General features: G+C 35.7%; 2 protein-coding genes and 1 pseudogene across 5 annotated transcripts; 2 read left to right on the top strand and 1 right to left on the bottom strand.

The window, feature by feature from the left end:
• The first annotated feature begins 34,097 nt into the window (after window positions 1-34,097).
• LOC109445256 (tubulin alpha-1B chain) lies at window positions 34,098-35,643 on the top strand (annotated as a pseudogene).
• Window positions 35,644-87,015: 51,372 nt separating this feature from the next.
• PURG (purine rich element binding protein G) lies at window positions 87,016-119,597 on the bottom strand. Its single transcript, XM_019750506.2, is given in 4 exon segments — window positions 87,016-87,869; window positions 87,872-87,905; window positions 118,281-119,153; window positions 119,465-119,597. Coding segments are annotated over 3 exon segments (969 nt in total). The 5' UTR covers window positions 119,148-119,153; window positions 119,465-119,597; the 3' UTR covers window positions 87,016-87,801.
• A 490-nt stretch (window positions 119,598-120,087) lies between these two features.
• WRN (WRN RecQ like helicase) lies at window positions 120,088-238,192 on the top strand. 4 transcript variants are annotated; one of them, XM_074329691.1, is made up of 36 exons: window positions 120,088-120,288; window positions 143,691-143,795; window positions 144,440-144,552; window positions 148,156-148,301; window positions 148,771-148,919; window positions 149,671-149,820; window positions 150,949-151,018; window positions 156,852-156,966; window positions 161,409-161,569; window positions 161,747-161,829; window positions 163,876-163,956; window positions 166,413-166,551; window positions 167,832-167,907; window positions 169,425-169,492; window positions 170,450-170,558; window positions 171,140-171,208; window positions 178,675-178,757; window positions 182,539-182,645; window positions 187,024-187,211; window positions 188,787-188,961; window positions 192,431-192,612; window positions 194,876-194,977; window positions 195,266-195,358; window positions 199,403-199,544; window positions 205,355-205,525; window positions 205,603-205,700; window positions 206,508-206,580; window positions 207,402-207,481; window positions 210,982-211,057; window positions 211,289-211,401; window positions 213,617-213,731; window positions 220,655-220,786; window positions 223,461-223,623; window positions 230,398-230,615; window positions 233,667-233,792; window positions 236,251-238,192. In XM_074329691.1, the coding sequence occupies exons 2-36, from the start codon at window positions 143,703-143,705 to the stop codon at window positions 236,368-236,370; spliced, it is 4,179 nt and encodes a 1,392-aa protein (XP_074185792.1). In that variant the 5' UTR covers window positions 120,088-120,288; window positions 143,691-143,702; the 3' UTR covers window positions 236,371-238,192. The 4 variants fall into 4 exon arrangements, with proteins under 4 accessions (XP_074185792.1, XP_074185791.1, XP_074185790.1 ...); XM_074329690.1 differs by having other exon boundaries at window positions 161,409-161,829; window positions 207,408-207,481; XM_074329689.1 differs by having other exon boundaries at window positions 161,409-161,829; window positions 207,405-207,481.
• Window positions 238,193-273,807: the final 35,615 nt, after the last annotated feature.

Raw genomic sequence — 273,807 nt, 5'->3', positions numbered from 1 at the left:
CTGGATTATTCTAGGTGAACAGTGGCGAGCAGAGAGAAAAAAATCAATTCTAAAAATTTTAAGAATAGTTAATGCACTGCACATAGCAGGTCCTTAACAGATATTCAAATAAATCTATATGAACTAAAGATCAAATATAGAAACCAAAAACAGAAGCATTCTCCAACAACTAAAATATCTATTCATATGTCTTAAGTGTATGCATATTATGAACAACTTTAAGCAAATACATTGAAAGATTATACAAAATAAATTGTAAGAAGACTATCACTACCCTATTACTATTATGAATAAATTAAATCAGTAGTTACAAACTGATTCTAAAAATGATATTAATATAACATAAACAAGCTGAGTTCATCCTAGAAATGCAAGGCATATTTAGCGTTAGAAAATAATGTACATTTCACTTACTACATACACTTATTAAAGGAGAAAAATCAAGTAAGTATATCAAAAGATACAGAAAAAGCATCTAATCAAATTCAAAACTCATTTATGATTTTTTTAAATAAAAGCCATAGTAAAGAGGAATAGACAGAAACATTCAGAACGTGATGATGGGTATCTACCGAAAACGTATAACAAATTGATAAATGTCAGAAACACCACCTCTTAAATTAAGAATAAAACAAAAATACCCACTATCACTGTGCTTCCTTTAACAGTGTGCTGGAGGTGCTCACAAGAGCAGATGAGAAATAAAAATTATAAAGGAACTAAAAAGCTAAAGGGGAAAGGAAAAGAGCTTGGGAATTTCTGGGGGTAAAAGAGAGTAAGTCTCAGATGTTAAGAAAAAGCTTAGACCAAAATACTAGACAGATTAAAAATTAATGTCACTTAGAAAGGCAAAAAACCATAATGGTTCAAATTTTAGTTCTACCATTAGTTATCAATGTTACATATCAGGCAAAATGCCTAACTCTCTGAGGCTAATAGTATCAAATACCTCACATGTTTGCAATACCTGGTACACAATAACTGCACACAATCACTAGTGTAATCCTGAGGCCTATACTATGGCACCAAGTTATAGAGTTTGTAAAGCTAACTAGGTTAGAAATCAAGTGATGTTGGTTCTAATCCTAGCTTTGGAATTAACCAATTAACCTTGGATAAGTCACTAACTTCCTCTGTAGTGCATTACTCTGTCTGCAGTTATGCATGGTAATACATCTTTCAGATACAAGTTAGTTGCAAAGGAATTAATCCCTTTTATGTCAAATAGCCAGGGCTAAGAACTTAATCCCCTCAAAGTATATGAATACTTTAAAAGAATATTTGTATTGAGTTTTCTAAGACTTATCATTAAAATCTAAAGAATGCTTAGGACAGCTGGTTATAGATTAGAAATTACTAAATAAGCCTGCAAAATTTTTACCTAATTACTATCAAAGAGTCTTTAATTAATAAACAGTACTTGGTGTTTTAATTGAGCAACTCAGAGAGTTCTAGAGTTCCTTTAATTAAGACTCAACTGCTATCAGTTATGAAAAGGTTTCCCAACATAAAGCAACTCAGGCTGACTGTAGCTACATGAAGCATTATTGAGAAAGTTTTTTTCACTTCTCTTTCAATTAATCAGCTTGTTGTTAACTTATCTTTAACAGCTCTAAAAATTTGCTGATCTCTCTTTTTAACAAAAAGAAACAATGCCTCAGTTTTAGGATTTTCTGGCAAATAATACTACTATTCTGTTTTAACTTACTTTTACTATTACCTTTTACTTCTGCCAAGTAATACTGATTTTCCATCTCCAAATATATGTAAATAAAAACAAGTGTATTTTAAAATATTAAATAAATTATTGTAATGATGGTATGCAGGTATGATAGAAATTATCCCACTTCTAGTAATCTCAGGAAAGAGTTCCTAAAGAATAAATGATGAATAAATAATGTTCTTGGAACTTTAGTCACAAACATAATAAATTCTGAGTTCTGCAGGGTTCCAAATAGTTGAGACTAAGAATTACTGCTGATAAACAAAAGGTTAAATCAGATCATACAAATGATAAACTAAATATACAGTTAGTGAGATTAAGAATCCACCAGTCAAGACTATCTTTTGTAGAAATGAAATATATTTTAGTCCAAATTTGCATTAGATAGATCAGGGGTTGGCAAAATATGGCCTTTGGGGAGAAATCCAGCCCACTACTAGTTTTTGAAGGGCCCACAAGATAAATGATTGAAAAAAATAATAATTTTATATCACTTACAAAATCATATGAAATTCAAGGTTTCATAGCTTAATGGAACACAGCCACCCCCATTCATTTATCTACTATCTATGGCTGCTTTCCTATTAGAAGAGTATAGTTGAATAAATGTGACAGACACACTATGGCCAACAAAGACTAAAATATTTACTATTTAGCCTGTTACAGAAAAAGTTTTTCAGCTCCTGTTACAGATGCAGCAACTAAGTATCAAAAAATTAAAACGATAACACCTAGGTCTCATGATTTCCATTTTAGAGCTCTTTCCTATGCTCCCATTGTCTCAATTATCTCTCCACTATATTCTTCATTTCCTCCTATTTTACTTTTCTATCCTGTCCAATAGCATTTAAATAGGCTCAAATCTGATTCAGAAAACAAAATAAACAAAACTTGCCAGGGTCGTATTTGCCTTTATGGAGAGCACTTCCTACTTCCTCCTCAGTCTTTTCTCCCTCCATTAACTCTCCCTAAACAGCACTTTTCAGTCACCAATGTCCTTATCAGTCTTTCACTTACATTTGTACATTTCTGGTTTATAACTTAGTTGGCTTCTCTACATTTGATACTCTTGACTAATCAACTCTTGAAATACACTCTTCCCCTGACTTGTGACTTCATAATCCTGATTTTATAGCTACTTCTCAGGCTGTGCTTTCTTATTCTCCTAATAACTCAACTTTCTTTATCTGCCCTTTATTATTGTTTTAATTAATTTTTACTTGCACAGGAAAATATTCTCGAAAAACAAAAAAGAGTATTTTATTAAACTAATCTCCACAAACAAAAATAGAACCTAGTGGTTTTAGTTTGCATTTCTCTCATTATGAGTGAGGTTGAGTAGTCTTGTTTTTTCCTGTGAAATCACTTGTTCTTATCTTTTTCTCCGCTTTTTTTTTTTTTTTAAACAGGAAAGATGGTCTTTTAGTTAATGATTTCCAAGGACACCATATATGGAGAGAAATTAGTTTTTATCTGTCATAAATGTTGCAATATTTTTGTCTCTTAATTTTGTTTACGGCATTTTCCTCCCATAGCAGAACTTTAATTTTTATGTAGTCTAAAACTTCTCAATCTTTTATTATACTGAATTTTTATACTATCACCAACAGTGTATGAGCATTCCAATTGCTCTGTATCTGACACTTGATATTGGCACTTGAATTTTGCCAATCTGATAGATGCAAATGATATCTCATTGTGGTTAGTTTGCATTTCTCTGATTTTTGATGTGACTGATCATCTACTGAGTATATTTATTGGCCATCTGTGTTTATACATCTGTGAAATACCTGTTCAAGTGTTTTACCCACTTTTCTATGTGGCTGTTTATTCTATGTATTTACAAGAAATCCTTTTTTTAAAAATTAGTTTCAGGTGGACTGCAAGAAATCTTTTTGAGATACTAACTCTTCATCAATTTACATGTTGCAAATAATTCCTGCAACTTTTAGAACATGTCTTTTCAATTTTTTGAACAGAAATATTTAATTTTAATGTAGTCAAAATCATGACTTTTTCCTTTATATTTGGTGCTTTCTTTTTTGCTTTTGATCAACTTTAAGAAACAATTCTCCCAAAGGTCATAAAGATAATCCCCTATATTCTCTTCTCAAAATTTTATAGTTTTACCTTTCATCTTTAAGTTTTTAGTCTGCCTGAAATTGATTTTTGTCTGAGGTCAAGAAGAGTGGCTCAGTTTTTCCATGTGAATATCAAACTTTGCTAGCATTTATTTGAATCATCTTTCCTTTCCCTATTTATCTATAATACTATCTCTGACATAAATGAAGTTTCTATATATGCATAATTTTAGGCTCTCTGCTCTGTTTTACTGGTTGGTGTTTTTCTGCATCCCTGAACCAAGACCATACCATAGTAAATCTGGATATATGTTTGTGCATAACCAAAAGAAAAAAACAAATTTTGTTCTTCTGAAGCATCTTTGCTCTTACATACACATTTTAAAATAAGCTTATCTAAAAAAAAAATCTTGTTTAGGTTTTAACTGTAATTTCATTGCCTCTATTGGTCAATTTTGGGAGAAATGACATTGTTATATCAGTCTTCCTATCTGTGAACATGGTGTATCTCTCCACTTATTCTTATCATTCATGTCATTAATATCTTTCAGTAAAGTTTCATAATTTTCCATGAGGGTTTTACACGTTTTAAAGAATTTATTCTAAGGTATTTTATAATTTTTAAATTACTATGCATGATATCTTTAAAAGTTACATTTTATTCACTGCCATTAAATTTAAGATGGCACTGGTGATAATAATAATAATGGCTAACATTTATCTACAAGACTTACTAGGTACCAGATACTTATCTAAGTGTGCTAGATATATATCAATCCACTAATCCTCATAATATCCCTATAAAATACTTTTATTTAAATTAGAAAAAGAAGTGCAGGGAAGTTAAGTAATGTGCCCAAAGGCACGAAGCGCTGAATCTGGAATTCAAAGCCAGATAATCGTGACTTATAGTTTTGTTTCTTCTTTTCCATTTCTTGTATTTCTTGGGCTTTCCTTGCTGTACTGAATAGGAATTTTAATACATGTTGAATCTGTCAAATACAGTTGTCCTCTGCTATACACATGGTCCCAGGACCTCCACGTATACCAAAATCTGTAGATGCTCAAGTCCCTTACATAAATAGCATAGTATTTGCATATAACCTACACACATCCTTCCATATATCTTAAATCATCTTTAGATTACTTATAATGCCTAATTCAATGTAAATGCTATGCAAATAGTTGCTATACTGTATTATTTAGGAAATAAGGACAAGAAAAAAGTCTGCACATGGTCAGTACAGATACAATCATCCTAGGCCTAACTATGGAGTACACGTCGCAACAACATAACATTTTTTTCCCGAATATTTTTTATCCATGGCTGGTTGAATCTGTGGATATGGAACCCGCAGATATGGAGAGCTGACTGTGTAAGTGATACTGGCAGGCTTCTTGGTCCTTTCCCTGATTTTAAGGAGAATGTTTTAATTCTTTATTTGAATGATAAATTCTATTTTTAGGGAGACATGCCATATCAGGTTAAATTTTCCTGACTGCTATCTTCTTTCAGCATTCTGAAGATATTATCCCAATACTTACTGCCATCCTCTGCTCCTGTTAAGAAACTGCCTCCAATTTAATTTTCATTCATTTATAGGCTATCTCTTTTTCTGGCACCTTTTAAAAATCTCTTTGTCTCTGGTGTTCTGCATTTTTATCATGATGTTCTAGTCTAAGTATTTGATAGATTTCTTATATCTAAGGTTCAATGTCTTAGACAGTTATGTTTATCTTTATCTTTGAATATTGCTCTATTTTCTTAGAATGAAACTTCTAGTTATGTGTGTTAAAACTTCTACCTTTACTCTTCATGTTTCTTAACCCCTAATTCATATCTTTCATCTCTTTTCCATCGGCTGCATTCTCAATAAGTTGATTTAAAATCAATAAAGTAGGGGGTGGCCTGTTAGCTCAGTTGGTTACAGCGTGGTGCTAATAACAGCAAGGTTGCCGATTCGATCCCCGCATGGGCCACTGTGAGCTGCGCCCTCCTTATTAAAAAAAAAAGAAAAAGAAAACGAAAAATCAATCAAGTTGATTTTTCTCTCTTTCTCTCAACAAGAGGGGGGAGACAATGAGGTATCTGGGTTTAATTAAAAATTATCCAGTTTATAACTGCTGAAGTTTGACAGGAGTTCATTATAGCATTTGATTTTCGTATGTACTTTAATTTTTTTATGTTTGAATAATAAAAATATAAGAGTATTTGATTAAATGTGTATAAACTATTTCTAAAGGAAATCAATAACATTAGTTGTCTATGAGAAATGAAAATTAGGTAATTTAACAATGAGGAAGAGAGCAATTTATCAGTTTATATCTTTATTACCTTTGTAATTTTTGTCTTTGTAAATGTATAACCTCTTAAAAAATGAAAAGATTCCATAAATTATAGCAACAAAAAATATAAAATACTTAAGAATAAACTTAGGAAACAGCCTTGGCTGGTATGAAGATGTCTAAAAACTCTGAGGGTCATAGAAGATTTGCTTAAAAGGAGAATATGCGTACTATATTTTTGAGGAATAATTATTATTGTGAGTATGCAAAATTTTCCAACATTTAAGTCTTTAAAGTTCATTCAATCTCCAAGTTGACAAAAATAATACTAAAGGTCACATGGAAGAAGAAACAGATCAAGGAAATGATCAAGGAAATTCTGAGAGTAATTGGAGAAAAATTTGCTTAATAGTCACACCATTTGTAATTATTAACAGTTGGGTACACTATCACTACATTAAATTCAGGTTCTATTAATAAAAAAGGGATAATGAATAATTGACAATTTAAAACTGTGATATGACACAAAAGTATACAATGAAACACCATAGTCAGGAAAAAGAGGAAAAAAAACAAACCCACAGTATTTTGAAGATGCTAATATTGGTATTTCACATCAGTGGGGAATCTATGGTATTGAAGCAAGTGCCTAGCCAATTAGAAAACACAGCTGTAGCTCTATTTTACTCCTTACACCAAAATTAATTCCAAATGGATCAATCATTTAAATGTTGAAAAATGAAACTATGGACCAATCATCCATATCTCAGTAAGAAAAATGGACAGAAGACCTGAAAAGATCCTGAACAGAAGAAAAGGCACATACAGAAAAAAAAAAAGTATGAAAAAATGCTCAATTAGAGAACAAAAATTAAAACCACAATGAGGTATTTTTTCCATACCTCTCAGATCAGCATTAAAGTCTATGTTGTGCGGGGCGGCCTGCGGGGTCTCTGCTCCCGCTCCCCACACAAGAACGCAGGATATGGTGAGGCCAAAAAGGAACACCCACGGAGCCATAGGTAGGGGAGTCATACCACTACGGTCTCACTGGAGGCTGGGTTCACCAGACGTGCGACCTGCTGTCCGTTTTTCTGCCCTCCGACCGACAACTCTCCACTCTCCTCGACTCTGCGACTCTGCGACTCTGCTCTCCTCGGCTCTCCTCCATAGCTGCAGCAGTTATATTAGCGGCTAATTGTCTAACCAGCTACAGCTGATGGCCAATCAGCCACAGCTGACGGCCATCTACTACCTGAGCCAGCACCTTTCCACATGAGGCTGAGAGCCTGTAAACTACTTTCTGGGGCTCTGTCCCCACAGTCTGACAATATCAAATGTTGTAAAAGGGGCAGAGCAATGAGAACTCTTACATGCTTCTGGTGATCATATGAATTGGTACAGTTACTTTAGGACTTTAGGAATAGACTGAAGAAATAAAATGGAGTCACTGTAATCGAGGTGCTAAATTACTAAAATCAAGTAGGTTGAGGCATGAAGAGATGATTCTATTCTTGTTTTAACTAAGCTGGAAACTTAAACTTTCCAGTCCTGTTCACATATCCAGACTGCCTGAATCTATTATCCAGACCACCAGTCATCCAGAGAGGATTATCATCTCAGACCAATCCAGAGGCTAAGATGAGAATGCAGGACTGATTCTTCTCAAAAATATGCTTTTGACTGTAAGAACTCTTAGCTCTTCTTCCTTCTTTGGAGAACTCTGGGTATTGCCTAGTTGTGTTTCTGGTTTGCAAATCCTAAAACTCTTAAAAAAAACACACTTTATCATTTATCTCTTGCCAAAGCCTCCAGATTCTTTTTGAGTTTGTTGGATATGGTAGAAAAAAATCTAAATTCTCTGGCCTGATTACATACTGCTGAGGATAATCTGGCAAGAGAGCTCATACTCTGGTCACTTAACAATTCAACTTCTCACTTTCCTTCCAAGTTGTATTTATGGAATTGGTTCAAAAAAGAATTTATTAAAAGTACTTACGACATAGTAGAGAAAGGACTCCATACAATAAATCAGCAGACATGGGTTTCTTGTCCTGATTCTGTCACTCACTAAATGTCTGCTCCTTAGCTCTACTCTTTTCATCAGTGTTTCAGTAAGGCTGAAAGCTGTATTGTAAACTATAAAATGCTTTGCCTTCTTCTATACTTCATCCTCTCTCTACCACTTTCAGGCTTGTTTGTTTGTTTTTTACATTTTCTCTGTGGTTCCACATACAGGCATATGTAAGAAATTGTACACTGCATGCAACTTGATGCCATCAGTTTGATAGAAAAAAAAAGTTAAACAGCACAGAACCCTCCCCTAACTTTCAAACTATGAATACTTAGAAAACTTACTTGTGTAGACAGAGTACTTCTGTTTATGACAATGGCACTTTTATTTTTTTAAATGTCAACAATTGGTCCTATTTCCATTCTCTGAGACGTTTTGTTTTTAGAATCAACCAAGTATAATTTAAAAACCATCTGATTAATACATGGGTGACCAAATGTGGCAATACTACCTTTGATTCAACATCAAAAAATCTGCTACAAAATAACTAAGTTTCTTATCCTGCTTATGTATTGGCTGAAAGGGCAGCTCTAAATCTTAAATACTACCAATGTTCTAAGCAACATTTGCATATTACCCTGATTTTCCAAATTAGGTATTCAAAGATTCAATACTTATGCTAAATTAAGGTCAATTTCATACGGGACAATCTTCTCCACTGGACTATGATTTACTCATTTATATTGTAATCATAACTCCATATAAAATAAATACCCAATAAATATTTACTGCAAAGGATAAATATATATGTCATGCAGGGTCTCTGGTCCCACTCCTGCTCTTGGCGGGTGGACACAGAGTATGGTGAGGCCAAAAAGGAACACCAACGGAGCCATGGATAGGGAGTTCATACCACTATATTCTAGCTGGCAGCTGAGTTGGTGACACAGGAATCAGGATCCACACGATCCGGATTCTGCCGTCCGCTTCTGTGCCAACCAACAACCCCCTTGCTAGCGGCGCCACGGCAGTTATACTAGTGGCTAATGGCTAACTGGTTACAGCTGATGGCCATCTAATAACTGAGCCAGCACCTTTCCACGTGAGGCTGACAGCCTGGAAACTGCTCTCTGGGACTCTGTCCCTACAATATACATACTTTAAAAGTATTCCAATGTGTGACAAAATATACACATTCTTCATATACGTTTTTTAATTCCAAATTATTTATAAATCAATTGCAGAGTAAAAGCATTTACTGAAAGTGGGTTGAAAACAAAATCAATACAGTAAAATAAGTAATAGCAGTAGCAAAGCTGTTATTTGAAATACTTACCACTCTTCAATGAACTCTACCATCATACGATTATGATCAGAACTCAGTCCATACATGAAAAATGACAAAGGAACATCTACAAAAAAAAAGGCAGGAATATGTAGAGAATTACGGTCATAAAAATCTCTTATTGTCCTCTCTGTTCATTTATTTCTCCTGATTTCTGTTTCCCTTTTGCTTCTGTTTCATTTTAGGGGCAGAAGGAGTCTGTTTTCTGCATGTCTCAGTGCCTTCTCTCTCATACCCTAGCTTTCTTTTCTCTTTTCTCATTGCTCTTTTCTCCATAAGTCCTTCTCTTTCTCTTCCCTTCAGTACATTCTCATTTGCTATTCAGAATCAGCTCATTACTTTTATGCAGCCATCTAGTAGAGAAAATGACATTGTGACAAAGCAGATGAACTTGCTCTTGGATTTTTATATATTGCAAAAAAACACTAAACACTAAGTAACTATGTTAGTTTTCTATCAAAAATTTAAATAACAGTCATTGTAAACAGTTACGATACAAACTATGCACTGTTTAGGCACTTTACATACAGCATCTCATTTTATCTTCACTGACTGGTCGTATTATTCCCATTTTTCAGATGAGAGAACATCGAGGCGCAGAAAGTTTAAGAAACTTCCCTAAGATTTCCCAGGTGCTAAACTGTTTTTCAAGTCCAGGCTTGATATCTGGATTATAAACCACTACACTATCTCAACCAGCTCTTAAGTTTCTTTTTACAGTCATTTAAATTTTAACTCTGATTGTACACACCATGGAAACAATAACAAACTATAACTGTCCAAATTTTAATGAACTCTTATAACTAGCTTCATGTTTAAGTCTTGATTTCAGGATAATACTAAAATACCACTTAGGCCTTGAATTCTGGATAATACTACTGATTACATGGTAATATCTATATGGTACTAATCCATACATTAAAATGCTACACATTCTTTAAGAAAAGGTATTTTTTATTAGTGAAACATCCAGCAAAATTTGGGACTGCCTCCAAATTCTAGATTTTTTTCCCTCCAAGTTAAGCATGCAAGAAAATTAAAAAGGTTTTTAAAATAGGCATTATAGATCCATTTTTGAAAATAAAGTATTACTATACACTGTAAAACTCAGTATATAAACAAAAGAACATCTTATCCTTTATTGATTTAATATCTGCTGATGTATTACTGAAGTGGTTTAATGAAATGTAATTGCCCAAGAGACCTAAAGAAATAAAAGTAGAGAATATAAAGAAACAATTAGGGTACTTATATTCACTAAATCTCAGGGTGATAAAGATGAGAGAGTGACATATAAAAACAAAATGCCGGGGCCGGCCCGGTGGCTCAGGCGGTTAGAGCTCCATCCTCCTAACTCCGAAGGCTGCCGGTTCGATTCCCACATGGGCCAGTGGGCTCTCAACCACAAGGTTGCCAGTTCAACTCCTCGAGTCCCACAAGGGATGGTGGGCTCTGCCAGCTGCAACTAAGGTTGAACACGGCACCTTGAGCTGAGCTGCCGCTGAGCTCCCAGATGGCTCAGTTGGTTGGAGCATATCCTCTCAACCACAAGGTTGCTGGTTCGACTCCCGCAAGGGATGGTGGGCTGTGCCCCCTGCAACTAGCAACAGCAATGGCAACTGGACCTGGGGATGGTGGGCTGTGTCCCCTGCAACTAGCAACAGCAATGGCAACTGGACCTGGACCTGAGCTGTGCCGTCCACAACTAAGACTGAAAGAACAACAACTTGAAGCTGAACAGCACCCTCCACAACTGAGATTGAAAGGACAACAATTTGACTTGAAAAAAGGCCTGGAAGTACGCACTGTTCCCCAATAAAGTCCTGTTCCCTTTCCCCAATAAAAAAAGAAAATCTTAAAAAAATAAATAAATAAAATGCCAAATTAATTTTGGAACTAGAAATTCTGAGCAATTTGATAGTGATGGTTTATATCCCTCACAAATTCCCATGTGAGCTGGCATTCACATAAAAACATCAATAATGGTATGAAATATTTAGTAATAATTATATGGGCAACATGTACATTTGGAAATTGACAATTAGTGGCATTGCATGTCTATTATCATTATAGTAAGTTAAAGGATAACTTTTAAGTCAGTACATTAATAAAATTCTGAAACAAATTTGTAAGTTAACACAACTGGCATGTATAATAAGAAACGCATATGTATAAGGACATAAAAGTGACCAATTATCTTTTAATTTGATCATGAAAATTACTCAAGGAAGGATGTTAAACACAAAGACACTTCCACAGGCTGTTCCCGACTTTCTGGAATGGGCAAACAGTGGCAAACAAAACCCGTGGAATAGGAAACAAACAAATAAATGTGGCTATGGGGACACTGAAATTACAGAGCAACACCAACCATAGGTTTTAACAAATAAGGTACTGATCTGGTAAGCCTTTCCACAAATTTGTGGGAGATACTCCATGAAAAAAAGAAACCAAAACTGTCTTCAAGACGTTTTCTTGACTAGAACCTGTCTAGTACAGTAACTCTGAATTTAATGTGCAGAGGGATGTATGTAGTTGTATGGGTGTGGTTGAAAATACTCAACTAACATTACATTTAAATATAAGAATTTTTGTCCATTGACATTTTTCAGATTTTCTTCTTTAAACCATCCATTTAGCCAGAAAAAAAAGGCTTATAGAAGAGTTGAGGGGAAAAGCCTCGGTTTCATCTCATTGTAACCTGTTACAAGAGATGCTAAGAATGTGTTATGTAAGAATTCAAGTGATGAGGAGTCAAGTCTACCAAATTGTGTTTAGTTGTGAGAAAAAAAAATTCAAAATAAATCTCAACTTTCCCATTCTTTAGGAACCTGTTGTATTTGAAGACAGAAAATAGAGACTAAGCAAATTATCAACTTAGAAGATACACAAGCAACATATGTTTGAGTATAAAATTATATTGGAAAATTCAGTAAGCTTGTAATGAATTTGTCAAATTAACTCTTATCAAGTGGAGCACAGGGTACCAGATGGTGAGTCGAGGTTCAATAACAGACCACAAGAGGAATTGAAATAGAGAACTTTATTACTCATGGGTCCTTAACATGCCTCAAGGGACCACACATGGAAGTCAAGGCCCTTTTCAGGGTCTCTGGGTGGAATGCTTTGGGTTTCGTGGGCTAAGGCTGGACTGGTCAACTCAAACCAAAAGAGCAGGGTTTTGGTAAGCCACATGGGGGCCTTTTCTAAGGGGAGAACAAGGGGAAGGCAACGGGAGGCAGAGGAAGGCTGTGGATCACAAAGGCTGTTGGGGAAGTCATACCAGAAACTTCCATTTGCTTGTGACTCTGAGGGCTACTACCTAGGGCATGCACTTCCATGAGAGGACTGGTGTCAGTTTAAGCTCACTGCAGGCTGCTTGGTCAAACAAAATGAATGCTGAGGTAGCAATATATTGGAGTTACTTAGCTAAACTCTGGAAAAAACCTGAGGGGAAAAGAAGCAGCGAAGCAGAGAAATGAGGTGATCAGTGTGGCAAGATCTGGGTAAATAATCTATTCCACATTAAATTCAGTTATTTAGGAGGTGAGTTTTGAGTCAGTTTTTGAAGAAGCCAAAAAAAGTCTTGTATTGAAAAAGATTTTAACAAACACCTCTGGAAAAAAATATTATTCAGTAAGTTTGTTATCCAGGTATATACTTTCCAATTATAGCGCCAGGAACTAATGTTCATTCATGAAATTACCTTCTGGTTTTGGTGAGTGAACTAAGGGCAGTGGTTTTCCAACTGTGGTCCTTAGACCAGCAACATCACTATACCTGAAAACCTGTCAGCAATGCAAATCTTCTGGTCCATCCTACTGACTGACTCAGAAACTCTAGGAGTTGGGCCCAGCAATCTGTGACCTAAAACGTTCTTCTGGTGATTCTGATGTAAGCTAAGTTTGAGATCTTAGATACTTCTGAGGAAAGCATAAGCACCATTTCTTTTTTCCCTTTCTTCTTTTTTATTTTTAGTATCAGCAATCTTTCAACCAGTGTCACTATTAGGAGAAAGAAATATTCTTAACAGGGAACATCATTTTCAGGCTTAACATTACTGCAGAGAAAAAAATCCAAAAGAAATAAGAAAAGAAACTGGTTTTGCTTCATGGGGAGGGAACGGAGGCAGGCACTGAACTCACTTAACAAATGTTTACCAAGCAGCTACCTTGTTCCAGGCACTCAGGAAGAAGGAATGACAAGAAAGTAGAAAAGTAAGGTGAAGTCCACCAACAATTTTATCTTAGGTACCATTTAATGTAATACCAATAACACAGTTTGCCAATTCCTGGTGTTTACAGAGGCAGTAACACGCACAGGAATAAGGTATTTATAAGGCAATGGACTAGCAAAGCAAAAAAATCACGGTTCATTCCTGATGATCTAGGGTTAGTATTTCTCAAACTATAACATATATTAGAATCACCTAGAGGGCTTATTAAAACACAGATTATGGTCCTACCTCCAGAGTTTCCAATTCTGTATGTCAGAGCTGAGGCCAAAGAATTTTTATTTCTAATAAATTCTCAGGTGATGCTGATGGTCCAGGAACCACATTTTGAGAACCACCAATCTAGATAATCGTGACCAATAAAATTTGGGCACCCCAGAAAGGAAAGGTCTAAGGATTACCAGTGTATTTCTTAAGGCAAATTCATTTATATTTATTGCTGAGATTTAGTCCGTTGCCCTCAGGGCAAAGAAAATTGGCAAAAGGGATTCTCTTTTAAACTATGTGGTTTAATTATTTCATCACAATAATCCATGTCAGTTGTCTATGTAGGATCAACTAACCTTCAATATGAGAGGTCTCCTAAACCTGAAGCAAAAACTAGTACTCAAAGATTTCTGTATTTTGTGGTGACTCAGAACTCCTAATTCTGTTTTGATGTCCTGTACTGTTTGGATGGATTTCCCTAAAAATTTGGGGCAGGCTCTCCCTCCAGGCCCAAGGAGGATCCTGTATCTATCTAATTATACACAGTCATATGAGAATAAAGTTAAAAGTAATTTACATGCTTTAATGACTATCCCAAGAGTCTAAACTATGGGAAAGAGTACTTCCAGTCCAGCTGCTTTTCATCAGGGGAATAATTAAAGTTAAGGGGCCCCCAAAGGTAAGGACTCCCCTTGTTTCTTTCCCTTTGGAGCGAGGAGCTTTGGTAAAAATAGATTAGGTTCCACAAAGAGGACAAGGTCATCCTGGTTACAGAGAAAGGTGAGAAAACAGCTCGACTCTTCACTAACTCAATCCTCTAGTCCAGGGGGTGTCCAAACTGCGGCCCGCGGGCCAACTGCAGCCCATGATCCACTGTTAATTGGCTCACAGCAAATTCCAAAAATATATTTAGTTTACTTAAATAAACCAGGTGAGGCAATACGTACTTCACCTCGAGTGAGTAGCCCGGCTGTTTGTGTATTTTACCACATATGGCCCTTGGTAAAAAACGTTGAAAAAAGTTTGGACACCCCTGCTCTAGTCCTAGTCCTTTCTTCAGCCTTAAAAGCCCAAGTTCTGACTGGCTTGACCAAAACAGAACCACTCTCTCATGGAGTAAACTAGCAAAGCATAACTTGCAACCTATTTTATAACAAGGAAAATAAACTTGGATTACCTACACTTCTCTACATATAACTCTTAATTTATAATATTTACAGATGAACACAATAAGAGAGTAATTGTTGCTACTAGTGAACCCAAGTATTAAATATAAAGAATGCCTTCCTCTAAATTACTATATTGCAAACACAGTGAAAAGCAAATAAAAATAGCAAGAAAGTCACCACTTTGCCAGCTTAAAGCCACTTCGTGTCCTCCCTACGCAGATATAAACAGTTTATTGCCTAGCAAAAGTCTTGGAAATTAGATGTGTTGCTAGAAATGTGTAAAGTACGGAAGTTAATTGAGCTACAGGGCTTTTAAAGACGAGGAATAGGTCAATCAATCGATATAATCCCAAACTGAGTCCATTCTCTGCTCAGCAGATGGAAATTACACACAAAAAGGAGTTAGGGAATTGCAAAGGTACAAGGATAAGATTAGTAGGTAATCTATTATGGCTATGAGACTTTTTAAAAGGCATTAGGGAAATATAAAGGAATAATCAGATGATTAAAGATAATAACACAAAATTTTCAAGGGAATCAAAAACATAAAACTCTTGGAAGAGAAACAATAAGAGCACCTTATTTAATCCTTGTAGAAAATCTACCAGTTACTTTTCCCAACAACAAAATAATCTCTAAAATATATCATATCTAAAAAGCGACACAATTCATTTTTTATTAATGTAGAAAAAATATATATACAGGTAATACATGAGGCATTGCTTCTTAAGTTTCTAACTAGGACTGAACCAACTCCGAATCAACTTTTCCTCCTGCGCTGGACTGTTTTCTTGTTAAAAATCAACAGTATTCCTCAAATTGCCCTCTAATCTCAATAAACTGTGTATTGAGTTATTCTTGCTATTCAAGATGGTCTTCTCATTTAAAAATATTAAGCTATTTTTTTGTGTGCTAGTTCAAGATTCAATAGTAGTTTCATTTTGTACACATCTTGGTATAGAAAACATAGCCACCAAAATAATTCTTCACCTATTGTGATCTGCTGAGTCTTTTTAAAAGTAAGAACTGGATGGCTAACGGCAGAAAAATAAGGTAAAAAATAATTTTTTAAAAAGATAACTAATATTAGCTCATGTGTATTTGTAATGGAGTCATGCCCAGGAGACACTAACATACAATTATAATTCCTAAATAAATTTATCTAATTATACATACTTTTCATGAAAAAGGCAGAATGTTCATTTAAAAACTGAAAGTTTTTTTCCGTAAACTTAAATTTAAGAAGGTAACAACTGGCAATTATCCAACTTTCATATTGGCAACTAGTAAATAATGTGCATCCTTACTAATGTTCCTATCAAGGATGGATTTCAATATAATTTGTGTATTTCTAACATCACATTCATTTTAAAATTCTACCTGACTTTAATAACAAGCAGGTGTCTCAAAAATTCGGCAGAAGCAGTTTAATCATGCAATGATTAAAATACTGAAATTAACCTGGTAGGGATTACATCAAGTAGATGGACTGGAGAGCTAAAGGGCTTAAAAGAACCTGTAGGCAAAACTTGAATATTAGTGAGTCTCAAGGAGAAAAGTACCTAGAATACTGGTCATATCACCCTAGGTGGAGAAATAAACTTGAATCATTTTCCTTGATTTTTGTGATACTATTCTTCTGTCAAGACTAAAAATTTTAGTCCTACTTTCGGATAGTCACTTTAAATATACGGTGACCAAAACAGAATAATTTGCTATCAGATTTTTCCAGACAACAAATCTGTAGCAAATAATTTTCCTTAAAATTTTTTTTAGCATACATAGTTCAGATAGATTGTTTTTAGAAAGAAAATTATTCAACTTACTCATCAGAGATAAAAATTTTTAGTGCCAGTTTGGTAAAGCCAGATCACCTGGTTCCAAATCCTGTTCTGCCTCTTATTAACTGTGCAACTTTAGACCAGTTACCTTATCTCTCTGTGCCTCACTTTCATCATATGTGAAAGTGAAAATGAGCAAATATCTACTTAGTAAGTTAATTCAGTTAACTGACACTCTCCTGCTGTATTGATTAACTGAATTAATATATGCAACACATAGAACAATGATTATTTATACAGTGCTATACAAGTGTTGGCTATTATTAGTGCATGTTTAATCACACAAGGAGGTGTAATCTTTCAAACCTTACAGATTAATGTTAATTATTTAACATTCCTTCATTCTTTTTCAAATAATTATGCTATTTATTGACCTGTGAGGCCCTATTCTCTTTTTAGCCTTTAGAAAGAACAAACTATATATATACTGGGGATGGCAAAAAATGTATACTTTTTAAGAGATGTTATCTACATATTACTTTTCGCAGTTAAATTGAATTACGGTAGCATTGTGTATGTAGCATGACGTTCGCTCAAAAGATGCCATTAATCAAATGAAAACTAGCATCATTCATTGTATTACAATTTTAATACAGTTTTTTCCTTTCTTAAAATGCATATAGATTTTTTTGGCACCCTCTGTATATACGTATTAAAATTACACTGATGGTAAACCACTTTGAGCACCTTTTGTAATTGCTGAAGTCAAATGGGACTTGCATTCGTCTTTTATTATTGGTATGTATTGAGTATTACAATTTTAATACAGTTTTTTCCTTTCTTAAAATGTATATACATTTTTTTGGCACCCTCTGTATATAAAAGTGCTTGTATTTGTATGGACGAAATACCTCAGATGAGCCAGACATATGCAAACACAAAAACCTGGGTTTTCAAGAAAGATGGGTTTGTAGAACTTTTCTTTAAAATTTGCTTTTGCTGTTTGCTGAACTTGCTTCCTGTTCCTTAGCTAATTATGTTTTCATACAAAACACAATACATATAATGTAAAAGATGTATAAACCTTATTAAAGAAATAAGACTATCATTCTAGCTCAAAGGGCTTAAACTACCCTGAGTACCACTACAATATGTAATTCTACTAGCAAAGAATTTGTTGATTTTATAAACGGTTTGTCCTTTTTTGATTCGCTCTATTATATTAATGGCACAAAATTTGTGGCAACATTTTCATCTATTTATATTAAAAATATTTGTTCATATCTCCCTTTACAGATAATTTATGTTTTTGCTTACAGTTTCTGTTAAGATCCGACATTAAAATACTTATGTGAGCTTGAAATGTCTCTCTAAACAAGGCTTTACTTGTAAACCAGAGTAGAGGACCTTGTCCTACCAAAAAAAAGGTCACTGCGAAGTGCAATAAATGTGGACTAAGGGAAGAAGCAAAGGATTGGCAGTCAAAAACCTAGGTTTGAGTCCTAGCTCTGCTACTATCTCACCATTTCAGTTTATAAAACTGAAAATGTGTTCCTCTAAAAACAACCTCTCTCAAGTTTATTACTGCTAAATTTGTTTCTGGGGAAGCAGTATTTCACACCCTTTACAGACGAAGCCATATATCTTTTCTTCAACAAAAATTAACAAACTCCACACTTTTTTGCAAACAATTAGGGGCTTCAAGTAACCACTGAAGTCTATGTATCCCAAGTTAAGAACCTCTAGAGAACAGTATTACAATGGTTCCTGTAGATTTAATATTAAAAATGTTTCTCTCTCTCTCCCCCCCCCCCCACACACACACAGACACACACAGACATACACACACTTACTTTATAGTCTGGCTGTTCAACCTCTAAATATGGCAGTGCTCTCACACTTATAAAAAAGTGTGAAAAAATGTGGTTTTATCTTCATTGGCAAAAGGAAAGTATTTTCTTCCCTTGATGGGTGCACTTGTGCAGGTTTTAGATTTGTATCCTGACTAGTTAGCTACTAAAATCAGTCATTTTTCTCTATTGCATTACTGTCCTCAAAATCTTCAACTTGAGGTACAGTGGGTTAAACCTCTCAGAGAAACCTAAAAATCAAAGTACTTCTTGTATATCTAGGGTCCAGTAAGCACTACCAAAGCTATGCAAAATGAAAATTAGGTTCTGATTAGGATTTAATTGTCCACATATATTCACAACCACACTGGTAAAGGCAGTAGTTGCAGCTTTGCCAAAGTCTCAGCTGTTGTAATTAAAGACAGACCCTCAGGAGCAGCTATCATTAGTTTCAAAGAGCAGTAATTACAAAGGCTTTGCATTATGTGGATTACACATTCCAAGGATATAGAGTTCCTACAAGACTTTAGGGACTATATTAATAGGCAAAGTTGCTCATTAAAGCAGTCATCAAATGTACTCTATATAGAAGTTTAAAATTTTCTGAACTTTGCTCAGCTTATTATGCAACTTTACCTCACCTTGTAAAATAGAGCGTCTCTAAAAAGTTAATTTCTGTTAATGTAATCTTATTACTGGATTAACTTTATAAAACAAATTATTAAAAATTCAAATCAATTCACTCTAGAATATCACTTATAAATATATCTACTAATCAATCAATAAAACACTGGTGTTCTGGAAACATTTGTTGAACGGAAAAAAAGTTTTTAGTAAATAAGGATAAGTAACAAAATACGACTAGAAAAAAGGTAAGACTTAGATGAAAACTAATCCCAACTGTGCAACACATTCAGGGTTGGCAGAGTTAATCAGATTCCACCACATTTAACAGGATAATATGCAGGCACTTCAAATTCTCTAAATCATCCTTCATGAAAGCAAAGATATTTTGAAATAAATGACAGAAGAAATAGGAACACAGAAAACACAGACCAAAATAACACATGTACCAAAAATCATAATTGTCAATTTTCTAAAATTAATCTTTGGATACTGTGAAAATAGTGATTGTTTTCCTTAATTTAAAAATTCTGCAATCCAGGTACAGTATGTCATCCTTCAGTATAGTAAATACAACTTTATAATTTAAAAGTGTCCAAGTACATTAGTTGGTGTACTGAGAGAAAAAGTGATCCTCAGGTCACGTGCAATTGAGTTAAACTACTATAATGATATTTTATTAATAAATGTACTATAATTATATTTTACTGGTTGTATAAAACATTTTTCGTTGAGCTATAATCGACATATAACACTACGTCAGTTTCAGGTGTACAAAATGATTCCATATGTATATATTGTGAAATGATAAAAATTTTAAGGTACTAAACTATTAAAATAAAATATGGCTGAAATACCGTAGATACTAAAATTGAAATTATCACTAGCCACTAGAGTTAAAACTTCAGAAAACGTAAATAAAAGTTATCATGCTATTTTCCCTACTGGTCCACAACTGACTTCTACAGCTAATTCTTTATTTTTCCTCGTCATATGAATTTGTCAATAAATTTTTAAGGAGAAAAATGTGCATGGGTAGTCAGACTAGACTCTTAGGCATTCTCTCAAAAATTTTGACATCTTTTTGATTAGGGAAGGTTCAGAATTTTAAATATCTGAGCAATAAGGTAAAGACTTTTTGCTTTTTAATTAGAAGCTTTGAAGACAGTGAGTAATGACAGAGCATTGAAAATATCCTTAAACACTGATTTTACTCTTCCAGTTTACTCCTGTAAGCCTCAAATGTTCTCCTTTCCAACCAGCAATGATATATTTTGAATGAAGCCTAAAACCTTTTCAGAACATCTAGGAAAAATTTTCTGTATGTGAACTCAATCACTTTTGCTTGCAACACTTCTGTTTCTCTATACATACACACTTCCCATAACTGTCAAAAAGGAAATTCAAAAACTTAAATAAGCAAATTATAATTTTATGTCACTTCGACTTTATACTTTAAAATAGTCCCATATTCATCTGTTATCCCAAAAAGCAAGCAATGCACTTAAACGGTGCTGGGTTGCTTTCACATCGCACTTGGAGCCCACAATTTTTAAAACTTAGGGAAACTGTGGTATCTTTTAGCCTTGGAGTTACCAATAACCTTCAGCTTTTCCAGTTTCTGTAACATCATTACTAAACAGTTTTTTTTAAAACTGTGTACCTCAAACTGAGCATTCCAAATAAATGGAATAAATTCAACCACAAGCATGGCAAGGGTAGAAACTGCCATAAAAGATCTGAGTATTGGATGGGCTTAGGAAGTGCCTTATATTAAATTATCTGATAGGAGGCTTTTTCTGCATCCACACCACTGTGGGACCCGAAAGATTTTAATATATTCAAAAAGTCAAGAACTACCAAGGCGAAGCAGTCCCGCAAAGCCCTTACAACGGCTAAAGCGCCACGGACACGCGGCGGCCGCATCCCCGGGCACTTAAGTCCACCCGCCTGCCCGCCCCGTCAGCCGTCGGGGGATGCTCACCTCCCGCACCCACGTCGAAGTCCGAATGCCTCCACGACCCCTCCCCAGTCGCCCTCACCTACCCGAGCGCCCCCACGTCCACTGGCTCCTGCAGCGAGACAGCGGGCGGCCAGCGCCGGCGGGCATCGTCTGAGCGCGGGGTCTGCTCGGTGAAGACCCGGCGCGCGGACAGCCCGGATGGCCCGGACGGCACAGGCCCCCGAGGGCAGCCGTCACCCCTGCGGCGTTCCTCGCCTTCACACTCCGGAGTCGCAGGTGGAGCGTGGGTCCAGGCGGCGGCCAGGAGTGGGCGGCGCCCCGACGAGGCCACGCCCCGGGTTCGCCCCCAGTGGACGCGGCTCGGCCCCCGTCCTCCGGGAAACCGCACCACGGCGCCCGCGGCCCAGAAAGAATCCGTGTGGAACGCTCCACGCACCCTGCTCCGTGCATAGGGCACGGAGGATTAGGAGCTCTCCTTTCCGGCCGTCCGGCAATTGAGAACCGACGATCGAAGGGACAGCGTCGAGACCATCTCCAACCCGCAGGCTTTACCCTCCCGGTGCCTCAGCTTCCCCAGCTGCGAACGGAGACGTCGGGCAACTTCAGCCGCTCTCACCACGAGGGCAGAGAGGGCGCGGGCATGGGAACTAGCTAATCTGAGAAAAGCTAACATTTCACATTCAGTGTTGAAGGGCCCAGGCCCCTCGGACACCCACCTGTGGGCCAAAGTTAAGAATCCCTGAACTTCCTGATAATAAATATTCTTTCCTTCTTTAATTCACGGAGAACCTTACTAGCTTCTAAACCGTCTCACGTCATCCTCCACATTCCCCACAAACCTTAAGCTGCCTTCTTTGGCCAGTTCCTCAGAATCTAAATCTTCACAGCGAAACAAAACTCCTCCCACTGGCTCCCCTGGAAACTTCTGGAACAAAGCGGAACCACTCAGGCGCGTGTACACTGCGTTCTGTGCCAGGAGTGGGTCGCACCTGCGCCTGCGCAATGGGTAGCGCAAGAGGCCCTGCAGGGGGAGACCGGAAGCTTAGGGGCTGGGTAGGAATGGAGTTCATATCCCGGTTCTATGTGCCAACGTGAAATGTGTGTACAGTGCGTATTCTATTTGTACACAGTAGGTCCTCAACAAACGTCTGCTGAATGACTAAATGAATGAAATACACCTGCTACTGTCATCCTTTCAACTCAGACGGAGGCCTGGGTTCTCTTTCCCAAATGGAAAAGAGTGGGCCTTCTTTAAGTAGGCCTCCAGGCATCCTCAGTGCTTAGGAAGGGGCCATTCTGGTACATTGCAGGCCTGAAGCATCCTTCACTATTTATGCATAAAGAGGTTGGGACAAGAACCTCAAATGATGTCCCATTCCGTTTCCCAATATTCACTTATAAGGCAAGTTGCTTCAGGCCTGCAACTGTGAGGTTAAATCTAAGGGACTGATCGGAGTACCTGGATTCTATGATCTACATGGCCCTTGAATCAGGCTGTAATAGACCATGTTATAAAGAATTAATTTTTCTGAATGCAAAGAGTCTCAAAAATCTTGATTTTCAGATCCCCAAAACTTGTTGTGATGTGTTTGCTACCTCCAAGTTCAAGCCTTAGCAAAGTAAGTTGGCCATTAGCTGTGGAACATATGAAATCCTTCCAAAACTTTTTGAATTATAGTCATCAAAAAATATACTAGAATGGTTTATTCATAAGAACTGGTCCAGAAATGCAAATATTTTTCTTCAATATCACAGATGTAGCTAGGTATTACTTCTTTTAGCCTCCTTTCCTTTCTAAAGTCGTTACCTTCAAATGGAAGAAGAGATTGATCTATTGCGGGTCCTCCCAGATTCCTGCATGTCACACCCAAGATATCCAAGTCATTAGAAATGTATTTTACATTGCTTTTGCTGTTATCTCTACTTTCTAAGAATATTGATAGAGGTGCATAGAATTAATTCGATCTGAATCTTGGCAAGCATACTATAATGTTCTGACTATGCAACTCTAAGACAGACTTGGAATTTCTTAAAGAATTTTCTTAAGAGAATTCCTACATCGAGGTATAGTATTTTGGATGGAATAAAATAACTGAGATATTATTCATAGGTCCTACCTCTTTTCATTCTTCTCTGTTCTATTCTTTTCTTCAAAAGACGTAAATGGTTCCATATTAGTCAAAGTTATCCATATATACACAACTCCATTCCTTGTCAACTTGGAACCCAAATTAAACTATACTTAATTTCCGAATAAAGATAATAACAAGGTCACAATTCCACCTAACATGATAAAATTATCCTGTGTACATCCAAAACCGCACTAATTCCTTCCTCTAAAAAAAGGAGTTAAAGTCCTTGAGTGATGTTTACTCTTCTCCTTGATATCCTATAACTTAAATACTATAATGTAAAATTAACAATACTTTAATACACTGACATAAGTTAATGCATCTTATGTTACAAGTTAGACACCTGTGGAGTCTTAGTTTTCCATTGATATTTGATTGTTTTTTTACTAATTTACATTTTGTGATTTTCCCTTTCTTTTTTCTCATAATTTTAGTTTCAGTTTACATCTCTACCTCTTTCTCAATACTCCTTTCAAAGGCAGCAAACTGTTCCATTGAGCCTTGACATTTTTTTTTAACAAAAAGAATCGAAATGCTGTATGGCAGTCGATAATTATTTGATCTACTTGTTCTGCCATTCAGTTATCTTTCATCTCATGAGATTGTGAGATTGTTCTTTTTGCCCTCTCCATTGGCCGATTATCTTGGCTAATTTCCAAAGCAACAAATATTCTGTTGAATTTTCTTTCTACTTGAATTTCACTGGTTATTGGTGAGAATTTCATGTTTTCTCACAGTCTGCCTTGTTCTCCCTGAAATCTACAGCCTTCTTATTTCCTGAGTTGGTATGCTGATTGACATTTGCTCTGGTTGGGAACTTTTTAAACATTGTCAACTCATTCTTCCTCCCATTTTATTGGAATAGTAATTTTCCTTTATTTAACCTTTAATCTTAAATGAGGAAATCTTGTCTATTTTAAAATTCGATTCCGATTTTAAATATGGCACTTTAAAAAATAATTTCCTAAGTTAACTCTGGTCTCTTTTCCTAGATGTAACTAGCAGCCAGGTGTCACTAGTGTGCACGCTTTTTTTTTTTAATCAAAAGGTTGTAGGGTTAACAACAAGAGCAGGATTTTCTTAAAATAATGGTGAAGTTTAAGTGTAATCTACAACCCAGGCACTCAAAGTCCTATGTTTCAGAGTTGGTAAGAACCTTAGAGTTTCTGGAAACTGAGGTCCACAGATGTTAAATAACTTGCTCAAAGTCCCATACCTTTCTTAAATATGTGTAAGTAAGTCATATTCCTTTCTCACTATTAAGAAATCCATTACTCCCCACATTGTACTACACTTGGAATGAGATTGGTAAGGAATGGGTTATAGAAAGAACCAGCGTCTTTCTATACAGAAAGACAATGTCAGTTTCTGGATATATTTCATGGTTACTTTGTCTAACTGGGTTTTCATGCTAAACATCCTTGCATCATGACATATTGGTTCTCTCTATCTCCCCACCCTGTCTATGTCTGTGTCTATCACTATATCTCTATCTCTATCTACTATAAAGACAAGCTAAAACTAACTTATGGGACTTTGAAAAGGTTGAATCAAGTTAACTTTCTGTTGAATATTTTCTAGCCATTTTAGGGCTTTAGTAATGTTTTTGGAGGGACACTACCATTTTATGTGTTACCAGACCCTGTGCTCTTTACATATATTCTCATTTAATCCTCACAACAATCCTGAAAAGTGGCCTTCATTTCATTTTACAGTTGGAGAATCTGAGGCCCAGATAAAATCATTTCCCAAAGCAAATTCAGGTAATAAGCAGTAGAGTGAGAATTCAACTCTAAGAGCTTTGGCTCTAAAACCCACTTCCTTTCTACTGTATTTCACTAAGTGAAAGTTTGAAAAGAACAAGTAATTTTCTTGTCAAATTCCAAAAGTAGAGGTCGTTTATTTGTCAAAGTTTTAAGCTCTTAACAATGTTATAACTTTCATAAGTTCAGGTCTTTAACATTTTGTGAGCAAATTACTGCAGTTCCAAAGCAATCCTGGGCACATGAAAGGGCTGCTCAACAAATGCTGTTGACATAAATCCAAGTAAATGACGTCTTCTCTTGAATGAGTAGTTAAGTATTAATTTATTGGCAAGAAAGCAACCATTTAAAAGTTTCCAGCATCACCCACGCATATATGGTCAATTAATTTATGACAAAGAAGCCAAGAATATACAATGGGAAAAGAATAGTCTCTTCAATAAGTGGTATTGGGAAAACTGGATAGCCACATGCAAAAGAATGAAACTAGATCACGGTCTTACATCATACACAAAGATTAACCCAAAATGGATTAAAGATTTAAAGTAAGACCTGAAACCATAAAACTTCTATAGGAAAACATAAACATTAAGCTCTTGACATTGGTTTTGGTCTTGAATTTTTGGATCTGACTCCAAAAGCAAAAATAAATAAGTGGGACTACATCAAACTAAAAAGCTCTGCACAGCAAAGGAAACCATCAACAAAATGAAAAGGCAACCTCTGAATGGGAGAAAAATATTTGCAAATCATATATTTGATAACAGATTAGTCTCCAAAATGCAGAAAGAACTCAGATAACTCAGTCACAAACAAAGAAGCAAAACGAACAGTCTGGTTTAAAAATAAGCAGAGGGTTTAAACAGACATTTTTTCAAAGAAGACATACATGTGGCCAACAGGCATATGAAAAGATGCTCAACATCATGAATTATCAGGGAAATGCAAATCAAGACCACAATGAGATATCACCTCACACCTGTTAGAATGGCTATTATCAAAAACTCAAGAAATAACAAGTGTTGGAGAGGATGTGGAGAAAAGGGAACCCTTGCACACTGTCAGTGTGAATGTAAATTGATGCAGCCACTATTGAAAACAGTATGGAGGTTCCTCAAAAAAATAAAAATAGAACTACCATGTTATCCAGCTATTCTACTTCTGGGTATTTATCTGAAGAAAACAGAACACTAATTTGAGAAGGTATATGCGTCCCTATGTTCACTGAAGCATTATTTATAATAGCAAAGATATCGAAACAACCTAAGTTGATGGATGAATGGACAAAGAAGATCACACACGTGCACGTGCGCACACACACACACAAACAGACACACAATGGAATATTACTCAGCCATAAAGAAGAAGAAAATCTTGCCATTTGTGACAACATGCATGGAACTTGACGGTATTATGCTAAGTGAAAGAAGTAAGACAGACAAAGACAAATACTATATGATTTCACTTATATGTGGTATCAAAACAGCAAAACATACAAAAATCATAGATGCAGAGAAGAGATTGATGGTTATCACAGGTGAAGGATGTTGGAGGTGGGCAAAATGGGTGAAGGGAGTCAACTGTATGGTGAAAGATGGTAACTAGACTTATTGTGGTGATCACTTTGTAGTGTATACAAAGATCGAATTACTATGTTGTACACCTGAAACTAATATATTGTTATTTACTAATTTTACATCAATTAAAAAAATAAAAGTTTCCAGCATTTCCTTCATATAGTAAATGATCTGAAAAGAATCACTTGAGTAGTTACATAATTGAAAGGCAAATATGCACCCAATTTCCTAAGGAAAGAATATGCTGGGAACTTTTCCATGACTTAAAAAATGGCAGCATCTTCCAATACCCTCTTGGTGAGAAAATGTTGACATTGGAGAGAAAATGCACAGATTTACTCTAGAACCAATGAGCTTCCTTAGAGCAATGAGAGGGAGGTCTTGACCAACTTTAGGGTCAACACAAAACTTCTCTGATCAACTGCAGTGTCCTCACTAGGATATGATAACAGGATACTCCCCAAAGGATCCCCAACGACAAGCACTTAGGAAGGAAGGTGAAGTGTGATGACAATGGCTAGCATCAGGACTTAGCCTGGGCTGAGTCTGGAAGCTCTTCCTGAACAGCCACTCCAGTAGGAGCACAAGGTTGGAACACAAAACTGGAGAAAAAGACTCTTTTCTCTTGAGGAATCTCTAAGGGTTCTGCAAGAAGCTAGATGATCTGTGGATCCAACACAGACATAAGCAAGGGTGCGGAGGTAATGCAGAAACTGCTGTTTGGATGGTACAATAGAGTGGCAGGAGTAGCATTGGCAGTGACAGATGTATCAGCTGCAGGAAAAAAACAGTCCAGTAATGGACTGCTCACTCAGTTCCTTCATCACAGAGCCTTTCCAAAGCAAAACTTTCCAAAGCCCTTCTGTACCTACTAAGTCCCTGGAATTCTTGGACAAATCAAGTTTGGAGAGACAGAGTTAGCAGCAAATACATGTAAACAAATAAAAATACAGAATGCCCAGTTAAACTTGAATTTCAGATAAACAATAAATTGTTTTTCAGTGTATGTTCTATGTAATATTTATCTGAAATTCAAATTTAACTGAGTGTCTTGTATTTTTATGTCAGCCCCACCTCCAAGATAAAGATGACAGAATTTCTAGATAATTTTGTCAGATGAGGTCTCAAACAGGGGTCATACTTGTTAATAATTCAAGGTAGACTATAAATAGCATTTTCTCTGTAATCTAATAATATCTGTGCCAACCACTATTATAGCACTTAACACTGTATTGCAATCATTGATTTCCTTATGTCTCCCCTAATTTCTATGTGCTATTTAAAGGAAGGCACTGTGTTTTTCCCATGTCTGCATCCCTGAAGTTCAACACAATACTTAAGCAAGTCATATTTGTTAAATGCTAAATGAATACTTGAGTATAATAATTCCAGTTTCAATGAACTTGGGCAAATTGTCATTACATTATCCAGTAGAGGGAAGCTGTGCACAAAGTACTTTACAGAGCAATCCATAAATCAAAGCTGAGCAAACCAGGCTTCTGAACTTGAAAAATTCTATACCTCCAGCTCTCTAATTACAGTAGTGCCAGCTACTCCCACCCCACCCCACGTTTTTGCCATTACGTACAGAATCAAGATCCGTCTGTGGGAAAGGCTCATACATACTGCACAGAGCTTATTGTTCTATTGAAAAGCACAATCAAAATCTCAATCTGTGCTCTCTTCTCCTTAAAAATGCAGAACTCTCTTACCTGAAAACATTTGAAAACAAGTCCATACAGGCGATTTTTTTTTTTAAAGAGTAGTTTGATACATTTATATAGAATTCTAAATATTCTAGGTGATGCCATCACCCTTTAATATACTACATTAATATAATCTTTAAAAAAATTATTTCTATATGACTTTTTGGTTCATATCATATACTAAGCTGCCTATCAGAGAAAAAATAGAAATAACATGTTCATAAATGGTGATAGATTTCCATTATAGTTTTATATAATACTCACTGGGAGAAAGCATGATTACGCTTGCTTTTCCACTAGTAAAGACATACCCACTGAGATGCAATAATTTCCATGACCAAAAAAAGGGAGTATTCTGGTGTGATTGGCACTCTATAACTTAAGTTTCAGGATCCTCACTTGCGTGACCCATCCCAAAATCGTGAAAGGGACTGTAGTATGTTTTTGCATGGCCAATATGTTTTGGTTAAAATTTACCAAAGTAAGATATTTTAATGGCAGTTTGTTAAGACCACCGATTCAACTTCATTTTCCCTTTCACTTGCCTTTACTTTCAGGGTGGCATTAAAAGGGCTGTAGAAAATTTTAGGATGTCACTGTGGAGATCTTGAATTGGGGATACTTCAGTTTGAGTTTATATGACATATTTTGTGTTTCACGGTCATTTCTGTGTATGTGTTAAGAAGTTGTATCATGATTTAAATGTGTTCTATCATGTCCAGCACCAATATTTATCAGAATTCCTGTGTTTGTTAGACACAAACATGTAACAGAGCTTCAAACAGCAAATCTATATCTATATCTATATCTATATCTATATCTATATCTATACGTATGTATAAATTCATACGTATTACTTGATGGGTTTTTAATATCCCATCAAGTAATAAAATAAAAAATCAGCCAACCAAATTGGGAGACAAAATTATTTTCCTATTCTCATTGTAGAAAATGGTAGTACAACATTTACATCACACAAGGAGGCATTCAGAGATAATGAAGCCTAAACATGGAGGGAAAAATATGTTAGAGGTGTGTCAGGAAGTAAATAAAATATTATGTTATTTTCCTGAATTTTGTTATGTCATGATATTTGTTGTTTAAATCTGTACTTTGTTATCATATCATTTCTTATTCACACCTAATTTTGTATTCATAATTTTTATTCTTTTCCTTAAAGATGGGCCCTCAAAACTGTGTAAGATTCAGGACCTCAAATCCTAGCTCTGATTCTAGAAATAGGAATTATTCTTATCATAATAGAAAAGTAAAAGTGAGGTTCAGAGAGTTTAACTTACCTCAAAGTCAACCAAGCAAGACTCAAATTCAGATTTGTGTGTTGAGAAGACGGAGCTGGTGTACTGAATTAAGAACATGCAGATCATTACCTACTTAATGAAGAGCCACAAGCCACCCACATGGGGGCGGTAGTAGCTCCCTCTGCCAGAGATCTCAGTGAAATCCACGGAGTGATTTTGATTGAAGGCGCAGTTTCAGTATATCCACACAACGTAAGTAGAGTCGCAAGACTTATTATTCACAGACCCCAGACAAAAGGGAGGGGGAAGAGGTTGCGCAACGGGGTGGTGGGGAGGGAAGGGCAGGCCTCCGTTTCCGGTCAGAAGCGGAGGGAACTTGAGATACAGCTGATTAGAGAGCTGTTAAGCAACTACTATTTCTTTCAAGGTGCTTGAGCAGGTGGGCTTAACTCGAAGAGGTTATTTTAAAAGGCGCCTCTGGAAAAGCAAATCCGGAACTTATGGAAGGCATCCTAAATTCAAGTCCTTATCAATGTCCAGTCTCTCGGTGTGAGCAGGGTTATCCTACTGTAAAATGCCTCAGAAGCAACTGATAAAAACAAAGCTGCTTTTCTCAAAAGCTGTATTCTCTCAACATAGTTAAAATGGTCATATTACCCAAAGCAATATACAGATTTAATGCAATCCCCATCAAAATCCCAATGACATTTTTTAAAGAAATAGAACAAAAAAATCATCAGATTTGGTTGGAACCACAAAAGACCCCGAATAGCCAAAGCAACCTTAAGAAAAAAGAACAATGCTGAAGGTATCACACTCCCTGACTTTAGCTTGTACTACAGGGCTACAATAATCAAAACAGCATGGTATTGGCAGAAAAAACAGTCACATAGACCAACGGAATAGAATTGAGAACCCAGAAATAAAACCACATAAATATGGACAGATAATTTTTGACAAAGAAGCAAAAAACATATAATGGGGAAAAGACAGCCTCTTCAATAAATAGTGCTGGCAGAATTGGAAAGCTGCCACGTGCAAAAGAATGAAACTGGACTGCTATCTGTCACCATGTACCAAAGTTAACTCAAAATGGATCAAAGACTTAAGCATAAGACCTGACACAATAAACTGCATAGAAGACAACAGAGGTACTAAACTTATGGACCTTGGGTTCAAAAAGCATTTTATGAATTTGACTCCAAAGGCAAGGGAAGTAAAAGCTAAAATAAATGAATGGGACTACGTCAAACTTAAAAGCTTCTGCATAGCAAAAGAAACCATCGACAAAATAAAGAGGCAACCAACTGAATGGGATAAGATTTTTGCAAACAGTGCCTCCGATAAGGGGCTAATATCCAAAATATACAAGGAACTCATGCAACTCAACAAAAAAACAAACAACCCAATTGAAAAATGGGCAGAGGACCTGAAGAGACATTTCTCCAAAGAGGACATACAAATGGCAAATAGACATATGAAAAAATGCTCAACATCACTAATCATCAGAGAAATGCAAATAAAAACCATAATGAGTTATCACCTCACCCCAGTTAGAATGGCTATCATCAACAAGACAAATAGTAACAAGTGTTGGAGAGGCTGTGGAGAAAAAGGAACCCTCATACACTGTTGGTGGGAATGCAGACTGGTGCAGCTGCTATGGAAGGGCAGTGTGGAGGTTCCTCAAAAAATTACAAATAGAATTATCATATGACCCAGCAATCCCTCTCCTGGGTATCTACCCAAAAAATCTGAAAACATTTATCCATAAAGACAAGTGTGCTCCAATGTTCATTGCAGCTTTATTTACAGTGGCCAAGACATGGAAACAACTAAAATGTCCTTCAATAGATGGATAAAGATAGATAAAGAAGTTGTGGTATATATACACAATGGAATACTATTCGGCGGTAAGAAAAGATGAAATAGGACCATTTGTGACAACATGGATGCATCTTGAGATTATTATGCTAAGCGAAATAAGTCAGACAGAAAAAGCAGAGAACCATTTGGTTTCGCTGATATGTGGTATATAAACCCAAAACAACAAAAGAACAAGACAAACAAATGAGAAACAAAAACTGATAGACACAGACAATAGTTTAGTGGTTACCGGAGGGTAAGGGGATTGGGGGGTGGTAGATGAGGGTAAAGGGGATCAAATATATGGTGATGGAAGGAGAACTGACTCTGGATGGTGAACGCACAATGGGATTTATAGATGATGTAATATAGAATTCTACACCTGAAATCTATGTAACTTTAGTAACAATTGTCACCCCAATAAACAAACAAAATAGTAAATAAATAAAAATAAATCAGTAAAAAGAAAAAAATAAAAAAGCTGTATTCTCAAAAGTTTTGTTTTTGTTTTTGTTTTTTTAAAATCACAACCAGGCATTCCGAAGTCATTTTGAAGATCAATTTGATTAGTCTCTTTTAACTAGCGTGGGTTCATTATTTCTAATCCCTGTCTAATGAGCAAAGTGGTTTCTACCTGTAGAACATTTGAATTATCACAGTTTCAGATTTTATCTTAAATTTACATCCAACAGGTATAAAGTTAAATTTCTTTGTAAAACAAAATGGGAATAAGTGTTGTTTGGTGAGGATGTGGAAAAATTAGAGCCCTCATGCATTATTGGTGGGAATGTAAAATGTTACAGGTGCTTTAGAAAATGCTCTGCAGTTCCTCAAAAATTTAAATATAGAGTTACCATCTGATCCAGCAATTCCACTGCTAGGTATATGCTTAAGAGAAGTGAAAACATACGTCTACACAAAAACCTGTACACAAATGTTCATAGCAGCATTATTCATAATAGCCAAAAAGTAGAAACAACTCAAATATCCATCAACTGATAAATGCATAAACAAAATGTAATATATGCATACAATGGAATATTATTCAGGCATAAAAAGAAGTGATATTCTGATTCATGCTACAGCATGGATGAACCTGGAAAACATCATACTAAGTAAAATAAGCCAGACACAAAAAGGTCACATATTGTATGATTCCATTTGTATGAAATGTCCAGAATAGGCAAATCCATAAACATAAAAAGTAGATTTGTGGTTGCCAGGGACTGAGGGGAGATGGGAGATGGAGAGTGACTGCTAATGGGTATGGGTTTCTTTTGGGAGTGTTGAAAATGTTCTAGAATTAAGTATTGGTGCTAGTTGTACAACATACCAAATATACTAAGAGCCACTGATGTGTACAGCTTAAAAGAGTGAATTTTATGGTATGTGAATTGTATCAATTTTTAAAAATTGAATTTCTTATTCTGGAGCATCCTTGTACCTACAAAACCATGATAAAAGTAATACAAAAGATCTGTTAAAGTTTTAACACAAGATTTCTTTTGCCATAGGGCTATTTTTAATGTGTTTTTGGAAAGAGACCTACTTGTATGGATGCTGCTAACTGAATAATTTTTGTTATGCAGAGTTCTGAGCATTTACTTGGCACTCAAAAAATATTTTGTTTTATTGATTGATTCTCTAAGACATAGTCTAACCCATAAATTACTCAAGAAATGTGTCAGACCTTATACTTAAGAGGGAAGAGACTGGAGAAATAAATGTCTAAGGAGAAGGTAACACGTGCACTCAGTGATAGATCCTTCTCCTATTGGCTCCTCAGCAAGCATCATCTAGCTCTGCTGTGGCACAAATGCTTCAAGTTAAAGGTGAAATTTGTAGGTGGATCTCACACTGAAATTCTTGAGAAAACAAGTTGCTCACAAAATGCCACAGACATGTTTACTCAGGAGTTTTTTTTGTTCGTCTCCTGAAATGCAATAAATATACATCAATATATTTTCACAATAACATATTCATATTTTATTTACTCCTAATCCTTATCAAATGGGTACAAATTACTATACCTCATCCTTTTATCACCTCAGAATTTCTTTTGGTGACAGGAATAATAACTGCTATGAAATATGTATGTCTTTGAATATGTATTTTATATATTCAAAACATATATTCAATATTCAATATATATTTATTGAATTTATTTGGATATATATATATATATATATATATATATATATATATATATCCAAATAATATATGGAAGGTCAAACTCTGTAATCCCACACCACAGAGAAGATCATTGTTAAGACTTTGGTTACATAGAGCCATACTAATCCCTATATCTATATTAGTGGTTCTTAATCCAGGGCAGTTTTGCTCTCTAGGAGACATCTGGCAATGTCTGCAGACATTTTTGGTTGTCACAACTGGGCAAAGAGATGCCTGCTATTGGGAATGTTACTGGCATCTAACATGTTGGGGCCAGAGATGGTGCTAAACATCCTACAATGCACAGGACAGTGAGTCCCCTACATCAAAGAATTATCAAGCCCAGAGTGCGTTACTTACCTCGACTCTTAGCTTGTCGGGGACAGTAACCGGTATCCGGTGTCTACTCCTGTTACCTGCTCCTGCTAACCCGTAGACATGCGTGAGTGCATCTCCATCCACGTTGGCCAGGCTGGTGTCCAGATCGGCAATGCCTGCTGGGAGCTCTACTGCCTGGAACATGGCATCCAGCCTGATGGCCAGATGCCAAGTGACAAGACCATTGGAGGAGGAGATGACTCTTTCAACACCTTCTTCAGTGAGACAGGCGCTGGCAAGCATGTGCCCAGGGCAGTGTTTGTAGACCTGGAACCCACGGTCATTGATGAAGTTCGCACTGGCACCTACCGCCAGCTCTTCCACCCCGAGCAGCTCATCACAGGCAAGGAAGATGCTGCCAATAACTATGCCCGGGGGCACTACACCATTGGCAAGGAGATCATTGACCTCGTCTTGGACCGAATTCGGAAGCTGGCTGACCAATGCACAGGTCTTCAGGGCTTCCTGGTTTTCCACAGCTTTGGCGGGGGAACTGGTTCTGGGTTCACCTCCCTGCTGATGGAACGTCTCTCTGTCGATTATGGCAAGAAATCCAAACTGGAGTTCTCCATTTACCCAGCCCCCCAGGTTTCCACAGCTGTAGTTGAGCCCTACAACTCCATCCTCACCACCCACACCACCCTGGAGCACTCTAATTGTGCCTTCATGGTTGACAATGAGGCCATCTATGACATCTGTCGTAGAAACCTCGATATTGAGCGCCCAACCTACACTAACCTTAACCGCCTTATTAGCCAGATTGTGTCCTCCATCACTGCTTCCCTCAGATTTGATGGAGCCCTGAATGTTGACCTGACTGAATTCCAGACCAACCTGGTGCCCTATCCCCACATCCACTTCCCTCTGGCCACATATGCCCCTGTCATCTCTGCTGAGAAAGCCTACCACGAGCAGCTTTCTGTAGCAGAGATCACCAATGCGTGCTTTGAGCCAGCCAACCAGATGGTGAAATGTGACCCTCGCCACGGTAAATACATGGCTTGCTGCCTGTTGTACCGTGGTGACGTGGTTCCCAAAGATGTCAATGCCACCATTGCCACCATCAAGACCAAACGCAGCATCCAGTTTGTGGACTGGTGTCCCACTGGCTTCAAAGTTGGCATTAATTACCAGCCTCCCACTGTGGTGCCTGGTGGAGACCTGGCCAAAGTACAGCGAGCTGTGTGCATGCTGAGCAACACCACAGCTATTGCTGAGGCCTGGGCCCGCCTGGACCACAAGTTTGACCTGATGTATGCCAAGCGTGCCTTTGTTCACTGGTATGTGGGTGAGGGTATGGAGGAAGGAGAGTTTTCTGAGGCCCGTGAGGACATGGCTGCCCTTGAGAAGGATTATGAGGAGGTTGGTGTGGATTCTGTTGAAGGAGAGGGTGAGGAAGAAGGAGAGGAATACTAATTACCATTCCTTGCATCCCTGCAACATGTCATACTCGGAACTTTAGCTTCAAACTGACAGGCGTTAAAGCTTTCTCAATAGATTGTCTTTGCTTTTACCTGTGATCATGTGTGTCTTTTTAATGTGTATCTACAAGATTTTTTCCCTCATGTCTCAAAGTAAAGGCATTGAGAAAAAAAAAAAAAAAAAAAAAAAGAATTATCAAGCCCAAAATGTCAACAGAGCTGAGGTGAGAAACCCTAATCTGCATGATTATATTTATATTCAGTTTTGTAACCATACTTAATAATGCCTCATGGACATTTTCTCATATCAAAACTTAGAGTTTTACCTCGTCTTTGTATTCTTAATTCAACAAATTATTTTATGAGAAAATAGTTTTGAATTTTATCTAAATATTTTCCCATCTATTGAGGTAGACATGTTTCTTTTACTATACTCATAGTGTATACTATGAAGACTTTTCCAATGTCAAATCATTCTTGTAATTCTCAAATAAGCCTTGTGTGATAAACATTTTTAATTTCCAAGAACTCTTTCCTTTCTCAACTGCACCCCCCCCCCCCCCCACACACACACACACTTCATGGCAGCTTATACCTTTGCAGGTACTTTGTGTTTCCAGATCTCTCTGAGGACAATAATTAGCAGTGTTTTAAGAAGGTCTCTTCTCTTCCGGAAATATCTGTTTCTTCTATACTAAATTGTTCTGCCTGTTTATCGTAAAGTTTTTCTCCATGCTCTTGTTTTGTTTTGCTTTGACTATCTGGGGATTCTAAGTTGCTCATGCATATTTTTCAATGACAGTCTAGATTGTACAGCATACAAGCTGACTCAGGTAACCCAGGGTACCTCTGCAACTCTAAAAGCCTGTTCTATGATAGTTTTTCCCATGAATAGGGGGAGAGACAGGTCTCTTTGGAAAGACTGGGTAGGCATGTGCTGACAGAGAGCTCTCTGTGGAAGACTGGGTAAGCATGTGCTGACAGACAGGATTCCTTTCAGAGTGAGTGCAGATTATATAGGTGGGAAAAGCCCAGCTAAGCTCAGGCCCCTTATTTGCTGCAATAAGATAGACTTAATGCCAGAGTGCTATAGTGTATTTCAACACTGAGTGTTGCTTCACTTTTTTATCGCTTTGTGTCTGCTGTGGAGTTGCAAAGCTGCATTGGGTTTTACTCTACTTCTCTTTGACTCCAGTGTTCTCCCTCACATTCTTCTCAGTTATTTAGAAATGTGTTCTCATCTTATCTAACTTGGGTGCAAATGCCTCAACTAGGTATTCCGTATACAAACAGTACAATTATCTTATTTTATGACTCACTCCAATTCCAACTCAGTATGAACTTGGAGTTCCTCCTAGAAACCAATAGGAGAGAGGGCTGCACAGCTGTGTATCAGGCCTCTATTTTGGGCGGCAGGTTTCTTATTTATGGTTATTCCATCAGACAAAGAACTTCCTTTTATGTACTTTTTTTTTTTCACTTCAGTGAGATCTTGGCAGGTATGAGAGATAAACATGTTTGTTTAGGCCACTAGCTTGAACAAGTTAATGCGCAAATTTTAAATTGCAAAACATATTGTCAAAATCAACCTTCCAAAATAAAATCTGCACCAGTTTACGCTTCTATCAACAGTAGACAAGAGTGCCAATTTCCCCATTCCCATGCCAGCTCGGGGGAAATCTCTCCTTCAAATTTTTCTTATCTTTATAGATTTAAAATGTTTTTTTATTTTGGTTTACATTTCCTTGTCAGTGTATTAGTACCTTTTCATCTTAATATCTTCTTAGTTTCTGTTTCTGTGAATTTTCTATTAAATCTCCATTTATTGTTCTATTGAAGTATTTTTGTTGCTTTTTATTGATTTAAAATGTATTTGTACATACTAAGTGCATCAGTTATAATTATGCCATATGTTGTATGTATTTTTCCCAATTTGGCATTTGTATTTTATTTTTATTTATGGCACATTTTGCTTTAGAAGTTTAAAAATAAGTTTTGTAATGAAACCTGTCAACATTTTTCATTATGGCTTCTGATTTTAGTGTAATACTTAGGACTTTCCTTTATTTTACTTACTTTTGATTTTTTTGTTTCTTGAGATAAATGCATAATTGATCAATATTTCTTGTTTATTAATATACTTATAACATTTTTCTCTGAATATGGTTTTAGCTGTATTCCAGAAGTCTTGATAAGTAATGTGATATTGTTGCTATATCCCAAATAATCTGTAACTTCAGGTGTGTTGTTTTTTTTTTGGTTTTATTGTGTAATTTCAGTTGTAATTTCTCCTTTACCTAAGAGTTATTTAGAGGTGTCATTTAATATTTCCAGGCAATCACTTTTTTGAAAAGTTATCTTTATATTGGTAGCTTTGTGTGTTTTTCTAAATTTTCATCAGAGATTTCTACTTTGTAGAATTTATTATTTATTGACAATATGATCACTTAATTTGTATACAATTTCATTTATTCCAAAAAACTCACCGTCAGCCATCCATGAAATCACTGATACTAGTCATTATCTCTATTCGTAGATCAGGTCTTTCCCAGTCTCATCTAAATTACTATAATTTGATTCTTACTTACTGGTTTCTCTCTTTTTAGAATGACTCTTCTTTTATACTTTATTTCTATTTCCAGAAATGTGTGAAGTTTTCTGAGGTATGTGGAGAATAGTCTTTTGAGCATTTGAAGAGCTTTATTATGGGTCCAACTACAACTTGATAGCAGGTTATATGGACCTAGAACAAGACCTGCGAGGTAGAATGGGCTGTGCAATAACAGATGCAGCACATCTATTGGGAGGTTGGGAAGAAGTCCAGACCAACAGGCAGAATAAAGATTTTAGAAGATTTGGAAAATCCAACAAGATTGATCTCAAGGTAGTCCAAAAACAGGGTAGCAAGTGTTTTAAGAGGCTTGTGGAATAAATAAAGGTGAATTCTGGAGGTAATGGAAATCAGAAATTCAAACAGGCAGCCAGAGAAATCAACCATTGGAATCAACAATTGAGAAGAATTCAAGTTTCCAATCTTGAAAAGACTGCTGACCTGGAAAGGTGACGAAGATTAGAATTAGAAACATGTAACAAGATCAAAGAATGCTAGTCACTATAACTCAGGTAAAGTATCAGATGTATGAAATAGTAGATGTGATGATATCAAGTTAGAATTCCTTCCATGCCATCTTCCAAAGATTAGAACTGACCCTAATGATGAAGTATCTCCTGGATTAGGGTAGGGAGTTGGTGGCAGGAAGGAGAGCCATTAGGCTTAATTTGACATAACATATGGAAAACTCAATTATCTCATTATAAGTCTCCCTCTATAAATGGTGCTCCTATACAATGGAATATTATTTCTTCCCCCCTCCCAGTTTTATTGAGATATAATTGACATGCAACACTGTGTAAGTTTCAGGTGTACAGAATAATGACTTACAGATATTGTAAAATGATTACCACAGTAAGATCATCCTCATCTCATATATATATACAAAAAAAGGAAAGAAAAAAATGTCCGTTTTCCTTGTGGTGAGAACTCTTAAGATTTACTTTCTTAAATATACTATGCAGAGGTGTTAACTATAGTCATCACATTGTACATTATGTCCCTGGTACTCATTTCTCTTACATCTGGAAATTTGTACCTTTTGACCACCTTCATCCACCTCTTCCACCCCCAACCCCTGCCTCTGGTAACCACAAATTTGATCTCTTTTTCTATGAATTTTTCTTTTAAGGTTCCACATGTAAGTGAGAGCATACAGTATTTGTCTTTCTCTGTCTGACTTAATTCACTTCGCATAATGCCCTCAACTTCCATTCATGTTGACGCAAATGGCAGAATTTCCCTCTTTTCTCTGGCTGAATAGCATTTAGAACATTATTTCTATTAAAATTATTAAGTGTTCACTTCGCACATTGAAATAATTTGATCATAGAACTGATAACTATCTTTTTTCAGCTTTATTGAAGTATTGGTATATTAAAAACTACACATATTTAATATACACAATTTGACGAGTTTGGACATATGCAAGCACCTGTGATAACATCGCCACAATGAAAGTAATAAACATATTCATCACTCCAAAAGTTTCTTTGTGCCCCTTTGTTTGTTTGTTTTGAGGTAAGAACACTTACATGATATCTTATCTTCTTAACAAAATTTTACGTGTGCAATACCACATTGTTAACTATAGACATTATGTTGTTCAGAAGATCTCTAGAGCTTATTTATCTTATGTAACTGTAACTTTATATCTATTGAACAACAATTCCCCATTTCCACTTCCATCCAGCCCCTGGCAACCACCATTCAATTTTCTACTTCTATAAGCTTGGCTATTTTACGTATTTTATGTAAGTGGAATCATGTAAGTATTTATCCTGTGACTGACTTATTTCACTTAGCATAATATCCTCTAGGTCCATCCATGTTGTCACAAATAGTAGGATTTCCCCTTTTTTTTTTATTTAAGACTGAGTACTATTCCATTGTGTGTATTTGCCACATTTTCTTTATCCATTCATCTTTCACTGGACATTTGGGTTATTTCAATATCTTGGCTATTGTGAATAATGCTACTATGAACATGTGTGTGCAGATATCTCTTTGAGATCATGATTTCAATTCTTTTGGATATATACCCAGAAGAGGGATTGCTGGATTATATGGTATTTCTAATGATAACTGGACCTTACTGCTGCACCAAAATATAAACTGAATGTTAGTGCAGTTCCCACTTCATTGAGAAAAGACTAGAATATTCCTATAGACACATAGAAAAATATAAATGAAAACCCCAGAGCCTAACATACTGGAAGCCCTCAATAAATATTTTTGATTTAATGAATGAGTAAATGAATAATCACAGTGTAATTTGTAAGAGGAAAAAAGGGATAAAAACTAAACACCTATTAGTAGGGGTATAGAAAAGTATAATACATTAATTTTTGTAATACTCTTATGATCATGAAAAACAAGTCAGATCTTTTTGTACTCACATTGAAGAATGTTTGTAACCCCAAAATAAAGAGAATAATGAACTTCCATTATCCAGCTTTAACAATTATCAGCATTCTGCAGTTCTCATTTCATCTATCTCTCTCTTTTGTTCATGATATATTTAAGGAGTGAAACCTTGATCTTGGACTTTTGGTCTCCAGAACTGTGAAAAATAAATATCTGTTGTTAAGGTCTGTGGTATTCTGTTATGGCAGCCAGACAGACCGATATAATGCCCTAGAATCTTTCTTTAATACTCTTTTTATTCAATCAAGGTCCCCTGTTGGGAAAGAATTCTATTCAACCTTCCAGTCACATCTCTATCTTTTGTTCTCAATCTTGTACTCTCTCAATCATTTCTTATCATTTTTGTATTACTAAGCTTTTATTAAAATGTAGTCTTCTGCTCTTTAGATAAAAAAACTGAGGAAAATGTAGCACAATGTGATTTTGTTTTTTGAAAAGACTAGTTAAGAAAAATACACTTTGATTTAGAACCAAATTGCCAAACTACCTTAGTTTTCATACGTTCTTCTTTATACTCTTTATATTAACTTTAAAGTTTTCATACATAATTAAAGTTTTCATACATTATCTTCTTTATACTCTCTATATTAACTTTATTCATCTGAATCCATTTGAAAAAACGGTGACCCTTCTTATCAACCTATCAAGGTTACCATTTCTATTCAAGCAGAATTGTTAAACTCATGTTTTGTAAACCTCATAAGAATTCTGTCTTATATCACCATAACAACAACAACAAAATGGTAATTATGGAAGGTAAAAAAAGATGTATTAAACTTATTGTGGTAAACATTTCCCGGTACATACATGTATCAAGTCATCACGGTGTACGCTTTAAGCTTACACAGTGCTATGTCAAATTTATCTCAGCAGAGATGGAACAAATTATTTTTAAAAATTGCCTTAAATATTATTTTTCCATACCTAGCATGATCCCTGATATAGATCAGTAATGTTTTTTATGTTAATTTTAATTGTGCACACGCTAATCTTCACAATTCTTATAGGTTGGCAATAAATCCAAGTTAACAGAAAAAAAAATCCAAATGAATGTGATTCTTAATGATAAATAAAATGCTATACTATATGTTTTACTATGTGATTATATTTCTTAATCATAATTTGTTGTAAGACCTTTAGCAAAGCATGTAGCCTCTACGTTTGTTTTCTTGCCTATAAAGAGAAGGTATCCATTGCTATTTGTGTTTTACCCTCCGAGGTGTGATTCAGAGAAAAGTTAAAGAAGCACTGGACAAGAAGACCTTTAAGATTCCTCCGAGTTCTAACATTCTTTCAGTCATATGTCACAATTCACGCTCCGAGCTGTATAACATGCTGGAACATTCTAACCAGCGGGATCAGGAAGCCAGGGCCAGAAAGTGGCAATGCTGGGGAGAAACCAGCAGGGGCAGTGGCTTCTCCTGGAAAACAAATATGTACATCATATCAACAAGTCCATGGGCATGTGGCAATCTTCAGATGACTCTAGGTCAGCAGGACTCTCCAGGAAGGGAAACTTGATTCTGAGTGCAGTGGGCACAACACTGTGTGCAGGATTTCTGGACGGCAGTAATTCTCAGCATCAGGTGGGTTTCCAGGACCCTAAGTCAGGGAGAACTCATGTGGGGTCATTGCAAGGAATACCAAAAGTCCCGGAGCGATGTGGGTGGAATAAACTTGGTGAAAGGCACCTGGGTTATAGTCTACCAAACTGGGATTCAGGGCCCAGCTCTATATCCAACAGGGACGCTACATGGGGGCAGAGAACCTGAGTAGACATATCAGACAAGCTGGCTATACCTGGAAGTGGTGAGCATGCATGAGCGTATCTGTTTGTTCGTTGGGTGTGAATATTATAGGCAGGTTGCGGCTCGGTGCTCACACAGACATCCAGCAGGGCTCCCTTCACCTTTGGTATATCAATTACAGATGCCACCCAACTTGTGATGAGGTTACGTCCTGATAAACCCATTGTAACTTGAATATGCTGTTAGTCGAAAATGCATTTAATGCTAGACTGTAGAGTATTGGTTGTTTACCCTTGTGACCATGTAACTGACTGGGAGCTGTAGCTCTGCCACTGTCTAGCATCATGAGAGAGTATCATACCCTATATTGCTAGCCTGGGAAAGACGAAAATTCAAAATTCAAAGTATGGTTTCTACTGAATGAATATTGTTTTTGCACCATTGTAAGTCAGGAGCATCTCTATGTCTATACCCCTACTCACTATTGGGGAGAGCTTCTTATTTCTTGCCAAACTAGGTTTTCATGAGATTGAAAAATGGGCAGGGCTGACATTTGGCAAGTCAAGAGAAGGCTGCCTTCCCGGGGGCCATTTTCAGAGACTGGGTATTCTGTGCCGGCCTCACCCGATCAGTTCAAAATACCCTAAGCACTCACCTGGGCCAAGGTGAGCCTCCACAGACATCCTGGCTGGACCAGCCTTTGTGGTTATGATGATTGCAAGATGCACCTCAGCAACAACCATCAGTACTTTGGAAAGTTTATCACTCAGGTACTGGAGGGTATATGGCACTAGCTCGAGGGTAGGTGCCTAGGCTCTCCTGGGTTCACTCTTTATTGGTGTGTTTAAAACATAAGAGTGGGAAGAGGAAAATAAGCAGTCATCTAAGACAACCAGAGATCTCTAAAAAAGAAGAAACTTCTGTGTGGGGTGGCCTGGCTCTTTATCTAGTCACATAGTTGGCAATGTGTTTATTTGAGCTAGCAGTCTTTGACGTGGATGCTTTGAAGTGGTTCCCTCAGCAATCAGAAACTTTTTTTTTTGCTTTTTAAAAGTTTATTGGGGTGACAATTGTCAGTAAAGTTACATAGATTTCAGGTGAACAATTCTGTATTACATCATCGATAAATCCCATTGTGTGTTCACCACCCAGAGTCAGTTCTCCTTCCATCACCATATATTTGATCCCCTTTACCCTCATCTACCACTCTCCTCCTCCCACCCTCTGGTAATCACTAAACTATTGTCTGTGTCTATGAGTTTTTGTTTCTCATTTGTTTGTCTTGTTCTTTTGCTGTTTTTGGTTTATATACCACATATCAGTGAAATCATATGGTTCTCTGCTTTTTCTGTCTGACTTATTTCACTTAGCATAATAATCTCAAGATGCATCCATGTTGTCACAAATGGTCCTATTTCATCTTTTCTTAACGCCGAATAGTATTCCATTGTGTATATATACCACAATTTCTTTATCCATTCATCTATCGAAGGACATTTTGGTTGGTTCCATGTCTTGGCCACCGTAAATAAAGCTGCAATGAACATTGGATCACACTTGTCTTTATGGATAAATGTTTTCAGATTTTTTGGGTAGATGCCCAGGAGAGGGATTGCTGGGTCACATGGTAATTTTATTCGTAATGTTTTGAGGAACCTCCACACTGCCTCCCATAGTGGCTGCATGAGTCTGCGTTCCCACCAACAGTGTATGAGGGTTCCTTTTTCTCCACAGCCTCTCCAACACTTGTTACTATTTGTCTTGTTGATGATAGCCATTCTAACTGGGGTGAGGTGATATCTCATTGTGGTTTTTATTTGCATTTCTCTGATGAGCAATCAGAAACTTAATGTCAAGTACTTTCATTTGCAATAAAAAAGACCAACTGTCAGGTTCTTACACTACATTGGTGCTGGGACCAAATGGCAGAGTCAAATGAGGCTGACTTAGCTCACCACAGAACAGAAGGTTCTGTCAATTCAAGCTGTTCAAAAATGAATTCTCTGTCACTTAAGTATTAGTTGAATTGGAGTTGTCTGAAGATCTATGAGGGATGCTTGAGAGAATTCCTACCTAAGCCATCAGTAAGCTGGTCAGCTCTGACTCCAAAGTCTATCTGCAACCCCTTCTCCAGGGTCCAGCTGCCATCACCTCCCACATGGACCACTACAGTCACTTCCTCACTGGGCTCCCTTTCTCAGGAAAGGCCTAAACTCTCTTTAAAAGGCTTACCTGATTAGGTCAGGCCCGCCTCAGGTAATCTTTTTTATTCATTCAAAGTCAATTGATTATGGATTTTTAAAAATATTTTTTATTGGCTGGCCTGGTGGCTCAGGCGGTTGGAGCTCCATGCTCCTAACCTCGAAGGCAGCCGGTTCGGTTCCCACATGGGCCGGTGGGCTCTCAACCACAGGTTGCCGGTTTGATCCCTCGAGTCCCACAAGGGATGGTGGGCTCTGTCCCCTGCAACTAGAAAACAGCAACTGGACCTGGAGCTGAGCTGCGCCCTCCACAACTAAGACTGAAAGGACAACAACTTGAGGCTGGATGGTGCCCCCCACAGCTAGCATTGAAAGGACAACAACTTGACTTGGGGAAAAAAGGGCCTGGAAGTGCACACTGTTCCCCAATAAAGTTCCATTCTCCTTCCCCAATAAAATCTTAAAAAAAAAAAAAAAGGGTGATAAAATAAAAAACATCACTGTAAATATATAAAAAAATATTTTTTATTGAAATATACTTAATATACAGCATTATATTAGTTTCAGGTGTACACCATAGTTATTCAACATCTATATACCTAAAGAAGTGATCACCATGATAAATCCAGCAAACGTCTGACACCTTACCACGCTATCACAATATTATTGATTATAATTCCCATGCTGTATAATACATCCACATGACTTGCTTGTTTTATATCTGGAGATTTGATCCTCTTATTCCCCTTCACCTTTCCCCTCTTTTTAATTTTCCAATTACAGTTGATATTCAATATTATATTAACTTTAGGTGTATAGCATAATGATTAGACATTTCTATAAGTTAAGAAATGATCCACCTGACTAGTACTCACCTGGCACGATACATAAGAGGTCAGACAATTAAGTTCACAAACTCATCCTAGAAAAAGTAATACATATCTCATTGCTGAATATCACTATAGTCACCTTCGAAGTACTCCCCTTGGGAAGCTATGCACTGATGCCAGTGCCTAGTCCACCCTTCAAAGCAATTTTGAAACTCTTTCTGGAATGGCCATCAAAGCTGTCATCATATTACTCTTGGTGTACTGAATGTCATCAAAATGTCTTCCTTTCAGTATTTCCTTTATCTTTGGGTAAAGAAAGAAGTCATTGGGGAGCAGATCAGGTGAGTAGGGAGGGTGTTGCAATACAGTTATTTGTTTACTGGCTAAAAACTCCCTCACAGATAGTGTCATGTGAGCTGGCACATTGTGATGCAAGAGCCATGAATTGTTGGTGAAAAGTTCAGGTCATCTAACATTTTCATGCAGCCTTTTCAGCACTGCCAAATAGTAAACTTGGTTAACTGTTTCTCCAGTTGGTACAAATTCATAATGAGTAATTCCTCTGATTTTAAAAAAGGTTAGTAACATCATTGCAACATGTTCACAAACTTAATTGACAGCCCTCGTAGTTATTACCATATTACTATGTTCCCTATCCTTTACTTTACATCCCCATGACTATTTTGTAACTAGCAGTTTGTTAGTTTCTTACTCCCTTCACCTTTTACACCCTGCCCCCCAACCTTCTCTTTATCACCCCAACAATTCTGGTATTAATATGACACCATATGTAGTTATTAAAATATTATTGACAATATTCCTTATGCTACACACTACATCACTATCATTACTGTGTTACAACCAATTTGTACTTCTTAATCCGTTTCCCTTTTTCACTTATCTCCAACCCCCCTCCCATCTGGGAACCATCAAAATGTTTTCTGTATCTATTAGGTTAGTACAAAAGTAATTGAGGTTTAAAAGGTTGAAAATAATTGCAAACCGCAATTACTTTTGCACCAACCTAATATGGGTTTGTTTTTGTTTTGTTTATTTTGTTCTGTAGGTTCCACATATAAGCAAAATCTCGTTGCATCTGCCTTTCTCTGTCTGACACTCCACTCGGCACAATTCCCTCCAGGCCCATCCATGCCACTGCAGGTGACAAAAACCCATTCCCTTTCCCGACTAAGCAATATTCCATTGTATATATGTACCACCTACTCTTTACCCGTTCTTCCACTAGTGGACATCCAGGCTGCCTCCACATCTTGGCCATTGTAAACAATGATATAATGAACATATGGATGCACATGTCCCCTCAAAGTAGTGTTTGGGTTTCTTCAGATAAATATCCTGAAGTGGACTTACTGGGTTCTTTGTCTCTTGTTATAGCCTTTGTTTTAATGTCTATTTTGCCTGGTATAAGTATTGCTACCCAAGGTTTTTTTTTAAATTTCCATTTTCATGAAATATCTTTTTCCATTCCTTTACTTCCCATCTGTGTGTGTCTTTCAATCTGAAGTGAATCTCTTGTAGGCAGCATATGCGACTATTTTATTTTCTTATCCATTCAGCCTTCCTATGTCTTTGGATTGGAGCATTTAATCCATTTACATTGAAAGTAATTGTTGAAAGATATGTAGCTATTGCCATTTTATTATTCATAATTTTGATTTTTTTTCATCTTAAAGAAGTCCCTCTAACATTGCTTGTAATACTGATTTGGTGATGATGAACTCCTTTAGCTTTTTCTTGTTTGGGAAGCTCGTTATCTGTCCTTCGATTCTAAATGATGGCTTTGCTGGGTAGAGTAATCTTGGTTGCAAGTCCTTACTTTTCATCACGTTGAGTATTTTATGCCAATCCCTTCTGGCCTGCAAAGTGTCGGTTGAGAAATTAGCTGACAATCTTATGGGAACTCCCTTATAGTTGCCTTTCTCTTGATGCTTTTAAGATTCTCTCTTTGTCATTAACCTTTGCCATTCTAATTATTATTATTATTATTATTATTATTATTATTATTATTATTTTATTGGGGAATATTGGGGAACAGTGTGTTTGTCCAGGAGATGACCCCATCAGCTCCATGTCAAGTTGTTGTTTTCAATCTAGTTGTGGAGAGCACAGCTCACTGGTCCACGTGGGAATCGAACCAGCAACCTTGTTGTTAAGAGCTTGCACTCTAACCAACTGAGCCATCCAGTTGCCCATATTCTAATTATAATTTGTCTTGGTATGGGCCTGTTTGATGTTGTTTGAGACTCTGCACTTCCTGGAGTCATATGTCTATTTTCTTCACCAGGTTAGGAAAGTTTTCAGTTAATATTTCTTCAAATAAGTTCACAATTCCTTGCTTTCTCTCTTCTCCTTCTGATACCCCTATGGTGTGAATGTTGTTATGCTTGATGTTGTCCCAGAGATCTCTTAAACTATCCTCATTTTTTTGGATTCTTTTTTCTTTTTGCTGTTCTGGTTGGGTGTTTTCTGCTACCTTGTCTTGCAAATTGCTGATTCGACCCTCTGCTTCATCTAGTCTGCTGGTGATTTCTTCTAGTACATTCTTCATTTCAGTTGTTGTATTCTTCACTTCTGACTGGTACATTTTTTGTGGTTTCTATGTACTTTTTATGCTTCCTATCTCTTTGTTGAAGTTCTCACTAAGCTCCTCGAGCATTCTTATAAGCATTTTTGGACTCTATCTGGTGGGTTGCTTGCCTCCATTTTGTTTATTTCTTTTTTCTGGAGTTTTCTGCTGGTCTTTTATTTGGGTTGTATTTCTTTATTTCCTCATTTTGGCTGTCTCGCTGTTTGTTTCTATGTATTAGGTAGATCTACTACATCCCCCAGTCTTCATCAGGTGGCCTTGTGTAGTAGGTGCCCTGTGGGGCCCAATCTTTCTGGTCACCTGCATCATGTGCTGCAGGAGTGTCCCTTGTGTGGGTTGTGTGTGCCCTCCTGTTATAGGTGAGCCTTGGTTACTATTGGCACGTCAGTGGGTGGGATTGACTCTAAGTCTAATTGGCTGTGGGTTTTGGCCATGTCCACAGTTTACAGGCTGCTGTGTGGTGGCTTACCCCACTGAGTGGGATGTGCTCCAGTGGGCTCTGGTGCCTGTTGAGATGGCCCTTAGAGTGTGCTGCTTGTGGGGCTAATTGGACAGTGCTCTGCTGTGGTCTGAAGCCAACCTCCAAGTTTGTTGGTTCTGGGGCCTCTTCTGACGCTCTCCAGTGCAGACCCAGGTCACCCACTGCCTGTGACCATCCAGAAATTACCTGGTAAGGGGTACAATGTGATTTACAGGTGTTTGCTGCCTGTACTATCCCTAGAGGCACATGGGAGAGGCCACACTGCAAACCAAGTATGTCTGCCTCAAGTACCACGTCTGGGGTAGCCCTGCTAAAATGCCAGGACACCCCAAAGCCTGCTTCCACCTGCCAGCTTCCTTAAAGTTCAACCACTGATAACACCTTGTGCAGTATGCAAGTTGGGTGACACAAGGTCTCAGGAAGTCACTGGCGTGGGAAGAGTTGTGGTTACCAGGTTAACATAAATTCTGGTTTGGTGCCAATGCTAAGCCTGAAGCTACTCAGCAAAAGTCTCGGAGCACACCGGGCTAGTAACCACCCACCTTGGGTCTGTTGGACTCTGATAGCTTTCTAAGAAAGAGTGTAATGCATGCAGGACTGGCTGCTCTTAGAGAACGTGCCTCCAGCATTGGGGGAGTTGGGTGGGACAGGACCCCAGTGAGTCAGCAGGGCAGATCTGAGGAGCTCACCAGACCAATTAGATTCAGATTTGACTGTAAGCATAGGGGGAATGCCCAACACAGGAAAGATGGCACCAGCCTATTGGCTGCACGAGAGTAGGACCACTCACAGGGAAAATGCTGACTGTCCTTCAGCCCTCGTCTCAAAGCCACACAACTCAGTCTGCCCCCTGTATGTCTCTGACACCCCTCGAGTTACTGTCCCTCCGCTGGAGCTCAAGGTGAGTGCCTGAGAGTGAGAGAGTCTGAATGCAGGCCCTTTAAGAGTACCTCTCAGTTTTCTGCCATGTTCCATCCCACCCGGATGGTCAGTATTCCCACTGTTTTTCACGGCCAGATGTTGTGGGGACTCCTATTCCCGGCACTAGTACACTGGGCTAAGGATGCCAGTGTGGGGCTGGGGTCCCTCACTCCTCTTGGGAGAACCTCCATGGCTAAGAAATCCCTCTCAGTTCTCCACCACCACACAGAGGTTTGGGGTTAGCCAGTTCTGTGTCTCTGGCCCTCCTACCAGTCTCAATACAACTTCTTCTTTATATCTCTAGTTATAAAACTCCTGTTCAGCCAGACTTCAGATAGTTCTCCAGGTTGATTATTCTATAATTCAGTTGTAATTTTAATTTGTTCATGGAAGGAAGCAGGCACAGCATTTATCTACTCCAACATCTTGGATCTCCCTAGGAATCTTAATTACAACTGCAGAATCCTTTCACCTTTGTCATATAATGCAACATAATCACAGGAGGAATATCCATCATATTCACAGGTCCTGTGATACACTCAAAGGGAGGTGATTATACAAGGGTGAGGGTCATTGGCAGCCATCTTAGAATTCTGCCTACCTCAGATATATTACTAGCCTGATCACACGAGGAGCTCTGGAGGGTAAATTTTATCAGAGTCTGTGGAAACTTGACGCAAGGAAGCTTGACTTGCATGTTCTCTCATTAGTTGGTCATTTGTTAAAGGATGTCTCCAGGGGATGTAAACTCCAAGTTATTTTGAGCTCTCAGCAAGTATGGGCAGAGGCCCCAGTAGCTGTCAGGCAGTTGTATGAAGAAAGTTGCATGAACAAGCCATTAAAAACAAAAGAGCATGGAAAATAAGGGAGGGCTCACAGAAAGAATTAAGGAATTGTAAGGGATCCCAGTTTAGTGCCAACAGTGGTCACTTCTGTCCACTCATTCTAACACTGAGATCTACTTGAGTCTCACTTTAAGTTTACTCTGTTCTGTCAGGTTACTTCAAAATGGTGGTTGACCACATTTCTCGGGGGTAAACTTACCAAAGGAGTATTGGTGAGATCGGTTAAAGTCCCCATTACTGCAGTCAGTCTTGAGGTCATAAGTGATATTCATTATTCCCCTTTTCTACCCAATTTAGTTTCTCTCATTAGCAAGAATTTATTCTGGTGTCGATGGACTACCTTATGAGGTGACCTAGACCCTTGTCCTTGAGGAGTCTGAGCTCCTTGAGAAGTCTGAGCCCTTGAGGAGTCTGGTTATCAGACCCTTATTAGGCCATTTTTTTCTGCAATTGCCCATTTAGAGTTAAAACTGGGCATGCAAGCCCAGGACTTGCCCCAGTGGATCCTCTCTGTTCCAGAGAGATTCCTCTTGCCCCATTCTATAGCATCAGCTCTAGCTCCTCGTGATGAACAGGGTCTGTTGCCTCTGTCAATGTGGTACCTTTTCTTTGTTTTTTATTCTACTGTCAAGAAAAACCTTAAATGACCATGTGGCAGCTATAGCTTTAAATTTGTTGGACTTGTAAGACGTTCCATGATGGAAACATTTCCCCTCTGGCAACCAGGGTATATAGACTCACAGAACCGATACTTATGGAGACAAGAAGGATAAATTCTCCAACTGAGTAACTAAGAATGACAGTGAGCAGTGCCACTTCTATTTCCACTCCTTGGTTTCTGGGCCTCTGTGTTCTACTTTTGGAGCGCACAGAAGCCTAGAAAGCCCACTGGTTGAAGGTATAACATCCTGAAAGACAGAGGCCTGAACTCATTGGGAGTCATTCTGAGCTGATGCCATAGCTGCATCTTTAAAATCATTTTTAAGATCACTCCAACTCTCAGTCAGGCAACCTGGGCCTGGGTGATGTACGACCAATTCTCTGTAGGACCAATTCTCGTCCTCTGTAGTATGACCAATTGATCTTGTGGCCGTTGGCCTTTGCTACAATTCCTTTGCTCTTAATAGGCTCCCTTTGTTATGCAAAGTGAGGCTTTGTTATGCAGGACCCCAAGATACTGTGGTCAAGGAAGTCAGACTCAGTAAATGTGTTGATCCCAGTCTGGATCAATCACTGCCCCTTCCAGGGTGGAAGAGATTCAATGTGATCTACTTGCCACTATGGGGTCTTCTTGAGGAAAGGCACTATGGTGAGGGCTCAGTGTCAGTCCTTGCTAGCAATAGAGCAGACATTTAGCTGCAATAATAGCTAAATCAGCTTAGTGAGAGGGAGTCTGCACCATTGGGCCCTACATAACCTCCATCTTGGCCATCTTTGTTCAGGCATGAGGTGGCTGGAGATAGAAGTCTGACATTTTGGGCAAAGCCTTAGCTGTTTAATACCTCTACTGCAGTGGATCCACTCTGGGGGGCGTTCACAGGGGATACAAAGATACTCACACGTAGGTCCACTCTTATATACCCCCAGGGCTGTCATATCCCAGTCTTACTCCTTCCAGACCTCTGACCAAGCAACTGAATTATTCACACAGCCCATAAGCAATGGTGAACTAGGGGGGACAGTGGCAGCCATGGCCCACTCTTGTGCAGGCAAGAGGGTGTGTGTTGTCTGTAGAGAATTTGCAAACAATAATAAAAATCAGTTCATCTTTTATTATCACTGTGCAGTAGCAATTCTAACCAATGTTGGTATTATACTATTCCTCCTTGCTGGGGTGGACTGCTCCCACTGTCTCTCCTCCTAACTTCCTGTCTCCCAACAGTGTCTGCCCGACAGTCCGGGATATCCTTACTCCAGATCATTTCTCTCTTCACACAAATGGATGACCAGGTGTACTGCCTGAAACTCAGTCCACTAGGAGGATTTCCCCTCACCACTGTCTTTCAAGAACACCCCTGCCTGGCTCTGCACTGCAGCCCATTCCATTGGTGGCTTGATCCAAAGAACTGACCAGCCATGAACCATTCCAACCTTGCAAAATACTACAGAAATTAAGTTTACCTTGTCACTGGTGGTTAAGATCTGCCATTGGCCTCTACTATTCCGGAATCCTATCGTCCCCATTGTCATTAAGGAGAACAGTTCCATAACAGCATCTGGAACCAGTGGCCTTGGGCAGTGGAGGACCCCACAACTGAGTGTCTTAGTGCTGTGCCCTCCTCATTAGTACATTCCTTACCCTGTAAGTAAAAGGAGTGTCCTGTGGGCCCTCAAAAGGAACATAGTGGGTCCTTGAGTATTGGATAATTTATTTGTTCTTATCTCTAGCTTTTAAATACCATTCTTAACACTCTGCCAAGGCGCTTCTGGTATCTCTACTTCTTTTAACGTGAGTCATTTCCCTCCGCAAACTTCTAAAAGCCATCTCAGCAACACATTAAGTCTGGTTTCATTAGCAAAACTTTAAATCCTGAGTGGTAGCATAGTGCCCTCAGATTAACAAGCTCTCCCTTATCCAGATTAGATTACTGTCCCCAACTTGGGTCTAGCACCCATAAGATCCACTCCTAGACTTGTTAGCCAAGCCTCGAAGTTACTTCAGTGAATCCTCTCTCTTTCTCTCTCTCTCTCTTCCTCTCTCTCTCTCTCTCCGTGGCAAGGCCAGCACTTCCCTAATCAAGCCACAGTGAGACTTGTCCCTTGTTGTTGGTCCCTCATTGTGTCCAGGAGGGGAGGAGGTTGCTAAACTTGAGGAGGGCAAATATTGTCTCGAGGAGCACAAGGTATTTGCCTCACTTCAGGTCTTATGTGGTCTTCAGGGGACAGGTGGGACACTGTCCTCCAGCCAGGGGCATAGAGGTCATTTCTGCTGACCTAGAGGGTTCAAGGTTCTCAGGTGAGTCTACCCAGATGTAATCATTCCAAGTCTCAGGTTTGTACTCTTTCCCCAACAACCCCGGATTGTGGTCTAGAAGACTGGACAAGGCTGCAAATTCAGCCTTCTCTGAATTATTCTCTGCTACTCACACAGTTAGGTCCTGGCCTGGTCTTTAGTATACTATGTCCTCTGGTTTCTGGAATTCAAAGTGTCTTTCCGTGGTGCTGAGGAGGCCTTCTGACTTTCACGCCTGAGCCTGTCTCTTTCAAAGCATTAGTGATGTGCAGAAACAACCAGTTTCACAGTCCATATAATTACCATTTCCTTCCTACTTCTCAAACAGAGAAATTACACAAGCCACGTCTTTCTTCCCTCTGTGTCCGATCCAGATTCACCACAGGTGAACGTCATTGATTGCAGTTCTACAGCCTGACTTACTCCCACTGAGGAAGTCCTGGTTGCCATCTGGCTGGCAAGTGACCCAACTCTAGAACCTCATGCTTAGAGTCAGCTTCTTGGGACCCCCTTTCAGAACCAACTGCCTTAGGCTGTCCCCCAAAACAGACACTGAGACAAGGATTTGTGAGCAAGTGATTTTATGATGAGGTGCTTCCAGGAGAAACTTATAGAAATGGAGAAGCAGGATGGGAAGCAAGTGTGCAAAACTCAACTTTAACATGTCCCTGTTGGGACCTCTGGAGTAAATTACCCTTGAAGTTAGACCCTCTCGAGATAAGGGAGATGGTCTTTCTTACACTCACATAAGGCAGCCGTTGGCTAAGTTTCCCTCCAGGGAGAGGCAAACTGCCAGACACATCTGCCTCTGGCAAGTGGGGGCAAATTGGCTCTGGTAGCACTTGGGCAGTCTCTGAGGACAGTCACTGGTGTGGGCTGTTAAACAAAAAAAACTGAAGCTGGGGGGAGGACTCTTAGAAGTGGTTAAAAGAATCTGAAGGGATCTGGGTGGAGCCCCCAAAATGTCCATTACGCTGATCAAAGAGGCATAGTGCTATATCTGTCAGCTATTCCAAGAGACTTTCCTGACTACCTGGGTAGCTAGAGCCCTGGGTGAAGGAGGGGAGCAAACCACAGGCATATGCACAAGAGCAGGGCCAAGACAGTAGTTCTGCTGCGGTCTATTGAATTGGGGTGATGAGAATTTTCTCGTGTGTGTGTGTGTGTGTGTGTGTGTGTGTGTATGTGTGTGTGTGTGGTTTGTGACTCCTCAGTGTTGGCAGGCTTCTTCTGGACACATGCTTGTATTCTTCATTATTTAATTGCCATCAGGTTTAATGTGTCCACATTCTAATCTGAGTGGTATAAAGGAAGGGTGTAGCCCTTCCTATCTTTTGCTATACCGTGTATAAATTTCCACACCATATCTATTTATAGAAACACAAGGCAAATAAAACAGTGGATATAGATCTGAGAATCAATGAGCACCATCCAGTTTAAGGCCTGGTTTACAGGGCCCCTAGATGGCTGCACATATAACCGTAGCTTTCCAAAAATGTTCAATCCTTCAAAATTATCCTGAATGAGAGCTTTCAGGAACAGAGCAAAGTTAAGTGGCATTCATTTATTCAGCAAATATATGTTGCACACCTATTATATGCCAAGCATTTTGTTAAGGGAGAGACATTCAGTGATGCATAAGACACAGTCCTCTCTGAGCTTACAAATTAATGGGAAAAGCACACCAGTATATAGTTACATAATATGAACACATACATATACAATATATTCTGGATTCAGAGATAGAGATATATACAGGTTAAAAAGAGGTATAGAATGAAGCTGCTAGAGGATGCCCTGCTTCAGCCTCAGGAATACTGTAATTAAAAATTATAGACACAGAAGCCCACTGATTGTTTTCCCCTACCAGACATGCACTTGGGAGTATTATGTTGCTTCTGCTTCTCACAGCCTCCCAAGGCTTGATTATGACGCAGAGGAGAAGATAAGTTAACCACAGTGCCCGATACATGTTAACTCTTGAAGGAGCTGTTGCCATTACCACCAACAAATGATTATTTGCTCCCACCATGAGAGATGCTGGGGAGTGAGGGGCAGATAGGGAGCTTAAAGGCCACTTCCTTTAAAAGCCTTTTTTGTTTTCTCCAGCTAAATTTTTGGGGAAATAAATTATGGTAACATGCAGAAGTAATTATAATATTACAGGTCTAGGTAATCAGTAATATAGTTGGAATAACAAGAAAATGCTTTGCAGCTGTACCATCAAGGTTGGGTAGAATTGAAAAAAATGAAGACATTCCAGAAGAATGAATGGATGAATGAGTGAATGAATGAAGCATCTACTATATGTTAAGGCACTGTGTCAGGGCTTGAAGACACAAGAGGGGACAACACTGATACAGTCTGCCTCTTAAGAGAGGTAGAGATAAAACAAAGAAGCACACAAATACCTTAGTTATCCAAGGAAAATACTAACAAAGGAGTATGATGAGGTTGTATAATAAGTGGATCTAATTTGGGGGACCTATATTACTGTGATGTTTAGGCAGAGATTTGCAGAGTGAGTTGAAATTATCTAGGTGTATTAGTTTCCTAGAGCTGCCACAACAAATAGCCACAAATTTGGTGGTTTCAAACAACAGAAATTTGTTCTCATACAGTTCTGGAAACCAGAAGTCCAAAATCAAGACGTTGGCAGGGCCATACTCCCTCTGAAACCTCAAAGGGAGAATACTTCATTGCCTCTTCCAGCTGTGGGTGGCTCCTGGAGTCCCTTAGCTTGTTGGCTGCATCGCTCAAATCTCTGCCTCCATCTTCATATGGACTTTTTTCCTCTGAGTCTTCTCCCTGTGTCTGTGTGTCTCAAATCTTCCTCTCCTTTCTCTTACAAGAACATCAGTGATTGGATTTAGGGTAAACAACCAATACTCTACAGTCTAGTATTAGATGCATGTTTGACTAACAACATCTTCAAGTTACAATGGGTTTATCAGGACGTAACCTCATCACAAGTTGGGTGGCATCTGTAATTGATATACCAAAGGTGAAGGGAGCCCTGCTGGATGTCTGTGTGAGCACCGAGCCGCAACCTGCCTATAATATTCACAGCCAACGAACAAACAGATACGCTCATGCATGCTCACCACTTCCAGGTATAGCCAGCCTGTCTGATGTGTCTACTCAGGTTCTCTGTCCCCATGTAGCGTCCCTGTTGGATATAGAGCTGGGCCTGAATCCCAGTTTGGTAGACTATAACCCAGGTGCCCTTCACCAAGTTTATTCCACCCACCTCCTTAACTACATCTGCAAATATCTTATTTCCAAATAAGGTCACATTCACAGGTACTGGCTTGGGCATATCTTTTATGGGACACAGTTGAATCTACTACATTACATGAGTGTGTCTTGGAGGAAAGGAAGGAGGGAGAGCCCTCTGTAGAGAGGACACAGGGTGTCTGAAGACGTTGTTATAGAAAGCAACACAATACTTTTATTCAAGCAGTAGAAAGTACTTCTTTCTAAACTTTCATTGAACTTATTTGTACATAGCTGCTTCCCCCCAAGGCCCCGCTAAAATGACAGAAAATGAATTTGAAATGTATGAATTCACCTGGGTAATGAAAAAGAGACAACAAATGGACTGGTGGTGTCAACAAAGTTTTGGAAGACAGGGAGGAGTGATAACTTTAATAGAACAGACAAAGCAGAAATCTTACGTGCCTGTGTAGGAGGATGACAAAAAAAGAACAAGCCCATTTCCTGTAAAAGGTCAGAAACGGTCAGTTACCGGAGGCACCAGAAGCAGTGGAAGGTAAGAGTAAGTGATCGGGTGGAAACCAAGGGTCAGTTGAAAATCTCTATATAAAACAGATCCCAGTTTCTTTTCCCCGTGTTTCATAGCGAGGCAACAGCTTTTCCTCCATCCTCTGTAGGACACCAGAGGTTTATAACCTGAAGAAATTTTGTGAGAGAAGTTCCACACTTCAAAACAGCAGGCAGAAGGTAGGATGGGAGAAAGGGGCAAGAGGCAAAATAAGTGAGAATCTGTACATTGAAAGGCAGAGCCCACCCCCACCCCCCCACTACACACACTCCCTGGACATGGACTTTCTCATATAGAAGGGCACAGGCAAACTTATTAACACAAAAAAACTCAAAGGTTTTTTGGGGCATTCTTCTCATGGGCCCTTCCTGCAGAATCAACTAAAGAAAAGCGTCACACAACCAATGTGATGAGAGACAGGACAATTGTCTGAGAGCATTCACATATCCCAATGCTGTCTGTACCTCAGTTAGGGGTTCATTCATTCATTATCCTGGGATTTTAAAGGACAGTTTCAATCTTGAAACTTAGTTCAGATATAAACTTAGTTAAACTTGTATTTTTTTCTTTGAAAATCTCCTTACATTTTCTTTGTTTTCTCTTTGTGAAACTCCTGTACATCAGATTTACTCTTCTCTATTCCATTGCTTTGCCTTTCTGTTAGATGTTTTGAGAGTTTCCTAACTTTATTTTCTAGCCTCTCTACTGAAAGTTTTAATATAATCTCTCGTGTTTTTAATTTCCAAATGCTTTTTCTGTTGGAAGAGTATCACGACCGCCAGTTGACCTGCAAGCTGGACCCAGGCGATCAGAGGACCCTCACTTTCTCCTCTGTCTTTGGAGTGTGCATTCTACCCACCATTCCCACAGTGGGAACTGTTCCAAGGATGCAGTCTTGAGAGAGTGAGGTGCTGTTGAGACCATCTGGACACTACAAGTGACTAAACCCAATTAAAGCCTCTGTATAAACTTTAGGATTCTGGAGAGTTGGGGCAGAGATCTATTTATTTGTCTTGCAGTGGCCCAAGACAAGTCTCATACGTTCCCTTGCTTATTAAACCTACCACTCACCAATATGGAGTGGATTGCCTCTTTCTTTGGTCTGTCTTTGGTGCCTTCTGTGTAAGGCGGCCAGTTTGTAAACCAACACTTTTTTTTCTCTGATTTTATTTTTACAGGAATTAGGTATTGTTTCATGGGTGGAGTATCTTCTCTGATTTCTCTGAGGATATTATAAAGTTTTCTTCTGCTCTTTATGTTTCCTCTGAATTGCTTTTCTGGTCTCTGTATTTCATGATACTAGCTTTCTTCCAATGTATGGTGACCCTTGATTGTCCTCTCATATTTAATTGAAATACTAAAAAGCTGACTAAAGCCCTCTGTGCACAGACTGAATTGACCACTGTAGGGCATTTGTGCAAGGTCCCTGGTGATTTTAAGAACCCTAAAAATATCAGTTTGCATACCTTTTGTTGTTGTTCCTCTGGGATCATTCTGTTTTCCTAGAGTAGTATTTTGTGATTTATGCCTGGAAGGTATAACCTTGGTTGCTACCACTTGGAGATAAACAGGGAAAGGTGACTGGCTGGGCAGAGAGGTACCATGTGAAGACACAGGGAGAAAACAGGCGTCTATAAGCCAAAGAGCGAGACTTCAGAAGAAACCAACCCTCTGACACTTTGATCTCAGACTTCTAGCCTCCAGAATTGTGAGATTTCTGTTGTTTGAGCCACCCAGTCTGTGGTACTTTGTTATGGCAGCCCTAGCAAACTCATACAGTGAGAATAGATACTTTCCTAATAAGATCAGAAACGAGGCAATGATGTCCCCTATTACCACTCTTACTCAACATCTCACTGAAACTCCTAGAAATGCAATAATACAAGAAAAGGAGATAAAACATACACAGATTGGGAAGGAAGAAATGAAACTGTCTTTATTTATAAGTGGCATGATTGTCTATGTAGAAAATCCCAAAGAATCATTTAAAAAATACTCTGGGAACTAATAAGCTATTATAATAAGACTGCAAAATACAAGGTTAATATATAAAAGTCAGTTGCGTTCTTTTATATCAGTAATGAACAATTGAAATTTAAAACACAAAACCATTTGTATTAGCACCCCAAAAATAAAACACTCAGGTATAAATGTAACAAATTATATATAAGACCTATACGAGGAAAACTACAAAACTGTGATCAAAGAAATCAAAGAAGATGTAAATAAATGGAGAAATATTCCATGGATAAGAAGATTGTCTCAATATTGTCAAGATATCAGTTCTTCCCAACTTGATCTATGGATTTGATGCCATCCCAATCAAAACCCCAGCGACTTATTTTGTGGCTATACCTATATGCATTTGTATATGCCTAGACTGTATTCAGAAAGATTTATAAGAAACCACTAACAGTGATTGCCTCTTGGGGTGAGGAGTAGGGGGTAATTGGGGGAGACTTGCTTTTGAACTTCTTGTACTATTTGAATTTTGTATCACAGGTGTGGTATGTAGGTGAAAAAATGTAATCTAGAAAAGAATTTATACGAGTTCACACGAGTAGTAGGGACATGAAGGGACTAAATCCAGGTCTTCTGAACTGTAAGGTGGATAAGAGAAGGGGTTTCTCTTTGCGCAGGATGATAGTGACAGAGAGGGATGGGAAGAGTCATGTGGTCAGATGAGGAGTGGGCTAGGCAGAGTGACGAGCTAAGGAATGTGGATGTCGTCCTGCAGATCATGGGCATTTGTCTAAGTAGGGAAAGTCTGATCAAAGGAATGTTAACGACTTGACCTCTCTCCTCTTTGATCAAGGCCCAGAATCCACCTGGTCAGCCTTCAAGGGTGACTTTGAAGAAAGAGAGTTTCTATAAGAATTGAAAACATAAGGTAGAAAATGATTCTCTTTTAATAGAAACAGACAGCTCGTTTAAAGAAGCCTCAAAGGGCTCCAGGAGTGATGGGAACACCTGGTAACATGCGCGGTGAAGGAGGGAGGACTTGAGCAGTAGCTAAGGAGAACGCATACGCATAACCGGTTAGCAGCGATTAGGAGACAGGGAGAAGGTCTGGGGAAAAAGCATCAGGAGCAACTCGAACATTCCTGGTTACCCTTCATGCTGATTGCCTTTTCTCTTGGACAAAAAATTAAGGAAGCTGTGTTCAAATTAGAATTACTTTCAGCGTTATGAAAGAATCTAGGATCTAAAAGTCATTGCATTTGTACATGTAAGCCTGGCTGTAATGCAATAATTTGCATTTATATAGCAACATTCATCTAAGGCAGAACGTGCTTCCCAGCATTAACTCATCAATCCTCACAATGTCCTTGTGAAGGAGCTGGCGAGCGTGGTTTTATCTCCATTTCACAAATAAGAAAAATGGAGCTGCTGCGACGGTAAGTGATATGGGTGAAAATAGACTGGATCTATATCAGATATTAATATGAGTATTACTACAAGTCTTTTGGAAATGAGTTATACTCGTAAGTGATTGGTTCAACCAGCTTGGTGTTCAGATTTCTCAAAAATTTTAAATAGAGGGATGTCTGACTTTAGCTTTATAACCAACAGAATGTGATTATTATTCAGTCTTTATTCACTCTGATGAATAACAAAATGTGTCTCATGGGGTTCAAAGCCATGTTTCTCCCTGACTAATAACTTTACAGCCCAGGGGTCATAGACTCTGTGAAAGGAATTATAAGGTCAGGGAAATAAGAAGAGAAAGTCACTTGACTTAATAGGTTACGTATCAGCAATTTAATTTTTGAACCCTCCCCACCAAAACCAACCCTAAGAGAGGGTTTGGGTGTAAGTAGTTTATTTAGAGGGTATGCCAAGAAGCATGTTGAAGGAGTGAATAAATAAGACAGGGAAGAGAGGGAAGTCAATAAAAGATTCCTTAATGAACAGGTGATGGAGGGATGACTTAATCAGTAGCTAAGGAAACGTGAAAATGGCTCTATGCACTAGGGACCCTCTGTGAGATTGTATAGACTACACCTCAGAACTGTCTCACCTCCTGCCTCTCTTTAGTTGAGGATTGTTTCTGTGGCACTTCCGGTCTGCTGGGCCCGGGCTGAACAGTTCCTGTGGCCAGAGAAAACCCTCAGACTGAGATGTACTAGGAAGCTGTAGCATAAGTGCCTGACATTAAGCTTTTGATTGCTGAGGCACCCGTTTTAAAGCCATCCATTCTGAACGACCATATTGTCAGCTGTATGACACAGCTACTAGAAAACCAACCAGATAAGAAACCAGACCACCCTCATGAAGGTTCCCTTTTAGGAAGCTCTGGACACCAATAAAAAGGAACGCTAGGCACCCCACTCTTGACCTAGGTCACTGGCTCTGGGAAATGTATGTTTGTGGGAGGGGGCGGGGTACCACAAGTACTATGGGCCCAGGTGAGTGCCTCGGGCAATCTTAACCACGTCACTGTCATAGGTCCAGAGATGAAAACAATGGAAACCTTCAGGAAGTAAGGGATATCACACCTAAAACTGCTGGTGACGTCAGGGTTGACCAAACGGGTAAGATCAAGGCTCGGACTGCATCTGTTACAATATTCAACTATTCAGCATTTATTGAGCACCTGCTATGTGCCTGCCATTCCCCTGGGTGTAGGGATACAAGATAACTAAGACATGGTGATTTCTCTGAAACATAAATTCTGTTCATGGCATTTCCTAGAACCAACCTCCAATACTTCAGATTTGCTTCAAATTGCTACAATATTATAAGAGATGCAGAGAAATTTATAAGCCTGAGATGGAAAAACATTGAACAGCCTTAATGTATTCTATTCAATTTGGTTTGACTGAGGGAGCGATTTCCCCCAGTCTGCTTCTCCCATCTCTTCCCAATATTTAAGTGACAGGGCTTTAGTTTCATGCTAGAGCAGGGCAGAATCCTCTTGCTTTATGAAACCCTTTTCACCACATTTCAATTATTTCTTCCCTAATAGGCACAGTATCTATTTAGCTTCAATTTTCTTCATCTCTCCTAGATTGAATCACAAATATACCTGCTTGCCTCCTATTAACTCCTTTGCCTGTCCTTTATTCATTTCAATCTGATTTTCCCTTTTAAAATGGTTTCCAATGACTATGAGTTTATTTGGGACTTTCCTTCCCTATTCCAGTGGCCTCATAAATGACTGTCCCTCCCTAACAATTTCTGGTCTCTATTTATTTCAATGTGATGCTGAAATTCTCTGCTGTTTTTCTGACTTCCAAAGTGAAGCTAGGTGAATTTTTCCTTGGGTTAGTACATTATTAGCGAGAAAAGATAAGCCCTGTGTGCTGTACCTCACGAATGTATCCCCGATAGCATTTATGTATTTTAAACATGGTTCTCAAGACTGAGCCTTTCCCTTCCTGACCATTTTTTTGGCCCAATGGAATACTGAGGGCTAGATCCTCAGTTTAACATAGAGGCAAAAGTGATATGTTATCTGGACATAGGGCTATTTCTTTTCCTCAGTACTTAAATCACATGATTATATTTCGAGAAGGGAAATAGAGTAATTTGGGGTGATAGGGAGGATTCAAGTTATATTTCTGTTAACTACATGGTTAGTGTCTGTGCTTACTGTTGTGCAACTGTCTTCTTGGTCATCTGTACGCTTTCTGATCAGGGTTAGACATTAAGGTGTGTGTGTGTGTGTGTGTGTGTGTGTGTGTGTGTATGTGAGTGTGTGTGTGTGTGTGTGTGTGTGTCTGTGTGTGCAGTGAGAATCAAAGAACAAAGTCAAATGAGCCTGGAACCTGTTAGCCATTATGCATTATCAGTGCCACATTTAGGAACTCCAAAACTGCGAATTAATGCTTACTCTTCTTGGTTTGGTAGCCCTTCTCTAAGATGAACAACTGAACATCAAGAAAAGACACAGATGTTGTGAGAACTGCTTTATTGGATGCTGCTGGAGTGGCCTCTCTGTTAACTACAGCAGAAGTTGTAGTAGTCACAGTTTATTATTTTGTAATTTTGAATAAAAAGACATTTGTATATTCCTGATAACAAGGTACAAGAGCCATGTACCAATGCACTGTATTTAACTCAAACTACTGAGGGAATTTTACCACTAGTCTATTAAAATGAGGATTTTAGTGTTTGCCGTCATCTGATGAGAAGTTGAGAAGCAGCCTTTCTGGGGAGAGTAAGAATAATTATGTACAAAATAGAGGAATATCCAATCATGTGACAACCATTGTATAATAAAAATTTATTTAAAGTTAAAAAGAAGACACAGAAGGTATAATTATTTAATTGTAGACAGTAAAAGTCAACTTCCTCTTTCACCCATAGAAACAATTTGAGGAGGTGATGAAGTACGAGGCCAATGACACAGATTCAATTTATAGCACAAACTAAATGTTCTAATTTTGGTAGCATTTGGCAGCTGGTTATGTTAACTTTTGGGGCAAGAGAAGGGAGTGGAAATGTGTAGTGTTTTCATCATTTCAGAAAACAATTCTAAACTAAAATCTCAAGCCTTTCAAGAATCTTGGCCAAAAAGGAAAGGAAAGGAGAAAGAAAGCAAGGTGGCTATAGAGGAATGAAGGGTTAAAAAAACTAGCAAGTAAGCAAGCAAACAACCCATCCTAATGGAATATTATCAGATAAAGTTAGGGAATTTTGTGTCTGCCTTTAAATCTCTAAATATTTCTATTGGTTTTCATTTTCTTGGCCAACATGTTCGAGTCTGCATTCTGTACCCTTACTGGACATCTATGAAAATCTATGATCCCTTCGTTTGGTAACAGGATTTAATTTCCTCAGGGAGTCACCCTTCTCCCACTCTCAGTTCAGGTGGTTTAGGTGGCGCTGACTCTATCCCTGTGTTCTAAAGGTGTGACTGCATTCCAGGATTGGGTAATTAGAGTATTCCATCTCCCCAGACATGGTAATTGGCTCAGGAATTGGCCTTCATTCAAGCCATGCCATGAAATTAGCTCCAGGATTTTTATTGAAGAGGCATTCTCTTTCTGCTGTGGTTGCTAAGGTGATAGGATATAAGCTTGGAGCTGTGCGTAGCCACATTTACCACCATTTGGGGAGAACCTGCAAGAGAATGAAAATAACATAGAGGAAAGCACGGCCAACACAGAAAGGAGTCATGATGACATTGAATATTTGAATCCAGCCATGCCTGAAATATATATATATATATATGTATGCATATATACATATATATATATATATGATATGTATGTATATATATATAATATATATTTATATATATATTTATATATTCTTTGACTTCTAAAGTTACATGAGCCAATATAGTCTTTTTTTTTTGTATAAAACAAATTTGGGTTTCCTTTCTTGTACTTGAGAACCAAAGTACTCTAATATAACATTTTATTAATCAATGGCCTTTTCTTTCCATTGCTGTATTTGACTTGTCTGTGTATCTTTAATATAAACTTATCCTTTTTTTATTGTGGTAAAATATACATAACATAAAATTTACCATTTTACTATTTTAAAGTGTACAATCCAGGGGCATTAAGTACATCATGATATTGTGTAACCATTACCCTATCCATTTACCTCAGCCTTTTTGAAGAAAACAATATTTCAGCTAAATTTTCCTCTTCATAATCTGTTTCTTGAGAGATCAAGTCAATTACAATAAGGCTGGATTAAAACCAGTATATGAAATTAATTTATTAAAGCAATACTGTTGGGGCAGAGAAATAGGACATCCACAAGTCACAAAGGAGCTATTTCTCCCAGATTCATATTGAGTGGACACAATATTGTTGCACCCTGAATACCTCTTAGTTTAATTGTCTTAGTCCAGGGGTGTCTAAACTGCGGCCTGCGGGCCGGCCCACAATCCATTTTTAATTGGCCCGCAGCAAATTCCAAAAATATATTTAGTTTACTTAAATAAACCAAGTGAGGCAATACATACTTCACCTCGAATGAGTGGCCCGACGGTTTGTGCATTTTACTGCATATGGCCCTTGGTGAAAAACGTTGAAAAAAGTTTGGACACCCCTGTCTTAGTCAGTTTGGGCTGCTATAACAAAATACCATACACTAGGAGGCTGAAACAACACACATTTATGTTTCATAGTTCTGGAGGCTGGGAGGTCCAAGATCGAGGTGCTGGCTAATTCAGTTCCTAGTCCTTTTCCTAGTGTGCAGGCGGCCACCTTCTTGCTGAATCCTCACACGGTGGAGAGAGAGATCATGTCTCTTTCGTCTCTTTTTATAAGGGCATGAAGCTCATTCAGAGGGCTCCACCCTCATGACTTAATTCTCTCCCAAAAGGTTCACTTCCAAATACCATCACATTGGAGATTAGAGCTTCAACATGTGTATTAGGGGAGGACACATTCAGTTTATAACACTAATGTAAGTACTGTGGAAAGGTACTTCTAGTATAAGGAAAGCCTACTTAAGTAGGGAAACTAGACTAAGACTCAAAATCAAAGACACTAATGGATGTATACACACTATTGGCTTCCCACTGGCAAGTCAAACCACTCCAAGTCCTTGATACTATGATTTGCAGTGTTCTCACTCTTCTGAGCCTTTAAATAATAATTTTGAAAACATTTTAAAACTTTGAGAAAAAACACTTGGAGCAAATACAGTAAAAGAAACTGAAGTGAATTGTTAATGGTAAATACATATTAGAACATGGTAAGATGGCCTCTTGGCGTGAGTGTGTGTGTGTGTGGGGTGGGGGTGGTGGTGCAGACAGACTACCAGAGAGCAGTTTCCAGGCTCTGGGCCTCACGTACTGGCTTGGGTAGTAGATGACCGTCAGCTGTGGCTAGTTGGCCGTCAGCTGTAAGCTATTGGCCACCTATATAACTGCCATGGCTACGCTAGCAAAAAATGGGGGCTAGCAAGAGGACAGTGGCTGAGTGAGCAGGAGCAGATTGCAGTTAGCATGGCGGAGTGCAGCGGAGTGTGGATTGCGGATTCTGTGGCTCCTGCCTCCTGTGTCTCCAACCCAGCCACCAGTGAGACTGTAGTGATATGACTCCCCTACTTATGGCTCTGTGGGTATTCCTTTTTGGCCTCACCATACCCTGCGTTCTTATGTGGGGAGTAGGACCAGAGACCCTGCGTGACTCCCTGCATGACAGTGTGTGTGTGTGTGTGTGTGTGTGTGTGTGTGTCTGTCTGTCTGTCTGTCTGCGGTGGGGTGGGGCTCGGGTGAAATTTAGAGAAAGCTAAAGAAAGACACCATCTCAGTTTCATCTGGGTAGACCATTGGTGGCCTTATTTAGAATCCTAAGGGTTTGTTGGAGGCAAGCTTTCTCATCCCATCTTTCCTGTTTTCTCTATTGTCCCTCTCCTCCTCCCTCCTGACCAATTTTCTTTCCCACATGTACCCTTTTTCTTTCTTTCCTTTGCCTCAGTCCTGCGCTCAATACCAGAGGCAGCAGCAGACCACTTAAACATGTCCCCAAAGCCCCTTACAACTCCAAAATAAGTCCATTCAGGTCAAGAACCAACTTGATTTCCCAAAGTAACACAAGATTTACCCTGTTCTCATGGCTAACTGCATGGGAGTTCAGAAGTCATACTCCCTGTTACATGTGCATGAAATTTCCGTGTGGATATTGGATATTGTGATTTCAGGAATTCTGCTATTTCAAGTCCTCTGACTTCCTTCAATGGAAGGTGCAGGAGAAATGATAATGGCCCCAGCCAAGAATTCTTATTAAGGATGAATATAGTCTAAGTACAACTTTTTTTCAAGTCTTAACTAAGGACAATAGAAGAAACTGGTGATCAAAGGCAATTAAGAGTAATTCATAATGGTTAAAACATCTGCCCTGCTTGTCACTCTATGCATAATTCTTTTGTGATGTTGGGGTTACTGATGTTGAATCCTGATTTGGTTAATGTGTTTTAGATGTTGAGGAATGCCATACCCCTGTGAATAGAATGAGGGTTTTCTCTGGAGGAATCAATTTTTCCTGGTGTCATTTATCCAATTGGTCTTAACTCAATAAATCAGAACTTAGATCGCATAATAGGGAACATATATCCCATTTTAGGCCTTGATCTTTTTAGGGATAGATTTTAATGAGGGATTCAGGGAGGAAAGCTCTTAGTTAAGAGATGCAAAGATGGTATCTGTGATAAAGTTGGCAATCATTGCTTTCCTACCCACAGTGCTTTTTTTTTCTTCAAGATAATGTTCTGCCCACAGCCTCTGGAACTCACAATTGTGACACACCTGCCCCCAGCACAGCTTGTAGGACAAGTTGTTGATACCTGATACTAGATGGGGCCAATCAGATTTTTGCTTTTGAAAAGTTAGAATTGTGACCATGAGATTCTGAGTCAGTTACATGATTATGGGCACTTGAACTGAATGGTCATGGACAGTCAGGGCTGGAATTGACTTCAGGGAAGCTCTACATTCCAGCCAAAATTATACGGAGTGGAGAGAGCTGACCTCCAAAGAGAAACAGGAGAATGGTAGAGCCATGCAGCTAAAAAGATACTAGAGATAATACAGTACCTTTGATTACACAGGGGAAGTAATGGCAGCAGCTTTAGAATGCAGTGGTTTAACTGATGCCTTTCAGTGGTTTAACACAATAGAAGTTTATTTCTAGCTACATGAGGCCCAACTGGGTGTTCTGGGTCAGTGGCTTCCCACTTAATTGTTAAGGGACCTATGGTCCTTCCTTCTTGAGGCTCTGGTCTCCGTAATGGCTCATAATTTATATTTTTAGTACCAATTACTATGTTAGTTAGAGGAAATAATGCTCTGTAAGAGCTAAATCTTCAAACCTCTATGGCTTGACTAAATAATAATTTACTTCTTACTCACGGCAAGTCCAATATGGGATTTCTGGTTGGAGAACACTAACATTAATATAAATTATGCTAATATTGACATTGTATTAATATTAGAACTAATATAAGCACTAATATTCATACTAAAAAATAGAGAGGAACCCACCCTTAGAACACTCTGTAACTGAGGTAAGAGAACCATGATTAGATGTCATCACTGCCCATCTTTGTTGCATCTGAAGTTTTTGTTGTTGTTTGTTTTTTCTTATATTGGGGAACAGTGTGTTTCTCTGGGCCCAGGTCGTCGTCCTTCAATCTAGTTGTGGAGGGCGCAGTGCAGCTCCAAGTCCAGTCGCAGTTTGCAATCTTAGTTGCAGGGGGCACAGCCCACCATCCCACGCGGGAATTGAACTGGCAACCTTGTTGAGAGCTCGCGCTCTAACCAACTGAGCCATCTGGCCACCCCGCATCAGAAGTTTTAAAAAGGACCAGAATGCTTTCCCTCTTTGAAGCAGGAGGAAACCACTGCAGGTAAGAACCACTGTGTTCGCCTTTTTGTTAGAATGTGGGGAGGGTTACATCTTGATTAAACATGAAAAAAGGAACTCCTATCAGCAGAAGGCTAAAACTGGTGTGGTTATACCTGAATGTTGTTTAATTTTGTTTTGCTTGGAGAATAAATAGGTATTAAAAAATCTTTTTACTGGTCTTTGAACCTTTTGGCAGTTTTAAACTTTTCCCTATGATTTATTTAAAAGAACCAAAATTAGGCTTAGTAAAAAAAGATGAGTCATCTCTGATTTTAGCAAGTGCTTAGCATAGGTACGAATTGTTCCTCTTACATTTGTCTTTAATAAGTCATCACTTCTGAGCAAGTAGAAGAAGAAGAATTCGCCAGATTGTATTGTCTCTACATACAAGACCTCTAGTGGATTGGTTTTTCTCTCAGAATTCTCTTTGACTAAATGCCTATATTGTACATATCTTTCTTGAAAAATAGTCATTCAGCATTATTATTTTCTTTTTCATGTAGCAAATACTTACGTGCTATGTGTCAGGGATACAGTCGTGAAAAAAAATCAAGTTTATCTTGAAAATACTGTGAGTGAACAGTTTCCAGGTGAGAAATTTGTCAAGCTGAGATTTTGCTTTTGGGCAAAATATGCAGAGATGTGAGGAATAAAGACCTCAGGTGAGACCTCTTAAGAAATGACACTCACCCTTACCCCCACATGCTTGAAGATTTAGGAAGTTTTCTGGTTCAGAAGCTGATGTTTGGGATTAAAGTCATCACCATTCCAAGTGATTCCTATTTCCTCTCCCTAACATCGAATATTGATTTTAAGATACAATGCACAAAGAGTGGCATTCTTTACACTTAAAGGAAAGATGGAAGAGGTAGCTTGGATTTTAATAAGTCCATAGAACACACAAGGAAAAGGACAAATTAAGTTTGCTTTATCCTCATAGAAGAAGTGAATTTTGTTTGAAATCATCCTTTCAAGGTAAAAATAGGCAGAAACGCAGGCTTGAAATATGTTGTGGGTTTGTGTTTTTTTAAATGAATGAATTTGCTTCACTGCAACAATTTTCTACTGTTCAGTGATGAGAGAAAATGCGTCAAATGTAAATGCTAAGCACTACACTCACCTGTTTCCATTGCAGTCTAATCAGTGGGCTGCTAATGGCCAGAATAAGCAGGGCTTGCCCTGAAGATAAGAGCCATCCCTTGCTTTTTAAGTGACTGTTGCTGTTGCTAGCAGTTTTCACCAAGAGTGAAAACACTGGCTGGAAGGAAAACAAACAAACAAACAAACAAACAAACAAACAAATTTCCTTTCCATTGTCTATTCCACTATAATGGCAGAAAGAATCTGCTGAAAGGCAGTAGGGAAAAAAATCTATCAGACAACTGGTGCTTTGTACTGGGTCAAATGATGTTTTCTTTCTTTTCTTTCTTTCTTTCTTTCTTAATTGACTGCAATGAATGGTTGTTTTTGCATTGGGTGGAAACAATTTAAGATTTTAAGATTTATCTACAGACTTTGCTAGCCTGATGTTGTGATGGTGATGGTGATAGAAGGTGCTATTTATTGAGTGTTTATGATGTGCCAGCATTTTTCTGCACGTTGTCTAACCCCCAATAACCTAATGAACTAGGTGCTATTATTATCTTTGTTGTACGATGAGGAAATGACCACCATTACACAGCTAACATGAAGCAGAACTGGAGTATGAACCCAAGTTGGCAAGCTTCAAAGGCATATGTAAAACATACCAGACAAGAGCTTGTGAAAATTTAACTTGTAAATGCTACAAATATATGTGACTTGATATTAAAAACCTAATAATAATAGTCCAAAATGCCTTGGATTTATATAACCTTTTTTCCTTACTAGTCATCTTTAGAAAACACTTTTACCATCACTGTTTCATACTGTTTAATCATTTCATTTTGAAGAGATTGCAAAAAACAATATTTACCTACTATGTGCATATATAACATTTTTTGCATGATAATGTTGATGCGGTTGGGCATGGGGTATGAAAAGAAAACAAATAAGCTTAGAATGAGAATAAGTAATAATGTATCTAAAATAAATTTGGGCAAGTCAACCCATTGATATAGATGTTCTACATATTAATACTTGGAATAATATAGTATTGACATAGATTCTTGGGTTACCTGACAAAGATACATGAAGAAAAATGAGATAATGCACAAGAAGCGTTTAGAGTGCCAAATACAAAGTTACTATGTTGCTATATTTCACATATATAATATATAAAACTGCATTATATTTTTAGATATATAGTTTCTCTTTTTTTGGAAGGGATTCACCTTTAAGACATTTGGGTCCTCTTTTTCGCTTATATCTCATATATTTTCCAAACTCTGTTGGCTCCATTTCCAGGACATATTTATAGTCCTTCCATTTCTCACCATCTCTACCGCTACTGTGGTCCAAGCCACTGTCATCTCTTGCCTGGGTGACTGCAAAAGGCTCCTAACAGTTTTCTTTGCTTCCGTCTTGCCCTCTTGTCGACTAGTTGATCCTATTAACATGTAAGTCAAATCGTGACACAGGCTTAAAATTCTCCGGTAGCTTCTCATCTTACTCAGAGTAACAGTCCTTATGATGGCCCACACACCACTACATGGTTGGTCCCCTGTGCCCCACCAACTCTCTGATCTCATCATTATTTGCTCCCCTTTTAACTCGGTTCCAGCTACACTGGCTTTCCTACTGTACCTTGAACATCGGAGGGACAATACTGCCTCAAGGACTTTGAACTTGCTGTTCCCTCTGCCAGGAATGCTCTTTCCTCTAATACCCATGTGGCTCATTTCCTCACTTCCATCAAGTTTTATGTAAATACAGCATATCAGAGAGAACTTCCATACGGCCTGTGATTAGTCCGACCCCCCTGGACTCCCTATTCTTGACATTCTGCTGTATTTTCCCTCCATTCCTAGTATTTCTTATCACGTGACAAATTCTTGTTTGTTTTTTGTCTGTCTGTCTGCCCTAGAATATACGTTCCTGAGGCAAGAACTGTGCTCAGTTCACCGCTGTATCCCCAGAACATTTAAAAAAAAAAAAAAATGAATGAGTGAGTGAGTGAGTTATCATGGTAGCTCAGGATTGAGAATAGAGAATAGGAAAGGAAAGGATCTACCCCCTAAAAAATTGGTTTGAGAGCCGATCTGCATAGCACAAATTATGTTTACACATCACTTATAAGCTTTAACATGATTTAGGAAAAGTGGTTCTAAGTTTCCAACAGTTTCCATTTTGTGATAATCAAAGAGATAAAAGAACAGAAGAAGTATTGACAGTTTGATGTAAATCTATGTAAGCTCCAGGAAAGCATAGACATTTTCCTGTTTTATTCATCACTGCTTTCCTAGCTCTCTAAACAGTGCCTAACACATAGTAGGCACTCAGTAATTATTTATTGAACAACTGGACACATTTTGTCCATGTCCCCATTAAAAATAGTCTTATGGCAACAAATAGCAACCTAACTTTCTCCTTTTATTAATGTCATTAGACACTTTCTAAACAGTGAACTTTAATAGGTGCACCTACATGTATATTTGGATTATTATGTAAGAAGTTTGATTTCTCCATTGAAATCTGCAGTGCTGTACCTTAAATATATCGAAGGACATAGGGCTGATCAGTTCGTCCAGCTCTGTTACATATTTTCTGATTTTGCTTCTGGTTTATAACTCAGGTGATTTATTTCCTGATGTATTTGTTGAGCACCCACTGTGTGCAAAGCATGGTTAGATGCAGTCCTTGAGCTTTTGCAAAACCCCATGTGAGGCAATGGGCCCAGGTTACTGACCATGAAAGTGCATGGAAGGGACAGATGTGAACTTAATTATGGCAGGAGTATGGCCAGGATTCGACAACTGATTCAATGTGAGGGGCAAGAGGAAGGAGGATTGACTTTCCTTGATCTTGTTGCTGTTCATCCCGCCCTTCATCATAGCCATATGGAAAATGCCCCTGAACACTGCTCAGTCAAAGCGCTATGGAAAAGCCTGCAGGCTGTGCATGGAGTACAGAAGCTCACAAACGAGACTCACATGGGGACCTGAGACTCCAGGGGCGGAAGAGTTTATGGTGTAATTCTCATGTTAGGATGTCTGTAATTTGCTTTAAAATAATTCAGCATAGACTATTATGTGTTTGTTTCTTAGGTTAAGCTGCAACCTAGTGTTCTGATCAGAGATTACCAGAGATGACTATCCTACACATGTGTTTCTATGATAACCTATGGCGTGATCCATAGTTACTTTGCTACTGAGCAGAGTCAATGTCAAAATGATTGTTTTATTGGTGAAATTCGTGACTTGTGAAATAGCATGAAGCAAGTTAGAAGTGGGTAATTTCAAGATACATTGGTGGGTGAAATATTTTAGACACTCTCCACGCTTGCCTATAAGAATCAACAGAATCCTGTAACATCCCAGGACTGCAATCTTAGTCTAAGAGGATTGTTGTTGTCTGTTATTCTGGCATGTCTGTCTAGACTGGCTAGAGAATCTGGAAGAGAGAGAGACAAGGAGACAGGGAGACAGGGAGACAGGGAGACAGGGGGAGAGAGAGAGAGAGAGAGAGAGAGAGAGAGAGACAGAGAAGAAAGAAAGGAAGGGGATGGAGGGAGGGAAAGAGAGAGTAGAGGGATGGTAATATTAAACATATGGCTTGCTTCTCTCTCTCTCTCTCTCTCTGTCTCTCTCTCTCTCTCTCCATTCCTGATTTGCTGAAGCCTTCATCAAGGCTGAGTTGGCCTAGTGTACAGCCCAGCCAAAGCCCACCATGATGCTGCTGTCACTTTAGTCTTCTGGAGAAGAAGTCACTTTGGCATTGGGTGCCTGATTGCTCCTATGATCTTTTCCCCTGAAAGATACACTTGCTGACAGGAGAGCAGCTCAAGGATAGGGAGAGAAGGCAACTGAAAGTCAAAGGAAGGTAAGAGCAAAGAACCATGAAGGGACCTATGAAAAATTAACAAGAGTAAGGGATGAATTGCTGAAAGATATTATCGCTGCCTGGTGCCCTAAGGGCAGCTGACAGTTGGCATGATATTTTTCACATTCCTTTACACAATGGAAAACCCACGACCTTGCTTTGTTTATGAGGCAATTGAATATTCTAACTCTAAAATGAGTTTTCAGACCTCTGTTTGGTATTTGGTTAAAGAAAACCAATCTCTTCATCAGTTTTCAAGTGTCCAATATTTTTAGCCCTTCAGATTTTTTTCTTTGAAAGTTAATATTATGGAAACTATTAACTTTCCATAATATTTCTGAATTGTCAGAAGTGGAGAAACATTACCAAATTTAAGGTATAAAACGTGTCCTACTTGCTTTAGTCTTTCTCTTTAATTATCATTTTCAGGACTTAACGTACACGTAAAAAGTCCGTACCTGACACAGTCAAAATAAGATATACTGGTACATAACTAAATTACATGTTTATCTACAATATGCCTTATTCATTTCCTCACAAAGAATTTATTTGATTTTTGGATATTAAAAAAGCCTTCTTTATAAATGAAGTACTGATTCATGCTACAAGATGGATGAGGCTTGATTCCATTTACATGAAATGTCCAGAATAGGCAACTCTATAAAGATGGAAAGTAGATTAGTGATTACCTAGGGCTGGGAAGTGGGGTGAGGATGGGGGATAGGGATTGACAGCTGATGGGTATGGGGTTTCTTTTATAAGGGATGAAAATATTGTAAAATTAAATTGTAGTGATGTTTGTGAGCCATCCTCTTTTATTTCCCTTTAAACCCCAACAAATTTGCACATAGGATTACATGCTACTTTAAGTATTGACATAGCAAAACCACATAGTTGCATTTAGCGGTATTCAGTTGTGAGACACGCTCCTGTTTATACCTCATCTTTCACAAGGTTGTGATGTGGCCAGTGATTTCAAATCTATACACAGAGTGCAATGTTTTCCGGTATAATTAACAAGTGAGAGTTTAAATGACTGATGCTGCATATCTAGTTTTAGCTCAACCATGAAAGCATCTTTTTAAACCAGCAAGTACAACATAAAGAAAGAAATTATATTTAAATAACAATGCTCCCTCCATCTGTAGAAAATCAAACCGCATTACACTAACCCTTCATTTTCTCTATCCTCATTGTTAAGGACCCAGGCAAGTCAAGAGGGATAAATCCCTGTTAGATTTTTTTTTTCTCCTGTTTCCAGTTGTGCAATGAATGAATAAATACACACACAAGAAGAGATACATTAAAGGAACTCTCTTATGAAAGAAAATGCCATAGTGTCTAGAATATGGTGGGTATGTGATAAATGATATAGTAGTTTCTTAAGTGGTGTGTGTGTGTGTGTGTGTGTGTGTGTGTGTGTATTTTCTGCTAAATAGAAACCAGGTTTACAATGTGAAGCTCTTCACTGATAAATATTTGCTTTTTCACTACCGTGTTTCCCTGAAAATGAGACCTAGCCAGACATTCAGCTCTAATGCGTCTTTTGGAGCAAAAATTAATATAAGACTCGGTATTATATTGTATTATATTATATTATATTATATTTTATATTTTATATTATAAAGACCTGGTCTTAGATTATAATAAAATAAGTCTGGGTTTTATATTAACTTTTGCTCCAAAAGATGCATTAGAGCTGATTGTCCGGATAGGTCTTATTTTCGGGAAAACATGGTATATGGGGGATTCAGAATATAATTAGTGAGTTTTAGTATTGAGACCTTTGTTTATTGGGCAGCAGTGAGAGAACAGAATGTCAAAAGACTATGATTTACCTTTTGTTAGTACCATGTTTCCCCGAAAATAAGACCAAACCGGAAAATAAGCCCTAGCATGATTTTTCAGGATGACATCCCCTGAACATAAGCCCTAATGCATCTTTTAGAGCAAAAATTAACATAAGACCTGGTCTTCTTTTCGGGGAAACCCAGTAGCTACTCTTTGTTAGCATGGAGGAAAGAGCATTCATGAAATCCATTTGGTAGGTGTTGGTGTTTTTAACCTCTCACTCTGGTCTCCTTTGAGAACTGTCAGAAAATTAAAAAATTTTCATTCTTCTGCTTTGAGACGTACAAATCAAGAAGTTACAGAAGTAGTGTCCTGAGAGACAAGGACGTTTTCCAATTTAGCAGCCCTAGCCTTCCAGCTGGTTTGAGAGAGGTGTTGAGTACATAGACACCATGCCAAATTGCTTTGACCTGCAATGGTAATGGGAGATAGGAAGATTAGAGAATTCAGAGAAAACATGAAGCACAGCAAGCCATCTCTGCAATTTCATTAAATATCCCCAGTAGTGTTGGTCTTCGTCCTGTTCCTGGCACAGAGCTACTAAAACCCAATGAATTTCCTAAGTGATGAGAGCATAATAGGAGCTCAATAGGAGCTCACAACAAGTCCCTTTTAACCACACCAGAGTTTATGTTAATACCCTGACTTAAAAAGCCTTGTGGATGGAAGCTGGTTGCCAGGGGAACCAACCACAAGTTTTCTGATTTGGAACTTTCAGCTCCTCCCCTAGGGAGGGGACAGGGCTAAGGATTGAATTCAATCACCAGTGATTTAATCGATCATGCCTATGTAATGAAATTTCCATAAAACCACAAAAGGATGAGGTTTGGGTTGCTGGACACATGGAAATACAGGAAGAACAATGTACCCAGACAGCATGGAACTCTGCCCCCATTTCCCCCATACCTTGCCCTATATATATATGCATCTCTTCCATCTGACTGTTCTTGAGTTATATCCTCTTATAATAAACTGGTGATCTAGTAAAATAAAACAAGACAAAAATATCCCCATAGTGGGCAAGCATATAACAACATGTTTCTCTAGCCAAAAGTGGAATATCTCCAAATCACCTTTAGGGGAGTTCTGAGGACAGACGCAGGCACTGTGGAACTCCTAAAATTTGGGAGTGGCAGCATTTGTTTTAAGTTTGCATAGAAAAAAATGAGCTTATCTCTAGGCAGGTGTATCATTCATTCACTAATTTCATTCATTCAGCTCAATAAATAATTAGTGGCAAGTATGTGCCAGGCTCTGCCTTAGGTACTGGAGATATTCTATTAAATCAATATATTAAAATGGATAATGATGCTAAGGAGATATGAAAAGGAGGAAAGAAACTATATTATAATTTTTTCTAATCTTCTCTCCCCTCACCTCCTAAGAGGAAAAAGCCTAAGTTATTATTGGCCCTAGTTCATGAGGATAATGGCCAAAGTAGAAAAACAAACAAATAAACTGGAGACCATGGAGAGATTAGTGGCATCGTGTCAGAAAAAAAGAAAGCTTTATTGGAAATGAGAAAAAGTAGACATAAGAAGGGGAAGTAATGAGGGAGAGAGAAGAGCTTGTATAAATTGAGTTTGCCTGAAACTAATTTTGAAGATCCTGAACGTGGATGGATAAGGACTTTTCGGTAACTTCTGTGTGTGAAATTAGAAAAAGAAAGTGTGAGATGGGAAAAAAGGACAAAGAAATTTTGTTTGAATAAGTGACTTGTTCTTTTGGAATATTCATTTTTTTTTAATTTATTTTTTCTAATTTATTTTTGAATCGATAGTGTGTGGTTTCAGAAAAAAAGTAAGTGTATACAGTAAAATGTTTCCTTCCTAATCTAGTACATAGTTCTGCTTCCCTAAGGCAGCAATTGTTAATTGTGTCTCATATGTCCTTTCAGTAATATTTCTGTATGTGAAAGCAAATGTGAATATATATTTCCCTCTTTTTATGCAACTGGTTCCATACCATATACAGAGGGAAAATGGTGAGAATTACAAAAAACTGATAAAACCAAGTGTTGATGAAGATGTGGAAGGATTACTGGTGGGAATGTAAAATGGAACAACCACTTTGGGGAATAGTTTGACAGTTTCTTAAAAAGTTAAACATATACTTACTGTATGATCCAGCCATTCCATTCCTAGTTATTTACTAAAGAGAAATGAAAGCAAATGTACATAACAATATTTGAACACAAGTTTTTATAGTAGCTTTATTTTTAATAGTCGAAGGCTGTAAACAACCCAAGTGTCCATCAATAGATTAATAAATAAAAAATTTAGTATATTGATACAATAGAAGACTATTTAGCAATAAAAGAAATGAACTATTGATACACACAACAATTTGGATGAATCTTAAAATTATATTATGCTGAATAAAAGAAGCCAGGCAAAAAAGAGTGTATATTGTACGACTCCATTTACATAAAATTCTAGACAATGCAAATATTGATGGTAAGTAGGTCAGTGGTTGCCTGAGGATAGGGGAAAGGGTGAGGATTGGTGTGAGAGAGGGAAGGAAAATTTTGCAGGTGATGGATATGTTTATTATTTTGATTGAGTGAAGGTTTGATGGTTGTATACAAAATCAAAACTTACTTAATTGTACACTTGAAATATATATCGTGTCACTTATACCGCAATCAAATAATTAAAATATACATCTCTTTTGACTAAGTAACTTCACTTGTTAAAATATGTATAAAATATGTTTAATATAGCATTAGTTGAAATTGTAAGAAACTGAGAACAATGCAATGCTCATTATTAGAGGATTAGTTAAATAAATTTTGATGCCTTCATACAATGGAATGTAAATAGTTATTTAACTAATGGTATTAATCTTTATATGCAGAAAGATGCCTAGGATATTTTAGTTATAAAAATTAATTTGCTTGCTGGTAGGGATCTAAAATTTTGTAGTCACTGTGGACAACAGTTCTTCAAAAAATTAAACACGGAATTACTGTATGACCCAGAAATTCCACTCCTAGGTATATATCCAAGAGAACTGAAAACATATGCCCATGTAAAAACCTGTACATGATTGTTCATAGCAGCATTACTCATAATAGCCCCCGAGTGGAAACAACTCAAATGTTCATCAACTGATAAATGGATAACAAATCTGATATATCCACACAATGGAGTATTATTCAGGCATAAAAAGGAATGAAGTACTGGTAAATGCTGCACCATGGATTAATCTGGAAAACATTATGTTAAGTGAAAGATGCCAGACACAAAAGGCCATATATTGTATGATTCCATTTATGTGAAATGTCTGGAGTAAGCAAATCCATAAATACAGAAAGTAGATTAGTAGCTGACAGCCCCTGTGAGAAGGGAGGAATTAGGATTAACTGCTAATAGGAACCAGGGTTTTTTTGGGGGAGTGAAAATATTCTGGAATTAGATAGTGGTGATGGTTATGCAACATAGTGAATAAATTAAACCACTTAAGTAGAGCTTTAAAATAGTGAATTTTATGTTATGAGAAGTAGTATATCTCAATTTGAAAGAAAAGTTACTTAAAAAAACAATGAGGAGTAAAAGATGCAATGTTAAAAAGGTAATTTGGTAATAGTGTAATTAAGTATAGTAAAATTCCCTTTTTGTTTTAGAATTATGTGTGTATGTTAATATATGCATGTAAATAAATTTGGAAAACTGTTCAGTGAACTGTTAACAATAGTTATCTCTCAGGAGTGAGATTATGGAGGACCTTAGCTTTCTAAGTAATACATTTAGGTACTATTTGATTTAAAAATATATGTATAACTTTTGTGATTATGTAAAATCAAAGACTTTTAAATGATTACAGAAAGATGCTAGCAGAGTTTGATATTGAATATATTATATAGGAAATTAAAAAAATATTTAGATTATACAAAAATCACTCCATGTTTCCTTTTTGTATAAATTTAGATTTTTTAATATTGAAAGAATATTTTCTTTCAGTATGTAAATATATATAACATATATGTGAGATATTTGTATATTGAAATACTTTTTAAAGTTTTAAAGTAGTTGTTTCTTGCAGTAGAAATTTGACTTTTGAGCTTCAGAGTACTCACAAATATTTTAGTGTTATTTTTAAGTATATTACTCATGGTCAGTTCAGACTCCAATGAGGTTAATCCTACTCTCTCAATTTTGAGTATAAGGATCAAAATTATCCCTCTCTCAGTCTGAGTCAAATAAGCACCAACATGTCATCAGTAGCTGAGATGAGAGAGATCTTTGAGATCACAGCGGTCTTTCCCTATGTGATGGTGTGGCAGCCATGAAAATGCGCCTCCCAGATCTCCTACTGCAGGCAGGATAATTAACCAAAGCAGCAGTTACTGTGCTCTGACTTCCATCTCTGTGTTCACGCCAAGATCCATTTCCCCTGGATTGTTCCCAGTGACTGTCATGGCAAGGATTTGAAGGCAGACCCATTTCTGAAAGACATAGGACTCCTCTGAAGGGCATCTTAGCTTGAGGACTCTCTGTGGGCCTTGCAACAACTTCCTTAGAACAGTGCTGCAGTCGGACGTCTTCCCTCTCTCCTTCACAGGGGCTCCATCAGCATCGGCTTGATGGTTCTCCCAGTCTCCTCCAGCTCCCCATCTTTCCTCACCAGCATTTGCCCCAATAAATCTCTTATATATCTAGCCCTATCTTAACTCTTGCTTCTCAGATGACCTACACAAACACAAGTAATACCACGAATGATCCAAGAAAAGATTTTGATTTGGGACTGACCCACTAACCATCCAATAGGCAAAGAGGATATTAACCTGGGTGATAGGTGGGGCATGGATAGTCCCTAGCCTACAGTGGTGGGTGACTCAAGTGTTAAAAGACTTCATTGATGGTGACCCCTAAATGCCCTGGCAAAGGAGAATGCTGTTGCAGATGTGATGAATAGACATTTGAAAGCTATGGAGAGAATAATGTCCTCAAAGACAGCAGAGTTGGCTGATTACTGATAAACTGTACCAATGCCAGCACAGGAATAATGAGAAATCCAGAGCCACTATCAAGCAGTTAATGGCTAACTAAGTGTGAGAGCCAGAGGGTCTCTTTGATAGCTTATAAAAAGGCCTTTACCTCCTCTCGTGTGGGAGAGCAGACAGAGTTGAACAGGCTGAAGCTCAAGCAGAATTGCAGAGATTCCCCAGATGTTTAACTGTTCAGCCAAGAGAAATATATCTGATATATCAAGATATATTTAGATAATATATCAAGATAAATATATCTTGATAAATATACCAAGGTGCTGGTCAGGGAACAGCTGATATGCTGAAAAATGGGAAGAGGACCTGTAGATGGATGCCTCTGAGTATACTATCTCTGCAGGATTCTTTCCTGCCCCCGCACCACCACCCCCTTCCAAATCCTTTAGGCCTTCAGAGGTGTTCTGTCCTTCCCTGGTCTGCTAAGACTTAGCACTTGTATCATGTTAAAAGATGTTGCAGAGACCTCTCCCTCACAAGGCACATGTGCTCCCCTCTGCAGCTGCCCTCACCTCCTCCCTGTCTGATAACCAAGGTTCAGTCCCAGTGTAACCTGGATGGGTATGTGCTGGGAATGGTTAAGAAGGAAAGCGAGTATACACCAGAAGAGCTGCAAGAATTAGCTTGCATATATATAGACAGGAGCTAGAGGAGTACACCTTGGACTCTATTTTGAGAGTGCTTGATAAGGGGTTTGGACTTTAATTTTTTCGGTACCTAAGATTTTACACGTTGACAGGAACCTCAGGGAATGCAGCAAACACGCTGCTTGCCCCTAAGAGTGGTTCTTACAAGTCTATCAAAAACAACGTCAAAGAACGACAACATTCAGTGAAGTGGAAATTTCTGAGTTGCTCTTAGCAGGAAAGGATTCAGCAACAGGTCTCGGCTGCAGTGCCAGCTACACTGCTCATTGGTCCTTCTGGTCAGACGAAGGATAAAGAGGCCGAGGGAAGTGGGAGCTCCAGAGTGTATCCTGGGACCACCCAGGCTCTTGCCACTTCAGTTGGGGGTCCAAGGGTCAGGAGCATGCCAGGATACCTTCTCCTAAGTAAAAAACATATTGGTGCATCTTGCACCCCATGATTAAGGAAGCTCAGCACCTGGGTAGGTTTATTGGGCTTGGCAGACGACACATTGGCCCATGTGTACAGGTAACTGCCAGCGCTGAGTGGAGCTCAGAGCATGAAAGGCTCTGCAGCAGGTGCAGCAGCCTTGCTGCTTGGTCCGTATGACTGAGCAGGCCCTGTGGCTTTGTCAGTGTCAGTGATGGGAAAAGATGTGGTGGGAATGATAGAACTTTTCGAAGCCCCATTGGAGGAATCACAATGCAAGCCCCTGGGATTCTGGAATAAGACCATGCCAACCAGCAGGGGTTAGATACCTTTTGAGAAACAGCTCTTAGAGTGTCCCTGGGCCCTGGTAGAGATGATGGTTGTGGACCCTGGGTATAGAATTGCCCATTACTATTTGGGTTCTGTTGAACCTTCTAAGTCATAAATTGGATGGGCCAGTGGTAGTTCATCATAAGAGGGAAATGATATATCCAAGATCAAGCCTGAGCAGGACCAGAGATCGTGAGTACATTGCATGAACAAGCAGCCCAAAGCTTGTATCTTGACCGCTCTCAAAGAGATGCACCAGTGTCCCTCTCCTATCTTACACCTATGGACATATGGCAGTTCCCATACAACCAGCTGAAGGAGGAAGAAAAAGCCTGAGTTTTGTTTATGGGAAAAGTGGCTAGGTATGTGTGGGTGCAAGCTGAAAATTGATGGGGTAGCCTTGAAAGACAGAGGAGAGGAAAATCTTCCCAATGGGCAGAGTTGCAAGCAGTGTATCCGGTCATCTACTTTATACATGGAAGAAGTGGCCCGAGGTGAAAACACTTATGGTACCTGGCAGTTGTTATTGGCCTGGCTATCTGGTCAGGGGCCTGGAAGAAAAAGGACTGGAAGATTGGGACACAGGGGTGTGGGGTAGAGACATGTACTTGGACTTATGGGAGTGGGCATGAACTGTGAAGAGTTTTGTTTCTTACGATAACGTCCACTAGCAGGCATCCACCATGGAAAAGGCACTGAATAACCAAGTAGACAAAATGATTCAGCCAGTTGACGTCAATCAGTGCCAGTAGCCACCTCAGAACTGGCATACGGGGCACAGGAAGAGTGGCCATGCTAGCAGAGACAGGCATCCAACTATTTTGTAGTGAGGGAAGTGGATGGCATAGGCCTATGACATGACTATGACTATCACACCAGCCAGAAGAAGCCAGCGTCACTGAATACTGAAACAGCCTCCCAAAGGCACAGCAGATGCACCAACTTGAGGTCAATACTCTGAAAGCATGGGATGTCCCCCTTCAAGATACAGTACATGCGTTAAACCAGAGACCTCTATGTAGTGCTGTGCACTCAATAGGAAGACCACATGAATTGGGGAATCCGGGGTATGGAGGTAGGAATGGCCTCACTTACCATTACTACCCATGACCCACTGGGGGAGTTTCTGCAGCTCTGGGCTTTGCAGGGTTGGAGGTTCTTGTCCCCAAATGGGGCACATTCTTGCCAAAGGACACAACCAGGAACTGTAAGTGACAGCGGTTGCACTTTGGATTCCTTATGCCTAGGAATAAGCAGTTTAGGAGAGGGCTCACCATCTGGGCAAGGATAATTGACCTTCATTGGGAGAAAATAGTGTGCTTTAAACAACGAGGGTAGGAAGAAACATGGGTGGAACTCAGGTGCTCATTCTTGTGTCTTCTTCGTACTTCCTTGCCCCAAAGTAACTGCTAATGGAAATGTGTTGCCACCCCGGCCTGAAGAGGGTATGATTACAAGAGACCAGACCCCTTGGAGTGAAGGTTTGAGTCACACCACCAGGTAAGCCATTGAGTCCTGCTGAGGTGAGGGGCAGTTTAGAATAAATGTGGAGGAGGAAGAGGATGAGTTCCAGCTGGGGCCCTGAGATCAAACACAGCACCAGGGGTTGTGCTTTATCTTACACCCCTTTTCTGAGCTTTTCCCTCAGAAAGGAAGGCCTGTAGGGACCATGAAGAAGGTGCTCCTCCAACTTAGGATGAGATGTAGATCTGTGCAGTGCAAACAGAAACCTGTGGTGGCCATAAACATGTATGTCTCAGATTTCCCTTAATTGATCCACAGACTTGCCACCATGCTCTGAAATCTATCACCACATTTGCATGAGGTGTGCTTCCCTACGGCCACTCCCAGCCAATGCCTGAGTGTGGCAGGGATAATGAGCAGGCCCATACCTGTAAGATGCTGGCCTCCTGCAGGGTGACTTTGGCTCAAGGACTGCCCATAGGACTGGCTGGAACTTTCTTAGAACTGTGCCCAAGTTCAAGAAGTCACTTCCTTACTCCCTCCCTAGTTTATTCTCCTTCACAGGCGGCAGGCCTGCATCATAGTCTGATGGCTCCTTTTCCATGTTCCCTCACTGGCATTTCTTCTAATAAATCTCTTGCACATCTAATCCTATCTTGGCATCTGCTTCTTGGAGGACTTAGACAGACAGCTCATATATATGCCTGTGGGCGTCGAAGGTAGAATGGTAAATATGTCAGTCTTAAATCTAGTCAACTGGTAGTGGCTGCCAGGGGTTCTGGGTTGAGACAGACTCTAGAGCTGTATCTGGTGCTTTGTAAAGAATGCCATGACTTATTGGCAAGGTCTGCCATGAAGGCAAGGAAGGAGGGTCTTGACATTTCATTAGTAGCTACTTCTGGATTGGGATGTTCCCAAAATCTCTGTCAAGAAGGGTAATGATCAGAGAGGTGTTGTATGTGAAACTTGTGTTAATGATGAATGATATGCATAATGATAGTGAATGATTAATAATGATGGTTAATGATGAATAAAAACGACATAATAATTATATGATGTAATGATGTAATAATATGACTAGATGACATTATTTAAGTAAAGATAATGCTCAATGGTAATTATAAAATGGTATTATATCATTAAGGAGCCTAAAGTCATACTAACACAAGATAATATGTGGTTTAAGCATATTGTTAGGTTGGTGCAAAAGTAATTGCAGTTTTTGCAATTATTTTTAACGTTTTAAACTGCAATTACTTTTGCACCAACCTAATATATAAACAATAAAATTTTCACCCTGAAAGTGTCACATGGAATCTAGAAAAAAAGATTCAAAGCATAAGAATTTGTTAGTGGTCTCCATCTCTGACTTGACTGCTCTGATGAGCTGATGTGATTATTTCTGTTTCCTTGGCAGGTCTGTATTATGGAGCCCATCATAACATACTGCTGTTCCTTAATACTCATTTCCTTTTATATGACTTTGCACTTGTCAAGCAACATTCTGATGTTAGATTTTATAAGGAGATTTTCCTACTAGATAGAAAATGTGATGATCAGTTGATATAGGTTATTCTAATCTATCTAGCATTTATTTCCTTGTTGTAAAAAATCATTTTTAAAATCATAAAAATACATACTGATTATTAAATAATTTAAAAAGTATAAAGCAAAATTTGAACTCCACTTCTTATGTACAGTTTCCTTTCAGTTCTATTTTGCAGGATTAACACTATTTTTTTTTTGTCATAAATTAATTTTCTCCACTGAGTATCTGCTGCTCAAGGTGCTTTCTTTATAACCTTGTTTTAAAGGAATCTCTTGTGTATTTACCCAGAATGAACTAACAAAACTGAGTTTCTAAATACATAAAACTGAGGGCCAACCCTTTCATTCAAAGGTCTTTCTAGCTTCATGAACCAGTCTTTCATTAAGTCTTTTATGATGGCAAACATTATGCTTCTCAAAAAGTGTAAGCTTTAGCTACCTCTCACAGAATATGAGACTAATTTATGAGAATATGTGTAATGCTCTGCTCACTGCATTTTGTGGTTTGTTCAGCCTTATGAACTACCACCACTCATTTGATTTTGTGCAAATTGTATTACACCTTAGTTATTTTCTAGGAGTCTTTTCACTGCCCCAAGGATAAAGTGGTGGAGGGAAGGTAGTGTAAGAAAAGTGATTTTAATCTTAGTGTGAAGTCAGGATGCACCTACTAAGACAGTTTTATAAAGAATGCATGAAGACATATCTGAAATTATGTCGGTTATAGATTGGCTTTAAAAAAAAAAAAAAAGCTCAAGATTATTATTGGCCATTTTCCAACTCCAAGCAATTCCTGATCTGATGAGAAAAATTAGTTCCCTAAGATGAATGAGGGTTAAGTTTTTAATGTACATGAAATTTATTTCAAAAGATGTTCCTTAATGAAGACCATCTGGATCATTATTGAAAGTGCTTTCATTCAAGGATTTACATAATGAGCTTAAGATCGCCAAAGGAAATTATTATCTTAGGAACAGAAAACACACCTTCCCAAAATACTGTTGATAAAACTATAAAGACAAATATAATTTTGTAACTTTAATAAAGCTTAAATAATGGTATTACTTAAAGAGGGAGGGACTACATAATTTTCATAAATGAATCAAACTTACAAAGTGTACTCATTTTATTTGAGGTTGATGAGTTTTAAAAATAATTTCATACAGAAAAAACTGATAAAAAATTTTGTGAGAATAAATTTTTCAGGTGGGACAAACAGGATGAACAATAATACATAAACCTAGTGAGTGTGGGGACACAATTAGAGATATTTTCATGTAGATTAAAACGTACATTTTTTTCAAAAGCAATTTATTCTCTCAGCCTTTCATAAATTAGAATTAATTTTTCTTTCAATTAACAGGCAAAAATATTACCACAGAAGTAAGATACTCTAAAATAGTCATAGGCCTACCTACTCTTTCTCTCTCTTTTTTATTAAAGAAAATCTGGAATTATTTTGTAGCACATTTATTACTTGCCAGTTTCCATAAAATGAAATGCTGTAAAGGCACTTACAAAACTATACAGTAGAAATATCTGGGCTGTGATTTAGTAAATATTGCATTTGTTCAAGTCCTGGAGATGTCGGCCTACTATCCATATTGGCTCTATTTTCTAAGCTTCATTTTCTGATGTTAGAAGTTAGGCATGATTGATTAACTATTTGAGGCAAAATTACTGTACCTTACTTTATATAATAAAGAACGACTGTAGTATGGGAGTGTCATTTCAGTCATGGGACACACTAGATTAGATTGATAGGTTTGATCATCTTCTATTTGAGATCAATGATTGCTGCTTGCAGAACGTTAATAGATGTGTTTTGATCTTTTCTTTTTAAATTTAAGATTATCTATGGGCTAGGCAAAATACCAAGGTCAGAATGTAAATTTGCACACTGCCTTAATATTGAATTTAGCTCTGGTTTAAGAGAAACAGCTCTCTACTCTCATGAGAATAGTAACTTCATTTGTCCTAATGCTGTGATTCTTAGTGCAGATGCTAAAATTAAACATGCAGTAAGATGACTGCAGGGGTCATTACGGCATAGGATAACAATTTGTCCTGGGAAGTTCCAATTTCATTTTTCCATCCTTATTTTCCTATGTGTGGAGTAGAACTTTTACTTTAAATATCAGCATACAGGGACGGCCTTTTCATTGTCATTGGAATTGCAATAAAGGTTTTGAGGCATACCTGCTTCCACGCAAATGCTATCTCATGGCTCAGCTAGATGATAAAACTTTATTAATAAAGTACTAAGATAAACAAAGGCACTCTAATGGCACATTTTTGGTTTTCTCAACTTACTTATTTCCGGGTTTGATAGGTCTAGTTTTTACAGATCTGATCTAAACTTGATTTTAGAAGCCAGGCCAACTGCATTTAAATTCCCAAAGTTACTATAATTTTGTAGGCACAAATGAAATAACAAAATAAACACATGGTAAGATCAATTTTTGGTTGACATGAGGGCCCAGTAGAACTAATCTGCTTTCTAAAAAAAATTAAATCCAAACTAATGACACATATAAACCAGTTTATTAGATTGTCAGTGATACTTTGAGACGTATTCAAGTTAGTTTATTTTACTTCATATAAACAGAGGAAGGGAAGAAAGTTTTAAATTTCAAGCTTTGTTCCGCATGTGTGCAGTTAGCATCCACAAAAGCACCATTGGATATGGAAAAATTAGCACCACAGAATTTTAGGACCTAACTGTTAACATGCATCACTGAAAAACTTGGAACATGAAAATGGAAGTAGTACATGGTATGGTCTGTTATAAGCAATACAAGGCAATTTATGATTTGTTTTCATACAGTACAATACAATCACCAATCAATGAGAACCTTTTAAGTACAAGACAGGACAAAAAACACTTTGTACCCTGTTAACACTAAAGCAGTTACAGATTTAAAAACATGTTTCTTGTAAGAGGCAGTGGATTGAAATTATCCCGCCTCCTCGATTTTTAAATTGAGTTATATAGTTACATGATCTCTTAAGAAAGTATTTTCAAATTTATGTCTCTCTACCTCAATGCTGACAAATGGTCTTTTGAAAACTGAAAGGCTTGATGAATCAAAAAACCAAAATAAAAAGCCTGATAGAGTTAAGAAGTACTCCAGTGTGGTGGAAGATATCCCACATAAGATCAGTTTGAAAATGATGTCAGTGGTGTTGACACTTGTCTTCCCTTCCGTGGAGGAATGTCAAGTACAGAAGCCTTGCATTCTTGATGAACTTCGGTTCATTTCTTTCACTCAGTGCCTTTATTCTGAAGTGTAACATAAGAGACTTATTCCTTATTCCTCAACTGTTTTTGTAGTGTCATAGGGCTGTTCCTTATGCTGGATTTGACAACAGTGAAAAGGTTGATATTCTCTCTGGATTTAGGATAATTTGTGAGCTAAAGAAAAAATATTAATTTAAATTTAGCATAGATGAAATTTTAAAGGGAGTTTTACTATTTTTACAGTACAAACCCATAATGAATATCATTGAAAACCTTTCTGTTAGAAAGCATGTAACAAACCCTCAATTTTAAGTTGTGTCTAGGCCAATTTTGGCATATTAGAGGATTACTGTATAAGAAATGTGCAATAAGAATAGATAGATACAGGTATATTCAGATCTCAATGCATTGATGTCAAGGAAAATATATTTTTACTCACCAAGAGAAGAATATACCTTGAAGCATCTATGCAGACACATGAATCAATCATGTGTCTGCCCAAGTTCTAATTCTGGAATAGTGATAACAGGGTCGTTTAGGAAAAAGTACTCAATTACAGTACGGCAGCAATTTTACGTTGTATGTATTTAACAGCAAAACATTTTTGAAAATAGATTCAGTACTATACGATTAAGTTTACATTTCACCATTTCTATACTTGTAATACATGCGTTTATTTATTTTCCCAGTTTTTAAAAATCCCACTAGGACCAACATCTTTCAGAACAACAATCTAACATTAAACAAAACCTTCTAAGGAAAATATTTAGCATCACAGAAATTTGAGAAAAGTCTGTTCGCAGCATCACAAAATACTCAATAGATCTACATTTAAGATTGTTCATGCCATGACATTAACATACCTTTGGGTTAATATATCTTATTTTAAAAAGAAACAAAGAGACAAACCAAAGAATTGACATGGAATTTATCTTTAGTCCCTCCTTGGTAAGAGAAGACCTCTAATAAACTTGACTCCTTTCCGTACTATGTAATGATAACTGTGTCTATGAAGCAGCATTTACATTTAGTAAAACATTTAAAACTAGTGATAGAGATATGGCCACCACAGAGAAAGAATTAAAGGTAAGTAAAATTGTAGACAAATGTTTTCGTGTTTTTTTTTTTTTTTTAAGTGAACTGTCCCCAAACAAAAAAGAAAGCAAAGTTTGTTCACTTTGAAATATTCTTCTGTTGAAATACTCTTCTTGGATAAAAGTTAGCCTATCTTTATAAATATCAAAAAGATGTAAGGTTACACTTCAAAAAAAATTTAACTTTTGAAAAAAATTATCCAATGTGTTTTTTTGCTGAATGAAATCCATTGTATAAATCAATTAGTAATTTTTTTGAAGAGGAAACAGCTATACACAGAAGCACATCCATGTTACCAGTTTAAACTTGATAATTCACCAGGCATGGCTGATTTGAGCATAGAAGAAACAGAACTGATTTCTTTTTTTTTTTTCCTTTACTTTTCTCTATTTTTCTTTTTCTTTTTAAAAAAAATTTATTGGGGTGACAATTGTTAGTAAAATTACATAGATTTCAGGTGTACAATTCTGTATTACATCATCTATAAATCCCATTGTGTGTTCACCACCCAGAGTCAGTTCTCCTTCCATCACCATATATTTGATCCCCCTTACCCTCATCTCCCAACCCCCCACCCCCCACTCGCCTTACCCTCTGGTGAACTGATTTCTTAATGTTTTAGGTTTACATTAATAAAAAACTCAACTAAACAAAATTGAGTTATGACAGGCTGGCTTAATAGTTTTGATTGCCCATATATTGGACCAACATTTCAAAACAGTAGTACCAATTAAAAATAAGATTTAAAAAAATAAAAGCTGTCAAAATTAGCCTTTAAATTTTACATTTTAACCTCAAATGACTGTAGACAAACTTAAACTAACAATTTTGCCATTATATCACTTTTGTTACTCTTGAGTTTTGTTTCTGTATTGTTCATTGTTTATATTATGTAATGCAATTTTCTGTTAAGTTAAAATAGTTTGAATTATAAGAAGCGTTAGAAAAACACATAAATAGGATAAATTTATAAAAGCATAAAGAATATTTTATGGAATTTTAGACAAATTCTATACAGATAGCTAGTTCAAGGTAATAAAGTGCCTTCATTTCCAAGTAACTGTTTTTTCACTAAAATATTTTAAGGCTTTATAAGAAACTTAACATTATCAGAAGTTTAATAGTATATGGGGTTATGCTATTAATTAGCATTCTTTTGTAGTCTATTTCATTTACTCTTTTAATGCATATTAGGTTAGTTTTAATAATAAGCAGCTTAAATTGATAAAATTTGAATTGTAAATTCTAAATTCATTTTGTGAGGAAAGAGAAAGATGTATAATTTCTAAATGTGGTGATTTGTACATAAGACTCACATTTTGCTTCTGAACAATCTAGTTTTTGTCATAATGTACGGCAGCTAATGTCCCTCAAAAATTCAACAGGATATTTAATGCATGGCAAACAAGGACATCATTCATATATTCTGTTGTCTTTATATTTAAAATGATTGTGCAGCCTCAAATGAAAAGACCATAAAAAAACCTAAGATAAATTCTTTACATACAGGCACATAAATATTTTATTGCAACAGCTGATGTATAATCTGTATTGATGCCAACATCTAATGTTAAGGCATTTATATTTGTTTTCATTTTGTTTCTAATACCCATGAGTGTGTCACAGTAAAATACTGGTAACCTAATAGAAATATATATAGTAGCCATAATCATACAGAATTCTATTACTTCTTATCATTTCACTTTGGAGGATATGAGGGTATTTTAAACACAGCTGTATACTTAGTTCTGTTGGCAGCTTCAGATTTTAAGATAAATTATGACTATATGGACACCAACTTACTCAATTGATTATAATCAATAAAAACTAATTAAAATGTTTGAATATTATCTTTCAGGAATTATTTCTGTCAGAAAATTACTAAAGTTGGGCACCAGATTAAATAGCCATGGTACCCAAAATGCTTTTCTAATTACCACTGGATTAATTTAAAGTGTTCCTTAAATTAGAGGTTTTTGAGGTTAGGATGGAGGAGGGAAGCTAAAACTCATTGCAAACAACGGTTTAAATTAAATGTTCCACATACATAGAAAAACAGGAACTACCAGTAGGTAAAAAGTGCTAGTCTTAAAATTGGGTTTGGTTTTGAATCTAAAGCCTAGTAATTCCTGGCAATTAAAAAACAAATAAAATGGCATAAACTTTTATAATTGCACATTCCTTTACCAAAGTGCCACAAGTTACCAAAAGTTTTTTAGATGCACATGACGCTACTTTTCATAATTCAAGTCTATATAAAGTTTTACCTTTTTCATAATAATATAGTACAGTTTCACAAACTTAGCAGAAGTATAACGAGGAAGATGAATTTTTAATTTTCTAAATACAGTATAATGTGTTTTTAAAAAATGTTAGAACCTTTGTCATTATGAAGATTCAAATCGAAGTCTAGCTAGAGCATTCCCATAAAATCTGAAGATATGAGAATTTATTTGGGTGAGTTTTAGTAATACTTTGTTATGCAGTGCACAGACATCATATGCTTTCTTTTTTCAAACCATAGGTTTAGTTATCGTGTTTTAATCTGACTACATATTATCCTTACTTACTCTCTTTAATTACTGAAACAACAATATATGTAATAACCGAGTTTTGAAAACAGTATTAGAACTGAGGGTTCCAGCCTTAATTGCTCATTCCTATTAAGCACATCAAAAATGTTTGATGCATGGGTTATTAATTTTCATGCTTCTATCTCTTTATTCTAAGTAGAAATGCTAAATGGAAATGTATAAAGATAAAATAATAAGGACAAAAGGACATTAGAGACAAAAGCACCAATACATAGAACAAATAAAATAATAAGCAACTGTGTGGAAGTTCTCCATATTAATCAATTTGTTAAATCAGGGGAAGACAATAAAAAATGAAGATCTCTTTATTAAGTAATAATTATATTAATGTACATTTTAAAAATAAGTGACATGCACATAAGGTTAAATTTTAAATATTTTTGTTGGGTGTGATGAAGTTAAACTAGAGACGTGTCTCATTATAAACTGAGACCCCCCAAAAAATCATATTGTTCAGAGGAAAGAGAATGTAAATCATATCATCTGTCCTCTATTACACCACAGGCTAAACATTATTACCTCATTTAATTAGGGTGAAAAGCATAAAAGAGCTAATGTTAAAATTAGTATTAGTTCATAGTCATGTAACATTAAATGACTATAAAAAAGGAACCCCTTCTTTTTCCAATAGTTTGAGAATCTCAATCTTGGGTATAATGAATGACTATATAAAAACATACAAAAGAAATGCTCAATTCTATAAATTCTTCATCTTCTGAGCATGTAGACTGGGATACAAATTGGCATCCTAGGCCTCTGAGAGAATTAAGAAACTTTAAAAAATAAGTAAAATCAGAAAGGATCAGGCATGATAAATCATTGATAACAACTTCCCCAAACCTAGAATACTGATAGGTTAATCACAAAAAGGTTAGATGTTCATTCTATGTAATTTAATGAACCTTCTTATAGTTTCTAAGTATGAAAGTATAATCCCTTGTTGGTAAGTAATAGTCTTGGATAGTGGCAGCATTTAAAAATTGTTAGAGATAAATACATTAAACATTGACATGCAGATTGTTAATAGAAGCTGCAAACATATGGAAATTACACATTATATTTGATATTCCATCTATATTTAGCTCATATAATACCCCAAATATATGATTCTACAATCTCTCTTGCTAATAGATATTTTCTTGACTTTGCAAAAGGCAGGCAATTCTATTTACCTAATTTAGCTTTTCCTTGGTAACAGTCCTATAGTGATGACATAAATACAGCACATACCTATGAGAACTGTTTCTACCATATAATTTAATGTTGTATGCTATTATTCAGCTCTTTTATAGCACTTTTCATTTCCAGAATGCCCCACAATTAGTTATGATAAATATTTCTCATTGTCTCTCCATAAGGAAGGCAAAGCTAATAAATTGCTTCTGCAGTGGTGGAGCTACAAAGGGTTTTAAAAGATCTTGTATCTCTTTTCCGCTCTGTAGGCAGTTATCTAGCATTGCCATATGCTAACTATCTACCGTGTTTCTCCGAAAATAAGACCGGGTCTTATATTAAGGTTTGCTCCAAAAGATGCATTAGGGCTTATGTTCAGGGGATGTCATCCTGAAAAATCATGCTAGGGTTTCTTTTCAGGGAAACACGGTATACCACATGCTCCTTGGAGCCAAAGACTAGATTTTATTGTCTGCTGTATATCCAGACATAGCAGAGTGTTTAGCTTATGCTGTATGCAAAATAAAATCTGTTGATTTAATGAGAAACGGGATTGAGAAAACAGCCCCCCCCAACTGAAAAGCTGTGCTTGCCCGCTCTTACTTCTCCACTAGAGTAGGGTAGGTGATATTACTTCACCTATACAATAGGGTAGTATTACTGACTCTTAAATCATGACAGCAAAGCCTACATGGTATGTGTTCTCCAGATGACCAGTGATTTGATGGACTGTTACTACAACTACTTCTAAAATTTTGAATTACTCACCTTTCCTTTTGCCAAGTATTTAAATTAAAGGTTGTCTTCAGCATATGATACACTATTCTTTTCTTAAACTAATTCAGGCATAAAGAACAAAGGAAATAATCCTCATAGGTGTATAATCATTAGCATAATTATGGAAAATATCAGAAGGGAATGAAGACAGTTACACATATAAAGCAAAAGGAATTGGGGACTAGTGGATCTTCAATATTTTTGGAAATTAGAGCAGAAAAGTGAAGAGCCTTGAGAAAGTGATTTTAGTGAGCTACGTGAATGCTGAGGTTAAATTAGATTATGTCAAAGTCTCTTCCAGCTCTAAAATTCTATATTGTGCTATCTGCTTCCTCTTCTGATCAGATGGGTATCTGCACAGTATTCAAAGTATATACTTTTTCTTCAGACTTTCTGTTTTTTTAATTTTTGTGTTTTTAGGAGGGTGCAGCTCACAGTGGCCCACGAGGGGATTGAACTGGCAACCCTGGCGCCGTCAGCACCACGCTCTAACCAACTGAGCTACGTGGCCACCCAGAAAGTATATTTTATTTTTAAGAAACAAGGATAGTTAAACTCAAAATGTTTGATGTTTTGGAACTTTTGAACAATGGTGAATATTAAAGTTTTCTTTAAAACACCATCACTTCTTTTGCAACAATACCATGTAAAGCCTTTTAAATCCTGAATAAATCTACTTGAACTATTTCAAAATAATGTGGATGTTATAAAACTTCATATTGTCAGCAAAATTAGCTCCTGCTCCTACTACTTTACATGAACGTGTCCCTTAAAGAACAGGTCTTACATTCAGGACCTTATTTCCAATTTGAAAGGGAAGAAGGTGAAATTATTTCTGGTAAAAATTAGAGTTCTGGTTTTAAATAGATCAGTGGAAAAACAAATGATTATCACATTAAATTTTAATTTAAACTGTTATATATGTTAGTAAAAACAGAACTATTAATTAGAACATTTTGACTGAGAAGCAACAAAAACATTGTTCATTCTTAAACTGGAAGCAAAAGTCTAATTTTTATTAGCCAGAACCATAAATACATGGAACGAGGAAAGATGATTTACTATCAGCCTTAATTTCTGCTAAGCTATTACTTTTCAAAATCCTTCAACTGGCAATCAAACTTATACCCTTCTAATATTAAACTGGTTTCATCACTCATACTCAAATAGGAACAATGACCATAGTCTCATTTTTCCACATGGCAACAAACATTATCAACAATTAATTAAAATTAATTACAACTAAAATGATAAACTGCTTAAAGAATTCATGTATATTGCTCAAAAGTGGTTAAATGTCTTTATAATAGAACACATATCTTTGAAGCTTAGTATGGTAGCACTGCCAGTCCTCTTTATGGGTTAAATTATACTAAAGAGATTCTCTTGGTAGTTTAAACGTAACTTCCTGTTTAGAAGAAATAAGACTTAGGCCAAATTCTACACTAAAGTAGGTCATATTAAAGGGAAGTTTCAGAAGTTTTTGAATTATCAGAATGAAATATGAACATGGTAAAATAATTTAGGAACTATGGAGAAAAATAAGTATGAGAGGGAAGAAGGAAGGTGTCTGTTTTTAGTGGTACTCAGAAAGTCAAAAGAAATGAGAAAGTAAGTGGATGAAGGATTCAAAGCATGGGAATAATCTGAAAATGTATTAATATTCTCTCAGTAATCTGGCAAATTTATTTTATTTGAGTGCTGTTTTCCATAAAACTGATACACGCTCTGCAGTCCCATATGGTTATTCTTTCCTTTGCTGAATAGTTGTATAAACATTGAAATGACCTACAACTTTCCATAAAGTTAAGAAAGTGCCAGTTGGGTATGCCTATAGTATATAACATAGTGTTCTGGGATCTCTTGGTGGTTCAGCAGCTTCTTATTTTAGAATCTTAAAAGGTGGAGACGGTAAAAATTGGGATGGACTAGCCAAAGGCCAGCTCAAGCCTCTCCCGTGATTAGTTATGTCAAAATTCAGATTCCTCTTTGGTAAGGACAGAATTATCTTGCAAAAGGCAACAGCAGATAATAAGAATTCACCCTTTTGATTTATGTATTGGTACATATTTTACTATGGCTCATCAGAGTCATGGTATAATCTTTGCTTACATTTATTGCCACTCTCCAGAATCTCAATGAATCATTGCTTAAAATCATAAAATTTAAGCAAAGATTTAGCAAAAATACAATCTGGATGTTGCATTCATTGTATCTACTCTCCTTTCATTTATATAAATTATGGATCAGAGTGAATGTCTGGATCCACTAACTTAATAAGGTCTGTTATATAATTTTAAGAGTACATAAATGCTACTGAGGTTATCACCATCATAAGAAGTATATCCTCACCTGAAATTATTTTCACATTTACTTTCCAAGGTCAAAGCAGAAATATAAAGTGAAAGAAGCAATAACAAGTCTGTGGCCATTGCAGTTGCTGAAGTACACTTGCTCAGGACCTCTGTTTTTAATAGAATAATTTAGTCTCCCAAAAGAGTACCTCTTGATACATTAATTAAGGTGGGAAGAGTTGTTTGAATGCTAGGAGTACTGTATTGAATATTAATATTAGAGGTTATTTTGTCCCCTCAATTATTAGTACCTATAGGTTTGCTGCTATGATTTAGTAGTAGTATGTGTCAAATAAGATACTCAGTGAAGATCTGCTTATTTCTTGCCTGTTTTTAAAAAAATACCGTCAGCAATAAAAAAGAACTATCTACTGATAAACTCAACAACATGGATGATCTTAAAGCAGGCTGAGTGAAAGAAGCCAAATACAAAAAATTCATGTTCATTTCTATGAAATTTCAGAATAGAAAAAACTAACCTGTGGTGACAGAAATTAATCAGATCAGTGATTGCTTTTGGAAGTTGGGATGGGGAGGGTGGGAATGTTTACTGGGAAAGGGACGTGGGAATTTTCTGGGGTGGGAAAAATGTTCTGTGTCTTGATAGTCATCAAAACTGATCGAATGATATATTAAGATCTGAGTATTTCACTTTATGTAAATTATATCTTAATTAAAATGTTAAAAAGCATTACTACTAAACACAATATTCTTGCTCAAGCATTAGAGGTTGGGTGGCATTTTTCTTTTTTTCATGTCAAAACTTCTCTCTTCATACTGTCCCATAGAGAGTAACAGATCGATCCTAGAATAGGAGCCATGGCTTCTACTGTACAGAGGACATGGATTTTATATAAGGGCACTGAACCAAAACAGGTTTTTTATTACTGAAGAAAAAAGAAGACAAATTCTTTTTTGGACCATATTCAATGTATCCGTTCTAAGAAAGGCTATAAAACGTATCTTATGTTTAAAAAGTACACTAGTTTCCCAAGTCTGATTTATCATTGTGAAAATATTAGTTTATAAAACCATAAAATTAATTAAAAACTTGGCTCAAATGCTATTTAAAAGTGATCATGGCAATATGTCCTTTACTTTTTTGGGGGTTCTCCAAGGATGGGTAGATATCGTGGAGTAAGTAATACACCACTAGTATTAGAAGGAGACTGATTAACTTAAAACATTTAGGTAGAAGGAAATAAGGTTTTACCTTATGCTACTTACTTGGTGCATCATCAACTGTATATATGGTATATCACATTTTAAAACCATTTTGAATGCTAGTAATTGGGTCCTATTTTATAATGCCTACCTCTCCATTTCAAATCTAAGGGGCCATGTGTTCATGAGTTTTAACGGGGTTACATTCAGAGTCAAAATATCCAGTGAATTCCCAATTTCCTACTGAAATAACTTTATTATACTATCTGAGAATTCTAAAAATAAGCAAAAAACAATTCTACTGGTTCTGGGAAGAAAATAGTAATATCCTGAACAGAGCTTATCTCCAAATAATGACAAGTATTCATGGGCAAAATTAAAACTGTAATAAAAAGTCAGATAATTATTTCTCCAATGTATTTCTTTTTGTAATTCTAATTCAAACCCACCAATGGTTTATGCTGTTGTAAATGCACATGTCATACAAAGACATCTTAAATGACATATAATTTTACTATTCTTCATCACCTCCACCTGAGATTAGAGGGGAAAAAAAAAAGTAAAAGTAAGCAATTTCCCTAGCACAATGCCTGGCCTATAGGAAGAAACTCGTAAGTGTTTGTTGAATAAATGAATGCTTTCATTTCCCTCAAATTGCCATTTCCTACCTCAAATAGTGGCTTCTTACTGCACATTAAAAATTCAGTATGATTGAAGAGGAAAAGCATAGGCACATCCTTAATTAGCAAAAAAAGCAATGCTCTGAAAGTATTAAGCCACATATCATTACTGCTGCTACTGCTATTCTGACATAAAAATCACATAAACGTAAATCGACACAATTGTAATATAACAATGAACTGACACAAGATAACCTATATGTTTAGCTATACATTATTAAAAAAAACCTCAGTGACATTAAAGGACATCGTTTCCTTCTCCAGAGTGATCAATAAAAACTTACGTAATTAATAGAAAGGATAGCTGTGAGATGTTTCATGTGAACATATCTGAGATGGTGAGAGGTTTAAAGGATTTGTAAGTACCAAAGGAAAACAGAATACCAAGTGCTAGAAAAAATACAATTCAAGATTATATGAAATGAGGAAAAGCTCAGTATCAGGATGATCTGTAGGAGCCTCTGCCAGTAACTGGGCCCTAAATTCTAATGGTTCCTTTACTATCCTGAAACCAAGGGGTAAGGTGTGTATCAACTATGAGAAAGCTATTTTTTTCAGAGTCAAAATGACCTACAAACATAATCTTGTAATAATGTTTTCAACTTTCAAATTAAATAAACAAATGACAAACTCTTCTAGCTAAGAGAAAACAAATATTCTGAATGAATCCCAAGTACTATCTCCCACTCATTTTCAAGCAAAGTAATAGAGAAGTAGACATTGAATTGTGGAAAGACCATTTAATAAGGTCTAGTTCAGGCTCTGAAATGACTAATTAAATGATTTTGAACAAGTCACATGACATCTTTAATATTTTCTTATGTTATAAAATGAGGGTGTTACATCACTCCCACGGCTCCTTCAGGGAAAACAACAAACAACAAATCAGCAAAGTTCATGGCAGCTTTAGACAAGAAAATCTTAAGTTGTCAAGTCATTATAGAGACCTACACCAATACTAGGAAACAGGTGAATGTTATCCTTTTAGTAGTAGGGGAATTGGTCTTTAAATCATGCAAAATGCCTAATGATCATCTTTTTAAAAAAAGGAGACAAAGCAGTTCTGATTTTCTCCAGCAATAAAAGTATGCTTTACTATTTCTGAGTCTGTGCACAGCTTATTTCCTTTTTTTTTTTTTTTTTTTTAACACGTTGCATACGGCGGGGTTTAATCATCCGTACGCAACGTGTTAAGGAAGGTGCAGCTTACAGTGGTCCGTGCAGGGATCGAACCAGATACCTTGGTGTTAAGAGCACCTCGCTCTGACCAACTGAGCTAACTGGCCGCCCCCTTATTTATTTTCTTAATGGTGACTTTTGATGAGCAGAGATTTTTAGTTTTGATGAAGGCTAATTTATAATTTTTTTTCCGTTTATAAAAGTGTTTTTGTTTCCTGTCCAAGAAATTTCTGCTTAAGCAGTTGTGTGGTTGCATATTTAACAGAAAACAGTTTCAAAGGATTATAACTAACTCAACTCCCTTGCTATACCTGAGAGTTCCTGTGGTAAAAGAAGGCTCCTTTTCAATTTTGCATAATTTGGTTATACCTTCTAGGGAATGATATATTTTATGGGTTGGGAAAAATAATGGTGTTATTAATATTTATTAAATGCTTATTATGTGACAGAAACTTTGCTAACTGCTTCATGCATCTTAAGACATTTAATTTTCTTTAAGAGAATTCTTGTTGACTCTAGGTTCTGTGAGGGGAAGGAACAGTATCTGTTTTGTTACTGATACATCCTCTGGCCCTAGATGATGGCCCAGTACACAGTGAATCATTAATAAGTATAAACTAAATGCTGATTGAATAAATTCCCACAATAACTCTATAAAGTTATATAATTTGCCCAAGATTATACAATAACTGACAGAATTTGGACTTGAACCCAGGACTGCCTGGCAGCAAAGTCTGGTCTTTACTATCCTGTAGCATGTGTTTCCTCGAAAATAAGACCTAGCCGGACCATCAGGTCTAATGCATCTTTTGGAGCAAAAATTAACATAAGACCCGGTCTTATATAATGTAATACAATATAATATAATACCGGGTCTTATATTAATTTTTGCTCCAAAAGACACATTAGAGCTGATGGTCCGGCTAGGTCTTATTTTCGGGGAAACACAGTACTAAGACCACTGAGACTCCTGATAACTCTGGAGGGACCCAGCGCCTAAAAATACAGCAGAAATTACTGCTATTACTTAAGAAAGTAAAGCAAATGAGTTAAAATTATTATTGTTTTATTCCTCTCATAGCAAAAAGCACATGTGGAACTTCTGTAAGCTCCTTCTTGATAATCCTAGGCATATCGATCATTTTATAACTGTGGTAATTTGTGCAGATTGAGCCATTATGAAACTTTTATGGCCATAGAAATGGAGGGACAGAAAAATTCAATGTGCATGTAAGAATTTAGAGTTCAGCCTGCTAATTCCTCAGTCATGATGCTACAAAACCATGGTTAACTGGGAAGCCAGGAGCAAGGTCATTTATATAATGGAATTTCCTAGTCAACAGAGCTTTAACCATAATGCTTTAATTCTATTGAAACTGAATCCAATTGAATCTTGAATACATATAATATAGTGAGCATTGTTAAATTTTGTGGTGCTCTAGGATCTTCATGGTTAACAGCGATAATTCCCTTATAATGATGTCAACGAAGATGTGGGTTCTTGGGTTAATTTGATAAAAACTCAGAGCATCCCTTTCAAACAGGATTTTGAAAAAGCCTGCTTCCAAATTATTATGTGGTCATTTGTCTCTTGTTCATAACAGTGTAGGCAAAAAAATTCTCTAATTGATTTTTAACTGAACTCATGCAAATGAAGTATGTAGTTTTATCTCTTAAATTCTGTAAATAACAGTTTTTGAAGGGTACATTTTTTTTTGTTTTTTGAAGGCAATGCAGGCGCTATGACAAGACTTGTGTTCACTGGACAGGAAGGGATCCATCTATATTCTAGACATTAGGATTAAGTTCTGGAAGTTTCACTAAGGTGCAAAGACTAGGGAGTAAGACAAAATAATAGAGAGGGTCAAAGACTCAATAATTACAGGCAAAGAGGCTGAATCTAGGTTTGTGTATATTGAAGGCCAATATAATGACTTGATATGCCTTCTGCAAGGGCCAAAACAGTATATTGAGTGCAGAATTGAGCCTAAAGTTGTGACCAAAACAGGAAAATACCTAGGATATCTTTCAAAAACCCATTTAGCTATAAAAACATGTTTCATTTTACCGAATTTTGATGTCAAGTTTACCATTTAAAATTTCTATAGTGTTATTAAGAAGGCTTCAATGTACAGTGGGCTCCTTATAAGCTTTGGTATTTTATTAGACTGCAAAGTGATCTATACCAAGTCATTTAACCTGCCAAGGCCAGTTTTCTTCATCTGTTAAGTGAGGCTAGTGATATCAAACTAATCTAATCTAAATCAGTATTTTTACCAGGATGAAATGAGATATAATACTATGTGAAAGAACATTGAAAATATGTGAAATTATATGTAAATTATATTTTAAATCCCCTATTCTTTTTACATTTAACTGGAAAATATTGCAGAATTAATAGCCAGTTATGGAAAAACCTTCAGGACTAATGAACCTTTTGTACCAGTGACTAATTGAATTTATGCATTTTTTGGCTCTTCATTCCAATGTGCCTACAGTAAAAATTATTACAACTTCTGATTTACTAACACAGTCCTGGTAGAATCAGGCTTATTTTTTTGGCTGAGACATTGGTAAGATGGTCATAGTTGAGAACACGGATGGATGGATTTTTGTAAATTAGACATGTGGAGAGAAAAGGAGTTTGTGAAGATACTGTATGTGTGACGAAAGTGAAATAAATTTAAAGTGAGAATGAGTACAAAAGCCTAGGAGAGGGAGGGCCAATATGTGATATGAATGTCACTACTCCTTGTCTTCCTCATCCTTTCCCCAAGTCAAACCTCCATGCACACACAGAAATCACAGCAGTCTTTTATGATGAGCCTGCATGGGGCTTCAGTCATCTCCAACCTAGAGCTCACGAAGTCATTACCACTTGAATATAATAGGCACATGAGATGAAAGAGAATTATTATTTTCTTCCTAGGACATCAAAAAGAGATTTGGCATGGGGAAAACAGAATTATTGTTTTAAATAGTATCGCTATAGCTCTCTAAATTGGCATCAATGAGATCTAGTTTGAGCACTATCACAGAATATAGAAAATTATGCTTACAGGATAAATTGTTAAAGGAAAAATAACACGCAGCATTTTATAATAGTTTCAAACATACTTCCAATATATACCAACACAGTGACACAAGGCAGATAATCAGATTAATATCTGATGAATGGAAAATGAGTGTGATTAAGCTCCAAAAGCTGCCTTGAATCAAATAATTTGTACATGGCACACTTAAAGCTAATGGCAGTGAAGTATTTTATTGTATCTCTATTCCCCGGCATAGGTCCTGGCACAGAGTAGCCACTCAACATCCATTGAGTGAATAGAAGAAGATAATTTATCTATTAAGCAAGGGAAATAATATTTCTAAAGTAAAATTCAGGATGTGCAGGAAAAGAAAGATCCCATATTCTACCACACCTCAATTTGTGAGTCAGTCTTTGAAATAAAATGACAAAGGTGAGACCTTAGGATTCTTTCAATGTCATGAATACTCAAAATAGTCCAAATAATACACAACTAAAATTTATTTGGCTTTATTAATTGTAGCACAAATATAACATTCATATTTACTTTGTCGTTATTTTGTAACAAAATTATTAAAACTAACTTGTTATTTAGAATTGAACTATTGAAAATCTAATTTAAGAATCAAGTTCTGTGTTTACCTAAGATTAATTTTTTCCAAATAATATAAAAAATTCCACCAAATAAAACATAGATTTTATGTAGTATGTCTCAAGTGAAGCAAATCACCTTAAAGGAAGGTATTGCTTGAATCCCAGCTTGGTATGTTGTTAAATGTAATAGTTGGGTCTTTTTAAAAAAAATGAGTCAAACAATAAATGGTAAATAATGAACCAAATCGCACATAGTTACCTAATGACCCAAAGGATCCTTTAAATACTAGGAATACAGTTTAATAATGCTTGAACAACAATAATGCAAACTAACTTTAGTTATTATAAATCAAACAGACATCCTTTACTCTAAGTAAATTTAATATTATAATTGATAAAGTAGGTAAATAATTGTCCAAGAAAGGCTCAGAAATTGGGGAATTTTCAGGTTGGCGTTCACGATATTTGATAAGGATTCCTACTGGCAAAATATTAGTGCTAGCTTGTGTTTGAGAATACAGAGGAGACATTAAGATCTAGACAGCATGTGCCCTGAGGACTGCATGGCACTAAGTGAATTTCTGTGATTTAGGTGTGATAATGGTGAGCAATGAAGAAAGATCTTAAACAGTGAAGGGAGCACTGCAAAGAAAAAAAAAGTAACTATTTAGTATCTTATTGAACTAAATTTACCACAACTCTTTCACTAAATCTTTCCAACTCAAAAGTTTCTTCTTACTGAGAATTTCTTATTTTATAATGAAATCAAAGGAATAATGAGATTTAATTTTGAAGAATTCTCTTTGAAGTAAATATTGTCAATATATTGCAGCAGATCATTAAAGAAAAATCTGGGCACTACAAAAAGTATGGAATTATTTTAAATTGTTCTCAATAAATTGCATTTGTCTGAAAAAAATCGTAAGACTACACTGATATTATAAATTGTTAAATTCATAAAGTGAATAAAGATTCAGTTATCATTATCCAAGAATCACAATCAATGAGTTTTTGTGTTAGTTCCAAGATAAATTAGGCTAAGAAAAGGTAGATTTCTTTTACGTCAAAATCATAAGCATTATACTCATCATTGCTGGTTATTTAGATGGATATTTCTTCTGGATTTCAGACTTTATTGACTTCTTAAAAAAATTTTAATGACAGAGGAAGACAAATTTTTGAAGAAAACTTTTGAAAAATCTAAGAGTTTTAGGAATGTTTCTTGGGTTGAGGATTTTCTTACTGCCAATGATTTTGAAAATAACATTTGAAAACACTCCATTTGCAGAAAATGCACTTTTATTTATGCCTATTTCCTCCCAAATTATGTTTCTAATTAATCTGCTTAAAGGTGAACAGTTTCGTATTGTACTAAACTATGATTTTGAAATCATTTATCGAACAATAACATTGTCAAAGTCCAGAAAAATTTCCAATCTACTACATAAATAATGCAAAAACAATCCTAGATTGTATAATATGTAGGAAAAACCTACAGAAATTCCAGGATTTACACCTAATTGCCCTGGTAACTACCCTCAAACCTTCAACAAACACAAACAAGCAAAGTATCCCTCTGGAGTCCCCTAGGTTTCATGGGGGAATAAAGGGTTAGCATTCCCTGTAAATCAGTGGAAAGCTACCAGGATAAAATATCTTTCATTTGCAGTCACCCAAAGACTCTAAGGATCTCTTAATATAAGCACAATTGCTTTGTAATTGTAAATCTTTCTACAGGTGAGAACTACAACAGTACAGGATAACTATAAGGATTATACCTGGATAGCTAAGTGGCAGTAACTATAAACCCATTACTGATGGGGGAAAGGTTAAGCAAAGATCTTTCTTATTTAAAAGCCGTTGAGAAGTAGAATGGTGGTTGCCAGGGGATGATTCATGCAGGGGGGTGGCGAATTGTTCAGTGGGCAGTTTCAGTTTTGTAAGATAAAGAAGTTCTGGAGATTGGTTGTACAACAAGGTGAATATATTTAACCATATAGTTGGAAATGGGTAAGAATGGTTAAGACAATAAGAAATGATTAAGATGGTAAATTATGCTATGGTATTTTTTCTTTTACCACAATTTAAAAAAGCTGAACAAGAGCAGAAGAGTGAGGTATTCAGATTGATTAGGGATACTTTTTCTGCTCCTAATAAACTGTAAGTTTATATCTAAAAAAAACGATTGATAAAAGTCATTTGAGATTTAGAGGGTCAACCTGTGAGAAGGCAAAAGACAAATCACCTATGAACTTGACTCAGGCTGGAAAGGCTCAGCATGCTTTGGTGATGAAATCTGGGGAGCATGCAATCAGTGGTTACATGTCAAGTAGTTTGAATTTGAGCTTAGGAGGTGGGGGAGAAACTAGCATTCCCGGTAATCATTGCCCAGAAAGCTAGCCAAAATGATAGTATAAAACCTTAGATTAAATATTTGGATTTATGTATTTAGCCTCTGTGTTTACAGTGAGCCTTAGATATTACTTGTTAATAGCATAACCAAAAACTCATTACCCTAGGGTGTTATGGCTGACAGTATTAAAACTAAAAACAGTCTAGCTAGAAAAATGATATGGAAGAAAGGAAGCAAGTCTAAATCCATGACAAAGAATGGTCTCCAGACCACTTGTATCAGAAAGAGCAAGACAAAAATGGCAATTTCTGAACCCCACTTTGGACCAACCAAATCAGAATTTCCAGTGATGGGGACCAGAACCTACATTTGTAATATCTGATGTACACTACTGTTTGAGAATGACTGAACTACATTTTAAATGGAGAAACCGTTATCACTTTAATGGAGGTTAGAACTCATCATAGAGCAAATATAGAGTTTAATGCTTAAGGGTATTCTTAATGACATCATCATGGCCAAGATCCTTTGAGTTCCTCAGAGGCACACTGAAGATTCTTTGCTGTTTCAAAGGAGGGAATACTGGATTAAAGCAATCTCTTTGAAGTAATATTAGAAGAGACACATTCTTAGGTGAGTCAAACGGTAGTTTGTGCTGCAGGAGTCAGCTATCTGGCTAAGCCTGAAATTTGTAGGGCTACACTGAGAACTTTCATAGCTCTAAAGCAGGGATAACAAATAGCAAATATTTGACATAAATGCTGGTCTTTCCTTCTAGGTGCAGATTTCAAATTCTCAACATAGCACTTTGGGGTAGCCAATAATTGTAGTAACAAGATAAAACCAATTTGTCATTACTTCTCCAAGGGCAGGGAAGGGGTGGGGGAAGGACTGGGCCCTCTTTATAATTTTACACACACACATACCCACACATGTAATATTTGTGCACAGTAAATTTTACTTAGCTAAATATTTAGAAATGTGTCATACAGATATAGTTTATAGACTTTGGTGTAATACATTTCAACTTAGCTCTCCAAAAGGTATTATTATTTGTTCACTTGAAATTTGGAAATGTTACAGCATCACCAGAAAGCACAGATGACTGGAAGAAGTAATAAGAAAAAGTGGACCCTGCAAATGAGAACTGAGTTTCATATTGGTTCATACTAGATCCCTGAATTTATTTATTATTGATTGCCACAGCTACCCTTCTGCCCTTTATTACGCATTGAAACTCTCCAGGAGAGAATCATGCATATTACTTGCAGCAATAATCAACTTACTTGGAAACTTATTCTCTTACACAAAAAATTTAAGGTGAAATTAGCAAACTTTTTTTTTAATCATAAGTTAAATTAGTAGGGTAAAAAAATGGAGAATGAAAATATTTTATTGCTTCAATCTTTAACTAGAATTTAATCTGGATTTTTATAAAGATAAACTTTATTTAATAATACCCAATAATTTGGTTTTCCAATTTACTGTACTATCGCTTATATCTTTCCAAATAAACCCGTAGCAGGTACTTTTGAAATAGCAATATAAATACTAAATTTATTCTTTCATGTAATTGTTTCTGAAAAAAAAACGATTAAAAGCGAACATTTTCTTATAAAAATGATAAAAGCTAGACTTAATTTTGCAGGGCAAATTTCATAAAACCTACCTTAACTATTTAATTAGTAAAGCTCATGAAATTTTGCAAACTGTTTCTTATGTTGTTTTGCAATAACAAGGGTTGGGAGGAAATAAGTTTTTTCTTAATGTTTTCAGAATAATACTAGAAAAATTGAAATCACACTTCTTTATTCAATCCTGTAAATTAACAGAGGGCCTGAAATCAAAAGTTCCAAATATTATTCCCCAAAATTCTGTCTCTCAGAGTCGAAAAAAATCTTCAAGGCAATAAAGATCAATCTTTTTTCTGATTTATTAATTTGCTGTAGGCATCCTACTTTTTAAGTGCATGTTTTTGTCTCTGCCTTAAGTAATTCCAGTAACAGGGAGGTAACACTACTTCTGGAGGTGTGCCCTCATGTTGAGTTGAAATCTTTAAATTACTATTCTGTCTGAAGCCTACTCAGGTTATAATTCTAAGACTTAAATGTTTTTAAAGTCTAAAATTTAAACTGTAGCTATAATACAGACAGGACAGAGAATTTAAAAAAGTTATACTACCTATAATGATACTGATTTTTTATGTCAGCAGTTAATCTTTTTACAATTAGGAATTCATTCACTGTTTTGGAACACTAATCATCAAAGGGGTAGTAATTGCAAAGAGAAGTTCATGAACTCATAGAACTGCCAAATACCTATAAATAACTAATTTAGTATTTCTGATAGGATGTGACTTACTAGAATGACAGCTATTAAGAGGTTATGTATAGTCATATGTATTAACTGTGTAGATGTATATATAAAATACGGTTTTCTTAATTTTGATTAACACATTAATTATAGAATGTGTATAGGCTGGTAAACATAAATTATTTTTAAATGTTAGTTACATTTTCAAGTAATATGCTTAATGTGTGTCCCAGGTGAAGTATTTCTAAATTTAAATCAATGGGTCTAATTGTTAATTTTTTAAAAGTACCGTAAGTACACTATAGTATATATATGGTTCCTCTATCCTACACATATAGATAGGACACAGGAAGGTGGTAAAAATATAGCTTTTAAAAGAGATTTGTATATTTCTTACCACATATATCTTAAGAGATAATCAATATTTTAAGCTTTAGCCTTTATTTTGTTTACTAAGCCTATTTTAGTAATTATGAACCATTTGAACTACTTGACATATACAAAATTATGTAACTAAACCAATTCTAACTTCTTCTTAAGTCCTAATATTTAATATTCACTAAAACTTGTATTAATAATTCTTGAGTACAAATTATTCACTTTCTTTTACTAAGATTTATACATCAGAGCTATTTAATAAATTAAAATGTGCTTTAGTCTCCATAAACCATGTTTCCCCGAAAATAAGACCTAGCCGGATCATCAGCTCTAATGCATCTTTTGGAACAAAAATTAACATAAGGCCCGGTCTTATTTTACCATAATATAAGACCCGGTCTTTGAGACCGGCTCTTGTATTAATTTTTGCTCCAAAAGATGCATTAGAGCTGATGATCCGGCTAGGTCTTATTTTCGGGGAAACAGGGAATTTGAAAGCTAAGCTTTTCATACATGCATTCATAATTGTTTATTTCTATCAGAATTATCTCAAGACAGCTGTCAAAAAATTAGAGGGAACTGAGAAAAGTTACTAACTGTAATGAAAAGACAAAAAGGGAATAATTTTTACCCAAACTCTAGTCAATTTAAAAAAAATGTTGCTTGTTTTAAGATTTGTAAACTTCTCAAGGCAGAATGAGTAGCACCAAGTCTTTCTTTCTACAAAGATGATACAATTGTTTTGACCAAGTTTCTCCTTCACTGTCTTTTATAGCTAAGGTAAAATCACATCAACTTACATATAACACTGGTTCTCAAAGTATGGTCCCCTGATCAGTTCACCTGGGAAAGTGTCAGAAATGCAAATTTTTAGTCCTCTCCTCAATCGCCTCTCCCCCAGACCTAAGGAACAAAAACTCTGGAGGTGAGGGCCAGCAATCTGTGGTTTAACAAAGCATCTTGGTGATTTTAATCACACTAATGTTTGAAAACCAGTAGCCTAGATCAATGGAGAAAAATGTCTACCTGTAAATAGGACAGTCATCTCAGTTTATCCTGCTGGAGTTAAAGAAGAGGACACAGCAATTAAATATGAAAATGAATGATGTAGGAAGAGTAAGATGGCAGGAAAAAGTGGCAAAAAAAATCAACATAACTCACTAATATTGATAAAAATTATTTTCAACTGATTTAACCAGTTATTTTGGGTTTATGAAAATGAGATTGCAGACACAGAGTGAGGAGTAATTTGTCTCCTCTCTGGTCTTAAGGGTAGAATTGGGATGACCCACCTACATATTCATCTGATGCCTTTTAAAAAAATTATTGACATTTATTTGAAATAGAGGTTCAACCTGTAAACTAAAGATCAAATAAATTGTATTATTAGCACTACATTTTAACCACTTAGATGAAGTCTGCTATAAAAGCAAAGGTCTCTTGGAACTAGCCTCATATATAGAGAGCAGTTTTGGATAAAATAATTCCCAGTCATTTGATACAGATTTATTTATAGTGGTGTTCGGAGGTAGATTGTGCTTTATTAGTTTGGGGGCTAACTTTCAGAATAAGTTTTAAAGGAAGTGTGGTCTGAATGAGCACAATTTTTGGCTTGTCAGTTGGGGTTCAAATATATTAGTTCTGAAATATCAAACCAGTGTCTAAATCTCTGGAAAATTATTAAAATGGAGATGATAATAGGGCTGTTATGAGGATTAGAAATTATAGATATAACGGTTCTAGTATATCGATAGTATATGGTAGGTATTCAATATGTAATGTTTATTAGTCCGAATACACTTTGACTCTTCCTTTTGTTACCACCTTCTGTTTAAAAATGGTCATGGTACAATTTTCCTGAGGCTTAATTCATTTCTGAAGTTACCTATCAATCATGTTAGTCAAAATATTTTCTGAAGATCCACTGTATATTGAAAAGTTGGAGTGACTGTCCTTTCAGTCCATATCATCCCAAGTGAAATGTCTCCTATTCACCCTAGAATGTTATACAGAAATATGGTGTAAGTGTGGAGATTAGTTGAGTGAAGTGATAGCCTTTCTTTCTTAGAGTCTATAGACCTAGTTCATAGGGCAATTTCTAAATTTTCAAAAGAGCAGCTTTAGTCTTTGTGTTTCAACTGTCATCTGAACAAATAAATAGGATGGAGTGGGGCCATGGTCATAGTGGGAGAAATTATAGTGTTGTTACCCAATTCCAACAGTACGGAAGGGAGGAAAAGAAGAGAAGAAATGAACAAAATACACGTGTATATGCACTTCAAAAGACACTTTGGTAACTTTTAAACATTATCTTTGATAAACAAATAGGCACTAAAAAGAGACATGTAAGGAGAAAGGTGTCACTTTTTTAATCCTCTCTATTGACAGTGGTGGTGGCGGACTGGGGTTCCTAAATAAATGCCACTAAGATAAAAACCTTGTGTGTGCTTCTTCTCTTACCCTCCAATCATCAACCTCTGCAGTTTCTCAAGGCTAAAAACAAATAAACTCCTTATGATGTTTTATCTTTGCTCACCCTACTTCTTATAGGTCCTCTAAAGCAGAACCATACTGTTCACAGTTAAGTGTCCTTCCTGATTTTCTTTGTTAGATGTCATTATTTGTTACATAGGACGTTCAATAGGACCAAAGAAATAGAGGTCAAAAGCGGAACTTGATCGTCAGGGACCACTGCAATGATAGTTGCAGTGTGTTGTTGTGTTATTTAGCAATGCGACTTAGGGTTATTTCAGGAACAATGGCATTTCAAGAAGTGATGTTAATTTTTTAAATCTTTTGCCATGCACAATATAAAAAATGATTACAGAATGTGTGGAAACAAGGGATGCTTCCAGAGAATGAGACCTCATATAGGTAATAAAAATATTTCTTTAAAAAAATTAAACCATAGGATAGTTAGGTAGTTAGTATACAACAATTTGGTCTTAAAAAGGACTAGGAATAAAATTTTATTTTGTGTGGCTAAAGAGATACATACATGTTATAAAACTGACACTTCTGCATGTTCCTTTGGGTATTTTCACAGGTTGCTGCATTACTATAGTTGTTTTTAATATAAAGAGAGAATCTCTTACGTTTTCCAATTCTGGTATTTTCTATATATTTTTTTCTTACACACTCCATTGATAGAGAATTTAAAAAGTTCAGAATAGGAGGCAACCTTAGCTTCTGGCACAATCTTGTTCATTTTTCATATAAGGAAGCCATACAACAGAAGTTAAATGATTTGCTCAGGGTCAGGCTATACCTTGGCAGAATTAGGTCTTATTCTTTCTCAAATACTCTTTTAAAGGTTAAATAAACAGGGATTTAGTTTTGAGAATGACTTAGTTCTCTCATTTCCTTTAGATTGATTTTTGTTACAGGCAAGCAAAATAAACAGCCACTACCATTCTCTTCTCTCTTTCTTCTTTTATATTACCTACCTCTAGGCAATAACTTCATCAAATCCACAACAAATAACAAATTATATCCTGAAGAAGAGTATTATCCTACAGAACCACTTTCTCTAAGAAAAATAAAATACTAAATATTTCTGAATATAGTACTTTCAGGTAAAAGAAATTCTGACTTTAATCAGATCAAATATCGTAATCAGATTTATAACATTATTTTGATAATAACAAAACCCAACAACTCTTGCCCCTCCCAATCATACCTTTTGAGCAACTCTAACTTTCAAATACTATGAACACTTTTCTTAGGGATTACTTCCCCTTTTCTTTACCCCTGATATTTCCTAGGGGGGGGGGAATATGAAAACAATGAAAACTTTTGAATAGAATAACTTACAGAAACCAAATATAAGGGGGTAAAATGGGAGGACAGACAACTCCTATTCAATCTTAGAAAAGTCAACAACATTCAAGAAACCGTATATTCCATTTAAGTCAGTATTTTCTTCATATTCACATCACAAACTAAAATCGCCATAACAGCATAATTCATAAGTTTTTATTTACTTAAGTATATGCCATTGGCCCCAGTAAGAATAAGCAACTTCTCACAAGGGATATTCAAAAGAAGGTGAAGTTTGGAAAACAATTTACCACAGACCAGCAATACGGGACACTCCTTGAGTAAGTACGGGTAATCATTATTTTTTTTAGACCAGATTTAAGAAAAATTCATTCTTGAAGGTGAATTTACCTTCCTTTTTACCCTTCTCTTTAAATAAGGAACAACACATGTATACCATTTTAAGCTTAAACAAGTAAAATACCTGGAGATCTTTCCCAATGTTGTATATTCTGCAAAGGATAATTACTTGTCATTAAAATAAGTCAACTCTTAGGCTTTAAAAACATGTTAAAGAGCATCCTGTCTTCTAACAACACCTCATTTTACAAACAGAAAATCATGCCACCAATTATGTAGATATGATTCTAAAGTTTAAACCAATGCTTTCATTTTTAAACCTTTTAGTATTTTCATAAAATTTACAGATACCAAACCATTAAAAAATTCTTTCTCAACCCACATATGCTTTAAGATATTCTTAATAGTATTGGATCTTTTACTCTGGTTGATTTAATTTATAACTAGATAGTATCCTTCTGGGTTCAAGTATGGGACCTTCAATTTTTCAGATAATTCTTCTTGGTGGTCATTAGAAAAGTGAACTTAAATGCCCCCTTGATGTGAATAAAAAGAGAATTAATTTTTTTTTTGGGGGGGCTGGGGAGGAGGTTGGGGAACTATTAAAGCAGCTTTGTTTACATTTTCAGGAATAGCAATTTTGCTAACTTTATTTTTAAACAATTATATTTGCTAGAATGGAGATGGTTTAGTTGTATTTGTAACCTCATAGCCTTCCGCAAATCATTGTATCTTCCGGTCCCAAGGACATCTCACAGACTCTGAGTCCTTCAATGGGGAATCAATGCTTTAAAAAATCAGGACTAGTTTTATTCCTTTGTTTAGTCTTGGATTTGACTAATTTGCTAAACTAATTATTCATTAATAACCTTCTCCCTTCTCATCATAAAAATGAATAGGTCATTCATTAATAACCTATACCCTTCTCATCATAAAAATAAAATCTCATGTTAATAAATCAAAATATTTCAACAGTCTTAACTTTTGCTATAGTTCTAGTACTTGCTCTTATAACTTGTTTGCTTTTTTCTTAAAAAATAAGATAACAGTAACAGAATCAATAAAAATTGACTAGAAGTAATAATTTACTAAAGCTTTTAAATATGGGTGTTTTTTTAATTAGAGAACAGAGTTAATCTAAAATAACACTTGGCTAAGTAATTTAATATTCTGTCAGTCCTGAACTGTATTACTCAGGAAAAAGACCAATACTTTTTTTTGAGGGAACAAAGAGGGGAAGATAGGAAGATGAGGTGGTTAGGGATAGGGAAGGTAAATTAAATATTTATAGATATTAAAATACATACATACAATATTTGCATTTTTAAGTAAATACCAATGGAATTCATTCAAAATTTCCTTGAGGTTCCCTCGGTGTAATAATATAGTTTAAATTAAAAGCTATGTTAACTAGATCAAGTATGGTATCTAAGTAAAAGGGAAAAAAATTCACTTAGAATAACAGATCTAAAACTGATATTACTGGTATAGGATAGTGTATATGGTATGTTTTAATTTGTATGTTTAAAAGGAATATATATACATACACATATGCTTGTATATGCATAGAAACTCTAGAAAGATACACAAGAAATTGGTAACGTTGGTCAATGCTTTTTACTTTCTACCCATCTGTAGCATGGATATTTTGTTTTCCCCATTCAAAAATATTGATTAAAAACTCACTACTAAAATAAATTTAAATCACTTAAAAAGTTATGTCAAATTAAGAAAAAGGACTTTTTTCACATCATACAAAAAATATACTAGCACATATATTGTTTTCCTAAGATCCACATAAATTTGGGTACATTTACTATATGACAGAGTAACTGTAATCTGAAGACTCAATTTTCACATGACATTAAATAGTGAAAAACACATTTTTCCTGTACCTCACTGCTACAACATTGTGGACTATGGATTGTCTCAACAGCATGCTAATATCCTTACTCTCTTTCTCTGACGGGCTAGCAATTAGATACTATTTCTCTATGAAACTCAAGAGATCTTTAAGGAAACTTCAGATTTTAAGAATCTTATTTGGCAGTGATAAGTATTATACCTGTATTATTCTGTTGGCATAGAATCAATTCTAACTTCTCTTTGTGGTTTACTTTGGATTTTATCCTGCCAAAGATGTTTGGTTTTTTGGTAAAGACAGACTTCAAACTATGTGGTGACCAAGCAAAGCCCTTATATAAAGTTTGGAATCGGATTTTTATAAATAGTTCCAATGAAAGACATTTGGGAATAGGCAAGAAAAGAAATTTTACACTTACAAAACAATTTTCAGGACACCACTTAAAATTTCAAAATAAGTCCTACTCACTTAATTACTAAAATAAACCATAAAACAAAATGGTAGTACATACATCAATGGTAGCTGCTTATTGAAAATGAGTGTCTGAGGGCATATTCCAATTTCATCCTCTTCAAATTATGCAGCTCAGATAAATGTTTATTTTACTGAAAATATGTGCAAAATTACAATATAAATACATGATTATATTAAGATGACTATTTATAATGTATTCGTATCCATAGATATAAAATGAATGCAGTAAATATAGCATACTCTCGATGAATTATTAGTACACAGTGTTTCTTAGTAAAGTACATACAACCTATTATTAAACAACATTATCTAGTTTTGAAATGTATATCCTAGGAAGTTTTTAGGATGGAAGGATACACTAAATCCCCCAGTATACCCTTTTTGGTCGGTGAAACTTAGTTCTTAAAATTTTGAAATAATATCATATTTATCTTACCAACTATTCTTAGGCTCTTTGCATTTCCTCAATTTGAAACTTTATTTCTTTACTCTGGGTATTTTCTTAATGACACTATATCAGCCAACCATACTTTTAATTCTAACACAGTATCATGTACTGTCTTTTCATTAAACACATATCAACAATGAAACAGAATCATTAAAAATTTTTTTGTCAGCACAAATTCTCAAAATTAACATTCAGGGTATTATGGGGCATCTCAATTAGATACAGTCTCAACTTTAATATTAATCGGGGCTAGGCTTTTTTTTTTTTTTGATTCTAGTCCTTAAAAATACAAATATGAACTCTACTTTAAAATTATTTGTTAAATGTATTGGGAATTGTTTCAAAAGCATCATCTACCCTGCTCCATTACACTGATTTAATGGAAACGTTTTGCTACAGCAGTTCCAACACAAACATATGCATGCAAGAGATCACCTTATAGATTCTAACTACGTAGTTATTGAAACACATCCCACCTGTCAAGTGGCATAAATGTACATCTTTTATATACAAAAGGTAAAGTGCATTATTAAATTAGTGAACTGACAGATTGTCTGCCTGGACCATATAGCTTTCAAATAGACAAATGTGAAATTCTCCCATTAGAACCAATTACTTCAAGAGGTTCCAACTAGCTTTTCCACCCTGTCATTTATTTTTTGGCCATGCTCTTTAGTGCAAATAAGCTTGTGTTTGACTCAAGTTTAAGGGACATGGCAATTTGGGGATTTAACAAGAAAAATTATAAAATGTGGCAGAACGTTAATACTTTTATAATACATTGCGTCTTTTGCATATAAGCAACAGATTAGTGCTGCTTTCAATTGCTAGGAGCACACTGCCAACTATTATGAGGAACCCGTTTCCAAATTTCATACTATTAGCTTATATTATTACAGTTTGAGTCTGTACCACATTATGCTTGGATTATTATGTGCAAACATCATCAGTGTTTTAGAATTATACAGTGAACTAGTAATTTTGGTTACTAACGTTAATGCTCATTTCTGACTGCTAACATCCAGATGCCTTAAGAGTTTAATGTCTTCAAGGCAGGGATCCTATTATTTTGAAGAATACCATGTACACTTGCAGCTTCACTTATGTCACAAATGACAATAAATAAAATGTATATTGCACAGATAAGAATAGTAGCTTATTTTATAAGATACATGGCAATACGTGTCCTAATACCAGAGTTTTTAACTGGATCTTATTTGATTATGGCTAATGAATGATTGGGAATTTAAGTATCAAAAAATCATAGCATCATTTCACTTTTCAAGGAATACATTAACTATGAAAACATGAAACAAAAGGACTGGTAGAAGGCTTAATGATTCTAATGTATAGTCAATTGCCGGTATATACGGTATATATGCATCTACCCAATCTATAGCTTTGAGATGGTAAAAACTTTGAAGTACACATACAATGTGGAAAATTTGGCTGCTTAACTAATTCTTTCCTTAAATTAATGCAAAATTTAATAATATTTATATACAATGAATTAAAGATATTTAAGTCTGACATAGTATTGCATGTATATGTATATATATATAACACACATATATACATACACATATATAGACACACACACTCAAATCTTATCAGACAAAAACCAAAAAAATCATTTAGACTTAACGGATATAAATATTTTAGAAGGGAAGGATTTAAGAGAGCGTATATAGTCACAGCAATAGTGATAGGAACACTCAAATACTGGAATATTCACAGCTCCAGTTTGCCAAAATCTGACAGGTTGATTATTATTAATAGGCACTATGATGGGCAGCAATAACAATCAGTAGTACAGTAATTCAAGTGCACACCACTCCTTCATATACCAAAAACTACTCTTATCAAGCCTATGATCGTTATTTTACAGTTAGGACGGTTTAAAAATCCTTGCTACTTTTAGAGTCTCAACACCCACCATGTGCTATTAACTCTAGTTATTAACATTATCTTCTAACCTTTAATTGTTCCATAGTGATCCAGATGGTCCACAATTATAATGAACTAATGACATTCCTTCATACTACTTGAGGAAATGTGAAATACAATCTGCAAACCAGCACCAGCATATGTCTGGGTTACTGATTGCTTGTTTTTAAGTAACATAAACCAGTGAAATTACTTTTCTTAATTCATATCATAAAGTTTTCTTAGTGACTTTACTTAGATGTATTTGGGGACAAACTTCTGGAGGAAAAAAAACTGTTAAAATAGTTTTGAATTACCTATAGCATATAAAAGAAGAGCTATATTCTGATCTCAATCCATGCAGCCAGCTCTCATCAATGAGAGCTATATTTGGGGGTTGAAATCAGTGTCTGGCTCTTAAACATGATTATATGGACTTATTGTGTAGGAGGGGAATAAAGCCAAGATAAAAGACAGTAATTTCATTCAGAATAAAATGTAGCTCAACAGATAAAAATTCAGTTAGTTAATACAGGGTGGGTTGGTACACATATACACTATATCCACTTGTTTAAAAAATTGCTTAGGTGTTGAAAAATTGCTGTGGCACTTCCTGGAAAGTAATTTTTAATACAGGTAAATGGGTGAGTCTTGTGTAAAGTAAACCTTTTTAAGTATTATAAAGAGCACCATGGAAAATGCCTGAATTTTCCTTTTAAATAAGTTTATAACCAATCTTCAAATATATTTTTCCCAGACTGAAAATTTATATTCTGAATGCTTTTTTGAGAAAACATTTTCTTCCTGGAATTAAAACACCTGTAAAAGTCAGGTTTATACTGGAAGTGTTGACACAGTTTTAAGGGTAGAAATTGCAAAAGTGTTACTAAAATATATTATTACAGATGTATTTTTATATCAGTTAACTGGTGCACCAACCCCTCTGAAATAGTGTTAAAGAAGAAGCATAAAATATAACACCTTGAGTCCATGATATATTTTGGGAAAAAACCTCTCACAACCTTCAAATTAGCAAGAAAAGCTAAAACATCAAGATTTCCATAGCAAAGCCATAGGATGAAGCCTCCCACTCAATAGTGACATAAAAGTAATTCCTGAAACTTTGGAGTGAATAAAATATATGATACAATAAACAGAGGTAAAGATGGGATTGTACTAGTTTAGAATAACCAATTAAAACTTTCCCATGGCTTTGATATGGCAACTATAAACTGTAGGGTTACCACAAAATTTGAAATTATAGAATACTATAGTAACTCTAAGGTTTGATTCTTAAATGGTACCTTTTAATATTCAGTTATCCAATGGACAATCAATATATTTCTACTTGTACTTTTATAAATATATTTATACTATTTTTGAGGTCAATTTCTGTTTCTGTGGTAACTGTCCTACAGGTAAGCTTCGCAGCTTTTAATGAAGTAGGGATGGAATACTTTTTTTGGGAAATTGTTAAATAGTAATTCACACTTCCACATTAGGTATATGTATCTTTTTTTCAGGATTATGTCATAGTGCAATGTAAATCTTAGTTATGGTATTTAGAAGGTCAGAATATCACATTTTGTGCTGATTTGCATACTTCAATAGTCTGGAGCAGATGAAGCAGCTAAACTATTTAGCTCTGGGAAGGTTGGAATTCCCGTAAGAATTATAGTGTTGTATGCAGTAACGTAACATGAGAATCAGACTCCTTGAAGTATAAACTACTAGAGGTATCACTAATAACAAAGGGCCAAAAAAGAGTAAAAACTTCTTCAAATGATTATGGATCAGTACTTTAGCCAATTTATGATTTTAAATTTTGCCTGATGGAGTTCAATTTCACTCTAGTCGAGGCATTCTTGGTCTTCACCACTGGCCCTTCTGCCATCCATTCTCTTTTCTTTATGGCTGTTGCAAATTTTCCTCATCTCTTCTTCATACTTGATAAAATTCTCCCCAAACCTTGTCCAAGCTTTGAATGGAACAGTAATAGTATTACGGTAAGGTGGCCTCACTTCACTTACCTTCAGGAAAATTCCATATTTATTAGAGCCCACATCAAAGTAGAACCTTTTATTGTCCACTCTGAAAGAAGTCCCCTCTGGGAGTTCAAGTGGGTCATCATCTCCACCTCTTCGTTCTTCTATGTCCCCTTCGCCATAGTCTTCAATTAGCTGAACCAAGGCATCACGAAACTCAATCATTCCTTGTGCTGGGAGGACAATAGTCTGTTCTTGGCCCAAACTATGGCCAAAATAACCTATCATGCCAGTCCCACGCATCATGGTTTGTCTAATCCTTAGGAAGCGACCCCGCTGATTTTCCTTTAGGTCTAGATAATATTTCCTATTGTCCCTCTCTATGTAGTCGGTTTTAAGGACACTGTGAGGGTGCTCCTCGGAACCCACCGACACTGGTGGGGAGGGTGCAGAGTGCTTCTGTCTTCTCCTGGAGCCTTGTTCCTTGCAGTGGCCGTGCTCTTGCCGGTGGCCTTTCAGGCCCAGGTGGGCGTAATGCTCGATGAAGTCCCCTAGACAGTCCTTCAGTTCCGCTGCCACTGACAGGGAGAGGGTCAGTTTACTCTTTCTGATATTGTCCTGCCGGCCTCTCCCTATCCACACTTCGGCTATCTTTAGGAACCGGCCCCGGGAGCTCTGCTTCACGTCTAGGTAAAACCTCTTTTTCTGGATGTCCACTCGTTTGGAGGCCAGCTCCTGGATTTCGGCTGCGCCCCCAGGCTGATTAGGGGTGGCTGAAGCCACGTAGTGGGGGTAGTGGGAGTGCTGGGCCTGGGGATAGAGTCTACTCTTGCTTAGGCCAGAGCCCCCTACATTCTTGCCGCCGCGGCCGCGGCCGCTGCCGCCGCCTCCCCTTCGCCTGGCTCTTTCCATCTTCAGCTGCAAGTGACAAACAGACACACGGGGTGGGGTGGGGGAGGGGTGTTGAGAACAATCGCAGACGCCCCTCGGCCTGCGCTGCCCCCGCCTCCGCCTGGGACCCCCACACTGGGTTCCGCTCCCACGGCGCCGGCCACCCCAGCGCAGAGCTCCGGCCCCTACCGGACGGTCGGCGGCGACGGGCGGCATACCCAGTTCTGCACCGCACACACAGCATCCCTTCGCCACCCCTGGCCTCCCGCTCCCGCTCGCCGCCGGACCGCCCGCCTCGGGCTCGGCAGCCCCGGGGTCCCCAGCCAGCAGACACTCACATCAGCGTTGCCATCACCGCAGCCACCGATGCCCTTCACGACCGCCGCCGCCGCCAGCGCTCGGCCCCTCTGCTGCAGCCGCCGCAGCCGCCGCCCCCCTCCTGCTTCCCCGCCGCCGCCGATCGCACCACCTCCCGCCGGAGGAGCCGGGCAGGGGCATTGCCTGCGGCGCCCACCGCCGCCGCCCCTCCTGCGGCCGCTGCGGGGGCCGCCGTCTCTCTTCCGGCACTAACCCGACACCCGCCAGGGAGGGGAGGAGAGGAATGGGGAGGGTGGCGGGCAGTGGACCCCGCCTCCTCTAGCACAACCCGCTGAATGGAAGAGGGGATATCGCGTTCTCCCTCGGGGTGCGCCCTGATCGAAGCCCAGCGCGTGGGGATGGAGCGTGAGTGCGAGGTGACCCGACAGGTGTGAAGATGGGAATAAGGACCCGGGTGGCGAGAGTGTTCTGACTTCTCCAGAATCCGCCGGGAAGTAGGACTCTCGGCCCACCGGCAATCGCACAGAGACTACACTTCCCAGAGTGCTCAGCAGCAGCGAGAGTCCCTGCGCATGCGCACCGCTCAGTCAGCTGGGCTGTCTTGGGCGGGCTGAAACGGGGCGGAGCGGAGGATGGGGCGGGACGGAAGGGGTAGGACAAGGTAGTCTCCCTTAGGTGATGTGTACTTTGTGCGCCGTGACGCTCCAGCGTGCATTCTGCAGAGCGGGAATAAAGCCTGTTGAATTGGTGTCTAGCCTGGATTTCTGGGTTCCAGGACCTGGTGTTGTGAAGCTCCATGTCATCCAGCTGAAGGAGAAGATCCGTTGAACTGGCTCTTCTCAGGGTAACGTGTCCTCCCCACCCCTACTTCCGCCAGCTCCAGACCCTGGGCTATCACTCTAGCCTTCTCCGACCCTGGAGGTGCTCAGTTCCGCAGAGCAAGCCTTGGGCTGTGTGAGAGGGATCCTTAGAAACGGACATCTTCCTTCTCCTTTCCACCTCCGAAGCACCCAGGAAAAGGAATCCTGACCGCTCGCAGGCCTTCTCAGAGCTGTCAGTCAAAAAGTGTGTTTTCTCATCCCTTCTGCCCCCAGCTTGTGCCTTTCATGTGGTCTTAGGATTCTCTCCTTTCCATAAGGCCTTTACTGCTGCAGAAATTGAGCCACTCCATGTTTACACAATAAAGTCGAAAGAGATAACCTGATGCGCGTAATTTAACAAATTATGTTGGATTTCTTGAGTTCAAGTCAGTCCTTAATTTTTTTGTTTTGTTTTCTGGCTGAATCTGAGTTGTTTTCTGGATAGCTTTGAGTATGTAAAAAATACTACTCCCCGTGGAAGAGGGTAATAAAATTCTTAGGATGCAAATTTAGCAGTCTTTTAAGTCAGGGTACATTTTTGTATATTAACTTTTAGGGAGTGGAAAGTCCGGTGGGTAGGAGAGTTCAGATTTGATGTCACTGAATAGAAGAGTGGTCTAGGCTGTTTACATAAATTTGGAAGTCATCTGTGTGCCATAGATAATTTTAAAGTCATCAGACTGGATGTGATCTCCAAGGGAGTGCATGTAGATAGAAAAGAGAATGAACAAGCCTGAATCTAGAATGCTGTGATGTTTAGAGTTTGGAGAGGTAAGGAAGTACCAGCAGATGGTACTGAGAAGGAATTCTTATTGATGTAGTTGGAGAATCCAGAATTGTCACAGAAGCCCAATAAAGTGTTTCACGAAGGTGGGTATGATTAATTGTGGCATATGCTGCTGGTACATTGAGCCAGATGCGTACTGAGAATTGACTAGGATTTGGCAACATGTAGGTCATTGGTAACCTTGATATGAGCCCTTCTGGTGGGATGGAGCCGATACAGTGGGTTTAAGAGACAATGGAAGAAGTGGAAATGGAGATGCTAGTCTCCAATGGATGACTCGTTTGAGTAGTTTTTCTATAAAGGAGAGGAATGGAGCAGTTAACCAAGAATCAAAAAACATTTTTTTTTTTTTTTTTTTTTAAGATGGCAGAAATTGCAGTATGCTTATATACTGATGGGACTTTGGGACTTTTCTGATAGACTAGTAGAGAGTGAAAACATTGAGTAGATAGGGGGTATGGAATCTAGTGCACACATAGAGGGGCTGGATTTAGGAGCACAGTTAGCTTATGGGGAATATATATACCTATATATCTCTATATTTGTCTGTCTTATTCAACCTCGCATCATAATAGCATGGGCCAATTCTCAATTCCTTATTGACACACACACACACACACACACACACACATATGAGTATGTATTCCTCAGTTGGCAAGCGGGAGACTTAGGAGAGCCAACGGTATAGTTCTAGTTCAAGTCTGAAGGCCTGAGAACCAGGAGAACTGATGGTATATATTTCAGTCTAAGTCTGAGTTTGAAGGCAAGAGAAGACTAATGGCATAGCTTGAAGACTGTCAGTCAGAGTGAATTCTCCCTTTACTCATCCTTTTTGTTCTATTTACGTCTTCAACAGAAGGGGAGGACAGTCTGCTTTACTTAGTTTACTGATTTCAGTGTTAATGTCATCTGGAAACAGCCTCACAGACATACCCAGAATAATGTTTAGCTAAATATCTGAGCACCACATGGCCCAGTCAAGTTGACACTATAAAATTAACCATCACAGTAGAGTATATGGGCATAGATGCAATTATGTAAATAAAATCAGAGTAGGAGCTTGTGTAAATTCTTTTTTGATTGCTTAAGTGAAATCTGAAGCAAGGTCATAGGCTTAAAGTGAGGAGGAGGGAGGAGATATGATAGATTTAAGTAGACAGGAGAAGGTATGCAATAGAAGGGGAAGATAGTAAATAATTAATGAAAAGTAGAATTGCTAGGAAAACTAAGGGCCCACTTGAGGTTGGTGGTCAAAATTTAAAATGACACCAGTCAACATTGGTTGTGTTTTTTACCCGCTGCATTCATTCAGCTGCATAGTTATAGGCACTGAGTAAGCAACCCTGTTTTTATTCAGGGTTAGAGTTTTGCTAGGAGAGAATAATGAAGCCAGCGGTGGGCAATGAAGCTAAGGGAGTAAGCAAGGAAGTAGTTAAAACTTTGTAATTTAAACTGGAAGTAAAGACTACTAGGGGGTGAGGCAAGTGAAAAGGTAGTAGGATCATTGGATTATTGGTCCCAGTTGGGTCAAAAGAGCGTTTGAGTTGTGCTTCTAGAGCGAATGAGCTTGAAAAATAGATGTTGATTGGGTAGTGAGTTGCTTGGGATTGAGATTATGGAAGGATTTAGTCATTGGTAATGAAATGATGTCCTCATGTGAACAGCCCAGTGGAGCAAGGTGTAGGTAAGATTACTGGAGGAGAGCTACTCAGAAAACTGAGAGACAATATTGCGCACCAAACATTGTGACCTACTGGACGAGTAGAGGGTAATAGGGGAGGCTATAGATATAAATGGCTACAGTCCTGGTGGCCACGGTGATGAGCATGGTCCATTAACACTTGATCTGTATCTAACACTGGAAAGTTAGGTATTGAGTTATGTATGGTTACATGGCAACTCATAGCCAATCCATAAGCCCTCATGGACTTCTGATCTTTAACCAAAGTGTTCTTTTATGAGTGGCAGATGACGGGAGGCATCTTTTCTTAGTTGTTGGCTTGAAATCCTTCACCAAAGGCTAGTGATAATGCAGCTTCTGTAGAAAAAGCTTTTCTTTCTTTCTTTTTTTTTTTTTTGTAGGCTTCTTCTTTGGCTTGTCTTATCTCTCAGGGTTGTGAATAATTTATTGGTGAGGAGGCAGGCAGAGAAATAGGAACATTCTATGACCTATAATTTTATATCTAGGAATCTATCTTGTAGAAATAATAATATGAAAGCCTAAAGGTGTACACAGAGGTGTTCACTGAACATTAGTTGTGATAAAATTTGCAAGCAACCTAACTGTCATCCATAGGGAATAGTTACTATTCAATAGGAATATCAATATCAATAGGGATAAAGAACATGCAATTCTATACAGTTCAAAAGTCAGATCACAAAGTGGTCTTAGGTTTTACTTACCACATTCCATCAGCAGGGATATGTTCAGTTGCAAATAATGGAAAAGCCAAATCAAACTGGCTTCAGCCATTAGAGATTGCTTATTAGCCTATTTAATTGACATATCGTGAGACAGAGTGACCTTGAGGCAAGTTCATTCAGAGCTCTGACTATTTTTCTGGCCCTGTGCTTGGCCTTCTTCCATGAGGCATGAAGGTGCTTTATCTTCTGGGTGATTTCTTCTATAGCCACAACCATAGCTATGTATTTCCCCCTTCACATCTAACCGGAGCCAAAGCCTTGTTTTCCATACCATGGAAGGAGAATCCTGAGCTTTGTTACAATTGGACCACCTTGGATCCAGTAATATGAACAGGAGATGTAGACCAGAGAACTGAGACCTGTGTAATAGGTCTTATCCCTGAATTAATGGTGTGGCAAGAGGAATGGGATTTCCCTATTGGCCTTAAAACAATTGGGTGTCATTCCTGGGACTCACTGAGAGCTGAGGTGGGGAGTGCTAAATGGGTGTGTTACTGTCATCTTTCTTAGTATTAATGTAATCAATCCTCTTTATCTTCCTCTATTCTTGATTTTACTAAAACCATGACACTGTTTATTCTCAGGATCCCAAAATGGAAAAATATAAGTCACTTTATTATTTACAGAGTCCCTTCCTGTTACTCTCAGATTGCTCAAGAACAGAAGGAGGTATACAGGGAAGAGGAAAGGAGCGAGGGAGAGAGAGAGAGCAGGAGAGGGGTAGCTATCATGCTTGCTGAGAAACAAACTAGAATACTAATTCTCCCTTCACATACCTCACCTCAATTCCATGCTTTTACTTGTAGGATCCCCTGTTAACTGATTATGTATCCTCCTGAATTGTTCTTTGCCTTTACAGAGACACAGAATTTCATAATTTAAAATTTAAATGGTATCTATTACTAAGTTTTTTTTTGTTTTACTTAGCACATATGTTACAGAACTTCTCACTGTAGTTAATACATATAGCTGTATTTTATTCTTTTACTTACTGTTTGTTATGCTGTATTATGGATATGTTATTGTTTAACTATTAATTTACCCTACTAATTGCTTCTAGTATTTTTGCTATTACAGACTGATACAATGAACATTCTTTGAATACATCGTTGTGCATATGTGCATGTATTTCCATAGGACAGATATAATTGTTGGTTTGAAGGGTATGCAGATTTAAAGTTTTGATAACTTCTATAAGTGATCAAAACTGTCCTTGAAAATGCTGAGCCAGTGTCTGTTCTTTTGTAAATATTGTAGAAAATCTTTTTGATTTTTGCTGACAGTGGTATATCAGAATTATAGACAGTTTTGTTGGCCTCATTTATTGAATACTTTGATTTTTCTTAAATATTAGGAATGCCTTTATCAAATATGTCAAATTTCTATATTTACATGGATCTGTTTCTGGATATGGTATGTTTTATTCCTTTGATTATATCTTAATTTTTATACCAATCCCACACTATTTTGATTACTGCTGCTTTGTACGGTTTTATATTTAGTAGAGTGAGTTTCCACTTATTGGTCTTATTTTTTTTAAAAAAGTATTTACTGCTCTTGAGCATTTTTTTCTTCCTAGTGAACCTTAATATAAACTTGTGTGGTTTGATGAAAATCCTGCTGACATTTTTTTCTTGGTATTGCTTCTGGAGTGTATTGATTTAATTCATATATTTGCAGTTTTGAGACTCACTGTATCTTGTCTAGCCCGTTTTTCCACATCTTAGTAAACTTCTCTAGTTGTTTTTAAAATGGGTCTTATATATTTTATATTAGGTTTATTCCTCAGTAGGTGGTCATTTTTGCTGTTAGCTGAGTTTAGATATAAATTATATTTTTAATTCCTTCTTGCTTGTGTACAGAAAAGTACTTAATTTATAGAAAAGCACTTAATTTGGGTATGCTTATCTTGAATCTAGTCATCTCAGGAGTATTTGTTCCTTTTAATTAAATAGATAAATTATCTGCCCTCAAAGAGATACCAGGAAAAATTACTTATTTTAGGAGACTTTAGCTTTTTTATAAAAATTAAGCTTACCTCTTGTAAAAGCTGGTTAGTAATAGCAGTCAGACTCTTTTAAAGGTGATTTTCTTTCTTTGTTGATAAAATGCTTAATATATGGAAGGATTAAGAAAGAAGATGGCTTTTAAGTAATTTCTTCATGGGGAAATAAGAAATTAAAACAATTTCACATTCCCCAAAATAAATAGAACCAATGACCTTCCCTCCTCAGGCTACTTCAAGGCTTTGTTTCTTTTTGACTCATGTTCTTGTCTCTGCATTTTTATGATCTCTTCCACCGTTAGTCTAATAGGCTAGCTTCCAGGGAAGGGCAGAGATTCACCTCTATTTAAGTCTCTTTTAGACTAATAAGATAGAGGGATGGGATCTTTCTAGTCTGTGGTAGGAAAAATAGAAGCCATTGGAAGAAGTATCAAAGCTTTGTTGTTTCTCCTGGAACTTTTGATGTGCAGGCATGATACATCATCTATTGGTGCCAGATCTGCTTTTGCTGTTCATTCGTAAAATGAAGGCACTGAAATACAGTAGAAAGATAATTGGATTAGAAGATAATTTTTGCCTTCTAGGAGGTGTTATAAAATTGCTGATTTTTTCCTTTTATTCATTTTACATAAACTTGCCCTGTCTGTGAAGAGACTATTTTAGGAGTTCTCATGAAAGATTTGCATTAGGAAAATTTATGGTTGCTTTCGGAATTCTGTATTAATTTTCTAATTTATTTTTCACCCAATCTTTGTTTTTTTATCCTTAACTAGTCTTCCCACATGTAAATTGGTCTTTTTTTTTTTTTATTTTGCCCCCGTCCCCCCACCCCTGCTTTTTAAGCCATTGGTTTTCAGTCGAGTTGTAGTTAAATTGGTTTTATTGTAAAATTTATGCATTTTTATTTCTACCTGGCAAGGCTGAATTTCAACCTAATGCAGAGCTTTGCATCTGAAAGTGAAATATCACTCCCATTTAGTTATTTTCTATTTAATTGCTACTTAATGTTATTTTGGTTCTTGTTGTGATTTAAAAAGGTTTTGAAACTATGACGTTACAAAAATTATGGTATTGTAACTTTGTGTAGCTATTTTGTTTATTCTTATAATTTATTTTTATTTAGGATAAGGGATTAAAGGAAGACAAGGATTGACCATATAAATTTATTTTCACTTATATTTGTGTATTAGAATGCAAGCACAGAAAACTTGATTCAAATAGGCTTAAAAAATAAGGAAATTTATTATTAAAATATAACTTGAAGGCTGAGATAAGGCTGACTTGAAGACTGGTTTGTTCTATTGACGCTGACTCCATTTCTCATCTTTGCCTTCTGTGTGTTGGCTTCGTGTCTAAGTTGGCGTGTCCCCAAGCTGACTTCCATGATGGTGGCAAAATGGCTTTAGAAGGCCCAGGCACCTTCTCAAATAGAGGGCATCTCTTCTGGTAGCTTTCTTACCAGAGGAAGGCAGTGCCATTCTCAGAACCTTCCCTAAACACCTCCTCTTGTGTCACTGGCCTGAATTAAGTCATTTATTTTCTTATTATACTAAATCCAGGGGAATGTCTTGAGGGTAGGCCTGAGTTTCTGAATCATCATTGTGGCATGGGGAATGGGACTCCCTTTAGATCAGCTGGGTTTATCATGGGAGCTGGGAGTGGGAGCAGCTTCCCTTAACACATTGGTTTTGTGGGTAACTGGTGATTATCTGAATTAAATTTATGGTACTGTAAAAAGGGTGCAGGGTGGAATGGATACAGCATAGGCAACCATCAATGTCCAATTCATAATGAGTCCTATAAAATATCATCGCAGACCATCTGAAGTAACAGTAATCAATATAAAAGGAAAAATAGACAGAGCAAGTTTTAAATGGACTTACTTGAAATCTTTCTTTGCAGTTTCCCAGTTTATAATGGTTGATTTCAGCTGACTGGCTATAGCTACTTACAGAACAGAGGAAATTCATTAAAAAAAATGAATTATTCAGTTGGATCGTGAAATTCAGTTATAAAGCACTTCACTGTGCCGTGGATTCAGTTCAGGTCAAGTCACGTTCTGGTTTGTGGGCAGTGAGGCTTTTCACAATGACACAGCATAGAGAGAGGCTTTTATCTTTTCCCCCTGTTGCCAGCATTTTAATGGCACTTTATTGTATTAATTTGGTTCCATTTGCACTTTATTTCAATTGACTTTATTAACAGTTTTTATTTATACTTTATTAATGCAAATTATATATTATATAATGTTTGACAGTAATGAAAATTTGGTAGACAAAGAAATATAAACAAACAGGTCTTAAAAAAACACAACCGAAAACATCCTGTTGCTTTTTAAAATTGCAGTGACTTACTATAGCCAAACCAAATGCTAGTAGGTAGTTTTATTTAGCTTTTCTAAATTTGTTTGGAGGGAAATTAAGATTAGCAGAAATCTAGCAATGGATTAATGGAAGTCTTGAAAGCCTCTTTAGGGAATTTACTGAGGGCTTTGTTATGTATTATTTGGTTCCTCTTTGTTTTTCTCCATCCCCTCCTATTTTGTTAATACCTGAAAAGTAGAAAGATATTCTTAAAAACAATACAGGGCAATACCCTATAAATTACACCTTCTACAATAAAATATAGAATGTGTATATGTGTATATATATGTTTGTATATGCGTATGTATATCTGTGTGTGTGTGTGTATATATATATCTGATATACAGAGGGTGCCAAAAAATGTATACACATTTTAAGAAAGGAAAAACACTATTAAAATTGCAATACTCAATATACACCGATAACAGAAGATGAATACAAGTCACGTTTGACTTCTGCAATTACAAGAGGTGCTCGAAGTGGTACCATCAGCATCCAGACACTTCATATTACTGCGACTACTGCTTGAGCAACGTTAACCAAAGTGTCCACGTGTATACATTTTGTTGGCACCCCAGTATATAAACTACTTGCTAATATATTGTTAAGTATAGTTAAACTAAAAGGGCAAGGTTATATTTTCAGAAAATATGTCATATAATAAATTAAATCAGATCCAGAATTTTTAAAGTTCATTGCATTGTTAATTAAGTTTGAAAGGCTTTTTGACTGGAAGCTGTCTCTCTTGGTGAAAATAACAAATTGTATAGGTGAAACCCAAAGAATCTAAACAAAATTAAGGCATTGTTAACCAAATTGAATTGCCGAAGCATTTAAGCTGCTTTGGTTTTATAAGCTTCCTGTGTTAGACTATTGAAAATACTTATTAATCCAATCTTATACTTATCAGTTATTGAAATTTCCTTTTTTCTATATTCTTTTCTACATACATGAGAAGTTTGATGAGTATATGAATTTTACTACTGTAATGTATTAATAGATTGTAGACTGAAACCTCCTAAATATATTTTGTGTACTATAGTTAGAGAAAGAAAATAGATGCATGTTGAAATTCAGTACTCCTTGGGTCAGGTCTGATTGGTAAGAAGGAAGTCTTCTTGAATAAATAAATCCATTTTCTCTTCTCTATTTTAATTTATTATTATATTTAAAAGAACATTCTTCCTGTGAATCATTTCAGTGCTTAATTAACTTTGGATACATTTATATGCTTTGTCTAGTTTGTAGGGATTTGGTATCTCTATCTGAGCCCACAGATTCTTGATCACTCTCAGTGCTCTAAAGGGAACGAGGTGTAAATAGCAGTAAATGATCTACCACTAACTACTCCTATCAGGATACCGGCTCATGTTTAACTAACTGCAGTTCAAAGATGTGACATCATGTTTATCTTCACATCAACCCTGTGGTCAGTAAGGCAATTAATATATAATAAAAATGTAATATAATAAGGCAAGTAATATAATGGGAATTTAATCCTGTTTTACAGATGAGAAAATGAAATTTTAGAAAAGTGGCTTATCCAAAGTCACATGGATACTAAGTGGCCAAATGTCAAAGAATAATTTTTCAAAAAATTAAAGACCGATTCTTACACAAATATAGAACGAACACATGTCCCATTTATTCAGTTCAGTACAGAGGGAACCAACAGAGATAAAATTGTTTCAAGGAGGTACAAAAGTTATATATATATAGTGTATTAGTCAGGGTTCTTCTGAAAAACAGAACCAATAGGAGATATATATCTATATTTATGTCTATATCTATGTCTATATCTATATCTATATCTATATCTATATCTATATCTATATCTATATCTATATCTATATCTATATCTATATCTATTTAAAGAAATTTATTATAAGGGATTGGCTCATGCAACTATGGAGGCTGAGAAGTTCCGTGACCTGGCATCAGCAAGCTGGAGGCCCAGGAAAGCCAGTGGTGTAGTTCCAGTCCAAACCTGAAGGCCTGAGAACCAGAGGAACCAATGGTATATGTCCTGCCCAAGAAACAGGAGTGCTGATGTGCAAGGGCAGAAGATGGAGATCCCAGCTTAAGCAGAGAGCAAATCTGCCCTCCTTGGCCTTTTTGTTCAATAAATTGGATGATACCAGCCTCATTGGCGAGGGCACTCTTCTTTACTCAGTCTGCCTGTTCCAATGCTAACCTCCTCTGGAAACAGCCTCTCAGGCGTAACCCAGAAATAATGTTTTACTTGCTTTAGGCTGGTAACCCTTAGCCCAGTCAAGCTGACACATAAAATTGACTGTCACATATAGACATTGGAGAAAGAACTTTGCAATAAGATTTCTAGGTTAGATGCAAAGATGTCCTTAGGGCAATAAAACCATAGCCTTTGAGATTATCTTTTCTACTGGATAGAATTCAGTTGCATCTTTACCAGACAAAAATTTACAAGTTAACGTGAAACTTCATAGAGTCTGAGTTTTTAATCAGTAGTAAATGATGTGTCAAATAAAGGTATGTTTCTTTATGAAATAATCCTTGGGTGGGTTTGTGCTCCTATAGGACACTGAAAGAACATACTGTCTTCTTTTTGTCATACTTCTATCTTTTGGGTTCTTTTTCTTGACACAGAGTGATATTGGAGCCTAGCCAGGTTTTCTGACTCCAAGTCCAGATTTCTTTCCACTCCCCTGCTTCTTCATAGTGTAATTTTTAATAGACTGGTCTGCTAACTTTTGAACTATCAGCTAGTCTTTGTTATTAGTTGTCCTTTGTGCACAGTGATGGTGATACAGCTTTCTTCCTCTGAGAAACATTGTGAAAGTCAATGGATATATGTAAAACTTACATAAATGCCCAGAATGATAGCTTATGTACCATGACTGCTCTTTTATGACATTTTGTTAGCAAATTTCAGAGCAGTTATAAACATTCTTGCATTTTTGATTAAATAATCAGATTTTATAAAATGGTGTATTTCATCAGATTAGCCTTACACATTTTGAACAAAATAGAACTGAACCATTTTAGGTCGTAAGTGAAAATGTATCCACATTAAACAATATAATTGCCTATCAGAGTTAAGCATTGAACTATTTGCTGATAATTTTTTCCTGGACTTGAAATTATCTGTATCTGAAATTGTTATCTGCCATTTAACTTAACAGTGGTGTTTTTTCTCTTTTTTTGGTACATTTCAAAACGGTTGGGATACTGTATTCAGTTTAGCCCTCAAGCAAGTCAGTTACTGTGGTAACGGGGTAATGGTAGGTATTTATCTCCTTGCCTGAGTTAGAGGTTTTAGGAACAAAGATATCTCTGAGCTAATCTACTGAAACCCAGTTTTCTCTGGAGACTGGTGTTAAGTCTGTCTAGAAGATAACACTATTCTAAGTGGAAAAATATGTGCTCTTGAGATGAATTTCCAGTCTGCCAGAGTGAAATAGAATATGGTTTAAAAGCCAGGTGATTAAAGACTGTCCCTTTTTAGCTGATTTGGAATGTAATTGTTCTTAATTTTCCTAAATTTCTTCTGACTTAAATCTTATTGGTGTGATTTCCATTGACATTAACCAGAAATGGCTTCAGTAGATAGCTTGCCCTACAATTAATTGCTGTCAAATAAAATCACTTAAGATGAATTTCTTTCAAAACATAAGTCACAATTTTGGAAGATAATCCATTAACATTTAATTGACTAATATTGCTAAGCCTATAGTAAGCCCATTAATTTAGCTATCATAAGGTCCATTTTGCAACTAATTTTTCAAAAAGGTTTTACTAGGAAGTTGTATTCTTACTAGGTATTTTATGAATGTATAATGGTGATTAAAAAATAGCCATAGTGGGTTGATAATAACAGCAGCATTGGACATTTTCCAATCTTAGAGCATTTTGTCTGTGTTTTCCAGCAGCAGTTGGGAAACTGACCAGTGGGGCACATTTGACTTGCTTTTGTACTGACTATGAGCTAAATGGTTTTTACATTTTTAAGTGGCTGAAAAAAAAATTGAAAGAAGACTATTTCATGAAATTTGTATACATTCAGATTTCACTGTCTATAAATAAAGTTTTATTGGAGCATAGCCATGATTATTCAAGCCTAGTCAATGGCTTTTGTGCTGCAATGGCAGACGTGACTAGTAGCAACAGAGACAATTTGCCTGTGAAGTCTAGAATATTTACTATCTGATCTTTTAGAGAAAATGTTTGCTAGCTCTTGTTTTATACTATAAAAAAAATGTTGCCTTGATTGTTCATTTAGAAAAAACTTTCCATCTTTTCCTGACATACTTCCATCCCCCATTGCTAAAAGTAACAGATGTTCTTATAGAAAACTTGGAACATTCAAAAAAATATAAAGAAGAAAATTAAAAACCATCTGCAGTTGTGGGATAACCATTAATATTTTGGTATACATTGCTCCAGACCTTTAAAAATATATAATATGTATATATACATATGATATACAGAGGGTGCCAAAAAATGTATATACATTTTAAGAAAGGAAAAAACTATTAAAATGATAATACTCAATATATACTGATAACAAAAGATAAATATAAGTCACGTTTGACTTTTATAATTACAAGAGGTGCTCTAAATGGTTACCATCAGCGTCCAGACACTTCTGATTATGGCGAGCTCCTGCTTGATCAACATTGACCAAAGTGTCCACTTGTATACCATTTTTTGTCACCCCAGTATATATTTATCATACACACACACACACACACACACACACATTTATTTTATAAAATTAGTATCACTTGCTTTTTTTCACTTGATAAATTATATGAACATGTTTTTATAAATGCGTAGTGCTCTGTTTTATGGAATCATTTATTATATAACCATTTTTCCCTTGTAGTCTGTTTTCAACTTTTTATTATAAATATGTATTACATTATATATTTTAAAAATATTGTATAACATGGATGACTGTCCTTACATATAGATCTTTCTGGGGGAATGCTGGTTATTTTTGTACGATTCTGAAAAATGAAACTTTGGGTAAAATGGTATAAAGACTTAAGAAGTATTTTGAGGGAAATTTTGGTATTGCATGAAAATACGTCTTGGCCTGCCTTCATGAAGAAGATGGCTTATCTTCCAGTTATCCTGGGCTCTGGTTAGGTACATTAATTTTCATACTACCCCTTCAAGCCAGTCTGTTTAATAATTTGACTGTTAAAGTATATGGTTGATACTGGCAGTTGATGGCTGGAATAACTTGGCCAGTGCCGTACACTGGGTTCATAGTTCTTACTCACAGTTCTGCAGCTTGGGAAAGTAAATCATTTGTTGGGTGGGCATTCCTAGCATGAGTTTCAAAGCCATGGAGTGGAGTAATGCTCCAGGCCAGGATGCATTGACACAGTAGAGTCGGAAGTGGGGGAGGGAGGGAGATGTGCTCCTTTCTTTTTCTATTCCCCTACTTAGGTAGATACCCCAGCCTACCACCCTGTTTTTTGTGTGTACCTCTTAAAGTAAACTCCATTGTTAGCATTTTCTAACTCTTTCCCCACCACTCACTTTGCAGTTGTACCTAGAAAAATGTACCCACGTACTTCACTCAAAGAATGATTTGTGAGGGGTATTGACTTAAAAATTTTTTAGGGATACCCATACCAGCTGGTAGCATTGATCTGTCTATAGCAGAGGTTATAAATTGAGAGGCTCAGAAGCTAAATTTTGGCTAGTAGAGGGGTCTTGGAAATTGATAGCAAATGGAAGATAGCATAGTGACATCCAGTTCTTTGTCTTTTGAAAAATTGGAAAGTCTGGCAACACTGGGTCCACTCTGACTATTGGCAAGAGTTAGCTGGAGCAACATTAGTAGCTTCCAGTTTGTGTTACAGCATAGTGATATGGGTTATAGGTAATGCAAGATTTTGATGATTGCATATTTTTTTATAGCTTTCAAGCATATAAAAGCATTTTATAAAACAAACATTCAAAGATTTATAATAAGTAAAATTATATTTGAACATTCTTTATGTAGGTCCTTTATAAACTAATTGAGTTCAATAACATGTATGGCTATGCATAGTAAACATGGTCAGAAGACTTGTGTTGTGCCTATATCATGTACTACGTCCTTCTGATTTTCCTGTTAGATGATTTCCTATATAATTATTACTTTAATTGTGCATGTGTACATTATTTAATCATCAGGAAAGTTATGTGTGTTTGCGTACATAAAATTCTTTAAATTTTATTTGTCTTAATTTTTGTAATTTTACTGCTAACATAGAAAAGAGCATGATTATTAGCTAATTGTTATTGTATGATATTTAGTGTTCTGATAGAAAACAATTTTGTTAGTTTTCTTGCTTGTTGTTTAATTTTTAGTTATGTATTAAGGGCTTTTAATGTGACAGTGTGTCAAACCCTGAGTTTGATAGGGTCATATGATTTTAGAATTTAAAGAACTAGTGCTTATATCTAAAAATGATAATTGAAAATATACAATTCAGTTGATTCAATATAGAAAATACAGGCCTTTATAACTTCAGAAATTCATATAAAATATTTTCGATTATTCAGAAATATATTTTACTTAAAATTTTTAAATATTAAACTAAACGAAAATAAATATTTCACTAAACCCAGTTTTTGTTTCATCTCCTTAATTAAAAAAAATTTTGTATAGAATGTGTTAAAAATATTCATAAGAATTCAAACTAAAAACTGACAAAACCTTTTTCAAAACAATTAAAGATCTACAGTATTTTAAATACTTTATATTCAAATAGATTTAATTTCTACAGATATTTACTTTTTCACTATAGTGTCTAATATATTGATTAAAGCCGGAAAGTTATCTAATTTATCAAACATAATAGTAAATATTTAATCAATAAATAGGCAATAAAGGATTATCTCAGAATTGGATTTGGTATTGCTGTAATTCTTCACTTTTCAGCCTAAATCAAATGAAGTCTGGATATCAAACAAAATAAGTCTGTGGTATCTTTTTATAAAACATCTATTTTACTAAACAGAAGATTTAAACTTTTGAAAGCATCTTTGAGTACAAAATATGAACAAAGTTCTTTTAAGAGATTGATAAAAGTAATAATCAGATTGAGCTCAAGAAGCTAGTTACAGGATTGCACAGTTAAGAAAGCCCAGATACGTCACTGCTCTTTGTTTCTGCCTGTATGGAACACTATGTTTGAGACCAGTGAGGCAAAGGAAATGGAAAAGTTGCCATTTTCGATTATTTTATTAGAAGATATGTTGAATATTTGTCCAATATATAAAGTCAACTCTAGCCCAGAAGATTATTTAATGAAAAAGGTGTTCATTGAAGATATGAATCTGTAAATGTTGGTAGTGGCCCTCAGTTAGAAGGCTGTATAGAATTCTTGAAGAAAAACACCTGGAAGGACATTATTTCCTTGGCAGAGAAGTTCCAACAAAATCAAATGTGGATAAAATATTCAAAGTTAAAAAAAAAAAAGAATAATTTGAAACATGAAAACAGAAGTTTGGGACTGACGGTAACAGGAAGGTATAAAGCCTTTACATTAAGTTCAATATTAAAAAACAAAACAAAACTGTTATGTTGTCTTATTCACAGAGAAGCTCTTATATGCGTATATTAAAATTTGCCTATAGTTCTAAATTCCACATGAAATCATGTTATAAAAATGATAAACCTAACGAAATCCAAGCTGCTATGGTAACTCCTTTTCAGCTTTAGGGAAATAAATGTGATTAGCTATTTCATTATGGAAGTGTATTAACAATCCAAAGGACAATTTATAAACTAAAAGAAAAATTTCAAATTATTCTATGTAAATGAGTCTTACTTTGCAGATTTGAAGTATAGTTATTGGCTTCGAAAAATGATATCCTTAACTGACATTTTGAGCCTTTGAATTAACTTAATCCAAAGTGCAATGATCATGTGGAAAATATATTAATGTGTACTGACAAAGTTCATGGATGGAGAGTAAAAATTTAACTTTGGGAGAGTGAAGTAGAAAAATAGTTTTAGAAGTGATGTTTAATTGGTGTTATGTGACTATTAAAGAAGAATTAATAATCCTGTAAAATCAGTGTGTGCCTGAGACAGAGCTTTAGCGTTATATCGAAATACTTGATAATAAATTCATTTGTATTCAAAGCTTATTTATATCAACAGAAAGAATGAACATATTTTTTAGTAGAAGAAAAGGAGAAGCTATTAAATTTAAAGAATTTTAGCATCCTTCAAGTACAATTTAAAGATATTGAATTGTTGGAATGCTGGCTAATCATGAAAAAGGAATTTTCAGTGTATTGGTGCAAAGCCTCCTTCTGCCATTTACTACCACTTGTGCTTACAAAGCTTCTTTATGATGGTTGCTACATGGAATATTAAGAAAATGTTAAAAGATCTTAATCAGGAATTGTATGTAGCCTTGTGAAGCATAAAACCTACTATACAAAAGTTACATTCATCTAAACAATTTCAATTTTCTTATTTAAAGAGATTGAAATTTTTAATTTTATAAAGAATATATAATAAAAGTCTTACAAAATTTTATGTTCACATTCCCAGTTGCCCTTCCTAGAGTACCATAAAAATATGTTCATTTTCTGAATGTACCATGAACTTGTAAATGTTGTCAACTCCTGGTATAGACCTTCCTTTATAAATGATGTGGGCAATCGAAAATTATAGTGTACTTGAAAAAAAAACATATATCAAGTTCACTAAACTGAACAGTTGATCCTTGATAAAAAATAATTTCTAATCAAAAAGAGAACTTAAAGTTTCTATAAGTATTATCAATGGATTCAACAAAAAATGTTGAAACCTGTTGGAAAAGGAAAATTTGAGGGTAGGAAAGGAATTAAAACATAATTTCCTAAATAAAATGCTCAGTAGAATTACTATGGTAGAACAAATAATGGCTGAAAATTAAATAGGTTTTTGTTCAGTGAACTGAACAACTGATTGATCCTAGGAGGACCGCTTGATCTTTCCTGTCTTAGAGGACTTCCAGAGGAAATATTCTGATGGGCTCAGTGTGCTGGGAGGCTAGACCTTGAGATTACAGCTTTGGAGATCTGTGGATAGAGAAACTGCCTCCTGATGCTTCAGTAGAAAACTTGTTTCTTGGTTCCCCCTTTGCAGCTTCCTGAGGGACGCTAAGAGCTGACCACTGCTGATGGTACATAGAGTTATATAGACCAAATAATATAACAGTCCGCTTAAGGAACCCAGTATCAGTGGAAAGAACCATAGAACAATATAGAATAGGAAACTATTGAAACATCTTTGAAATAGTTAGGTTATAATTTTTGCAAAAGAAAGAAATAATAAACACATTTAGAGAGACTCAATTTGAGAACAAAGAAACTGTCCAGAACTGACAATCAAGATCTTAACATTATAAAAATTCAGTAGACAAACTGAAAGAGGACTATCACTCAGAGTGAAATTAGCATTTTGCAAATCAAGTGGAAGAAGTATCTTAAAGTACAGAACAAAATTAAAGAGGTGGTAGGAAGGAAAAAATAAGAGTAGGAGAAGAAATTCAGGCCAGAAGAAATTTACCAGCATGTGAGTAAATGGTAAATGTAGAAAGAAAAAAAAGGAATAGATGTGATAATTAATAACTAAGCTAGTAATAGGGGTATATTATTTTGCTACAGCTGCCATAATTCAGTACCACAAACTGGATGACTTAACAGAAGTGTATTGTATCAGAGTTTTGAGATGTTGGCAGAGTTGGTTCTTTCTGAGGGCTGTGAGGGAAGGATCTGTTTCAGACCTTCTTTCTCCATGGCTTGTAGATGATGGTCTCCATACATTTTTCCACATCATCTTCCCCCTATGCATGTCTGTCTTTGTGTCAAAATTTCCCCTTTTGATAAGGATACCACTCATTTTGATTAGGGACCACTCAAATGACTTCATATAAATTTAATTACCTCTGTAAAGACTCCAACTAAAGTCACATTCTGAGGTACTGGGGGTTAGAACTCCAACATATCTTTTTTGGGGAATGGATATAAATCAACCCTTAACAAGGGGAAATTTTTCTGATATTAAGAAAAGACTTGGATAGGAATCCTTTCCAAGGACTCATGGATCCCAAGGAGAAGAAAGAATGTACACTTAGGATCTTAAAATATAGATCCTAAATTTATAGGAAATTATAAAAATTCTTGAAAGTCTTTCAAGCTCCCTCACAGGGAAAAGAGATTACTCACAATTGAAAAAAGTATCAAAAACAATGGATTTCTTACTTGCGATATTGAAAGGTAGAAGACGGTAAGAGAACATCTATAAACTACTGAGAGACTGTAACACTCAGCCAACACATTTTCATTCTCCTGTTTAAAAAAATAAATTTTCATATATGCAGTGGATCAGTTTATTACCTACATATTCTACCTGATGAAAATAATTGGAAAAAGTCTGCTAAACAGCAGAGTCAGATATTCAAGACAGGTTAAGATGAAGAAGAAACTAGTAAGCAATATATACATTTACATATATTTAAATTTATGCATACATTTATATTAAAGTGGATGGTGAAATTTATAACTTAAATTTTTAGAAAATAGTAAGGATTTTTGAAATAGAAGAGCAATACTAAGAAAATTAACCTCCTGTAATAAAAACCATAGCATCAAAAAACAACAGTTAAAAGTGTGGGAAAGTAAAAGCATTCTAAAGAGTTTTGCCTTGCTAGGTAGATGGTACAAATGTAGGGTCTTTGTGGGGAAGGGATTTAGTTTTATTATTTTGCTGAGATAGTACAGTAATAGTAGGATGGAAAAAAGTGAAATTTTAACATTGACAATGGGGAAAAAAGAATATGAATGATAATTTCACCCAGTCAGAAAAAAAGGAAAAAGAGTAAGAGAAAACTGAAGAAAGGAATATAAGTGCTAATCAAAGTGAGATGAAAGGGAAAACTCAAGTTTTTACACTAACTGTGAATAAGATGAATTTCCTTATTGAAAGACAGACATGTTCAAATTGAGCTATTCAAACCATAATACAAAAATAACAATAAAAATCCCAGATATTGTTTAAAGGCAGTCTTTAAAAAAGTGATAAAAGTTGAAAAGTGGCAGGTAGTGGTAGATAGGCAAGATGATTCCAGGAAAGTCCAAAGCACATTAAAATACATTCTTTATTTCAAAGAGGAATTTAAGATTCCTTAATGGTATAATGTGAAGCATTATGAAATGCTAAAAGACTTGGTTTTAGAAAAAGATGTGTCAAAGTTGTTCGTACTTAACAGCATAACAGTTAAATATATAAAGAAAAAATGATTGTTCAATAACTTGGGTCCTTTCCAAGAGTAACCTGTATTTGATCAATGATTAAAATCCTCATATATGCTGAACAATTACCCTATTGCAAATTATTCTGCAACTTTAATTTTCTCTATGTTTTATTGTCTGTCCCAAGATCTAAGTAAATTTGACAAAGATGTTAGGTTTGTAAACAAGTTTACTTTCAAATCCTTTTCCTGGAAGCATCTAGACAGAATTTTATGTTCAAAAGAGAGTATTTACATCTAAAAATTAGACACTTCAAATTAAAGTGCTTTTAATGTTGTAGGTGGCTGTCGTAAAGCATTATTGAAGTTTGTTTTGGCAGTGTGAAGGAATTTCTTATGAAATTCCAAGAATTTATCGTTGTTTTTATAGAGTGATGTATTATTTGCAGGAACCTCAATTTTATGGAAGTTTTGCAAATGATCTACTCTGCGTACAGCAAAATCTTGTTTTCCAACTCTATAAAATATATTTTAAGGTTAAGTATAGACCCTCACATCATACTCAATGGAGAAAAGTTAAAAGCATTTTCCTTCAGATCAGGACCAAGACAAGGATGTCCATTTTTACCACTTTTAATCAACATAGTACTGGAAGTTCTAGCCACAGCAATCAGACAAGAAAAAGAAATAAAAGGCATCCAAATCGGAAAGGAAGAAGTAAAACTTATTATTTGCAGATGACATGATACTATATATAGAGAACTCCAAAGATTCCACCAAAAATACTATTAGAACTGATAAATGAATTCTGTTAAGTAACAGGATACAAAATTAATATTCAGAAATCAGTTCCATTTTTATACACCAATAGTGAACTGTCAGGAAGAGAAATTAAGAAAACAATTCGATTTAAATTGCATCAAAAACAGAAAATACCTAGGAATAAGTTAAACCAACGAAGTCAAAGACCTGTACTTAAAAAATTATAAAACACTGAAGAAATAAATTGAAGAATGTACAAATAAATGGAAGCATATACCATGCTCATGAATAGGAAGAATTAACATAGTTAAAATGTCCATACTACCCAAAGCAATTTATAGATGCAATAGATATAGATAGCAATTATAGATAGCAATGCAATTGCTATCAAAACACCAAAGGCATTTATCACAAAACTAGAACAAATAATCCTAAAATTTATATGGAACCATAAAAGACCCCAAATAGCCATGGCAGTCTGTTGAGAAAGAAGAACAAAGTTGGAAGCATCATGCTACCTCATACCAAACTATACTACAAAGCTGTAGTAATCAAAACAGCATGATACTTGCATAAAAGCAGACACAGAGATCAATGGAACAGAATAGAGAGCCAATAAATAAACCCATGCCTCTATGGTCTAATCTGTGACCAAAATGGATGAAAGACTTAAATGTAACTCTACTATACTTAATACTTAAATGTAACTATACCCAACACTAACTATAAAATCCCTAGAAGAACATAGGCAGTAAATTCTCTGATATTGCTCTTACTAATATTTTTTTCTTATCTATCTCCTTGAGCGAGGGAAACAACAAAAAAAAAAAATAAATGGGAGTATATCAAACTAAAAAGTTTTTGCACAGCAAAGGAAACCATCAACAAAATGAAAAAAACACAGCCTTCTGAATGGGAGAAGATATTTAGCAATGATACATCTGATAGGGAGTTAATATCCAAAATTTGTAAAGAACTCATACAACTCAACACCCCAAATACAAACAATTCAGTGAAAAAAATGGGCAGAGGACCTGAATAGGCATTTCTCCAAAGAGGACATACAGATGGCCAACAGGTATATGAAAAGATGCTCAACATCACTAATCATTAGAGAAATGCAAATTAAAACCACAATGAGATACCACCTCACACCTGTCAGAATGGCGATCATCAATAAATCAAAATACAACAAGTGTTGGGGAGGGTGGAGAGAAAAGGGAACCCTCGTGCACTGTTGGTGAGATTGCAAATTGGTGCAGCCTCTATGGAAAACAGTATGGTCATTCCTCAAAAAATTAAAAATAGAACTACCTTATAACCCAGCAAGTCTACTTCTGGGTATTTATCCGAAGAAATCTAAAACACTAATTTGAAAAGATGTATGCACCCCTATCTTCACTGCAGTGCTATTTACAATAGCCGAGGCATGGAAGCAGCCTAAATGCCCATCAGTAGATGATTGGATAAAGAAGATGTGGCACATATATATGATGGAATACTACCTTTCCATAAGAAGAATGAGATCTTACCATTCCTTCAACATGGATGGACCTAGAGGGTATTATGCTAAATGAAATAAGCCAGACAGAGAGAGACAAATACCATATGATCTCACTTATATGTGGAATCTAAAGAGCAAGACAAACAAACAAACACAAAACAGAGACTCATAGATGCAGAGAATAAACTGATGGTTGTCAGATGGGAGGGGGTTGGGAGCTGGGTGAAAAAGATGAAGGGATTGAGAAGTACAAATTGATAGTTACAAAAAAGTCACACGGGGATGTAAAGTACAGCATAGGAACTATAGTCAATAATGTAATCACTATGTATAGTGCCAGGTGGTAATAGACTTATTGGGGGATCATTTCATAAATTATATAAATGCCTAATCACTGCATCTGAAACTAATATAAAACAGTATTGAATGTCAACTAAAACTGAAAAAAAGACAAAAATGTTTAAGAACAGACCATATACATATACATATATACACTTTGGGACCAACTTTTGACTCCTGTCAAAGGTTTTCATTTGTGGCAAATGTAAACTTATTAATAACCACTAACATTTGTAAAATGCCTTACAGTGAATAAAGCATATATGAGTATATTTTACTTATTTTATCTTATTACATATAATGCAGGTGCTAACACCAAGAATTGAGTTGTCAATTCTGATTTAGTGAATCATAGATCTTACCCAACTCCAAACTTTGCTAATGATTCGAAAAGTACAGGCAAGCACCAAGTACAGATGGAATATTTCTTTTTTTGGAACCCCAAACTGTTAGACACAGATCCCCAAAATGACCTTTTCTTCTATATTAGGACATGTTATGGTTTGGAATAACAGTAGTTTTGAGCAATGTGTGCAAAAAAGAATTGCACAAAAGTGGTTTTGGTTTTGGATCTCCTGTTTTATATTCTCTTAATTACACGGCTTGCTTGACTATCTTGATATACCTCTTTGGTATTTTTCTGTTTTAAATACCATAGATAGCTTTACAGGCCTATCATCTGGTTTGAGATCATTAGCATGTTTCCAGGATTCCTGATGGAGATTCTGTCCCCTAGAAGGAAGAGTGAGTTACTAGTCTGCTGTTAACCCTTTCCTTCCCAATACGTAAGAGTGGTGGAGTTTGTTCTATGTGGGAAATTTTTCTAAAGTAATCTTTAAAATTTTCTTCCATACATTATCGATATTTTCATTTTTAGGGGTTTATGCTTGGCAAAATGAGCAATTAAAATGGATACTTGTTGGATGTTGTTTAATTTCTTCAGAGTTTTTATTGCTAAATATTAATAGGGATGACAGGCTACCCCTAAATCATAAATAGTTGTTTTGATTATTTCTCATAAATATGTTTCATCATAAGAATCTACAGGTATGTGTTCAAATCTGCTGCCCGTTTCCTAAAAATTTGAAATAATTGTTAGTATAGTTGGGGTTTGAAGAATTTTATTAAGAACTAAAGTTACTTCAATTTAGTATAAGTCACATGGATATAGATCCATTTTACCATTAACAAAAGAAATAGATCATGATTCTTTTATTCATTGTGTTCTCTATAACCATTCTTGAACTTTGATTTACACTGAGGACAGCCCTCAAAACTAGTAACAGATTGAAAAAAAATCCTCTAGGAAACTCTTATTTTTAGGGAAACTTGTTCACTTGCTAGGCCAAGAACATAAAACAAAACAACCCCTTCCCCCCAAAAAACACACAACACCTTAAGATAGCAAAGCTGTTATCTTTCTCAAAATTTCAAGTAGACTTGTGAACAAATCTAACAGTTTGCTGAGTTTATTTATATCTTCGGATAGACGATAAGAAAATTAAAGATGTCAAACATTTATAGCAATTTATACACCCAAGTATTCTCATCATTATTAGTATTTTTATTAGTTTCAGGTATATAAAGCAATGTAATAGTTAGACATTTATACCCCTCACAAAGTGATATTCCTCCCTCCCCCTAAGTATTCTCATTATTAACAAGATAAAGATTATTTCTTGAAAGAATCAGTCATAGAATAGTAGGATTTTGAAACTGCCAGAACCTTAGAACTCAGTTAAACTGGCTCACTTATTTTGAAAAGGAGAAATAATAAATGTACATATAGTTATTAGATCTAGCGTATTTTATCTATTCTTTTGTGATTCCAGCTCTTAAATCCTGTATTTGAGCCTAGACGTCATAACTGACTTTAAATATGTATGTTTGTTTTTCAGTAATATCATCAGGCCTATCTCTGAGTTTGTACTTATTCACAATTCATTGTTTTTTTGATTTTGCAACTAGACCCTTTTAAAGATGAATGAAGAAAAATTGGAAACACCACAGAAGCGGAAACTTCCTACATGGATGTCTATGCAGAATACGACATGTGCTGTACAAGCAGCAAAGGTATGCAGTTCATCAATTATTCCTGCAGATGGGAAACTATGTAAATTTGACTGTAAAATGAGGCAATCCCCACTTTTACACTTCAGGTTATTATTTAAGTTAGAGGAACTGTTGTGGAATGAACTCGAATCTAGTCACTGAAAGGGTGAATGGGATTAAATTTCAATTGGACTTACAAAATGAGAACTCTCACTCTGTACATTCCCTTTTTATCAAGTTTGGGTGGTTGACCTTACTACTTGTTTGCAATGATAATTCAGACAGTATTTGCTTTGCTGAATTTTTATGGTTGAATGAGTTTAGGTCTTTGTAGATTTAAGATCCACCAACCAGTCTTCAGTCTTCAGCATTTTAAGGCAGCATTATTACATCTGGAATACTAATATAATTCCAGAAAAAATTAATAAAATAAATTTATATGAAAATAGTGTTACTTGCAAATAAGCTTGTTAGACAAATAATTTTACAATGGATGGCTTTATCTTTGTTACATTGTCCCTATGACTTTATTAGTCTGTAAATCATTAGTTTATAAAACTTAGAACTATAATGTGAATGCGTCAGTGAACTTTATTATTTTAATGAATATTTATTACTTAATGTGAACTTTATTTGCTCCTTTTTGGAATTTTATTTAACTCCAGGCATCTGTTCAGAAGAGTGTTTTTGAAGATGACCTCCCTTTCTTAGAATTCACCGGATCCATTGTGTACAGTTTTGAACCTAGTGATTCTTCTTTCCTATCAGAAAATATTAGGTAAGAGATTTGAATTTCCTAGTTTCGTTTGAATTTGGACCCTTGGGAGGTAACTACCTATTGTGGTAATATTTGTAAGTATACTGAGTATACTGAGTTTTACAATTGTGGTATGTTCAATAGATGATTATGTCTGTATGTAGAATATCAGTGATACATTTTAATTCTTTTTAAGTAAAAATTTAAAATCACTGAATTAAATTTGTAATGTACCTGTTTATTCATTCATAAGCCTTTCTATTACTTTAGCTAATTTTTTACTTTCAATACTTAAGGTGTTATATATAGAACTACTGAACATGTGATTATTTCACCAATTTAGGGGAAAAAATGCAAGAATTATTTAAACTCTAATGCCCCTTTATATTTCATTAAAAATAATATTGAATAATGGCTGTGATTGGTTTTGTTGCATTTAGGTAGCAACAATTATAGCAAATTATCCTTAAAATAACATTAGAAATAACTGTATTTTAAAAATTATCTTGTTAAATTAGGACTCTGCAGTAATGCAATCTAAGACTTTTGAAGCATGTTACAAGAGGTAGTAGGGTATTTATTTTGATCTTTGAAGTTGTTGTACCTGTTTTTCTTTTTAAACTATTATATATTGGATTAAAAGAAGCAGAAGTAAGTTAAGCTATTTATTAATGATCTTCTGGTGGTAGATGTATTCTAGAAATAGCATTCAGGTGTCCTCACTCCCACTACAGTTATCTGTCCACTTTTGGGTCTTATATAGAACTTGTCTCACAGAGAAGATAATATCTGTTATTTGTGGTTATAAATTAACTCCACCATTTTACCTGCGACAGTGCAAGAGTATGTCATATCTGAAGGCAATAAGCATAAGTGATTTGAAGAACGTAGTTTTGATGAGTTGTATATGTTTTATAAAAGGCAGGCAGGTTTTTTTTTCCACCTCTGCCAACTTTAAAGATTTTTGCTTTCACAGATTTTCAACATTTTGATTATGATGTGCCCTGTGTAATGTGGTTTGTGTTTATCCTGCTTGGTGGTTTATTTTGAGCTTTCTGGATCTGTGGGTTTATTGTTTCTTGCAATATTTTTTTTCTTATCCTGTTGCTCTTTTCTTCTCCTGGTACTCTCTGTATGCAGAAGTTAGATAGCTTGATACTGGGCTGTTGATCCTGAGGCTGTCTTTCCTTTCAGTCTTTTTTTGATTTCTTTCGTTCTTTTTTGTTTCTCTTTACTTCAGTTTGAATAGTTTGTTTTACTATGTCTGCAAGTTCACTTACTACTTTTTTATTCTGTAGTGTCTGATTTGCTGTTATCCCATCCTCTGAGTTTTTAATTTTATTGTATTTTTCACCTCTAGAAGTTCTGTTTGTTTCTTTTTCTTTTTTTCTTGTTTCCTTGTGGTTGAGAGCCCATGCTCCAACCAGCTGAGCCATCTGGGAGCTCAGTGGCAGCACAGCTCAAGGTACCGTGTTCAATCTTAGTTGTAGGGGGCAGAGCCCACCTTCCCTTGCAGGAAGAGGAGTTGAACCAGCAATCTTGTGGTTGAGAGCCCACGGGCCCATGTGGGAATCTAACTGGCAGCCTTCCGAGTTAGGAGCGCGGAACTCCAACTGCCTGATCCACTGGGCCGGCCCTATTTGTTTCTTTTTAAAAAACATTTTCTATTTTGGTTCTCATAATAGTCATGTTTTCTTTTAAATCTTTGAACATATAATAGCTGTTTTAATGCCCTTGTCTGTTAATTCCATTCTAGTTATTTTTCCATTAAATGATTTTGACCTTGGTTATGGGTCACATTTTCCTGTTTTTTTTCTCATGGCTTGCAATTTTTGATTGGATATTGTGATTTTACCTTATTGAATGTTAGATTTTGTTGTCTTTCTTCAGAGAAAGGAGCTTTGCTCTGTCAGGAAGTATCAGTTTTACATGTTGAGGCTTATTTTTAAGCTTTATTAGGACAGCTTTCTAAAGTAGCCTTCACTCTGGGCATAATTTAGCCCTATAATAAGGTGCGATCCTTCTGGAGTCTTCTCTGACTGCTCCAGGTGATCAACAAGAATCTCTACTCTGGCTTTTCAGAAGTTTAATGCCTCTTACTTCTATGTGAGCCATCAGAATTGCTCAGCTTACAGTTCCCTGGTTGTTCTTTGTCCAGCCTCATAGTTTCACTCTGTGCTTGCCTGTCCTTACCTGCCTAGCTCCCTCCTCTCCAGAATTTCACTCACAACTTCCAGTTGCCTCAACTTCTCTGGCTCAGAATCCTGTCTCCCCAAATCAGTGCTCTGCCTTGGATTCCCCTTCCTGTTCTGTTTGGAAAGTATTCCAGGCAGAAAGCTGGGCCAACAGTAGGAGTCACCCTTAGTTTCTCTTCCCTCAGAAAGCGCAATCCTGTACTGCCTGTTGTCCAGTGCCTGAAAACTTTTGTTTATATGTTTTGTCCAATTTTCTGTGTTCATGGAGGAAAGGTATATCGGAATCCCTGTTATTCCATCTTGTCTCAAAGCAGAAATTGAGTTTGAAACATTTTTAAAAATACGTTTTTAATTTAAAAAAATTTGAAATATGCAAATATAAACAGTAATAGATAATACAACAAGCACTTATATTTCTTCCACCTAGCTTTATTAAATCTTAATATTCATTTTCTTCAAATCTTTATTAAGAAATAAAACAATAAAATAACAGCTGAAGCCCCATGCATGTCCTTTTTGATTCTCCCCTCTGCAGCCATCTGAGATAACTTCTATTATGAGTTCAGTGTTTAGCATTCCCTCACGTTTTCTGTAATAGTCATAATTTTATATTTCAAAATATGTACTATTATTTTACCATTTAAAAACTTGAAAAAATACTATTACACTATATGTATATTCAGCCACTTATCTTTTTCATTCAACATTTTATGTTTTTGAGAATTTTTCATTTTGGAATACATAGTTCTATTTTACCTATTTATATAATATGTTTTGTTTCAATATGCCATAATTTGTCCATTCTTTTGTTGATGGAAATGTAGTTTGTTTCCATTCTTGCCAGTAGGAAGATTATTGTAATGAACATTCTTAAATGTTTCTGTCTGGTTGTGCACATACGAGAGTTTCATGTATTTATGAGAAAAACTTGCCAGGTTATACATAGTGTTTCTACATTTTTAGCTAGATATTGTCAAAGTTTTTCCAAGAGGATTTTACCAACTTAAACATTCACTAGTATATGAGCCGTCCCACTAGTAGATATCCTTCTCAGCACTTGATGTTGTGAGACTTTGATTTTTACCAAATATCTTTGAAATTGTATATCTTTAATTTGCATTTCTCTGATTTCTGGTGAGATTTTATGTCTTCACATGTTTGTTTGGATTTATTGGCCATTTGGATTTCCTTTTGGGAATTGCCTATTCATGTTTTTCTCCATTTTTTTTTTTTTACTGAATTATTTGTCTTTTTCTTACTGACTTTTCAAGGAATTTTTACTATTTTCTGGCTATTCATTAGCAGTTATATGTATAACAGATATCTTCTACTATTTGTGGCTTGTTTTTGAACTTTTTAATGATGTCTTTACTTATGCAGAAGTTAAAATTTTAATGTAATTGATTCATGTTATTTTTCCCCATTTAAGCATGAGTCTGTCTGATGGAGATGTGGTAGGATTTGACATGGAATGGCCACCAGTACACAGTAAAGGGAAGCTGAGCAGAGTTGCACTAATTCAGTTGTGTGTGTCAGAGAGCAAATGTTACTTGTTTCATATTTCCTCTATGTCAGGTTGGTATCTTTTCTTTGTTTCATTTCTTTATATAGTAAATAATTATATTAACTTTATTTCTATAAAATTAAGTTCTTGAATTACCTGACACTTCTCTCATCACGTTATGTTTAAGTATTTATGTTCCATCTGATTGACTCATACCCGTTTTGCGTAATTTTCACGTCTCTATCGTTGATATTATTCCTGTTTTAGAGAATAGAGAACTGAAGTTTAGAGGGGCTAAATGACCAGGATTATACTTTTAGTGCTAGTAGAGATAGCATTCAAACTAGTTATTTTTCTTGTCATTTATCAATCAAGGACTGTTTGTTTTAGGTAAGAAAAGAAATACTCATAGTGAATGTGTTTCTGAATTTAAACTTAACATGAACGTAGATTTAACTGTACACATAGAATGTGTAATAAGTAGAAAATAAGTCCATCATACTTGATAGAACGTATGGAAATAATAATAAAATGTTATAGTTTTTCCTCAGGGATTAAAAATGTTGCTTGAAAATGAAGCAATTAAAAAAGCAGGTGTTGGAATTGAAGGTGATCAGTGGAAACTTCTGCGTGACTTTGATATCAAATTGAAGAGTTTTGTGGAGCTAACAGATGTTGCCAATGAAAAGGTAGCCATAATACATATATTATTTTCATAAACAAGATAAATCTGTGTTTCATAGAAAGTCTCTTCTATCTGAATGTTAGACTTTTTGGAAAAATAATTTAAGCTGTATGTTTTTATAACAAAGAAGTCCCAAATGAGTGTTCCATAACGAAAACCTTCAGTTCTAATCTATTGCTTTAGCAAATAGTTTCTTTAAGCAAGTTCTTCCCCTATATTAGTACTATTTCACTTTGTTTCACATATTTGCAAATTTAAATATTGTATTTTATCTCTTTAATCCATTTATATCAATACCCAATTCCTATTTTTTTTTTGTTTCTTTTGAGAGCATAATGCATCTCTTGTGATAGATATCATGCTCTTAGTGGCAGTTTGACCATCAGTTCCATCGCCCGTATTTTACATATTTTATTAATATTGTCATTAGGTTAAATTCTCATATTTAGCCAAGTATTCGTTTGGCTGGGAAGTAGAAAGCCTACCAATCTATTAAACTTTTTTTCCATGAACAATACTTTTATAATCCAAGAATTTTAATAACTGCATTGGGGAATTTCCAGAATTAAATTCTTATAAATGTGGACTGCAAATGAGTTTTTTAATGACAAGAAATATATTAAGGACTGTCTATGCCTTATATTTTGGTATAACATTTCCAACTTTATTTGTGGCACGGTCATTTGGTAGTTTTTAGGAATATCTGAAAATAGAAGGAAATAATTTTTGCTATGTTGATTGTTCATTACTTCTAGCTGAAATGTAGACAGACCTGGAGCCTCAATGGTTTGGTTAAACACCTCTTCGGTAAACAGCTTCTGAAAGACAAGTCTATCCGCTGTAGCAATTGGAATAATTATCCTCTCACTGAGGACCAGAAACTGTATGCAGCCACTGATGCTTATGTATGTACCAAAGATCTTTAGATATGATGCATTTTTTTCAACCTATAACAAATTCCTTTAGAAAAATTTTATTGTGGTAGTAGCACAAACTCAGCTAAAACATTTAAAATTGGTTTGGCATTAAAAATGCTTAGGAAGACTTTCAGTGAAACTGTTAATTCTCAATATTAATGAACAAGTACCAATCAACAGATTGTTCAGTGTTAATTATTTTTATTGTCATGAAGCCAAAATAATGTCCAATTTGTATGTAAAAAATGTGAGTTCTCCGAAAACATGAAAGGCTAGTAAGCTCAGACTGAGCACACACAAATGGTATTGATGATGTTGATTTATAAGCAACTTCAGAATAAAAATAATTACAAGATAGTTTCTATATTGAAACTGGCCTTATTTTTTCTATTTAAAATGTGGTAAAAATTTAGAAAAATTGCCTCCAGACTTAGCTTTCCACTGCTGTTAGATGCATTTTCATATTTATAGTATATTCGTACATAATGAAATCTGGGCTTATCTTTATATATAGCACTATTGGTTTTTTTATTTCCCAAGAAGTATATTTTATGTCCTAGTCAATTTTTCTCCCCTAATTCATACTTTTATTTGTAGATGAATATCTTGTTGTTTCCCCCGCTTTTTTTCTCATCTACTTTAGGAATGGAAACTTTTATTTACAAACAGAAAAATATTCAATTTTGTCAGAAATCAGTTAATAATTTTCTTTATGTTCTGTTTAAAAAAATCATAAAACTTGATAACTAGCTCATGTTTTATAGCATTTTTATTTTATAGCATTTTCATGAGAAACCAGTGTGACTTGATTGTTCCTATTAACAGTACTTAGAAGAAGGACTGTTTATGGATTGACTAATACCTGCTTATAATATTGAGTGTTAGAACATGAAAACTTAAACTTTTATTTTTTAAAACATAGACTGCTTATTTTCTTCATTCTCACAATTGGTATGGTGAAAAAATGAAGACATTTAAATCACTGTGAAACACAGTAGGTTGAATTCAGCTTTTTGGGTGCTTCAGGAATCACTGTTTTAGGTTTTTGTAAAGATGGGTCAGAGTTTTATTTTGGTGATTTTAGTATGCACTTTTCATTTTTCTGTTTTTCTATAGGCTGGTCTCATCATTTATCAAAAATTAAAAAATTTGGGTGAGGATGCACAGTTGTTTGCTATAAATAAAGGTATGTTATGCTCTAAAAATAAAAGATAACATTTGAATTTGCTTTTTTGTTAGGTTTATCTCCAAAAAGACAGTATTTATACAAGTGCAAAGTATTTAGTATTATTACAACTTCTCGACTGTCTGAGCAGTGTTGACATTAGGTTAAGATCTATTTGGCCAAAGATAAGGATTTCAGACATGTTACTTGTGGCAAAGCAGGACTTAACTACTTTAATGTTGTAGCATTGCTGTTTATTAAGCTTCTAGAGTTGGGGCTTTGTGGCTTTTATAACATCGGTGATACAACCAGGTTTGTCCCAGTTTGAAGAGTATACATCCTTGTTATAAATATTTGGAGTGTGTAAGCTGCTTTATAGTACCCTGGTTTAAATTTCTGTATTTTCTCCAGGGTGGGATAACTCTACTGTTTGTCTCCAAAAAGAATGGCTGCCTCATTCAACTTCAGGGCCTTTCTCGGATATCTCGATAGGTCAGTGATAACAGACCAAGGTAGTAAATTGGAAGGGCCTGGACTTTTGTGTCACATAGACCAATGGTGGAATCCCAGCCAAGTGACCTGGAATTTACCCATGTTTGAGTGGGTGATACGTGGGCGATAGCATAAAAAATATTTCATAGGATAGTTGTGGGTACTAAAAGGCACACACTCTTCAAAGCGCCTATATTGCTCTGTATGTAGTTGTTATTATTAGTCTTGTAGCTTCCTCTTAGAGATTTTAAGTAATTGTGTTTGTTAAGATGTTAATTAAATTAGGTGATTTTGCTAAATAAACTTAAAAATATGGCATGACCTTATTATATAAAATTATATAATATCCTGTATAATTGTTACAAGAAGGGATCCATACCCTCTGTTGTAGACCCTCCTTTACAAAATGTTAAAGTATAAGAGGATTTCTTATACTTTCTTTGTCTCCCTGGAAAACCACTTCTGATGAGCACAGGCTGACTTTCTGTAGCCAAGTTACTGTCGCTAGAAATTATCTTGATTACTGAGTCAGGTAATATGTTTTTGAAGCTAAGCTAGATAACAAGATATAAGAACTTGTTTAACTCATAATAGAATTGAATTCAACAGAGGAGATTCATGATTTTCTGATTTTGTGGTTTGCAGAATTGCTTCTAGGTTACACTTGCAATTTTGTCTGTCATGAAAATGCTTCTGAGGAATGTTTAAGCTATTTCACCAAAGTAACATATATTTATACTGGAAGTCCTGGTATCTGTGTACCTGCCATTGCAATGCTACATTCTTTGACCCTCACTTTTATTCTCTATTACATTTTATATCTAAGTATTTTGTGACATCTGAAGTGCTGTAACTTGAGTAGGATGCCAATGAATTGTAATTAAGATAATCATTACTTTTTTCCCCTCCCTCCCTTCCTTCCTGATATTAAGTCAGAGATGTTGACCTCACCTGTCTTGACTTTCCCTGGTCTACATATGGATGATATTTTCAAGTGACCAATTTTGATATTATTATAAGATTTTGTTTTTTTCTTATTATTAAAGGATAAAAATAGATTAGAACATTAGAAAATCAGAGGATATTTGCACATTGTTTCTCACTGTTAAAATATTAGGTTATTCCCAATGTGATAGTTAATAAGCACTAAATGATATAGTAGTTAAGTATGTATTTATTCACTTATTAAATATTGTTGAGTGCTTTACAATGTAGGGATACAGTAGTGAACAAGACAGACATAAATCTGTTTCCTGAAAGGAAAACCTACAGTTTTGTAGGAATACAAAGAACAAAAAGGTAATTCCAGTGTGGAGAGATGAGTCTTATGATGTGGGAAAACAAGTGCTATGTTAGCACATAGGAGAGGCGTCCAATGCATGTTTGGAGGTATTAGAGAATATTTTCTGGAGAAAGTGATGTTTAAGGCAAGACCTCAGATAATTGCAGTAGTTAGCTAGCTGAAGAGTAGCAGAAAAGTGTCATAGGTACAGAAGATAACAGATGCAAAAGTTTCAGAGATAAGAGAATTCGTGGTATCTATAGGCATGTAGTTCAGTGTGGTGAATCATCAAATACGGCAGGGTGAGAAGTGAAGGAGAAGCAGAAAAAGGAAAGCAGGTAAGTCATGTGAAGGAGTTTACATTCCCTGCGAAGAGCTATCGAGGGTTTTAAACACAGGAGTGACGTGAATTACATTAAGTAATGACTTGCGCTGTAGAGCAGAAAATGGATTGTAGGACGGCGAGGGTTGCAGTCGGAAGATCTGTTAGGAGGCTATGCCACTACGTAATCCAAGTGAGGTGATGGTGACTTGACTTGGGGACAGGGAGAAGTGGATAGATTCAGAATACATTTAATAGGGCAGTAGGATCAACAGAATTTGATGAGATGATGAGAGCCACGTGACAAGGATCATTTCTGAGTTGTCGGCATGAGCAACAGAGATAAAAAATATTGATGAGGAGGAGCCATATTTGGAGATGAGGAGTCATGCAGTTGATTTTAAGTATGTTAAAGGAAGGAAGGCTTTGAGATAGCAAGGTGGAGGTGGCCAGAGGCACTCAGACATACAGCCTGTAACTCAGAAAACAGTTTGAGTTAAAAATAATTGGGAGTTAGAGATAAAGAACTGGGGCTAAGAACTTGAGGAATCATAGTATTTAATGTTTGCGTGGAGGAGGGGCCACCAGAGGAGTTGCTGTGGGCATAGAAGGAAATTAGGAGGTGTGGGGTGCAGAAGACCAACTTAAGAACATGTTTTAAAAAGTAGGAGGATGCACTCAACTGTTTTAAATTCTGAGAGTTTGAGAAACTGAGGACTTAGAATTAATCATTAGATTTGGCAATGTGGCAATCATTTGTAACCTTTTACTGCAGCTTTGGTGTACTGGGTGACACAAGAGGGTTTTGAGGAAAGAGTGGTCTTTTGGGGCATGTGCTGGTAAACCAGAAAAGAGTCCACAGGCTTCGGTACTAGAAGGTGCTATAACCATAGCAAGAGTGGAGTAGGGAATGATGTGGGTGGAAATCATTATCATAAATGGAGGGCTAAGTTAGAGCTAAGGAATGTGAGAAAGCATGTGCAAACAGCTTTTCTTTAGAAGCTTGTTTTGGAAAGGGAATATTAATGTGTTCATATAACATATTTGTTGAGTGTTTATTATGGGTCAAGTACTGTTCCAGTTGTTTCACTTGACTGAAGTGAGAGGGAACGAGCCACGTGGATATCTGAGGGAAGGACATAGCAGGCACACTGGCAAGAAGGGGCAAAGCCTCTGAGTGTGATTGCTTGCCTTGTTTGAGAACACTGAGCATAACTGAAGCCAAATGAGTAAGGATGAGAGCAGTAGGAAATGAGGCTAGAAAAATAGCTTGGGCCATATCATTTAGAGCCTTATACGCTGTGACTTCATGTTTTATTAATTAAAATAAATACAATGAGTGATGGGAAACCGTTACAGGATTTGGAGCAGAATGACATGATTAAAATTTTATTTTAAAAGGATTTTTCTGGCTGCTATAGAGGGCAAGTGTTTAGGCAGAGAAGTCAGTTAGGAGGCTGTTGTAATAGTCCAGGCAAGAGATGATAATTGTTTGGATTAGGCTGGTAGCAACAGAGGTGGTGAGAAGTGGTAGATTTTGCATATGTTTTGAATGTATATATTGTGAAGAATTTGCTAATGAAGTCTCTGTAAGGTGTGAGATATAGAGACTGAGAAAACAATCCAGATATTTTGGTTGGATCAGCTGATTGAATGGAAGGGTCTGTTAATGGAAAAATTACCGGAAGAGCAGGTTTTGGTGAGAAAAACCTAGATTTCGGTTTTGAACATGCTAAATTTTAATTCCTTTTGATATCTAAGAACATATCTTGGAAATGTGATTCTATGGTGAGGGGAAAGGTTGACACTGATGTAACTTTGGGAATCATCTGTAGGAAGATGGGAGTTAAAACAGTGAAACTGAATCAGATAAAATAGGGAGTGAATGGAATGAAGAACCGAAGAGACTCAAGTATTGACATCAAGGGCACACCCACATTCAGGAAGATGAGGAGAGTGCAGCAAAGAGAACTGAGAAGGGGCAATGGTAATGGAGCAAGTGTAGGAGGTGTGGTGTTCAGAAACTAAGTGTAGAAAATGGAGGAAGTTACCAACTATTTTAAATACCTTGGAGAGTTTGAGAGAGGTGATGAGGAACTAGAATTAACAATTAGACAGTGTGGAGACCGTTAGTAACCCTTCCCAAAGCAGCTATGCTGTATTGGTGGGGTTGTGAAAGCTGACTTGGAATCCGTTTAGGAGAAAATGGGAGTAGAAAATTTGACATAACTCTTTCAAGATATTTTGCTATAAATGGGAGTAGTGATATGAATACAGACTAATTAGCCCATTGGAGGTAGGACGATGAGATAGTTCTCTTCGTCTTGTTTCTATTTTCTTAGTGAAATAAGAGGTGAGTTGTTCCCTGAGTAAAAGGAGAAACAAACTGATATTGGATGCTGGAGAGAAAGAAAGAGGTATGAAACAGTCATCTTGAGAGTGGGAAATGCAGTCATTACTGAGGGTTCACTTGAGATCTGTGTCATGAATTTAAAGCGATGTGAGGTGAGTCGTCATAGATGTGTTTTATTTTCAGCTGTATTCAACTGTTTGGGTCTAGACATCAAACAGGTAAAAAAGCTGGATTTAATTAGAGTAGGGATTTTGCCAGGTAAATACCCTGGAGGGAGGAAGGAGCAAATGAGTTCAGTCCATAAAAAGCGAATGCTTACTATAATATGGGTAAGAAAGGGGAAAGTCAAAGGTGGTGGAGAGTGGGAGTGGAAAGGATAATAGATAAGAAGAAGGCTGTAGGGGCAATGGATTTGGTTCTGCAAGTGTGAAAGAATTGTTGTGTTGGAGACAGCCTGTTTGGAAGAAGGAGAACATGCTGGTATTCAGAGGGTGGAATGCTTGCAATTGAAGTTTGGAAGTGGTGACTTCATTGGCATTTATAAGGTCCAGGGTACGGCTTTGGGAATGGGTGGCTGAGGTTAACTGAGGAAAAGATTGTTGGAAATGGAGGGATCAAAGAACTGAAAAGGTCACACTTTTAGGTGGAGCATCTCTGTGAATGTGGAAATCATTAGAAATTATCACTGGAGTAGTAGTGATGGGAAAGGTAGTGAACCAGGTGCCAAAATCTTCAATGAATGAAAGGATGTGATTTTGAGATCAGAAGATAACTGCAGCAGTCAGGAGGAGCAGATTGTATACGTTACATGTTTACGAGGAGCTGAACTTTTTGAATGACAAGGTAAATGGTAATAAAGAGTAAGAACTTCTAATCCAGGGAAAGGTTTGGGAAATGAGAGCCAATTTTGTGGTACTGATGGGGAATGACATGCCAGGCAGAATGAAGTTCAGAGTTTGGAAGATGATCACTGATTAGAAAGGCCTCATGTTTTTTTTGGTGATGACTGATAATGAGGGCAGTGAGGAATGGCTATTGGGGAAGGTCATGTTTTACCAAACTGTATTTAATAAGTAGCAGCCACATGGTGTTATATTAATTTCTGATTTTAAAATAGTTCAAATTCTCATTTCTATCTTCTCCTTCTGCCTTGGTTGATAACCAGTGGGTTGTAATATGTATGAATGCATATCATTTCGAATTTATTCTAAAATTTAAATAGCAAAAATTTTAAAGGGAAATAAAATGACTACGATGATTTGAAGATAGGATAAGGAAGTCTTTTTGTTGGAATTCACTTAAAGAAAGAAAATGAAAATGTGAGCCCTAATACTATTTAAATAAATGTCTAAATATGTATCTCTGCTTTATGGTTTGCAGATTAATATTAATTCTTTTTTTCCAGAGGAAGAAATACTACCTAGTGATATGAAGAAACAATTGGCTTCAGTCTCTGAGGAGATGATGGATCTGGCTAAGCATCTTCCAGACAGTTTCGGAAAATTGGAAAATCCACAGAGGTTAAATATCTTCTGTTTTTTTGTTTGTTTGTTTTTTGTTTTAAATCAGTTCTGTCTGTTTTTATTGTGTTTTTCTATCTATGAGGAATTACTGTTCATTAAAGTAGACCCATAAATTTGCTTTAATACATGCACACAGACCGATGTATGAATTTGAGAGATATCTTTCCAATTGTTAAATTATGCATCTGTCAACAAAAAACATCCAGCCTAAGAGAAAGCATATAAGAGTTTATTTGAGCCAAACTGACGACAATTGCTGGGAAGCAAAATCTCAGCGGACTGAGAAAGTGCTTTGCGAAATGGCGGTTTGCAGCTTATTTTATACATAAAATCAAAAGAAGAAGGTTACATGAAATCCGTTGGTGATAGATTAAGGGGGTGGGAGAAAGCAAGTGGGGAAATCTCTGGGATTGGATAAAAGTAAATTGGAGAGACAGGTACTTCTTTCACATAGGTGGGTACAGGATAGTTAATAGTTCTCATTAGGCATGTTGATCAAAAGACAAGAATAATAATGAGGGATTCTGTACTTTCCTGCTCTGGTTGGGGCGGGGGGATTACTGACATTCCAAAGAGGTTATTTTAGCTGCAAAAAAACAACAGGCCCACTTACAGGCACAGATTACCTTTATGAAGGAAGCTAAAGATGTGACTTCCTGCCATGGCCCACGTAATTAGGAAATTTTTTTTATGCTTACACCATCTTATGTGGTTATTTTCAGTCTCCTGAGCTTGTCAGGTTTAATACGTGGCCCCTTTCCCGTCCACACATAAAAAAGTTTAAGGCTTTTCTGTCTGCTTTGTAGGATGTTTTATGAAACAAAGCAAAATAAAGTTCATAAGTCCACGTGAAGGAAAATATTTAAGAGTCAAAGTTATCTTTTTCTTTGTTTCTATGGGCATCTTTCATTTAATTATATTTTGTTCACTTGAAATCTATAAATAAAAACTTTTGTATTTACAGCTTCAATTTTCCCCTTATTATCTGATTATTATATAAAAAATTCCACCTAGTCAGTTCACTATTAGAACAGGAGGCATTCAGCTTTTAAAGATCATTTTAGAGCTAATGTACTAGATAACTTGAGATATTTGGATTAACAGACATGGGTCTACTGGTGCTGTGTAGCTAGCTCTTTTTTGGAACCAGGTCTTGCCCTAGTCTTACTTGCTGAATGACTTCCTTGTTAAATCTCTAAAAGCAGGATTGCTCTTGAACAGTGAATGAATACAGTGTGGTAATATAATTTTGAGGCAAAAATGCTTTGTAGAAATATGAAGCGGTTGAAATAGAATTCTGACTCTGACAAAATGAATGTTAATGTATTCTGTTTTGGATGAGATTTGTGATATATTTTGATTGAGAGATTTCCAAATAGAATATAGAAATTCAGCTCTTTTTCGAAGTCATTTTTTTCCTTCTACAAATTTGGTTTAGTAGTTTTTAATATGATTTTGAGAATTTCTGAAAGATGTAACTCTCAAATGGGAAGGGTACCAGTAAAACCATTTCTTATTCATTTTCACATTTTTTTCTCTCCATGAAAATGAGAAATTACCTTTTACATGATGTTTACATACATTTCAGATTTTTGTTCTGGCAATTAAAATACCTATTGAATGTAAATTACATATGCTTTAATGCTTTGCTTTATAATACCAAAGCTAAATAGGTTTCCTTAAAACTTGAGAATGGGAAAGACTGGATTCATTTTTAGTAAAGATAGATCTTGTAAAGTTTAAGTGCCAAAACAAGAACTAGTTAAATCTCTTATTTCAGGTTCTTTGTAACAACTCTTCAGCAATACCTAATTATGTAGATTATACCTCAGAGCCATGAGGGAACAAAAAAGGCATCTGAATAGCCATAATACATGCTCTAAGCATGAATTCACCTGACTGCATTTGTAGTGGAGTATGTGAGGCTACATTCAGAACATATTTGCTTTTCGTTTACAGATACAGTTTGCAAGTATCCAGTTAAAATGAAAACCAGGTATGGATAAGGAATGGTATGCACATGACAAATCTGGAGATTACAGTTGGCTGTCTCTGAAGGAGTGGCCAAAACTATAAAAATTAGAAGTAAGAACTTTTAGAATAGAGATTTGTCACAAAAGGGAACAGCTTTATGCTTCCAGTGGACCTGGGAAGGTATTGGACTATATTGAGTCATTGATTTAAATTCAGTACATATCTGTTGTATTGCTGTCATGCACTTGACGGTCTGCTGGGTGCTTCTGGGTGCTTAGGTTGTCTGCAGGCTACTACGTAATACACATAATAACAATCCTAAGAAAGAAGGAAAAGTACACTGTGCCTTACTGAAGAAGGCAGGACAGCTTTTGGTATTATTTAGAGTAAATAGTTATCTTACATAAAACACGTTATTCTCTGATGTTGGCACAGGATAAGTGAGCCCTTGCAATCTTGCCAATCTATGTGTCACTCATTGTTGCTGTGTTTATATGTCACAACACTCCTTGTGCATTTAACAAACTGTGTCACTTATCTGTTCCGACTAATGTATTTACATACATGTCTTATATTTGAATACCTGTGTATAATGCTAAATGTTCTTTATAAGATTTGAAGAGTTTTAGATTGTTAGAATTACTGAGATTTTAGGTTTAAATTTAATTTTGCCTATGTTTATATTGATCTAGATTTGGTCAACTTAAGCTTGAGCCCAACTTTGGAGTATTGTTAATAGTGCTATTTTTCAGTGTGGAAATAATTCATGAAACAACTCAGCATTTTTAATAGTTTATTCCCATGAATGATCAAATCTTTATTTGAATCATCAGTATAAAAACTTTAAAAGTCATGTTAGATTTTATTAAGTATTGATTTTAATACAAAAAAATTAGAAGAGCTAAACACAAGCATTAGTTACATAGTAAAGCATGTCTCTTTGATCATTATATTTCCTTTTCTCCCTCAAATTTCTACTTTTGTGAAGTAACTAAAAATTGCTGGAATAAGGCCCATAACCAACAGGCAAGATAGCGTGCTTCATTTTACACTCTGGCAGTGGTTTTTCTCTCCAGTTAACCAGGACTATTTATAATATAGCTGTATAAAGTCACTTACTTAAAATGTTATATTAGCGGGCTGGCCTGGTGGCTCAGGTGGTTGGAGCTCCGTGCTCCTAACTCCGAAGGCTGCTGGTTCGATTCCCACATGGGCCAGTAGGCTCTCAACCACAAGGTTGCCGGTTCAACTCCTCGAGTCCCGCAAGGGACGGTGGGCAGCGGGGCCTGCAACTAAGATTGAACATGGCACCTTGAGCTGAGCTGCTGCTGAGCTCCCAGATGGCTCAGTTGGTTGCAGTGCGTCCTCTCAACCACAAGGTTGCTGGTTCGACTCCCGCAAGGGATGGTGGGCTGTGCCCCCTGCAACTAGAAAACGGCAACTGGACCTGGAGCTGAGCTGCACCCTCCACAACTAAGACTGAAAGGACAACAACTTGACTTGAAAAAAAAAAAAGTTATATTAGCAACTATAAAGAAAGAGTTAAGAAATTCAGTTCATATTTATTTATATACATCTTCTCCATATTTTTTTACTTCTTACATTTGCCCAGTGAAGGAAATTTTTTTCTATTATAAAGAATATGTCTCTAGTTTTGAGATTTTTGAAGATGCAAAACAGCATCATTTTCGAATATCGTAAGCACTCTTAGGTCTTGCATTTGGGACTAGTTTGATCAGTAAATGGAAAAAATGAGGTAAAACATGGGATCATAAACATTTTCTTTTAACTTAACATATTAATATGTATGTGTTCCTAGTCTTTTGGCATACATCATGGCTTTTTCATTAAATATTGGCCTGCTCTTTGGAGTTTTGCAGTTTCTTGTTTCAAACATCAATATGTATCACCTACAATTTCCAGTTTCAGTTTCTTTAAAATGGAGAGAAAACTTCAGACACTTGAAGCAATCTGAATGCAGAGTCCTAATATTTTTCCTCCAAACTTTTATAGTTATTTTAACTAGTTACTCAGACAGAACTTTTTTTTAAAAAGGCATTTGCTGAGCCTTTCCATATGTTCAACTTAGAATTCAGTGAAATAGCATTCGTTTTTTTTTGGTGGTCATGTATCACACTGATTTGATTTACATTTAATTAAATTAATTACCATCAAAAGTATGGCTGACATAAATATTTAGTTTGGGACCAAACACTGCTGTACTTAATAAGCATACCAGTAAACTGTTGAATGCAGAAGTGTGTTGCTGTACTAGAGAGCAGCCTGCCAGCGATAAGCATACGTATAGTGGGCAGTAGGGAATGAAGAGCAACCTTAATCTAATGTGTATTTAAGTGGAGGTCAGTTTAGAAAGCTGCTACTTATTCAAAAGCATTAAAACTTGTCCTTATAGTTAATGCAATTAAAGTTGAATGAACTTTTCTTAACTTTGTTTTTTTTTTTAGGGTTTCTATACTGTTGAAGGATATTTCAGAAAATCTACATTCAGTGAGGAAGATGATACTTGGTTCTACTGAGACTGAATTGAGGCCCAGAAGGAATTGTAACTTATTACCATTGGAAGATCCACCTGCTGGTAGAGTACAACAGAAACAAAATAAAGAAGGTGAAATTTTCACTAAAGTTAAAGATGAGACATGGGACACAGCACTTGATAATTTAATTACACATGATGGAGAAAATGTGCATGGAAATGGAGTGAAACGAGGAGGTGGATTTGAAGATGGACTAGAAGACATTAACTTGAAAGAGAATACAGAAGGAATTTATTTGATGTCCTTAGGTACTGAAGAATATGAACTCAAAATTTTGGAACAGCAGCCTCAGGAAAACGACCTTAGTGATGTTACTTGCCAATTTCCTGAGGTAACTAAATAAAGAGAAAACAATTCTCATTCACTAGTAGGGGTTGGCTGATTTTTTTTTTTTTAATTTAAAGGGACAGATAGTAAATATTTAGGCTTTGTAGACTGCACAGTCTGTGTTGTAATGACTCAATTCTGCCAACTATAGACAAAAGTAAACAATTGAGCTTGTCTGCATTTCAGTAAAAGTATTTATAAAAATAGAAAATAGGCTGGCTTGACTTGTAAGCCATATTTTTTGCTTCTCTTGACTTGGTATAATAAGAAACATCTTATAGTCTTATAGTGGAAAGATTTCATGGTGTCAGTAGGCATTTGTTGTAAAATATTATTTTAGCTCTTCTGATTCTTACATAATACATATCTGCTTTTTTTTTGGATTCCCTACATATTTACTAGTGTTTACTCTTATGAACTTAATTTTTGGGAGTATTTTTATTTCCTCATACAGATTTTCTTTACTTGCTATTATGAGAGGATTCCTCATAAATGGATGTTTTTGCTTGACACTAACATTTACTGTCATATGGAAAGTCAGTGACCTGTGTTTTTTTTTTAATAGATTATTGTTAAACATTCTATATTCTCTCTCAACTTCATGTTTTGATTTCTAATTATGTTCTGATTTGATTAGTTTGTGAGATTTTGTTTTTCTCTTGGCCATGTTAAGTATATTTTTTTCAAATAATGAAATTGTATAGAGGAATGTTTCTTTTATTGTAAAGACAGATCATAAAAAGAGACATCATATAACTATATTTTTATCTCATTCATTTTTTATTAGTTTTAAAAATTATCTGTGATACCCGTATTCAGTAGAATTTTATACTTTTTTTTTACAATAACTACATCTGTAAGCTTTTTAAAATTAGATTTAAAAGTCATTTAATAGGGTTATTTCTCTCTCAGTTCTAATGGCAATCAAAGTCTCAGTGTTTGAGAAATTCTTTATGTTTTTGTTATTATTAGTAATCATTTCTATCAGCATATAAATACACTTTATTTTAAAATTGTTTTCAAACTATTCTCATGCTGACAATTTGTAAAACAGATTCCTTTTTGGGAAACGTCTTTTGCTAACATCTGCATTACTCTTTAATTTTCTAGAAATTTCATATGTGTACAGTTTAAAACGATGTTTCATATGGAATTATGGTCTGACTGACATCATTTACTCCAATTATTGCCATTTTTTACTGTGTAATAATTATTAGTATTTTTTTCCCTTTATTCGTTAAAGACCCCGTTTAAAAAATAAATTTTTCTCTTCTTGTATAAAAGTTGTTTTAAAATCTTCTTTTAAAGCTTAATTTTTGCAGGATATTTAAGACTATACTTTCTTTTCCTACCTATAGTTTAAAGATTAGACATTTTGGTGGGTGTCCTCTCTTCTGTATTTCTTTTGTGGATATCTTCTACGCAGGTTCCCATGCTGTAGGACACTTACTTCCTGGGTATTGCCAAATTATTACAAAGGTTCCTCATATCCAAACATCAGCACTGGCTAAATAAATAATTATCTGATGCTGTTTTTAAAATATATGTAGATACTATCTGTAAAATAGTGATTTACGTAAAAGTAGTTTTACAATCATAGTAGCTTTTTATGATCTTTTTAAAATCAATGGATAGAAAAGAACAACTATTGTTCCTGGCTTTGGACAGAAAATTTCAACCTTTCAAAGAAGTTCTTGGACTCAAAAAGTTTGGGAAACACAATTTGACATTGTTTAACCATAGTTGAACTTGTCTTTGTATTCTCATTTAGAGTGTGGGCTTTATTTCAAGTCTGTTTATCTTGTCTATCTTTCCAGTTGCATTTCTTTCTTTCTCTTTTTATTTGGTTCTTTGTTTCTATGTTTATTCCTCCTCTTTCTTCCTCCCTACAACCTTCTCTTCCTTATTTTCTTTCTCTCTTCTTATCGTATAAACCCAAAAATATATATTACAAATTTACCTATTAGACAAGAGAGCTATATTTTGTAGAAAAGAGGGTATGGAGTCAATTAGATGGGAAATTAATCTTTGAATTCTTTTTTTTTTAAAGCATTTATCTTCCAATGATAATGAAGAGGATACATCTTATGTAATTGAAAGTGATGAAGATTTAGAAATGGCAATGCTTAAGGTATGTTTAAAATTATAGAAAATTACTTCCAAATCTATCCAAAGGAAATTTAATTAAATAAAATGTTACTTAGTTCTAAACTGGTCCCATCACGGTGAGATTGCTATCAATCATGTAACATTAGATTTTGTTTTCTAATTCATATTTCTTTATATCTTTATATGGTCTATAAATAATGTTTTAGTAGCGATATACCAATTTTTACATACTAGAAAACAATTACATCACTTTCTTTTAGTCTTTTTCTGAAATGTGAGTAGTGATTCAGCTCTCCAGCATAGGTTTCCCTTTCTTCCCATTTATGTACAAAGGTCAGACAATTAAGTTCGCGAATATTCCTCGAAAAAGTGCTACATACCTCATTGCCGAATATCACTGTGGTCACCTTCGAAGTATTCCCCCTTGGGAAGCTATGCGATGCCAACATCTAGTCCACCCTTCAAAGCAATTTGGAACTCTTTTTCTGGAATGGCCATCAGAGCTGTCATTGTATTACTCTTGATGTCCTGAATGTCATCAAAATGTCTTCCTTTCAATATTTCCTTTCTCTTTGGGTAAAGAAAGAAGTCAATTGGGGCCAGATCAGGTGAGTAGGGAGGGTGTTCCAATACAGTTATTTGTTTACTGGCTAAAAACCCCCTCGCAGACAGTGCTGTGTGAGCTGGTGCATTATTGTGATGCAAGAGCCATGAATTATTGGCAAAAAGTTCAGGTCGTCTGACTTTTTCATGCAGCCTTTCAGCACCTCCAAATAGTAAACTCGGTTAACTATTTGTCCAGTTGGTACAAATTCATGATCCCACTGATATCAAAAAAGGTTAGCAACATCATTGCAACAAGTTCACGAACTTAATTGTCAGACCCCATATATCCCCTTTTATTTGGAAGTTCTGTTTTTATACGTTCAGTATTCTTCTTTCTTTCTTTGGTTTTATTTACTATGGGTACTTTGTATTTTGTAAATAATTTTCTAATATTTTAAATGGTTCAGTTTTCCCATTACCAATATTGAAATTACTGTTTTATAATTTATGTATTTTCTACTCTATCACCTAAGCTCCAGTTTGTTTGTCAGGTGTTGTGAACCAAAGATGAATAATTAGGGGGAAAAAAGCCTAAATTCAGCCTAATTAAGTGAAAAATGAAAATACAGAAGTTCACCATTATGCATACTTTTTGTTCCTCATTTTTAGATCAATGTGATGTTTCTTTTATGAAATGAGATTAGGTTTTTAATTCTTCAGTTTTGAGGCAGAGTAATGAGTAGTGATTAGGAATGTGGATTCTGATTTTAGATGTAGGTTTGAATCCCAGCTTCTCCATTTATTAGCTGTGTGATTTTGAGCAAGTTTGTTACTCAGTTAACAGTTGTAATTATTATTTAAGCTGTTACTTGTGAGAGCTTAGTACAGAGCCTGGTCTTTTGTAAGTGTTTAATAAATATTAGCTAATAAATATTAGCTAATTACTAATATTAGTAATAATAGACATAAACTGCTAAATCATGTTCCTCTATTGATTAACCATTTCTCTGAAGAATACTATTTAAGTATGTTTGTAGGATACTTGAGGACTTCTATAAACTTACATATTGAACCTCTTAGAATTAATCTGGAGGCCCATCTGAGAGAACTGTATTTTCAAAATTCTTTTCTAAGTATGTTTGTTGACTTGAATAAAAAACAAGAAACAAAATCACTTTTTCCCCCCTTTTCTAGGCCTGAAATGAATACACTTTTAAAAAAAACCTTTAAAGTCAAATTTATTAAATGGAAGTTTTATAAACAGAAAAAAATAAGAACTGTGGTTTAATAATTCTTCCTGTCACTTCCCAGTAAAAAATTTACAAATGAAACAATTTTGAACTATCCTAATATTCTTTAAATAGACAACTTTCATTTAGGGGAAGAAATCAGATATACTCAAGCCAAAATAAAACCAAAAAACTTTATGTCACATTTATAATGTTTCTTTCTTAAAATTATTTGAATCTTTTCTGCTCTGTTTTGACAATTCCAGAAACACATTTATTGTTTGCTTATAGTATAAACTCAAAATCAATGTGACTGACGTGATACAGAGGAATTCATTACAAAAATAACATTGAAACCCACATTTACCACTTGGGAATTGAAAACATTGAATTATGATAAAGAAGAACATGTTTTAAATTATATAAATTCATAATTTATGATAACTCTCCCCAGGTGCAGTTCATTATATGCTATTAATGACCCTGTTTATGCTGAAAGTATTCCATCTCTGGCCTTGTGCCTTAGAAACCATTCTTAAGCACATACATATTTAAACTGGAGCACGCATGTTCTTTTGTGGTATTCCTTGTACATCTGCCAGCTTTGAACAAAATTGTAGGTTCTGTTAATTATACTTCTTTTGTGTTTGGTGAAAAAGATACGACACCATCAATGGTTTTAAAATTAGTTTTAAACTTTCAGTCTTTAGAAGACCTAAATAGTGGCATGGTAGATCCAATTCATTCAACATGCACAGAAGTGGAAAGAAATCTCGATGTTCTTTCTAAAGAAAATGAAGATGAGGTTGAAGCTATTGAAAAGGAAGAAGAAGATGATGAAGGTAAGCACTGTGCTATGTTTGAAATAACTCACCTCTGATACCTATCAATGACTTTCATTAACGGTCCAGTTTTTAAATGTTTTGAAGGTCAAGGATGTTGTGGCATATAGTTAATTAGATCTTAAAAACTTGTCATTAAATCCCTTAGTGCTTTGGTCTTCATAAAGCACAATAACTCTATTTATAAAAATAGAGTTATAGAAGGGTTGTATCATTTGGTGACTATGGTGATGTGAAACGTTTCATCCTGAATTTTATATTCTGTTTATCAAAATCATAAAAAATGTTAATAAAAAAATCATAAATTACTTACATTAAACATTATTATAAATGACATAGATACACAGTATCTGTTTCTTAGCTTATTACTTAAAATAACTGGCACAATTTCAAATAGCAAAATGGACTAATTTTCCTACTGTGTGTCCTAACTATAGTAAAGAAGCCACTAAGTGAATCTCCTATTATTTAAATGTAACAGTATTTATTACGGCAAACTTTGGAGTCTTCTCATAAATCTAGAGCTCTATTTCATCAATATTATAACGTGCAAATTTAAAATACATTTTGTAGGTGGAAAACATGTGAAGATGTTAAAAAATGTTTTTCCCTTTGTTTTCTTGTATTAAATGCAGACATAATATCTCCAAATCAATTTAGTTTTCTATTTAGAATTGTTAAAGCTGAGAAGTATAATATTGGATTTTCATTTGTTCAGAGATGAATTATCTTGATTCTTTGTGTTCTTTCTTGGCCACTAGTGAATCTTTCAAACTGAGCAGAAAATGAAAATCAGTTGGGTAAAATTAACTAACTCCCTTCTGTATACAGTTAGAATTTTGATCAAAGATTTGGTGGAATGGTAACTAAGATGAAGATTATATTTTATCTGTGGATTTTGTGACTGTAGTGTAATTTCTGATTACCATTAGTTGAAAGATGGTTTATTATAAAATTTGGATTTATATATAGCTTGGGTCTAAATGTTAGTTTTTAGAAGTATAGCAAATACTAAAACATTGTTTTTTTTACAGTGCTGGCAAAGTATGAACCACAACAAAGTTCTAAGCCTTAGCATTAGGTCTTTCTCAAGGTGTTTACCTGGAGGCATGACTGGTACCCAGACGACCAAATTGGTTGAATTTAAAAGACAGAAAACAATTACCTTTGGTACCTATCACTGTAGTTTTTACAAGAAACCAATGAAATAAAGCTTTTATTCCCTCTCACCCTATGTACCTCTATTTTTAACATAAATGCACATTTTGTTTTATTTTAAGACCATTCAATACCAGAACCTAATGCAGATCAAATTACTTGCCTCAAGACCTACTTTGGCCATTCCAGTTTTAAGCCGTGAGTATAATCTCAATTAATTAAATTGCATATTTACTGTTTTCTTCACAAGGGAATAAAGGCTAAGAATCCACCTATTTAACAGTAACAGCACAACTTATAGTTTATACATGCCACACTGTATTTCTTATAAGTGACTGCACACTTATTTTGAAGTAATAGTTATATAAAATTCATATCTGTAAATTATTTTTTTAAGCAAGGAAAAAATGGTTTTCCTGACCATAGAGAGTGCTGGGTAGAAACTAGTTTAAATACATTAATAAGTGAATCTTAATTTAATGGTGACTTGTTTTTCATTAAATACCTGTGTGCCTATTTTGTGCATCTTATTGTCCAAACCATGCTGATGTAATAGAAATTCATAAGACAACAGTTTGAAGAACAGTGATAATCTTTTTAGTTTTAATATATTCAAATGTATTTACATCTAAGGGGGCATCTTTCAAGTATTGAAACGAGATGAGGAACAAGTAAATTTGAATCAAACTAATAAGAATGTAAAAATCTAGACTGGAGTTTTTCTATTCTGGGAATTTAAAATTTAATCCATGGAAGCATTTCTTTCCGTTTTCCTTTTGATTTTAAAATTAAAAAAAAAAATAAACTGTGTCTCGTGTACAGAAAAGTGCACATAAATGTACAGATCAATGGATTTTCACATACTAGGCATCCGCTGTGACCAGCTCTCAGATAAGAAAGAATAGGTCATTATCACCACACCAGAAGATCACTTTTCCATTTGATTTTTTCCGTAATATTTTATTTTTTAAAGTTCAAAGATACACAGTAAAGTTGGAATTTTTTTTTACTATGAGTAACTGTATATTCAGCATTTTACTATACTTGCTTTATCACATTTACTATACTTGCTTGATACATCGATCATCTCTCTATCCATTTCTTAATTCCTCCAGTTTTTAAAATTCATCTCAAGGTTAATTGTGGATATCGTTATGCTTCCCTCTAAATACTTCAGCATATAAGTCATTAACTATAGTTAAATACTTATTTATTTTTCTTTTGATGTAAAATTTAAATAGAAGGAAATGGTCAAACATTAAGTGTACATTTGCAAATCTTAAGTGCACTTGCATCCACCCATGTAACCTAAACCCCTATTAAAATATGGAACATTATGATCACTCCAGAAAGTTTCCTCATTTTCCTTCTCAGTCAATCCTTGCCGCTGGATAGTTTCTCTTATTTATTTTAAATCAATGATGCTATTGGAAATCTAGTTTGAACCTTGAAATTTATTTTACACTTTAGATATCTGTAATAAAACCTAATACATATACCAATTGAAACTCCTAGTTGTTCAGTCAGTTTGAGTGGGAGATTGATCAAATGGGTGTCTTCATTTAAAGTTCTAGGGTTCATACATTTTTATATTGAAGATAAAAAATATAAAAGAAATGCTATTAGAGGAAATGAAAAAATTAAATGAGTTTCAGCTTGTCCTTTGAGTTTCTTATTAGTAAAACAAAATAGCTTTTTGCTTTTTTATCCTCCAGAGTTCAGTGGAAAGTGATTCATTCTGTGTTGAAAGAAAGAAGAGATAATGTTGTTGTCATGGCAACTGGTAAGTTATACTTAAGCAAATAAATAGTTTAATCATTTAATAAATAAAATTTAAAGATTTGGAAATGCCTAATCTTTCATTAAACTCTCAAAATGCAAATAAAGTAAGTAGTTCCCATTTATACACGGTTTTACTTTCTGTGGTTTCAGTTACCTACAATCAACCACTGTCTGAAAATACCGCATGGAAAGTTCCAGAAATAAACAATTCATAAGTTTCAAAATGCCCACCTTTCTGAGTCTCATGATGAAATCTCACACAGTCCCACTCTATCCTGCCCAGGATATGAATCTTCCCTTTGTCAAGCATATCCATGCTGTGTACACTACCTGCCCAACAGTCACTTAGTAGCCATTTCAGTTATCAGATCAACTATCACAGTATTGCAGTGCTTGTGTTCAAGTCACCCTAATTTTACTTAGCAATGGCCCCGAAGTGCAAGAATAGTGATGCTGGCAATTTGGATATGCCAAAGAGAAGCTGTAAAGTACTTCCTTTAAGTGAAAAGATGAGTACAGTTCAATAAAGTATTTTGGCAGAGAGGAGACAGACCACATTCCCATAACTTTTATTACAGTATAATGTTATAATTGTTCTATTTTATTATTAGTTACTGTTAATCTCTTACTGTGCCTAATTTATGATTTAAACTATCACAGGTAGGTAGGTAGGTATAAGAAAAAACCATAGTATTTATAGAGTTCAGTACTATTCATGGTTTCAGGCATCCACTGGAGGTCTTGGAACATATGCCCTGTGGGTAAGGGGGGACTGCTGTACAAACACAAGTAGTGTAACATACAGAAGAGAGTGACCTGAGAGTAGATGCTTAAATTTATACAAGAATTTGCTCTTGGGAAGGTAGCATATTAGTAAGTGACCATTAGTATGTTGCAAGAAGAAATCAAAGTATCAAAGTTTTATTTTTATTTCAATATGTATTATTTTTATTTCAAGGATATGGAAAAAGTTTATGCTTTCAGTATCCACCTGTTTATATGGGCGGAATTGGTCTTGTCATCTCTCCTCTTATTTCTTTGATGGAAGACCAAGTGCTCCAGCTTGAGTAAGTAATGTTTTCATTGCCATATTATCTCTTTTTTTTCCTTCTGTGAAGGAAACATCTGATCTATCATGGATATTAAAATCTAGTTCCCAGTAACACATTTCTGTAAGTGTTGCTTTATCTTTATAAATAATAAATGACACTTTAATGGAAGAACTCACTTTCTTTTTTGAGATCTCTGTAATTCAAGGCCACCAAGTGGCCCTGAAAAAATTTTTTTAAAAGCAAACTTTATGCCAGTTTAAATTGTCTATCTCAAAATTATTTTCTCTTTTAGTTACTCTCGCTCTTCAGCTCAATATGAAGTGTATACATGGAAGTCTGTATTTTAGTGATGAAAAAATTTTAAACTTTTTTAACTTGCGTTTGCAATTTTTGTTAAAAAACCCCCCTTTACAACCTGCTTTCTCATATGGCCTTTGAAGGAATTTGTTTATCAGATTAATGAGTTACGAAATGAGTGAGAATTGCAAAGAAGAGGAATGTGCATCATTATATTTCTTTATTTCTTCTCACTTAAGAATGAAGTTGGTATATGTAGTGTGTACATGGCTCCAGAATATTTGTTTTCTTTCTTATAGACTGTCCAACATTTCAGCTTGTTTGCTGGGATCAGCACAGTCAAAAAATGTCCTACAGGATATTAAATTGTGAGTAATTTTTATTATTTCTAATCAGGTGGTCATATGTCTATGGTATCTGAGAGAATATTGTACATAAAAAATTTTATTGAATGTATGAACAAAATGTCCATGATTTAAAGATGTAGTTTCTTTTTATAGTACATTTGCAGAACTGTTAATCTTAAAATCTTTCACATTTAAAGAAATTTGGTTTTTGGACTGTAAGGTGAACATTGTAATCATAGGATTGTAAAATTTTGGTTTTGGATGAGAACTTGGACAATTTCTAGTTTTTGCCTCATTTTACAGATGTATAGTTTTGCCTCACTTTACAGGAAACTGAGGCTCAAAGAAAGTAATTTGCCCAGGCACTCACTCAATGAATTAATGGCTGACCAGGGACTGGATTCTAGATCTCTTGCCCCACTAATCCCCCATTATGACATAATTCCTAACAAGAATAAAATTGTCAGACACACACAAAAATACATGTATGTGTACACTAATACACACACACACACACACAGTGCCAAAGAAATGTATACACATTTTAAGAAAGGAAAAACTGTATTAAAATTGTAATGCTCCACATATACCGATAAGAAAAGATGAAGACAAGTCATGTGTATACATTTTTTTGACACTCCTGGTATATTCAAATACAAACATACAAGCATGTATTTACTGAGTTTTGATAAATGCATATAAATATGTAACCCAAACCCCTATCAAAATATAGAATATTACTGTCACTCCAGAAAGTTCTTCACGTCCTTTCCCAGTTTATGCTTTTATCTTCCATCCTATAGCAAACCACCATTCTGATTTTTTCTACCATATTTTTGTTTTGTCTATTCTAGGACTTTGTATAAATGGAGTCATACAATACGAGCTCTTTTGTGTAAGACTTCTTATTCAGCATAATGTCTTGAGAATTCTCCATGCTATTGCATGTACCAGTAGTTTTTTTTTTTTTAATACCAGAGTGGTATTTTATGGTATGAAAATAACACAGTTTGTTCTCTCATTTCCTTATAGCTAGATGCCTAAGCTATTAGGGTTTTGGGCTGTTACTAATAAAGCTGCTGTGAATATTCCTATAAAATATTTTTTGAACATATTTTTTTCTAAACATTTTTCATCACCTTTATTGAGGTATAATTGACATGTAATACATTTTACATACTTAAAATATGTAATTTAGTCAGTTTTTGGCATCTAAATCAGCACGAAATCATCACCACAATCCAGATAATGGAAATACCCGTCATCCCCAAAGTTTATTTATACCTGTTGTAGTCCTTTCCTCCCACCTTTCCCAACCTTCTATACCCCACACACCAGATCACCGCTGGTCTACTTTCTGTCACTATAGATTAGTTTATGTTTCCTAAAATTGTACCTAAACAAAAATCAGTCATACAATATGTGCTGTTTTGTCTGTATTAAATCATACAGCATCACTATTTTGAAATTCATTCATGTTGTTACATGTATCGAGAGATTATTCCTTTTTATTGCTGAATAAATTACATCATATGAATATGCCACAATTGTTTTATCTATTCACCTGTTGATAGCCATTTCAATTATTTCCAGTTTTGGGCTGTTAAAAATAAAGCCGCTATGAACATTTTTATATGAGTCTTTGTGTGGACATACGCTTTCATTTTATTGGTATAAACCATGGAGTGGAATGACTAGGTCATGTGATAGATAAGTGTTTTAACTTTTTTTCTAATTGTGGTCAATTTACATAATTTAATATTCATCATTTTAGCCATTTAAAAAGTGTACAGTTCAGTGGTTTTTAATACATTCACAACATTGTGTAACCATCGCCACTAATTCCAGAACATTTGTATCACACCCCAAAATAACTCCGTATCCATTAAGCATTCTCCATTGTCCCCTCCCTCACCCCCTTCCAATCTAGTTTCTGTCCATGATTTGACTATTCTGGACATTTCCTATAAATGGACTTGTACAGTATTGTAGTCTTTTGTGTCTAGCTTCTTTCTCTTAGCACAATGTTATCAGCACTTCATTTCTTTTTATGCAAATAATATTTCATTGTATGGATGTATCATATTTTATTTATCCATTCATCAGTGGTAGATATTTAGGTTCTTTCCACTTTTTCGCTATTATGAATGATGGTACTTTGAACATTTATGTACAAGTTTTGAAATGAACATGTTTTCAGTGCTTTTGTGTATATGCCTAGGAGAGGAATTGCTGGGCCATACGATAATTATTCTATGTTAACTTTAAGACACTTCCAGACTTTTTGAGAGTAGTTTCTTTCTTTATCTATAGCCTCTATATGTCTTCCTCATTCTTTTCTCTGTGGAGATAAGCATTCCCTGCCTTTTTCGTCACAAGATAGGAGAAGATTGCTTTGCAACTCCTGTTTTTACATGTTGCAGGTCTTGCCACCTGCAGAGACTGACTGGTTGTTTCTTGATCAGAGAGACCCTCAATTTCTAGGACAGAGATTGATTGACTTGACTTTGATACAATGTCTAACCCTGGCCCAAGAAGATTTAGGCAAGAGCACAATACATAGGCGAAACAGGGTACTGTGGGTTTAGTCATGGAGAAGGGGCAGGGGCAGGATAATGGGTTGTAACTCTCCAAGAAGGAGGGTAATATATGGGTGGATTGCTTACACATAAAAAGGTTTAATATAGGCTTGATCATTTAACTCAATGATCAAGTTTTGTGGCTAGAGTGTTAGAAATCAGAACCAGGCTTCTAATGTCACCTTAATGCTGAGTATTCCTGAACAGGCATTGATAGTTTTTATTTTGAAACACTGAAGTGAAATCAAAGAACAATATATGTGGATAAATATATACTCATATATACACTGGGGGGTGCCAAAAAATGTATACACATGACTTGTATTTATCTTTAATTATTGATGTATATTGAGTATTAAAATTTTTTTTTGATTTTTTAAAAATTAAAGTTTATTGGAGTGATAATTGTTAATAAAGTTATGTAGATTTCAGGTGTACAATTCTGTGATACATCATTTGTATCACATTGTGTGTTCACCACCCAGAGTCAGTTCTCCTTCCATCACCATATATTTGATCCCTTTTACCCTCATCTACCACCCACCTCCCCCTTACCCTCTGGTAACCATTAAACTGTTTTCTGTGTCTATGAGTTTTTATTTCTTCATTTGTTTGTCTTGTTCCTTGTTGTTTTCAGTTTTATATACCACATATCAGTGAAATCATATGGTTCTCGACTTTTTCTGTCTGACTTATTTCACTTAGCATAATAATCTCAAGATCCATCCATGTTGTTCCAAATGGTACTATTTCATCTTCTATTATGGCAGAATAGTAGTATTCCATTGTGTATATATACCACATCTTCTTTATCCAGTCATCTATCGAAGGACACTTTGGTTGTTTCCATGCCTTGGCCACCATAAATTAAGCTGCAGGTAACATCGAGGTACATGTATCTCTATAGATAAATGTTTTCAGATTTTTTTGGGTAGATACCCAGAGAGGGATTGCTGGGTTATATGGTAATTCTACTGTTAATTTTTTGAGGAACCTCCACACTGCCTTCCATAGCGGCTGCACCAGTCTGCATTCCCACCAACAGTGTGTGAGGGTTCCTTTTTCTCCACAGCCTCTCCAACACTTGTTACTATTTGTCTTGTTGATGATAGCCATTCTAACTGGTGTGAGGTGATATCTCATTGTGGTTTTTATTTGCATTTCTCTGATGATTAGTGATGTTGAGCATTTTTTCATATGTCTATTTGCCATTTGTATGTCCTCTTTGGAGAAACGTCTATTCAGGTCCGCTGCCCATTTTTTAATTAGATTGTTTGTTTTTTGTTGTTGAGTTGTATGAGTTCCTTATGTATTTTAAATATTAGTCCCTTATCAGAGATGTTGTTTGCAAAAATCTTCTCCCATTCCGTTGCTTGTCTCTTTATTTTGTCGATAGTTTCTTTTGCTGTGCAGAAGCTTTTTAGTGTGATATAGTCCCATTCATTTATTTTAGTTTTTACTTTCCTCGCCTTTGGGTTCAAATTCATAAAATGCTCTTTGAGCCCAAGGTCCATAAGTTTAGTACCTATGTTTTCTTTTATGCATTTTATTGTTTCGGGTCTTATGTTTAGGTCTTTGACCCATTTTGAGTTACTTTGGTACATGATGACAGACAGCAGTCTAGTTTCATTCTTTTGGACGTGACTTTCCAATTCTCCCAGCACCATTTATTGAAGAGGCTGTCTTTTCTCCCTTGTATGTTTTTTGCTTCTTTGTCAAAAATTATCTGTCCATATTTATGTGGGTTTATTTTGATTCTTCATTCTATTCCATTGGTCTGTGTGTCTGTTTTTCTGCCAATACCATGCTGTTTTGATTATTGTAGCCCTGTAGTACAAGCTGAAGTCAGGGAGTGTGATACTTCCAGCATTGTTCTTTTTTCTTAGGATTGCTCTGGCTATTTGGGGACTTTTCTGGTACCATGCAAATCTGACAATTTTTTGTTCTATTTCTTTAAAAAATGACATTGAGATTTTGATGGGGATTGCATTAAATCTGTATATTGCCTTGGGTGATATGACCATTTTAACTATGTTGATTCTTCCAATCCATGAACATGGAATGTCTTTCCATTTCTTTGTGTCTTCTTCAATTTCTTTTAAAAATGTCTTATAGTTTTCAGTATATATGTCTTTCACGTCCTTGGTTGAGTGTATTCCTAGATATTTTTGTTGTTGTTGCAATTGCAAAATAAGTTGTTTTTTTATTTATTTTTCTGCAATTTCATTGTTAATATATAGGAATGCAATGGATTTTTGTACATTGATTTTGTAGCCGGCAACTTTACTGTATTTGTTAATTGTTTCTAATAACTTTTTGGTGGAGGCTTTAGGGTTTTGTATATATATAGCAACATGTCATCTGCAAAAAGTGATAATTTAACTTCTTCATTTCCAGTTCAGATGGCTTTTATTTCTTTCTCTTGCCTGATTGCTCTGGCAAGGACTTCCAATACTATGTTGAAAAGCAGAGGTGATAGGGGACAACTGTGTCATGTTCCTGAACATAGAGCAAAGGGCTTCAGTTCTTCACAGTTACTTTGATATTAGCTGAAAGTTTGTCATATATAGCCTTTATTATATTGAAATATTTTCCTTCTATACCCATTTTTTTAAGTGTTTTAATCATAAATGGATGTTGTATCTTGTCAAATGCTTTTTTCTTCATCAATTGATATAATCATATGATTTTTGTCCTTTATTCTGTTTATGTGATGTATCACATTGATCAACTTGTGTGTGTTGAGCCATACTTTTGCCCCTGGCATGAATCCTACTTGGTCGTGATGCATACATCATGTTATGTATACATCTTTTTAATGCATTGTTGCATTCGATTTGCTAGAATTTTGTTTAGGATTTTTGCATCTGTATTCATCAGCAATATTGGTCTGTAATTTTCTTTTTTTGTGTTTTCCTTACCAGGTTTTGGTATCAGGGTAATGTTGGCCTCATAAAATGAGTTAGGGAGTATTGTCTCTTATTGAATTTTTTGGGAAGAGTTTGACTAGGACAGGTATTAGATTCTCGTTGAATGTTTGGTAGAATTCACTGGTGAAGCCGTGTAGTCCTGGACTTTAGCTTTTGGGTAGGTTATGGGTGACTCATTGAATTTCCTTGCTGTTGATCAATCTGTTTAGATTTTCTAATTCTTCTTGATTCAGCTTAGGAAGATTATATGTTTCTAAGAATATGTCCGTTTCTTCTAGGTTATTGAATTTGGTGGTGTATAATCCTTCATAGTATTCTTGGATGATCCTTTGTATTTCTGTGGCATCCGTGGTGTCTTCCTCTCTTTCATTTCTGATTTTGTTTATTGTGTCTACTACTAAGCTGGTTATTTCATTCTTCATTTCTTTTATTGAGTTCTTAATCTCCAGAAATTCCACTTGGTTCTTTTTTAAAATTTCATTCTCTTTGGTAAAATGTTCATATTGTTCTTTGATTGTGTTTCTGAGTTCATTAAACTGCCTGTCTGTGTTTTCTTGCATCTCATTGAGATTTTTAAGGACTGCAATCTTGAATTCTGTATCATTTAAGTCACATATTTCCATGTCTTTAAATTCATTTTCTGGAGACTTTTCATTTTTTTTCTGAGCTGTGTTGTTGCCTTGATTATTCATGGCAATTACTGATTTATTATTTCTCTTCCTAGAGATCTACAGGAGTGGGTTCTGCAACAGGTTGATAGGAAGAGGTCTTTCTTTTGTTTTCCAGTAGGTGTTGGTAGAATGTTTTATTTACTCTCTGACTGCAGCCTTTTATTCTCTCTCACATTGTCGTGTTATATTTTCTCTGCACTGTTCTGGCTTCTCACACAATGGGGGGATTCCCTGGAAGGTGGGCTTCTACTTGGTGAACAAGTTGCCTGGGTCATGGGGCACTGTCTTCGAGGGAGATGTGGAGAGCTTCTGAAGTTTCAGAGCCTGTGTGTTTCAGTGGCTCTGTTTACTCCTGTAGGGATCCCCCCAGATAGTTGGGGACAGGGGCGGGGTGGGTTGTGAGAGGAGGCCCAGAGCAATGGCAGTGACCACCATCACAGCCAGTTCTGCACCCAAGGCTCCCTCCCCTTCGCCAGAACTAGTTGGGCTGACAGTCCGTGGCTGAAGGCCACAGTTCTCAGAACTGCAAATATTCTGTTCTTTTGATCTGACACTGCAATTGTTCAGCTTCTAGCACTGGGACGGTGGGGGCGGGGCAAGCTCTGGGAGGATAAGGAGGGGGCGTCTAGGCTCCGTGCCTGTGCATTCTCTCCTCTGCTCGGTAGTGAGGGCTTAAACCACCGTTTTCAGCCTCTGCCCTCAGTCTTTGCTCCGAGTTCTTAGCTATGAGCATTGAGTTCAGCCGTGTTATGTATATACTGTCCCCTCAGCCCTGTGGGCCATAAGTGGAGCCATAGCAGTCTGAATTCTTCCCTCTCCCGCAGCTGTGGTAGTTCCATAATGCAGGGAGCTTAGAGTACCGACCTAGGTCTGGGTTCTGTGCCTGCCAAGCCCCTTCCCTCCTCCGCTGCTCACCCAATTTGCCCACCTTTAGATGACTTCAATTGCGTATCTCTTAGTCTTACCTGTCTACTGTGGAGGGAGTCCTTTCTGGAATTATAGTTGTTTTTGTTGTAAATTCCAGGGGAGATTTCAAGAGGCTCACCTCATGCTGCCATTTTTATGGCATCATCTGTATTGCAGTTTTAATACTGTTTTTTCCTTTCTTAAAATATGTACATTTTTTTGGCACACTATATATATAAATATATAAAACATATGTTTAGTTTTTAGTAAGTAGCATAATGTATTATTTAAAAAATTATAATTTATAATCGTTTTAACTTGTAATTCATTGGGTGATTATTTTCTTTATTGTAATGTATTTCCTGTCCTGTTTTCTTTTTTTTGTTTGTTTGTCTTTACAGAGGCAAATACCAGATTGTATACTTAACTCCAGAATTCTGCTCAGGCAACTTGTACCTATTCCAGCAACTTGAGGCTACTATTGGTAAGTAATATAATAGGATCCTTTTATTGGTAAATGGTACAATGTAAGTATTTATTGAATTGAGTTATCTTTTAAAGTTAAACTTATGGATGAATACTGGATTTCACTTCTGTTAAAGTTTATTTCAAACATTATCTCCTCCTGGAAATCTCTGACTCTCCAACTTGGAGTCTTTCCTGACCTATCCCATTATACCCTGTAATTCTTTCTGCCATAGAAATTAGGCTCCTGTATTATAATTATCTATTTATATATCTGTTTTCTTCTGCTAGACTAGAAACTTTTTGGGGAAAAAATTACCATTTTTATTTATTTATATTTCCCTAGTGCAATGTGTGGCACATAGTAGCATTTAAGTGTATTGTTGAAAGAATGTTGAATCTCAGATTCTATGAAATTATAATTTTCGTTTTTTCATATTCTGAATCTAAATTAAATCTACCTTTGTTTATGAGACTCACCCTTCAACCTTTAGAAAAGTGTAGAACCCTTCAACCTTGAAACATCTGATTTAATGCCTGGGGTGGAACCCTAACATCTAGTTTTTCATAGGTGATTTTGATGTATAGTCATGGTTGGAAAAGATAGTACCTTTGATTATTTGCCCCGTGATTATGATTAATAAAAAAAATTAGATAGTAAGTCAGAGCTTATTTCCTAGAAAATATAAATATAGAATTAGTCAAAAGCTGACAGTTTTTTTGGGACTTAAAAAACTTTTGTCTCTTTGTTTTTTCCATTTTGATTGTTAGGCTAAGCTAACTAAGAATTGCAATCAAGCCTTCTATTGCAAATGCACTTATTTCAAACATTCAGTTGAAGCAACCAATCTTAGTTTTGTGATATTATATGATTTCATTGTATTATTATGCATTAAAATAAATCCACATAAGTAAGGGTTTCAACGTTGCAGCATCTCATTTAATGGTTACTTGTATATACCTTTAGGAAAGCATTTAACAGTTTTTCTAAGGATATCATTAAAACAAATTTGTATCATTTTAGTATGTGTTAAATACCAGCAAAAGAATGAGGAAAGAAATTAACATTTGATTAAATATATTATCAAAGAGTGCATCCATCAGCTGTTAAACTCCCTTATTGGCATATTACATTTTTGCCTTTAATTGAAAACAAATTTGGTGTGTCTCCTGTTAGGTTGTATGAAGTTCTTATGAATATTTTACTTCAGATTAAGCCTAACTACCCTAGATACATAAATTTCCTGGTTTTATTGCAAAAGCTAGGGTCTGTGTCCACTGTGGTCTGGATATGTTTTGTTCCATTTTATTATTTTTTCTGTTTGTTTGTTTTGTTTCTATGATGGAGTCAATGATTAGCTTAAGTCTGTACTTAGATCCTTGAAAAGGTAGTTCTAATTCTCTATTTTTAATTTTTGTAATGGATTAAGTTATGAACACGGCAATCATTACAGCAGAGTATTCTGTATATGATGTATAAAAATGATCTTTTTAGTTGACTCAATGTTGAACAAAAGGGGATAAATTCTGTTTGAAATATTTTACTTTGGCTTTTGTTTGCAGGAAATTGTAAAATACTTGCAAAGGTGAATATACTCAGAATTTATTTGTATAGTAGTCTGACATTTAACTAATCAGATTCATGATTTTTATGATAAATGTTATATTATTTAAGTAGTATGGATTTATAACAGAATCAACAAATGTAATTTATATGAAGACTCCTCAAACCCAAACACACTTGGAAATAAGGCTTGAGTGACAGGCATGCCAAAATGAAATATGTATAGAACCTGGTCAGACAGTTGGACTTACACATTTAAAGTGAAAGTTGGCAAAAGCTTGCCTAAACTGATTGTGAGGGACAAAGTTCAACTCCATTGAAAGGTAGTTAGACCTATAATTTTAAATAAAGGAGGAGCTACCATCTTTGTTTTAACCTATTTCATTTAAAATCTGGATCATTTAGTTTCTAAAGCCAAGGTAAGTAGTATAGTGGTAACATTGAATCCCCCCCCCCCCCCCCACCCAGTGGTAACCAGAGAATTTTGATGCTAATCAACCCATTTTGCTTTTATTTAGTAGGTTTCTTTGTTGCTTTCTTTCCCCTCCAACTCTTATTATAGTTGTCAGTCTCAATGAATTATAATTGTTTATTTGCATGTCTATCTCTTCTTTTAGAATTATGAGCTCCTCAAGGTCACGGATTGCATTTGATTAATCTTTTTGTTCCTAGAAAAGTGTTTAGATCATAGTGGGCATTTAATAACCATAATAATAATGGTTGAATTTTTTTTATTGAGATTTCTTTTATGCCAGGCCTGTCTTAGCATTTTATATGAATGATCTAGTTTAACTGTCAGAGTAACTAATAAATGTTAGGTACTATTTATTGTCTACATTTTACTTGTGGGAAGCTGAGACTCGGAAGCTTGAGTGACTTGCTTAAGGTAATATTATATAATACAAATGGTAAGTGGCAGAGCCAAGTTCTGCATCCAGGTAGTCTGACTCCAGAGCACATGTTTTTAATCACCCCACTAGTGGTAGGACAATATTAATACTCAGATAAGTATCAAGTAATGATCATCCCAACTGAAGGAGAAAAATTATTTTTGTCTTAAGTATTAATTTGGTAATTGAGGGTAAAAGCAGTACTGTCATTACTCTGAAGTAGCTGAAGACACTTTCATGGATGGTTATACGATAAAGCCCTTTTCTGAAGTGCATTACTGTACACTATTGATTCCATTTCAGTGTGGGTGTGTGGTGGGGGGGCACAGTGGAGGAATAGCTAGGGGAAGAATGAACAAATTATATTCCTTCTTACCTACTTTGTACATAATGAGATTTAGTTCTTCCTTTACCATTGCACATTAGAAAATGTGGATGTCATCCTGTGTTTTCAATACTGTCATTTCAGAGGAACTATCTGTAATATGATATGTGGCCAATCATGGATAGTGATGCATTTATTCTCACTAGAAATTTGCTGATTCTATCCCTTGATAGCTAATCCATGAGATACAATTAAAAGTATTACCAAAGAGAAATAGTACAACTCCTTTTTTTCAGGGCAGTATCATTACAGATGGTTCATGAGTGATAGTTTTGAGGACAAGTAATAATAAGAAACTAATTTCTCTGAGGAATAATGATGAAAGCTGAAATCCAATAAACATGTTCTTTGAATAATATGTAAATGTTTCCTTCTTTTATCCATATACCTTTAATCTATATATTTCCCCTTTTCTATTCTTGATAATGACTTTTGGTGTTAACTTGATATTACTTATGCTTATATTTTCATATCAACCAAGTACTGTTATGTGATTATTTAGTCTCCGTTCTGTAATACTGTGCTTCCCTGAAAATAAGACCTAGCTGGACAATCAGCTCTAATGCGTCTTTTGGAGCAAAAATTAATAAAAGACCTGGTCTTATTTTAATATAAGACCTGGTCTTATATAATTTAATATAAGACCCGGTCATAATATAATATAATATAATATAATATAATATAATATAATATAATATAATATAATAAAGGGTATAATATAATATTGGGTATAATATAATATAATATAATATAATATAATACTGGGTATAATATAATACAAATATAATATAAAATATTTTTGTTCCAAAAGACACATTAGAACTGATTGTATGACTAGGTCTTATTTTTGGGGAAACATGGTATTTATACATTCTAAGTAAAGAACGTGATACTGTTTTAGATGAATTTATTTCTTTTTGAACTTTAATTTATTTTCCCGATTTATTTTTCTTTTTTGTAGGTATCACACTGATTGCTGTGGATGAGGCTCACTGTATTTCTGAGTGGGGACATGATTTTAGAAGTTCATTTAGGGCTTTGGGCTCCCTAAAGGCAGCGTTCCCGTCGGTAAGCTTTGCCAAGTACAGTGTCTTTGACCTTGTCCTCTACTACTTGTCTACTCAGTTGCTTGGTTCCAGCCACCCTGTTCTCTTTGATATTCTTCAAACATGCCAAATATGCTCTTCTGCTAGGGTTTTGTTCCCACTCTTCCCTGTCCCTGAATACTTTTTTCACCCAGTTAGTTCACAGGGTGTGACCTCTTATTCTTCTTAGGTCTATGCTGAAATATTACTTCCTGATTGAGGCCACCTGGGCCACCATATGAAAAATTTCAAATTACCCCCCTTTCAACATTCAACGTTTCTCATATTCCTTTACCACTTTTTAATAGCGTTTATCACTGTTTAACTTTCTGCATTATATTTTGTCTATTGTCTGTGAGTCCCTACTAGAATATTCTTTGTGGGGAGGAGTTTTTGATGGATTAGTTTATCAAATCTAGAACATAGTGGGTGCTCCATAAATAATTAGGTAAATGAAAATTGAATTCTGATGAGAAAGATGAGAATCAGCTCTGTGTAACTTTCTCACACAGGTAGTAAGTAGTAGAGTTGGGCAATAGTTAAAACAGTGGGGCATTGCTAGCTTCTAAAGCAAATTATTTGAAAGAAGTGTGAAACATAGTTTCTGCCCTAAACTGGCTCATAGTACAGTAAAGAAGTTTAGATTCATACCTATAAAAAATAGAAGCAATGGTACCAAACAATAAATGGTATGTGGAAAAATATGAATAATATAGAAAGATTAATTGTATTAATAGTACATGTAATAGAAAAAGATGTTTATATGGTAAAAGTCACTAGGCTCATTGTACCTTGAAGACTTCCACTAATGCTTTCTATTAATTTAGAATGGTTTAAAGTAAGTTTTTGGAAACTAGGAAGATTGCTTTCTGTATTCCTTTCTTAGGCCTTTGATTCTAGAAGGATTATGTTAGAAATGTTTTAAATATTCCATGCAGTTCTTAAAAACTTTTCAGTGTTGAATTTTAAGTCTTTTATTATGTCTGTCTGTGGACTCCATTGGATCATTTTCATTTCTTGGAATGATTCAATATATTATAGCATAGAGTGTTCGTCAAGTAAAGGCTGAGAAAACCTTTTCCCCTAGTGTTTTCATGAATCCTCCTTATTAGCTAAGTGGTGAGAAATGCCACCTGGTGGTTGAGGAGCTCTCATTTTCCTTACTGTTCTCAGTGATTTTTTTGTTTTTTCTTCCTTCCAATTGCAATTGCATGGGACAACTGGTGTAAACCTGCAGTCCTTCACACCACATTATTTTCAGTATGTTCAAAAACTGCAAAGAAATCACTAAACCAGTTGGCACAAAGATTCCAATTTAGAGAGAATCAGACAAAGTGAGTCTCAGGAAAGAGCAGCCAAGTAAAAAGCTTTATGTCAGTCTTAAAATTCTATAAATTTCAAATAAGAGGAACTGTGAGATCCATCAGACATGTTGGTTCTTTCTATTCCCCAGTCCTTTCACAAATATCATTGCATAGCAGACAGTAACTATTTGGAATGAATGACTGAATGAATGAAGTATGATATTATGGATTACAGAGTTAGAATTAGCAACATGACCCAAATTTAGAAGCAGATGGAACAGTTCTAATTCTCTGAAACTGTAGTTGCTCTTCCATTGAAATATGTGACATAGATAATTCCTAAATTTATAGTCAGAAGATTAATTTACATTTTGTTGCTTGTTTTAACAAAACCTGGCACTTAATTAACCAAAGAAACCAAGACTTGCCAACCTAAAGAATAAGAGTGTCAGGTGTTAAGATCTTGATATAACTAGGTGGCAGTATAATTTATTGTCCAAATCAGTTCACTTTTGACAATTAAAGGGTGTAAGCTATTAATAATTATGCTGTCATGACAGCATAAACTGGGAGTGTCCCAGGAAACCAGGATGTGTGGTCACCTTTCTTTTAATTAGCCTATATGTTATTTTTAAGGTTCACTCTAGTTTATATATTTTAAATTTCATAAAGCATCACAAGCTTCTAAGAGAAAAGATTCAGTCCATTTTTGGAGTGAAAATAAAGACTATTGTTCCTTTAGGTTTAATATATTCTATTATTTTATTCTACATTCTAGTTGTGGAAGCAACATTCTTAACTGACTTTCTAGAATGTTTGAGACAAAAGACTGAATTTATAGTGATTTTTCACTGTTAGCAGGTCATATGACTAGAGAGTTTCTAGTGGCAAAATGGGAATTTTTTGTTAGAGAGTCTAATATCATGAGACACTCCCTGTCTCATAATTTGGTGAAAAACTGAGGCTAGGAGAATTTAGCCCTTGCCGAGTTCAGTGGCAAATCTGGGAATAGTGCCCATGTCTCGAGTTCTTGTATAGAAGTCTTTTCAATTATTGTGATAACAGTATCAGTAATAGCTGACACTTTTTGAGTGCTTGTTGTGTACCATGCGTTATTTTAAGCACATTAATATGTTTTATCTCATTAACATTATGAGATTGTGGCTGTTATTGTAGCTATTTTATAGATGAGCAAACCAAAGTTTGGAGAGTTAAATAAACAGCTCAAAATCTCGTATCTAGTTAGAGGCACAGGAAAGATTTGAACTCAGGCAACTGATTCTAAGCCAGATTTTTTTTACTACTGTGCTGCTATTTTGCCTGATTTTTCTATTAACTTCTTTAAGAGGCGTCATGTTTCATGCTTATTTCCTTATTTTCATAAATATATTGCCCACCACTCATATATTATATTGCTTAGAAACAAAGTAAAACATCTTACAGTTTCTATCCTGAAAAGTTCTTCCTTTATCTGCATGTGCAGTTAAACGATAAGTATTTTATTAGTGCATTTATAAATTGAATAAAGCACTTAAATTGATGAAAATTCTTTGTTGTGAGGGTGAGATTGTGCATGTCCTAAGAAATTCTAGTGTACAAATTCTCTTCTTTTCAGCTTTATGTTTGATATAGATATAGATGTTTTTATTGCGTGTGTGTGTGTGTGTGTGTGTGTGTGTGTGTGCTTGATTAGCAAAATAACTTCTTTGTAAATTGGCCTATTCATCTGTAAGTTCTTAGGTAGGCACTCGCTAAATACAGAGAATGGTCCGATCGTAAGCCCAGAAATCAATGAAGTTAATTTTGGAGTTACCGTTTTAAATAATTTCACAGAATTTAAGGTTAGAGAAAAAAATGCCAATTACTTGGTCACGTTTGTTTTGATACTCCCAAAGTTAACTGATACTTTTTACATGAGCTGTGAGATAATTTTTAATTCAGTAAAGCTATATTTATTGTAAAGTAGTTTATAGTTTTTTTTGTAAAGCAGTTAAATTGTTTTTCAAGTTCTATAATGCTTTTTTACAAATTGCACATAAATTTTCACTTACATACAAGAGAATTGCTTAAGCTGATTTTTGAGATAATTGCAATGTATCTGAAGAGCTATTTTATCAGGATATTGTTTACTGTGTTTGTAATGGGCCAAAAAGAATATTTTAAGAAAGTTGTATTCTTGGGTATAGAACAGTTAATGATTTAGGAACAACTCTAAGACTTAGTCCATTTTTTCTGATTATGAACTACTGGCATTGTTGAGTATAACTCCCATGATAACAGAAACAAAAATGTTAAATATAGTTTCATGGTAGGTATGATGTTATCTTACTTTAGAATTTCTGAAAGATTACATACTCATGTTTTTCCTGGTACGAACTGTGCTCCCTGCTTTGGCTGCTAATCCAGTCAAGAAGTCTGTGCTAGACTGAAAATAGAATATGACTCGGTTGCTCAAGAAATCAATTAATCATAGATGTCTCATTTTATGCATTTTTCTTATTTATAGTATGCCATGATTAACTTAGTAAAACTGCAGAGAGGTTATTCTGGTCATTGAGAGCTTTGCTTCTAGATCTGAGAAGCCATAAACCAATATATTTAAAATGGGAAACAAAAAAAGAACCATTGCTTGTATAGTTAGATTTTCAGGGAATGAAAGGGTTTATAATTTGTGAATTATAGATTAATCAAAAATAAGGCACAGCAATACCCCCACTTTTACTAGTACTATTATGAATATCATAAATGGAGTGGTAGATAGCTAATAAGTAGTCTTAATTTAATAAGACAAGGTAGATTACAATTATAAATCTAATGGATTTAGTATATTATTTAAATGATTTTTGATTTAAAAAAAGTAAATATTCAGAGGCTGAGAAACACGTAAGTAGGAAGTTCTCTATTTTCCTTCTTTAAAAAGGAACGATTTTTAAAATTGCATTTTAAAAACGGTTTCTCCTGTAATTGTCTCCCAGTCTCTTTGTAAGAAGGTGGTAAAATTGTTGGGAGTTAATGAGCGCTCTCTCCTTTTAAAAAAATCGATTATACTTCATTCAGGTTCCAATAGTTGCACTTACTGCTACTGCAAGTTCTTCAATCCGGGAAGACATTATACGTTGCTTAAACCTCAAGGACCCTCAGATTACCTGTACTAGTTTTGATCGACCAAACTTGTATTTAGAAGTTGGGCGAAAAACAGGAAACATCCTTGAGGATCTGAAGCAATTTCTTGTCCAAAAGGAAAGGTGAGGATTTCATGGTTGATAAATTTTGGTAACTACTTCCTTATTTTCAAAAAAAAATATTTCATTTTATTTTTTTATTTTTATTCTTTCCTTCTAATTTGTATTTAACAAACTTCAAATTTTACTTAGCACTGGTTCAAGTCAAGTGTGGTGTTATATAATCAAGACAGTGACTGAGGAAAAAGTCTATGTTTGAAGTCAGAAACTAATTCTTTTAATATTTTTATACGTCATACTGTCGCCTGAACAGGACATACACTCTTAATTGACAAGAAAACAATAAAAACAGATGAATTTTTATATGAATTTTATCTAGTTCACTAATTATATGACTCAGTTGAGTATTAGGGAAATTTTCAAAGTCATCTTAGTAATAAACACTCTATGAGTCCATGTCCTGTGCCAAGGACTGTCCTAGGCACTTTATGTAAGCAATCTAGTTTAATCCTTATAACTGCTCAGTAAACTACATGTTATTTTCGTTTTCCTGAAGAAACCATCACGAGTACATCTTCCTGTTTATTTCATTTGAAAGCATTTCATATGTGTGCTGAGAGCTTTGCGGGGCCTTGTTCCCTGATCTGTCTCTTCAGTGAAAAGCTTCTAATTTTCATGTTATGACATGTGTTTTTAGGTCACAATACATGGAGATAATGTTTGTCTTACAACTACAAGCATAAAATAATCTAGGCAAATATTAAAAAATCTTAAAGAGCATCATTAGTGTTTTCCTTTTCATAAAAGGATAAAAAGCAAAGAAGATCAGTGTTAGGTTAAGGAAACTTAGGTATAACTCTTAGAGACCTTTAGGATGAATTTAAGTTGTAGAATTTGCTATTGTCTTGATTGGCCTATATTCACAATAAGACAAGAATGTAATGAATATATTCTGAGTGTTCTGGCTATTCTAGTGATCTCTCTAAAGTTAGTGCTTATACTTCATTTCCCTTCCATTCTAAAGGGAAATCATTCTCTTGAAGGAGGCTGTTTAATCTAGGCTAGAATCCCCACAATCAGATCATTATCTACTCTCTTTATGTTTGATCCTTTTCAGTGGATATTATTCTCAATCTCAATGGCATTTTCTCCTAATAACACTCTCCTTTTTAAAGTGTTTACTTTTTTGTGTGTGTGACATTGTGACAGCCTCTCTTTATGCTAGTATTGTTCACTTTGCTATCTTATGTAAACATACGGAAATTGCATTTCCAATAGTTTATAAGTTTTTATCAAGGCTTCTGCTTAAATAAATAAACTTGTCTCTGGTTTTAACTTTAATTTGAACAAAAATTGAATCAAAGGTGTTTGGTGTTTAACATAATCCATTTCCACATTTGACTTGCCATAATGTTTTAGATTTTTATGTAGTTAAATATATCATTGTTTTCTATGTGCTTTCTCATTTTTTAGTCATTTACTAAAAGGAAAATTAAATGAAATTACATTAAAATTTTAAAAAGGAATGGAAAATTAAATAAGATAAAACTTAAAGAGGTCTGAAGCATATATATTTACACATATATACATATATATATATATATATATATTTGTTATTATGTTTTTCTTTTTCTTTAGTTCTGTCTGGGAATTTGAAGGTCCGACTATCATCTATTGTCCTTCCAGAAAAATGACAGAACAAGTTACAGCTGAACTTAGGAAACTGGCGTTAGCCTGTGGAACATACCATGCGGGCATGAATATTAACTCAAGAAAAGAGGTTCATCATAGGTTCATGAGAGATGAAATTCAGGTGTGAAGATTGGTCATCATTACTCTCTTCCCCATAGTGGGAACAGATGTATCACTAATATTTATTTACCAGATTTTTATTGAATACCTGGTTTTTATTGAATATTTTATTGAGCATAAAATAGTTCCTCTGAAGGAAGGACTCATGTATAATGTGGGGGATAGGTACGTGAACAAACTATTACAGACTTATATAAATAGCAGCCTGTACACAGTGCTGAGGTGCACAGAGGAGGGAACGCTATCTGTTAAGGTCGGTTGTGTAATGGGGATGGTCCATCCAGGAAGAAGCAATTTGCGTAGTCTGACAAACGAACAGAAGTTTGTCATGTATGCAAGGCCAGCAGGTAAAGAGGGAAAAGGAATTGGTTCTAGAATTCCAGGAAGAAAGTAGCATGTGCAAAGCACTGTGATATGAGAGTGCATACTGGGTTCAGCAAATTGTGAATAAGTTGGGAGAGTTGCAGAGAAAGGGAGTGTCAAGTAAAAATGGCTCAATGGGAAGGTATAAAGAAAGGCAGGCGGAACTGTTAGAGATCATAGGAAAGTTGGTTGGCCAGGTTATATTATAGATGCCTGTGAAACTTGCAAAGAGACAGGCTGGGATTGGAGTGATTTTTTTCAGACTACTTTCAGCCTTAGTATTTTTTATTTAAATGAAATTTTATCTAATAGGTAAAACAGATTGAAGTAGAATAATTCTTGTTGAAGTTGATGTGAAGGAGAAAGGGGTCCAAGAGTCTCCCTATTTCTAAGGCATCTATGGGTGTCTTTCATAATCCTCAGAGTGCCCAGAATGGAGTTTGAAAACCATCACAACAGACTATTCTGTGTTTTTGCACATGATAATAATATTTTAGAAGCATTAGATTGGTAGCACTAAGTAGGAGAAAAGGAGAAAAACTGAAGAAAGGAAGGGTATTGAAGGTACTATGAAATGCTGTAGCTGAGATTCCTATAGTGATTGAAATCATGAAATAATTCCAGTCTGTAATGATTCGAACCTGGTTCAGTGGGTATCATACCGAAGATGTGGGGAGATTTAAGGTTAAGCCACCTTAGTAAGTTTCAGTCAACAACTTCACGGTCCACATCATATCCACACTGTGTCACTATAAGCTTGTGGACCAGCCCTCCTCTCCAGGAGAAATGCACTTCTGCGGTGCATTTTTCTTCCAATGGGTCATCCGTTTCCTCTCTATATAGCCCTCCCTATTATATGTAGTTGTTAACCACCCCAAACCAACATTGTTCAAACAACTTGCCTCAGGTCTGGTTTGTATGTACTGTCTGTAAAATTCATTATGCCTTGACATGCTGTAATGCATACCTGCATGAAAGCATCTGTTCTCTTTCTTCCTCTTCTTTCCAAAGATAGGAACAGGTATCACAGCTGCCAGAATAGAGATGCTACATATTCTTAAATGCTTATATTTTTATTCTGTTTTTCTTAGGAGCTTGAAAATTATCAGATCAAATATATTAGCTGCTGCTTACTGAATCTTAACAATCGATGTTCAAGCTGTTAACTGAACAGGATTTCTTCTATTATTGTGTACTACTAATTACTCATTTAGGTAGAAACATCTCCCAAAGACAGGAGAGTACAAACTATCTGTATTATGTTGTGATGGGAGACTTTGTTGGAAGTATGTGGTTTTCCTGCCAATACATAGCTTCACTGAAATATTAATGCTTTGAAATATGGCTTTAAAAACCTCACAGTGATCACTAATCATACCTAATATCTGGAAGGTATATATATAGGTATATGCTGCTATATACAGGTGTCACAAATTTTCATCAACATTATGAAAATTAATAAATTAACATTGATTATGTCACCGTAGGCTGGCATCAGGGGTTCTGCTGTGTCTTACAACTGGCTGGTGTAATGTACTCCTCATTTGCCACTATAAAGAGTTTAGAAGTTTTATATTTGAATTAAGAGTTCTCAGGGTGATGAGAATACATTTCGTCGTGTATATAGAATGGTCTGGTGCTTTTGGTATTACTTGCCATTTATTTATTTATGTAGTGCCTACTGAACATTATATATATATATATATATATATATATATATATATATATATATATACAGAATTCTAGATATTTACTTTCCTGTCTTTCTACAGTTGATTTATACTTTACTGTGAGCCTAAAAGCAGAGCTGATCTCCCTAGCTCACCTCCCTAGCTCTTAATGTCTTGGATTGAGTGTTAGAATTGTAGTATTTTCTATTTTACAGTTTCAGAAAAAATTCTTTTTTCTTTCCAATTATTCATAAACAAATCTAAGCACCTTTGGATGTAGGTTTGTATTTTTAGTTTGTGACCATTGATTCTTATTTTTAATCTTGACTTTTAGTTTTATGTTCTTTTGTATTTTATTTGCCTTTTTGAGGTGGTTTGAATTCTTTTCGTTTCTGGAATTAGGTCATGAATTACATGATAAAATATCTTTATTTATACCTGGGAGAATAGGTTGGTTTCATCTAAGAAGAGTATCATATGATGAAAATTAAATTCTCACCACACACACACACACACACACACACACACATACCAATGGTAACTGAGGTGATGGATGTGTTAAATAACCTTATTGTGTTAGTCATTTCACAATATGTGTATATATCAAATCATCGCATTATACATCTTAAACTTATACAATATTATATGTCAATTATATCTCAGTAAAGCAGGAAGAATTGAATAAGAAATAACATTAAAAAATAAAATTTGACTTATGTTGCTTATTCACTCTTAAATATAGGAAAATTGCCTAGTCTTATTCACTCTAAGCTTTTTCTTAATATATTTTTATTCCTGTACATATTTTTCTCTCACCATTCTAATACTTCCTCTGATTTGTTTGGCATTTTCAATCTGTAAGTGATTGGTTGAAATTACATTGAATTCAGTTTCATGCCAGAGACTTTAGTTAATGAACTAATTATTCTTATTAGAAGATCAAAATTGTTCCAATTTCCAGGTATAAAACAAGTGATGGGGATGTAATGTACAGCATAGGGAATGTAGTCAGTATTATTGTGATAGCATGGTACAGTGTCAGATGGTTGCTGGACTTATCATGGTCACTTTTTTAGGTATATAAATGTTGAATAACTATGGTGTATACCTGAAACTCATATAATATTGTATGTTAGTTATACAGAGGGTGCCAAAAAAAGGTATTAAAGAAAGGTAAAAACTATTAAATTTGTAATACCACGAGTGATGCTAGCATTCATTTGATTAATGCCATCTTTTGAGGAAACATCATACTGTGCATTGCTACCACAATTCAATTCAACTTCAAAAAGTAATACATAGATAACATCTCGTAAAATGTGTACTTTTTTTGGCACCTGTGATATTGCAATAAAAATCTTGAGAAATAAAAGGTGAAAATGTAGAATTTGAGTTCTGCTCAGTGTTTTGTCAAACCATGTTGTTATTTATTCTCAGTGTGTCATAGCTACCATAGCTTTTGGAATGGGCATTAATAAAGCTGACATTCGCAAAGTCATTCATTATGGTGCTCCTAAGGAAATGGAATCATATTACCAGGAGATTGGGAGAGCCGGCCGTGATGGACTTCAAAGTTCTTGTCACGTACTCTGGGCTCCAGCAGACATTAACTTAAATAGGTAAAAACATTTATTGCTTTCACCCTTGCAGATTTCTTTTTTCTTGTCATATAAGCTTTGAAAGTATTTGAGGCAGCATCCAAAATTTCAAGTAATGTGTATAAGTGCATTTAAAACCAAAACAATACTGAGGACATCTAAGAACATTTGTGATGAGTGCTGCCACCCAGAGGAGGTGACCTATTTCAGTTATGCTTAATTTAGTATGAAGAATTAACTAAATCAGGACTATCCTGGGAATATAACATAGATCCTATGTAATATTTTTGTAATATTGTGCATCGATGAGCTTTTTTTTTTTCCTCCTCAGGTCCTCTCAAGTTTTGATATGTCTTCAGCCACAGTTACTTCAGATGCCATTGATTTTGTTATTGTGTTTTTTCATCCCATGCTATAATGGTGCTTATTCCAAATGACTTTTGTCTATCCTTGTTTGGCTGTCTTTACCATTTGTTTCCTTTGTCAGTTTTATGAGAGCATGCCAGTCCTTGAATAATCATGCTGCACTGTACTGATTGACTATCATGAAAGAAATATTAAGTGTTCAGTGTTTAAATACAGGAAAACCATTCTATTTAAATACTAAACAGGCATTTTGTTGGCACTTAAATTCTGTGAGATTTATATTGGAAGGGAAAACTTCACCTTGCAAAAATTTTAAGGGCAGCATTTAGCAACTGATTCCCTTATCCATAGAGGGAAAAACTGAGGATAAAAACTTGTATGTTGTAACTGATGGGCCTGCCAAGTTGAAGTATTTTCAAAATGCACCTCCATATAGCTAGATAAATTGAGCTCTTGAATGGACATGTTAGCCCATTTTGTTAAAAGGATGAGAGTGCCTATCCAATACAGGTTTTTGTTTGTTTGTTTGTTTGTTTTTTTAGTGCCCACTATGTTCCGAGCACTACGCTTTATGCTGGGGATACAATGATAAATAAAAGCAGATATGGTACCTGTTTTCAGAGTGTCTACAGTACAATGGGAATGGCAGATCTTGATCACATAAGCATACAACTATGGATACATAGGGTTCATTCTACCATTCTAATTTTGTGTTTGAAAATTCCAATCTGAAGTTTTTTAAAAAGGGATCATGCTAATATGTGTAAAATTACAATTGTGTTAAGTGCTCTGAAGGGAAGGTGCAATGAGCAGTGAATATATAATGGGTGTGAGTTTACCATGTTGCAAAGGTCAGGTAAGTCATCCTTCAGGAAGTGATAGGGTAAGTTGAGATCTGAAAGAAGATCAAGGATTAATTAGGTAAAAATGTTTGCTATAAATTTAAAGCTCTTCCTTTTAAGACTAGTCAGTAGTTTCTGTTTCTTAACATAGAGTCAATAAAATCATCTTAAACAGAACAATTGTTTTCCTTTTGACACTAGTGTCTATATAAAATTTTTTATAAACTGATTTAAAATAATTGGGATAGAACACAACTCTCCATGCTACTGTTACATTTGGGATTATGTCAAACATTGATTCCTACCAGTTCTTATTTATTTGTGCATTATGCTAAAGGTGTTGAAGGCTTAACAGCCTGAGTTTTATATTGTGGCTTTTCAGGTTCATCAATGGAGATAGTTCCTATTTTCCTGCGTCTCAAAAGATATTTTAAATGGTTTTTCTCATTAAGATTTAACAGGAAGTAACAGTGATTAGTAATCAAATAATGGTGCCAGAAAACCCATGCTTGAGTCTTTAGTATAGACAGGTTGATCTTTGCGTCCATCCTAAAGGAAATAAAACTAGGGTTAATTAGGATAAAAAAGAATTTAACAAGGATTGAGGACACATCTTATCATCCTGGTGACAAACCTCTTAGAAAAAAACTAAAAAGTTTTAGAATAAACGGACATGCTGGTTCTCAACTGTGAAGATGACTGTAATTCACAAAGTGTGTAGAGTCTCTCCTATGTTAGAATCCTCTGACTGAGAAGAAACTTGACTAGTCATCACTGTCAATATGTAATTATATATTTCTGGTTGCAGAAGCCATACCATTGGCAAAGTCTCAGTGTAGAGAGAGGATCTAAGTAGAATTCTTTCAAAAATAATTTTCATTAAAAACTAGAAAAATGCTTGCCTCTTGTCGGGGACGTTCACTGGGATGGGACATGAAAACTCCCTGGGATGATAGAAATGTTATCTATCTTCATAGGGGTGTGATTGTTATAGGTTATGAACAATAAACAGAAAGTAAAAAAGTAACAAAAGCGCTAAGTGATTTATGTATTCCTATGATGTTTTTAATTGACAGGTACCGCCTTAATGAGATAAAAAATGAAAAGTTTCGATTATACAAATTAAAGATGGAGGCAAATATGGAAAAATATCTTTATTCCAGCAGTTGCAGACGACAGTATGTATTATTTATTTTATATCAATTAATAACATGGATTTATGGATGGTGCTCTTTTAAGAAAGAAGTTTTGCAAAATAATTATGAGTATTTAGAAACAGTATTTTGTTGGTGTTACATATGTACTGAATTTTTAAGGCAGCATTCTTTTTGCCTCAGTAAGCTGAAGCCAAATAATGAGGTCCCAGGTGAGTCAATTAATGATGATTTCACCTCATTATTTTCAGCAATGAATTTAACATATATGTTTTTGTTCTTTTATTTAATTTTAAATTTTCTCTTGGGTAGAATCATCTTGTCTCATTTTGAAGACAAACAACTACGAAAAGCCTCCTTGGGTATTATGGGAACTGAAAAATGCTGTGATAATTGCAAGTCCAGGTAAAGATTTCTCCTTCTAGATGGACATTCTAAAAGTCTTTGTTTCTCTTCCTTTGCAAATAGTTTTTAATCAATTTTTGTTGAATGATATGTATTATGTTTTTTAAACAAAATAATGAACTTACATGTGTAATAGATGACAAAACAGACAATATTCTTTTGCTTTGTAAATACACAAACCAATAAAATGGTACACCTAAATCTAGACATATCAGTAGTTACATTAAATATAATAGGTCTAAAACACCATTGTTAGAACTGGTTTAAAAATATGATCCAATTATATGCTGTCCATAAGACATCAGTATAGATATAATTATACACGTAGGTTAAAAATAAAAACATAAAAACAAATACCATGAAAACACTGATCAAAAGAAAGCTGGCGTTGTTATTTTAACATCAGACAATAGAGACTTTGGAGAAAGAATATTACCAGAGATAAAGAAAGACATTACATGATAAAAAAGGGTCAGTCTACCAGTGTATCACACACATATGTATACACAGAGAGAAAGAGACAAAGAGGTGGGGTGGGGAGAGAGAGAGAGAGAGAGAGAGACAGACAGACAGACAGACAGAGACAGAGACACTGGGATAGAGAGATGGAGATATTGATTTTAGGGAATTGGTTCATGCAGTTGTGGGGTTTGGCAAGCCTGAAATCTGTAGGGTAAACTGGCAGGCTGGAAAATTGGGCAGGATTTCTTTGTTAATAGTCTTGAGTTATAATTCCTTGCTTTCCAGCAAACCTCAGTCTTTGCTCTTTAAGGCCTTCATTGGATTGTATGAGACTCACTCACATTATCAAGGATAATTTTCTTAAAGCAACTGATTGTAAATATTAATCCCATCTACAAAATACCTTTATAGCAACATCTAGATTAGTGTGATTGACCAAACAATTGGGCCCCATAGCCAAGCCAAGTTGACACATAAAGTTAACTGTCATATCTAAGAATACGTCCCAAGTGTGCATATATTTTACAAAAGAACTGACAGAATTGAAAGGAGAAATAGAGAAATTCATAATTACAGTTGGTAATTTCAGTTGGTAATTTCATCTTCTTTCAGTAAGTAATAGAACTAGTAGATAGAAAATCAGTAAGAAGGATAAACAGAAGTGTCAACAAACGGGATCTACGTAATTAACTTTTGCAGAACATTGTACCCAACAGCAGCAGATGCAGAGAGAACATTCACAAACATAGACCATATTCTGGGTCATAAAACAAAACTTAAATTTAAAAGAGTAGTATTCACACACAGTATGTTTTCTGACTGTAATGGAATGAAACTAGAAATTAGTAACAGAAAGATAACAGACTACTAAATAACCCATGAGTCAAAGAGGGATTCTCAGGGTAAATCAGAAAATATTTTGAATTGAATGAAATGAAAATATAAAATGTATGGGAGGCAGGAAAGCAATGCTGAAAGAGAAATTTAGAGCATTAAACACTTATAACAGAAAAAAAGTTTCAAGTCAGTAATTAAGCTTTCACCTTAAGAAGCAAATAAGAGCAAAGTAAGCTAAAAGGAAGCAGAAGGAAGGAAGTAATAAAGATAAGAACATAAAACAATGAAATAGAAAATAGAAAAACAATGAACTCAAAAGCTCATTCATTGAAAAGGTCAATAAAATTGATGGAAACTTCTAACAAGAAAATAAAGAGAGGACACAGATTTCCAGTATCAGGAGTGAAAGGAATTTCAAAGGAATTCCATCAGACATTAAAAGGATAATAAGGAAACACTATGAATAACAGTGTATGTACATTCAGTAATTTAGATGAAATAGAGCTATTCCTTGAGAACCTCAAGCTAACAAAACTCACCCACATTGAAATAGATAACCTGAATAGTCCTACAACTGTTAAAGAAATGGGATCCTTGTTAAAAACCTCTGTATATAAAATTCCTTAGCCCAAATGATTTTAACGGCAAATTATACCAAACATTTACAAGAAGAAATAATGCCATTTCTACAGTATGTTTCCATTTATATGATATTCTCTCAAACATAAGACTGTACTGTAGGGATGAAGAAAAAACTCAATGGTTTCCAGAGGTTCGAGGGAAGGGAGAGAGTATGATTACAAAGGAATAGTACAAGGAAGTACTTTGCAGTGATGGATTTGTTGTGTGTCCTGGTTGTGGTGGTGGTAGCTGATTGTGGGGCTGGTTAGATGAGTCTATGCATGTGAATCCATGGATGTGTTTAAATTTGTAAAACTTTACATACACACACACACGCACACACTCACACAGACCACAATCAGTTTCACTACATATTAATTGAAAAAATAAAGTGAAAACAAATGGTATGCCTAGTTGAATTACTCGTATACCTAGGTGTGGTAACTGTGTTACTATTAGACACAAGAAGTACTATTAAGGATGGAATGTTCTCATGTAGTCTGTCCTCACCAAGAGGACAAACTTGTTCTATGCATTGAAGGAAAAAAAGAAAAGTTACAAAAGTACAAATTGACAGGACAGCTGGAAGAAGTCAACACATCCATGATCAAAGTAGAACAGTTTGATATAAATTTTTAGCAATCAAAAAATTAGTAAGCTATTGAAAATTTGGTTAACACAGTAACAAGTCTGATTTATCAGACATGTCTTATGTAGAACCCTGTACCAAACAATTAGAGCAATGTATCTGAAACACTTTTACTTCCTGCCCGCAAAGTTAATGATGATATCTGTATAGCACACAAGGTTAGTTGAGTCTAGATTCTGTACAGAACCTTAATGTGTGAAGTGATTAACCTTTCAGCACACCTATAAATTGTTTGTAGCACACTGGTTGGGAAGGACTGAATTAGAGACTACACTTCTTACATATACGTGGAATATTTATAAAAATTGACTATTATTAGAGCAGTGATTGGCAAACTATGGCACATGAACCAAACTTGCTTGTTTTTGTCAATCAAGTTTTCTTAGAACACAGCCGTGCCCTTTTGTTTATATATTATAGTATCTATAGCTCTTGTTGCAGGGTCAGGCTGAGTAGTTGTGACACAGACAGAAACTATATCTCCCACAAAACCTAAATTATTTATTATGTGGCCCTTTATAAAAAAGTTTTCTGACCCCTGTGCTAGATTGCAGCATGTCTCAAACGTTTTCAGTGTGTTGGAATCAAACACATCACATTTTCTCCAGAATGCAGTTGAACTAGAAGTAAATAAAAGGATAAACAAATTCTCACTCGTTTGGATATTAAAAATAACACTTTTAAATAGCTCATGAATCAAAGAAAAAAATCAGATTGAAAGTTAAAACATTTTAAAAACTTAGTGGTAATTCCAATAATATACATTAAAGCTTATAAGATGTAGCATAGAGTACTTTGTGGAAATAAAGAAAGCAGTTGAATTAGGTAGTTGAATTGCATTAGTTGATTTTCTCTAAGGAGTCCTTTTGTTCTCAACCCGCTTTAAAGAATTCTCATTTGTATTAATGATAATTTCAAATCTACCTGAAGGATAGTTTAGAAATTTAACTTCTAAAAAGGACTTAAGTGAACAGTTTATAACAGATTATAATTTATAATCTTTGTGTCATATTTTACAGTCATTACAGTTTAACAATTTATTGCATGAGAGATTTGTTTTTAAGTTAAAAATGTGTTTTGGCAACTTTTCCTTCCAAGTTAAGTTCTTCCAAACTTAACACACAAGTCTAATATTTATATAATCAGTCGAGCTCTCTGAGCTGTACTTCGGCTCTCTGCTTAAACTTCCTCCTCTTCTTCTGTCTATTATGGTCGAGGTATCTCCTGTGAAACTTGGGTTCTAGGGCACTGGAGTTGAGAGCCATCAGCGTAACGTATGTGTGGTGCTACATTATAGTTTATATTTCATGTTTTACATATTTCACATGCACTTGACTGTAATGAACTTTTTTGTAGCTTCTGAAGCAGTTGGCACATTTGAGATATTTTTTACTTGGCTAATTATTACATTAAATCTTTTTATTTCTGAAGGTATATGCTTTGGCTAAGCTTTCTAACATACTGTTTTTATTTAGATTGAATCATTGCTTTTCCATTGATGATTCAGATGATATGTCACAGGACTTTGGTCCACAAGCATTCCAGCTATTATCTGCTGTGAACGTGTTCCAAGGAATGTTTGGAATTGGGGTTTCAATTTTATTTCTCCGAGGTTCTGTAAGTATATCTGTGAATCACCTCCATAGTTTTTTTTACTCCTATTACACTTTTCTTCAGAGGTTTGCTGTATTACAGTTGTAGCTTTGGCTTTAGAAGAATTATTAGAAGCACAGAGTCATGTTAAGTTATAGTTAGGCACTGTATTCATTACTTCTGACCTGTGTGTATCACATCTACCGCTGATTTCATATTTCAAGCTGACATTCAGCTCTGAACCTCAGTGTGGAAGCAAGTTTATTACATGGCAGTTGGATGAATCCCTAGACTGTTTTTCCTTAGGATAATTAAGAAAAGTTAACCTTTATTATGTCAAGGGACAAGTTAGAACAAAATTGTATCATTTGGTGTCCTGGAAAGTAGTACATTCTTTGAACAAAACTTTAATTTCAGTGATTATTTGTGAAAACAATATTTGGCAGTATATTTTTTTCTCCTATTCTGTTTCTTATCAGAAGCATTGAAAATTACAAGGAAGTTTTTTATTTTTATTTTTTTTGCTTTACCAATGAATAGTCAATTCAGCTACTTTTTTTTTTCAGTGTGCCAGCATTATGCTAACAATAGCAGGTGAATATGAGTAAGTCATGACCCTTACAGTTAAAGAGCTTTTTCTGTAGTTCTTTTGTTTATATAATTTTATTCCTGATTTAGATGTCTGTAAAGCAAAGATAAGTATTGTATATTAATATTAGCTGAATAAATCAGAAGTGTGATAGAATCCTTTGCAAATATGTATATTGATTAAAAATGTACTTAAAGTAGAGATTAAAATTCTCACTTGTATGTAGCATTTAAAAAACATAATTTCAGTAAGCATTTATTTGTCGAATACATGAATGCTTTGTGTGAATATTTTCTGAGTTTTTATTTTGCTTAGGAAGGGACATATTCAATTAGTCAGTTATAAATATTTTTAATGAAATATGTTGAAAACGTTAACTTTTCGTGTCATGATGTTTTTAGATTCTGAATGGAGTTCAAAATTTGTTTTTAAATCACACCACATTTGATTAGAAATTTAATCCTCGTGTTGACTAAGGAATTTGATTTTAGCTGCTGTGAGTTTTTTTTTTTAATAAAAAGGATTTAAGTTAAGGGGTAGGTTAAATATAATGGTATCTCTGAAAATTTCTTCTGTCTCTGTCTTCTTCAAGACCTGTGTATGCCAGCTGAATGTGTAATTTAGAAAAATTATTCTTGTTTTAATTTGCTATAATCCAGTGGTATCCGGTATCAACAAATAAGTGTAAGTGGGCTCCTAGACAAATTTGAACTGGTCGCAAGAGGGATCAGATTTCACCTATTATTTGAAAACCAAGTCAGACCACTTACACTGGCTGTCTCTTCTGGGAGTCTTCAAATTAATACGTTTTTTCTTTGTGAAATTTTATACTACCCTTGCTAGGTAAAGGTGTAAAACTTTTTAAAAAAGTACCACTTGGCAAAAATTTGTAGACATTAACTAGAGTGAAAATAAAGCAGTTTTTTCACCCTCCATATCAATGATCTTGTTATCTACTGGGATATTGTTTTAAAAATTATAAGTGTATTTCCCTTGGGCATTTAGTAAATTGTCCACCTTAACTAATTTAGGCAAAATTAATGTCTTTGTAGAGAATTTTGATCTGTAAGATGATAAATATCTTAAACTGGGAACTCTTGGAGTTTATTTAAAGAGAGAATATTTGTACATATATACAACAAATATAATTTCAGCAGCACATGATTTTCCTTCCTTACACAAGACTTTCTAAATAGTATAAATGATTATGCAGCCCATCCAGGTATTTGTGAATGGAGTTTAAAACTGTTTTTAAAAGCACAAGTTTAGTTAGAAATTAAATAGTAGAAATGTTGCCTAAGGAACTTTGTTTTAGTGTCTAAACAGCTTACCACATAAATATCTTCAAACACCCTGTGTGAATACATGATAAGATGTGCAGTTATCTTAATATTATAGATCAGAAAATAGAAGCACTGTCACTAATTTGCATTACCAGGAGATTAAGTTAAACCTCTTTCCTGATCACATTATAAAAGGGGTAAACCTTATGATGGTGGCAGAATTAGATAACACTTTTGATACAAGATGCTTTGACTGTAGGCAGCCATCGGAAAATTATTGGTAGTTTTAATCACCCTTTATAATTTTTAAACTGTCTGATGCTTAATTTTCTGTATAAGCTATTTTGTCTGATTGAATTGTATTCCTAGAGATAAAAATTGTTACTTTATTTTTGGTTTCATTATATACATAGAATTACAGCTCCAGAAATGACTTTTTAAAGCCCTGAAGTGGCAGCTGTGAGCTTCTTTGGCCTGTAGGAACTGGGAAAAAAATAAAAGGAAAAAAGAATTAATAAAAATATGAATAGCAACTATGGGTTTGTTTTGTACTCTAAGAACATTGGGATTTAAAATTTTGTGTTACTGTTTATAATTTCTTTCCCACTAGTTATTAAACATATATTTTTGTATAGGGCACTGTATTGTTTTGTGGGGAATCAAGAAGCTAATCAGAGAAGTGGCAAGTTTGTTTGTTTTCTCTGTCAGATAGTGGTACAAAGATTTTGCTTTTATCAAAAAGTGATAGATTGAGTTGTGTGCTCTAGCCAGTCAGCTGTCTTTATTCTAACACTTATCCATCAATTTTTAAGTTTCCATATTCCTTGATATACCAGTTTGGTGCCCCTTATTTTACTAGCTTCATACTAGTAAATGTGTTCACTCACTTCACTTTTTTCTGCTTATCAAAGGAAAGGCTAGAGGAATAATGTTTAGTGTCCAGATTGCTAGTAAGTACTAGACAGGCAACTTAATACCTTTGGTGTTAGTTTGCAAGCAGAAGCATCTTCTACTACAAAGTTATGCCCTAGCAGATGCAGTGTGCCGTTACGAGTATTCCAGGGAAAACTAACTAAATACCACGTCATGATTTTTCCTTTAGGATTAGGAAATTCAGGTTCAGTTAAAGGATCGGCTGTTAGCTAATAAAAACTAAGTCAATGCTGTTGACCAGGCCCTGTCTTGGTTACTCAATCTTCACAACGTCCCTGAGAGATAGAAAATATAATTATTCTTGTGCAGCCAAGGAAATAGAAGCACAGATAAGTAATTTGCCCAAAGTCAAAAAGCTGGTAAGTGTCACAGCTAGGACTTGAACTCAGGTAGTCTTGCTGTACTAACCACACTCAAGGTATATGTAAATGTATATGTGTACATGTACGTATGTATATGTATATTAGTATGTGTGTGTACGAGTGTGCACATGCGTGCACATGCGTGTATGGAATAGGAATAAAAGATTAGAACCAGTGGTGTGGAAGCCTGTGCTCTAGTCCTAGCTCTAGGACCTTAGTCTACCATTTAACATCTTTGAGCCCCTGATTATTTGTTCCCAATATGAGTAAAAAATGACTAAGTAGATCAAGAGTTCCAGCATTCCTTCCAGCTCTGAAATTATATGATGTAAGTCAGTTACATAGGTAGGGATCATTAAGAATAAGGTGGGTGTTTCAATTTCTGTAAATCTTGTTCTAATAAAACTTTTGTAACTAAAATCATGACACAAAAGCTTATTACTTAGCTATTTTAATAAAAAGAGTTCTATTTTTATTTATAAGATTTAATCGAATGCATGTTACACGTTTGGTTAACTAAACTTACTGGAAGCTCATGTTTTAAGCTCAGTATGTAGGCCCTCATGTGTCTCTGATGGGAATTTATCCCAGTCTAATCTTATTTCAGCCTCGTTTGCCTTTGTGTGAGGGATCGGCTTCGTTTAGGCTATTTCAGTTGTATTCACATTTTTAACATTCCAAAATAATAAGGTTGTAACTATAACATTCTCATCTGTTGAACAAACCAATACGTTCATAAGAGACTCTTTACTGTGCCTGAGTTATAGCTACTGAAACTCACCGTATAAATACGTTTGATTTTGACCCCTGGATTTTTATATGCATTGATTGTTAAACCTACATTACAGTATAGATGAAATGTGAAAATGTTGAATGACAGGCAGTGCCTGTTTCTAAAATTTTAGACTGCATGTTATATTGAAATCTTTAGAATACAGTAACCTCTTGACATATTCAAGGAATGAATGTTTTTGAAACATGAATATAACCTAAAATCCAGTGTTTATATTAGAAAGCTCATTATCACTCTAAGTAATTTAAACATGAAGGTACTTAATATTACTAAGTATTTATAGCTTTATAGTATTGTCTGTAAGATTATATTGAGAAATCGTCCACCACAAGAGCTGCTGCCTCTTCTGTGATCGAGAGGCTATCTGTCAATGAGGAAGCAGCCAGTACAGTGCCTGACCCTGAACTGCACCCAATAGGGAGCTGTAACGATCAGGAAGGTTCTACTTCTGCATGCTCTGGGGACCACCCTGAGCTTGCTATAATCTGTATGTATAAGATGGATGCTTTTTGACACTTGGGAAGCTAAGGTAGTAGTTGTGTGCTGGATTCTTTGTTAACACTTTCTTGTAAAAAGCAAGCGCCTCCACAAATGCAGCTGCAAAAATAGCAGAAGAGCAGCCTTGCCTCATTTCCTGCTCATAGATGTCACGTAAATGCCTCTGGCTAGTGGAAGTTAAATTATATTCAGAACCCTAGCTGAAAGGGAGTTTGAGAAATCGTGTTTGTAACTTCTCTGGTAGATGTTACAGTGAATGAAGGTTACAATGACCCCTGAATTACAATCTGCCATATTCACCACATATACATTGGATAAGAGCAATTTTCCATAAAGCCCTATACATACCACGATATGCATTTGAAAGTAGTATTTGCTTGTGTAGGATGAATGAAAGCGGTAGTTAGAGGGCAAAGTGAATGGAAAGGTACTTTATGAAGAGTGAAGGTGGGGAGAGTCATCTCCGTTAGAGAACAAGAGAATTGCATGTGACAGACTAGCTTCCCCAGTGTTTCTAGAACTCGATGGCTACGAAGAGTCTCTCCCATCGGAATATTCTCTTCACTTAGGGAAAAATATTTCAAAAGCAGCAGCTCTTTAGCACATACCCACTTTTCCTGGTGTAGCTGAGAGAAGCAGCTAAATCAGAAATGATTACCGTGTTTCCCTGAAAATAAGAACTAGTCTTATATTAATTTTTGCTCTAGTAGGGCTTATTTTCAGGGGATGTCTTATTCTTTTTCATGTACAAAATCTACATTTATTCAATTACTGTCATGTCATCTTCTTCTGGAACATCGTCATAACGTACTAAATGAGTCCGTCTGGCTGAGCTCAGAACTGGGGCTTATTTTTTGGGGTAGGTCTTATTTTTGGGGAAACACAGTAAGTGAACTTGTCAGTGAATCATGAACAAAAAGCACAGTAATGACAGCCACGTGGTGGAAACCGAGTGATTGCACTGCGCTCCCTGGTTACTAGCTGTTGGGTCACACTGCCTTTTAACACCCGTGCTTCTTAGTCCAGAGCTGTAATTATGATCACTGTTTTCAAACAGTAATGTGTGTTCATACAAGGTCTAAATACTAAAAGTGAAATAGTCCAAACATATCCAGACTTATACATGGGGAAATGCAATGTGAATTATATGTGACATTTTCTGCCATTATTTTAAAAAAACAACAGGAACACTATTTTGATTACATATTTATTTGTGACTTAAGTATTCAGAGCAGGGAGGATGGGTATAGAAATTTTGTAGGTTTTTAAAGCTGAAACTTGGTGTTAAATCCAAAGACTCCATAGACAGTTTTGTGGTTTACTTCCTGTTTAATTAAATAAGCATTTTTAGATATTGATTGTATTTCTAATTTCAGAATTCACAGCGTCTTCCAGATAAATATCGCAGTCACAGCCTTTTTGGCACTGGCAAGGATCAAACAGAGAATTGGTGGAAGGCCTTGTCTCATCACCTCATGAATGAGGGATTCTTGGTAGAGTCTCCTGGGCGTAGCAAATTTGTAAAAATTTGCCAACTTACAAAAAAGGTATGCGATGTAGAAGTCTACCTGTTCGATGCAATTTTTCTCACTGTGCATTAAAAGCTTCTTCTTGCGTTCAATAGGGTAGAAATTGGCTTTATAAAGCCAATACAGGATCTCCTCCGAGACTTATCCTTCAAGCTAATGAAGAGTTGTGTCCAAGAAAGTTTCTTCTACCAAGGTTCATTTTTCTGTTTTCTTTTTTTGTTGTAACTTCTGGGTTTTTTGTTGTTTAAATTATTCAAATTATATTCAATTTACAGGTACCACAAGGTAAAATGGGTAAAGATACTGTTTTTGCATATCTTTTTTAGTCAGTTTGGGATATAGGTCAGTGGGAGAAAGATAAATTATAGAACACTTTTCTTGGTCGACAGAAAATAGCTGATTATAGTATTTAGAAAGCTGCTTTCCCATTGATTAAAGAAGAAGCATTGAGATCAATGTGGAAGAATCTATATACTATATTTTCTTTTTATATGTAGAAGGTGGGAAGGAAATACACTTGTTACCTGCTTTTTATACCTTTACATGCTATCAATCATTTATTAGTTTTTTAATAAATTGAGATATGATTGATATAGCATTGTGTAAGTATGAGGTGTACGACACGTTGGTTGATATATTTATAGGTTGCAATAAGATGATTACTACAGTAGCTTTCGCTAACACCTTTATAAGGTCACATAATTATTCTTTTTTTGTGTTGAGAACAATTAAGATCTAGTGTTAGCAACTTTGAAGTTATAATACAGTATTGTTGACTATAATTATTATGTTGTGCATACATATAATCAGGTTTTCTTTTAAACTTAAAGTTTAAAGGGCTTTGAAAGCTCTTTCAGAGCTTTTTCTGAAAAACAAACATTTTAAAAATCATCAGTTCTAAGAGTAATATAATTACATCTGCCTTCCTAAGAGTGGAGGTATGATGTATTAGATAATTACATTTTAACATTTATGATAATTTAATTTTATTATTTTTCAGTTCTAAAACTTTGTCTTCGGGCACTGGACAGCATTCCTCTAATCAAGTACCACTTGAATTAACTGCAGAGAAGGTTGGTTTTTATTGAAGAAGTGGTTCTTATTTGTTTCATTTTTTTATTGATGCAACCCTTATTTAAAAATTTTATATTTTAATTCCCTTCCAATTAAAGAGGAGCATGCCATGTATAACAAAATGTAAAATTTTGAAAGAGAAGTGATAATGACTAGAATAAAGTGTGTGGAATGTAATTTCTGGGTTAATAGAATAGGGAGAAGTATTTGACAAAGTAACTTATTTTGATTCTTTTAAGTCTATTTGATAACTCATTTGGCTTGCAGATTTTTGTTTTGTTTTGTTTTTACATATTTTGATACTTACAGTTGATAAAAAAAATGACCCTGATTCCTAAATGTTCTCATTAAAGTTACACATGTGCACGCACGCACACACACCCACACACACACACACACACACACTTTCTTGCTTTGTTTTTGGACCTTTTACAAATTAAATACTTACCTACAAGCAGATTTCAGCTAGTTAGAACACGGTTAATAGATAAAAATGCTTCTGGTGAACTTGCTCTGTTTTTTTAAAGTATGCAGAATGTAATTGAATCATTTTTGTAACTTGGGCTCTTGCTATGTCTCAAATAATTATTTTAATGATAAATTTTCTATAGATTTGGGAGGAATGGGACATTATGTTGCATTTCTAACTATTTTTAGAACCTTAGAAGTTAATAATTCTAGAGCTTATTTTCAGGTGATTTATCTGATGAATTGGTTGTCAGAGGAAAAGTTGTCATTATAGATGTTGTATCTTATTTTCTTCATATTTAAAAGCTTTTTGAAACTTCTAATTTTTTAAAATGAACCTCTCTATGTTTAAAAGCAGTTTAACTTGGCGAAGATGTATTCCTACAAAACACATGATAAAATTTCTTCTGGGACTAACATTCCTGAAAAAAGGTACGGAGTTCAAAATTTTTCTTTTCTATACTTACTTTATCAACACTATTTTTCTTTCTTTCCTAAAGAGAAAAGTCTGTGAGGTGTTGGGCCATTTCACTGGCATAAGGAAGTTAAAGTTAAAGCATAAGCCTACAATGTTATAGTTATTAGAGCAGACCTGTAAAATGATGGTACTAATACTAATTTACTGGCTAATACTTCTTGGGTATTATTGTTTGCCAAGCTCTATGCTAAGTGCTAAGCATTTTTTTTATATGTGATATCTCATTTAATTCTTACAACAACCTATGAGTTAGCTACTATTATTTATCCCCATTTTATAGTTGAAGATACCAACAGTTAAGAAGTCAACTAATTTATTCAAAAGCATACAGGTAATAGCAGAGCTGATTTTCAAATCTATATTTGTCAACCTCTAGCATCTAAACACTAATTTTATTTGTATGAAATATATATTCTCATTCCACTTTTTAAAAACAAGATTCTATGGCAACATAAAATGGTAGGTATTAAAGTTGGTAGAAAATAAAGGTAATGTACCTATTATACTTTAAATTTTAATATTTGACTTGCTGACTTAATAAAAGTGTGGAGAATGTACAGAATGACAGAAGGTCTGGAGATGGAGAATTTGAAAAACTCCCGAGGACCTATATGCAGATTAAAATAGACTATGTTTACGTACATATCAGAGGGGAGTAAATTAATGTGCTTTAACACTCACTTTCTGACGGTTTGTTTACTTAGATAATACTACTTTGGATCTGGCAGAAACATTTACCATACCACTCTCCCACCACAAACAATTTCTTTTTGTTTGGATATTACTATGTTTTATATAAAGAAAAGGTTTAAGGAGTGTACAAAACAATATATTCATTTGACATACTGAAGCATTTCTTCATTCAAATATTTACTGTGTTCTTACTAGGCATCTTCTTTGGGCCAGGTACTGTTGTAGGCACTGGGATTCAGTGGGGAATAATAGAGACACATAGTCACTGGTCCTCCCAGAGTTTCTACTCTAGCGGGATGTAAGGGAACATAAAATTACTATCCAGCGTTATAATACTTTGGAGACACATTTTTGGAAGTGACACTTGAGGTTTCAGTAGAAGTTTGTCCAGTGCAGTGCGGGAAACTTGTCTAAGCAGAGGAATGGCTCACATACTAAAACCTGAAAGCAAGAGAGGGTATGACGTGACTGAGGCAATCACTGGTATGCCAGCGATTACCTGGTAGAGGGAAACGAGAGTGGTAGCATGTAAGACTGGAGAATTAAATAGGGCCCAGGATATCCATGGTTATGTCAAGCACTTGAGTTGGGCCATAAAGGCCATTTGGAGCTAAGGAAATGTTTTAAGAAAAACAGTGACCTGAAGAACAGGGAGAATTTATGATAGAGAACAGGCATTGACAAACACTTTGTAAAGGATCAGATAGTAAATATTTTAGGCTCTGAGAGCCATGTGGTGTCTGTCTCAACTACTCAACTTTACCGTTGTAGCCTCACAGCAGCCTTGGATGCTGTGTAAACGAATGAGCGTGGCTGTATGCCAATAAAACTTTATTTATGGACACTGAAATTTGAATTTCATATAATTTCCACATGTCACAGGAATGTTCTTTTGATTTTTCTTAACCATTTAAAAATGTAAAAGACCATTTTTAGCTTTCAAGCCTTACCAGAACAAGTTCATTTGAATTTTCATTAAAATAATACATGTACATGATTTTGAAGTCAGTTGGCACCTAAAGGCATACAACGAAGTTCACACCCTTGCCAGACCTGCTTTGTTCTGTTCTATAGAAGCAATCACCCTCAAATCTTCTGCCTGATTTCTCTGGTATTTGACACCATATTTCTAAGTGACATGCTTAGGTTACTATTTTTTGACTTACCAGTTTTAGAAATTTTCTGTTGACATCCTATAATGGTAGGTTAGGGCTTATGTCCCATATCCCCTTCCCTCCTTTCCCCTCCTTTGATTCCGCCCTACCCCCCCAACATAATTACATTTCAAATTTTGGTCATATTAATAATTTGTTTTTACATTACTATATCTACTCAAATATTATATACTACTAAGCCGAAGTATGTTATGATGGCCACTATCACCTTAATTTTCCTTGATGTTACTGCCTTTTTTTGTTTTCTTTGCTTGTGTTTTAGTGTTCCTATTATTACTTTTTCTTTTCTCCTATTTTCAATCTCTTTTTGTTCATTTATTCTCTTGAGTTCCTTGACTATATTGTCTCCCATCTAATGAAAATTTAATTTTCGTTATCAAATTTTTAGTTTCTATGAACTATTTCTTGTTCTCTTTCTTCTTTAATATATAGCAATCTTTTCTTGTTTAATGGATATGGTACCTCCACTTATCTCTTTGATGATATTGAGCTTTTCTTCTTTGTATTTGTAATAGCATTCATAGGCAAAACATTTTTTATTAAACATTTCCACGTGTATTTCTGCTTCCGGGACACGTTAGCCAGGATTTTGCCAGTATATATGATAATAAAATTATTACTTGTGAAATAATTTAATATGCTTTTTATAAATAGTACATTAGTATAAAGATTTCCATAAATGCTAAGATAAAGGTTAATATAATTATATTATTTACAACAAATTTGTAATTGTCTTGTAATTCTTTGAACTAGAGTTATCTTTCTTTGGGTTCAAATCTATTTAATTTTAGTGATAGGATTTGATAACTGTGAAAATGAAATCTTACATTACTCTGTAGATTTCAAATTGTTGCAACAGAAATTTATAAACAATTCTTAAATATCAAACATGTTCTCCCCTTCCCTCCACCCAAAAAGAAGGAATTTATTTAAATTTAGCATCTTTTATATAGACTATTTTATACCATCTCATTTTTATAACTTTTTATCTTTATAATTAATCAATGAGAAATGCTCCTTGTAGAAATTGGTTTTCTATCTAGTTTGCTGCCTAGCACCTTTCATACCAAGTTGTTAGCTAATTAGGTGTTTTTATCCTTTTTAGGAGTCAAAAGCAAAATTATTCCTTTTGGCTTATTTTTGTTTGTTTGATTTTAAAGAACATTGTGAATAATTTGATTAATCCCATGCTAATGTTACTTACAAACCAAAAATTAATGATATCACAGCAAAGAATCTTAGATTGTAACCCTCTTGGCTAAAAAAAAAATGTTATCTATATCTATAAATAAGGAGTATTTCCTTCGAAGCATTTGGTTGAGGAGGAGGACAGGGCAAATGCAGTTCTTAAGTACACTAATTTTGGGATGAACTTGAATTACGTTTTAACTTGACCGTGATAATGAATGTATTTGATCTAAAATATTTAAAATCTAAACTGTCATATGAGTAACAATTGCCTTATTGGTGTTGGGAAGAATAATGTTAGCATAGACTTGGAAACATATTCTCATTTTGGGGTGAAATAAAAAGTGAACGTGGAGAAAGAAAAGCTTTTATTATTTGTTTTCTTTTAAATTTTTTAGCATCATGGTGCAGTCACCAGGAAAATCTTACACGTCCGCAGAACCTGCTATTTCTGCTCAAGAGCAGGAGACTCGGGTACGGCTTCTAAAAGGCAGTTAGTTTTTGAGAATTTAGTTATGATTCTGTGCATGCTTAAAACTCTGTTGCCAGTATTTTAAAAATTGTTCTTTAGTTAAGAGTCTGATACAGAGTTCAGTTGATTTTTCATCCTAAGGGAAAATATATCTAAAGCTCTAAAAATAAAGGACTGGGTTTGTCTAAGTACATCTTAAAAAACGTTGAGTTGTTTTTTTGTTCTTTGTTCAGACTGTGTTATACAGCAAATTGGTAGAAGCTAGGCAGAAACATGCCAATAAAGTGAATGTTCCTCCAGCTGTTCTGGCAACAAATAAAATTCTTCTGGATATGGCCAAAATGAGGTAAACTATCTATTTGTTTATGTTCTAACTTAATTTTCTTCTAATGTAATAGATTTGTAAAACATACCTTAAGTGATAATGACTATGGCTCCAACTGTCAAATCTGTTGAATATGACATCTGTCACATCTGTTGTTGACTCCCAAATCTCCCATGCTGCTGCCAATATCTTCACTGAGCTTTAGTTCCCTGCTCCTGTGTGAGTGAAAACCAGCTGTTTTCAGCCATCAGATCCAGTACATAAAAAAAAAATCACAGTTGTTACCCAGCAACCCCCCAGATGTACATTTCATGCAAATACCAAAACTCTTCTTTCTGAATTCCTTGTTTTTGTTAGTCATACCATGTCATTCCTAATAACGCATATTTAAAACCTCTGATGTTATTTTCACTCCTCTAACATATATCACAGTCTTCCTTTTATTTAAATAGTTTTTAGACTTTTATTTAAATGTTTTTTTGTTGGTGTCTGTCTGTGCCTTCTTCCCTCTTTTTAGGAGCACCGTGTTAGTTCAGACCCCGACCCTTGGACTATTGCAAAAGCCTTTTAACTAGTTACTCTTAGTGTCTCTCTCTCTCTCTGTCTGTCTGTCTGTCTCTGTCTCTCTGTCTCTCTGTCTCTCTCTCTCTCTGTCTGTCTCTCTCTGTCTCTCTGTCTCTCTCTGTCTGTCTCTCTGTCTCTCTCTCTTTCTCTCCCCCCTGATATACGAGTACCAAATTAATCTTTCTTTATCATGTACCTCTGCTTAACTAGTTTCCCATTATCTTAATTTCTTTAGCTTACAATTCAAGGCCCTCTATTTTTGGACTTAAACCTACTTTCCATCTAAGTCATAGAATTTTAAATGGTTTGTCTTTCTTAGGTTTCTTACTATTTGTTGAAGACCCGTTTTCAACTTCCATGTACTTATTTACAATGTTCCTTCTGCTTTGTAGTTTCCTTGATTCCCCAAAACTCCTGTTAGGAAATTCTTCAAGACCTGGCTTTATTATTATTTTCTCCATGAAGTCTTCCATGTTCTTATCAGCAAAGTAATTCCTCTATTTGGAATTCATAAAGGACTTTTAAATATAAATTTTGGAGATGTTTCTATGGCACTTATCACACAGTGCTTTATTTTTGTTATTGACATACATGTGTTATATCTTCTAGATTTTAAACTCTGTGAATAATGATAATACTCATACGTTCCCCATCCTTTTGTGTCTTCCAAAGCACCTAATAGAATGCCTAATAAACACTATGTGGGCAATAAATATTTAGCAGAAATTGTTTGCAGAGCATATAGTTGCTTGATAATTTTATTTGTCTTTTATACTTCTTTAAAAAATTGTCACTAAATATCTTCCAGAGATGTTTCATTATTGTAGAATTTTCTAATAATATTACATAGTGCTTATTATCTCATAACAATTATTTCATTAAAAATAAATATTCAGACCATACTTTAATATTCAGTGAGGATTTTTAAAGAAAAAGGGGTAATCATTACATTGGCAGATTTTTAAGAACGAAGACATCAGACGTTCTCTTGGGTGTTGGACATAATAAATATTGAGTTAAAAGACTGAAGTATTTAGGTTTATTGTTATAGATAAACACTTTATATATATTGAATGAAATTTTCTTCTGAGTTTCTTAGTTATCCTCAGTTAGCACCTCATAGATTTTCTTTTTTTTTTAATTAAAATTTATTGGGGTGACAATGGTCAAAAAAACTACATAGGTTTCAATGCTATATATACATTGTGTATGCTATATATACACACAATGTTGTATATAGCATTGTGTGTTCACCACCCAGAGTCAGTTCTCCTTCCATCACCATTTATTTGACCCCCTTTACCCTCTTCTATCATCCCCACTAGTTTTTCTTTTCATATCTATAAAAATCATAATAATGATAAGATCAGTAATAGAATAGAACATTAGCCTATATCTTTATGATAATGATCTGTTTACTAGTTGGTACTGTGTTTTTGTGGTGTTGGTGTTGGTGTTTTTATTCACTAATGGCTAAAACAGCTAATCTTTAAATGGTGGAAAGCAAAGAAAGCATTCATTATAAAATGCTGTTACTTGTATTATGCATTGTTGTTGGTTGTTGAAAAAATTACATGTTTATTGAGTGTCATTATGAAGCTAAACATCAGCTGTGTTGCTGGAGTGATAATATTTCAGTGGTTTCTTGACTTTAAAATTTTTTAAATGACAGACCTACTACCGTTGAAAATGTGAAAAGGATCGATGGTGTTTCTGAAGGCAAAGCTACTATGTTGGCCCCTCTGCTGGAAGTCATCAAACATTTCTGTCAAATAAATAGTGTTCAGGTAAAATACTGTGGTTTGTGGAGATATGAGAGGAAAAAAATTGTTGACAATTTCAAAAACACCCTTCAAAAGCAACATTTTCTCCCTGTATTTTCATTTCTGCACTGGGTACTTAGAAAATGAATTCAGATTGTTTCTACAGTAAATCAATTATAAGAATATGCTAGTTACCTAGTTTTTTTAATCATCAGTTAATTTTATTAAAAAAGATCATTCACATTACAGGCAAAATCCTTGTAAAATTGAGAATATCTGTAATATCAGGTATATATATTCTTTATTAAATTTATTGGGGTGACATTGGTTAATAAAATTATATAGGTTTCAAGTGTACAATTCTATAATACATCATCTATATATTGCATTGTGTGTTCACTACCCTGAGTCAAATCTTCTTCTGTCACCATATATTTGAACTCCTTTACCCTTTTCTACCTTCCCACTCCCTAGTTACTTAATTTTTAAAAATAGTTTTATATTTTTCAATTACAGTTGACATACAATATTATATTAGTTTCAGGTGTACAATATAGTGATTAGAAATTTATATTTAATAAAAAAATGTTTTTGAAAGAAATGTATATAACTTATATAGTGATCACCCCAGTAAATTAAATACCCATCTGACACCATACATAGTTATTACAGTACTATTGATTATATTCCTTATGCTAAACTACATCCTTATAACTATTTTGTAACAACCAATTTGTACTTCTTAATTCCTTTACCTTTTTCACACAACCCCCTACCCTACTTCCATCTGGCAACCATCAATATGTTCTCTGGATCTATGAGTTTGTTTCTGTTTTGTTTGTTTGTTTATTTTGTTCTTTAGATTCCACATATAAATGAAATCATATGGCATTTGTCTTTCTTTGTCTGACTTACTCCAGTCAGCACAATCTCCTCTAGGTCCATCTATGTTGTTGCACGTGACAAAATTTCAGTCATTTTTATGGCTGAGTAACATTCATTATATATATGTACCATGTCGTCTTTATCCATTCACCATTGATGGACACCCAGGTTGCCTCAGTATCTTGGCTGTTGTAAACAGTGCTTCAGTGAACATATGGATGCACTTGTCTCTTCGAAGTAGTGTTTTGGGTTTCTTCTGATAAATACCCAGAAGTGGGTGGAATTACTGAGTCCTTCTTTGTCTCTTGTTTTAAAGTCTTTGTTTTAAAGCCTTTGTTTTAAAGTCTATTTTATTGGGTATAAGTATTGCTACCCAAGCTTTTTTTGTTGTTTTGTTTCCATTTTCATGAAATACCTTTTTCCATCCCTTTACTTTCAGTCTCTGTGTAACTTTTGATCAGAAATTGGTATTTTGCTGACAGCATATGTAAGGGTCTTGTTTTCTTATCCATTCAGCTACTCTGTGTATTTTGATTGGAGCATTTAATTCATTTACATTGAAAGTAATGTTGATAGATATGGAGTTATTGCCATTTTTTTATTCATATTTTTGATAAATTTTTTCTTCTCAAAGAAGTCCCTTTAACATTTCTTGTAGTGCTGGTTGGGGGTGATGAAATCTGGGAAGCTCTTTATCCCTTCTTCAATTCTAAGTGATATCTTTGCTGGGTAGAGTATTCTTGGTTGTAGGTCCTTTCTTTCAATCACTTTGAATATTTTCTGCCAATTCCTTCTGGCCTGCAAAGTTTCTGTTGAGAAATCAGCTGACATCTAATGAGAGCTCCCTTGTAGGTAACTAACTGCTTTTCTCTTGCTGCTTCTAAGATTCTTTCTTTGTCTTTAACCTTTGGCGTTTTAATTATGTTGTGTCTTGATGTGGGCCTCTTTGGGTTCATCTTTTTTTGGGACTCTTTGTGCTTCCTGGGCTCGTATGTCTCTTTTCTTCACCAGGTTAGGGAAGTTTTCTGCCATTATTTCTTCAAATATGTTTTCAATTCCTTACTTGCTCTCTTCTTCTGGTACCCCGTGATGCAAATGTTGGTACGCTTGATGTTGTTGCTGAGGCCCCTTAAACTTTCCTCATTTTTTGGATTCAGTTCTGTTTTTGCTGTTCTGATTGGATGTTTTCTGATACCTTATGTTCCAAATTGCTAATTTGAACCTCTGCTTCACCTAATCTGTTGATTCCCTCTAATATATTCTTTATTTCAGTTATTGTATTCTTCATTTCTCACTGGTTCTGTTTTACGTTTTCTATCTCCATTATTCAGGTTTTCTATCTCTCTGTTAAAGTTATCACTGAGATCATTGAGCGTCCTTATAACCATCTGGTAGATTGTCTCCATTTTGTTTAGTTCTTTTTCTCCATTTTGTTTAGTTCTTTTTCTCCATTTTGTTTAGTTCATTTTCTGGAGCTTTGTTCTATTCTGCCATTTGGGACATGTTTCTTTGTCTCCCCATTTTGGCTGCCCCCCTGTGTTTGTTTCTGTGTGTTAGGTAGAGTTGCTATTTCTCCCAGTCTTAGTAGCATGGTCTTATGTAGTAGGTGGCACAATCTCCATGGTCACCTTAGGTGGATACTCTAGGTGTGTCCCTTGTGTGAGTTGTGTTTGGCCTCCTCTTGTAGTTGAGCCTTGGTTGCTGTTTGCATGTCAATGGGAGGGACTGATTGGTTGTGAGGACAGACCGTGACTTTAGTGGAGGAACTATGGTGCAGAGGCTGACCCTGTGTAGCAGGATTTGCTTTAGCAGAGTTCTGGTGCCTGCACAGTCTGCCCTTTGGGTATGTTATCTGTGGAGGTGACCTGTTGGTACTCCAGCTTAATCCAATTCTGGCCACCAGGCATGCTGGCCCTGGGGCCTCCTTTGCAACTGAGATATCCCTCCCGATTTTTAACCTTCACATGTGGGTGTGGGACCAGCCCATTTTGTGTCTCTGCCCCTCCTACCAGTCTTGCTTTGGTTTCTTTTGTATGTCTTTAGATATAGGACTTCTGTTCAGCTAGACTTCAGGCAATTCTGAATGATGGTGGTTCTGTAGTTTAGCTGTAATTTTGATGTAGTCTTGAGAGGATGCAAGTCTGGCATTTACCTACTCTGCCGTCTTGACTGGAACTAGACTCAGTGATCTTGGGTAGGCTCATTTGAGCAGCTATAAGTCAACGGGGAGCTTTGTTTTTTTGGCTGGAAATGGGTGGGCCACCTTAGCTGAGTCTGCTTAGCTCTATATGCCTCTTACCCTTCTCCTGTGATGGACGAGAGCAAGAGGAATCATGCAAGGGCTCTTGAAGCCTAGTCTCAAAACCAGGACATTGTTACTTCTGTCATATCTCCCTCGTTACCTTATCTTAAAGATAATACTAAGGTAGTTGTCCAAGTTACTCATGTGTTTGTATTTTGTTGGGAGGTTTTGTTTTTAAATTTGAATAAGTACTATGTATTAGGTTGATAAATTACTTTCAAATGGAGATAGAAATTAAAAAGCTGCAAAGTAATCCTAGCTATAGTTGGTAAGGAGCCCAGCCACTTTGTTTTTCTCATTTTTGTTATATACCCTAATTACTCTCCCCTTCCAGGCATGCTGTCTTTTGATATTAACTAGATTTCATGGTATTATCTTCAGTCTTCATATTGTTTTCTTTGTATCTTTTTATTTTCCTTGCTGTGCTATATATGATCATTTATTTCCATAGGATTGTTTGGGTTTCTTTAAACTCCACATGCAGACTCCACTATGCCTCAGCACAGAAGGTGATTGAGTCCCACTTTAGAACTCATTCTCTAACTCGGACTATAACACTTCTGCTTTTGTATGTAACATTTCCCTCTTTTGATACAGAATATATTTGGCAACTTTAAATTTTGTTTTCATACTCTCACTCAAGCCCTCATGTGAAAATTCCTCATGTTTCATATTGGATATTTTGAAAATGAAGTTATAATTTTTTAACAATATGATAAAGAATATCATACTTATCAGTGGTAATTGAATTAAGTTTTCTCTCTTCGAATACTTAATGATAGGATCTGCTTTCATGAATCAGTGGTATTATTTAATAATAAAAGAATTATCCCTCCCAACAGAGAAAATTGAAGTAGGGGAAAAGATCAATGCTCTAAAGGATAGGTATGAAACTTTTTTGAACTTTCTGGTTAGAGAAAATGACTGCTAATTTCTGTGGTTAGGAATTATGCCTGCACTAGTCTGCAAATTGAAACCAATTATTAAAGAAATAAATTAATAAACTGTAATGTATATTAAGCAGCTTTGTTATTCACCACTTTCATTAAACTTTTACTAAACTTACTTAAAATTTTGAAGTAAAACTTAGATACTGCCATAATACAAATCCAAAGTTATAAATATGAAGATGTGGATATTAAAGATTTAGGAAAAATGTTAACATTATTTTATAGAAAGACATTTTATGAGAATTATAAAATTTTTAAAATGTTTACCCCCTTTGAAGATGAATTCATAGTTGGTAGCTACTATAAAAAGCTTAAAAAGAGATAGATAACTATTTTTTTTAACTACACATAAAAAATAGATTGAAACAGCGTACTGTAGTCATAATAAAACCTATAACAAACTAATTTAAAAAATTAAAATTCTAGTCCTTTGATGAATAATATTGCTATCCTTTTGATAAGGTTGTTAAATCATTGTGGTCCATTATGTATACCCACATGAAGAAGAATATGAGCTTTTCTTGGGAAAGAAATTTATTTTTTATATTCATCTATAATTCAGGAATTTTAATGAAAAATTATATTAGTTGAGTATTGGTTTACTGCATGGTGAAAAATAGAAATGTTTACTTTTTCTATGTTATGTATCACATGGCTAATTTCAGAATTTGAATGATCTGATCCAAGGCAAAAAACCTTTTTGGCATTTCCGTTTGCATATGGAACAATATCAGCATTATACTATGACATTAACATGAAAGATAATTACAATTGAATAACCCTAGGGGTAGGAATTTGGTGTTCTGAGCATATAATACACCTAAATAAAACATAGCCAGGTGTTACATATTTCTGTTTTTATTTTGAAGCTTCAGAATAGCTGTGTATTGCAGTTTTTATAAAACATGTGTCAAGACAGAATCCATATTTTCTGGAGAAGCCTAGCTGGTTACTCACATGGTGGCATTTGTCATGGTCTCGCTAGGGGTTCAGTCCTCATCCTTGTGATCCTAAAAGACTCATGTGTCTTGTCACAGAATAGTTGTATTTGGGGGAGTAGATTGCATTATCCTTCTCTGTGAACTTGGATTTATGTATATGTGTGTGTACATATATAAATATAAGTGTACATATTAGAATGCAAATTCAGTAATTTATAGTGAGAAATATGACTGGAGAGTTCCACTTGATCCAATCAGTGTGTTCTTCCCTATAGAAGAAGAAGATATATGGGAAGCTGGCTTATGTGAAAGTTGTTTAGTGAGTCTGGACTATCAAAGGGAAATTCCAATAGTGTCTTAATTAGTCTCAGCAGCAAAGGCAGTTTGAGGAATTCTCATGTACTACTTGCCAAAGAAACTGTAATATTCAAATCTAGTGAGCCAAGATGTCTTCTCATCTGAATAGTGGTTGACTAGGTATTGCCTACTTTTGTTGTTCTGCCTTTTCTATTTATAACCATAATTGATCACTGTCTATTCATGTAGTCTTTTATCTACATAAATGATTTGATTGTTGCTTATTAGAATCATATTCTGGCCCTACCTTCTTGAGATTATTACTCTTAATATTACTTTGCTAAGTGTTTTGGATGTTTCTAAACCCTGTAGGCACACATTTATAGACAATGTCATGATTTTATCCCATAAATCCTAAAATCTTTATGAATTTGCCAATCCGTATAATTCACAGTGGTCACATTTCCAAGACCTTGGTATAGGGGTATCCCATTGTTGTCTCCAGGTATAGATTACACTCTAATCCTGAGGAATCCGGCTAATGGAGTTTGATTTTAGGCATTCCTAGAAACTTAAGGCCAAATTTGACTATGTTAAGGTGTCAGATGGGAACACTGCATTTTGATTTACTAAAAAATGTTCTTCTTTGAAAATCTAGTTGTGCCTCGAAACAACCTGGAGACCTTAGGTCTGTGGTGTTATCTGGCTTCTCTGTTCATCAGTCTGTGGTTGTCCGCTTTTCTGAACTTCACTACAGGCTCACTTTTTGTCTAGGGTTGGAATGGACTAGTGTGGGTTGCAATATGCCAAGTTCTGTTGGATTTAATTCTTGTAATTTAATATTGGTTTTTATGTTTTGGAAGGTAAAGTTGGCATTTTGGAGGGAAACCATTCATATATCTATGTGAATCATACATCATATAATTCTATGATAAACTATCACTGGTTCTTTCCTTTTTTTTTAGACTTTAAAAAATTCCAGTATTTCTTCATTAATCTTATTTTTCAATCCTTCTGCCGTTTATTTTCTTTCAGACATCTCTTAAGCAACCATATTTAACAATTTATATAATGCTTCACATTTAGACCCATAGTGTATATGTATCCTTTTAAACAGTATATGTGTAGTTATGATATATTTACTTACGACATACTAGCAGAACTTGTGGTTATAGTACCTAAATTTGAATATTGATTCTTCTTATTCATTTATTTAATATTAACTTCCAGGGGATTAGGAGCCTTATTTAGAGGCAGAATGATCCACATTATAGTTCATTTTTATTTCCTCTTATTTGCTGAAGGCAAGACTAAGAATTTCTATTTCTATAACCATGTTTATTATACATATTTTATTAAAAACATATTCCCTCTAGCCTTATTTTACCTTTTTAAATCAATATGTAAAAAAAAGATCATTTTTGAGCTCATAAAAAGGAATTTTTGACTGTTCCTTAGAGGTTTTATTTGTATTATTTTTTTTCCCTAATGCCTAAAGATCATATTGATATTCCGTCTGTGATTATATTGATATTATTATTGATCTTTTGTGGTACATTTAAAATTTTGTAGACAGACCTCTTTTCAAGTACAAAGCCTCAAGAAGAACAGAAGAAAAGTCTGGTGGCAAAAAACACAGCAAACTCACTTTCACAGACTATAGCCATCACATATTTTTTATTCCAAGAAAAGAAGATGTCTTTGGTACGTATTACTTTCAAAGAGAGGGAATTTAAAAATTTATCTAAACATGTTTTATCAGCTTTTCAATATTAAAGATGTGATGGGATAAATTTCTTCAAATCCTGTCTACTTTATATTGCTTCATTTTATATTTAATTTTAGAACAGAATGTCATTTTCTTCTTCTGCTAAGCTTACCTCTGTCAATTAAGTAAAAACAGCAAATAGTTTGACCGTGATTATCTTATAGAGGTTGTATCAGAGGTACTGATAAACACATATATAGTTTAGGGATATTAGAGCACTGTATTTTAAGACTATTAAAAAAAATCAGATTAGTAGTTAAAAACTTAGTATGTTAAAAAAGGAAGATGCAGAACAGTGTGAAAAACAAACATATAAATGTGTATATGCATGCTTGTAGTCACATACCCTTGTGTATGTATACAGAAATGCATAGAATATCTCTGGAAGGATGTTGAAGAAGCTAGAAATAAGTTAGTAAAACAACAAACTTACTTTTCAGTTTTTGTCCTCTAGTACTATTGTGTTTTTTTGACTATGTCTGGTGCTCTTTGGAAAAAATCTTATTCCTGTGAAAAATGGCCATACTTAATGTTTCTTCTTTGTTCTGCCATAAATCATTAAGGCTGTTGAGTATTTTTTTAAATATACAAAGTAGAGAGTGCATCTTAGTGGAATAGAGACAGAATGAAGCTTCCAGGTAAGTTTAACTAACTTGAATTTCCTGTCCTCTCTGACATTAAATTGATTTGTAACAGGCTATGTAGTCCAAGGTCTGCTTTTCCTATTCTGGGTCTCCATCTACTAGGCCACATTACACACCTTTTATTTTGGCTAAGGTACAATATAAATAAGAATAGTTTATAGCTTGTCTTAATTACTTAATAAATGTTCTAATTAGATAGTCAAATTTCTTAAAAGTACAGAACCCATTACACAGGAAACCATTGTACTATTTTTTAAACAAATTACATGATAAATAGTAATTTAAGTTTAGTCTTTTAAATAGTAACTTAAATGTACATGTTAAATATGTGTATATATATATACACACATATATACATATATATGTGTGTATATATATATATATATATATATATATATATATATATATATCATGTTTCCCCCAAAATAAGACCTAGCCGGATAATCAGCTCTAATGCATATTTTGGAGCAAAAATTAATGTAAGACCTGGTATCATATCATATCAATCATATCATATATTAAAGACCGGGTCTTATATTATAGTAAAATAAGACTGGGTCTTATATTAATTTTTGCTCTGAAAGACACATTAGAGCTAATTGTCTGGCTAGGTCTCACTTTTGGGGAAACATGTCATATATATATATATATATATATATACATATATATATATATATATATATATATATATATATATATATATATATAATTCAACCACATATATATATGGTATAACTAAATATAGTTCCTAAGAAAATTTGGTATGGCCTCCAAATTTTCTGAGTAAAGTGTATGCTACTACTCAGCCATGATACGATGTTTCATGTATTATCTTACATATTCATGGTTAAAAATGTGAAGAGTAGTATATTTTCATTTATGTCTTTTGCTAATATTTGGTTGTATATTATTGTGTAATATCATGGTGTAATTATCTCTACCTCCCAGGAGTCTGAGAGGGTCTTGCCAGTTAACCACAAAACTAAACATGCCTAAGGACTAATTAATCAGGAGCAATAATACAATTAGTTTTAGGTAATTTGATGCCCGGTATCAAATAACCCTGATGTTATGCACACATGGTGCACACTGTCTAGTAGAAAAGAGTAGACATTTAATGAAAGTAATTTAAAACCTACCTTTGAAGGATTAAAATATTGCTTTGAATGCTCTATTCTATGAAAATATCAACATTCACATAAATACAGTCCAAATTCAGACTTTCAAGATGTGTTAAAAAGAGAGTATCATGAAATAATTTAGATCTGAGTGACTAAATTCTCTGAGCGTTTTAAAGAATGTTTTATCTAACACATATCTTAAATGGATTTGGAACTACATTTATTTAAAAAGCTACATAAATATGTAACATTGTCCTAAATTTAACACAATTCATGTTAAATTCAATACGAGGCAAATGATGACAGCCCTTGTTAAATTGTGGTTATTTTTATTTTATGAATAGATCCAATTTAAAACACCTGTTATAGTCTTCTCAAGAACCTTTTATAGAATGCATCTGGAGCCTGTGTTATCACTAAGCATTTTAGGGTTGGTCTTCTTGGAAATTCATGTAACTAAAATACCATGTTGTAAGTATATAGAATACAGGATTACAGTTCACTATATATATTTTCAAAAGGTTGTGGCAGTTTTTAGACTTACATAGAATGACTGACTACTGTCTGCCACTGATAGGTTTTTAAGGTGAAAATTGCAGAGGGATAAGAATTCATTTCTTAGCTAACGCTGTATGACTTTTACTCAATATAACAAGTAGAGCCTGTAGAGTTCTATAATATGGGTAGTTTTAAAGACGTAGTTAAAATGAAAATTTTAAATGAAGGTTTAATACATTGTTTATTTCTCAGTGAATGTTTTATTACCTAAAGGTTTTGGCCACTTGAATACTGTATAGTAGAAACTTAAAAAAAACTCACTGGTTGTTTTACTGCTACTTCTCTAGGAGAGTGTAGCTGAGAACAGGAATCTGCCTCTCGCAGAGGTTGGCATGCACTTATCCCAAGTGGTGAAAGCTGGCTACCCAGTCGATATGGAGCGAGCAGGCCTCACTCCAGAGGTTCAGAAGATTATTACGGATGTCATCCGAAACCCTCCCATCAACTCAGGTGATCACCATGACCCTGCTCTGCAGCCTTAATGACTTGAGTCATTGAACCCAAGTGAAGTAAACAAGCAGTTCATTAATATGTTTCACCTTAACAATGTCAAGCCTTTATGCTACTTTGAAACCTTTACTTTTGTAGTGCTTTTTGTTTTAGAAAAAAGCAATATTTCTTCCCATTATCATTTAGGGGAAAGTCTAAGTCAGAAATTTTTGTGTGTTTTTTTCAGCTTCAGATTACAATTTACACTCATCCTAAAGCAGTGTACTTTCATCCTTTTGTAATTTCTACCTCATCACTTGAAAAAAAACCCACAAGGTTTTTTGATATTCATTCCCCAAAATTATTGACTCCTACTTTTTCTGATTCCTTGTCATTCATTGGTTTCACTTATGTAGCCTTTCAAATTGTTATAGCCAGTGATAGCTGTCATTGTGACACTGAAGGTAGACCAAGTTCTGTAGGCCCTTGTAGAAGGGTTTCCTCTTGTCACTTTGCTGTGGAACCTCAGCCGTGCTCGTGGAGATCAAGCCCCTTTGCTTGCCCTGCAGACGTTTTTTAATATGCCTATTTTAAAATTATAATTCATTTTTTACAGAAGTAAAGATGAGGTACATTTAAAGGACTTTTACTCCTAAATGTACAAATATAAACTGGACGTGTTATATAACTCAATAAATGTGATAAATCTTTCCAGACTGTTAGGACAGCGCAGTAGACAAAGAAGAAGCCTTATCTCCAAAGCTGCAGGGCAAATAATTACATTTTTTATTACCTCAAATTCTTTCCCACTTGGGAACAGCTACATGGTTCCTCCAAAATTTGGAAATAAGGGGAATAAAATCATCATTTGAAAGCACAATTAATACTATACTGAATTGATCAGATCAAATATATTCAAGTCACCTTAACAGGCAGCCTTAATTCTAGGCAAGACTTGACTGAAGGTCTAAAGAAAGGACACTTTCATCACCTCCATTGATCACCCATGGAATCACAGGAAAAGGAGAGACACGGAGGCGAGTTTGGGCATTAGTCGTCTAAGTTAATTTCAGGGAACTGAAATTTTTCTTTTTATTATACCATACTACAATTGTATTGCCAACTATTTAGAAGAAAGAAATATGTAATTTCTAATCCTGGCCAATGAGACTTCAAGTATATTAAGGGCTTGTTGATAAGTTACGTCAAGATCTTATTTGAGGAAAACACCTTAACAATGAATTCTGCTTTTCTGTCACTTCTTGGCTTTCCGGTTATCATTTGATTTCCAGTGTGGATCTGTCTATAGGGAAAGTATGCACTAGTCTACCAATCTGGGTACTTATCTATGTCATAATTGTGAATTCATAATAGTAAATTAATAAATTAGCACTTTGTGAATTTGGTTAATGTGGGTCTATTAAGGTTAAATTAGGTCTCTAAATCTGAAATCTGAGGGTCTAATCCTGGCCTGTGATAAAATATCCAAGGTAAATTAGCTGTGAGTCATGGTTTGAGAAAGCTAGCCAGCTCTCCTGGTCGCATTCCAGTTTTCCTACTTCAGCAGCCGTTTTACTAGAAATTAAGGCGGAAGAGGAAGGAAAACACTAAATTACTTTGTAGGATTAGAACTGTGATTATATAAAACCCCTTTTTTCTCCAATGCAAAATGAAGTAGTCAGAGATTCAGAGGCCTTTTTTATTTTAATCCTCTGGAATTGTTTTTTTCCTTTTTATATGTATTGTCTCTCAGAACTCAGAGAAATGTGTCTTTGATGAGCTGTTGGATGGTAGGCAGTATTCTCTGAAAGAGTTCATGCAATTTTTTTCCTATTGACATGTTTGCTCTCATTTGGCTGCCTTCTTTAACTTCTGAAAACTGATGATGGATGGATGCTAGCCTAGTCAGTAAGAGCAAGGCTCTGGTAACAGGTGATCTGTTTCAGATCTTGGCTCTACCATTGTAGAGCTGTTACCTTGGGCAAATTACCCAATCTTGCTAAGCCTCAGTTTCCTCCTCTCCAGAACATGGAGGGATAATATTGCCTCCTTTACAGAATTGTGAGAAATAATTAGATACTGCACAGAATGTTCTGGTACTTGGTAAGTACCGTTAGTCCTCAGGATCCTCGAGTTTGCATCTGCAGATTCAACCAACCATGGGTCAAAAATATTAGGAAAAAAATTCCAGAAAATTGATCTCTAAACAATACAGCATAACAACTATTTACATAGCATATATATTGTATTGGGTACTATAAGTAATCTGGAGATTTAAAGTATATTTAAAGTATGTGCGTAGGTTGTATGCAAACTCTATGTCATTTTATATAAGGCACTTGAGCATAGGGTCCTGGAATTAATCCACCTCACATACCAGGAACACCTATATTTCATAAATGGCAGTGGTGGTGGTGGTGGTGGTGGCAATGATAATGAATATGATGATGATAATTGAAGAAGTAGATGGTATGATCTTCTGGCTTCAATATACCTCTTAATATGATTACTTTTATACTCTATCCTTTTTAGGAGCTAATTAAGAAAAATACGAAGTTAATAAATAAGTACACCCAAAGGGAGGTTTCAAATGTATCTTATAGAAACAAACAACTTCAGTAATTCAGGCAGGTTATAGTTATCTGTCTTCTTTTCAAGTACTGAAGAGTTCTTGGGCAAATATTCTTAAATGACATCAAATGAAGGTTCTAATTTCAATTCATTATTGGTAGGGGAAAATGGTAGAGGAAGATTTAAGATTGTATAGTTCAGCCAAGTATTGACAACATCTATTTTGTTTTGCTATGGTGAAGCATTGAGGTGCTGCTAATTTGCTTCCTAAATAATATAATTGTAAAGTTACAGAATTTTATATTTGGTAGGAAATTGGAAATCATTATATTTTCATTTTCCGACTCCCACCTATTTCAGAGATAGGACTCTGAGGCCTAGAGAGTTGCAAATTGTTTTAATATAATGTCAAGGTTAATGATAGAACGAGGTTTTCCTTTTTCCTATACCATGTTAAAGTTGTACTGCCAACTATTTAAAAGAAAGAAATACACACTTCCTAATCCTGATAGAGGATTTGGGTTTATAAACCTCTAATTAATGAGTCAAATAAATGTTCTTAAGTATATTCAGTTTAATATCTTTATATATCTAGTATCTTTAAGTATTTTCTACTATATCTGGTACCCTCTACATTCTGAATTTTAGTTAGCAATTTCAATTTCTGATGTAACATTTTAAATTAAGAAATATTAAAATCAAGCAGAATATATAAGCATGAAAAGTTCCCTATTTATTATTGCATAGCCTGATTCAATAAATATCAGGGAGATGAGAAAAATATTTGTAATCGTTAGTGACTAAAATATTATTTAAAACATTTGTCTTCAGCACTGTATACTTATTGCAAATAAATTTTCATTTGGGGATATATATTAAATTGAAGTTCCAAAGAACAGTATAGAATACTTTTAAACACTTATTTCATCTTTCTGTTGACATACTATATGTAGGCTGTACATATAATAAGGAAAAATGTATTGTACTTTACTTCTAAAGCCAAAATTGAGAAAGTTAACGATTGTGAGAACCATGAGTTCTAAATTTTATTTCTTTTGATTTTACATTTATAGTCTATAAGACATAATTTATTGATGTGAAATTTTACTTTTTTAATTTTATCTTTCCTTGATAAAACTATTTGTTCTCTTATTGGAGAAAATGTTGCTGTTATAAATTAAAATAAGAAATGAAAATATACATACTATATTAATGATTCAGATGTTATTTTCATTGTTATTTAACTGTAGCCATATCACATAATTCAGTATTTTAATGAGTAAGTTTGATTGGCATTTAAATTTTGAACAATCCTGACTTGAGGATTTTCTATATTTTATTATGGCATAATCTTAGACCTAAAAATAGAATATTTGTGAGTTGAGAAATTATATCGATTATTTTCATACTGTCTTAATTTGCTAACTAGATTTTTGTCCTTGTAGCTTAATATTTAAAGGAATTCTGTACCTCTTTATTCTTAGTTTTATTATGTTTATGTAATGTTAAGCTTCTTTTATGCAATTGAGATTCTAACTACGCTTAGTAATAAATTAAGCAAGGCATTTAATGAGGTGCCTGGATAGTATTTTGAATAATTTCATTCTCCCATTCTTTATGTCCATGTGCCTGGAAAATTAAGGGTGCTTTCCAAGGGACCTGCCACAAAAGTAGGGGTAATATGATCTCTTTTAAAGCACTGAAAGAGTGTAGCCAGTGTTCATTATTTCATTCTCCAATAGATATTTTCAGCAATAACCTGCATGGGAAGTTAGGGCAGAATAATAATAAGCATCTTTAGAGCTAGATGCCACTTACTTGCATATGTATGTCTATTATAGGATAACTTTTATTTGCATATGTATATTATAGAATGACTTTAAGATAAAAATATAAAGGATACTTACAGAAATGTGTAAGTAAATAAATGAATTTGCTAATTATATCTTGAAATTATATTCTAATTACAGTATAGCAACTTTACATTTATTAATCATTAATGGTTTAAAAAACAATAGGCAAATGTTTGTACATCATAATTTTATGAAAAGAAGATTCTAATACTAGAAATGGGTTGTTACAAATGGAATAAAATATTATTTCCTTTTCAAAATAATTCATTTAGCCAATTATCTTATGATAGGACAAGACTGTCTGGATGTTTCACCCAAAATTAGCATCTGAATTTTACATTTATACTATGGTGAAACTAAGGATGTATAGTTTGTTTATCCAATATTTAAGTACTTAGAGAAGAACATGAATGTAGTATAATGTAATTGTGTTATTTGGCTAGAGTATGGGAAAATTTGTATGGTTTTTCTGGTGCAGCACTATCCAAAAAGAAATATAATGTGAGCCACATATGCAATTTTAAATTTTCTAAAAGCCACATTTAAAAAGTAAGATGTAATTAATTTTATTTATATAATTTAATTAACCCAATATATTAAAGATGTTATTTCAGCGTGAATGAATATAAAAATTATTAATGAGATATTGATGAGGGTTTTTTTGTACTAAGCCTTTGAAATCAGATATGTATTTTTCATTCACAGCATATCTCATTTCTAATGTTAAATTTAATTTGAAATGCTTGATCTGTATTTAGCTTTTATAAAATTTACAATTTAATAAATAGATGAAGATAACCCAATTTATTCCAAACATACTTAAAAATTTTCTGATAACTGAATCAAGTATCTGTTTTTAAATTTAATTTAAGATTAATTAGAATTACTAAAAATTAATAATTGAGTTCCTCAGGCATATTAGCCACATTTCAAGTGCTCTGTAGACATGTGGCTAGAGGTTATTGTCTCAGACAACACAATTATAGAGGTAGTTTGGCAATATGTGTCAAAATATAAAAGGTGCTTAACCTTTGAACTAGTAACTTCACTTCTGGGAATCTAGAAATATGGAAAGATATGTGTAATATAATGTTCAAAAGAACGTTTTCTTTTTCCAAAGGAAAAATGAGGACAAATGAAAGGGAACTCAAAGTAAATTCTGTTATATACAAAGAAGATTCTGCAGCCATTAAAAATTTTTGAAGTAGTAAAATTGGCAGAATTTCAATGGTGTTAGGATGGTATAATGACCAAAGGACAAATAAAATTTTAGTTTGGTTGATAGATGTGATAGTCACATTGCTGATTTTATCACAATTAGAAGTAATCTTATTTTTCCAAGGTTTTGATTAACATCAGTTTTCCATTTTAAAACTTTAAATTTAGAAAGAGTACAAGCCAAATAATTGGATAGCCCATTATCCTAATAATCTGTTAGCTGTGTTACCTTCTCTCTCTTTTTTTTTTTAAACTGCAGTTTTTGGGGGGACATCCTGAGTAGCAAGATAAGAATTTTGGAAGAAAGGAGACTACAAACCTGAAAACTCTAGTAAATCTAAAAACCACCTTTTCAGAGTGTCATTTAAAAATACTTGGTTTCTGATTGTTAATTTGAATTGGGTGTCATCATTAATGTTTGATACCACTTTTCAATGTTACATGAAGATGAGTGAATAGGTTTAAGATGCTTTACTACACTGTAGAGAATTGCAGATGAATGATGCTAAAAGGAAGTACTTGGAACATAAATAGTGGTCTGCTGGGGAATTGCTACATACTTTGTAAAAGGTGTGAAGAGACTAACATAGTCTGAATCAGTTCTGTTGAGTTACAAAAATTAAAAATTCCTTGATTCTGAAAATAAGATGTATTTTCCCCCAAAACTCAGTTAATATGCATTTTAAATAATTGATGTGTTTTGTCATCTACAGTATCCACTGAAAGGATCCTTTTTATTGGCCTCTTATTTACAAGTATAATTAGCTTCTATTTTAAGAATAAGTTATTTTCAAGACATTAACTTGTAATTAATATTTGGAATTTGAAGCATATTTCCTTTAGAAACAATTCTTGGAATTGTGGCTTTGATTCTCAGTGCTGCCCACAAAAATTATGAGACATAATTTATGCAGAGTCAGTGGCACTGACCTGATTTTGGATCTTGTGGGCAGAGGGTGCAGGTAGTTCAGGAGTGAAGGATACATTTTAGTCACTGCCCTTCTGTAGGGATATCCTCATTTGAAAGAGGAACATTTTCTTTGGCCACCTTCCTCTTTTATATCTTCTAAATATTTCACTATTTCCAGCTCATAGGCTTTCTAAAATGTTCTGTGTAATTTATTTTTAAATCTCATTTTTTCATCCTTTACAGAGTTGAATAAAATTAAATTAATTAGAATGTTTGTTCCTGAAAACATTGACATGTACCTTATCCACATGGTGATTGAGATCCTGGAAAAAGATAGTGACAACAGACTGTTATTCCAACCTTCATGTGATTCCAACAAAAGGAGATGTTTCCCCGACTCTGAAGAGAGCTATTCAAGTTCTAAGAGAAGCAAGGAAGAAGAAGTTGGCCCTAATACCAAGGTGTTAATTATATGCAGAATATTCATAAAGTGTCAGTTTATTTAATTTGCATATTCTAATCCTAGAATGCTGTATGTTTTCAACTGTCACAAATTCTGATATAAAGCTACTTTTTTTTTTATCTGTGTGCCATATTTCTTTTGCTTTTTATAAATCTGAACTGAGAAAAGTGATTTTTTTAAATGACAGAAATGGTGAATGTTTTATCCTTTTAGCTTATTGTGTGGAATGTCAGCTTAAGTTTTTTCTCTATCTTCAATTATATAGCCTGGAAATTCTCTTTCTTTTATAGGTGTAATTAATACTGGCATTAAGCATATGACAGTTTATGTGATTAATGAAAATGAAAACAAATTCTATTATAAATAGCTCCCAAACTGGTTTGTCTATTATTCTGTCATTTATCATACACTGTTGCTGTTACTGTGTTTCCCCGAAAATAAGACCTACCCCGAAAATAAGCCCCAGATCGTCAGCCAGACAGATGCATTTAGTACGTTTTGACGATGTTCCAGAAGACGATGACATGACTGTATTTGAATAAATGTAGATTGTTGTACATGAAAAAATAAGACACCCCCTGAAAATACGCCCTAATGAGTCTTTTGGAGCAAAGATTAATATAAGATGTGGTCTTATTTTCTGGGAAACACGGTATACTGAATATCTCAGGTACAAGGATAATTGTTGCTTGTGGCTCAGAGCATATTGCAATGTACTTTTTGCAAGATCAGAGCAAGACCAGGCATTTAGTATTATTTTAGATAGCACATTTTATTAAAATCAAATGCTTTGAAAATTATTTCTCTGTGTATGGTGTGAAAAAAATAGTGATCAGAGAATAATTATTCTTTGACAGTGTGACTCTATAAAATGATTGTATAAAATCGAAAATCTGGCCTTCTGTATCTTTCAGGTCTAAAATTACATGACTCCATGATAAACATTTGTGAAAACAAATAATTAATTTAAAAATTTAGTTTCTACATGATAAATTCAGCATGGTAGTAGGTGGTTGCTAATATTTATATTAAAGAATTAGGAACTCCATTTCAGTTCTGTGATAATCTTTATAGGTTTTCAACAGTTAAACTGCTTTTCTCAATAGCTTAAAAACGAGAGCTGATCTTATTTAATTCTGTACTTCAGTTAGATTTGTATATAGTCTTGTTCTAGATAACCTCATGAAGTTTGATTAATTGGAATTCTTTACATTATTTTGACAGTTGAACTAGCTATAAAAAGGGCATTAAAGAAAATATGTGTTGGGTGGTGTTAGTGATATTTGGCTTCGATTCCCAGCCTTTTATTTCTGAAATCTGTACCAGGTGCCTAAGACCTTATTTTTTTCCTAATTTCTACCTATCAATACAGGAAAAGGTATAACTTTTAATTTTTCCTTACTTTTTTCTGAAGCACATTTATAGTAAAATATTATTTTAACCACACATCAACAGTTTTGCTTTTCCTCTATCAAAATATCATTAGATGCCAGCAACAAAGTGGGGGTCGGTGGGTGGGACTGGATTTAGCTTCCTTTCCTCCCATTTAAGGGAACAAGGATTTGGGCACTGGGAAGTAAATTAAGAAGTGAGTGAGCCAAAGTATTTTTCTTTTATCTGCCTCCTGGTATAGAAAACTCCAATACTGTGGAGTCTGTCAGAGGCCTAGTATCCGGATCTTTCTTTCATATGTTAACATTCATCATCTCTACAAACCTAGTTGTATCCCTTAGTGTTTTTCTTCTTATAATTATGAGGCTTCTGATAAAGAATAATGTCAGAACAGTTTCTTTTTATTACTTGACGCATCATGTGATTTACAAATATTGTGATAGCTATTAAGATAGAGGTCCAGTCATGCCTCTGTTTAATGGAGGAAGATTATGTCTTGATATTTGGTGGTTCTGAATTAAGAAGTACACAGTGGGTTCTTTAAATATGTCGTTTTTTGTTTTTTTTTAAATTTCTGGAACTTTTTTAATAGTTCTAAAATTTTTGTTTCAGGAAACTTTTCTTGGATTTTACTTTTGATTTCTAATTTTTTCTTGAGCTTTTCCACTCAGTTTTGAGTTTTTCTGATTTTGATTTATGAAGTTCTATCATGTTTTGAATCATTTTCCTAATGTTTTTTAGCTCATTTTCAGAGGTTACAGTTTTATTCTCTATCTTAGAAAGTCTTTTTGGTGTCTTGGATTTGACCTTGACACTTTTCTGTTGCATGTTTTCATGTGACATTAGTTTCCCTGCAGTTTCTAAAGAAGACATGGTTCAGCATAGTTTTTCCAAGTTCACAGAATTCTCTCTTCTGTTGTTTTTGTGTTATGTTCAAAATATAGAAACTTGGTTTATGAGATACACTCCTCTGTCACTTTTATCTGGGCTTCAAAAGCCCTCCCACTTTCAGATGCTGTTCTCAAATTAATCTATCATGCTTTCCAAAATACCTGTGGGCTATTTTGGGGTCCTCATGTTCTCAGGCACCTCACTGCTTGCCTCTGCTTTCCCACATACAGATGCTATACCGAGCAGGTCTTATGGCTATTGATGGTTTGTCCTTACATATATTTTCGGTTTCCTGAGGTAACTTTCTTTGTAAATATAGATGATAATTTTTTGCTTTTTCCACCTATTTCTTTCTATTAGTTTTAATGCTAGGATTAAGAGTAAGTAAAAAACTATGCTGGTGCTTCCATCTTCTCAGAACCCTTTCCTCCTGTATCACTTTTTCCCTTCTATTTCTTCTTGATTGCCTAAGAGAGAGAGAGAGGGAGAGACAGAGAGACAGAGAGAGAGAGAGAGAGGAAGAGAGAATGAGAGATAGATTTCTTGCCCTGCCCCTAAGTTTCATTATGAAATAAAATATACAATATTATTTACAAACTATTGTAAGATACTCAGAAAAAATGCCTTATGGGTAAATCATTGTTAAAATACAGTACTTCAGAATAATAAGAATTTTCTTAAGCTTTGCTTTTGTAGGCATAGTTTTTTTTTCCCTAAGGAAATAGTACATGCTGTAACTATTTTGTGTTCTATAAAAATGTTAAAGGTTGATGGAAAACATCGTTGTAATTTTTCACCGAAGGATGAGAGTCACGGAAATTCGCTAACTGCTTGGAATCAGCCTCCCAGCGATTCAGAACTAGAACTTTTATTTACAGATTCTCATTTACAGGTAAAAATTGATATAGTAAAATAGTTTTCATGACAAACACATCAGGCTTGATAACTAATATGTTTAGATTTATTTTTGTTTTAGATGAAATTAAATATGAATATAACATACATATATCTCTATTTGGTTACATATATACATGCACATGTAATCAGCAAACGAGTAAATGTTTTGTGTGCTCACCTTAATGATAATAGTCTGTTAATAGAATTTGGAGTATGAAAAAGATGTAAATATCCCCTTAAAATGTTATGATTGCTGGGAATTTTAGTCTACTGATAACGAATTAGTCTCTGCCAGGCATTTTTTTTTGATAGGTGACCTAGACTTTATAACTTAAGTCTCTCCATATACTTATCGTTGAGATTCAAAAGATACACTCAATGTAAGTAAGCATTTCCCCCTTTCTCAATGAAATTAGATCATTATTATAATTATAAGAAAAATGCTGAAAATCATATTCTATAGAAATATTATAGAAGATAAAATACTTTAAATGATATTAGCTACCAATTAATGAATGTCACAGATAGAAATATTATAGAAGATAAAATACTTTAAATTATATTAGCTACCAATTAATGAATGTCACAGATAAATCCGAATGTGTTTTGATATTTTACATATATTTTCATTACATAAATTCTCATTTAACTCTCCAAATAATCTAGTAATGATATGTACTGTTACTCTTATTTTCTGTGTGAAGAAATTGAGGCTTAAATAACATTCATAAGGGCATATATTTAGCAAGTGACTCAGAATTCATACATAGTTCTGTCTGGTTTCAAAGTCCCTGCTTACTCCATGGTATTCAGCTACAACAAAGGACTTTCGGTTTTTTTCCTTTCCTCTCCTACTGTTCAGATTCCATGCTGTTTTACTTTTTGGCTGTGTTATAATCTTAACTGGTTTCCTTCCCCAGATGCACTCAGGGGTTCCAACTCTGATTGTAAGCAACTGTAGCTGTCTGTGGCTGCAAGGGATTTTGATATTAATAAGATCCTTTGAGAAGAATAAATATTTCTGGGCCAATTTTATCTCTACCCAAATGCCTTTTTTCAGTGCCACTTTATATCCCTAATATTTATTATTTCTAAGGCAAACATTATAGTATCGTACAGTGAATATAAATCTAATTTCTTCTCCTGGTCTTTTCTTCCCTGTGAGGAAATCGGTACTCAGGACAAAAGTTGCTATCTTAGCCAGTTCTTTTTTTTTCAGCTTTTGTTGAAGTGTGAATAGTCCTTTCTTCTACACTGGATTTCTTTAATTAAGCTGGAACAGCTAACAGTTCTTACCTTTTTTTTTTTTTAATATAAGTTTTCACAGTTTTCTGCCAAGGATATTTTACTTTTTTTCCTACCCTTAAATATTTTGAAACCATTTTTAAACATAGAAAACATAATAAAACATAGCAAGCAGTTAATGAACAATATATAGATATAGTCTTCATTTTTGAAATTGAATAAATTATGCTTTTATATCTTAGGCTAACACGCACATTATAGCTCAGATGAGGCCACTTTACCGTAAAGTCCTTCAAATACTAGTTCTAATAACTAAATTAACTCTGCTGGATTCCAAGGTGTACTCATGTAAGAATAATTGTCATGTTAGTGTGAGTTTCTAGTGCTGAAACTGAGATAATACAAATTAATACCATTTTAGACTTATGGAACACTTACCTACTTAAAATTGTTTTTATTTTTTTCTTGTGCAGATTGTTTAGCACACAATCATTGCCTGTGGTTCTTAAAACCATTTTTCTTCAGGGACTTTTAACTTAGGGTCCTGAGACATCCTTTGGTGCGTGGGCCCACTAAAACTGTGCAAAGTATTGTGTACATTTGTCTTGTTTTTTCAGAAGTAGATCTCTAGATTTTAGCAGAATCTCTAAAAGAGTATGAAACGAAAAACAATTTTTTAATTTATTCAGCAAATTTTTTTTAGTTTCTGCTGTCTCAGTAACTCTGCAAGGTACTGCTGACGAGTGAACCACTCTTCTAGTCTGTCTACCATTGTACATGTAGAAGTTATGTTCTTTTTCAAATGCCTAATGTAACTCTGTGTGTATGCGCGTGTGCCCACACACATTCCCTGGCGGACATCTTCCTCAGCACATTAAATTCACTGTTTTGGTCAACTCTAAGCAAATACACCATGGAACATAGATATGAAATAATATCTAGTTCTTTCCTTCCCAATAAGTGTCTACACTTAAGTGTCTTAGAATACGTAGCAGAATGGTAAGTAAACTGTCTAAAGAAATGACATAGTGATTTTGTATCTCTTTTATTTACTGTTTGATGTAGAAATAAATTCTATAGATCTCACTATTTTGTTTTATTTGGCAAGAGAAGGATGTGGGTGTATATTCAGTAATCTATGTTAGTTTTTGTAATTGACACACATTTTCAACAGTACAAATATTTCCTTTTCTGTTTCTTTCCTATAGACTTCATCTGAAACCTCAAAGAGAAAATTACCTGAGTGGTTTGACAAAGGAAATATGATCTTAGCTGCTTCCAGCAAGAAACCAATGGCCAAAACAAAAAAGAAGGGTCTTTTTAGTTAAGCTGGCAGTTGCCAGAAGAATTATGTTTCTCTAGAAAATCCAGAGAAGTGAAAAAGAAAATAAAAATTATCAACAGTTCCACCAGATAAACAATTAGCCCCTTTTGTGTATCCTGCCAAAACTTCTCATCTTCACTTCTTTTCTTAGTCTGTTACATGAATAATGCATGAATGAATTTTCTTTGTAAAACATTCAAGCTATGCTAAAAACATCTTTCGACAGTCCCCATATTCCTTTTTCCTCACACCCATTACCAGCCCTTTACCAGAAGATAACTCCTATTATATATAAGAACTATAGTTCTTTAGTCATTTCTTCTGCGTTTACATGCCTTTGCATATGTATCTACATATATGTTATTTTTTCAACACAGGTGAGATCACACTTTATGCAATTTTCTGCAACAAACTTTTTTACTTAATATGGCATGAAGACCTTTTTTATATTGGTTTAGCTCATTGTTTTTTACAGCAACATACTATTCTATTGTATACTTTAATTGATATAATCACTTCTATTGGTGATTTTGTCATTTTTTTCTATTTCAGATTGTTTCTAGAGAAACAAACATATTGTTTGTTACTTATTTCATTTGACTATATTTTGAACATTTTTTAATGTCATTAAATAGTCTCCCACAGAATCTTGTTTTGTGGCTTTATATAGTACAGTGATTCTCAGAGTGTAGTCTGCAGACTATTGTTAGGAGTCCCTAAGACTCTTTCAGGGGATCTGCAAAAGCAAAACAGTATTTTCCTAATACCAAGATATCTTTTGCCTTTTGTACTATGTTGATATTTGCAATGAGGGTGTAAAGCAACAGTGAGTAAAACCAGTGGTACTTTAGTGCAGATCAAGGCAATGGCGCCAAATTATTGATTTTCTTAATTCTTAATCCTTAAGCACACCTGTTTTCAATATTCTACGTGATGAAATGGCAAATACGCAGAAGGCACTTATGCTACCAAAGTATGATGGTGATCGCCAGAGAAAGCACTCCTTTGATTTGTGAACTTAGTTGCTTTTTCCCCTTTGCAATACCATTTCTACTGAAAAGAATGACTAATAGAAAATGATGATTGGTTATTCAGATTGGGTGTGTGGTGGACATTTCTTCAAAAGTGAACATCAGCTTCTCACTTCAGGGAAAAATGATGGGTATTTGTTGCCAATGATAAAATTTGAGATTTCTAGCAAAATTTATAATTTTGTAAAACTTGTGTTTGCTACCAGGAATGTGATGGCTTCCTATAACAAAGACTTTTCTAATGTGATGAGTAAGGTTATTTATTTATTTTTTTATATAATGATTTTTGTCAGTATTTAGAAGATCTGCATAACTCAGTGAACCAATATTTTCTGGATGATTAATACATTATCTTATAAAATCATGCACAAGTAAGAGATCCATTCAGAGTGCACAATGGATCAATGGATTTTAACATGGCAGTATATGAAAACATGATTTATATGATTTCAGATCACATATTGCAACCAATCTTTTAAGGAACTAACATTTGTCCAGTTTTGGGATAGTTTCAAAGAAAAATATCTACAATTATCTGGAAAGGCTATTAAAATACGTCTCCCTTTTCCAACTACATATCTGTTTGAGGTCCAACTTCCTTCATACATTTCAGCCAAAACAGCATATCAAAACAGATTTAACAAAGAAGCAGATCTGAGAATCCAGCCAGACAATGATGCCACTTTTCTCACAATTATGTGGAGGGGATTTTTTTGTTTTAAACTGTCTTTATGTTACTATGTAATAGAATTACTATTGTTATTTATAAACAAATTAATAAATATTTTAAAATTTTTTTGTCAGTTTAATTTATAAAAACAGTAAATAGTGATATCTATAACCCACATTAGCAAAAGCTCTTTTGGGTCCTCAACAATTTTTAAGAATATAAAAGGGTCCTGAGATCTAGGAGGCTGAGAACTGGTGGTATAGTGTTTTGTTATACAGACATTACTATGAATTATTTAACTTATTTCATATTGTTGGACATTAAAGTTCCTCCCAATTTTTCTGCTATTTTAAGTACAGCTTTGAACATTCATGAAATGAAATATGTTATATTCTCATGCCAAATACATAGCCAGAGGGAGAGAAAATTATTATTTTCTTTTTTATGTAGTGAATTTTATTATGCCTTCCCAGCATACATAGTTCTTGACCTCTGTTTGGGTTGGTTCAGGGAGAATAATTCCAACCTGAATATGGGATTGGCACCTACGACCTCATCTGAGCTAGTCTTTGGTAGCAGTGTTTGGATCTGGGGTAGGTATGTGACCTAAGCTGTCCAATCAGAGTATGTCTCAGGACATTTTATGAAATGCCGAAACAAGTATGTTCTCTCTTACCCTGCTGTTACTCATGGGGAAGCATGAACCTTGGGCGTGTTGGAGCAATTTTAGGACCATGAGGAATCATCCTGGTGAGATTTCTGGCATACTAATTCATGCCTTTCCTGAAATCACAGACACCTTTGAGTATTTCAGATACCCGGGTCCTTAAATTCCCTTCACTTACGTTAAACTTGTTTGAATGAGGGTTTTTTATTTGTTTTTAACTTCCACTTGTGTGCGGTTGTCACAACAGTTACAGTCATGTGATTGATAGGAAGACCCTTCAAAAGGCACAAAAGATACAAAGTTTCTTTAGTGGTAAAGGATATAGAAACTCATAGAGATAGTTCCACAAAGTAGAAGACGAAGCAGCACGCTCCTAGGCAGAGGCTTCCTAGAGCTCCAAGTCTCTGTCTTCCATGAGTTCCCTCAGGGTTTTGTGTCCTCCCCTCTCCCTGCTGCCCCACCACCACCACCAGGGTGTGTTGTGGAAACTGCTACCTGTCCCTGCCTGGTGCCCAGGTACACAATGATCACAGCACACTACGGTATAGGGTACTTACTGTAAGAATAGATAAACTGGACTTTAATTTCCTGGGTGTGGTATCATTCTTCAGCAGTCTCAGGCTTCAAGTCTGTCTCAGGTTTATTCTTGAAAATAAGGAGTTTTCTTTTAGGATACTATTATTATGATAATCGCCTCCAAAAAGTATTAATTACTTTCTCTTCTGTGTTGTTATTGGACCACAGAACTATGACTACAGAGTCAGGCAAATCCCTGACAGTATTTAGAATTCAAGAAAGCTGTGGTCTTACCAGATAGTTAGAATAAGAAAAGAATAGATTCATCCTATTCAAAGTGATTGCAATAGAATTAACTAAGAGCATGAAAGGTTCGGTGGAATGACCTTAAAGTCATGTTAGAGCTAAATAGACATGTATCTAATGGGAAGCAAAGAAATGCAAAACTGACAGAAACACTGAAGAAAGCTACAATCTTGATGTGAGCTGCAAACTTCAGCAATCTCAGCTGTCTGTGAAGGTATCCCCATAATTTTGCTTGGGAAGGCAATTCAACAATTGGGGATAACGTACTTTTCTTCCTTACTGAATAAATGTATTTAAACCTTGGAAAAAAATTAGAAGTAAGTAGACAGCAGATTAACTTAAACCTTTAAAAGTAATACTTTAGGGTTAAGAAAGAAAAAGTACATATTTGATTTTGTAATGCTTGAGATAATGTAACGTATTTCATAGTAACAGATTAGTTGTAACTCCAATTTAAATTGTATCATTGAAAAAAATTAGTATCTGCTTGTGACTCTTTTTTTAAAATTAAAGTTATTGGGGTGACAATAGTTAATAAAGTTACATAGACTTCAGGTGTACAATTCTGTATTACATCATCTATATATCACATTGTGTGTTTACCACCCAGAGTCAGTTCTCCTTCCATCACCATATATTTGCTCCCGTTTACCCTCATCTACCACTACCACCCCTTATCCTCTGGTAACCACTAAACTATTGTCTATATCTATGAGTTTTTGTTTCTTTGTTTTTTTGTATTGTTCCTTTGTTGTTTTCAGTTTTATATCCCACATATCAGTGAAATCACATGGTTCTCGACTTTTTCTGTCTGACTTACTTCGCTCAGCATAATAATATCACGAGCCATCCAAGTTAAAATCCTACCAAGTTTGAAACAGTGAAATATTTAATAAGAATTTTAAAATTTGTTATTGCATAGAAATGCTGTCGTCAACAAATTTCACTTGCAAGATAGAAAAAAGATCTAATGGTATGGTTACTATTAAGACTAAGATTAATATCTATTCATTAAACCCAGAGCTTTCATTATATTTCAGAAAAATTAATATAACCAGCCTCACATCCAGCTTTAATTTCTAACTCAATTTAAAAATATTGAGAATTATGTACCAGTTATGTCTTCATTAAAAAATGTTTGCATCTATAGCATGTAAGACAATGTTCTGGCCTCATAAAAGATGGAACAAATAGGAGACTGAAGCTTAAGAGGGGGAGATTTACTCTGAAGAACTCACAGAAGAGCATCTCACAAAAGTATTTTCCTACAGGAAACAAAACATTTAAAATATTTACTTCACATGCTGAATAAGATGTAAGAAAAAATGGCCTCTGTGAATAAAAAAAAGTCATGAAGGAATCGTAATAATAACAATTACAGCTAATAATTTATTAAGTATTCACCGTGTGTCATACCCTGTGCAGCTAGCCTTCAGTATAGCCTAAAAAGCTAGAGTCCTGTATTTGCCTGTTTGTGTGAACAGAACGTAAAGGTGGGAAAAGAGATAACAATATCTGAGTGAATGTGTAATGAGGTGGGGTTAGTGGCCACGTGGGACTTATATATTTTTTAATTTGACTAAACTTAAAATTGATGATAAAAGGTAATACAATCACCCAAACTGTAAGTTCAGAGGACTTTTACCAAAACTGGTGCTTTCTCATCTGCGAAAGAGGAGTATTGGGTGAGTGAGAGGATGGATTTAGCAAGGGAACACGGGTAGTGGTGGGCAACAAAACTTGCATCATCTCTGACCATGAGAAGGGAGGCTTTTCACTTGGGCCTCCCAACCTTATTTCTAGAAGACTGAATGTGTTGGAACAGTGCACTCGATTAAGGAGTGTTACTGCTTCTGAAAGCTTCTGAACTGTTGAAACAGCAGAGTCCTGGCTGCTCCTGGGGCTTGGAAACATAGTGGGGCTGAGAGTACAGGTGCCAAGGGGACAGCCTGCCCTCTACTGCCTGGCACAGCAGGAATGCTTGAGTTCTCTGGGGAGTGAGTGGACCCCTTGGAAGGAGCTGGGTTGAAAGACTATCCTGGTACCCTCAGAAGAGGGCCACCTGCTGGGTCAAGGCATCCCAGAAGCAAGAACATACTTGGCAGGATGTTGGAGAGGGGTGACCCCCTTAGATCCTTAGAAACTCCAACTGTGGCACGCCCAAAGAGAATCAGCGTTTGGATATTGGCCAGTGGATTGAGCAGCCATCTGTCAATTAGCCAGAGAAGCAACCAAAACCAAAAGAAGGGAACAGATAAGCAATTCTGCTGGTTAGCCATGTGATTTAGTTTTTCCTCTGCCTCTTCCCTACCCTATTTCCAAAGGGCAAGTGCATAAAAGAGGGAGGAGGTATGAAAGAGACAGCTGGACCCATCAGTCTAGCATAAACTGTTGTCAGAGGCAGGGGTGAGAATGAGAACTTTGGATCAGGTATATGACTGAAGACTTAAAACTGAATTGAGACTGTTCTAACATCCAAAGTGATGGAAAATTCCGAAATTGGGCTGAGATATAAAGGGAGCCACTGCCCATGAGGAAAAGGGGGCCTGACACTTGGTAGCAGTAACGAAGAGTAAAAGTTTATTTTTGTACAACATATCCACCATTATGTGTTTGTGGGAGCATACATTGTGGACTGACACACTTTCCTAATTAATACTTGGTATTTCAGTAGAGTGGAATTGGTGGAAGGGCCAGCCATTTCAATTTTTATAATCTCCATATTAAATTAAATCAGTACATATCACTTTTCAAATTAAGAAGTAGGCAGAGCATTCGAGGATGATGATGGCCTAATGAATATGTTTACTTCCATTCCTGGTTGCAGCTTCCATCCACCTCCCTTGGGCTGTGCCCCAATGGCCAGGACTGGCAGAGGAGCATGACCCCAGAGTGCTGCCTGGAGTACTGGAATGGGTGAGACAAGCTGGGGAGTCCCCAGGCAAAGACAGGAAAATGGAGGATTTTAAGGAGATTCCTGGACCTCAAGGGGAAGATGAGTCTAGGTTTGCTGGGATATGTCAGATCTTCTTGGCCCCCAAAGAACTGAGGGAAAGTAGACAGATAGACCAAATTCTGTCCCTGAGGTGGAAGAACGCCATGACACTTTGGGGATGTGGGGTGAGGTGGGAGGTTTGCTTATCCTGGTGCATTGACAGACATCTGGTGACCTACCTCCCACTAGACCCCTTAGCAGCTGAGCCATAGTGAGAAGACACCCCCCACCTTTTCCATGAGGTGAGGAATCTTGGTACCAAGGGGACATGTTCACCTGGAATCCATAGCCGCCCTGTTTTCTAGACCATGCTCCCAGTACATAGGACCCCAGAATGCCTGGCCCAAATATTCCGGGACCTCTGGCCTTGATTCCCCCTCTGGTGTGCTTATTTCTTGGCCTGAAGGGTAGCCAAAGAATGGCTGTTGGATGAGTTATGGACCAGGCGTGGATGTCTGTCTGAGTGTTCATATGTACGCACAGGAGACCCTTTGTGGTGCAGAATAGTCAAGGCAGGAGTGGGTTGTGTCCATGAGCTGATTCTTCCTGCACTAACAGCACGGTTCCCATCTATAACTACCTCTGGTCCTTGGTAGTTAGTTGTACATTCATTAAAGTACTGCCTCTGCCACTTCCTAGCTGTGCAACTTCGGACAAATTAGACACTCCCAGCCTCATTTCAACACCTTGTCACATGACGAGATACTGCTGGGATTAAACACGATGCACAATTTAGCAGTGGTTGGCACACATAGCTGGTATTTACCCAGTGGTAGCTGTAGAAATTTTTAACAGAAAAGACACAGTCTGGCTGGGTGCCCAGAGGAAGGCAGCCTGTCTCTCTAGTCATTACTTGTTGGGTGCTACTTAGTGAAATCGCTGTGGTCTAGCATGTGCCCCGTATTGTGCTTGCTCAGAAATCTGGGGGGTCAGCACCTTGAAGGGGATCCTTCTTTCAGGGATCGATTCAGGCTCCTATTATCCAAGTGGACAGAGACTGAAGTAAATATACCACAAGTATTTATTGAGCACCTACTGCGTGCCAGGCACGGTTGTAGATGCTGGGCATACAGCAATGAACAAAACAAAGAAAAGTGAAATGTTATTTCTTAGACGATGATAAGTGGTGGGAGAACAAAGCAGGGAAGGCAGTAGGGATTGTCTCAACCTGGGACAAGGAAGGTCTTGCTGAGATGGGGAGAGTTGAGTTCTGGAATTAGCCTGCGTTTGACAACTTGTAACTGTGACCTTGAGCAAGTCAATCCTCTGTATACCTCATTTATTAACACCATTTTTAGAAGAGGAAACAGAGGCTTAGTGTAGTTGGGGGTAAATGAAGTACAGCATTTGGCATAGTTCTTAGTACATTGTAGGAATAATAACATTAGCGATTTTCATCCTGATGGAGGATGCTCCCTAGTGAATGCCGGGGTTCGTAGTCTCGTGGAGCCGAAGAATGGATACACGGATCAGGGAGAGGCAAAGAGTGGAACAGGAAGATAGTTTATTATAGCAAGCAAAGAGGTACAGCTCCTGAGTGGGAGCGGGTACCGGAAGCTGGGATGCCCACTAGCTAAGGTAAAAAGCTTCTGTTTATATACCTTTATTTCTACTTGGGAGGGGGATGATGGGATGCTGGTGCCTATGGATAAAATATTCCCCAGACTCGCTCTACTGCTCAGCTTGGGGGAGGCCATTAAAACAAACCCATTTGTCCCAGAGTATGATTGGTGATATTTTTGTCCTGGTACAGTTGTCCTGTGTTCTGTTTTTGTTCTGTTTTTGCTCAGTCTAACATGGAGTCTCTAATTGCCTGATGTCACACTAACTAACCTGTCTCAGTCCTTTGCCTATAGGAAAGCTACAGGGGCAGCCACATTTTAATCAGAAGGTTTCTTAGTAGTTTGGTCAAAGAAAGGGGATTTAGGTAATTTTGGTATTTAAGGGAGCTAAGCTAGATTTCTTGATGTACCAAAGCTTTTAAGAAAATAATTGGAATAATAAAATATTTGGAAATTGATGAAATATTCCAGTTCATAAAGCAGTTATCTGTTAAGACAGTCCTAAAATTTCTGAATATAAATACCTTTTCATTTCCTCAAAGACTTCTTCCGTGTTTTCCCGAAAACAAGACCTAGCCAGACCAGTAGTTCCAATGTGTCTTTTGGAGCAAAAAATTAATATAAGACTCAATATAATTATAATATAATATAAGACCCAATCTTATATAATGTAATATAAGACCTGGTATAATATAATATAATATGATATAATATAATGTAAAGACTGAGTCTTATATTAATTTCTGCTCCAAAAGATACACTAGAGCTGATGGTCCGGCTAGGTCTTATTTTCGGGGAAACTCAGTTGTAGCTGATTAAAGGTACCGATACTTAAGCTGAACATGCAAGAGAGTGAGGAACAAGGAGAAAAAAGGCATCTGCTGAAATTCTACACCTTAGAGATATGGAACTTGACAAGCCTCCCACCCCCGCCCCAACACCTCTTTGTCTTAAGTTCTAATAGGGGCAGTTTATTATTTTTATTGATTCAGTTGAATTTTATACAGTTTTAAGCATCCAACAAGAACTCATCAGTTTATTTCTTTTCTTTCCTTTTTTTTGGGGGGCGGGGCTCATTTTCATACTGGCAACAACTACAGGAACATTCGCCTCACTGGTTCAAGAGCATCATCTGCTGGTCAATTTTGGTAATTTCAGGTTATATTGTGTACAGGAAAATTAGACCACTTGTTTTGGTTTTGGCTTCAGATGTGTGGGTAATGCGTCAAGATTTGGAGGGAAAGGGAAAAGGTGTTTACTCTGGGCCAGTTTCTGTGAGCCACAGAGAAGCTGCAACCTGTTGATTCATTTACAGAGCAACAGGAATTTGAACCTAAGTCTATCAGTTTCTATGTACTGGGCATTAATAGGATTTACTTCTCTCAAGTGGAAATCTCTTTTTTTTTTTTTTGAGTTGTATTGAGAATGTTCTGTGGCTCCCCACAGTCCAGAAAGTGGCTTCTTAAACTTTTTCTTCACACCTACCCCAATGCCCCAACATAGAGAACTCAACCCACAGCCTCGTAGACAGAATGAAAGCAATGCTTAACCCTCATTTAACGAATCTCATGATGATGTCTAGTCTCCAAACCTAATTCTAAGTTTCTTGAAGATAGACTTGTACTCCAGTAGAGAGCATCTTCGGAGCTTAGGGTAAGTAACTTACTGCTTACCATCCTAGATGGCACCTACCTTCAGGCCTACCATCCCCAGCGGTGATAGCCATAGCCCCAATAATCCTGTGTTAGGAGCTGAATTATGTCCCCCGCCCCCATATTCATATGTTCAAGTCCTAACCCCACCCCCACCTTGTTCCGTGCTTCAGACTGTGACTGTATTTGGAGATAGGGAACTTATAGGGGTGATTAAATTAAAATGAGGACATTAGGTGGGCCCTAATCCAATATGACTGGTGTCCTTATTAGAAGAGATTAGGACACAGACACACTAAAAAAGACCAGGTAAAGACACAGGAAAAGACAGCCATCTACAGGCCAAAAACAGAGGCTCAGAAGAAACCAAACCTCTGACACCTTAGTCTTGGCCTCCAAGATTATGCAAAATGAGAAAGATTATGAGAAGTGAGAAAAGATTATGAGAAGGGAGAAAATGAATTTCTGTTGTTTAAGTCACCTAGTCTGTGCTACTTTGTTATAGCAGCTCCAGCAAACTAAAACACCCTGAGACTCGAAGTTGCAAATACAGTACATGTTTATCAGAAAAAAAATAGTAATACAACTAGAAAAATAAATTCCTGCAACCTACCTACTCAGAAGTAACTATGGTTTCCAATTAGGGGTTTGCTTTCTTGTTCACTTTGAAATATGTTTCCACATCTTGTCATGTCCACAACACCATTGTTAATGGTTACCCAGCATTCTATTGTATGATGTACCATGCTTTATTTAAATAATCTCCTGTTTTCGGATAGTTAGAATGTTTCTACTTGTTGTCACTGTTATAAGCAATGCTGCAATGCAAGTCCTCTTAAATACTTTCAAAAAATGAAAATCCTTTTGTTAAAAATATGTGGATATAGACTTATAGGGTCACAACTTCCCATTTTAAGGCTTTGATATGTATTACCAAGTATTCTCCTGAAAGTGGTCATTTTCTCACTGTCGCTAGTACCGGGTATTATCATTCTTTTGTATTTTTGCTAACCTGTTAGGTAAAAACTGGTCCCACTACTGTGCATAATTCAAATTTTTTTTTTATTACTGAGGATCATACATTATTTCATGAGTTTATTGGTAACTCTTTTTTTTCTTTACCTATTAAAAGTTGGGTCTTCTTTTTAAAAGCACATAAAATTATAAAAGCTTTTTTAAAAATGGGTTAAGGATTTAACTTTTGCTGTGTTATATTTATTTCTAAATTTCCCCCATTTGTGATTTACCTTTTAATTGTATTCATATTTTTTTAAAAACAAAATAAAATATAAATATTAAAATGTATTAAGCTCCATTTAAACTTCCTTTCGTTTAGAATTTATTTTGAAATAGGGAGTGAAGTACAACTCTCGTTTTCCAATGATTATCCAGTTGCCTTAGGACCAGTTATTGAACAACTAATGCTTTTATGGTATTATCTACTAAATTCTTATAAAAATTGGACCTTTTTTGGTCTTTCTATTATGTTCCATTGATCTGTCTATCAGTTCCTGTGCCAGTGCTATACTATTTTAAATATTGCAACTCTATAATATATATGTTACATAATATATGCAGTGTATATTATATTATACATACCATATAATGTATAGTGGTATCTGCTATGGCAAATCCTTCCTCATCATTTTCAAAAATTTCCTGGCTAGTCTCTTAAGTTCATTTCTCCTAATGAATTTAGAATGTTAAATTCCAAAAAATTATTTTGCACTTTTGATTGGGATTGCTTTTATTTTGTAGATTAATTTTGGAGATAACTCATATAGTATTATCAAAATTTTCCTATAAACAACACAAATTATTTCTTGGTTTTCTCAGATTTCTCTGTTACTCAGTAAGTGTTGCAGTTTTCATCATCTAGGTCTTATCTATATCACATATCTTAAGTTTATTTCTAGGTAGTGTTTATCACTCCTGTTAGTGCTATTATGAATAGAAACTTTTCTCTTTACATTTTCTGTTGGTTGTTATAATAAGACTAATAATATTTTTTGAATAAGAACTGTAAGTTATATAAATTTTTAATTGGTTATTTATGATTTTCTGAGTAGCCTATCATTTCATGTGCCCAAAATGATGATGATTTATCTTGTGCATTATGAGTATCTCTTACTTTTTTTTATTTTTTATTTTTATTGGGGAATATTAGGGAACACTGTGTTTCTCCAGGGCCCATCAGCTTCAGCTCCAAGTTGTTGTCCTTCAATCTAGTTGTGGAGGGCGCAGCTCAGCTCCAAGTGCAGTCGCCGTTTTCAATCTTAGTTGCAGGTGGCACAGCCCTCCATCCCACGTGGAAATCCAACTGGCAACTGAGCCATCCGCCTGCTCCTCCGGAAGCTCAGTAGCAGCTCCTTGTCTTCAATCTAGTTGTGGAGGGCGAAGCTCACTGGCCCATGGGGGAATCGAACCAACAATCCTGTTGTTCAGAGCTCACACTCTAACCAACTGAGCAATCTGGCCGCCCAATGTCTTACTTCTTTTTGAATTTGAAGAAGAACCTTGAGAACAATGTTGAATAATTGTGATGAAATCAAGTATGTTTATCTTGTTTCTAGCAATAATTTTATTTTATCATTAATTATATTTAATAGTGATTTCTGAGCAATACTTTTTACTATACCCAGGAAATTTCCTTCTATTTGTAAGTTTTTAATTTTTTCCAGAATGGGTGTTATATTTACTAAATGCCTTGACACCTGTCCATATTATTGATATATTTTCTTTTTTATATTTGGTTTGTAAATATGACAATATATATAGAAAAGTTTTCTAATATTTATCAGTTCATATTTTTCTTGTAGTGGTAATTATTTATTTAAATCAGAGCCAGATTTAACATATTTATATTTTACTTTGTATTATGTTTATAAGTATGATTTATTTATTTTCCTTCTGTCCTTCCCTCCTTGCCTCTCCCTCCCTTCCTTCTACTCCCTTCTCCTTCCTTCCTTCCTTCCTTCCTTCCTTCCTTCCTTCCTTCCTTCCTTCCTTCCTTCCTTCCTTCCGCAGGTATTAGCATATGGCTGTCCTAGTTCCATTAAAAAATTGAGATGCTTCTTTTCTTTATTTAAATTTTCTACTATTTTTGTTGTTTCTAAAAATAATTTTATTTTTGAACCAATTGAGGTAGTTTATATCTGTAGAGTTTATTAGTTTGATTAAAATTAACAAATTTCTATTAAAAAAGTTATACATGATATGGTAATTGAAAATTTTTCCTTTTCCTTCTACAACTGTGATTATATTCCATTTCCAAGTCCTTATATTTTCTTTTTTCTGATTTTTCTCTTGGTTAGACTTGACTATAGTTTGTATATTTTATTGGTCTTTTCAAAAAATTGCCTTGGTATTTATTCGATTTTTATTTCTTTTTAATTTTATAATTAATTGATTTCTGATTTTATCATGACTAATTCCTATTTCCTGCTTTCATTTGGTTAATTTTGTGCTTTTTCTAGTTTCTTCAGTTAATTTCTTTATTTTTATTTTTAAAAAATGTAATAATAAAAACAAAGCCCCAAATCTTACTCTGATTGTTTTGGGGTTGTTTCGTGTACTTTGGTATGTAGTATTATATTATACTTGGTACAGATGGCATTAAAATTCTTACTTCTTCCTAATTCAAGGATCACAAGGGAGACTGATTTCAAATTTCCAAGAGGTTTGACTTTTTTAAGTTCTGCCACCATTTTTATTTCCAGTTTCATTGAGTATAGCAGACATTGGTAATAGGCTGCCTAATATCCATTTCTTCCATTTTTTTTCTAGAAACTGAACTCCGGTTTTGTCAAGGGCAAAGTATCCAGCTAAAATTACTCAATTTTCCAGTCTACCTGGTAGCTAGTTATGGCATATGACACAGTTCTGACAATGAGATGTAGGCACCAGTTCCTGTGGACAGAGTTGCTTTCTGAATAAAAGGGCAAAGACTTAACCAAGAGAAAGCCTGTTTGCCTCTTTGCCCTTTCCCCTTCCTCCTCACTAAATTTCCTCTCTGAAATACAGTTGTGCTGTCCGGATGTACAGGAGAAGACAAGCATAAGGATAAACTCCAACATGCGAATGGCAGAGCAGAAAGATAGAAAGAAGCTGGGTTCCTGATGGCATCGCTGAGTAGATGTACGAGCTTGGGACTTCTGGTCTTATAAGGCAAGTGAAGACCTATGGCACTGATAGTTCTGTTTCCTGTTACTTGCAGCTGAATGCATTGCTAATGGACACATTACCCTGTAACCAGAGAATACAGTCGCCAAAAGTCTACTTTCGTGTATTAACTATGATATGCTAATTGCTATAATGTACAGACTGCACATTATAAATCATAATGGCCCATTCTCTTTGTTTAGGGGTGGGCATGGACCTTAGTTCTGAGCAATGAGACAATGAGGGAAGTCTCTTGGTTTGGGGGTGCTTCTGGGCAAGATTTCTTTGCTTCAAAAAGAGGATCACAAGGAAAATATCTCATGTCTCATCAATCTCTCTCTCTCTCTCTCTCTCTCTGTCTGTCTCTCTCTCTCTCTCTCTCTGTCTCTCTGTAGATTTGGTGTGTGGGTTGTGAGGCCTAGAGCTGTTGAAGCTTTCTGGTCGACTTGAGGGGAGCAGTTGACCCTCTGAGCCAGTAGAATATAGAGATGGAAAGAATTTGGATTTGCTGATATGGTTGAAAGGCTGCCTTACCTTGGGGATTCTTTTTTTTGTGTGTGAACCAACGACTTACTTAAGCTATTTTGGTGAGGTTTTCTCTTACTTGTAGCCGAAACATCATCTCTGATGTATTGCTGCACCATCGAGTACTTCATTCTCTCATTCTGCAATTCTTATTACGAATATATTTATGTTTCTGGATTTACTACTGTTATTAGCATCACATTTTCATCAGCACCAGCAATAGCATCACCAGTAACATCAATCAGGTGTTTTTTAAGTGCCAGGCCCTGTACCACATTCATGTTACATTTTCTCATTTGTAAATCTTGCAACACCCCTGTGACTCAGGTATTATTATTATTATTATTGATCCTACTTTATAGATGAGGAAAATTGAAAGGCAATGTAATTCCCTGGGTCTCTGATTTAGGAAGTATCAGAGCCAGGATTCAAACCCAGGCCTGACTGACTTTTAGGCTCTGCTAAACCACTATGGTACAGCTTCCTACATCTCTTCTGTCACTCATCACCATGGTATCTTTTTCCTCTGAGTTCTGGGAATATTTTTCAAACTAAACTTCCCATTTTTTATATTATTCCTGTGATAGGTAACATAGATTAAAGCTTCCATTCTATTTCATGTAGCCTGTAATTTCTTTTACATCTAAAACTGACTTCCCTGATCTCAGATTCCCCCCACCCCTTCTAGATGCAACAACCTTTTGAATTGTAGCAATAATACAACAGGGTATTTTGAAGTTTAGTGTATGTTTCTTGCGGGAAAGTTATCATAGAAGAACATATACTTCCATTCCACAGGTTGGACCATGTCTTTTAAACCACGAGGCTGGTGATTTCCCTTTTTAGTTTAATCTTACATGTAATTTGTCTATAATTTCCGGTGTTAGAATTAGAGATTCAGAGATGCTGTGAGTCTCTGTTTTAATCTTTCAGTCCCAGAAAAAAGGGGAAAGAGGACCACCTGTCTTTCTATGGTTTTATTTTGCCAGCTTAATTTCTAATTGACTGTGAAAAACATCAAGAACGCTATAGCCCATGGCAGTTGAATGGGCCAGAACTTCACAACTGAGCCAAGTTATTTCTTTTCCATGTTTATTGTGGCAGCAGAAGTCAGCAGAGACCATGCCTCTTGTGCTAACTCACCCTCGTTAGGAACCTACCATGGCAACAGCCCCATTTGGCACATGATACATGCACTCTCTCCCCTGCACATTGACCCATATTGCATTCTCTGAAGTTGCTCATGGGGTCAAGCTTTGTGTCCTTGTCACCATCAGCTCCAGACTTGGAGGATGTTGTTTGTGCTTGATTAGAGCCTTTTGAAAGTAGGGCAGAAGCTAGAGCCAAAGTCAGATATAAAACAGGGAACTTTGAGGCTGTGTCAAATATTTTCCAGATGTTGCCTATCCTCTTCCTTTTCACTTCTCAAGGGCTGGCCTTTGCTGTCCTACAGAGCAGTACAAAGATTAGGTCTTCGTGTCTCTGACTGTCCTGCCCTCAGACTCATGCCCTGGATCTTATATACCCCCTTCTTCAAGAATCTTTTATGGGTAACCCCATCCTCCCTCAAGAAAACTATACTTATTCCATAAGCGGTCTTCTTTCTTGGCTCCTATCTGGGTCTGTCTTGCTTCTCTTTGAGTTTACCAGAAAAGATGTTGCTGTTTGCCTCTGTAGAAGTTTTTAGGCAGGAGAACCGGCTGGAGTCCAGGGTGGTGCACAATGTTTAAATTCTAGTGTAATATTCATGGTGATGGAATTGCTAAGTGATCAACTAAAAAATCAACTGTCTATAAGGTAGTTTCTTAAAATAAACAACACAGTCTCATCTCATCGTAGATAAAGAAAATACTTTTTTTTTTTAAGCAGGATTCTGGCTCTGCCTTTAGGAAAAATCATTCCCATCATTGTGCTAAAGTATATTTCTTGCTTTTTATGAGTGCTGGAACATTCAGGTGGGCCTCACCAAATTTTAGTGTCTGCTTTATCTACGAATACTATTAAATATGATTAAATTATATTAATGTATAGTCTCCTGAAAATGGAAAGGTTTTTTGAGAGGTTTTTAAAAAAAATGTCTCCCACCATACGCTATTCCCAGATGTCAGTTGGTCACCATCCCCTTTCCCACTCACCTCTCCTGCCTCTCTCAGTGAACGTAGCATAATTAGCTTGGACTGTCTGCCGACTGCGTCCTGGGAAAGTTGAGAGCTTACCCCATGCCCTGTACTAATCCTAGGTTGTTATGATGTACTTTGCTTTTGTGTCAAGAAATGTATCCTGTCTACCCTGTTCCCCATACACACCAGCTTGAAGGGAGAACTTACCCTTTAAAAGAATTTATTCACACAAGAAGACTTTAGGAGCCACATTGACTTCCCGACAATTTCAGTAGGGAGGTGTATTCATGTGTAGGGGCTTGTGCAGCAGACTCCACGGCAAGTAAACCCATTTTGAAGTTCATGTCCTTCCCAAAGTTTCCTTGAGGCCATCACATCACTGGGATGTGTCCTCAGGCTGTGCTGAGATTTAAGGCTCCTTTTCTTCCTCCTCCACCTCATCTCTCCTGAGAATTTCAGATGTTTCCCCCTATGCTGAACGGGTCCTCATTCTTTTCTTGTCTTTTTTTGATGTAGGCACTAGTGAGGTCCTTGGCAGGAACTCACCTTCTGCCTCCAGACTTTTGACATTGTAGCAAGGAGAAAGTCAGTGCTCCACTTCAGAGGATTTCTGATGGGTAAAATTACCTCTCTGTCTTTAATCTTAACACACTGCCCATGTTTAGTGTTAGCTGGGAGGGAAGTCGTGTTCTGGTGCTTCAATGCCTCCTGACCTTCCCAACTTCATTCCAAGGGTGACATTGGGCCTCTGCTATCGCCCACAGAGCCTCCACTGTCTCTGGGCCTGTGACTCAGAGTTTACTGGGGTGTATAATTTTTTTTTTCTCTCAGGAATCCCAACTCCTTATTTTCTGCCCACTTTGCTTTTGTATGTTGGAAGTTGGAATGGTGGAACCTTCCTTCAATTTGATTCTAGTTGTACTGTATCTTGTAGAATTTTTTAGACGTTTCTGGCTTCTGGTAAATACCGTACTGTGTTCCAGAACTGGTAAAAATTCTGCCATATTTTTATATTCAGAGGAAGTTAAATAAGTGGACTTCTAATGCCATCTTGAAGTAGGCAAAAATCTCTCCTTGGCCTAATCCCCAACCTTTTTTCTCCACAAACTCTCTGTCACCTAGACACGTTAGCTCAGTCACCAGGAGCTTGCTCTACACAACTTTCCATTGGCTAGATTGCTCTTTCTTCTCTATCTCTCTAAATTCTAGCATTCTTCACAAGCCAATTCAATTCTTCCTACTCTATAAAATCTTCCAAAGTCATTCAGACCTTTTTTGAACATCTTTATCTTTTTCTGGTTAAACAACCCTTTGGCAATTTATCTAGGACTGTTTTATAGTTTCCTTTCTATTGTTATTTACCCAATACATGTTTTAGTTTTGTTTCTACTCTTACACTTTAAACTTCTCAAGGACAAGAAGCATCTTTGTATGCTCCACGGTACTCAATAAATACTGATTTTGTGTATTTTAATTTAGTTGGCAATAATTTCTAAATATTCATTAGAAAAAGTGGGTACACAGTAGTAAGATGAATATAGTACTTTAAGGTGGAGGTTATTCTTTAGTTAAAAAGGGGAATATAGTCATAATTGTATCTGCAATAATTGTATCTGATCACTTGGGTTTAGGGAAATTTATTCCTTATGGATTTATCATAGCCCAGAACCACCTCCATTTTTCCTCTGCTCCTAACACCAAGAATTGTATCAGCCAGCCATTCTCTTTCAAAGACTCTAGATTAATTTTAAATGGCAATATGATGGTGGTTGTGGTGGTGGTGAAAGGTCTGGAGAAGGATTGGGGAAAGTGATGCCAACAATAGAGCAAGATCAGCAAAATGAGTCTCAGAAGGATTAATAATCAACCAGGATTAAAGACTGGGCATAATGGGGTAAGTGAAATTTGAAGTTATCAGTTTTCCCAGACTACCATCAATTCTCAGAAATGCTCTTGGTTTCCACTGTAATTTTCTAACTAATCAGATGAACTCTGCCTTTCAAAAGTGGTAGGATCAGCTTGTTATATCTGTACTAATTAATCCTGTTATTTACTTTGGCAAGTCTCCCCATAATTCATATGCCAGGACCCTACCCTGCTGACCAATCAATAAGCATGCTCAGAGTTCTGTCAAAGTGAGCTGAGATACTGATTCATAAACAAAATAATGTGCTGCCTGGTTTTGATGATATTAAAAAAGTAACCAATTTCTCAAGAGTGTGCTAATTCAATATAAGATCATAAAGGAAATTGACTTGCATTTAGAGATAGGTGATTCTGGAACCTACCAATTAACCTGCTTCCCAAAGTTTATTTCCTCTAATGGGGAAGAACTTATAAGGTTCAGATGACTCTAACCCAGATCTATTGGTGATAAAGTGCCCTAAATATATTCAAAAGTCACTAGTTTTTCTGGGCATTTTCCTTTCTTTTTTCTTTTTTTAAATTAAAGTTTATTGGGGTGACAATTGTTAGTAAAGTTACATAGATTTCAGGTGTACAATTCTGTATTACATCATCTATAAATCCCATGGTGTGTTCACCACCCAGAGTCAGTTCTCCTTCCATCACCATATATTTGATCCCCTTTACCCTCATCTCCCACCCCTCTTCCCCCTTCCCCTCTGGTAACCACTAAACTATTGGCTGTGTCTATAAATTTTTGTTTCTCATTTGTTTGTCTTGTTCTTTTGTTGTTTTTGGTTTATATACCACATATCAGTGCAATCATATGGTTCTCTGCTTTTTCTGTCTGACTTATTTCGCTTAGCATTATATTCTCAAGATCCATCCATGTTGTCAAAAATGGTCCTATTTCATCTTTTCTTACCGCCGAATAGTATTCCATTGTGTATGTATACCACAACTTCTTTATCCATTCATCTATCGAAGGACATTTTGGTTCTTTCCATGTCTTGGCCACCATAAATAAAGCTGCAATGAACATTGGAGCACACGTGTCTTTATGGATAAATGTTTTCAGATTTTTTTTAGTAGATACCTAAGAGGATTGCTGGGTCATACGGTAATTCTATTTGTAATTTTTTGAGGAACCTCCACACTGCCTTCCATAGCGGCTGCACCAGTCTGCATTCCCACCAACAGTGTATGAGGGTTCCTTTTTCTCCACAGCCTCTCCAACGCTTGTTACTATTTGTCTTGTTGATGATAGCCATTCTGACTGGGGTGAGGTGATATCTCATTGTGGTTTTGATTTGCATTTCTCTGATGATTAGTGATGTTGAGCATTTTTTCGTATGTCTATTTGCCATTTGTATGTCCTCTTTGGAGAAATGTCTCTTCAGGTCCTCTGCCCATTTTTCAATTGGGTTGTTTGTTTTTTTGTTGTTGAGTTGCATGAGTTCCTTGTATATTCTGGATATTAGCCCCTTATCGGAGGCACTATTTGCAAAAATCTTCTCCCATTCAGTTGGTGGCCTCTTTATATTGTTGATGGTTTCTTTTGCTATGCAGAAGTTTTTAAGTTTCATATATTCCCATTCATTTATTTTAGCTTTGACTTCCCTTGCCTTTGGAGTCAAATTCATAAAATGTTCTTTGAACCCAAGGTCCGTAAGTTTATTACCTATGTTTTCTTCTATGCAGTTTATTGTTTCAGGTCTTATGCTTAAGTCCTTGATCCATTTTGAATTAATTTTGGTACATGGTGACAGATAGCAGTCCAGCTTCATTCTTTTTTACGTGGCTATCCAATTCTCCCAGCACTATTTATTGAAGAGGCTGTCTTTCCTCCATTGTATGTTTTTAGGTTCTTTGTCAACAACTATCTGTCCATATTTATGTGGTTTTATTTCTGGGTTCTCAATTCTATTGCATTGGTCTATGTGTCTGTTTTTCTGCCAATACCATGCTGTTTTGATTATTGTTTCGGCATTTTCTTAAGACAAATATCTGGGATGAGAAACAGAAGTTGAGTCACCTTTATCATTTTTGCTGTGATCCAGTGCTGACTGTGTGTGTGTGTGTGTGTGTGTGTGTGTGTGTGTATACACTTACATGATTATACAAATTCCTATAAATCAAACTTTTGAGACTGTGGGGACAGAGCCAGGAGTGCAGTTTCCAGGCTCTGGGCCTCATATGGAAAGGTGCTGGCTCAGGTGGTAAATGGCCATCAACTGTGATTGGATGGCCATCAGCTGTGGCTAGTTGGCCGTCAGCTGTAACCAGTGAGCCATTGGCCACTAATATAACTGCCGTGGCTATTCTAGGAGAAAATGGGGGCTACCAAGAAGATGGTGGCTGAGCGAGCAACAGTGGATTGCAGTTAGCATGGCGGATTGCAGCTAGCAAGTGAGGTGGGTTGGCAGAGAGAAGTGGACGGCAGGTTGTGGATAGTGTGGCTCCAGCTTCCTGTGTCTCCAACCCAGCCACTAACGAGAATATAGTGCTATGACGCCCCTATCTATGGCTCCATGGGTGCTCCTTTTTGGCCTCACCATATCCTGCGTTCTTATGTGGGAAGCGGGAGCTGAGACCCTGCCTGACACCCTGCATGACAGAGACAAAGTGAACCAAACATCAGTGCTAAACTTGAACCAGCCAGGTTAATTATTTCCTGAACAATGAATTGAATTGCACGTTCATAACAATTTCTTAAACCCTAATCCAAACCAACTTGTTAAACTAAAAGATCTGAGTTCAATTTAATGGATTTCTTCTTCTCATTTTTCCTTATTTTCTCCTTTACCTTCCCTTTTTGTCTCTCCTTTACTCTTTTCTACTTTTCCACTATTAACAACTGAAACTAACTAGTTTTATTGGTATAATTTCTCCCTTAAATGTATGATAGAATTCACCACTAAACCATCTTGGCCTTAATTGTCTTTTAAAATTCATCTTGGTTCTTGGTATGGCAGGTAGGTAACTTTTTAAGTTGTCCCATGGACAATTTATGTTAAGCTTTCTGCTAAGCCCTGCTAACACCTCTCTGGAAAAAGCGAGGCACTGATTCACAATTGCCTTGGTGCAGACAGGTTGCATGGAAGTTCAGCTTCCCACCTTGGCCCCAATGTCACCTTCCTGGCCTGCACTACCTCATTGTTTTTAAGTCGGGGTGTAAGATCAGCTCCCTACTGAGCCCTGCTGCCTCCAGGAAGAGGAGGAGGGCGAATGGAATGTTGACTAACTCACCTGATACCACTTCATTTCACCTAGTTGTTGCTAGGTGGATGAAGGCTCTGGTTCCCATTGGGCCCTGCGGACACTGGCAGTGGAAGGGCAGGAATGCCAGCTGGCCCTGCTTTGCATGGCCTCATTCAATTTTGTTATTGTCAGGTGGGGCTGGAGGCTCAACTCCATTGGGCCTTGCTGACACTATCCTGGTGGGGAAATCAGAGCAGCACATGCTCCCTGCTTATCCCCACCAACACCAACACCAGTGCATGCCTGCTCCTGAGTGGCAGGGTGGTGGTGTGATGGCAGATTCATATGCTGCTAACGCTGTGGAGACCACAGGGAGATGCGAGTGGCTGTGGTTTTTCCCTTTGGTGTTAGGGCAGGTTTTACCAAAAAGATCTTCCGTTGCTAGGTCACGATTTCCCCAGTCCTTCAGCTGGGAGGGACTGACTTTTCTTGGAGCTTTTTCCATCTGTGCCTGTTGGAAGCTTCTGCAGCACCATGTCCAGAATATAAAGGAGGCCATAAGGAAACTCAGACTGAGTAAAATAGATTGTCCTCATCAGTGTGGGTGGGCCACCATTCGATCCATTGAAGACCTGAACAGACAAAAAGGAGAAGAAAGGGCAAATTTGCTCTCTGTTGAGCTGAGACATTTATCTTTTCCTGTACTCAGGCCTTTGAGTTTGGATTAGAACTACACCACTGGACTTCCTGGGCCTCTAGGTAGATTACAGACAGCAGATCATGGGACTTCTCAGCCTCCATTATCATGTGGGCAAATTTCCTCATGATAAGCTTCTTTCTGTATATCTACATGTATACTATTGGTTCTGTTTCTTTGGAGAACCCTGACTAAAACACCCTGGGAACTCACCACGGAGTCATTTCTCAAGTCCTGAGGTCCTAGGCATTCCACCTTCTTTCCACCTTTCAGGGACTTCCAATGCTTTTTGTATTGTATCCAGGACTTTTTAATTGTAAGGGAGAGGAGCTGAGAGGAATAGGGTTACTCTTCTCTTGGAGGAACCAGAAGTCTAAACATTTTTTTTTTTATAGTTAATATTTCAGCATTTTATTATTTCATTTTATTTATTTTTTTTTTATTGGGGAAGGGGAACAGGACTTTATTGGGGAACAGTGTGCACTTCCAGGACTTTTCTTCAAGTCAAGTCAAGTTGTTGTCCTTTCGATCTTAGTTGTGGAGGGTTCTGTTCAGCTTCAAGTTGTTGTTCTTTCAGTCTTAGTTGTGGAGGGCGCAGCTCAGCTCTAGGTCCAGTTGCCATTGCTAGTTGCAGGGGGCACAGCCCACGATCCCTTGTGGGAGTCGAACTGGCAACCTTGTGGTTGAGAGCCCGCGCTCCAACCAACAACTGAGCCATCCGGGAGGCAGCTCAGCTCAAGGTGCCGTGTTCAATCTTAGTTGCAGGGGGCAGAGCCCACCATCCCTTGCGGGACTCGAGGGATTGAACTGGCAACCTTGTGGTTGAGAGCCCACTGGCCCATGTGGGAATCGAACCGGCAGCTTTTGGAGTTAGGAGCATGGAGCTCTAACCGCCTGAGCCACCGGGCCGGCCCCGTAAACATTTTTAATATGTAAAATTTAGTTGCTGATATGGTAAGAAGAATCATGTGAGTAGAGTTAGTGAATAGCAAGTCCTCTGCAAAGTATTCCAAACAACTATGACTTGGAATTATAGATAACTTCAGAGAGGCAGTAGCTTCATGTGTTAAACAGAAGAGGGAAAAAAAAGCTCTCATTTGGTAAAAGACTTTGCACTGTAATAATTTAGAATTATTTGAAGCTAAATTTGTCATTTTAGATACTCAATTAATTTTTAATCTTAATTGATTTTTTTCCCTTTGAGCTGTATTAGAAACTTGATACAATATTTAAATTTATAAACCTTATTAAAGATTACTAGTGCCTAGATCTCATTTTTTTTTCCCTTTAAATAAAATGTACTTGGTAAACTTCAGGCTCATGTGGGTATATAGGTATGCTTTTCTTCAACTCAAACCTGAACCAAGAAACTTTTGCTTTAGTTTTAGTAATACTTGTCCCAGATGTTTAAACTGTATTGTTCTGACTACTTGGATAGTCTGACTGAGAGATATTGGATAGGCCTTGATTGAAGCTTTCTACGTTTACCTTTATTTCCTTTCTTCACTTCCCAAAAGTGTTAGAACTTTTGGAAAGATACAGACTTCTATCTGGGCTGTCCCCACCAACCACAGGGATCTGAGAGGCACCACCTTTCTCTGGGGAAAGGATATCCCTCAGACCTTTGCCCCCCCTTAGAGACAGGGAGTAAAACAGAGGCAGAGAACACTTGAGATGTCCTAGAACCGACATCTACTCCTTGGTTATGCTTGGTTATCTTGTCTTTACCAGCTCCTGTGATAACTCTGTTTCTTTACTTCTACTTTGCACCTTTAGGCATCCTAACAGAAAAAGCAAGTCACTGACAAAGGAGAAAATCAAACTGTCCCATGCCACTCTCCCATGTCCCCAATATTAATGGACAGTGTTCACAAAATTCTGTGAGAAAGAAATTTTGACCCAAGAACATTAACCAATGAAGCTGTCCTTCAACTATATTAGGCACACATTGCCTAATACAAAAGCATGTGAGAAATACAACATTCATGAAAATTTCTTTGCCAATGAATCTGGAAAAATAAGAGTTGAATCAAAATAAAGGATTTAAGAATAAAGATGCTGCAATTAAATGACTGGGAGCTGCACTGAATCCATTGTAGTGTAGCACAACACAGATCATGCCTAGAATTTCCCCAAAGTCTATGCTAAGCAAAACCAGGGTAATTTTCTAAGACTGAAACAAAACAGCTCTCTCTTTTGCATCTATGTCAGTTTCTCTGTGCTCATGGGAAAAGTAGAGCAATATCACTTCAAAACTTGATGGAAAAGAAAATTAAATTCTTAACCCTGGGGCATATGAAATTGTAAACTGTCATCTTCACCATCCCAGCAAGGGTCCACACTCTCCAAGACTGTCATTTAGGAAACAGGAGCACAGCTGAAGTGATGATGTTTTATCTGCCCTTCCTGCTTGTGACAGACTACATGCATCAATTTATTTCTGCATTTTCTGAAGAACTAGGATATGGTATTTCACTCCACTCTGAGAGCCCCTTCCTGCCAAGTGATGCCAACCTGGGGATACATGATATGGCACCAAATGGAATCAGTTATAGAAACAAGTCACAGAAAATTTTAGGACCTTGTTGAGATGGAGAAGTCACTAAATTAGAGACACAATGTTTATGAAATCCCAGGGCCCCAGAATGTTGATGGAACTGGGGTTTTGCTTTGTATAATAATTTATGGTGGCCGGGAAATATCTACCTAAGTAAGTCCAGTTTTTTATATCTATGAGAATAGCAACAGCACTGTCACCTAACACTAAACAAAAAGAAATAAGATGTGTTACATTTAGAGACGTTGATGTCATCCCCAGTCGAGGCAGCCTCAGTGATGGTGTCAGAGTTTGGTAGGAAGGAAAGGGAACTATGAAGTGTGTTCCCCCACATCCCTGAGCCTAGTGAAAACTTAGAGCTTATTCGTGGCTAAGTAATTGAACCTTATAAATGTATTCAATGAAATCTCCAGTTTAAGTATGTAGAAAAAAGCTTCAGTGGCTTAATAAAAACTTGGAAGTTCCCCTGCAAAAAGGAAGGAGGATATTCTCACACCAAAGTAAAGAAACACAAAATAAAATAAAAAGACACCCTCTCTAGTAGTGACCACAATGAACAACTTTGTGTGCATAACTAATATTGAATTGGCTGCCAAATACCTATGACATGTTTTAGTTACTTTTAATCATTTCATATATTTCTAAGCTTTTATAGGTGGAATTCCAAACAATAAACGAAGAGGAAGAAATAATCCTGTTGCATAACACAAGGATTATACTTTCTAGCATCCTTCAAATGTGAGTATGGTTCAGGTTATCTGACTTTTAGCTACATTTGTGTAAGAATTATTTTTAAAAAATTAATATGGGATCCACTGTATTGTTAGTCAAAAAAGCAAGTTTCCAAAACCTGCCTTAACCTATAAAGATTTCAGCTATCTGAGTCAGAGGAGACCAGGACAGAATGAATGTTTTACTAAGAGACCTGTGAAAAAAGTAGAAAAAGAAAAATCTCAAAGTAGTGCGCTTTTGGAATAAATGTAGGCCTAACATTCTGAAGGGATCCTTCAGTGCAATAAAGAGAAGGATTTCTGTTAGGGTATTTAGAAAATCTAAGAGATGTGTTTGTTTGGGCTCTTCAACCTCTGAAAATAGCGGGTTTTCTCCTACAAGTGGTGTACAGTTTTTTTTTTTTTTTGCTTGAAACATTTTGAGAAAATGCTCCTGTATAGGAACTTTCAAAGTTATTTTCTGAACTGTTAAACCTTTTTTTTTCATTGAACACTTTGTTATAAACAGCAAATCACTTGAAAAATAGATGATTCCTTCTCATAGTCTTACTTTTAGTGCGAATTGAAAAGATTGCTTTCTGCTTCCATGACTTAGTTTTTATGGGGTGTCACTCTTCCTGACTTTGTCTCTTACCCATTTTGTCTATTACAAGTGCGAAGGGTTCAGTTTCAGTGCATGATCTGTGTCTTTCTGTAGATTATTTGCTAAAAGTGATGGGAAGGAAACATTATAAAGTTTTACTGTATTCTTCTCTAGGACAACACTGGTAGGTCGAATGATGTTTTATTCTCCAATATAAAACCAGCCTTGGTAGGTGGGGAGAAGAGCGTCTGATTTCTACCAGGAAATTACTTACAAAGCCAACTTAATCTTAGAATCATGAGGAGGAAAGAATCTTGAGATGTATTCTAATCTGCCCCGTGTTCAGGTAGGATACTGTGGAAGCACCAGGCTCATTTTGTTTCTTTTCTTCTTTCCCTCTTTTTCCTCCTTATACCCTCATGGAACTTTTTCAACCTCTTTCCAGAGTTGGCCAGAGTTGAAGGAGAGGCTGCTGGCTGAGGGATCACAGGAATTAAACCTAAAGCAAATAGAGAATCTGGTCTTAAATCCAAAAGAACTTATTGACTGACCCATGATCTGGTCTAATTCCCGCTCAGGAACTGGGTCTCATGCACTTAGCATTGCTATTTTGAGGAAATCGCAAAGTTTGTGGTATGAATGAGGATCAAGCTGTGACCCAAGGCATCTGCGGAACATGGTGAGGAAAAAGCCACATTTCTGGGTATGTACAGAGGGTGCCAAAAAATGCATACACATTTTAAGAAAGGAAAACTGTATTAAAATGCAAGGAGAACTGACTCTAGGTGGTGAACCACACAATGTGATATATAGATGATGTATTACAGAACTGTACACTTGAAACCTATCTAACTTTACTAACCATTGTCACCCCAATAAACTTTAATTAAAAAAAAATTGTAATAATATATACTGATAACAAAAGATGAATACAAGTTACATTTGACTTTTGCAATTACAACAGGTGCTCAAAGTGGTTACAATCAATGTAAATTTAATACAGTTTTTTCATTTCTTAAAATGTGTATACATGTTTTTGGCACCCTCTGTATTTGTATTGGTTCACTTACCCCGAAGGCTGTCACATCAGCACTCAGAGTTTTTCTTATTGGCTCAACTGTTTCTATGTTAGTGCAGACAACTATAATACCACCAGGAATCAGCACTTTAAAAACAACATTTTTTTGTTTTGTTTTGTTAGTAGTTTCTGAGGAGTAATTTCTTAGAGCTTTTGCCCCCTAAGAATGATATTTTCAGTACATAAAAATGCTCCCCACTTACCTTCAGTCGTCAGTGCTGGGATGCCTATCCCTCTTTATGGGGAAGGACTGGTCCCGCAGGTGCCGGAAGTGCTGCCAGAAGGCAGCCTTCAACTCCCGCTGGAAATTGCCCAGGGCTGTTCTTGAGGTCAGCCTGCAGTACAGACTGGTTTCTGGGGGAACATAAGGCCATGTGCCTTTGCTGTAATGCGGGCCAACTCAGGTGGGCCGTCCCCGCTGCACTGTGCTCCATGAGGGAGGCTGAGGTCTTTGTTAAGCCTGCTCCACGGTTCAGCTTCTCTCTCTGCTCAGTTCTGTTTCCCTCCACTCCCTTCTGCAGAGGTTGAGTCCAAGAGCTTTCTCTAATAGACTTACTGCATACTAATCTCTGTTTCAGAGCCTACTTTCAGGGAACCCAACTGTAAAAATTCTCCTTTCCTAGTATTAGCAGGGAGGACAATCACAAACAAAACTAAAAAAAAAAATATTTCTCAAGTTATTATTGTAATAGTACATTACACAGCATTGTGCTTTAGCACGACAAAGTCTAGCTCTCATCTTGGAGTGGGCCACAAAAATAGGTAGGTGGGACCCCGAACAACTAGGTAGAAAAACAGTGAGTTAAACTTTTTTTTATAGAAAAGAAATGTCCAGAGCAGACCCAACACCAAGATGGCGACACAGGATGCAGCTGCCTGCAGGACTGAGGGCACAGACTAGACAGAATGCCTTAGTTTGAATTCTTCCTCTGCCATTTACTGTTCTGTGTCACACGCCCCTCATTTGTAAAATGAGTGTAATAGTAATTATACCATAGGTTTGGGAGAGGCTGAACATACAAACAACAGTGGCCAGACCATATATGTAAAACAAGAATGCTAACCTACAATCCATAGCAACCGGCCCAGGAAACCAACCCATTATTTATAGGAAGCAGCCCAGGAAGCCAGCCTACTGCCTGCAAGTCAGATATGTGGGAAATCAAACCATTATTTCCAGCAAACAATCCAGGAAGTCAAACAATAACCCCTGCAACAACTGGCCCCAAACAGCCAGGATTTGATTAATAACTAACAGCTGTTCTAAATGTTGTCTTTGTTTCCAACTTAGGACCAAGCAGCCTGTCACATAGGATGTCCTTCTCCTGGTGCTGCTACAGCTTCCGCACACCAACCGCCTGCGGCCAGGCACACCTGAACACTTCCCTTCTTTCCACTCTAAAACTTCCCCCTTTCTCTGCCTGCCTTTGAGTCTCTGCCAAATGCAAGTGGCGGTGGTTGACTTCCTTGCTATAGCCACCTCTGAATAAACAGCCTCTGCTTGTTCTTATTGGGGCAGTCTTCATTTATTTCTACAGTTGTTATAAGGAGGAAATGTGTTAACAATTGTAAACCTCTTAGAAATGGTGATTGGCACATAATAAGCGTGATACAAATGTTGGTTTAAGTAAAATAAGTAAAAAGCAGTTCATGTCTTAGGGGTAGCATCCAGCCTTAATAGTTTCCTCATATGCATTTTAATTGGAGTTGTGTCCTTTTGTTTGTTATACTAAGCCACTTTTATTTCCAGTGGTTGTTTTAATTTTCAGAAGTTCTCAAGTGGAGACATCTACCTACATATTCTGGAGAAGGTTCTGCAGCAGACACTAAGGCAGACAGGTGTCCTTTCCTTCCCTCCAGATGGCTTCTAGGACTGTTTTCTCAATCTGTAGAGGTTCTGGTGTTAGATTCTCAGCTTTCCCACTGACCACTTTGATTCCAGCTAGCTCTCTAGGTCCAAGACTCTTGGAACGTTTTCTTCCCTTGTTCCACTACTTTGCGGATCCCTAAAGAAAACTACCCTCATGCATTATGTTGCCAAGTTCACACATCAATTATACTATCTTTTCTGGCCTCATTTGAAGGAAAATTCCATCCGGAAATTCTATACACTGTAGTCCCCCCTCTGCGAGGGATATGTTCTAAGATCCCCAGTGGGTGCCTGGAACTGCGGATAGTACCTAACTCTGTATATACCATGATTTTTCTTATGCATACATACCTATAATAAAGTTTAATTTATAATTAGGCACAGTAAGAGATTAACAACAATAACTAATAATACAGTAGAAGAATTTTAACAATATATCGTAATAAAAGGTATGTGAATGTGGTCTCTCTCTCTCTCTCAAAATATCTTATTGCACTGTACTCACCCTTTCACATAAAGCACTTCATGGTTTCTCTTTGGCATGTCCGAATTGCCAGAACCTCTACTCTTGGGCCTTGGGGCCGTTATTAAGTAAAATAAGGATGACTTGAACACAAGCATGGTGATGTCATACCATGACAGTCAATCTGATCACTGAGGATGAGCTGCTAAGTGACTAATGGGCCGGGAGTATCGAGAACGTGGAGACACTGGACAAAGGGCTGATTTCATGTCCCAGGTGGGAAGGAGCTCTCCGTGGGCTTATTTTCCTGAAACTACCCATCAGAAAACAGGAGACTTTTGCAATGAGCCTGGCCTGTTGCCAATGAGCTTGGTTCTTAATGTTGCTCCCATAAGCTCCAGGCTATGTTTGGATTTGGCAATTCTATTTTTGGTAAAAAAAAAACAAAACAAAAAACATATCTTGACTTAGTTGTGTGCTGGTTGGAGGAGAATTTGATCTCTTCCATAAGCAACCTACAGCAGGCCAGTTAGCTTAGAGGTTAGACTCTGAAATGAAGGCGTTAGGACCTGGCCTTTGGTCTGTGTAGTCAACTAGGTGGCCGCTTAGGAAAGGGAGATCAGCCCTTTATGGGAGGAAGATTAATTGATAATGAAGAAGGTAACTTTAATAATATGTGAACACTTAATAGTTGAAGCAAAAGAGTGAGTGTGGGGAACAAGTTTCTAATGGAAGAGGATTGGCAGGAGGTAATTAAAAGCAGTTTAAAAAGGTGACAGTTTGGCTTGAAAGCTGTGGAATCACGGACAGGGGATGACAGTGAGCAGGTTAGGCTCCAAGATGCAGCCATGTCTCTCTAAGAACCACCATCCATTTAGGAGGGAGCCTTTCCTCAGAGAGGCTGGTTGGAATAACCATCCATGTAGAATCAGCTTGTAGAATTAATTCCTTAAAAGAAAGCTTTGTAGCAAATTATGAAACCAATGAGCTGACTACTGCTCTAAGGAGGCAAGTGCTTTGTAGCAAATTAGAAGGGACATTTTAAGAGAAAAGAAACTCTGCCAGTGACAGCTGACATCAAACTTGGAGACAGAAGGACTATGTAATGTAACAGGTGAGTCTGAGTCATCAAGAATGCCTAGGAATGTATTATAGTATGCAGAGCATTGGGAAAGTATATAAATTCTACACTGAAGTTATTTATATATAAAGTTGTTTCCTGTGTTTTTTTTTTTTTTTTTTTTAGGAAAATATTTCAGAATCAGGTTTGTATTAGTCAGGGTTTTCCAGGGAAACAGACCAATAGAAACAAATATATATTAATTACAGGAATTGGCTCATGCAGTTATGGTGGCCAAGAGTTCCCACAGTCTGCCATCTGCAAGCTGGAGAACCAGGAAAGTCAGTGGTATAATTAATTCAGCCTGAGTCTGAAGACTCAAGAACCAGGAACTCTGATGTTGGAAGTCAGAAGAAGATGGATGTCCCAGCTCAAGAAGAGAAGAAGGCATTCTCCTTCCTTCGCTTTTTTATTCCATTTGGGCCCTCAGTGGCCTGGATGACACCCTCTCACATTGGTGAGGACAGATCTCTTTTACTCAGTCTACGGATTCAAATGCTAATCTCTTTCAGAAACAGCCTCCCAGGCATACCCAGAAATAATCTCACTGGCTATCTGGGCATCCCTTAGGCCAGTCAAGTTGACACATAAAATGAACCATCACAAGGTGGTTGGTAACTAATCTGTGTTGATCAAGGATGTGTTAAATGGGGGTGAGCCAACACGGTCCTGGCACTGTCACAGAACAATTCAGGGTGAGACATTCTGTGAGGACTACAAGTGACATGGTCCTGGTATCTAGTTCTCTTAGATAGTGGATTTGGAGGTAGTAAAATGTCATGTTTACTTCAAGTTTCTTTTTTTCATGAATGAAGCATATTTTACTTTATTTTACTTTAATTCTATTGTATTATTTTCATTTTATAAAATTAAAAAAAATTCAGGTGTTTTTCCAACACACAAAAAAATGGGACAATGAATTCAAAGTTTCTATATAATGTAGCATGGTCATGATATCATTAAGCTTTCCAATATAAACAGAAAAAGAGGCATCTAAATTAATGTTAATTTTTGGTGAATCCTTTAAGATAAAGTGGTTGTATTATCTACTTCTTAGTAACCAAACAGACTCACAACATGGGGTTTTTATTTATTTATTTATTTATTTTATTTTATTTTAATTTAATTTAATTTAATTTAATTTAATTTTATTTTATTTTATTTTATTTTTTACCAACATGGGGTTTTTAGGCAGTAAAGTATTAGGTGGAATTTACCCAAACGTCTAATTTTGATTTTTGAAGAGTTGATCTTGAGTAATACCTTCAGATAGCGATTAAGTAGCAGGGTCAGGTGTATATTATTGCCACTCATGGTCTGTGACATTAAAGCCATACAACTCACCAGAGGAGAATATATTTTTCTTTCCATTTTTTAAAAAAGACAGGTTTTTGTGGTGATGTTTTAACATCTAAAACAAAAGAAATCATAAAAGCTGAATTTATTGCTTATTTAAGGAAGGGAGTCTTCATGAATCAAAGGTTTACTCTTTTAAAAATGCCATCGACTATACTCTTCCTGATAGCAGCAAGTTAGACAAATATCAAGGACTAGTTTCCAAATTAAAAATGGTTGTTTAATACTTCTGAAGCAAGGCATTGTTTTCTTAATGCTCTGTAATAATTATTATCAAAGAACAATAAAACAGAGTATGCAAAATAAAATATTTGAAAAGGCCCTACTACTTCTTACCCTAACTTCTATTTTTGACTCCTAGCTATTCCTTTTTAAATTTACCATCATAAAAAAGAAAAAAAATTACCATCATATTTCTAAATAACCTATTTACATTACTATTTCTTGATTTCTCCCTCCCTAATTTCCACTATGGAAGATGAGGATTTAGTACTTTTATACCCCTCCACCCACCCCTCCACACATATAACACTCTAACCTACTAACATATATGATAAATCAATATTTATGTTTGTTATTGTGACTATGTAAATATTTTTCACAGCTGAACTATGTGGTGTACTGTGATATTTTTGTTTTCTATATGTTAAATATATCTTTGCTTTAAATTTTCTGAGTTTTCTGTTGATCTATTTAATTTAGTTCCAAATTGCACCTGTAAACATAAATTTCATCTCAATATATTTATACATGTAAGGTAAGCTCCTTTCTTGATCTTCCTTCCTTCCTTCCTTCCTTCCTTCCTTCCTTCCTTCCTTCCTTCCTTCCTTCCTTCCTTCCCTCCTTCCTTCCCTCCCTCCCTCCCTCCTTTCCTTCTTTTCTTCCTTCAATCCTTCCTCCTTCCCACCTTTTTTCCCTCCCTCCCTCCCTCCCTCCCTCCCTCCCTCCCTCCCTCCCTCCTTTCTTCCTTCCTTTCTCTTTCCCTCTCTTTTTCCTCTCTAGCTCCTCCCTCTTCTCTCTTTTCTTCCTTGGTGACTTTATTTCTGTAGCTCTGAGTTCTCCTGCCCTAATCTGGATAAATTCTCTCCAAGAGGGTTTCCAAATACTGGTTTTCCTTTTACTATCATCCTGGAAATTGTTTTTCCTTTTTCCTGAATTGGATTCCATGCCTTCTTATTTCTTAGTTTACTCCCATACTTGCTCAAGCACATCCCCCAGGAACTTCTAAAGAAAAGGTACATGTCAGATTAATTTTTTGGTTTGCATGCTTGAACATGTTTTCATTCCCTTATAGTTGAATGATTTCAACTATGTATTAGTCTGCTAAAGATGCCATAACAAAATACCACAGACTGGGTGACTTAAACAACAGACATTTGTTTTCTTACCATTTGGGAGGCTAGAACTCCAAGATCAAGGTTCCAGCTGATTCAGTTTCTGGTAAGAATTATTCCTGGCTTGCAGACAGCCACCTTCTTGCTATGTCCTTACATGGCCTTTCCTTCGTGCGTGTGGAAAGAGAGCCAGTAATGGAGTTCCCTGGGGTCGCTTCTTATGAGGACGCTAATCCTATCGCATCAGACTCCATCCCATGACCTCATTTAACTTTAATTACTTTATTAGAGGATCTATCTCTAAATATAGTCACATTGGTGATTAGGGCTTCTATATATATATATATATTTTGTTGTTGTTGTTGTTTGTTTGTTTTGTTTTGTTTTTTGTTTTTTTGGTGGGGGGACAAAAACATTCAGGCCATAACAAACTATATATATTTTATAAATGTGTGTATATATATGTATATATACAGTTTTTCTAATATATATGTATTTTTTTTCCCTTAGAATTTGAAGGCAATTCTCCATTATCTTCTAGTTTCCAGAGTTGTTGAGAAGTCTGAGACTGTCCTCATTACTAAACCTTTGTATTGAATTGTTTTGTCTTTCTGGAAGCTCTTTAAAATTTTCTCTTTATCTTCAGGCTTCTGAAATTTCATGATGATGTGATTCAATGTGGTTTTTTCATTCACTATGTTGGGCACTTGGTGAATATTTTCTTTTTTTTTTCTATGAGTTTATTTCTGCTTTACTTGGTTGTTCATTTTGTTCTTTATGATTGAGAAATTCGTATTCTTCAGTTTGGGAACATTAAAAAAATTTCTGAGATAATTTCTTCTCTATTTCTTTTCTAAAAAAGAGATATTATTTTTCTATTACAGCTCTCCTGATCTGATCCTTTGACTTTCTTACTAGATTTTATTTCCCATATATTTTCTTTTTTTTAATTCCCAATCTGTCTGTTGAATGTTGGTATCTGATGTAAAGCCCTGAGGCGAGACAGTATAGATACACTGTTCTTCCTACTACAGGAAGGCAACTACCTCTGATTATACTTACTGATAAAAATGAAAAACATTGCTTCATGCCCACTAATTGCCAGGGGGTATGTTAATTTACCCCAGTGAAGATGCCACATCTGAATTTCAGTACTGATTGGCATCCCTATCTGCTGCTGTTTGTGATAATCTGTAGCATCTTCATGCCCTATCTTGCTTTTGCATTGGGCGAAGGCAAGTGTTAAATGGTGTGTTAAGAATACCATCCCTAGTATCTAATGTCGTCAAATTCACAGAAGCTACAAGTAGAATGGTGGTTGCCAAGGGTTGAGAGTAGGGATAAACGGGGAGTTTTTTAATGGGCGATAGAGTTTCAGTTTTGCCAGATGACAAAGTTCTGGAGCTCAGTGACACAACAATATGAATATACTTCACACTACTGAACTGTACATTTAAAAATGGGTAAGATGGTAAATTATGTTATGATTTTTACCACAATTTTTGAAAAGTTTAAAAAATTATTATCTCTGCATTTCTCAACTATCTGGTGGCACTAATTGTTGCAATTACCCCAGGGATGTAGTATTGTATTTGGCTCACTATCTTGAAAGGGTTGAGGCAGTTCCAGAGGCTTCCATTCTACCCTTCTTATCCAAATAGCCATCACTTCATAGACCAAGGAGCCAAAGGGGAGATTCTACCAGTTGCAAAATACATCTATTTCTACTTTATATTCTGTCATTAGGGAGATTACTATGGATAGGATGGGTCTCTGGTCCCACTGAATCTACCGGGTGATCAATTTGGGCCAAGACTCCATTTATGCCTGACATCCTAAGCTTTCACTCTTGACTGGTGGGCCGCAATGGTATTTTGGATCTCTGGAGAATAGAGTCACTTCAGAGCCACTATGTAACTCTAGAAGGTCTGGTATTTCACCTTCCCCAATGTCCAGTATTCTCTTAAATGACAGTAGGTACCTAGGGAAAGACTTGAGGGATGAGCTATGGTAAACATCTGGGGTTTCATTGCAGGATCCTCCCTCAAAATTCTTGCTCAGCCAAGGGATTCTGGGTCTGTGAACTTATTTAGATGTGGGAACTAATTAAGAGGGTGTGAGTTCCTCACTACAGCAAGTCAAGTTAGGTTTCTTCTCAGTAGACCTAGAATGTTTGCCAAGCTGCATCCTTTGTTAGCTGCCCATCTACTTCATTTCTTGGGATTCCATGATCAATTATAATCCTATAGAGTCCTGTGAGACTTAACGCTCTGATAACAACTCGACTTTTTGGGCTTATTGTGGTAATTGTATCCACCTCATCTGTGCTGGTGAAGGCTATCACTTGTCCTCTACTATTCGTGGATCCCATTATTTCTGCTGAAACCAGGGAGTATTGTGGCATATCTCCCTGTTGTCGTTGGTTTATAGAGGAAGCTACCACAGAGCTTTTTCAAAGATCCTGGTTATTTGTCCTCCCCACCAAAAAATATCTTTCCCTCTCCTCAGTAAATATCTTGATTTTTAAATGTCTTGGTGAGTGGAGTGTCCTCAGGTCCTTCTAGAGGGTAAGGTTAGGTTAGAGTTGGCTGAGTGGTTAGAGTTGGTCATAATACATCTGGTCCAACATTTCCAGATTCGTTCTTCCACAGTAAGCCAGAGAATTTTTGGCGTTTTAACCTTATTTATTTCTTGTCACTGTTGAGTCCAGGCTGCAATTAACCAATCCAGTAGACTGTTAATACCACCCTGGGTGCTAAAGTCAATTCATTAAATTCTATTTCCTGGGTAAGTTGTACCCATAACAATGATTGCAGTCCAAACAAGCTTTATATTTCAGTTTTCCTGGTGACACACTCTTCAAACCACTTGCATGCTTGCTTTTCAGAATCCTGCAGCAGACACTGTATTTCTGTCTGGGCTCTGTTAGTATTGAACTCCCATTATGAACTTAAGAAACGTTTGAGGGGCTGGGTCCTTAGGAAAATAAGCATCCATTTTTTGAGGTAATTATCCCAGATAGACTCATTGAAATTATTTTCTCCTTCAGAAGGCAACATCCCTAAGATGGAGAGTGGGGAGGTTTAGAAAGATTTGGGGGGTTCAACGTTCTCAGATACATTTCTGACTGCTCAAATGCCCCCCTCACATATCTTAGGTTCCCACTCCTTCACCACCAGTTAACATCCCTATCTTTGAGAAGAGATGTGGTGGAGCTGAACACTTAATAGCTTCGCAACTTTACATCTCCTAAAATCAGGCGTGCTCTTGGTCCTCAGCCATATCTTCTTTGTGACTGCATAAGACAAGGGACTCTTTAAACCACTGAATCTTTCTGGTTTTCCACTTCTGTTTTGAGTTAGATGGTCATATACTCCAGTTTCTTCTTTTCTCTGTGTATGCTCTCTAGCACCATCAGAGGAAGCCACCTGGCCACACAATTATTTTTTTTATTTGGATAATTTCTACTTTTATTAAAAGTAAAATTGAATAAGTGATTTGATTCTGTTATACTCTAACTAGATGAGTTATTATTTTTCCTTGAAGTTTCCAGGGTTTTTTGCTTGTTTGTTTTTAAAGATTTTTATTAAAGATATAGCTAACATACAATATTATATTAGTTTCAGGGGTTCACCATAGTTATTCAACATTTCTATACCTGAAGAAGTGATCACCATGGTAAGTCCAATAACCATCTGACACCATACCACGCTATCACAATATTATTGACTGTATTCCCTATGCTGTACATTACATCCCCTGACTTATTTGTTTTATACCTGGAAATTTGGACCTCTTATTCCTCTTCACCTTTTCCCCTCTTTTTAAAATTTTCAACTATATTTGACATTCAACATTATTTTATATTAGTTTCAGGTGTACAGCATAGTGGTTAGACATTTGTGTAATTTAAGAAGTGATTCCCCCTGACTAGTCTAGTATGCACCGGGCACTATACATAGTTATTACCATATTATTGACTATATTCCCTGTACTTTACTTTACATCCCCATGACTATTTAGTAACTACTAATTTGTATTTCTTAATCCCTTCAGCTTTTACACCCTGCCTCCCAACCCCCTCCCACCTATCACCCCAACAAATCCAGTACCACCTGACATCATACATAGTTATTACAATACTATTGACTATATTCCTTATGCTGTACCCTACATCCCCATGACAACTTTGTAACAACCAATTTATACTTCTTTTTTTCAAAAGTTTATTGGGTTGACAATGGTTAGTAAAGTTACATAGGTTTCAAGTGTACAATTCTGTAATACAACTATATATCACATTGTGTGTTCACCACCCAGAGTAAGTTCTCCTTCCATCAC

Source organism: Rhinolophus sinicus, linkage group LG04, assembly GCF_036562045.2.
Source record: "Rhinolophus sinicus isolate RSC01 linkage group LG04, ASM3656204v1, whole genome shotgun sequence".
NCBI classification, from domain to species: domain Eukaryota; kingdom Metazoa; phylum Chordata; class Mammalia; order Chiroptera; family Rhinolophidae; genus Rhinolophus; species Rhinolophus sinicus.
This window is presented reverse-complemented; position numbering and strand designations above follow the sequence as displayed.

Excerpts from the sequence above, each read along its gene's own strand:
- WRN (XM_074329688.1), top strand. The coding sequence starts at position 143,703 with ATGAATGAAGAAAAATTGGAAACACCACAGAAGCGGAAACTTCCTACA. Across the intron at positions 143,796-144,439 it reads GTGCTGTACAAGCAGCAAAG|GCATCTGTTCAGAAGAGTGT; the intron begins GTATGCAGTTCA and ends ATTTAACTCCAG. Across the intron at positions 207,482-210,981 it reads ACTAACATTCCTGAAAAAAG|CATCATGGTGCAGTCACCAG; the intron begins GTACGGAGTTCA and ends TAAATTTTTTAG.